General features: G+C 41.9%; 12 protein-coding genes across 29 annotated transcripts; 5 read left to right on the top strand and 7 right to left on the bottom strand.

Moving 5' to 3' along the window:
* Positions 1-1,695: 1,695 nt before the first annotated feature.
* Positions 1,696-5,703, bottom strand: cdx4 (caudal type homeobox 4). The gene is made up of 3 exons (XM_030397056.1): positions 5,101-5,703; positions 3,494-3,639; positions 1,696-2,459 (listed from the first exon to the last, which is right to left on the bottom strand). The coding sequence occupies exons 1-3, from the start codon at positions 5,534-5,536 to the stop codon at positions 2,226-2,228; spliced, it is 816 nt and encodes a 271-aa protein (XP_030252916.1). The 5' UTR covers positions 5,537-5,703; the 3' UTR covers positions 1,696-2,225.
* A 16,201-nt stretch (positions 5,704-21,904) lies between these two features.
* Positions 21,905-71,224, bottom strand: kdrl (kinase insert domain receptor like). The gene is made up of 30 exons (XM_030396880.1): positions 70,657-71,224; positions 62,980-63,070; positions 60,711-60,928; positions 59,162-59,289; positions 57,613-57,772; positions 56,879-57,015; positions 56,622-56,793; positions 56,356-56,482; positions 55,748-55,917; positions 54,353-54,509; positions 52,188-52,302; positions 49,599-49,707; positions 47,323-47,607; positions 46,957-47,103; positions 46,173-46,301; positions 45,001-45,107; positions 44,476-44,605; positions 43,551-43,655; positions 41,383-41,496; positions 41,085-41,173; positions 40,781-40,934; positions 39,964-40,061; positions 39,170-39,292; positions 38,378-38,489; positions 35,311-35,410; positions 32,590-32,695; positions 31,001-31,125; positions 28,997-29,075; positions 28,027-28,130; positions 21,905-23,994 (listed from the first exon to the last, which is right to left on the bottom strand). The coding sequence occupies exons 1-30, from the start codon at positions 70,718-70,720 to the stop codon at positions 23,811-23,813; spliced, it is 3,939 nt and encodes a 1,312-aa protein (XP_030252740.1). The 5' UTR covers positions 70,721-71,224; the 3' UTR covers positions 21,905-23,810.
* A 4,276-nt stretch (positions 71,225-75,500) lies between these two features.
* On the top strand, positions 75,501-89,760 carry tex11 (testis expressed 11). Its single transcript, XM_030396812.1, has 29 exons — positions 75,501-75,630; positions 76,884-76,996; positions 77,339-77,423; positions 77,570-77,649; positions 77,734-77,814; positions 77,902-78,021; positions 78,241-78,321; positions 78,448-78,533; positions 78,619-78,676; positions 79,235-79,330; positions 79,443-79,524; positions 80,007-80,085; positions 80,190-80,341; positions 80,486-80,571; positions 81,066-81,203; positions 81,322-81,424; positions 81,543-81,667; positions 82,239-82,324; positions 82,858-82,911; positions 82,989-83,029; positions 83,115-83,192; positions 83,299-83,369; positions 85,084-85,197; positions 85,415-85,487; positions 85,581-85,730; positions 85,832-85,940; positions 86,048-86,168; positions 86,793-86,960; positions 87,058-89,760. Exons 1-29 carry the CDS (start codon positions 75,603-75,605, stop codon positions 87,127-87,129), a joined length of 2,730 nt encoding a protein of 909 aa, XP_030252672.1. The 5' UTR covers positions 75,501-75,602; the 3' UTR covers positions 87,130-89,760.
* Positions 87,501-178,839, bottom strand: dlg3 (discs, large homolog 3 (Drosophila)). Of its 11 annotated transcripts, none has more exons than XM_030396818.1 (24): positions 178,736-178,839; positions 176,018-176,149; positions 167,502-167,587; positions 161,119-161,241; positions 118,941-118,994; positions 118,457-118,507; positions 117,045-117,169; positions 116,481-116,650; positions 115,600-115,736; positions 114,037-114,181; positions 112,142-112,304; positions 105,603-105,759; positions 104,850-104,952; positions 98,135-98,249; positions 95,044-95,220; positions 94,866-94,941; positions 94,170-94,269; positions 92,595-92,636; positions 92,348-92,398; positions 92,157-92,258; positions 91,895-92,067; positions 91,540-91,649; positions 91,359-91,450; positions 87,501-90,700 (listed from the first exon to the last, which is right to left on the bottom strand). In XM_030396818.1, exons 1-24 carry the CDS (start codon positions 178,758-178,760, stop codon positions 90,594-90,596), a joined length of 2,616 nt encoding a protein of 871 aa, XP_030252678.1. In that variant the 5' UTR covers positions 178,761-178,839; the 3' UTR covers positions 87,501-90,593. The 11 variants fall into 11 exon arrangements, with proteins under 11 accessions (XP_030252678.1, XP_030252675.1, XP_030252679.1 ...); XM_030396815.1 differs by lacking the exon at positions 178,736-178,839 and adding an exon at positions 177,916-178,233; XM_030396819.1 differs by lacking the exon at positions 178,736-178,839 and adding an exon at positions 177,916-178,233 and having other exon boundaries at positions 176,018-176,153.
* Positions 178,840-179,604: 765 nt separating this feature from the next.
* On the bottom strand, positions 179,605-193,764 carry gdpd2 (glycerophosphodiester phosphodiesterase domain containing 2). Of its 4 annotated transcripts, none has more exons than XM_030396825.1 (17): positions 193,636-193,764; positions 191,181-191,409; positions 189,105-189,208; positions 188,872-188,965; positions 188,623-188,682; positions 188,413-188,511; positions 186,998-187,091; positions 186,480-186,625; positions 184,847-184,929; positions 183,759-183,921; positions 183,446-183,652; positions 183,218-183,366; positions 181,873-182,020; positions 181,622-181,704; positions 181,488-181,516; positions 180,977-181,087; positions 179,605-180,457 (listed from the first exon to the last, which is right to left on the bottom strand). In XM_030396825.1, exons 2-16 carry the CDS (start codon positions 191,265-191,267, stop codon positions 181,005-181,007), a joined length of 1,629 nt encoding a protein of 542 aa, XP_030252685.1. In that variant the 5' UTR covers positions 191,268-191,409; positions 193,636-193,764; the 3' UTR covers positions 179,605-180,457; positions 180,977-181,004. The 4 variants fall into 4 exon arrangements, with proteins under 4 accessions (XP_030252685.1, XP_030252686.1, XP_030252687.1 ...); XM_030396826.1 differs by lacking the exon at positions 193,636-193,764 and adding an exon at positions 191,559-191,699; XM_030396827.1 differs by lacking the exon at positions 180,977-181,087.
* Positions 193,765-197,207: 3,443 nt separating this feature from the next.
* On the top strand, positions 197,208-204,388 carry pdzd11 (PDZ domain containing 11). Its single transcript, XM_030396879.1, has 6 exons — positions 197,208-197,331; positions 198,230-198,327; positions 199,468-199,608; positions 199,795-199,893; positions 201,035-201,095; positions 202,238-204,388. Exons 2-6 carry the CDS (start codon positions 198,235-198,237, stop codon positions 202,270-202,272), a joined length of 429 nt encoding a protein of 142 aa, XP_030252739.1. The 5' UTR covers positions 197,208-197,331; positions 198,230-198,234; the 3' UTR covers positions 202,273-204,388.
* A 154-nt stretch (positions 204,389-204,542) lies between these two features.
* stard14 (START domain containing 14) lies at positions 204,543-209,958 on the bottom strand. Its single transcript, XM_030396878.1, has 6 exons — positions 209,581-209,958; positions 209,336-209,483; positions 208,008-208,111; positions 207,762-207,879; positions 207,615-207,667; positions 204,543-205,974 (listed from the first exon to the last, which is right to left on the bottom strand). The coding sequence occupies exons 1-6, from the start codon at positions 209,749-209,751 to the stop codon at positions 205,765-205,767; spliced, it is 804 nt and encodes a 267-aa protein (XP_030252738.1). The 5' UTR covers positions 209,752-209,958; the 3' UTR covers positions 204,543-205,764.
* A 1,477-nt stretch (positions 209,959-211,435) lies between these two features.
* On the bottom strand, positions 211,436-220,905 carry rab41 (RAB41, member RAS oncogene family). 4 transcript variants are annotated; one of them, XM_030396615.1, is made up of 8 exons: positions 220,706-220,905; positions 219,461-219,519; positions 219,057-219,110; positions 217,898-218,003; positions 216,828-216,939; positions 215,663-215,756; positions 214,302-214,368; positions 211,436-213,538 (listed from the first exon to the last, which is right to left on the bottom strand). In XM_030396615.1, exons 1-8 carry the CDS (start codon positions 220,782-220,784, stop codon positions 213,474-213,476), a joined length of 636 nt encoding a protein of 211 aa, XP_030252475.1. In that variant the 5' UTR covers positions 220,785-220,905; the 3' UTR covers positions 211,436-213,473. The 4 variants fall into 4 exon arrangements, with proteins under 4 accessions (XP_030252475.1, XP_030252474.1, XP_030252473.1 ...); XM_030396614.1 differs by lacking the exon at positions 215,663-215,756 and adding an exon at positions 215,149-215,242 and having other exon boundaries at positions 220,706-220,902; XM_030396613.1 differs by lacking the exon at positions 217,898-218,003 and adding an exon at positions 217,256-217,361 and having other exon boundaries at positions 220,706-220,899.
* A 739-nt stretch (positions 220,906-221,644) lies between these two features.
* On the bottom strand, positions 221,645-227,578 carry arr3b (arrestin 3b, retinal (X-arrestin)). 2 transcript variants are annotated; one of them, XM_030395381.1, is made up of 18 exons: positions 227,442-227,578; positions 226,910-226,943; positions 225,707-225,737; positions 225,489-225,549; positions 225,339-225,383; positions 225,054-225,247; positions 224,864-224,923; positions 224,687-224,763; positions 224,442-224,577; positions 224,276-224,360; positions 224,092-224,164; positions 223,519-223,656; positions 223,281-223,358; positions 223,161-223,184; positions 223,002-223,051; positions 222,850-222,853; positions 222,703-222,733; positions 221,646-222,170 (listed from the first exon to the last, which is right to left on the bottom strand). In XM_030395381.1, exons 2-17 carry the CDS (start codon positions 226,915-226,917, stop codon positions 222,721-222,723), a joined length of 1,077 nt encoding a protein of 358 aa, XP_030251241.1. In that variant the 5' UTR covers positions 226,918-226,943; positions 227,442-227,578; the 3' UTR covers positions 221,646-222,170; positions 222,703-222,720. The 2 variants fall into 2 exon arrangements, with proteins under 2 accessions (XP_030251240.1, XP_030251241.1); XM_030395380.1 differs by lacking the exon at positions 222,703-222,733 and having other exon boundaries at positions 221,645-222,170.
* Positions 227,579-233,047: 5,469 nt separating this feature from the next.
* Positions 233,048-253,508, top strand: inppl1b (inositol polyphosphate phosphatase-like 1b). The gene is made up of 27 exons (XM_030396986.1): positions 233,048-234,969; positions 236,512-236,575; positions 238,754-238,892; positions 239,524-239,644; positions 240,072-240,212; positions 240,305-240,392; positions 240,486-240,563; positions 240,914-241,051; positions 241,184-241,298; positions 241,895-241,995; positions 242,089-242,191; positions 242,288-242,484; positions 244,159-244,276; positions 244,404-244,500; positions 244,859-244,997; positions 245,083-245,182; positions 245,959-246,047; positions 247,156-247,237; positions 247,626-247,715; positions 247,807-247,920; positions 248,004-248,092; positions 248,166-248,253; positions 249,287-249,439; positions 249,849-249,921; positions 250,039-250,828; positions 250,916-251,031; positions 252,723-253,508. Exons 1-27 carry the CDS (start codon positions 234,833-234,835, stop codon positions 252,814-252,816), a joined length of 3,654 nt encoding a protein of 1,217 aa, XP_030252846.1. The 5' UTR covers positions 233,048-234,832; the 3' UTR covers positions 252,817-253,508.
* A 4,486-nt stretch (positions 253,509-257,994) lies between these two features.
* Positions 257,995-261,236, top strand: LOC115569175 (P2Y purinoceptor 4). Its single transcript, XM_030397120.1, has 2 exons — positions 257,995-258,293; positions 260,002-261,236. Exon 2 carries the CDS (start codon positions 260,049-260,051, stop codon positions 261,126-261,128), a length of 1,080 nt encoding a protein of 359 aa, XP_030252980.1. The 5' UTR covers positions 257,995-258,293; positions 260,002-260,048; the 3' UTR covers positions 261,129-261,236.
* Positions 261,237-283,769: 22,533 nt separating this feature from the next.
* Positions 283,770-285,743, top strand: sox3 (SRY-box transcription factor 3). Its single transcript, XM_030397121.1, has one exon. The coding sequence runs from the start codon at positions 284,008-284,010 to the stop codon at positions 284,902-284,904; it is 897 nt and encodes a 298-aa protein (XP_030252981.1). The 5' UTR covers positions 283,770-284,007; the 3' UTR covers positions 284,905-285,743.
* The last annotated feature ends 2,615 nt before the right edge of the window (positions 285,744-288,358 follow it).

Genomic DNA, 288,358 nt, shown 5'->3' on the forward strand with positions numbered 1-288,358 from the left:
CTCAGACCCAGAACATATGAAGTGTTTATATAATTTTCCATCTCGTCATTCTGCAGTTTACACCAGGGATAATTGATTACCCTATTTAACTTTAACTTTAGACATGGACACAGGTCAATGTGGAAGCTAATTTCTGCCAAACAAAACAAAAACAAAAAAATATATATTATGAAAAACTTGATTTAAGAAAAAAAAAAAAACATGGTTAAGTCACAATTGAATCAAAATGATCAGGTTAAAAAGTCATAATCATGAGATAGATGTCAAAGTTATGAAGGAGAGTAAAAGATTGTAAAAGTAAAAAGTGAATTCTGAGATGAAAGTCATAATTATGAGCTGGAAAAGAATAATTATGAGACAAAAAGGCAGAATTATGAAATAAGAAGGTATAATTATGAGATAAAAAGTCATACTCATGAGATAAAATGGAAATTATGAGTAAAATCTTGACTTTTTTATCATAATTATACATTTTGTATTTCACAATTTTGACTCATCTCATATTTTCGATTTCTTTTCTCATATTTTCAAACTTTTTTACTGACTTTTTATCTCATAACTGACTTGATATTTTTCCATCAAGCTTAATTTTACTTACTCTTTTTTTTATTTTTTTTTTGTCTTTTCTGGCAGAAATAGTCCTCCGTAGGGTCAAAGACAGGAAAAGGCCTCCTCCCTAAAAATATCCAGTCTGGCCACCTGACAGCTAATGTGTCACTTGAACTCATCACACATGAACCCACTGAAGCTGAACCTTCCTTGTTGAAATGCTTTGAACCAAGAACAAGTTACTGAGCATGACAAATCTTTTAGATGTAAACTCACTGACACTGAATGTTAACGAAGGTGCACCTGAGCACAACTGTATGTTCAACACCTCGACTACTGGAGGATAATTAAGTACAATTCTGAGGTACTTTTACTTCACATGAATATTTCCACTTTCTGCTACCTTACACTTCCTCTCTGTATTTTGGAGGCAAATATTTTGGCCTAATTTTTACCCCACTGTGTTTATGTGAGTACTTTAGTTACTTCTTGTTCAGATTACATGCTGCATCAGAGCCAAAGTAGCACATTTTGTATTATTTATTTCATTCATTGGATTGAAAAATAAAATTTCAACATCAAGGAAAAGGCTGATAATCCATCCACCCACATGTAAATATATGTAGGCTTTGACGTTTAACTTTAGTTTTGATGCTTAAGTACATTTATTGTGAGAAAATCACTTTTGATTCATAAAGTCAGATACTTTAAGACTTTAACTCAAGAAGTAGTTCTCTTTTAAGTAATAATAGACGTCTTTGTGATATTTTAACACCATTTCTATGATACTTTCACTTTTTGCAACATTGCTATTTAATAAGTTTCTATATACAGTTGTATAGTGGTAAAGCACTGGCTGATTTTAATTAAGGGGCCACTAGCTGAGGGTGATGACTGGCTCCACACTGAATCCACCCAAACTTCCTGGTGAAAGAGTTGAAATGCTGATTGTATTTGGCATTTTCCTATTTTAAGTCATTTTTCAGTAGTACTTCCTTCTTTCTACTGACTTTGTAACCTGTAGTAATGTGATCTGGTATCCTGTAATAATAATAATGTAAAATACAGGTTGTTGGAAGCATTTCAAGAACAAGACATGTGATTTTTGGATCCAGACATTTGGTAAATAAGAGAAATGACAGTGTGTACTGCAAAAGAAAAACATTTTATTTACATTTTTTTGAGCGTTGCCATCAAACGACCCGTATCATTCAAAAATTGTGCTGAAATAAACGAGTGTAAATGATTTGTCAAAGTCAAAGCAGGTCGTCCAGAGTGACCTGAGCTACACACAACTTCATTAACAACGTCCCTGAGTTCTCATCTTTTATTCACAAACACTTCATCACATACAAAAAAAAAAAAAACAAAGAACAAAAAGGATATTTATATCTTATTAACTCACAAACAAAATTTAAAGCTTTTAAGTTTGAAACACGTCGATTTTTTCTTTTTTTTGTCTTTAAATCCCCACGTTATTAGATCTATTCTATAAAAAAAAGCAATATTTTGAAGAGCCTCCAGCATTTCGTTGCTGTAAAATGACATCTTTATCCACAAGCTCGGTGCTTCAGGACGACAGTTCAGATCCCCTGCTGCCTGTCAGGTGTCCTGTCCGCAGGTCGGAGTGCTCAGTTATTGTGTTCGGTGGTCCAGACGACCACAGGTGAGCTGCTTCACTGAGTCACTGTCACCTGCTGTATATTCCTGATAGATGGCAAGGTGTTCATTCCCTGAGGAGGGTACAGAGAGCCGTGGATGTCTGAGGGGCTGAGAGAGCCCGGCACCGGCAGAGGGCTCACTGATCCCGGGTCGCTGTGCACAGAACCGCCGCTGCCGTCAGACTGACCCAGCTTCTTCTTGATCAGCTTCCTCTCTTTGGCTCTGCGGTTCTGGAACCAGATTTTCACCTGGAGACGCCAAAAGAAAAGGACATTTAATACATATTCATGTGCATGGGTTAATTCTGCTAACATACACGTTGTTCTATAATCCCAAATAAATGCAATTAAATAGAAAAGAGATGCGTTTAGTTAAAGAAAAGAAGGAAACACACACAAACACACACACACATATACATATTTTGGGTGTAAACTACATTATTCTCCTTGCCAGCCCTTTATTATGATGATAACAAAAACATTTCAAAATCAAAGAAAAGACAAGAAAATAATTCACCTAGATCACAAATACAAATTGATGTTTTCTTTAGGAATATTGAATGTTAAATATATTTTTTGTAGTCTAAATTACCTTAAACTCCTAAATTTAAAATCCTAAAATAAGATAAAAATGCAGTTTTAAAAATAAGAGTGGATAGAAAATAAAAACTATCAATAAACACTATTTATTTGGGTGTGTGCTGCTTTATTTTATCTTCATGTCATTTAATTCTAAATATAATAATTAAATCAATTAAATACATCAGCACAATATGTCAATTTACACAATTTACACATAAATAAGACGTTTAAAAATGATACAATTATACTAGATATAGGTTTAGTATAATGATAATATAATTTCTTATTATTTTCTGCTTTAATTTCAAATTATTATTAAATCTAAAAACCTGTGAATGCACCAAATATCAGGATCTGATTTATAATATAACATGTTTGTAATTAAAGATTAAATTTTTTTTTTTAAAGAATTAATTAGCAAAACCAGCTAAAGACAAAAAATATATCAGGTTCATTGTGTTTAAATATAAATATATAAATATAAAAGTTTCATTTCTGTCTTGAGTGTAAATATTCAGACAACTGTCACAAAACTTTGTTAGTTACACATGTAGAAACTGTTTCTATGTGGCTGCTCATCCACATCATTCACTGAGTTTATCACATAATATCAAATCATGTAATACATCATCATCACCATCATGTATTCTTCCTTGATGAAAACAAACCACACAGGAGTATCTAACTGATTATAAACGTACCTGTCTTTCCGACAGGCCGAGGTTGACCGCCAGCTCAGACTTCCTCCTGATGGTGATGTATCTGTTGAAATGAAACTCCTTCTCCAGCTCCAGCCGCTGGTGGTCTGTGTAAACTACCCTGTACTTCTCCTTCGTCCTTGTTTTACCTGAGAAGACGACAAACAAAATCAAAAAAACACACAGTTAAGATCGAGATTTTCTTTTCTTTTAGCAGCCAGGTGGTTGAACTGGAAGATTTACGCAGCGCAGGCTGCATGCCAGGACCGGCCTATCTGCGCATAGCATCTTTATTAGCTGCTCCTCAAATCCACATCGCTCTGCTGCGGCTTCAGATACGCAAATTGAGCTTGTTTTGTCTTTGCTTTGATCGCAGTTGTAGTACAGTGAATTTCAAACAGCCAGTGACAAGTTAAAAAGAAACGCACAACAGTAAGTAGGAGATAAGAGAGAAAAACGTGTGCGGGCCCACAAACTGACGCGTTATTGCGCGTAAAAACACCTCCAGACAACACGAGGGTTCGTGTGAAAGTGTTGTTTTACGATTTTACAGGATCGTTAAAGGAGTGCATGTTGAAAACAAATGGCTGACGAAGACAAATCTGATCTGAAGTTTTTTTGCAGAATGTGAAAGACAGCCGCGTTTCTCCAGTAAACCACAAGCTGACTCCATTGAACCAGCAGAGTGTCAGTTTATTTCCAGGCCCTCAGAATAAGAACTATTCGATCTGAAAAGTGTAATTCGCGCTACTGTAAAGACCTTACAGTTTGTAGCAGCCCCACGTTGGGAGTCATTGGCTGTGAAAAACGTCACTCTTTCCGGCAATATAACTCTGTGAGAGGAAGGGAAGCTTGGTGCATATCAAAGTGAAGAGGTGTTGAAAGCAAAGGCCACCGCCTGGATATGACGGATAACACTCCAAACACCAAACAATGTGACAGGGAAGTCGAGCTCACATCTCCAGGATTCACGACATTAACATCACAACTGGGCCTGGCGCCGATTCCTCACACCTTTCTTTCTTTTTCTCTCTCTTTTTTTATTGTTTTATTTCTAGCAGCTCAGGAGAGAATACAGTGCACCGAGCTGCGTGTCCTCAGACCAGTTTCACAGCAAAGTTATGAGATATGGAAATGAGTTCTGGACACGTTTCTGCAGCCAGTCTGATGCAATTCATTATAATTATTGTATGTAGTTATTTATTCTAATGTGTCGCCTTTAAACATTGTCATTCTGCTAACATGCGTCACTGTTTATAAGCTAAATGTGAGCAACTGGCAGAAGACAAGTGTCAACAGAGGAAAAAAAGAGTTTGCTTCTGTTTTTAAAATTTCTATCGACTTCTTGTGCCCTTTCTCTTTTTTTGTTAACACAACGTTTAACCACATTTTTTTGTCGAACAAATTCGATTGGAAATTTTATTTTAAACGAGCTGAAACTTTAAGAAAAAAAACATATTTCAGATGTGTGCGTAAAATCCTCACGGAACCACACATTCTTCCGTGCGCAAAAAAAACAACATTTTTTGGGGAGGTTGTTGCAAGAAAAAAAAGGCAACGAAAACAGAATCGAATGACAACATTTTTGGACACAAAGCTGATAGACTCACCTGTGGAAGAGGATTGCGCAGTTTTACTCATCCACTGGAATGAATTGCGTCTTTCTCTGTCTGGAGAAAGTTGTCCAACATTTACGTTCTCCGGCGGCGGCTGTAACACCGCAGCTCCTGGAGGATGCATGTGACTGTACTCAGACGAGCAGTAAGGAACCTGTCCTGGAGACGAGTTGTTCATGGGTGTGGGAATAGTATTGGGTGGTCCCAGACTGTATGCGCCCCAGTCCTCCCGTGGGGCTCCATACGAAGGTCCCCAACTCCCCGACGACTGTGCGTGCGTATCCATGTTTGGCACATGATGGTATCCGGTAAAGTCGGGGTACTGTGGTGTCGAAACAAAGTTCTGTGGGGGCAGGTTGATGCTCGATCTTCTCACTGGCCCTTGGTGATACATGCCGCTTTCTTTATCCAGAAGATATCCCACATACATGATTTGTACAAAAACAACTGAATATGGTAAAAACAGCAAACGGGGAGGATGTTGTGGCCTGTATTAAGGCGACATTGCGGCCCTGAAACTCTCAAAAAGAAAACAATCCTTCTGCTGTTTGTGTAGTCCAAATGGGTTCCCAGTGTGAAATGCGACGTAGGTCCAGCCTGTCTCCAGTCTCACATGATGTGGCTCTGTTGACAAGACAGTAAAGGTATACTAAGGCCTTCCTGACGTCAGCCAACTCCTCAACTCTTGAAGATTTGCATTCAAATGAGAGTGACCGACGCTGCCGGCCCCAGCTGTCCCCTCGCGCCTGTCCCGTAGCGCGTCATCACCTGACAGCGGGCCTATCCTGAACACGAGCTCTCCCCTCCATGAATATATTAACACGGCGGCCTATCAGCTGCACAAGCTGCAATAAACCGAGGAAACACGTCCTCAAACGCATCAAGGGGGGAAAAAAGGCCTGTGCGTAATTGCGCGCAGATGTGTTTTATCTTATAGAAGCTTCACTTTCTGGTGACGAGTTACTGAGTTAGAGTCTAAATCACCACCACAGATTGTAGATATTATTTATTATTATGTATTATTTGTGTGTGTTAGCCTCAGAGTTTTTATTTTCCCCCAGACTAAATCCAGAACATCCGAGACGTTTAAAAACCTGTCATCATGGGAACGTCTCCAAACACGCTTCACGCGTAATTCCCGTTTTATTTGTCGAGATATTCACTTGCAAACGAGGTGCAAAGTACGAGAGACTTTCTCTTGAAGCAAGCCGGACCTTTCGTATTCCGTGTTCACACCTCAAGGTCGCACTTCACAGCTAATTCCGGTTACAAGGAAACTCCAACAACCCCCTCTGTGACAAACAGCGGCCCTCCACACATCACTCACCGCTGTCCCGTGAAATCGCTGTGAATTGATTTGTCTGCGATCACGTCTGATACGAGTCAGGAGTTTTGATCTGCGTATTAAAAACACACTCGGACACTCTTCAAAAATGTGCATCGTGCGTCACGCTCTGCTGCAGACTTACACACCCACGGGTTCATTTAGTTGATGCAACTCACCGAGCATTAATCTAAAATATACCTTGTAGAAGGATGATTTCTAAAATGCATTTTTTTTCCTCACAAGAACTCAACTTCAGCTCCAATGTGAGCTTCTGTTCTTGTGCGTCTGTACTGATAAATATATCTGGATCACAGGAACCTGCAGACTCTTCTTCTTATTGTCATATTTTTGGGGGTATTTCTCTGATCAGTTTGTCAGGTGTCTCACGGCCTCTTTAGCAGAGCTGACTAATTGGCTTGTATAAAAGTCCAGCTCGAACTCATAAATGCTGATGGATGCCTCTGAAGCATCTGCTCATTGAACACAAAATATTTATGAGACAGTCTAATCGACTCTGACAGACCAAGGCCAGCGCGCGTCTCCTCCAGCCTCCTGGCTTCACCAGAGACCCTCAGCTGCAGCACAGCGTCAGATAAATATACTGAATGTGTCTAAATGAAGGCCTCTCCTCTGACAGGAGGCTACATGTTTTAAATTGTTTCATGTGGTGATGTAAACTACCAGGTCTGAGAGAAGTATTTGGCTATTTTACACGTTTTATTCTGATCTTGAGACTCAATCCAGCAGCTGAACGAGTTTTCTATATTCAGTCACTCCTCCTCCACTGTAGAGTCACATCACTGCAGCTGACTGTGTTTTCTCTGTCCTGTCCTGTAGTTCCACAGATTGCAAATTGATTTTTTTACTCTGCTGCCTTGACCAAACTGTGTTTTCTTTCTTTTCTTTTTGGTTACTTCAACGCCAATAAACCCTCAGTGGCTTCAAATTGGATAAATCCGACTCACTGCTGCCCTCTTGTGAGGTTTCTTCACAACTACAGCTGCTGTAATTAAAACTGCTGGCTGATAATTAAGTATAACCCACTTACTCGAGCACTGCACTTAATTAGGTTCTCAGTTTAGTTTAGTTAAATTGAGTTTAGTTCAGTTTTAGTGGCACTTTTCTTTCAGATAAAACAAGAAAAGTTGGACAGAAAAGAGTAAAAAAAAACATGTTCAGGTGAGGTGGAAACTAAATGTAGGCTTCATCTTCATCTAAGAGAAAGAGAGAGAAAGAAACACACATAATTATAAATCAAAGACAAAAAAATACAAGATAAAATATCAATAAACATGGACAACTTTAACAAACCTACACGCATTAAAAGTTTGATTAGCTGCGGTTGAAAACACAACATGATCAGATGGTTCATGATCACATTTACTCAACATATTCTTACTATGCAGCTTTAAATCACATCAAGCTCGTTCAATACAACGTCTTATTGACAAAGAGAGAATCAGTCACTACACAAACTCGTGTCCTGGAGATGTAGGTTGTTTATTTGTCCAGTTTTGTGAAAAACAACTTGAGGATTACAAATCAAGAACTATTTGAAGACTTGAGGCCGGTCTGTCCTCACTTTTAAAGCACAGGTTCATAATTGAAGACGATAAAAGAGCATTACATTTCAAGAAAAGTGGAAAATAAAACTACACTTACATTTATCTCATAATGTTAGTTGCAGACTACGATCAACAAATAAAACATTGTGCTTTTTTACATGTTTGTAAAAGATGAGGGGGGAATCACACTTCTGCAGTATTAAAGTGATGTACACATTAATGCATCAGTCAGAGGTCAACCAGGAACATGTTTGGGGCCCCAGTGGTCCCTCATGTCAGCACTTTTTGCAGTGACAACCCCCATAAACCTTCATTAAAGGAGCGATACAATGCACCACTGCTGCCTCAACATCAGTGCATTGTATGTTAATGATCTCCGGCTTCAGGTTTTATTGTGCCGGTTATTTATATGAGAAAATTCTACTGATGTGAACGTTGGATTTCATTTATTTTCCACTGATGTCAGATTATTTATAACATCATTAGAGGGGCCCAGTGGGGATTTTTTTTATTTCTTCTCAATTTGGCCTCAGAAGCCTCCAGAATCACCACCGACATCAATAACAGACAGTTTTAGCAGAAGAGAGTTTGAACTGTCGAGCTCAGATGTTCATAAAAACAACAGTAACAGTGACTTCTTTCCTTTAAGCGTCAACATGAGACACGTCGCTCAGTGAACTCGCACAACACCTCAGTACTTTAAGAACTTTAACTACATGTAAATGTTCCAGATTTGATTTAAAGTGTCACATTGAAAGCAAAGTGTTTTCTGTCATGTTGAGTCAATGTGAGTAAAGGCTTTGATTAATTAGATTTTAAACAGACATAAAGTGTCTTCAAGTGTTTATCATTCAAGTGTTATACATAAAAAATAATGCATTTAAAACTGGTTCTTCTGTCTCCTGTAATGAATCACACATCTAGTAACTAAACATGTTCACGTTGACTCGACATGAGAGATTGGAATCATGTAACAGAATTATATTTAAAAACTGACATTTGATTAAAATATTCAACATCAATGTTTCTTTGTGAGCTGTGGAGCCGGCCCACATAAATGGAATGCAGCCGTCATTTTAACTTCATTATTTCCACCAGTGTTTTTCCTGTCCGGTGATGTATCAGACGATATTCTGAAATGGGAAACACAATTTTACCTACTCACTGATGTAACATTTTGAAAGCAGAACCTTTATTTATAACAACATATTCCTACAATATTTTAGAGTATTGAAGTATTTCTCTTCTGTACTTCACTAAAAGGTCACAGCAGAACCTCTCACTGGACTCTTCACCACAAGAGGGCAGCCTCCCCCAACACAGAACACTTAAAGACCTGTATCATGTTTCACACCTCAGCCAGAATCACAAACTGCTTTATACAGCTCAGCATGATTCAGATGACAGGTAGTTACTGAGACAAACCCATAAAGTGTCAGCTCAACGGTCTGAAAGTTTAAAACCTGCTGTTCCGCTCCAGGTTCTCTGTTGCTGCAACATGTTATTTCTGCTGTGAGCATTGTCTGAGGTATTTGGATTAACGCAAATCAACAACATATACAACAATTGCTCAGTTGTTTTTAGACATTTTAATGTGGAAATGTCACATATCATATCTTTAACTCCAGTCATAAGGAAACATTTCTTGCTGAAACTCAACAAGAACAGGCAGCACAGAAATGATGACAAACAGTCCCATTTAGTATCAGTGACTGAACTCTCTCATAGGGGTTTCACACTGGCAGGGCTCCGGCACGGTTCTGGTTCCCGAACGCAACTTTGAACCGGCCGGCGCGTTCAGACTGAAAAAATAATTGGTTCGGAACCTGAAAAGTCGGTTCTCAGCGGAACCTAAAAATAGTTGGTTTTTCCTTTGCGAACTGTGACATCATCAGTGGGCGTGTCGCGCAGGAAAGCAGGAAGGAGAAGGAAAGAAAGCAGGAAGAGAAGGAAAGAAAGCAGAGAAGACGATGGAGAAGAAAAATGTTCAGTGGTTGGCAGAAGAAACTAAGTGTTTGGTGGCGATTTGGGCATCACCTGAATTCCAGGAGAAATTAGAGACCTCCACAAGAAAGAGCAAACTATACAACGAACTTTCGGAAGAGATGGTCAAGGCTGGGTTCACCCGCACGCCAGACCAAATAATTAATAAACTTGAAAAACTGAGCAAATAGCTGCAGTAACAAAACAAACGCTCGTAAATAATCCACACGACCTGCCATTTTGCCGTTGCTGTGTTTACTTCCGCCTGTGTGACGCAGAATGACGTCCTCCCACTTTGGTTCCACTTAAACTGGTGTGAAAGCGGGCTGGTTCGCCAGACAGCACCAAGGTTCTGAGACTCCAGAACCGAACCAGTGCCAGAACCAGAACCGTGCCAGTGTGAAACCACTATCAGTGAGAGTTGTTTGAGAGTGAAGGACTTCTACTTCCATCTTTTCTCTCCACACTTGCTGCTTCAACCTTGGATGAATCATTTCTGTTCATTTGTACTTTGGCCGACCAAATGTTTGCTTTTGGCACACTCACCTCACAAGGTTCACTTCCTCCTGCTGTCCTCCCCTTTCTCTGAATTTGACTATTTCAGAAGTTTTCTTGCTAAACCCTTGTGAGCAACATCACAAGGGGAAGTCTGAGGAGAATATGTCTTCCATGTAACTCTGTGCTTGTAGAAATGACACATGTCACCAGATGACGGTGGTTAGATGAGTATGTCGGACCGTTTTGACTGAGTATCACATTCTGCACACCGCTGTGATTCGGGAGACACTTTGGTGTTTCATCGCGGCCGCAGACATTTAATGACGCAGTTGATCTTTCAGATTCACTTGTCATCTGATCCACTTAAGTAACAGCAGAGATACCTCACTGTGGAAATACTCTCTGACACGGGGCCACTTCGAGCTTTTAGGGACCCTTTAACAAATCTCAAAAGGCTCCTGTTTGGGGGAACTATGGTGGGGGTTTTATAAACCCTCTCAGGCATGCAGTTTGTATTTAAATGCACTAATCCCGCACATTTCTAGAAGAAAAGAGGGTTTCTAAGTATCTCAAATTCGGGGCTAATGTCTCAGATTTACCCAACAATTTAAACCTACAGAAAATAATAAAAAAAAGGGGACACTGGAAGACACATACATGAGACAGATTTGCTGAGGAATACAAAAAATTGTCACAATATTACTTAGAAAGGTTCTATTTGTAAGAAAAGCTGATTTTTGATTCGTATAATGACACTTTGGGACGGAGGCCGACTCGACCTACACTCTCAAAGCTTCATTATTATTTGACTTTGATTAAATTAACTTCTCTTACAAATAGGCAGTTAAGTAAAAGCAGTGACGGAATGTAACCGAATACATTTACTCAAGTTCTGTGCATGTTTGAAGTACCTGTACTTCTTTATTCCTCCACTCTACTGCATTCATTTGATCATTTCAGTCACTACTTACTTTACAGATTGATTGTTGCATCAGAGCCAAAGTAGATGATAATAGTAAATCAATGTTTTTTATACCAGTATCAGAAAAAAACAACAACGCCGATTCTGATGATCAGAAAAATGCTGAATATCGGCTCTGACTCATGAGTCGACCCACACAGCTGAAGCACATTACAGTCGATACCTTTTTTGTGCCCGCTGTTTTCACTAGATGGCGCCATTTAGTCAGTTTTGCTGTGTCTCCTGATCTCTTCACAGATGTGCAGGAGTCGATGATTGAAAGACAGAATACAGCGAATGAGAGAAAACCTCCACATGGACTCGATGATCCCAAAATCTAAATGCGAGGATCTTTTACGCAGCAATAATCGATACATTGCAAGAAGATTATGTAACGATACATCGCGATATCTGTCTGGATGAAGAACGCTGAATACCCCTGGAAGGCGAAGTGCAGGGACTCGGCGTTAACTCACTGCTTTGTGAAACTTGACTTGAAACTTTTAGAGCCTCTTTATCACACAGACTGGCTGCAACTCGTTCATGTGTGTCATCGTTCCGGTCCAAAAACAACCACCGACCGAAAGAACGGTTCTGGAGTTCAAATGCTAAAAAGGGAGGATAAAACTATGAGTCACTAAATGCACAGATGTACACCTCAATATGAATCTGATGAAGCTCCGTAGCAGAGGTGACTGTGATCGTGTCCAGGGGTGCAGCCAGAGTTTTCTGGCTCAGACCCGACTGCACTGATTTGACTGGGAGAACTCCAGACGGGTTGTATAAGCCCTGAAACAGCACGATCCTGACATTCCCCTCCTGTCAGCGGGGGAAGAGGATTTACAGTCACGCTGATATCACCGCGCTGGACTTTGCCCAGCCGTTGTGTCATTGTTGATGTTCAGATCCCCGTTCTTTAATGCGGGACTTTGCATCCTGATTGTCTTTAAAGCTGCAGGTCAGATCAATGCGAGCGATCAGTTGTGAGTTCACTATCATGCATCCTGAAACATGTGCAGATGAAGTGAAGCCCTCTCAACATCCCTGACTGCTGACGCATGCGCAAACACCGCCAGGACGCTGCAAACGGCCCTTCTTCTTCTTTCCCTGAGCTCAGCACAGCGTGTACGATGCAGCTCTGCGACAGTCAGCGGCGAAACAGCCCAAGAATTCAGTTCGTTGCATAACTTTACTGATGTTATTGAGGCGGCCGCAGTGTTTCTCTGCAGGAGGAGAGGTAAAACAAGACCATCTGCTACTATTTTTAGAGAGAAACTGCCTGCGTGGGCTGACACAAACACTGGCGAGCGATCCTTCATTTGTCGTGTTCTGTAAATGCGAAACACATGTAAAGCAGGATGCTGCAAACACGAGTCATGATGGAGTATTTTTGATCCGTTCGCTCGTCAGGATGCGACCGAAATAGACGTTGGCGAGATTGTGGAAAAACTGGTTCGGTTTTACGAGCAAAAACGAGAACATTTTCTACATCTTTGCGGCGTCGCGGGGGCAAGTTTTTGTTCTTAGTTTCATTTTGACTTTATTTGTTGAGTCAAGCAACAGATATTTGCACATGAAGTTCATGAACCCGTATAAACACACATTTTTACTTACTCTTCCTGCTAATATATGATGTGCGGCACGGATAAGGCAAAGATGCATCGCCCTCGCATGAATCATTCAATGACACTAACAGTCAGATAAGTCACGGGGTCACCAGAGTCCAGAGGTCGGCACCAAACTTCACAACGATCAATCTGAAACCTGCTGAGATACTTCAGTCTGGACCAAAACGATGCACCGACCAATCAATCGACCTTCTGCTATTTTGTGCCTTGATCTAAACATTAATGGCGTCTAGGGATGGTGTGGATCGATGCCGCGGCACTATTTCAATACTCACAAGCTTCTTATTTGGCATCGGTTCCTTTAAAAAACATTGATAATCAGATATAATTACAAAAACGTGAGCTGCAGCATCACTTCCGACAGTTTAGAGAACTTCAAACAGGCCTCACACAATCAGCCGGCCCGCGCTACGTGACACAGGAAACCCAGGAGACATGAGATGATGCACGGCAGACAGGGAACATACCGCGGCGTGTTTCTACTTTGTACATCTGTGAATAAAACTACAGCAAGATGCACTGTTTCTGGAAGAAGCCAAACCACCCGAGTCTTCTGCGCCACCTGCTGTCCGATAAGAAGAATGAAGGCATGTCCGGCTGTGCGGCCTGTCGCCTGAGGTGAAATGTGTCTTTAACAAAAAGACATCAAAACATTTTAGTGCGTGGATTACTCATACACTTCCATATTTCAAAATCCATCTTTTACTTTGAAGGCAAATTAGAGTCAAATGTCTGAAAATCACGTTCCCATTTAAAGGAGCATTATGTAGTTTTTGGGGAAGAAGTTTTAATCCTAACAGGAAGATCTTCACTGACTGATTTTATTTATGCCTAAACAAATTATTTCAACAAACTCTCTTCATGCTCACGACTGAACAAACTGAACAAACAAACTGACCTTAAAAGAAGGCACAATGTAAACTGTTTTATTGTGGGGTTTTTTTATTTGGCGGACCCTGCCACCTTTTCAGCTTCAGACAGTGTTCTGGACTTTATTTTCCTCTGAGAACAGCGTGTTCACTTAGAAATTCTGAATTTGTATTATAACCTCATAAATAATGTGAATTCTAAATGTATGATTTTGAATTTCTTCCAGAATGGCGTTGTGCCCCTTTAAGAAATGATCAGTTTCGGTATCGTCCACGCTTCATGGCGTCCTCCTGAACTGAGCCGTAATCTTAGCTAGCGTAGTTAGCTTAGTTAGCTAGCCTCTCGTCCATGAGTACAGAAAGAAGATAGAAACGACATGAAACTACTCATAACAAGGTGTGTAGATTCTCTTGAGTAACCAGGTCATGATTTCTGGAAAGAGACACTGGCTGCTTCAAATTTTGTTTTTTGGGCCTTTTGAGCACCACAAGCCTCCATCATGTCATCTAGCTGCATTATATCCAGGAGAAAGCAAACATCCCTACAGCTGAAATCTCCAGAAGTCTGCAGCTCACATCAAAACAATCTAGATGGATAAATAGCACTAAGAGGAACAAATATGGGTTTTAATTCTGGGGTGAACTGTCCCTTTGAAAACAAAAATGAGCAACAGCAAAACAAGAAAAAAACTGCAAATTTTTTCTTTAGAGTACGACGTGTTGAAAGATAAACCACAACACACAACGGAGATGAGACGAGGCCTGGAGTGCCAGCCGCCGCACAAACTGCAAACTGCTGGTGGCAGCAGACGGGGAGGTTCTATCGGCCCACATGTGGACTCATCGGAGGGGTTCCGGCCCACCAGAAGCAGCACCAGAACCGGAAAAGGGATTAACACCACCAGCTCCAAAACAACCCCATGATGTTTAAATTCATTATGGCGCTGTGGACTGCATTTTGTTCCCAGGCCCTCCTGTAGCACAAACACACCCCTTACCCCCCGTCAGAGAGGTGAACAACGGGGGCGAGCTGCACTTTTGCCTTTTTGAATGGACACCGATGAGTCTGAAGGCTCCTGAGGGATCAGAGCTGACGTGTTTTTTTTTTTTTGTTCCAGTTCTCTGGAATCAATTTGAGGTCAGACATTTCCTTCAGAAATACCGCGCGCCGCTCGCGTTACTACCGAAACAAACAGATGCAGGAGGTGATCAGACGCACCGATCTTATCTGACATTAAGACTTCTCTCTGTTTGTCGTCAGCAAACAAACATGGAGGCACACAGAGGAGGACACATGCTATGAATAAAGTAAACACTGTGCAATACTCCATCTCTTTTTACTCCACTGGCATGCGAGCATTTCAAATTTAAATTCAGACCAACAAGCTCTCTGATGTTTTTCATATAAAGCGTTTTAAAGAGATCCATAAAAAAAAACAAAAAAAACAAAGTCAGAATTCTGTTTCTTCGGACTAATCCACAACACATGACGGACTCTGCCAGGATATAAAATGCCACTCTGTCGGTTTCCCAGAAGTGACTTTAAAGCTCCTGAAACTTCAGCTACATCACAAAAAATATCAACTAAAAAGAAAAAATACTCAGTTGGTGCAAACAGATGTTTTGTACGTTTCTCGGTTTTATCGTCCCAGCAGCTTGTCTCACGGGACGGCAGCGTCACTTTAATATGTTAACAAATATTAAATAGACTTCCATGAATCTTCCCCAGAGGATGAATGTTACTCATTTCGGTGATCCTCTAATGTTTCCTCCAGCTGCCAGCTCAACCGTAAGTGACTTTTGTGGTTCTGAGGAAAAATATTGAAAGGATTTCCGTGAAGACTGGTGAAGCACATCACGTCCCCCCCCTCGCAAGTGAAAATCTGATGTCTGACTTTTTTGGTCATGACTCAAAGCTGGAAATTATATTTTTTGCATTTTTTGCACTTCCAGTTCCCTCATTTCCAAGTCAGTGGGGTTTTGGAATTGGTTTCTTTTTTGGCTGGATAGCTCAAATAAAAGTCTGCCGTGAACACAAGTTTGAGAGACTTTCATGTCGTGTTATGTGATATTAAATATGCCAGTATGTGGTATCTAACCCAAGCTTACATTTTGGAGTTTACTGTTGTTGTTGTTGTGTGTCTTGGGCGGTTGCTAACAAGTGGCTAAATGCTGGTCTGAGAACAGAGGATGTCGTTTGCGAAGCACGCTGTGGAAATCTTGACTTGAATTTCACCGCAGAGGTTGTCCGGGACATTAAACGTCTTCACGCTGCACATGGCCAATCACATACTCACTATTTGGTTGCAAACTATTCCAATTCTAACTTTACAACTTGTAAATTGGTCAGTTTATGGTGAAGTGAGTGTAGCAGGAAGCTTGTTGGTGGCGGCCTTTAAGTCATGCCTCCGCAATGTTGTCTGTTTATAGGCTAACAATAGCTTTACAAGTGGTGTGTTCGTCTGTGAAGACCATCTCGCTGAACTTAAAGGTATCTCAATCGTAAAAGATCATTTTTTAGCAGTGCTACAAAATCGAATGGAAGAATCTCGCAGGCTTTTTGCAGAGGGAACCGGGGAGATGCTTCCAGCATGGTCACTGTTTTCTGCAAGCCATGGACATTTGTACCAAACACGGTGTATCTCATTTCACATTTTATGCTTATTTGCGGGCTCTCGCATCAAGAGGGGACTGGTGTTATTACGAGCCACAAGGCTGCCGGGTAGATGTCCGCACTCTTACCCTGTGAAGAGATTTCCAGACGTTTTTGTGGCTATTTTGAGCCAAACCAGGATGTTTTCCAAACCCCAACCAATTGTTTTTTTCTGTTGTGACAAGAGAGAAAGAGAAAATTGTACCAAAAAAAGTTGTAACTTATCTGTTTTTGCCTCGCTAACGTTTACAGCGATTGCTTTGTAACTTCTGGGTTAGCCTGCATAAACACATCATCCCCCTGCAGCACCTTACAGCGACCTGCCCGACTGCGACTTTCCCATCAGCCCCTGCTGTGTTAGCATGCTGCTGTAAACATGGAGAGAAAGTGGAGCAACAACATGCAACAAGAGGCGTCTCAACCACTGGCCTGCTGGGAAACCGCCAGTTGCATCCGAGTGACCAGAAACAAACAGCTTGTTGATTCTGTTTGTTGCCTTCTATTCTACACATGACAATATATCATGTTGCTGATCTGATGTTTGTTTTTCGCCCTTTGAACCACAGCGCTGCTGAAGTCCTTGTCAGAGGCGTCTTTATTTAGCTGTTTGTGTTGTTGGCCTGGTCTTTTTTATTTTGCTTGTTAAAGGTTGGACAGTATCCGGCTCATTGTTGTGCATTTAGGTGAGAGGCGCGGATGTGGACCGACCCTCCATTCACCTTCGTGGGCAGGGGTCTGGGAATAGCATTGTATGGTCACTTGAAGGGGTGGGGGGGCTTTGTGCTGCTAGTTCAACAGCTCAGCGTATGATCGGATTTCAAGCTGCACAGATTCAGCTGGATGTTTTTATTTTGTTGTGGAGGTTAGAGGTTTCCTGAATTCATTAACGCCTCTTTTTCTCAGTGATCGATAGCGTGATGTGCAGCTCTGTTTGCTTTGGGAAAGGAGCTGTGGAGGCGTCGAAGGAGGAGAGAGGTCATTTTCATAAATGTGATTGTTCAATGAGGGAAACAAAAACAGCCAGAACGGGCGTGGCGCTTCATACAAACACAACATTTTGGGTTATTATCCTGTTTATCTACCTCTGTTCCTCCTCTTGACTCAGATTTTCCATTTTTTTGGTGTTTCTTCCTCATCGAATTTGAGAGCCGGAGGACGTAGGGTCCCATATGTTGTACAGATCACGTGAGGTTTTGAATATGGCCGATATAATTCAACCCAGGCTCCACTTAAGTCTTATAGGATCTCGCTTTAAGCCAAAACACAATATTTGTCACATTCCATCTCGACTCATATCCTGAGCTCGACTCTCCTGGTGACAGATTTATACCCTCGCATGTTTCATTAGTCAGACTTCCGATCAAAGAACAACAATAATGAGGAGTTATCTTAAGTCACTGCATTGCAATTTTCTTTAGCTGCTTTTTTGGGTGGTGTTTATTTCCCCACCTGGTGATTTTATGACATCGGCACGATTAGAGGATATTTTCAGATTTGAAGTCTGTCTCGAGGCAAAGCTCCGATGTGTGCAGATGTTTTTAAAGTTAGACGAGTGAAGGTGTCGTCCAGAGCTTCACCCGTTTGCTGCTACAACTACTTATGATAATGAAAATTGTAAATTATGTATTTCATGGACCCGAGCACAGCAGCAGCGGTGGGAACTACATTCAAAAGATTCATTCTTCATCATAAGTTTCACATCTTTCCTTATTCATAAACACTGCTGCTTGACTCGAGTGCAAACTTTGATATCAAGGATTGTAGTGGTGGAAACTAACTTGAAGTACTTGTACTTCACTCGAGTATTTTACTTCTGCTTCACTACAGATCAGATCAGGGGGAAATGTTTTTCACTCTTCAGCCGACATTTCTACTGCACGTGACGACTATTTGATCAGGAGAGATGTTGTTCTTGATGAATTCATGTTTATTGCAACGCGTGCATCAGGTGAGAAATATGAGGCGATCAGGCCTCACAGTGACGTCCGAGGGAGGGTGAAGCCGTGAGCAGGACAGGAAACCCGCCGATGCTGATGGTGGTGACTGTATGAAGGTGATGGGCTGAGGATCCGGATTTGAGGAGGTGGACTGAGGTGAGCTCGACCTCTGCACTGGATACGAATAACTGGAGGTGAATGAAGACAGATTTCAAGTTTGGCAGTGACGACACGACTGGTTGATTTAATCACCTTTAAAGGTGAAGTCTGGTTGGTTTAACAGGAAGAGTGTCAGCTGATTATTTTAATTATGATGGATTACTGCAGTTCAATCTCTCCGTTAACTGTTTGATTGTTTGGTTTGTCAAAAAGGAAAATTATTGTGAAGAAATGCTGTCACAATTGCAAAGCAAAAACCATGACAACGAGATATTCAAAAATAATTGCAATGCTCAGTAAATTGACTGATTGTTTTATCTATAATTGTCATATGTTTAAGTCACTTAAATTAGCAGATGACTGTAGTGGATCAGAGCAGTCGTCATATTTCTGCCTGCGTGGAAAATTACTGTGCCGGTGCAGAAACACAAACCTGTCTGTTACCAAAAGACAGACAGTCATGAGTCCTCTCCCCCTCCAACATCCTTCCCTTGTTTGTTTAATGTCTTCTTCTGGAAATAGTCGGCGTTTGTTGGTATGTGACTGGGTGTAAAGTTGCGTACGGTAAATCCACTGAGGACAGGCGGAGACAGTCGAGGGCCCAACCTGTCCTGTGGCGCGTTGTGCCCCTCTGACACACCCAGTGCCAGTAAGCGAGGGGCACTGCGCCCCCAGAGGAAGCCGCGTGTGTGGCGTCCTCCGGTCGTGACCAGGATGATTAACAGTTCCTTCCTTTCCTGCTCAGGGGGGCTTTGTCAGACAGGCTGCCGACACCTTGTCCTGCAGAAGGAAGTCTCTCACAGTCCAAGGAGCAGCAGAAGGGCTGGACGCCGACGGCTCAGTCCAATATAAACAAATCTTATCTTTTAATTAAGTTTTGACGATTCAAATGGGAATAATTCTGTGAATCAACTTGATTGCGGTTAAGAATAGTTCGGGGTTGGTTGTGGTTCCCAACACGGGGGGTGGGGGCCCTCTGAGAGGCTGCAGGATCCATCTGAGGGGTCACGAGATGGTTTAAAGGTCCAGTGTGAAGGAGGATCGAGGGTCAGGGGGAACCACTGGCAGAAATTGAATATAATAAACAAAAGTGTGTTTTCATAAGTGAATAATCAACTGAAAATAGGAATTGTGCTTTTGTGACCCTGACCCGAGCACACAAACCAAACACCGGCTCTCAAGAGGGGCTGTGGTGTATTTTGCGTCTTTAGCAGCCGCCGTTGGGGAGTGAGGGGTGTTTTATCAGTTTGGTTGCAATTTTGAAACGTCACCAATAGATTTCACTTAACCCCCACACACTGAACCTTTACAGGAAATCAAAGGAAACATTTCGACAATACAAATCATTTTTGTAATAGTTTTGATTGTTTCCATGTGAGCAACTGGATTCATTTTTGCACTTAAATTCCCTTTAAGAATATCTCAGTGCAGAAGCCTGTAGAGAGAACTTCATCCTCTGGTGGCACCGCTAGAAATGCATCATGTGATAACGGGCTAAAAAGTAGATGTTGCTTTTCTTTAGCATTGTTTTGCTCTCAGTGGTCACGGGCCAAAGAGGGCAGGGATCACATGTTTGCGTATAGGTCAGGGGCAGTTCTAGGGGGGGCCAACAGTGGCCAGTGCCCCCGTAACTCTGAGTCTGGACCCCCCTGTGGCCCCCCTGACAGGGAGTCTGCATTACTAATACGATGACAGATTTCTTGCAATGATTTTGTTCTGAAGGGAAAGGCAGGAATAAAGTGTCTCGGCAGTTTACTACCCAATCAAAATTGCTGAAATTGTAAACACTGTTTTGTCTGAATGAGGGATTTATCCTTTTTCCCGGGTTGTATGTGCCCCCTCACAAAAAAGCCGGCCCCAACCTGGCCCCCCTATTAAAACTGGTCTAGAACCGCCACTGGTATAGGTCCATTAAAGTGACGGTGTAGTTTTAACTTTTTGTTTTCCTGCTCTAGAATATCAGGAAAGTGATGAACACCGAACTCTTTTCACTTGATTAAACGACATGCTGAACAACTTTTTGTTTTATTGAATGAAGCCATGACACCATCATGTTTTTCATATTCATACTATAACTCTGTGACACTTCAATCATAGTGATGACCAACATATTATTTCTGATTAAGTTAAAGTCCCTCTCTAATTAATAAACATGTCTTCTTGTTCCTATAGTTGACTGTTTTAGCTTTGCTGTGATGAATGATGTCAGTGCAGAGTTTGACACTAGAGGGCTGTTTTCTCTGCAATATCTTCTTCTTTGTGACATCACAAGCCAATCATATACCAGTATTCAACGTACACAAGTGTGATGTGGACACTTAACACCTCCAGTGCACAAACACTGAGAATGGACTTCACAATATAGCAGGAGACATCTCGAGTCGAACACTTAAAAGGATAAAATAGCAGAAATATCTGCATATTCAGACATTCTGGAATTTTTAAACAACAATGTAGAATGAATGTCATTTTAAGGATTTGAATGTGGTCAACACATTTATTAGTGTGAATGCTGAAGGCACCTCTTCCAGCCCGCTTACTCTACAGCTTTTCACCTTTTCAGCCTTTTTTAATCTTTTTAACCTCCTCCAGGCCTCTTACTCTACTCATTTTCATCCTTTTTTCACCTTTTTAACATCTTCCAGCCCTCTTAATCTACAGATTTTCATATTTTTTCACCTTTTTAACCTCCTCCAGCCCTCTTACCCTACAGCTTTTCATCCCTTTCATCCTCTTTTCACCTATTTACGCTCTTTCAGCCTATAACTTTTCACCTTTTTAGCCTTCATTCACCATTTTAACATCTTCCTGCCCTCTTAATCTACAGCTTTTCGCCTTTTTTTCAACATTCTTATAGTTTTATGCATTTTCGGCAGTACGTTCAGCAGATTTCCGAAATCGCTTCGGCCTTCAGCATTCACACTGTATTTTCGCAGGAAATGCAATTTTTCTAGTTTATTTTGTTCTTTACTGCAAAAGTCGTAACAGACACACATCAGAATATATTTTGTGTCTTAATACATCTTTCAGTAAATGTTCATATCATAACAAAAGTCGAGCAGCTTTTGTGAGGCATGAATTCCGATGATGAAGAAAAACAAACTGTTTAATTAATCAAAATGACCATAAACCTCAAATATAAAGCTCCTGGCGTATTAGGATCCATGAATATCTCCACACTCGTAGTATTTCATGCAAATATGAGTCAAGACCAAAAGTAATGTATAAATATATAAATCTTTATTCATTTATTTACTTCATATGCTCAGTTAACAGTGTTGGGGAACATGACTTTCATCAAACTAACTTATAGGCGCACTACAGGAACAAAACAGAAACATTTTGGAGGATGTGAGCGGCTGCAGGTCTCATTACTCACACCGGTTCTGAGTGAAGAAATGCAGTTAAATTGAAAACACACTTCTCGTTTAAAAACCTCTCAGTGTCATTGTGAAAGCAGTAACTAAAATTAAACTCAACACAGGAATGTAAGAAGTGAACATGATGATTGTTATGATGTTAGGATGGCATGAAATAATATGACAAGTACTGCAAATGTTAATTTCCTACTATGAAGTTAAGAGTTAAATAAAAAAAAAAACAACAACAACTTTGTAACTTGTGACCCTCAACACTGTTTCACAATAATATACCTTTTAGAATACACAAATTATACTTGATATAAAGTATCAGTGCATAATCACTTCCTCTCCGCACGAACAAAACAAACTGGCAACAAACAACACAACAACGAAAATCCACTTCATGCCGTCGTTCACTCACTGACAAAATACTGTTTTCTTTAGTGGTCGACAAGCAAAAACTAGCTGCGTCTCTACAGGGTGTGTGTGCGCTAACACGAGCGTGAACAAGGTCCGGTCAACAATACTTTAAATGACAATAAAATGCTGTTCCAACGAGGAGATTTTCACATGTTGACAAATATCATAACAGTGAACTGAAGCAGTCTGGTGCTAAGGTTTTTTTTTTTTTGGAGCCTGCCCCGCAAGCTTTGCACGAGACCGAGGACTCGAAACTTGATCCACGTACGTGTTTTCTGCAGGCGCACGTTCCCCATCGGCTTTACAGCAGCACAAAACAGCATAAACATCTGGAGTGAAATGTTTTGGGATATATGAGGAAGACTGAGCTTGAAAAAATCCTTTGGTTACACATGAAACCGAACTGGATTACTAAGTAACAGTGTTTACAATCTAAATAAATACATAATTCATTTTTTACTAGTGCTTTTTGAATAAACCGTTCCTACGAAGACTTGTTCTCATCTCTTCTCACCTCATTTATACTTTGACCCGACATACACGACTTCTTCACTAGCAGACTGGGGCGGGAGGAGGAAATCTACATGTTCAGTAACTCTTCATTTAAATGCTCTCATGGTCGAGCTCTTACTCTCAGCTCTTCCCTGTTCCCTCCAATAACTTGTGATTTTTTTTCTTCCATAAATCGGAGAGCTTCAAAAACATCCACCACTTTACAGGAGCGATGACGCCTCCAATAAGAGACTTTGACTTAGAAAATATAAATGTTTTGTTGCTTTGAGCAAAGCTTTATTTTAGCTGACCTTCCTATGAAGCTACATTGCAAAAATATCTTCCCTGTAACCTTCTTTTCACCAATTTCTTTCCAGTTTTTACTTTTTTAATAAAATAAATCATTACAAACTCAGCTATCGTCTCTTTTTCCTTCATCACTAAAGGTTGTAGTCTATTCAGATCGGTGGTAAAGTTGGAATCATGTGGTTTGTTTTCACAGTAGATGAAAGAAATACCTGAGCCTGTTTTCAGCTGTTAGATATATCACAGTGAACGTGGAACGAACCAGCAGCATTAATGTCAGCCTACGTCTGAAAACTGGAAAAGAATCAACAGTCTGCAGGTTTCCTTTCTGCTGCACAGCAGACGCCCTGGAAGTTGGCAGATGCAGAAGTTAACAGTCGAGCAGATTCATTTCAGAGCGTCCTTTTCTAAACACTTTCAGAGGGAATGTCACGTGTTTTCCTCTCAAACTTCGCCACAGTCCAGAGATAAGAGCCAAAACAGAGGAGAACGACGCAAAGGCTTCAAGGCTGCCGGTCAGATTCTCTCGGGGCGGAGCAGGAGGTTACACGGGAGGGGTGGAGTAGCGCACCACGTAGTTGTAGTCGGGCGGCGGGCTGTGACACTCAAGACCGGCGTCCAAGGCCGAGTCGTCCAAACTGAAGTCCAGAGAGGGGACCGGAGGGGGGAACTTCTCCTTCTCTGAGTCGCTCAGCACAGACTCTTTGCTCTTACTCACCGCCTTCATCCTGAAAACACACAAGAGATACACGATGAATAAAACAGGCAGATATCACCGCGCTACAGATGCTGCAACTGAACTTTTCAAGAGGTAATCCAAGTTGAGCAGGATGTAAACATAAAGACGCAACAATGATTTATCCACATGCTTAAAAACAACCTAAAACATATCCATCAAACTAGCAACAGACAAGCTTTGTGCGTTAAAGTATCATTACGGAATAAATGCCGATTGCACGGTGTAATGGCTGCGGAGTAATGAAACCATCTGTGGTGAGATTGGTTCTCTTTAAACTTTCACGATGCATGACGTCTGCCACCGGGCACAAAGAATGAAGGCACACTGGCGATCGAGTCAAGCTGGCGAGTTTGGAATCTGCTCTCACGTCTCCACCATCGACTCAGTGAATGAACAAACTCACGTTGTGTCGCGTGTTCACAGGTTAGTTGCTGCTCAGAGGAAAACTGACAATGATCCAACAATAACGCCACTTGGAAACACTAAGGAGGGAAAGTTGTCTGTTTCCACTTTTAAAGCAATTAGTTGATTAACCAATTTGTGGATCTAAAGGAAATGAATTGGTTATTTTGAGAATCATTTCTTTTGTCAGAACAGTCAAGTCTTTTGACTTTAAAGTGCAGAATATTCTCAGGTTCCAGCCTCTCAAACACAACAGCGTTTCTCTGTTTTGTATTGTAGTAAACTGCATAATATTTGGATAGTTTGGACAAAGCATGACTGGAAATTATTATTAACATTTTACAAAAGAAGCTTTAATATCTGATAGTTCCAGCTTCTTTCATTAAAGTAGACCAAAATTCAATCAAGAATAGATTATCCAGTCTCCAAAATACCCGAGGATCTGGATTTTTGGAGACATGCGAGGTCTTCATGGGAGCTTTAATAAAGAAATACTTCATGTGACACGCTTTCTTTTTCTCTTTGTGTTTCTTGTGTGTATTTGATTATTAAAAATATCTTAATAACACAAGTCACTTGAATAAAAACTAAGAAATTGAACTCATTCTATTTTTGAACCTTTTTGTTTGTTTTTATTTATCTTTGGTGCCGTGTGTGACAAATTTGTGTTTGGTGATGTTTCTGTTAAAGGCTCTCTGGTTTGTTGTTGCATGTGCGGAGTTATTTAGTTGTCTAATGTTTACGTTTGGCTTGAATTCAATTTTCCTTTTCTCGTCGACACTGTGTGATTTTAATGTTTATGTCCTGAACTTACTGTTGTTTAAAAAGGACCCCAGCAAGATGAACAAATATTCCGAGGCAAGCTAATGGGGATACTATTGAGGAATTAAAAAAATAAAGAGACGCAGCGATGTGAGACGGCCACATTATCAGCCTTACACGATAAACAGACACTCCTAATTGCAAAAACAGACAACAAATCAGCGCGGCGTGACGGGACGATCCGCTAACATCCTGACCAAGAGATGACACAGAACCTCTTTTCTCTCAGCGTGGAAACTGGAGCAGTAAACAGGGCAAACAACAGTGCACAATATCAGGCCTTTTTCTTCAACATCTTGACTCGATCGCTCTCACAATAGAGGGCTGTTTTGATACTCTTTGACTTCAGAAAAAAAACCCACGTCAAGCCGCACAATCAGACAGAACTCTCCTCATTCAAATATGATGTAATCCATCATCCTGAGTGTTTCTGCTTCACTTGATGCTCAGAATATGAGTAATTGCCTCTTATTGTTTTTGGGGGGTTGCTATGGGTTTCCAGAGCTCCTCTCTCGGGGGCCCGGGGGTCAGTGCCCAGCGGGGGTAAGTGACGCCGCTGTACTGGAATGTTGCCCTGATGACTAACTACCTGCTGAACTAGTCATCAAAAATAGTTCACAATAGTACAGTGTTGCTCTGCCAATGCCGAGCTGCAGGTACAATGGGCAATTAAGTGACAGGAAATAAAACGAGGTCAGCTTTAGATGTGAATACTAGCTTCTTTGTCTTGATGTGAGATGAATATCTTCGGGGTTCAGACTGTTGGTTGTACAAAGATGGATGAACTTTTGCAGTTTTGTTTACCCCAAATCCACTCAATCATTGCTGGGGCAGCTTCTTCCGCAATAATCGTTCAATCAAAGCCGTGTTGCCGGTATAAAGGAGTCCGATCAGAGGAGTGGTGAGGGTCAGTGGAGCAACAGGTGGACTTCAGAAAGACAAAAGGAGTGCGGCGCTGCAGCTAACAGGGGAGGCCCTTGTAAACCCTTCTGAGTTCAAAGGTGGCAGTGACTGAGTGGTTGCCCAGCGAGGAAGTCCTCCCCTCAAAATGCACATCATTCTCCGCATGCCTGGGTCGACTCCTTCTTCCACACCGAGGCACTGATGACATAAGCAGGCCTGCAGTGTTGTAAACTGCCCGACAGTGTTTTGGCAGATAAATTATTTTTCTTTAAATGCATGACTTTTGCTCTGATGCAGCTGTAACTACTAACCAAAGCTCTAGTTTAGCAAATAAACGTAGTTCAGATGCACCAGTCGATCGGCCTGGGAGCAGAGTGTCAGATAATATAACTTGAGATATAAACAAATGTCACCCGCTCACCCTGACAAGAACGCCAGCCCAAACTGTAAGAAGGAAACTAAATATTTTATGTTTTTTACCCCAAATATGTGCATTCATTGCAGAAATATGCCATTAAAACAGCTTACAATGTGTTATTTTTAGTAGCTATTAAAAGGTCAGTTTATCGTTACAAACATTCAATTTAATTTGTGTATCCAGTTAATCAAATGAAGGAAGAAAATCGGAATTGGCTGAGGAAATTGCAGTTGGTGCATCTCTAAAATCTACTGGAGTAAAGTACTATATTCGCATTCAGAGTGAAACATTTGTAATTCAGTACAGTGCTTGAGTAAAGGTACTTAGTAACATTCCATCCCTGCAGGCCCGTGATGAGTCTCGGTAGTTTGGATTTTAACCTCTGAGATCTAAAAGACGCTGTGAGCGGGTGTGGGTGTTTTTAAAAAAGTGAGTTTGATGAGCTGCAACTTAATTAAACTGCTTCACAAAGTGCCATAAATCTGCTGTGTGTGTCTTATAAGTTATTTCCCCAGAAGTTGTTTACATGTTCTCCCTCTTCATAATAAGGGCTTTTATATTGTTTTCACAAGCTTAAACTCTTTTTCTCTTAAGAAGAGATTCAGGAAAACATGTGGAAGGACGATTTACTTTACTGCTGTTCCTCCTTTAAATCCTTTTTAAGTGGAAACCACGGTACTTTGAAGGCAGCATTAATGGCTGCTACTGTGCAGGGAGCAGCGGAATAATACCACAAGGTTTAAAGTGTAATTACCGAGTTCAGAGGTTTGACCCTGTAAATTAACCCTGACACTGAGCTGCTGTAAACTTCATATGTAAGCCTTAAGTCACCTACAGAGGCCCTCATAAGAAAAAGATTTACAGAAATCTGAATCAGATTTGACTTTATCCTTGAATAACTCCTAAAGTGAGAACACATTGTCTCGGTGTTTGTCTCCTTTACGATCTTGCCCTCGCAGCATCTTTAAGTCATCAAAACAATCTGCACGAAAATTCAGAGTACAGACTTTAGTCCAAGGTCACTCATTTGAGGCTATGTGTGTTTGTTACCTAGCGCTGCATTATGCCAGACAGCCATGACTCATACGTTAAATCCATCTGGGAGGTATCTCATTCAGGACTATTCAGTGAAAACAAAGAGGTTTTAGTGTGCGCTCCTAAAACAGCCAAACCTCAAGTGACGCAGCCGCTCTGCTTTTGTGCTCGGTCCTTCAGTTTGTCACCTTCAAGCGTTTTCCCTCCCTCTTCTCTTTTGTGTCGATGTCCGTACCTCATGGCTTCTCCAGACAAAAGGGGAAAACTAGCTGCTGACGTCTTTTTAAGGTGGAAGAAACTTGTGTGTGTGTGTGTGTGTGCGCGACAGTAATAGGGTCTACATTCCAGCACTGAGGGGAGGTTTCCAAGCAGGTATTTTGCAGCCTCTACCACTGTGATTTGGGCAATGTGCAGGGGTGTTGTGTGGTGCAGTGTACGTACGCAAGAGCCATGATGCTCAGAGGTCGGCCTGCCAACGATTCGAGGCGCTTCAGGGTCTCGATGTTGTCGGACGACAGGCCCATCCCGCTGTCTGACTGACCGCCCTAATGATGACAATGATGCAGAGACAGACGAAGACAAATAATGAATAATTAAACACCAAATGTCATCTTTCCTTCTTTGTTATCTGAGGTGAACAAATCACAAACATGTAAATGTATATAAGTAAGTAAACTTTATTTCTAAAGAACCTTTCAGCACCAGACTTGGAGCATTGAATATATATATAAAAAATCATGGAACGATGAAACATAGTGAAATAGGTACAATAAATAATAAAAGCATTTGCCTGTAGAGTTGACTTGTGGGAAATGTTCACTTTTACATGATATCTGTCAAAGATTATAACCAATCTCTCCACTTTGGCCTTTATGTACTTATTATGTTTTAAGACTGTCTTAATCTTTTTAGCACTGTAAGGACTCAGTAGCAGAACTCAAAAAAGTTTGACGCTGTTCAGTCTTTGCAGGCAGCGACGTTACAGTGAAGAGAATCAAGATTGTTGAGGTTTTCCTGACTGAATGAGATGGAATAAAAAATAGTATGTCAAAGTGTTGGAGTAATGAATGATGTGGCCAAATGGTAGCGGTTACAAAAAAAATAAAATCGGGCCGAGTACAGAGCCCTGTGGGACTCAACGTGACGTGACAGCCGGGGAAGAATTAAAGTTAGCAAAAGTTCTAACGTTTTGACAGGTATTAGGACAAACTAATTTTAAGCAATTTCAAATAATGTTCTAACCTTTCGCGCAATTCAATTGTGCCATTATAAATAAAGACATTCATGTTCCAGGCTGAAGTGTCTAGCTAACTGTCAAACGCCTGTCATTTAACTAACTGCCTGGCGGAGGATAAGTTAGAGTGCAGATTGTGTGTTTATTCCTGGTCGAGCTCCAGAATAAATAACTCACCCCGTGGTTCTCATTTGTCCCGTTTTCCATGGTTACCTCGTCAAAGGTTTTCACACTAGCAGGACGGATCTTGATGTTCCTGGCAAGAAAATATTTCCAGTGTAAGTCTCGAATATACCCTTTACTATTCTCTTTCTGTTTAGAGAATCATTTGATTACACGCTGGAGCCAAGAGGCGAAAAGCTCGGCAACAAAACCGCAGGAACTTAATCACTTGAATCAACAATGTGCGGCATCTATGACATTGTACTTTGAAAACACACCTTGTTTACTTTGCATTTCAACACTCAGAGGCTAAAACGACTGCTTAATACAGCTTAAGGGGTAACTGTCATTACTGCTTTTCAACACCTCCTCAATAAACACACTTGGAGGACCTGTGAAAACCCAAGAGCTCAACAAATATTATTTTAAGTGCACATAAATCTTGAGGCTGGCTTTATGGTTTTCGGTGAAATTCCTCCCAGGAGCTACAATACTGAAAGCTCTCTGTCCAGCAGGCTTCTGTGTGCACACTCCTTATCAAGTGTGAATCCGGCCTCTCATTGTCCTCAGGTCAGACGTAAATGTTCTCCTGGCTGAGTTTAGTCTGAGCGCTGCAGGAACACCAATTGTTTTGGATATAATTCAGCGCAAAGAGGGGAAATAATTTAGCTATTTCCTTTGCAAAACACACTCAGCGGTGTTTGCCTGAGGATAGGTTTACATGTCTTTAAGATAAGATTTGAATTTCTTAACAAGTTCGTAGCCAAGCTGGCAGCTGTCTGAGGCTGTACTTTGAGCTAAATGCTAACATCAGCATGATAACAAGCTCATAACGTCGATGCTCACATGCTGAAATAGTTACCATCTTATCTGATCAAAATATTGATAGTTTTGCAGCTATTTGGTCAGAAATCAAAACATTAGAGAGATTTTAATCTCGACCGGATGATGTTTCACGTCAACACATCCAACAGTTGTTGAGACATTTCACTTAAAACCACAAACGCCAATCATGGTGGCGGCCGCAAGATGCACTGAGGACAGATCTGGTCTATCGGATCACTCAGACCACATTCAGAGGTAGTCTGTGTCAGTCAGTGACCACAATGTTGCAGAAGTGTGTTCACACATGTGTCACGGGCCGCACTGAAGGACCGTCTACTCAACTGATGTGCTCCTGGAAACAACAAGAAGCCACAACAACAGGCAGAATGGATTACACGCCGTCTGAATTTTATTTGCTCCACTGTAATGCAAACTAGGTGTCTCAGGTCTGCAAATGTTAGCAGCAGATGTCTGTGAACACAGCGTCTGTTTCAACTGATCCCCCCCCCCCTCCAGGCCCCCTTAACAAATCCTGCAATTTTAAGAGTTGTTGAGTAAGGAAATTAAGCAAGTTTGTTCTTTTCTTGTAAAAAAAAAAAAGCGTCAGTTTGTTGCAGCGTGGCAGAACCAGCCTGTCTGCTTCCATGTCTAAAGTGCAGCAGTTAGAACACACTGATTTTAACATTTACAAATACAGCAAACAGCCACTGATACAGGAAACTTCTTTGTCTCCCGTGAAGAAATACTCCAGACTACCTTAAAAGAAAATGCTCAAATTTGTGAGTTAAGTTTGGTTTAACCTCATAAACTTTGTGAAACGCTGCCTGGGACAAATTATGAATTCTTTGGGTGTCCCCGTGAAATTCGGTTATGGTTGTACATGAAATTATAGCTCTCTCCTTGTTGAAACATTGCGTCAGTTTGTCCCAATGATGTACGTGTTTATTTGCATATAGAGACTGGAAGGGAGATCCGCTCGCAAGACCACACTCGCATGTCAATGCCAGGCATGAACTGATGTGACTTAGAGCTGTCGACGAATGTGGTCTGTGGTCATTAAACCTGTGGTTCTCAAACTCTTCCTGGCATGCTCGCCTTCGAAAGCTGAAAAAGTCTCCCCACTCTACATATTTTATCAATCATCACAATAAGAAGGGAAGCGACTAGTAGTGAAAGCGGTGTCAATGTTCTCACCAGGTGCTCCCTGAGTCGCGGTGTGAAGCGGGTCGAGTGGTCGTCTCCTCTGACAGCACACTGTTGGACGGGTCTCCCACCTTGGCCAGCAGGGCTGTGTTGATGGGTATGTAGTGCTTCCCCTCCTAAATCCACCGAACAGAGACAGAGCACATCAGCCTTTTTACAGCCACGATGCAAAATTACAAAAAGGCTGAAGTAGGTCGAAGCTGTGTGCATGCTGTACAAACACACATCCACAGGTCGTGGCGGGCAGCCAAAGAAACTACGGTCATACCTAATAAATCCCACACAATGTTCTTAAAGTTGATGGAGGCGGCAGCGACTGTGACCGGCCTTCCTGAACTGTAACAATAGCTTTATTAATAAGAGTCAAACCCCTCCACCGTTCTCTCTGTGCAGTCTGAACTGTTTTTCATGAATATAATCTTTTGCAGACTCATTTGTATTGCAACATGCTGTGGTTTCCATGTGATGTGATGTGTGGCCTTGTCTTTATCTCTTATTACTTTGCTGGACAATCTACAGTCCTGTGTAAAGTTATATGATTCCTTTTCTTTGTCTGTAGTAATGTACAATCTGGAGAAGACGCCTGTTCTCCTCAGTGGAAACATGACTGTGATGACTGAGTGATCTGTTCTTGTTAGGGCTCTTGACAATTTCTTGACGTCAGTAGTAGTGTCAGACTTTCTCCAATTTCAGTCCTTCATCGTACAAAACATTTTGTTGGTGGCTCATTTGGTGAGACTGTATTTCATCAACCTTTATAGAGGCTACACTTCAAATACATTGTGTGTACACATTTTAATGGGGAGGTCTTAAAGAGGCCACCTGATGCATGACACACCCATCAAGAACAGAATCAGATTTCAAATATTACACACGATCTGACTTTGAGCCACTTCTGTTCAAGACATATTCACACATGAACCCAACCTGAACCGATTCGGCTGAATACGACTTGGACAAAGCCAGACTTGGGTCTCACAGACCTCTAACAAATCAAAGTGTCTGCTGTGAAAAAGGCCTGTGTACTATTATTATAAAGATCAGATCCTCTCAGTTTCACATGATTGCATAATATTCCCTCGGTGGACATTTGTTGGCCTGATTAGAACAAACTGCAGTTAACCTTTCTGACAGCCTCATAAAACCCGACAATGTTTTGTTGCATCACACTAACAATTACATTGCTTTTCCATGTGTTTTGAAGTGTGGTTCCTCTGACAGGAGTGATTGTGCCATTTCAAAGAGATCCAAGTGTTTGTGTTGAGTGTTATTTCCCCTCTCCGTTACTCTAAGCACCCCCTCCCTCCTGCTCTGAAACTCCTGTAAGCAGCAGGACTCAGATCAGCAACGCTGCTTCCTGAGTATTTGCCTTGTTTGTGACTCATTCTGCAGAACTAGTGACCTGAAATATGCAGGGATTTAAACTCCAAACATAAATATTGTTTCATTTGTCAGTCACTGTTTGGAGGATCACTTTTAGTTTCATATGAGAGCTCAACAACTTCATTCCTGCTGCTTTTGAAACAATCAGCCTGAACTCTGTCATGTAGAGTTGAAACAGTCCTTGTTTTCTATCATACCTGTTGCACGCTGGCCTGAAGCAGATCTCCCAGCCTCTCCACCAGCTCAGTGAAGGTCGGTCGCTCCAGTGGCTCCCCCTGCCAGCAGTCCAACATGGTCTGATATCTAAGAGCAAAAAATACAATACTTAACACAAACTGGAAGCACACTGGATGATCACTGTGCACTTATCAAAAACTAGAAAGTAAGTTATTAAAAACAGGATCACATGATGTGTATGCATTTGCTCGATGGTCCGCGATTCATCAAGACTGCATCACAATTACGACAACAATGACTGTAATGTGTCAGCTTGGTTCAGGTATATTCATTAAAGAAAGCTGATTTAAAAACAAAACACTGACACATTTAATTAAATGAATCACTTCAAACTGACTGTTGTTTGATGGGATGATGACGTAAGAAGAAGACTTCAATAAAAGATTGGAACGTGAATAAATTAACACTTGGTACAGCCCCACTAATACTATGGGTGATGTATTACAAACTGTGACTAAGCACCTTTATGAAGTCAATGAAGTATTCTCAGTGAGAATAGTCTTTTGTCTTTTCACCTTTAATACAGAAACCTCTGTGCATTGACCTCCCACATCTGGTCTGACTCTAAGTCGACTGTCATCTAGAACATTCGTCCTGCTTTCTGTTTCCAGGTGATCCCGAGCCTCTGTGGTTGTATCTGATTCTCTCTCGGATTTGGGTGTGAAGAGCACGCAGCCTCGCTCAGGTCGCTGACAAGCTGTCAGCATCTCGGTCTGTGTGGGAAGACTCAGAGCCTTTGTGAGAGTTTCCATCACACAGGCCTGTCTCATTTTGTGAAAGAATTCAGAAACAGAGCACCACGGCTGCTGTTTAAGTTACGTTCACGGCATGTCACTGATTGGCATTGGACGGTGATGGATCCCTGTTCTGTTACCACTTTCCCCTATAGATATCTTAAGTTTAATGTACATAGAACTATCATGACTCCCTTTTGGCATCATATTTAGTCAATGAGGACTGTTGCTGCTGTATTGAACCCACTTCCTCTCCGCCTCTCTGCCTGTCAGTGCTGTTCGGCCCAGACTGAAAGAAGCCAAGCGTCCGTGATTCTCACGTTAATGAACATATCGTCCAGGTGGTAACCCTCCCTTTTGGTGACAGGATGTGGAGAGCATGATCACTGCCTTTATGCATATCATTGTGTATGAGTTCACGATTTTAACCGCATTTCCTGCCAGAATAAATAGCCTGCCCCACATGTTTTGGGTCTTTTGGGAGCGTGGTGTGTCTGAAAGGGGGGGGGAGGCTGTTCCGTAAGAACTGAGCTACTCTGTCCGGTTGGGCAAGTGTGGTAGGATGGGAAGTAAGCATCCTATTTATTGTCCTCCCACTCTCCGAGCAGCATCCGCCAAATTCCTCTGCAATGCATCAGGACGGGGGATCTTATTAACAGACAACATTCCTGATGAATCAGTGCTGCGGCGGCACAAATTAATTGCTCAACACCGCCTGAAACCTCATGTGCTTTTCATCATTCATATATTACGAGGTCAAGGTGTCAAAACCTGGGCTTACAGACACGTGTGATCAACTGCAGACCTCTGCAGGGGATCTCCCCACTGACTCTGAGTGCATTACTGTGAATCCCATTTAAACTGATATCAGCAGGTTTTATCTTAGTTTTAAATAAGCGGCAGGCCTCACAGTCAGACAGCCACGCAATATATATATAATCTGGCGGGGTCTGTTTTTGCCAGCGCACCGCCTGAACCGAGATGGAAAGTAGGAGAGATTCTTGGCACCAGCAGGTCTGCATCTACAGACCCTCCGTTCCTGACTAAAAACTACAGTCTGGATTAGATTTTATGTATCATTTCCAATCAGCGTCTCCTCTGCAGAGCGGATGAATTCATTCAGTTAGCTCGACTTGGCACGGGCTGTTGGACCTTTTGATATCACATCATTATTAAGGAGAAGTGCAGCGTTATGCTTTCAAAACAAATAAGATTTGTGAACTTTAAGAGAAATGAAAACCAGACACAACGTATGCACACATGTTGGAGTGAGACTGTGAGTGCTGGATCTGGATCAGCTGCACATTGTTATTCCTGTTACAAAAAAAAAGAAAAAAGAAAAAGGAGTTGTCTAGCTGCATCACTGACTGACAGCGCTGATACCAAAGAAGAGGACTCTCTGTTCTCCCACAGATATTTATGTCCATCACCTTCCACTAGAACCCCACTCAACAAAAAAAAAAAAGCTCTCCAGTCTCTGGCTCTTGTCAGTGGGGCAACTTGGACTCCAGACATCACTTTTAATCGTGGTGCTCAGTTACATCTGCAGCACTGTCAGTCCCAAAAGGCTTCAGAGCTTCAAGCTCGCCGCTGCAGAGCTAATCAGTAGCTAATGTTTCCTAGGAGCAGGATTACCCATGATTCTTATCAGGCACCCCTGACCTGCTGGTGCAACCGCAAAGAGGGAGAAAGACACAATGTCTCCTTTTAGTTGTCTGCCAATATGGGAGCCTTTTACTCGCTGCCTTTATTTTGTGGGGAGAACATACAGCTGAGGATGTGGAAAACAAGACTTCTGTAGCTCCGTGGAAGATTTAAATAAAATGATAGTCAGGGCAGTAATGAGCTCATGGACTCAACTCACCATCTCTGTTGTCTTGAGATGGACAGCATGCAGATATTTCATAATTTGTGGTTTGCTGAAACAAAGTTAAAGGGAATGCTCACATTTCAGAGGAAGAGTATTCTGGTGCTCTCATCCTGGTCCCCTCTTTCAGCCGACAGCAAAACTCTTCGTCAATTTGGACGCCAGGGTACGGGGAGGCACCTGAGAGAGGAGCGAGGGGAAGAGGTTCATTACAGAGTTAACTGTCGTGCACAAAAAACCTTACTTTAAATTACCATATACATGATATTAACATAATAAAATCCAAATTTAGGAATATTATCAAGAAAGTTAAGTGCTCAGTTGAGTCATTACTGTGGTATTTTGTGGTATTTTCAAGGCTCCAGTAAATCCTTATGGCTGTTCATAAAGCTGGATTCTTCTCTCTAATGTTCATTTTTGAATAGCATATTGAAAAAAATCTCACATTCTTGAAAACATTAAGATGATCAACAGCCTCCCAGTGACTGACTGACACGTTAAGGCTTTAAAGGATTATTCTGCCTAATGCGCGGTTACAAAGACAACACCTGCCCAGGCTCTGCTGCATTCTCGATTCCCTGCTGGGAACATTAAACTCTCTGTTTACTCGCGGGTGCCAGCAGCTTTCCAACTCCAATAATCTACAACATCTCACAGATTTGTTTACGAGCTCTTGCAGACTGCCTAACAGCTGCTGTATACATACATGTTTACCCAACAAACTGCTAGAAAAATAAAAATATGACTGAGTTTTTATTAGATTTGGTTGGATTATGTAACTATGGTCCCCGTGTGACGAACGGTGAATGTGAGATATTGTTATATTTGGATTGCCGAGTCATGAACCTGCCAAATGTATCACTCACCAAACAAAACCACGGCTAATTTTATTTGCTTATGAGCCGTAATGTTGGTAATAAAATTTTAATTTGGAGCCAAAGCCTCCTTCATGTTGGCCTGCTGTGAAAACATACAGTCACACACTGAATGACTCGTATCCAATTACTTTTTCTGTTGGTTTTGGAAAATAAAGCCAATTCATTTTTATTAGCACAATTTCCAGGAGTCATTAAATTATATTTTTATTTGCTTTTATCCCCCACGGACAACATAAAATATCATATTTATGGCAACATAAATTTGAATGGAAACCAGGGATTCAGCTGCTTCTGCTTGAAGAAGAAGTGAAAAACAAAATGTGTGTAGACATTTTTCTTTAAATCCAAACTGTCTCTGTTCACATGTTATATATTTGTAGTTGCAGCTGATGGGACTCTTTTAACATACCTGCAGCTGTTCATATGGCCAGATTAATTTGGATTTTCACACTTAAAAGTACTTTTTCTGTGCCGAGGTGTCGGCCATGTTGGTGTGGGTGATGTATGTTGAGCGAGACGATGTTGCTTGCTGAGAAGTAGATGATATTTTACAATCTTTTATTACACACCCTTATTTATTTTATTTTTTTTCCCTTTTTTCTTTTTCTTTTCTTTTCTTTTCTTTTTCTATTGATTGTTGTTGTTTTAGTGATTTTGTATTGAGGGGGAGGATCTTATATAAGCCCTTTGGGTTTCTTTTCCTCTCCTGCACAATTATTTGTCTTTGTATTATTAAACAGAATTCTTGTTTTATCATTGTGCATATAAATAAATAAATAAATAAATAGATAAATGTGACATTCTTGACTTGCAAAATCAGCTTTTTAACTGACAAACATCATACGTGTCATTTACAGCGCAACAATTGACTACTCCCAATTGACTACCCTATAGGAGACACCAGAATCGGCAGGACTTCACCTCTCTATTGGATTGGTACTCTGTATTGACTGATGTGCAAGGTTTAGGCATCAGAATAGGAATGAGTCGGTAAAAATCATATTCAAACATCTCAAATTGATAATGTTGAACAGCTTGCATGACAAACAGCACAGCAGGCCTGCTTCAACACTTTACTAACAAGCTTTTGGATACAGGCACAGTTTTGTTTCACAGACCAATCCGAAAAACTAAAACACACACTTGTGTTACTCTGAAACTTTTGACCTAGAAACACAATCAGGTTGGACTTCTTTGCCATGTTTCTTGCTCATTTTGTATCCTTGTTTCCTGATTTATTTTTCTGAGGCCCCACTAACACTACCCAGATGTGTAAGTGTTTCTTTAACGGAAAATGTGGTGAGAATGTGTCAAGAGGAGTGAAGAAGAGGGAGAAGGAGAACAAGAGGGAAGAACAAAAGGCAAAGTGTCATAATGACGTCAGTGCGCTTTACATTCAAAAGAATATACAATTTGACACACTTTAATTTTAACTGCCGTGAGTGTCGACACAATATGGCAGCGATTCAACAGCGGCACAGTCAGAAAGTACGGAACAGCAATACATCCAACCCTGCTTTTTTACATCTACTCTTATGTTTCGCCTGCTTCCCATGGTGACATTTAACATACAATATTTCACGTTGAGCCTCGCTATAGAAACGTGTGGCGAGCTCTGTGCCATGGTGCACAGGCAACAGACACACAATGCCGCCTTAAAGGCTGCGGTGGTTTCACAGCAGGGAGACACTTTTACACTGCTTGGTTACAGTGAGTTTGTGTTGCCAGCTGGGACAAAACGGAAAACTTAAATAGGAGGTGTTCTCTCGTTTTAATGTCCCATGCCTGTGCTAAAAACCCTCTAACTTTACTCACGCTTTGTTTTTTGCACGAGCGGCCTGAAAAAAGTTCTCTCATGCTAACAATACAAGCCCAGGCTCTTTGTCCCAAAGGCACAATTTCACAGTGGAAGAAGACAGTTATTACCCAGTGCATCTGGTGAGGCTATACAGCCGAGGGGCACCGAGTGGGTCCACCAAGCTCTCACTGAACATCTCTGATAACTAGGGCTGGCCGTCATGGCCTTAAAATAATATTGCAGTGATTTTAGGCTGCTTCCCAAAACATGGTATTTTACAATTTCCTCAAAAGCACTTCATCATAAATGCTAGATGTGGGTGACAAAATCAAATATCACGTTACTTTTGACCAAGCTTTCACAAAAGTCTGGTAAAGGCAGTGATTATTGTGTAGTTAATTTGCTCCTATGCATGTTCAACAGTATGAACTATAAAACCAGAAGTGGTCGATGCTGAGAGATTACACTCACCCAGAGAGAAGATCTCCCACATGAGGACTCCGAAGGACCAAACGTCGCTCTGAGTCGTGTAGATTTTGTCAAAAATGGCCTCGGGTGCCATCCACTTGAGCGGCAGTCTAGCCTGAACAGGTGAAGAGATAAAAAACCCCAAAACATTTGTATTGCACTTGCGAACAAATCTATGGTACTTCTACATAACTTGAGTATTTTCATTTTAGGCAACATCATACTTCTCAGCTGATGACACTATAGATTATAATTGACTGTTGTGTACAAAACACACTACACAAAAATATAACTAAGCAGGTTATTGTCACAACATGAAACATCTACAGCAGTCGAAGTGTAACATACACATAAATGCAAAATATCAAAGGTAATAGTAAAACCCTAACAGGGAACATATTACTGCACAATGAGTAATTTTACTTCTCATACTTACATTTTGCCAGTAATACTTTAACTTAAGTAAGGATTTGAACACAGGACTTTTACTTGTTACAGAGTATTTCACCAGCGGTATTATGATTGCTAGTTCTCAGCAGTCTCAGCACTTTTTCCACCACTGCCCAACTCCATTTATCTAGTATTCAAACAAACACTATAATCTCCATCATTTTTTGTAACATTGCCAAGAACTGCCAAATTGGTTTAGTCCTCCTTTTTTGAATCTGCCAAGTCAGTGGCAGCTTCCTGTTTTGCATGTTTTAAATCAATGAGAGCGATTTGGTGCATGATTTCCCTGGAACACAGTAAAAACCAGACAGCTGGAAAATAAATTCTAGACTTTAATTAACTCACATCTCCTTTGCGCACATAATCCGGGTCTTTGTAGATGTCTCTGGCCAGTCCAAAATCACAGATCTTCACAACATTATTCTCGGAGAGGAGGATGTTTCGTGCGGCCAAATCACGATGGATGCACTAATGAAGGAAAGGAAAGAAAACAAAATCCTATTTAATGCAACATTTGGACGCGTACGTTTTCTGCATGTAACTGACTTCACAATGTTTCTCTACGGACTTAGAAGAATGGCTGCTGGCAGAGCAACACATGGTCAAGTCATCAGTGATATTACAATAGGAGATGATGTGTTCCATATCCAGGCTAAGAAACGGTCTGTGGCAGGTTATTTAAAAACAATGGCTTTATTCTCTAATCAGTCCCATCCGTCCTCAACAAAATTATGAATGACTTGAAAAAATGAATGAATTCCAAATTCCAAAAAAAACAAACACTGGAGTAACAGGGACAAACAAATTGATGGTTGAGTAAAGAAAAGTGGTTCACACTTGAATAAAAGAAGCCAAATCTTTTAAGTTTGGTCCTTTGCTGCACATTTTTTTTCATTTACAGTGCAGAAAACTTCATGCATGAGATTTATGCACGGCAACTTCAAAAAGACTTGACTCCTCTTAAGAGTATTTTGCGTGTAAATCAGTTTTCTGCTTTAAACATACCAGTTAAACGAGGCTGAACATTGCGATCCTTCACTATATGAGCAAAATGTGTCCAAATCTAAATCAAAATAACATGGTCTTTAAATAAAAAACAGAACAATTCCAACATAAATCAGGAAGAAAAAAAGGAATACCTTGCGTGAAGCCAAGAACTCCATTCCTTTTGCAACTTGGAAACTGTAGCAAATTAAATCTTCCAGTGTCAGGACTCTCTTATATAAATCCTCCGATTCTGTGAAACAAAAGAACATAAACCTCTCCCAGTGAGACTTATTCTTCAAATTGGATGTATGTGGCCTTTAAATCTAGAACAATAATCCTCCTCATCTTGCTTTTTAATGCAGTCAGCGCCTGTCAGATGGATCACATAAGATGAAACAGCAGTGATTCTCAGGGGGGGAACTGTAAATGTAAAGCCCTGGACTAAAACGCGCCATCTTAACAACCCATCCTGTCCTGTGCATGTTTCCTCCTACACGCTCTGTCGTTAAAACATCCTTTACAGGCGAGAGATAAAAACAAATTACAATTCCTTCAATTTGTCAGGTGAAACGTGTGGTTAAGAGGCCGAGTGTGCAGGTCGGGGGTCTGACAGAGGGACTTCCGCTGGCCCACCTGAGTAAACAGCTAATCACACCAGAAATAACACGTCAGAAACAACATGGCCAACGTGCCGTGCCCGAGTATAAGCAACACTCAGGTCAGGACAGGAAATAAACAGACGCCTCCCCAGACTCAGTGGGGTGACAGTGGCTCCTGCTGCACTGATTGTACTGCTGAACAGGAGGAGGAAACGTCCCATCAGACTCGGGCTAGAAAACAATCTGAGGGGAGCTTTGGTTCCCGGGCAGGAGGGGTGGAGCAGAGGTGGGGAGTTGGGGTGAGGGGGGCAGCAGGAGGGACAAACAGGCAGGGGGGGTTGAAAGGAAGCAAGACGTGCTTGGCCTTTACCTTCTTCCTCTTCCTCTGAGTCGCAGTAGCTCTTATCTTCGATGAAGCCGGAGCTGGCTGAGCTTCCGGTGCTGGCTACGCTCTCCAGGCGGCGCTTCATCAGCTCGCTCAGCTCGCAGCCCGATCCCGATGACACCACCTTACCGTCCTGGCTCTACATATATCATGTTAAAAGAGATGAGGTTAAATGTTACTGCTGACATGCACAGGACTTTCCTATATGGTTGTCAAAAACAGCGACACTGCTGACAAGCTCGTAGAGAATGATGAGAAAGCAACGGCGCCAGAAAGTCTCGTGCCTCACCTTGTAGACAATGAAGTCGTCTCTCTTGCCTCTCAAGTAGTTGGACAAGTTGCCATATTTGCAGAACTCCACTATCATCATCAATGGGCCTGTTAAGATGGTATATTTCTCATTATTTCTATGGCATGGGATAGTTCACAATATTGAAAAACCAGAAAGATAGACATTTAACCCTCACAGCTAGCAGTAATTTAATGTATTTTAATGTCTTTTTCTTATATATTATACATTATGTTCTACACCCAAATATCAAAACACTTATATTATATTTTGCTATCGCCTCAGTGACAAAGCTCACCTCCAGGCTTCGTGCAGGCTCCCAGCAGATTGACCACGTTCAGGTGGTGGCCGATGTGGATCAGGATCTTTAACTCTGACATCAGAGCTTTCCGCTCATTGGACGTAGCACCTCCTGTCATTATGTAAACACGTGAAGAACTTTTTAGCATTGGTTTGTATATCATTAAACATCCTAAATAAAAGGATTAACATTTTCATACTCAATTATGTTTAGAATTTAAGTAGTTTGACTTTGCTTTAAGATCCTTCCAGTGATGTTACGATCATGTTCACTTGGAATCCAAACAAAGAAACAGAGAGAGACAGATTTTCACTTTTATGAAATAAAGATGGAATTCCTTTTCTCTGAACAAAATGACTCTTATGCAAAGACATGAAAAAGATGCAGGTCTATGTACGTTTGATCTTATGTTGAAAGATATTTTCATCAACGCCCGAGAAACAACCTTTAAACTTGTGAAACTATTCCAACTATGATACTTCAGGTTTAACCCTTGACAGCTTTGACGGGACTGACAGATACTGGTTATCTTCTATCATTCAAATAATTCAATATTCTAACTTTTTGTTTTATTACCTTTTTTTTCCTCAGAATCTGTAGTTTACAAAAACAAGCTAATATGTCCAGTAAGACAACAACACAGTATTACAGCTGTTGTAAATCGCTTCCAGTGAGGAAAGATGAATTTCATTTTGTTTGTAATTACTTCCTGATTGTTGGTGACGTTGTTGTGGAGCACTCTGCTGTTTGATGACTGTCTTTAACTGTTGCTGCACTTGTTTTTGTCGGACATTTGCCACAGACACAAAGATAATTACATAAGGGATAATACACAAAACTGTCTTAGTTGAAATCCGTAAAAAGTTTGTTTAAGTTACCAACTATCAAATGTCATGCATCTCAAATATATGACTCGGGGGATTTGGTGTGATGACATATCAAAACAAAATTCAGTCCGAGAGAGAAAGCAGGAAAAAGCCTGAACCCTTGTGGCCGGATTACTGAGGAATTTCATTTTGCCAGTTCATTAAACATGATAGAAAAACATTAAATATTGCTTCAGCGATAAGAAGCAGTGTTTGATGGAGGAAATCCTTAAAATGAAATGCCAACAGAATTAGAGAAACTAAACAGGAGGTGCTCACATTACATACCAGGTCCTCACCTTGAATCGAGAAACAAAATCAAAATTTAGAGGTTGTTTTATTGTTGCAGCTTCGACCGACCAGATATTTATGAGCTAGAAGCTGAAGCAGCCCGGGAGTCTCGCGCTAAACCACGGTCAATTTGAGGAGACCTGCTGCTTTCCATTAAGTTTGACCTACGACTAACAACGGACTCAGAGCGCCTGTGATTTATGCTGAGACATGATAAATGGTACGACACTGACTACAGCCCCACTTTTCATCCTTACTGATACATCATCACCAAATCACTTCTCGCTGATAGGTCCGAACTTCGCTTTTCTAGTTTTGCTTCCACACATGAAGCTGTTGTGAATGAAATAGCTGAGCATCTGCAGTCTAACCTTCTTCTTTTTTTCTTTTTTTTTTAGCTTGTTGCTTTCTCTGTTTTCATTAAACTCCAACCTTTCTGGTTTATTGTGAATATTTGGAAAGACTTTGGAGTGGGATTGTAAATTATTCATCTCTGACGAAATCTAGACCAGAGACTGAGGACAGTTTCCAAATGTTATAATCTTCACAATGGGTCAAATATAAACATATTTTTACGGCTCATTTTGTTCTTGAATCTCACACTTTTGAACTCTTGTTCACCTACAGATTTTGAACATACTGATCTCAGCTGCCGGATCTGCATGCACTCAATCTCTTCATCGAGGAGGGGGTTAGAGGTCTCTAACTGCACTTTGCAAGGATCAGACACTGCATGCTTAGCTTTGAACCCTTAAGCCATACAAACATTAATTGTAGGCACATGTGGTGCTGTAGCTCATGAGCCTGTAATGTGCACAATAAATAAATCCTCTGCAGAAATGACAGAAAGATGTAATTCATCTGATACCCATACAGCAGTAGATACTTTGCTAATGCTGGTCTGTCTGGTGCTTCGGGGATGAACCAGGGCCAAGTTAAAGTTATGTGAAAAAGGACAAGAGGTTATGTATATAAATGCCCATTTTTCAGACGTTTTTAACATCCTACCTTTCAGCATCTTCACAGCAACAGTCTTACAGGTTGACAGCTTGTCGATCCCAAAGGCGGAGGCCTCCACCACTTTTCCAAAAGCTCCGTGGCCGAGAGTTTTGCCTGGCAATGGAAGAAGGTATTTGATAAGTGGGACGACATCAGAGCTTCCTGTCCCTCAGGGGGGAAATCAGACTGGATTCCCTGTCAGTCAGGCAATAATGGGTCTATAATTAAAACAACATGCTGGAGCTCTGATCTCCAGGCAGTTGTTTCTAGAAAACATACTGTTCACTGAAGACTGGATGACAGCACAGGTCACTGATAAGTAATGGGGGTGTGACGCTTTTTCCATGTACCTTAATGTGGCTGTATAAATCCTTAGCATGAACCGCTTTCAAAATGAGCTTTTGACCTTTCAAGAATCATTCTTTTTGTCATCTGCACACTTTAATGTAATTAAATGACATATGTTCAAACTAGAGACAGTAAATTCAAGATTTAAGATTCAAGATTAACTTTATTGTCCCACATTGCAGGAAATTTGCATTGCATGTCGGAATTAATGTGAAAGACAGAGGAAGAAACATACAATGATATAAAATAGCTGGTAAACTATAGTACAATGGTCATTTATTACCAGCAAAGGGGGGAGATGCACATTCCTCTACACAGGTGGGGTCATTCTCTAGAGTCTTTGACTATATAATAGCTTATTTTCTGCAATTCTTTCAAACTGTGATATCTTAACAGGGTTCTGCTTCTTGACTTGTTAAAAACAGTCAAAATCACAACAATGCAGTCGCTGATTATAAATAAAACCTCCAGAAACTACATCAACCTCACCAAAGGTTTGATTTAGATGAAGTCTAGCAATTGACAGCTTTAACGAAACTTCTTCCAAAATGAAATATTTGGTTAGGTAGGATTGCACAGTGCTCACCCAGCCGCAGGCGGTCACGGGGAAACTCCCATTTGCTGCTGTCATATTGAAGAAAATCACCCTGCTCCTCGAGGGGACACTCGTCAGGGTCGATGATGATCGATGGACCCATCTTATACTGCGCTGGTTGCTGAAGGTGTTAGAGGAGAATTTTCAGGATCATCACAAACGATGATGATGCTAAGATGTGAAAATGTTTAAAGTGACTTCGGATTCTTGCTCCAGGTCGAAGGCACAAAAATGTTTCCACAGTTTCATCGCAGGGGGAGCCCATTCTGTTCTCCTTTGAGGCCATATTGTACATTCAGACATGATCTTTGCACTTCCCAATTGTCAGGAAATGTGGAAATTATAAACACTGGCTAAATTCATCCTCCCAGTCTGTATTTCACAAGATACATGAGTCAGTCGCTTCCACGAAGTCAATGGGATTCATGGAACAAATCCACAAAAATTACAGGAATGTGACGTCACTTGTTTTAACAAACAAACATCTCATGTAGTGTCTGAGAAGAAACACCTTACCTTCCTCAGCTTGCGGATGAAGAGGATAAGCATCAGCCAGAGGAACGTGGCTGCTGCTCCAGTGCACACCAAAATGATGACCTCGACGTTTGCCTTCCCTTCATCCCCTGAAAACAGAACAGCTATTGTAAACGACCAGAAGACTTAGGCAAGAAAGAAAAAAAATCCCTTTGTACTTTTTCATGATCTCATACTGTTGTCATATTATATTGACAAGAATTTGATCTGTTTCAAATTTGTAAACAGGGAGCCTGTTTTTGGAATCCAGGAACCTTTATTATTATTTTTTTTATTTCTGTGATTGATTGTACACAAAAAGGAAGTGGAAACACACACTGGTGTTTATTTCTGGTTTGTTTGGGACATGGATACAGCGATTTTTCCGTTACTCTTTTCATCCAAACACTGCTTTTCTTACCATCCATGTCGACACTCTGAAAGCTAATACCCTTTGAATCTTCACAAAGCTTTTCTGGCTCTTATTTCGTGCGATCCTTGACTAAACATTCAAAGCAGAACTTGAATACAGCTTGGTGAGGAAATCTCTTTGTGGTGAAAATGGAATGAAAGAAATCTTTTGAAGTGACTGGATGTGGCCAAAACTGTGCTGCATGATATCTCTCCTACACTGCCATCCTCACCTTCACATGTCAACCTGCCATCAGTTTCACATGTTAAGTACACGGCCCTTCTCCTGCAGTTATCTACGGTGTGTTTCCAGTCCCTGGGCTGTTGCAGCAGTCAATCTCTTTGCACTCATTAGTGGACCTCTTAACACTTCACAGAGGTCATGTCCTCAAGGTAAGGACTCGCAGCCAGAGCCTTGATCATAAAACCCGAGAAGGAATTCACTTGGCATTCCTGTGAGCCACAGATTTTCTGTCAGGGGAGACTTTTCATACTGAAACTAGAGCCGACCTATTTGTCATGGTGACAAGAAAACATGAATGCCAACAAGGCCTCTGATGAGCTTCGATTGAAAATAAAGAAAATGCAATGATGATGAGTGAATTTAAAGTGATCCGTAGCCGAACGCACACAGACTGTGGAAACAGAATGCCATCATTTGCAAAGTACGACGGAGGTGTCGCTGAGCCCATGTAGTGATGTAATTTATACAATCATGTGTAACAGAGTTGTATTTGTGATGGCAAGGTGCATGAAGGACTTACCGAGCACAGTAACAACAGCACTTGTTCTCGCGACGCCCACATTGTTCTCGGCTGTACACTCGTACAGGCCCTCATCGTCTTTCTTCACCCTCTCGATGGTCAGGACCCCGTCCTCTCCCAGTGTGATACCTGCAACACACAACCAAAATCAGTCAAAATGATACCCTGAAGTTTAAAACAAGTCTGGCATTTTACACTGAAACGCTGAAGAAAGGTTATTTTCTTCAGGCAGTTTAGTTTGTAAAAATTATGGATGACCTTAGCCCACTTCCACTGCACTCTTTGAGCCAAAAATAATATTTTCTGTTGAAGGGGTTTGGCTTACTCATTTTCTCACTGTGTTTGGATTAGTTTGATTATTGTGTGCATGTGAATAAAAATATGAGGACCAACTTGAGTCAACTTGATTTAAATGAGTTGTAGTGTACTACAAGTGATTGCAAAGTCACTGCACAAATGTCTCCCCAAGGATTCTTGTGTAATTTGCTACGCATATGCAGGAACGTATACATATACGTTGTTCACTTGTGCTTTGGGAAAATTCGCCTTCCAGTGAAGAAATGTTTTCTCTGAAGAAACATTATCCTGTAAACCTGTTGGCGTCTTTCAAAGGGACTGAGAGCTCCACCTGCTGATTATGTCGCCCTACTAATAAAGATTAGTATGCTTTTCATTCTGTCATCTAGTTTGAACAGGGTTCCACTGGCTACTAAAATGGTAAAAAGTATCGTTTAGAATAATTCATTACATGATCATAGCACATAGAGTACAATTCTCAGCTTACCGGGTCCTTCTTTCACTGGAACACCATTTTTGGACCACGTGATGTTGGGATAAGGAACTCCCAGAGCGTAGCAGGCCAGCATCAGGGTGCTGCTGCTGTTCACATCTTGATTTGTCAGGTTTTGACTCAGCCAGGGGCGTTTTCTCACTGCACAAATGAAACTTGTTTAGACAGCAGCTTATGAGGAATTGCAAGAGTATTTCCTTAGTTCCTTAATGTGCTCATTGTACAGTGACAGACTTGTTATCACATGATTACACCTCGGCAGAATGACTGATTTGGCACATCAGCTGACTGACAGTAATAGACATCATGTTGCAATTAGTAGCAACTAAAAAAAAACCATCAGCTTCTCTTCTAACTTACCATCCACAATAAGCGCAGCTCTCTTTAGTTCAGCCTTCTTGTAAAGCTTGTATGCTTGACACTTGTAACCTGTGGTGCTGTTTTTGGACACATTATGCAGATGGAGAGAAAGAGAAATGGAGTAGTTGCTGAGCTGGAGACCGGACACGTTGGATGTGATCGTCTGATTCGAAGAGTCCAACCACCGCAGATCTGTGTAGAGGTAGCGAGCTGCCCGACAGGTCAACGTGACGTCATTCCCCTCGATGGCTTCCCGAGGCTCGATAGTAATCTCCCCGGGTTGATCTAGAATTACAAAGCAGAGACTGTGTCATCTGTTTTACATGTATGTAGAGAGATACGTATGCTGCTGGCCCGAGATCCTATTTTGGACACAGAACTGCTCGATGCGAGGCCAGGAATGTCAAATTTGCAGTTATTTCCTGTTTCATCACTGTTAATTGGAAGCACGTTGCCGGTGGACAGAAATGCTGATGGCACTCCTGCACTCGTCCAATTGGAGAGGAGCTGTGTCTGGGCCCCAGGGGAACCAGACTGTGCTTGTTTATTCAGATTGCTGGAAAGCATTCTGTGTTCCGTAAGAGAGGACAGCTGTTATTACAATTCTGTCCTCTTTTCTAGCTGCATTCCATCATCCTCCGTCTTCCTCACCTCTGGAGGAGGGCACATTCCTCTTGGTAATTCTCCCACCATCAGAGACTAATTTTTGTTACTTGGCATCTCCTCAAATATGGGTTCACCTACATCCATCCCTCTCCAAAAGCAATCCTTCACCCACAGGGAGTGTGATTCACTGAACTTTTAAGGAAATGTGATTCACTTTGTTGCACAGTGAACTCCGCTTGTGTGCAGTGACACCTCATCCTCACTGTCATTACATAACTGTCTCAATGGATATTCACTTCGGGAACATTTGGAAATGCTCAGCGGCACATAAAAAAGCAAATTCTCATAGCAGAAGGCTCACTGAGAGAGAGGAATGACCTGCTGGCACTGGAGCAGGAATGCAGTTATTCATAGCTGTTTTTAAACGCGTGCCATTATAGCACTCCATATGGCTCAGGACATGTTTGCCTCTCTTCCGCCCTGAAGCTGCTCCGCTACAGTGGAAGATGGTTTCAATTAATGCCCCCCTCTGGTTTCTTTATTGCACAATACAATCTGCACATTCCTTCGCTGTTCTTGCAATTCATTACAGCGTGTACTGTGAGTAGATCATTTGAAAGACTCCAGTGCACGCTGTAATGCGCTTTGCAGTTACTGCAATAAAACTCAGCAGTATTTCTGCGTGCACTTAAAGGGTAAGTCCACCAATTTTACACATTTAAGCGTGTTTACAGGTCTTGGGGAGTACTACTGCATATGTGAAAAAAAGGTGTATAAAGCCTTTTGTGGCTCCAGAGGAAGCTGCATGTAATATGATAAATCGCCTCCAGTGATGTCACTCAGTGGTTAAGTTGTATTGTGGTTAATATAGAGACCAGGTTTTAAAAAAAGCAGTCCACTGGTCTAGCATTGTGACCGATTTGATTTATATACTTACATTACTGTTCTAGCTAGCCAGCATAAAAATAATTGATAGAAAGCAACAATTATGATATTGTTGATCCACTTTTTGCCAACATCTGTCTCCTCTGCACGTCCAGTGATTTTATGTACAGTGTATGTTCTCACATAGGGGCACTACTGAAGTACAGGCTTGACTTCTTCACATCTCTATCTATTATCCACCTCACAAGTTGAGGTTTGACACTACTGTTGGAGAAGCTGAGAACTGCACTGGTTTTAACATCGCTGTAAAAATCAGGTTATATTGAAAGTAAAGGCAAAAGTAGCAATTGTTCACTTCTTATAACAGCCGGTGATCAAACGTGCAGATATTGTAGACAGACGTAGTAATGGTGACTTTACTAAATTTGATTAATTCCCCTCGATTTATGTACAACACTGTTGGACTCATTATGGAGGGTTTAAAAACAAATGATCAAAATCAAAACAGCAGAACCAGAGATGAAAATATTTTACTCAACCCTTTTTCTCCTTCTCAAAACCTGGCACCTACATTACCCAAAGAGAAACTTAGTGATTTATCAGATTACACACAGCCCTTCTGGAGCCACAAAAAAAGGTCTTATTCTACTTTTTTCCACATGTGCAGTATTGCTCCTCCAGACCTGTAAGCACACTTTAATACGTACATTTGCTGGAGTTACCCTTTAAACAGTTAAGCTCTAAAAGTTGACATTTCAGCTGTTGTTTTCCGGTGACCCACTTACCATAAACGTAGAAAGGAATCATCATTGTGCTGTGGCCGGCTTCATTCTTCGCCACACAGGAGTAATTTCCTGACATGCTAGCCTTGCCGATCACCAGGGTGCTCACAGTCTAATTGGGATCAATAAGGTGATTATTAGTGATTATTCAAAGCAAAACAAAACAGGTTGTGATAAACAGAACTCCGCTATGACTTTTAGTGTGATTTATGCTCGGGGTTTCAATCACCATCGGAGCAGTGAGTTAACAGGCGGGTGAGAGGTCTGGAGCGAGCCTGGTCTGTTTTCTACTCTCCAGCGCTTCACATTAATGAAAGGATACATCTGGAGCTTAAAACCCACTGAGTCTCCTTCGGACCCGAGCTGTAGATCTACTGCAGTGCATGTCCATTTCCTGGAAAGCACTTCTAATGCCACACTCAATTGTGTCACCACACCACTACAACGTTTTAATGGCTCAAATAGACAAAATAAGAAGTGAGACTTGGGCGAGGGCCAGACTGCGTGGGGTTCTGTTTAGTGTTCGTAGTGACATCTGTTTTTGGAGGGCAGTCGGCTGCATCAAAGAGAGTGAATGATGTGGGTGTATTGTCTGGGTGTATGCTGGACTAAACTTCCTGGGCTTGTAGGAGCGATTGTGTTGCATTTCAGACGCACAGCTGTAGTCGTGAAACAATTTCAGCCTCTCTGCACATTCAATGTTCACCACACAAACACTCAGGCGGTAAAAGATTAAGTGTTAAAAAAGTTATCATATTGTCCAACTCACGCTGCTCTGACGTTTGTCAAAACACTGATGGAGCGGCCTTATGGTATTACGTTACGGCTATTACTCACCATATTGTAACCCAAGCTCGAAAAGAGTCATTTAAACAATTATGCACAGTCCCAAAGAGGAGACCTGACCAGATGCACTGTGACCTTTGTGCCCATGTCTTCACCCTGTGTTTTTCTTATATTATGACCCGGGCCAGTCTCCCTCTCTGCTGGGCCTTCAGAGGCCCGGCCCCGACTACGTTCTTATTCACGGGCCAACACGATTTATGTGAGGTGACAGAGAGGAATTCACTTCCAACAAATCCCTCTTCTTTCAAACTGCTGCTTGTTATCATTGACCCTTAGTCCCAACCCTCATAAAGCACCAGCGTTTGGCCACAAGTCCTTGTAAATAAAGTGGTGCCTCCCTATTTATGTCAGAGACATATTAGAACTGATGCCCTGTGAAAATGGCTGAATTTACAATTACTCAGTTGATGTGATTCTGAGTTTCTTTATCTCGGAGCAACAGTCAATAAATCAACTAGTCGTGCCCCAGAAACTTCAGGTGAAAACAGAGTTAGATCACTGATTCCTCTTGCAGAATACTTGTATGCCGATGTATTTGTGCCCTAATTTGACCCAGCCTGTTGCGATGGGTTTCTTTAACCTAATCCTATAGACAGACTTGCGAGCTAGTGGAGGCCTGCTCTCAATTATGTTTGAGGTGAACAGTTTTAGTAACAGGCTCCCACAGGACATTTGCAGAAATGTCTACAGTTTCCTCAGTGTGTGGCATGTTTTGGTTTTTGCATGGTAATATGTGTCTGATGTTTTCCTAAGAAAAACCGATGGACTGATAAAGCCCACGCTGTGCTGATTTAGCAGATAGGAGGGCTGCACTATTTGAGCAGAGAAAGTTATATTTTTAGGTGTAAGACAACTAAATGTGTTTAAATTCAAAGCAGTGACAAAGGCAAGTTCCATCTGCTTAAATGCTCTGTTTACATATGATAAAATTTCACTTCTATAATCAAATTATGTAAAATTATAGCAATATTCTAGGGGCATGCAAAATCCCGATATCCTCGATAACCGAGATATATAAAAAATCCAGCGAGGATGTTGGGCCTTGTGCATCTTTTGTTTATGAGTCTGTTTGCTTTTTGCATACTTCTGTTTTCAGCTTTTCGTACAGACTCGTTCCACCTCCCTAAACTTGAATCAGGGTATCAGGGTAATTTATTTATCAAATAGGCACATCCACAGGCAGCAAAGTTAAAGATTGATCTGTTTGTTACCATTTATTTTACAAAATTCTATAGACATCACAATAATATTTTAATTGTGGCCCTGATAATCACTCAATCCCTCCAGTGAGAGGGAACCTTTGTACCAAAAGAAAACCAATTCAGTTATGCTACCTTATTAGCCCTTTAACATATATTGCAAATGTACGTTATTGGTCAATTAGGCTTCCTCTTTTTCAGATACATAAGTCGCTACTAATGCAGATAAAATGAATCCTTTTCAGCAAAATGAAGCATTGAATCACTGCCAATAAGAGGAAAATTGTCATATTTATGGATGTCAGATGTTGAATCTGATTTTCAAGCCACAGTCATGGAAGATTTCTGCTTGAATCTGAGCGAGCGGCTGGCAATTCAGGGATGTCTAGACATCTTCTAGATCCAGTGCTCATCAATCAGACTGTTGAGCTGGTCACTGTTATTTGTTAACAACATTTCATGGTGAACAGTATGTGAGTATGTTACAAGTGCATCTGCTGTTTTAAAAAACATGTGGAAACAGTCAATACAAATTTAAACCACATACCTTGTTTTTTCCTTTAACCAGTTCACGCTTGACGTTTATGCTCTTAATCCAGTTGTGGGAGTTATTTCCTCTGTCATCAACATTGACCAGGTTTGGCTTGGTGTCAGCACTGCAACTGCAGGACAGACAAAATGCAATAAACCTGACCGTCCAGTCATGCTGTCAGTATGTGTAGAGACAGAGGTACATGTTGGACGACACAACACAGAAGAAAAACGCAGACTTTCATTTTTAATTTGGTGATGTTAAAACACATTCTGCTCAGATCAAACATTATAATGTACAACTTGCTGTCCAGATTCTGAATGGTTGAGGGTATTGGAACAGACCACTTAGTCTGATCTGAATCCAGGCCTGGACCAGCTTGTCTGGGTTATAAAACCTAAAGAAAGCCTTGATTTGACCCCCACCCCCAAACCCTTCACCGCCCGTGGTGGGGAACAATCAGCCTGATGAGAGGAGAGGCAGAGGAGGAAACAGCAACAGCGACAGGAAGGGCTGTGCTGTGCGTCACCTCGTACAGGAAACCCCCCCTCCACGTTCTGGCCAGAGGAGATAAGGTTGATCCTAAGACCTTGGCGGTCAACAAGGGACAGCTGATAACTTCTCAACCTGGTGATAAAGACACCCCGTATTTCTGCCCCCTTCACTATCAGCCTCATTCCACATAGAGAGCTTCGCTAACCTCGAAACCCTCCCCACACTCAGCATTTCCCCTGCCCTCCAAACTCACAAAGATCTAGATGAGATATGATCTTGAAGGGCTTCATGTTGGATTTACAGTGACAGGTACTTTACAGGGTCAGGGCGGTATAAAACAAACATTTTGCACAATTGGCCTCCCACCAGGCTATAGCTGTTCCTCTGTCTCATTAGCCGCCTGCCATCGCCTGGCCACTGTTCCCAGTGCCAGCCCTGATTATCTTTATGCCTGCAGAAAGAGTTGCTTTGACCCAACTAACGCTTTGCTATTATTTATCACAAATCTGGCAAGTACAAATGGGCGTTTGAGATAATTTAATGACTAAAATAATGGAGGCACGTCATGGATTAACACCATCGAACATGAAACATAATTTGTTCTCTTTCTTGTGCAGCAGTCCACAGTGTTGTTTTTGTTAACGGTGTTGGGTCCTGATAACCCAAGGGTAATGGCCCATTGTTTTTCTGAATTTACGACTGGCAGGTCTCCTGGTGTCATTGACCAATATGGGTTTCTTTGTGGGTTCACTAGCAGGCCGGTATTCCTGCACAGTCACTCATACATTCAGTTCTATTTGGCTCTGTATGAGCTTCGGGGAATCTGAGATTAATATATCTCCCCTGTGATTCCCCGTCAATCTACACACTCACTGACCAAAAACGAAAGGGCAGATCTCGAAGGCCACGTTTCTTTGATTAATGTGTCACATTCTGGGCCAGAGTCAATCCTGTCAATGTAGATCTATTCTCGAGTGGGATACCCGGGACGGACTGGAGGCTCTGAACTCTACACTTATCAGCACTGTGAAGTGCATTTGGTGAGTGCAACTCCGGTACTGTGGCAGTTCGTGAAGCAACATTATGTAGAAAATTGTGAAAGAATCTTGTTAGTCAGAAGTGAGCAGTAACTGCAGCAAAATTAGTATACATCCCTTAGTGTAGGATGAGTCATCAACATGTTTTAAATTGTTTTTCAGGATATAATGAACTCTAAAATATCAATAGGAATACCTGTGAAACATCCTATTCGTCAGCATGAGACATATTTGGTAAAAATATTTTCCCCTATTACCACTGCACAATTTGTGCAAATGCTGTGCATTTAAATAAAAATCATACATTCAGGCACATTTGCATGCTTTTCCACAGTTAATGGCCAATGAAAAATTACAGGAGCTAAGATTAAACTGAAACCTGGCAGCTAACACTACAGTACACAGCAGGTAAATAAGTGAAACACCCCACTCACAGCAGGAATACTAAATGGTAGCTAGTGGCATGTAATAGATGTCTGAATCGAGTTATGTTATAACTTATATTCATAACTGATTAAATCTGCTTGAACTCAGAAAAACGTTCCCCTCAATTTGCTTTTACTTCCTCAAGATTGGATCAATAATCGAGCATGAACACAGAAAATCTAGTTTAAACATCTCTGGCAACGGAGGAGGATGGTGACTCACTCTGTAAGGTTGGGGCCTGATTGACACGGTTGCCAAAGCCAAGTGATGGTTGGCATGGGCAACCCGTAAGCAGTGCAGGTTAGCTGATGCTGCTTGCCAAACATGTAGGTCTGCACATTGACCGAGGGTAGCTCCGCCTCTGAAATGGTTGGCTTCACTGTGAAAGGGAAGTTCACACACACAAACATACAGAGAGAGAGAGATAAAGAGAGACAGACAACAGGTTAGATAAACCATCTGCCAGCCCAGCTCAGTGTGGAATCTCATAATGTCTTTATAATGAGATGCGACAGTCATGATGGATAGCCATGAAAAGGGTGCCACTGACACCGGCTCTCCTTTAGACGGAGTGTAAGCAGGATGATTGGCTAGCCCGGGGCTGTAGGTCAAAGAACAACCCCGGTGTGGCCCATGCCCAGGTCAGCCAATCAACCGTGTCAACAGACAAAGATCCTCGTGCCATCTCAGTCTACATTACTTAACCATTTCTCTCCATTTTGAACTGCTCGAAATAGTTAAACTACACAAGCACATCACATAAAACACATTCATAAGCTGGAGCACTGTGACAGCTCTAAACAACTTCTGAACAAAGTTTTAAATAGTTCCCTAATTAATACCAGGACTCTCGCTTTGCTGTGTTTGTTTGTGTCTCTCTGTGTCTTTTTTTTTTTTTTTTTAACATTCCTATCAACTGAACTGAACTTAAGTTAAAGCTGAGAAGTGGGACAAGACAGCAGGACCATAAATGAAGCTTGTACAAGCCAGAAGGGGGCTGATTTTTCCATGTTTTGGCACTCTATTAGGATTCCTAGATAATGTTTAAAGAATGCAGGGAAATAACAAAATCGCTCTGCCCCCCATGGTAAGCTTGAAGTTACTGACACACTTCCTTGAGCAGACTTCAGTCCAGTTTACACCTAAACAATAAAAGATTAATAACCTCTAGTGTTAACAGTCATCAGTATTCTTTCTAAAGTCACCATAACAATGATTACACACTCAATCCTTGTTTATCTCAAGCTGTTCACATACTGTAAGGAACATGTTGTTTATATGAGCTGCACTGTATATACACATGGTGAGGATGCAAATAAATGCTGGTGACTAGGGGGGCTCTGGAGCGGCTGGAGTCTGCGTGCAGAATAGAGCCCGGGCCATTTACACACTGCGCCAAACCCCTTCAAAAGAGCCCCAATAATCAACAACAGCTGCCCCTGCTACGTCAATCCAGCCCTGGAATCAACAAGCCCCCAAATTCCTCTCATACTGGAGCTGCTACCTGCCGTCCAGTGAACTGTACTGAGAGCAGCAGCAGTACAGAGCTGCAGCCAAGGCACTGCTTCATTTCCTTTACGACTGACAGTCATTATCAGGTTTATGGCAGAGGCTTACCGTGGACTATCAGAGTGTAGCTCAGATTCCTATACAAGCTCTTCGCTTGGTTGCTCAGGCTTATGGTGAAGACCCCAGCATGCTTCTGCTGGACATCAGAGATCATCAAGCTGAAATTAACCGTCCTGTAACAGGTGGAATTCTTCTTGATAGGGACCCCGTCCTTGTACCTAAAAATTGGAGGAATGGAGAGATTTTTGGACCATGTTTAAACAGAAAAAGGTACCCTGTCACAATAACTACTTTTGTTGGTGATACACTGCCACAAAAAATAATTGCGATAAACTACGCAGTTGTAAATTTAAGGCCATGTTATAAAACTGACATAATAATACAGGTTTCTATTCCTATTTCATACAGTGTAGCAGCTGAATAAAAGACTACCATCTATGTAAACATTTAAATCTGCTAGATCTAGATTTTTATTAATATTTGCATCAAATTGAAGTCACTTACAGTCACCTAAATAAGTTTTCTCCCTCTGTTAAATTGCATGTAAACACAGGAGGCAATATCGGGGTCATGTACAGTCCATGTATCAATAATTTGATAAAATATGTATGATAGATCCATATTGTAATTATTGTGACATCTAAACCATTACTTACCACCCTATCAATACTGCTCTTGGCAGAGCGTTGACCTTTGGATCAAACACAAGCTTCTTTCTACCTTCTATGACAGTCACTGTACTCGGTCGCTCATGCTTAGAGGAGACGTTGAGGAATGGATGCTCTGGAACAAAAGATTAATGACATACATTGAAGTCCATGCCAGAGGGAAAATGGATGTGAGTACAGATGATTTAAATGTTTTTTTTGTATGATCATTTAGTTGTATTTTTTTAGTTTGTGATCCTCTGGATCATACTCACCGAAGACAATGACTTTTGCAGAGACAGTCGTGTTTTTAGTGGGATCAATCTCAGCTGTGCAGCGGTAGAGCCCCTTATCCTCCATGGTAATATTTGGCAAGTGTAAACTCTTGCTCATTACAAGAACATCAGCAGGGTGGCCTTTGGTCTTGTTCGTATAATGACGATTTTCCTGAAGGCAAAGGAAATGCCATGAACTCCACTACTACAACATCTGAGGCTACATACAGTTCACAGAAAGAAAAACTTCAGCTTACTTTCTTCCTTGGAAATTCCCATGTAAAGTTGATTCTTCCATTATAGGTGGTCTCACCAGTACAGTTGAGGACGAGGGTGTCTCCGACCAACACTCTGACACGTTCATGGTCAATCTTCACATTTTTTAGAACAGATGCTGAAAAATGGAGACGGATATAGGGAGACATAATTGATCAAGAGGCAATGACCGCATATCAGTGCAATGACAAAAGACAATTATGGAGCTGAGGGAGAGGGATAATATTCTAAGAAAAACTGAGATGTAAGAGTAAATTTAAGAAAAAAATCCAGACTGTCCAAAACTGTCCAAAACAACCGATACCACTGACTAATCTAAGTCATTATACCTGTTGTGCATCAGGCAAAAATCACTTATACTTGACAAAAAAAACAAATTGTGACTTGAATCTCAGAGAATTTGTGATTTTTTTCCCCACAAATGTATGACTTCATGATCTCAAAGACTATTCACGATCTTTTAACATGCATTTTGTGAGTTTATCTTGTAAAATTAACATTTTAATCTCAGAGACTTTCCCTGTTTTTTCTTGTAAATTTACTTCAATCTTGGAAATTCTGACTTTTTTCATAAATATTCACACCCTCTCCCAGTTCTGTAAAACTTTGAGTTTTTACCTAACAATTGCCCTCATATGCCATTGTCAGAAGCAGATACATCATCACAAGCCTATCATTTTTATTTCAATGGGAAAACTTGAACAGAAAGACTCACTTTGTCTAATAGGAATGTACATGGACATGAATTCACGATCGTTGACCGTGGTCTTACAGATGAGCATATTATACGTAGTGGAGGGGCCGTAGGGAATCGTGAATCCCACCTTCGGATCCCAAGACGTTTCCTTGGGAACCCTCTCTGATGAGGGTGGGAACTGCAATGACAGAAGAGTGGAGCAGAGATTTTTTTGTCAGCACTCAGAGACATTTGGTGACACTTGTGATCTACATTAAAGATCACTGAGCCAGACAGATTGGAGTGTAATGCTGCACTCAACTTCATTTAACATGTATCTAACGCTCTACTGGGCTCAGCTGGGGACAGACATCTGCCAGAGTGAAAGTCCAATTAGTTTGCATTGTTTTGTGGAGTGTAACCTCGGTAATCATTTATGCAATGGAGCACAAAACCTTGCGGATTCGGAAAAGGATGTACGTGCCTGCTGATGTTTGTTCTCATGCCAGAAGTGGGACTGGGAGAGGAGGCAAGGGAAGGGAAGGAAGGAAGGAAAGGGAGCAGGAAGGAGGAGTGCCAAAGATTTACCAACAGCAGGAAGGTCACACAACTACTATCTCTGCCATCTGAGTCAGAAGTGTTTGTCCACAGTCCACACTATGCCACATGTTCTTGTTTGTTGGCATGGCAACCCAACACGGTGGTCTTCTTCACTGGCGTCTGTTTTTTTTTCTCGTTCCGGGTTCATACAGGCCTCATGATAAGTTACCTGTTGTTCCGTGAGACTGGACTGTTTGTCTCCGGCATTTCCTGATGTTTGTAAAACGTAGGGGGACTAAATTTAGTCAGAGAGTCTATTCTGAGAAAACACACTCTTGGAGCACCTTCCTGCTCTTACAGGAAGCAGACAGAGTGACTCCCTTCGCCGCCCCTGAGCTTCCCTCAGACATGCCACTGTCCCTGGTCTGTTTCTCTGCACTAGATTGTTTTAACGCATAGGGGGTGTGAGAACCTGTGAGATGCCTTGAGCACAGAGTGAGTCTTTTCCAAGAAATCAAGTAAAGATGCCTAGCTGTGTTATTTATAGCAATTTTGACTTCTTGCATGAAAACATGACCTCTTCTGTGATTTATCTTAAGTCCACAGGTTACAGGTAACAGGTTTATATACCGGGCTCAGACTGTCAATCAGGAACACTAGGCAAATTCCTGGTCGCCTGGCAAGCTGACTGAACTGGAGTGCAAGGCCAGTGTTAAAATGTCAAATTAAATGTTTGAATCAAAGAGAAACCAACACAGGGGGGTACAGTATGTTCAGCCACCGGCTTTAAGCCTGATGGTATGATCGCTAACTGTCACCCGGAATTAGCCACGTTAACATACACATCAACACAACGTTCAGTCAGTGCGAGTGTGAGTTGTCACAGTGTGGCAGAAAACATAGATAGCACAGGCGAGAGAGGGAAAAAGTAGTGTACACTAGTATACAATAATACTCAACTCTAATAAATAGTACCATAAAACAACTTAACCTACAAGTGGAAGGCACAAGCAGAACATGTGAAATGGTTGTCGTGGTGAGGCCTTACATCTGTCAGGATTACAGCAGCATCAGGAGAAGTCGTCCGGCAGGGGACCACCAGGCTGGTCTCATACCTGTAGATTCCCAGGATGTCTGGAGTCTGATCATGGGACTCTACAAATGGTTGCTCAGGATCTGTGGAACAAGAAACCCCCTTTAAAGTGAGTGAAATCGAAAATGCAGGTCAGTCAGAAATGGCCTCTTACATTTTGCCCTTTGTATCAAATTTACAGCTCCGGCCCTGAAGAAGCTGTTATACTACAACGGTGTCTGGCAGCGCGGTTGAATAAGGGTAACGTGAGGGCATCCAACAGAGAAATCAAATCTCGGATCAGCTCATTCTAAACTGATGAGGCAGCAGAGCACAGACAGAGCAATTAGACTAGTGGTGTTTTCCTACTGGGCAACCAGGCATCACACGACCGCTGTGGGAACTTCACGTCTACACAAATAGTCTGCGATGGGTGTGGGGTCAAGCAGTAGCGGTGCTGATAAAGGAACTATCACTTAAAAAGTAAGCATGGAAAATGATGAAATAAACAGCTAAAAGGCTTTGAAAAGGGTGTTAAGACTTAACACAGGCACAGTAGTAACTTTATAGACACATGAACTGGGAACCACATTAATAGAGCTTAAGGAGAAGGAACATACATTTAGTTTTTTGAATTGACTACAGCAATTTTACACATATTAGACGAATATTTCCTGATTGTATTTGATGTCTTTAAACTAACTGTAAACCAACATCTCAGAAGAGTCAAGGTGAAATGTACCGTATAATCAAAATTCGCTCTCCTTATGCTGCTCAGCAAAAATCTCCATTTGAGAAATAGTGTAACTGTAACTGGTGCCATGTGACGCTTAAGGGGAAACTTAGGAAAACAGTAGTCAGAGCAGGAAATCACAGTCAATGACCAGGGCTTCCCGTGCAATCAGGCTCAACCTTCCACCTTCAGAAAAGAAACCAGAGAAATCACTTCCTCTTCTCTCTCTCTCTGAGAAGGAGAGCTGTAGCACTTGACTGTGACTCCATCTAGATTAAAGTCAGCTTTCTGCATGTGAGGAAGAAACGATTTTTTTCAACTTCTTTCTTTTGCTTTCTCTCCCCTTCTTCTTTCTTGTGGGAAATATCAGATTACTCATCGACCATTTCATCCTGCCTATTAAGAGCCATTGTTTGTGGTCTCATTTCAACACCAGACCCGTCCGCTGGCGTCAGCAGATTAACACACACCATGTCCAAACCTCTCTTTTATCAGAAGTCTTTCAGAAAAAACAAACACGGTTAAATCCTGTGACGAAGAGAAACAACTGAAAAAGAAAGAAATCTTATCAGTGTTTAAATATTTTAGACCAAATCTTTGTGCTTCTAAACAACATTGCACTCAGTTTTTCTCATGCTGGAAAATTACTGACATTCTTGACCGGATGATATAATGTCAGTGTCATTAATCTACGAGAGGTTTCTGCTCTCTTATTCCCACTGGTTCACTGATTGCATTTGATAAATGAAGGCGCTATTATCTGCACGGGTCAGAGCACTTTGCAGGCCTTACCTCTGACAAAGACATAGGTGGAGGTGCTGTGGTCCAAACCATTTTTGGAGTAGTTACAGCTGTAGCGTCCTGTGTCATTGGCAATCAAGTTGGTGATGGTCAGTTTGCTGCAGTGTGAATGAGCAGGATGACTGGAATCGCACAGCTCCACCTTCACCCCCTCTGATGAGATCGATCGACGAGGATCACCAAGTGTCCATTGCAGCACGCCGTGACCCCTGACAGAAGCAAAGAGGGACAGTATCAGCAAAGCCCCGGACTTTTTTTCCCCCCCTCTTATCAGTTTTGGTGTGAGGTGTAGAGTTTTGGAGATATCGCTGGTATAGATGGCTTCCTTCTCTTGAATATAATGGGACTAGATGGCACTCATCTTGTGGTGTTCAAGCAAACTCAACAGCAATGTCTGTCTCCAGAAATCATGATCCATTTACTAAAGATCATCCAACCGATCTTGTTATGAGCAGATTTAGGAACTATTTTCTAAGAAGAAGCATCTGTCCATGCATGAGTGGTTAGTTGAACACGGTAATTTAGCTAGCTAACTTTATAGCTCAGCCAAGGTGATATGTTTGGCAGGTGTAGATCAGTAGAAAGAAAATAGTTCCCACATGAAACTACTCACAACAAAGTCTGTGGATTATCTTGAGTAAACGGGTAATGATTTCTGGAAAGAGACGTTGCGTTTCAAATGAAAATTTTGGTTGCGGTTTTGAGGTAGCAGAGTGCCATCTAGTTCTTTTATACTTGAGAAAAGGAAGACATCTCTCTGGCCAATATCTCCAAATCTCTGGAACTCACACCAAAATCTAGGTGGATAAATTGCAATAAAGGTACGAGGAAAAATATTCAGTTTGGATTTTGGGGTGAACTATTCCTTTAATCACATTTCTGTTATCTAGAAACAGGCACGGGATGCAAAACGTGATTTTTTTTCTGAGGAAGTGTCACAGCTGGCAATGGATTCCTAATCTTTTTTTAGTTCAGGATGGCAGCGGCTGCTTCTCCCCCTTGGGACTTTTTTGGACTTGATATTCATTTTAAGTTTATTTCAAGTTAATCTGAAGTCATCCGATAACTTGAACTTTCACATGGGAACATGTTTCTGTTGAATGATGTGCTCCGCTAACACATTCTTTCCACACAACATCAATTTTAAAAACTCTCATTAAAGAGATCCCAGAGGAACATCAAACATGTCTTGCATACCACGGCCTTCGCCTGCAGAATTCTGGGTCAGGCAACCTCCAGCTCTCATCCAGTGATAGACAACAAGACAGTACTGTATGGGCCAGGCCAGTGTATGGCCTTGTAGGGAAGCATTACATTAGATAGACACGAGTTCCTGAACATTCCTTGCACGCTTACAAAATAATGCTCGACTCTCTAAATTCTTAACAAATGTGAATGCAGCACACTTGGGTCCCATCACCCCTAAAGGAAATTGCAACAGACTGATAAACGTAGACCACCACCACTGGTTCCTGTTCAGGATTGTCCCAGCTTCTTTGTAGCCCGCCAGTGTTCTGAGGCCCAGCAGGCATGTCCCGTTTATTTTCCCCTGGCCTTTCTGACATGTAGTGAGAGCGGAGTCTAAACATAATGGCTGCAGTGACAGTTGGGAAACAGACTCCTCTCCTGCTGACTGACCTCTGGTAACTGACCAATTAAGGGAAAGAAAAACAAAGCTTGTTAAATTATCACAAAAAATGAGGTTTTGGGATTCCTTGGTGACAAGATATTTTTTATTTTAGAGGGACGTCTGTTTGATTGGGCCACGCGAGCCCAAAACCCTACCTAAGACAGCCTCCGCCATTTGTCTTGTGAGATAACCTGATGAAGATCTAAGAGCCGAAACATTGTCATCAATAAACATAATCGTAGGTGAAGTGGACAGTGTGCGGAAGTCTTTTGCCAGGGTGCCAAGATACACATTTTTGTCACACTGATCATATGTCATTACATCTTCATCAATGACCACAGAGCAGAAATAGTGTTTTTTGACATAACCAAATATCTACAGTTGAGCTGTGTTAAAAATTCAGAATATCCTCTACCATATCCACTTTTACATAAGTGATACAGCAGGTTAATCAACATCCAGTATGATATCAATTCATGTGAACATAAATGATGGTGTTGGTGAAAAAAGGTTGGGAACCACTGAACTAGGCTACAATCCACAGCTGGATTACATATTACAACACTAAAGTACTTAAATGATGCTTTGGTTCACTTGACATTGACGGAAATTGGGTGTGTTGTTGCATACCTGCATGTGAGGATCAAAGAACCATCCTTATGACGAACGAGGGGATTCTCAGATGGCAGAATCTTTATCAATTTGTCTTTATCCGTATGACCTGTTGAAAACACACACACACACACACACACACACACACACACACACACACACACACACACACACACATTGTTGGAATCAGTACAGTGCTCTGCATGTGGGTTCGCTTTGTGCTGACAGGCTTCTGCCTCTTATGCATGTCATTCTCCGCTGTGAAAGCACTAGGGGTGTTTCCGGTGCTGGGAGGGCAGGTTGTTGAGATGAGCAGTGGTCTGAGATGAGCAGACAGAAAGGAAGAGAGAAGGTGGGATAGAGGGAGGAAGGGGATGATATATGGAGCAGCTGTGCCAGATTGCCAGTAAGGTCAAACCAGTCAGAACTGTAGAGGACGCAAGGTAAACCCTGATGTGTGTCTTTGCGTGCGTTTCCTCAAAAATCGACATATCAGCCTTGTTCAGTGGGTGCTAACTTCCTCTCTTTGAGCAGAAAGTGATTTTTTTATGTACCGCTGGCCTTGCACTTTAAATGCTATTGTTACAATATCACAGGGGAAAATATGAGGTTGAGATGCTTGATTGAAAAGTGGCCTCTACTTGCTGTGCAGCCAGCTGTGTCTGTTGAGGGGTCCCGCTAACAAGTGATCAACATAGGAAACACAGTGATTCTCCCGGCTGTCCAGGAGCCGTCACAGTCCAATTTGTGACTTCCTTCTTTTCACTGAGCTCCCTGAACAGCTTGTCATTGTGGTCAGAAAATAAAGTTTATTAGGTCGACCTTCCACTTGTGACAGTCTTCAGGGAAGCCTTTTATTATTTATGGCGCAGAATCAATAAAAACAATGGAGTTGCAAAACAGCTTACTGGCAGGCTGGCATGCTGATACACGATGGACACATGTACACATGGAACCACAAACATTTACACAAGTAAAGCTGCATTTACAAATGCAAACGCACATACACAAAAACCTAGCTCACACGCATTTTACTAGTATTTGTCCATTATCCAGAACAGCTGTTGTGCTAAGAATGAGCTGACGATGCCAGTGTTGGCAGTAGCACTCAATATCGACTTCCTCACAACATGTTAGAACATCATTGTTTTATTGTCCAAGGTTATGCAGAGGGGAAGGGATGTGGCTCGTACTCTTTCATGCTGTGATGCCATGTGCTTTCAGCTGTGTGTGAGATTAATCTGAAACAAGGTTCCTGACTACAGCTGGACTATATGCAACAAAAAAAAGAAATCATATTGCAATTACTTTAAAATGTATTTTGATTGTGTTTGATTGTGAATGTTCCCCTACATTTGGAGAACGTGATTAATCTCTATAGCGTCGCAATGCCTCATAGATAATGCTGACAGATTTGACATTTATCAAAAAATAAAACTTAGCCAAACTGCGATTTTGATATTTTCATTAATTGTTGAACCGTATTCATAACCATAACAATCTACAATTCACAAATGAATATCTGTTGTTGATTTCTCCTTGGCTAGCACAAATTTCCGTAAGAACGATCAAAGTTTAGATTTCTTGCCTCACATCTGCAAAGTGGAAGAAGGTTATTTAATTGAATTTTATCTGGAAATGAGAACTTAGCAAATAATCAGTCGGAAAAATGTGAACCCGGGACCTATTAAATACAACTGGCAAAATAAAATAATAACAATGAATCATGTGCTGCCTGTGAGACATATTACTGCATGTTCAACAGGTAATTTTTTTCCCCTTAGTCAACACAGGAATATGAAAGCCGGCATCTGCTTGCAGACAACAACTGCAAACATCAGCCTGACCTTGAATTGCACCGGTTGGCAGCTCAGCTCTTAAAACTGGCCAATTTTTCCCCATTCTCCCCAGTAACTCACTACAGATGGATGAATCAGCAGGGGCCTGCAGCAGCCCACTGAAAGAGAAAAAAAGCGGTTGTCTCTCTCTACACCCACGCCCTCTAAACTCCCACCTGCCCCAGTGCCTGACCAACGCTGACCTCAGCAAGCGTCCCAACACCCCTAACCCCACGTAACAGCTGTGTGCCGCATTCCTCCAGCAGAGCGTCTGAAAAATGCCAGAAATTGTGCTTATTGTGTTGGTTCAAAGAGCCCTGAAGCTGGTTCTCATTAGGAGCCATTAAGAAGAGGACAGGCATGGAACAAACAGCCCGCGGGAGAGAGAGAGAGACAGAGAGACAGAGAGGGAGGCTGAGTGACTTCTGGTTCAGCTTCTCAGTCAACTGATGACGGACAACATCGCGCACGTTAACTTCGATTAGACGAGGATCACTTTTCTCCGTCCTCGTCCTCACTTGGCATCGATGAAGGGAAGTGGCACAGGATGCAGTGTGTGGAAAACATTTGTGGCAGGTTCATTAGCAGTCAGGAAAGAAAGACTAAGAATTCAAACAGCGTTGGACTCCAGGATCGTCTCTGCGCTGTTATGAAATGTTTGTGGGCCAGAAAATGCTATTCAAATATTTAGTCTGAAAGGATGGCTCAACAATGACAAGAGCACAAAGAGTTGTTCAATTAATCTTCGCCAGAGGTTCAGCAATGCATCTTGAATTGTTGACACTAGACTAGCCTAATAGACTAACCCAAATGCTTTTTAAAGGATACAGGGTCAGGAAAATTGAGACAAGATATTTTGAGCCCAATGTTGAAATAAAAGTTCATAAAAGTGACGTTGTCTTGTTAGTTATTACAATATTATTATACTTCTTTTTGGTATCGATTTCTAATAAATCTGGATGGATTTAAAGAGTTCTGGTACTAATCCAATAACTGCATCAACTATTTTACAACTACTTACAGATTTTAAAGTAGCATTTCCCTAAGTTTATGGAAGACTTAGGCGCATGCAGTTGACTGGGTGGTTTGGTTTTGTATCTGTGTACAAAATGTTGGAAAAACTACAGCAAATAATAAACAATCAATTCTCAAAGTTAAACTAGCCAAAGAAGTCCACTTGGGACCTACTACAACCAATTAGATATGTTAGTAAGTTAGTGTTTATGCTCTCCACGGTAACTTTACATTTATTTGGCTTAGGTGGTGCGCAAAACCACTTTTAATGGTGGGAAAGACCCTAAAAGATTGAGGAGATGTTACAGAAATGAGTAATGAGTGAACAACTACATAAAGACTGAGAGAAAATGTGAGAGGAAACTGTTTCAGCATGTTGCATAACAGAAACTCACTATTACCGTATGAAATGACTGTACTGCCACTGAATCTAACAGGAAACCCCAAGTCACAACCCTTTAAGTGCGGGAAATAATGTGATAATGTGAGGAGTTCCCTTCTCTTTTGGAGAGGGTACACTTCACGCATCCTGTCCCATCATGAAACAAGGCGACTATCTTGAGAGTTGGAGAAAGAACTTTTCAAGGCAGAAGTAACAATAACGGCATGACGATTGCCTTGTTTGACCTTGCCACTGTATTCCTTGTGACAACAAACACAAAGAAAGGGTGGAGAGTGAATTACTGTTGAACAAAAGAGTGCAGGGTCACTGTTGGTGAATCATCTTCGCCAGTCGGCTGGCGCTGCCAAGTTGACGAACAATGTGTTTAGTTTGATCTGATAATCATAAAAACTGCTCGACTGACTGTTCAGGAGCTGGACTGAAACTTAATTCTGATTTAATTATTGTTCAGCTACAGCGCCCTGCTGTAAAAGTTGGCTTTGCCAGTGACATTTGATGGCAAGTTGCCTTTAGTAAGAATGCACAATATGGATTTTAATGGATTTTGCACCCCAAGTGGACAAACTGGAAGGCTGCAGAAAGTCCACTTGAGGGCCATTGCGGACTCAATGAGATGTGAGTTTGCACAGCACTTGCAGACTTTGTGTCAAAGTCCAAGAGTCTGCAAGAGTGGTGAAGTCCAGACATTTGGTTGCAGCCTTCTTCCTCTTCCTCTTCTTCTTCTTCTATTTCTTCTTCCCAGTATTCCATCCACCACCAACTGTATCCAAGTGTAATCAAAGTGTGTGATATGGCTTTCTATTATCAGCTGTATGTCAACTGTGAGTTTATAGCCAATAAATAGCCAATAGTAAGAATTCCCCATTATTGTGCTGATAGTTTATCAGCTAGATATATTGCATATATCCATAGCCTTTCAGGTTGAGATTCTCAAGACAAACAAAGAGACAAATGCTGTAAAAGCTTAACAACCTGGGGAGAAAATTATGACACAAATCTTGAATCCCTGGCAGGATTTGGGACAGAACCACCTGCCAAAATAAGGAGTAGCAGCCACTTCTCTGGCTGTGTAACAAGGTCTAAAGTCTCTCCCACATGGCCCTCCTGAAACCCCTCCACTTTGCCAACTGCAAGGTTAAGACAACAGTTAGGGAGAGTGCCTTTTTTATTAGCCGTATATTAGCCTTTGGAGATTTGGAGGCAAAATGCCCCAGACTCCTCTTAAAAAAGCAAAATAATGGAACATCTGGCCATGATGGGTGGCCATTCTAGGTTATATAAAGTTGAGTAGAGCCAACAAACAGGAATGGGCTGCATGAGAGTCCAAAATGGTAAAGCCAGAAGGAATTCCTGTTCCATAATGTATGATTAAGACAAGTAGGCAGACAGAAGCCCCTCGAAATTGAAATCTCATGCAGGATTCAAAGAAAATATATTGCTGGCTCAGGGTGGATACACCTAGTATAGACCAGATGCTGCAATCATCCTATAAGAGCAGCTACACAAGGCAATTTGTTAGGTTAAACATCCCTGTGTAAGGGAATTACTTTTTCTGCTCTGCTGGTAAGTCTCCCTATCCAGGTGAGTGTGTGCGTATCAATGTGTTTTTGTCCTGTGCTGCCAGCACAGACCCAGACGTTCTGCCGGTGAGCAATGAGCCCCCGCTGCACTTGGTTGACCTCCCATCACTCCCATTTTCCACTCCATCTCAAGTGTCTCAGCGGGAAAGAAAAAATGACTCCAAAACAGATTAGACAAAACATCAACTCACTCTGTTAGAAAGCTGCCTCTAGAAAAAAAAGACTATCACAGCTCAGTGTGGACTGATAGAGAAGAACTGCAACCAAAAATCTTACATGGTCGCTTCCAGGTTCAAATTCAATCGTCTCTTCAACCTTTATGTTCTTTAAATCATCCTTTGTTTCATTGTTTTACCACAATTTCTACTGACTGAGACAATATAAATTGTTTGATCCTTGGGGTTAGGCTCGTAGGCTAAGTCAAAGACAAATTCACCTATGCAATGCAAGAATTGATTTTAGCAGAGCACCTGAATAAAGTATGAAATTCACAGACACAGTTCACTGAATTATTGCATGTTTCACACCCCAAGTGACATGCAGCAGTGTTGTATAAAGTCTTCAAAAATCATACTTGAGTAAAAGTAAAGATATTGTGCTAAAATATTACTTGAGTAAAAGTGAAAGTCACCCATAGGAATAGGACTTGCATAAATGTCTTACAGTAAAAGCACACGTAAATGTGAACGTACATATATCTACATGTACACTGTAAACTATGTGTAGACCGATTATTGACCAGACTGATTGTTGTATCGGATTCAGTGTATTTTAAAATCAGACTGATGACAAGAGAAATATATTTTAAAATGTGCTAATGCATCTGAAAGAGGAGCGAAAGTAGAAAAAAATGGAATAACGTAAGTAAGTAGTGAGTACCAGGACCTTAAAACTGTACTTAAGTACTTGAGAACATGTACTTGGATACATTTAATCACTTAAAGTCATTAGCCGATACAGATATCCGGACATATCGTTTTGCAGTGATCAATCAAATGTGGTTATCAAACACATGTGACAAAGATGTGCTAACAGAGGAAAGATATTTTACAGTTTAAAAATTAACCATCTTAACAATCTAAAACAGAATGCTTACTAGGAATACAATCATTAACAATTATTCCAAGCATCTTTCTCTGATTTTTTCCCATCAACACATATGTGGATACCCGTGTATCTGTGATAGGCCAACATTTGCCAATGTATATATCAGATTGGCTCTAACAAACTGAAATGCATGTACTATGTTGTAGTGAGCTGCGAAACGGTTTATATCTGTCAGTCTGAGTCTTCATGCTCAATTTAAATTTGTGAGAGAAGGTAACGGATCATTGCAATTTCAAATTTGAGGCAGCTGCAAGTTAAGCATTAATAAAAAAGTCATGTTATCTTTAAGGCAGTCTTTAGCTTTCAATCACTGATAAAATGAGGGTAAAATGTGAACAAAGAAGAAGAAAGGCGTCTCGGGAGAATAATAAAAGTCTGACAATGATATAATAATTGTATTTTATATGACACTGCGTTATCACTGACAGGATGCAAGCACGACTTCACTGTCTCTCCACAGCGCTGTGCTCTTTTATAACCAAGACAAATATGTTGCATGCCTCAGCATAAACAACAAAAAAAAAAACTTGATGCACCATCAATAACTAATGGCTCTACCAGTCAGTGGCTCCTAGCGCAGGAACAATACCCTCCTTTCCTCCCTGCCATTGTCTCGTGGAGGGAGTTTGACATAGCTCAATATGAGCACAAGGAGCTCCGGGAAGAAATCTCCACTCAGGTAGCGTGTCACATTTCCGTGACCTTTACTCGCCAGAACAATTCCAGGCTGCCTCTTGCTCCCTACGTCCGCTTCCTCCTTGTGTCTTTCCCACGCTTTGTGTGTGGACAGTGAGGGAAATCTACTCAAAAACATCACAGACAAAGCTGAAAGTGTGTGTGTGTGTGTGTGAGTGAGTGTGTCTGTGTGTTGGTGGTGAACATGAACCATATTTCCTTTGTTTGGATGAGCTGTTTATTTGGAAATGCTGAGGAAGGGTTACTGTGTATCTCAGTGGCACACTGGACCTGGCACAAGGTGAAGGGACATCCACCTTTTATACTCTGTCTTGTTTTCATGGAGTGACACTGACACAATGAAGCGGATCGTCCAGTCAGAAGAAACATGCGCACTCTGTTTCATCCTGTTCACTCACAGATAACAATTGATGGAATAAACGTTTTGTTCCCCTAAAATATAACAAAAGGGTGATTTGCAAAATCATATGAACACGTAAGAAAACAAATCCAAACCAGTCAAATCACAATTTCATGAGTGAAATCACTTTTAAATTAAGCAACAGGTTTTTTGTTGTTGTTAGTTTCTATCACCTGTCAGATTCAACACACTTTATAAACTTGTTTTAATGACCCAATTACAATGGGACAAGGCTACCTCTAGTGGGCTGATGGAGGATTGCGGGTGCTTTGACAGAAACTTTTGACACATAATTTATATCAAACATACTGAACAAACTGAGCCAGTTATATCAACATGCGATAAGAGAAAATATCTCCCACAAATGTTGAGATAAATAAAAAAAACTGGCCCCAAAATCAACTGTTCTTTACAGCTAAATAAAAAAGAAAGAATAAATAATTATTATCAAAAAATAATCATATGAATCAACTCTGCTTCTTCCTCGGCTCACTGAGAGTTAACCAAATATCTGTAGAGACAACATCCTCTGCGTTCAGCCATTCATTAAACCAAACAACCAAACTGTGCCATGTTGTTAAAGTTTGTTCTTTCATGCACAAAGACTCTACAACGCGTTAAAATCACGGATCTGCACCAGCGTGAATGATTTCTTACCATTTGTGAGTGATGAACAACACAACACGACCACGACCAGCGCGAAGCAGCCGGATGAGACCATCCTGCCCAACTCTTCAGCTCAAACCGTGCGTAAGAAGGAAAGAAATAAGAGTCCCTTGGAGAGATGTGTATAATTCCCGCTGACTTATAAAAGTTTCTTCTTAAAAAATAAAAGTCAGTAGATCAAAGAGTCTTGTTTGTCTTTGCAGTAAAAATCCACACAAGCCCTCAGGTGTACATGCGAGAAGCGGCAGCGGTTCTCCCGTAGCCCATGACGCGTTTTCGCAGGGGAGCTCTCCTGCGCAGCTGGGTAATCCAACTCCCGATCCGGCAATGAGGAGACGGATGAGCCGCTGTATCCTCGAGGGCAGGTGCTCTCCACCTCCCCAACCCACACACACACAAAAAGTTTAATAGATGGTGAAGAATAAAAGTTGAGTGAGTTGGTGAACCAGGCTCTGACTTGTCTCTGGTGAAGCCCGCTACAAGCAAGATCAATCAGCTCCTGCCTCTCCTGCGCGCCCTGAACAATTCCTCCTCCCTCTCGCCTCCTCTGAGCACTTACAGTCCATGCGTGAGGCACGTTTTATAGAGACACGGCAATGACGCAATGACACTATTTTTCTGAAGGGGGGGCAAACAGGCAAATATAGGCAAGATGTGTCTCAAGTCACTTGGTTCAAGTCTCAAGCAAGTCATGTTTTGTTGGATAAGTAAGAACACAGGTTTTGTCGAGTAAAGTCCTCAGTGAAGTAAGGTTAGTGAAACCCAGCACTGCAGATGATCTGGTCTTTAGGTATTACTGTGTTTTTAATTATGTTATTGTCCAATTTATCAAACTTTTTTTTTTTTTAGCACGATTGATATTCAGTGAAATAAATGTAATCAAACACAACCAAATAACTTTTTAAAAGCTTATTTGTGCCTTAATTTCGTGTCCATCAATTAAATCACTTTACCCCAACTACGTTTTATTTATTCAATTTATTTAATTACTATGTTTTTAATGATGCTACTGTCCAATTCATCAAATAACTAAGTTTATTTATGTCTTAATATCATGTCCATCAAAAAAAATATTGCCTTCCCATCACTTTATGCCCAACTGCAGCCTTGACTTCCCTTCTTTTTGAGTGTTTACTCATATTTTTATAAGTTTACTATTACTTAAAGCTCCTGTTTGTAAGATGGTAAAGCTGATGCTTTGGGTCTCCCAACTCGTCAGATACTGACGCTTTAGGATTGTGGGTCGGGTCGTCCACTGTCTGAAAGCGTCAGTATCTGACGAGTTGGGAAACCCAAAGTGTCAGTTTTACCATCTTACAAACAGGAGCTACAAGATCAGTGTTGTAAAAAGTACCCCAAAGTCATACTTGAGTAAAAGTAAAGAGGCTTAAAGTATCTGATATTAAATGTACTAAAGTATCAAAAGTAAATTATACTTATATTGACATGTGAACTGTGTAGCAGGCGTTAATATGAGATATTTTCTGATTGCAGATGAAATGAATAACTAGCTCTAACTAACTGGTGCAACATGCAGTGTGCAAAGTAACTAGTAGGTAGTGGAGTAAAAAGTGCAGATGAAGTGGAGAGGAAATATAAAGTGACAGAAAATGGAAACACTCAAGTAAAGTACAATTATCTAAAAACTGTGCTTAAGTATGGCACGTAAGTAAATGTACTTAGTTACCCTCCATCGCTGCTTCAGATTGGCCAGGTAAGCAAGCGAACACTTTCCAAAAACCTACTTTGGAGTGGACGACTACATGACATTTTCCAGAGAGCTGCCAGAAGTAAAGCTGCGTCTCCGTCACCCTGTCAGATAAGAAAACACCACAAACATTTTCTACCTCAAAAACTGATTAATGTCACTTTGATTTGCTAATCAGCTAGCCACTCGCAAACACTCTACACGGAACTAACCTGAAAATGAACCTGAGTGGGATTTATCAAAGATAAATAGGTGACTGATAGGTGTGATTTATATCTGTATCAGCTCACTGATCCGCGGTCAGAGTGCGTTTTCTAAATGACAGCTGGGAGTTAAATTATAAAGTCGATCATTAAGCTGACCTTTGCATGCGGCGCTGCCTTTGATATAATCAACCTACTGTGAGGTTAAAGGTAAGAGCAGTTATCTCGTTTCCAAAGGAAATAGAGTCGAACGTAAACAATCAGTGTGATATCAGATCAGATCCATCTGACCAAGTGTTTAGAATAAATATTTGCTGGGTTTTATTTTTAACTCCAGAAACAGGATGCAATCTTTTTATATCACTGTAAATAATCCTCTTTTGTCCAGGAGTACCCTGCAGTGTGTGGATGTGCTGCAGACTGTTTTTTTTTTTTTTTTTTTTTTTATCGCTACAACAATTACTCTGCTGCTGCAGGTCACAGTGGCAGGGACTGTAAATAAGAACATCCTGCCCTCACCTTTCCGCCCATGTCAGGACTGAACAGCCACCATCTTGGAGACTCGATCTTGGCTGGCGGTTGTGTCCTGGGAGAGGCGCAGCATGCATGGTGTAACGGGATGAGCGTCACATTCCCGTCCCCGAAGCAGGAGAAAAAGTGAAGTGGCCCATGAGAACATTTTTCAGCCTCATAGTCGTGGGAGTCCTTTTCGCTTTGTGGGATTCTGAGACCATATAGTCACAGCACAGGAATGCAAAGAATTTCTTTGACACATTATCAGCAGTTTAGTTCACTGTTTTAATTAAGCTGTTGTGTTTTTTTTCCTCCCTGAAATCACACAAGGATGTAACAAAGCAATGTCCATATGTGAGTGGCTAGAAACTCTGAAAAAGATTAGCTCTATTCTACGTGGTTTATTCTGACAAAAATGTACATTTTAGGCTTAGAGGCTGTTCGGTTATTTGTTTCTAGACTCTGATGAGACTTTGGGCACTCAGTGTTATAAAACGATGGTTAAATCACACTCCACACTTTACAGATTTGGGAATGAACCCACAACGAGTAAATGTGTACAACACGTGGACTGTCAAGTCTGACTGGTGCCACTTTCTTATGGGCTCATACATTAAAAGAGAAATAGATTAGCTCACTAAATGGATATGGAAGAGTCAAGGTTTTGCAAAGACACGGCTTTGTCTCCTGCATTTATTTTTATTGCGTGTCTTCACATGTAAGACTGCAGTGACATTCCCATCGGGCCAAGAGGGCAGCAGATAAGTCTCCTGATGAACAATTGGTGGAAGTTGCTCGCTGAGAGGGCTGGATTTAAAGTGTTTTATTTTAGAATCTGGAGTTCAAAACACACGATGGGGGACTAACTGGTTCTACGCACACAGCATGCAGTCTTCCTCTTGCCCTAACCGCAAAGTCTTCTTGGGTTAAGGAACCAGAAGGAATAAAGTCTTTCTTCAGCAGAGCAGGAGTGGAGGAGGTCTGACTCCGCTGCCCTGGTGATGAAATGACTGTAGTCAGTCCTGAGTGGAAACAATGCCACAAGTCTCCAGACCCCATACTGCAGCTTAGAGAGGCAGGTATATAATTTTGTAGTAGAGTAAATGCCGTTGGGCAAAATAAGATTTATTGTTGACAAAACCATTTCTTGCAAGACAGCAATATTTTAAGTTGTTGTTTTTCCGAGCCAGGGTCATAGACAGAACTCTGCACTAGATGGAAAACCAAAAGACTTCTGGAAACCAAACATGCATCAGATTTGACGTGCAAGTAGCCGGATAGGTTTCCTACAAAAGACTGTGAAGCTGTTCATACAAACAAGTCTTATACAATATTTTGTGTTCGAGATCCCTTTTGTTGGATCAAGAAACACAAATAAAAGAACAAAACAGACAATATGGAAGAAGACAATCCGTTCAAATAAAATATAAATATTTGGAGATAAATGCAAAAAACCTGCCACTGGAAGTCATAGTTAGTTAAAGAACAACAGAGCTCGCTCTTGATAGAGTAAACCTGCCTGTTCTGACTACAAATGGAAAGGTGTCAGATTATCATGTTGATCAAACTATCTGATTACTTTTGTTAAATTGACCCAAAAAGGCTGGATGGAAAAACACGGTACTGGTTTCCAAAAGCAGTGGAGCACATGGACACTCCTCAAAATGAGTCAGGGATGTTGGGATAGTGTTTCATTTAAGTTGTTTATTCTGTGACATATCTGGATTTTTTTTGATAAGTGCAGACGATTGTAGACATGTAGTAGAGTGAAATCAAATGAACACTCAGGCCTTCAGTTTTTGTTTGGCGCTGCAGTTAACATGATTAGTGAGATTAGCTCAACGTTTTAAACATAAAACCATAGTCATTTGAAAATAGTAAAATATCCTAATATTAATAGGGTCATTATCAGATAATGTTCTGGTTCTTTTGACTTGTTCTAACAGAAAATAACACAAATAGGTAAAGGTGGCAATATTCCAGTTACAGTCTATGGGTCTGTCCCCTTGACAGCAGGTAAAGCTATCAAAACTAAATTTAGTTTATTGATAACCAGGATTAACTGCTGCAACTTTGATTATCAAATCAAAACATCCCAGTGAAATAGACCCAATTCTACTTAAGGGGGAAGTGACAAAAAAAATAATATTACATGGTTATCTTTTAATATAATTTTAAGATAGCATAGCTAACAGCAAAATAAGCTAACGCTAATTCTTCATTAAGTCAACTAATACTAACTGTAGCTTAACTCAACCAAGTGTCATTATATCAACCAACATGGTGGACAAGATCAAACAGTCCTACATTTAAAATAAAGCTATGATGGCACATGTACACACAAAAAAGGCAGAGTAAGCTAGCAGCACTAATCCAAACATTAGCTTATTGTTATTACCTTGACGTCTCTTCCCCTCCTGAACTTCGCGGGCTTGTGTCAGCCATCAATCAAACAAGGGGCGGCCGTCAGTAGCTAGCTACCCTGCGATCTGTTTTCAGCTGAAACCCAAAACATGGAGCGGCTTGTTTCAACTGTGAAATGTGAGTAATTATCCCCTTCACTAGGTTTAACTACTATTCGTTTGTTTAAGACGATTGTGGCTGAAACAATTCCAGTTGAGTAAAGCAAGCTAACGTTACTTGCTAAACTTCAAACCTAGCTAATGTTAGGTTCTCCCATTAGCTAACGCTAACTAGCTAAATTAGCTTTTAATGCCCAATAATGTCAGTATCTTCCTTAGTCATGAGCAAATTATGCTATAAAAGTGAATTCATTTTGTATTGGAATTATATTTAATACAAGATGATGACCACATTACACATTATACAATAGATATATTATAGATGATGCAAGCTAACAAGCCTTTTTTGACATCATTATCTAACCTGAACATTTAAAACGAACTATTAACTAACCTAAAGAGAGGGCAATAAATAAAGGTACCCTGGAAACAAAGACAATTGGCAGGTCAGTTAAGAACTTTAATAAACTGAACTTATTAGGTGCATCAAACATTTTCTGATTAGGCTTCTCAATTTAAAAAGAAAAAGGTTTGACACTTGTGTATTTCATGTGTTTGAATACTTCGGGAGCTTGCATTTGTGATATTGGACCAATTGAACAATCAGTGGTCAGCTACAACATATTAACATTTGTAAAACGTGTATTCCTAAATATAAGCTACCATACCAAATATCAATTTGAGTTCTTTTACCACAAGAGACACATTAGAAATTGGTATTGGCTACTGAGATGCAAAACAATTTTTTGGTAACCATTTGACTTATTTCAAGAAACTAGAGTGGTGCTCAGTAGAATGCATACCTCCGCCAAGGCCCAATAGTCCACTTTTGTAGTCACTCATGGATACAAGCCACCTAGATATGGCTTTTTCATCAAGATCCATGCATTATTCCATGAGGATTTAATGCAAGTGACAAGAAAAAAACTCCTTCACCCATCTCGCCATGTCTAGAAGTGAGTTAAAAAAAGAATCCAGGTAAAAAAAATTGATTGTTTTCTTACTCACTTCAGTGATACAATACTTTGTAGGCTAGTGCTTATGTTTCTGTTTAGAGCATTTCTTTTATGGGGGTATATTTATTGTGTATTGATTCTGAAGGCATCCAAACGGTAGTGATGAGATAATAGATTTCTCTTTTTGCCTCCCATGTTAAAAAAATAGTCGCTATATGTATCAGATATCACAGACCACTTGTTTGGATTAAATGTCTGTTGTTGCCCTGTTTGTGTCCTGTTAACATGTCTTTATATTGCTTTTATCCAAACAAAGGTCTCATTGAGCACCTGCTGCAGAAACATCTGACAGATTATGAAGAGGTGATACAGAAACTTTTCTCTGAAGTCTCTGGTCTGGAAGAATTGCCCAAAATATCAGATCCACAGGTAGATACAAGTTTGTGAGAGTTGACTATAGTTTGACTGTAATATTAATTAAACAAAACATCCTACATTTAAAAATTAGCAAACTGTCAGATGAGAAGAGAATTTCAAAAATTTATCAGTTGTAATGCTGAACTTCCATATGTTACGCCAACAAGTTAATTTTTATTTCGTAGTGTTGTGTTTTTTCATTTGATATGTGACCATATGTAACACTATGTAACCACAATTTATATGATTATCTGTTAATTAGTCAGAGATTATTATTTGAAAGATAGTTGGCAAATATAAGTTGGCAGAATTTATAAGATGCTTGGTTATTTCTTTCTCCTACTCACATTACAGCTTGAGGAGTGTGCCATCCAGCTGTGGAACTGGGCAGTCACTAAGAATGTGGGCACGACTATAACTAAACACCAGAAAGCCAAAGGTAAACCTTTACTTACCATATTTACTTAAAAGACAGTTTTACTGATCATCATGATGAAAATATTCACATCATCTGAAATGTTGACACAACGTAGGCATGTCATGCTCGTGTCACGTCGCGTTCAAATGTTCTCACCATCCTCACAGTGCGTCATGTCGCATGCAGTCTGCTGTACTGCAGTGAGCCTGAGCAGCCAACAGAGGGCGTCATCCGCAAGCAAATCCTGGTAGGAAATACTGTAGCCACCCTCAGTGAGAGCTCAAACATTTCAGGATGAGGAGGTCTATTTGTCACTGTCTAATCTTTACAGATGGCCAGCAAAACAGGGAGAACCTGGCTGGACTGCAAAAATCCCCAGATGGCAGATTACTTCTTAAGACTTGCTGTCAAGGTGAAGAAAAAAAAAAGAATACTCAAACCAAGAGATCAGAGAGAAATATGGTGTCCTAACAAATTATTCAACATAAAATACCCTTAGAGTCTGGAAACCCTCTATAGCCAACTAACGTCCAGAGGTGATGGCGCAGCTGACATCACTTCATCCAAGGGCGATGTAGAGAAGGATCTGCTTCGAATTCTCTCGTGTCAGGCGGAATCGGTGAGCTGTGGCGCATGTGATGTTCAACACCTTCAATGTGAATATTTGTTCTTGTGATATTTGGCAGCTGAGGAAGTGCTATTCTGACAGACTTGCAGTGTGAAGTGTGAGACAGCTAAAATGTGAACTGAGAAACAATGAGAGGGGGGATCATATTCGGTGCTAATCAGGAATGTTTTATTGTTTGCTGACATTTAATAGGAGGTCTGTCTTTTGCAGGCCATAAGTCAAGGCAACCATCGTGAGGCTGTGGCCTATGTGCAGCGCTGTAGAGACATGCTGCTACGCCTACCAAAAGACGTAAAATAAAACAAAAAAATCTCTGTTTTCATAACAACACTTTATATTGTTGTTTCACATTTAGAGCACATATTGCTGTTAGAAGTGAGGGGGACGTTAACTGTGAATGTATTTTTTTCAATGCAGACTGCATATCTCTCCCTAATGTGCTACAACTTTGGAGTAGACACTTACAATGTGAAAAAGTTTGAGGACAGTGCATTTTGGCTCAGGTAAATATAGTTTTTAATTACATTTTTACAGGAAATGGCTGTGAAAGATGCAATGTGAAAGGGATTTGTTTTTTTTCTTTTCCAGCCAAAGCTATGACATTGGGAAAATGAATGAGAGATACGCTCCTGGATCTGAAGTCCAGGTAGGACAGTGAAATAAAGAAGCTGCGTTTCCACCCAAAATGTCCATAATTTTTTATTCTACAAACTAGTTTTCAAGGAATTAAAGTTTCCATCATCCCATTGTTGTCTGAGTTTCCATCACAGTCTAAAGACCTGCAAAGATTCGGCATAGTAGTCCGCTAACGAGTGAAGAAATTGATGGCTGTCTTTACTCATCACTTCTTTGTCACCAGTCCATATCATAATTGTGCTTTCTTCTCCATGTTGCTGTGTCAGAGCACAATGAATGAAAAACAAACTAATTTGCATATGCAGTTTTTTAAAATGGTGGCTGAATTAAAGCACTCAACCAATCAAAAATCATCAGCACTGCAAGCTGCACCCTCAAAGGTAGAATAATGTCCAGTGTTCAATTTAAGGCCTGGGCCCTGTGTTGGAAATGCACAGAGTTCCTCCAAAGTTTCACAGTTCCTGGGGAAAGTTCCAGTAGGAAAAGTCCAGTCTTGTCTAGTATGCGAAGTTGAGTGGAAATGAAAATAGTTATTTGTTTTAACTGTCTTTGTGTTTCCTCTCAATAGGCCAAGGTTTTGAGGCTCCTTGCCACTGTTTATTTAGAATGGGACTGTGAGAGGTTTCAGGAGAAGGCTCTCAACGCTGTCAGCTTAGCTAACAAGGTGGGATAAGATAAATAATTTGCACATTGGAAATTTACATATGCATTTTGAAGCATGCGAAAGAAAAAAAAAGCTGAGCCGCTCTGTACCGAATGACACTGCAATTTGGCAGGAATATGTGAGTGCATCTGGGCTGTACTTAAAGATCAGAATACTCCTGAGATGTCGGGCCTCAGACGATCACATCAGAGCAGGTTAGTCATTACCCGACCTCATTCAATTATTCATGCAGAACTTCATTAATGTGGGCTGCAGTGCGGTGTCAGTGGTCTGGGAGGTGAGAGAAATAGATTCAAGAATGAAATGTCTCAAAAATGTCTACTGATGAGTTTTAATTTCTCCAGAAATATGAAGTGTGTACAGTGAGCAACAGTAAGTACATTAACCACTCCTGAGGCTTTTACAAGTCAGGTCAGGTGTTCAAAGATGTTGTGAGACCCTTCTAAGTGTTACTGTGTGTATATTTTCCATCGGCATAAGGCTGAGTAGATAACAACTGCATTTAATTTTTAGGGTGAACTTTTCCTTACGATCTTTAGGACTGAAGGCGGTGGTGCTCTTACCGGCATTGTCCACACAGACCACCATAATCAATGAAAACTGAAGAGTCCTTGTAGCTGCTTTAAGTAGATTTACATTCACATTTTAAAGCAGATAATTAAAAATTATTTTTCAGGACTTAATGAGATGCTGGAAGTTAAGATTTCTCTTGAAGTGTGTCTGAGCACAGTGAACATACTCATGTCTGCAGACAGGTAAAAACTCTTCTCTAGTACTCTCTTTTTTAGAATATACACATTTTCTTTGAAGGAGGGACTTGCTGCTCAACTCTGAATGCTCTCTGCTCTGATTTTTCTAGAGAAGTGCTTGCATTTGAGTATTTGAAACGCGTGTGTCAGCACTTTGAGTCGTCCCCTGACCTGGGAACTGCTCTTGTCTTGCACGTTGAGCTGCTGCTGCAGAAAGGCAAGGAGCTGCTGGGCAAACAGAAGATAGAAGATATCATCACTGGTACTCTATTTTTGCATTCCGGTTGTAGCACAAGCCTGATTTTAATTAAAATGACATGATGAATCTTGTAGCAATGTAGGCAGTGTGCTCTAGATGTTCCTCTGTGTGACCATTTTTAGTATTATTGGTTCTCCACCCACACAGGCCATTACACAGGAAAACAGCTGACTCCACAGGCCCTCACATGTCTACATGTCATGCTGTGGGATAAAGCCTCCAAACACTTTGAGGTATGCCAAACACAACCTTGTTTATCCTCAATATCACAGGATATTTTATAGTGTATGTACACTTGTGTAGTTGTCAGCATGTGATCAGCACTGTTGCCTCATAGCAAGAGGGCTGGTGGGCTGTTGTTGGCCCACCTGTCTCTGTGGACTGTGCATGTTTTTCTCTGTGTTTGTGTGGGTTTGCATCGGGTGCCTTGGTTTCTTTAACTACCATACACTGCTGAATGTGACCTCTGCCAGTAGATTTCCAGTGATTTTTTTATTATAAAGATCAAATCTAACCTGCTGTCAAGGCTGGTGTTTGAAAACAGAACGGCATGCATGTGAGGAATACTCCTTTGAATGAGGTTCTGTCTTCAGAACCAGTGATAGTCTCGGCCCCTTCTTTGTAGCTGCCCGCTGCCCCTAAATGGTTATGATAGGTACAATGCAGAGGTTTACTTCTCACACAGGGATAAATAACGGTTAAAATAATGCTCTATCTATCCTTCCAGGCCAGGGACTATTCTGAAGCTCTTCAGTGGTATAACTACTCCCTGAGTTTCTTTAAGGCCGGTCAAATGGATCCCAACTACGCCAAACTGCAGAGGAACAGAGCTTCCTGTTTCCTGCAACTTAAACAGCTGGAAAAGGTGAGACAACTTGAGCCACAACAGCAAGTCGGGGAGATAAAAGTCTCTTTCAGGAGCAGAACTCTGCAGCCACAATATTGCATTTATATACCTTATGTCATTTATGTATGCTTGTCAGGCCAAAGAAGCAATTAAAGAAGCAGAGAGATGTGACCCAGAGAGCATTTTCACTCAGTTCAGTGTTTACAAGATTGCAGTGCAGGAGAACAATGTGGAGAAAGGTACTTTAGCTGTGAGATGAATATACAGTAAGCATGTAGCTTAGTAGTGTTCGAATACAGCTACATTTTCTTATCTTGCATATTGTCTGTGGTGTTGAGGCTGATTATTTCGCACCAGCTGCAGATGCATTGAATGCCATGGGACGTCTGTCCAAGAGTCCTGTGGGCAGTGAGGACGGACTGCTGGTGTCTGAGAACGCTGCTTCCAATCTCCTCAGGCTGGCAGCTCAGATTGCTTTAGAGGTAGGTGTCATCAACAGAGGCATTACATGTTTCGTACACCAGAAGTAGTTATTTTTTCCATTTTGTTATGATTTTTTTGTGTCTGTTAGCATCCAGAGTGAGTTTGCTTGTTTCAGTTTAGTTTTTATTGTTTATATGATGAAGACATCACCGTCTCACCACTCCTTATGCTTGTTGCACTAAAACTAAAGACATCCTAAAATCCTAAAAAGATCAAACATGATTATGACTACCTCCCCAGGCCTACTGCACATAAACATACAGTATAAATTTAGAAGTGTTGAACTTCACGATTCATGTACAAATAGAATTTAAGTTACAAAAATCAAAACAAACACAGCTTTGTGGACGTTCCCTTCCCACGCTACAAACAGCAAACATACTGGACGGCAGCTAGTTATTAACATTTTCTGAGGGTAAGTAAGGTCTTCAAAATGTTGTTGCTTTTCTTTTTATTTATAAATAGAAAATGTGAGGGAATCCTATCTTTAGTACACTGTGTGATTGTGATGAATATGACCGGTGGGTGGTGGCATTAAAGACAATGAGGATGTTTGTTCCCCTGTGACAGAACGAACAGCAGGAAACCGCCATGAAGGCACTGGAGAGTCTGTGTGAAAACTCCAAAGATGAAGCTGAGGTTCTGACTGCTCTCAGGTCTGTGACAGCTGGAGTATAGTCAATGAAGATTTTAATACCAAAATAAATAATTTATTTTGAAGCCAACAAAATGTTTTCACTTGAGAAGTCCACATACGTCAGAAAGCGTAACAGACATGGCTGTGAGAGACATGGACACATATGGACACTTCAGTAATCAATGTGTTTTATCAAGGAAAACATTTCCAATTACCAAAGCAAGAACTTGCAGGTTGCCTTCGGAAAAGAAACGTTGAATTACAGATACCACATTTTTTATTTTCGTATACTTTGAAGCGTTCAGTGTTCATGTGTTGAGACCGTGTAAACAAAACATGATGGTGGAGTTTCACACATAAAGTGACAACATTTAGTGGAGATGGCTTATGTGCTGAGAAATTGTAGCGAGTCTGTTAGCTTTCCCGTACACCTCTATGATCCACTGACCTATATTCCCCTGCTTCTCCAATGAAAGTGTGTCTCTGTATAATACAGTTAGTAGGTGAAATAAAGGAGGTCAACACCAGTTTTCTCCATTCATCTTTTTATAGGTGTTTGGTTCGACTTGTGCTCTCCACATTGGAACAACCGAGTGATGAGATGAGGTGAGGGGAAGTACCTAATAAAGGTATATAGGTTTACTGATGCTGTTAAATTAACTACCTTACATCTCTACATGCAGGAATGAGAATGTCGATGTCCTGCTGCCATATCTAAAAATGGGTGAGTACATATGCAAAAGCCTCAGATTGCATTTTGGTACAGTCTCAGGTACAGTATCTAAATGTTGTGTTCGCCTCCACTGCAGCTCAGCAGAAAGTTTCACACCAGACTCGCTTGACTGCTGAGCAACGCACAGAAGAAGCTAACTGGTTCAGGAAGATTGGTACTTAGACTAACTTCAGTCAGACATGGTATGCTATCACTTAAAAACCTGCAGCACCTTCATCTTGACTGTATGTATGCATGTGTTGTGTGTGTTCTTGCTACAGCATGGAACTTGGCACTGCAATGCGAGAGCTGCCCTGACAGAATGAGGGATTTCTTTGTGCTCTCATACCAGGCAAGTGTCCTTATTAGCTTTGTCAGGTGAATTGATCGATATCTACAGTATGTGGGTGTAGATCAATAACTCCAGAACAGGGATTTATTGCTGCTTTAGAAAAATAAACATCACTTTAAGATAACGAATCATAGTGACTACATTTACAGGCAAACTTCCAGTATTCCAAATTTAACGTCACGTTTAACACTGTATTCAGTTTCAGGCCTCATTCTGAAAGTAGCATTTTCTGAAATATGTGGATTATGTCAATAGAAAGAAATATGTGAAATCAGCAAACACTTTGTTTTAAATGTTGTTATAAGTTTAAATATATATATAGTAAAACACAGGAGTCCAACCCCTCTGATGTTGCTACTGTGCTTATTTTATGAACCTTGAAGCTTGGCTAGCATCTTTGAGAGCTCCCCAAGAGTGGCAACTTGGACTAACTGCTAGGTAAACTCCAGCTTTTTTTTTAGTTAGTGGCCCAACAGGTAAATTAGACTTTGGTGAAAGCGCTGTTATTAACTACAGTAGATATGAAAGCATAAAAACAGCATTTTAGATGACAGGACTGCAACAGGATCTAGGATCATTCGTCGACATTGTGTCTCAATTGGGGCTTTTACCACAGTTTGTGCCACGGGGCCTCTTGCCTGTTTATATCATGTTGCCATGGAGGCGTTGTACACAAACCAACTAGAAAACTCTTTGCAAGGCTGGGTAGAGCCGCAAGCCATAAAGAAAAGCTCATAATACTCAACAGAAGGAGAAACACAACTTATTTGAAACATTATGAAAGACAGGTTTTTTGATCAGTTGCTATGCCGTCCAAAGGTGGTGAAAGGAATGAAAGAGCAAAGCTGTGTTTGCATTGTTGAACAAATCTGCCATTAGTGGGGACATCTTACTTTGACACCAAATGGCTCGAGCAGCACCAGCTGTTCTGCTTTATGGAACATTTATCTGAGTATGCATCCATGGTCATCTCTATCCTTTGACCTTACCCTTATCAGAATGCGTGTGCTTGCATGTGGGTTTTTTACTGTACTTGATTTAAGTACATGCACTCATGTCTAAGAAAACCCCACACTATTACAAACATTTGCTGTTGGAAGATAAAGTGGGATGAAGTAACATCAAAACATAAAAAATTTATGTTAAAAGAGGAGATAATAAGACACCATCACATCAAAAGCCAGTTGCTGTGTCTCAATTCAGGGTCTGCATCCTTTGGAGGCCGCATTTGAAGGTCAATTATGTCTTTACGCTGCGTGAAGGCTGTCCTAATCCGAAGGCTTCTCAAAATGCTCCTTCTTTTCCCTCTTTTTGGAGGACGCAGGGCTACTATCCTTTGTGGCCTCACATATTCCAAGATTCTTTACGCGAAAGAGAGAAAATGGCGACATCACGTTGTGTAGATCGTCACTTTCACGGGCCTGGATGGCAGAAACCTTGACGTAAGGGTAAAACATCTGGTGACGCAACTAGGAAGTGCTCCAAAGGCTAGACCGTCCCATTTAACAACGGCTGATGCAGTTAACAAGGTCTCTTCGAAGGACTCGCCTTCGAAGACCACAAAGGCCGGGTCCTTCGAAGGATGCAGACCCTGAATCGAGACACAGCAAGTGTCTTTTTCACAATCAGTGTGGAGGCACAGTAATTGAGAAAGGCCGTACTATCACACACTAGTTCCTTTGTCATACATGTGTACGTCTGCATGAACCTGCAGCTCTCCCAGCTGTGCCCTCCTGATCGCACACTGCTCATGGGCCAGAAGACGTGTCTGCTCATGGCTGCCGCTGCCTCTTTGGAGCTCTGCAGGAAGTCTCTTCTCACTGACCAGGTGCGCCACCCACTCCCTCTGCACATCTCCTACATTTAGCACGCTCTCCATCCACATGGATGGAAATTTACCAAGACCAGAAGGAGAAGAGAGGTGACTAACCACATTACTGGTGCTGGCGTAGGTGTTTCATTTTAATCCCTGCCTTTGAAGAGGAAGTGAACACTAGATGGCGATGATGAATCCAGAATGCTTGTTCTGTGTTTTTGGTTCACAGACTGAGGTGCTCACTCAGGCACTGGAGCACATTCAGACCTGCTGGGAGGTCTGGAAAACCCTGAAAGCATCGGGTATCTTAAGCAGTGATGAGCCACATTTATTTGCACGTCTTCACATGAATCAAAATAAAGCTAAAGAAATGTTTTCTCAACTAATATTTGCAGGAAACTTCCCAACGGACCCAACAGACACACTGCTGCTGCTGTATGAATTTGAAGCCCGTGCTAAGCTGAACGACCCAAAGGTTGAGACAGTACTGGAGTCAGTGTTGGATCTTGAAAATGTTGAAACCAAAGTACTAGAGACCATTGCAGGTAACAACCCCCTGCTGCATTGTTCAATCATCTCTGCTGACATGTCTACAGAAACGGACACGTTTTCGTATTTGCTAGCATCTTTTTTTTCTTATTTGCAGCCTTAGCCATGGAGCCTCCAGCCCACTTCCCTCTGCTGAGCAAGAAGGCCTTGAGGGTCGCTCTCTCTCTGCACAAGAAACAACCACAGGCGGACCTGGACCGCTGCAGGCATACCCATCATTACTCACAGTTGATTCACCATTCATTCCCACAAAGCTCACATTAGGATATAAAGGGTTTCTGATTGTGTGACTCTTTGTGTGCTCCTGTATCAGCATGTGCGTTCACAGCCTTATCAAGCTGTCCCTCCCGAGTGGCGTATCAGAGGTGGAGGCCCATGTGCTCGAGGAGGTGTGGGACTACTACGAGGAGGCCCTGTCCATCATCGCAGCCGCAGTAAGTCGGCACCAATCGCACATCGCCATCCCTCGGCTCCCACCTCCTGTTCCCTCCAGCAGAACTTCTCCCTGCTATATAATTAACCCCCTCTCCTCCACTCCATGCCTGCCTGCTGTTCTGGAAGCCTCTTTTTATCAATGGGCTTTCAGCTGCACTTCAATTAGCAGATGCTTCCATTCACCACCCCCTTCCTGCCAATTTGAATGTTAATGTGCTGTACAAGTCATCACACTGCCGGTGAGCTGCAGCTCTGAAAGAGGCATCAAATTATTGAGACATTACACCGCTTCAGAGGCAGTGCATATTTCCCCTTTCAGATTGAGTTATTACTCGAAAGCTGTGGAATTCTTTGGATCAAAGTGAAAGCCCAAGATTAAAGTGGTGAAAAACGAATGAAACTTTAGAAATGATAAGACCTCTGAGTTTGTTTACGATCTGTTTAAGCACGAGTAAAGGTTAACATACAGCAGAAGAGGATTGGATGAAAGTTACTCACAGGATTTTTCCACTAAAAACACAGATTTCCTCCCATACTTCTCTCACATCACTTGGCTCAAGTGAGTCACCCAGGTGGCCTCCGTTAAATGGCCTTTTGAACATCTTCCTGCTTTTTCTCTGCAGCCGGACGACTTCCCAGAGATGGAGACCCTGTGGTTGCTGACTCGGGCTTGGAACACAGGGATACTGCTGTACAGCCTGGCTCAGTACCCCGAGGCTGAGAAGTGGTGCGGCCTGGCCATGAGCTTCATCCGCCACCTTGGATCCCTGCAGGAGAGCTATGAGACACAGGTACAGAGCTGATGGAGGGGAAGGAAGGGGAGACTGAATCATCCTGTAATTACAAACCTTTAAGATCTTTTGAAGTTATACAGTTGTTTACCCACAGATGTCTGGACTCTACAGTGAAATCCTGGACAGGCTGGACAAAGCCAAGAAGAACATCATCATGGAAGAATAACTGAACCGAGGCAGGTCTGCCAGATGTTAACTTCCTGTTCTAAACACTCAGTTTGTTGCAGCTTGATATTTTTAACATCGTAAAATGTTCCATCAAATGCTCCATTTTGATAATTTGTTGCTTTAAATGTGTTTAATTGTGGGACGCCCCAGTAGACTTGTGGTTAAAACACATGCCACGTTTGTTCATATTTTAGTTTTGGCCTGAGACTTCGCTGCGTTTTCCCTCCCTCTCCCTCTCTAATCCCATGTTTCCTGTCCTCTACAGAACCTGAGCTTTGAAAAAAAAAAAAAAAAAAAAAAAGATATTGTGATAATTTTCAAAGCCACTGATTCATTAAAGCAGAACAACAAGCACATCGAAATCATAACTGAGTCACATATTTTATTTTCAAACAAATAAACTCTTGTCAAGTCCCAAAATAAAACCCAAAACAAAAAGTTGCAGGACTGTGTTCCCTCATGACTAGGACAGGGAAGACCATGAGGCCAAGTGTCCTGATAGGCTGTACCACCTGCAGTGACAGGAAGGAAACTACTGTACAATCAAAGGGTTCATGTTTGCAAGCACTTACTGCACAGATGTGCTAGAACATAAACATCATCACCCAAAAGTACAAACAAGAACCCTGACCCCCCCACCCAAAAAATAAAAAGCATATATGTCATCATTTCTCTCATCAGAACAAAGACCCTCATCAATTATACACACACAGAGGCATTCAGGTTCCATCTCGTTATATACCACAACCTCAATGGAAAGAGTAAAATGAAATCAAGTTCTTTGGGCTTTGACATGGCTGACTGAGGTATGAATACCACACACATTGTTAACAGTCAGCTGTTTTTCAACTAAACACCAGAGAGGACCAATTCTAAACTTCTAATGATGTATTGATCAATGCTCCTGGTTTCTGTGATATTGTGTAGGTTTCTGCCTGCATCTCTTTTTAATTATTTTACAATATATTTTTTAAAATCTATACACCCAGACACGTTCCACAAGAAATCACATGTAGACAGGCCCTACTTGAAGGAATCGAATTCCCGACTGACTAGTTAAGTTTTTCCAATAGGCATTTGAAGAGAAATACCAACAATACAGCACATTTGTATGGAAATTATATCTCAAGAGTAGCTCAAACTTTACTTACCTGACATTTGTGGTCTATAAAACATGTTTGTCCCAGTTTGATTCACACATGCATGAAGCACAGGTGAGGGGGATCTGCTGGGGGCTTATTTACATTGTACAGCTACCACACCCTTTGAAACAGTCTGCAAGCAGTTTATAAATGGCTCTGTTCCCTTCGGTTATTCCCTGAACTCTGGTTTTGACACAGGTAATGACAGCTGGTTTAGCAGTGGTGCCTGGCAGGTGGGGACACCTGTTCAGAAAATGCCTGCAGGTACAGGTGCTCTGTGGGTGGGAGAGAGCACGGGGGGGACCCAGAGGTGTAGGTTACCACTTCCTGTTGGGTCCGGCTCTCTGAAAAGAAGAAGAAGAAAAAAAAAAAAAATCTCTTTGCACTCGTCAAAAAGTGGAGGAGAACGTTCACGTTGAGGGGCCTCAGCGCTCCTTCTTCGGACGTGCTCTCTCTAACGTACAGTGCCAAGATCTGCATGGGAGGGTGGAGCAGGTCATTTCAATCCTGGTGATGTCAAACAGCCACCTCAAAAGGTTATCACACCGATGGCATTGAACAAACTCCCTGCCTCACGAAAAAAGAGAAGACACATAATACAGCCCGATTACACGGTTTAGTTGAAAACGCCTTTAACGCAGCGACAGTACTGTTAGTATTCGTGTTCTTTCACATTTGACAGCTATGAACTCTCCGTGTCATCGCCCAAACATGGCCCTTTAGTCGCAGGGGTAAATGGTATCTGTACGTTAAGATTCCTGAGCTGGTCTAGCTCACCCCAGACACACTTAGAGCTCAACACAGTGGTTCAGCACCTGCCGACGACAGATTCATATAGATACACAAAGCATATAGGTTAAATCAAACCCAACTTTAGTGTTATTTTTGGTAGGGGGACAGGGGGACAATCCAAAACAGGTTATATCGACTCTTTAATTGTTAGGACATCCAATACAATTATTGTCTTGTTCAACCCGTTTTAAGGCCACCATCATGGTGGCAGATAGGACAGTACCATGTGACCATTCAATCAGAAGAGAATCCTCTTGGAAGGCAGAGAGTGTAATAGGGTGGTCTGCTGCTCAACATGAGTTAGGAGGCTCTGGCTGTTCAAATTGTGATCCAAATGGCCAAATTCTTCTTTTAAAATTACACAGGAAGGAAGGTTGGAATACAGGGGAGAAAAAGGCGCCCACAGAGGTGAGACTTAGTTTTATCTATTGCACTCAAGTCAGGCCCCCTGGTGGTTGGAGGACACAAAAAAAGTAAGAAAAGATGAGAATGTTTCCTCTCTTTTCCTTGCCAATAATGTGCAGCCTCCCTAACAGACAACAGGTAGTCACAAAACAGAATTTGTATTTGATGTAAGGCAGTTTGGTGTTTTGCAGAGAGCCCAGTTACACTTCTCTACCCCCGTCCTTTACACAGAGCAGCTAAAAACCACAAGCAAAAAATCCCACAAAGAAAGAAAGAAAAAAAAAAAAAAACTAAAATGAAATCTAACAGCCCTCCAAATTGACAATTCTAGTGAAGTGTAAAATGTGTAGTTTTTAATATGTAGTAAAATCTCAGTGGGATTTTATCATTTATCTTGTGATTTCATAATATAAATGTAGAGATTCACAACGCTTTTCTTCCTCTTGATCTGCCTCCCGAGATGTCTTTATCAGCTGCAGCACAGACAACTGGCAGACGACCAAACAGCAAGCTGGTTTGTGATAAATAGATCACCAGTTTGTAGGCTCCGCTAATTTCCTCAGTCATTATAAACAAGAGAGATGACTCCTTGAACAGTACCATCAGCAGGGCTCGATTTTATCCAGTCTTTTTAGAAAGAAAGAAAAAAAAACCTCAATTGGTCTTCACTTCTCATCTCGCGTGTCTTTTTAAATGTGATTTGATGAACATTTACAAAGTGTTCCAACTTGGTAAGATTTGTCTCTGTTTCCCTGCAACTTCTTTTTGAATCCCAACTCCTCTCTCTCCAGATTTCTGTAAAACATTCTGATCTTCAGTCAGTCTCAGTTCACAAAAGGATTTATTCCTTTTCCCTTTTGTTTTTCATTTGACAAATTCCTTTGGAATGGCATTTCCAGTCTTGAATGGATTTGTTGAGAAACTCATGCAGGGGTGTGCACAGTCACAGTAATGGTGATAAGACTTCTTTTTCATTTAGAGAGTAACATAATGATGACACTAAAACTTGATATGAAACATATCTGCAAAAAGGAGGTGAGGAGGGGGGCTATTTGGGCTTAGGTGGGGTCTCTGGGAGGCAGGAGGGGAGCTCTGCACCAACGCAGAGGGGACGGCAGGGAGCTCAGAGCTTCTCTGAGGAGGGGATCCAGATGTAGGGACCAGACTGCTCCTCGATGATTAGCTTGATCTTGTTGTAGATCTCCTCTAGTGAGTCACCCTGTACAATAGCTGGAGACACAATGACAGAGTCAGAAGGATCAGTTGGTTGCATCAGAACTGGAGTTGAAATGATCCCAATGGTTGATTCAAACGAAAATGCCACATATTTGCTGTACATGACATAAGACGATGAAGCTGGGGTTTATGAAACTGAAAAAATGTCCCTTCTAGTTAAGTTGATAGAGAAACGAATCCCAATCAACTGGAGCCGATTGACAGAAAAACAATTTTTCAGGTTTTTCATACCTGAATAATTGTTATACGCTCTTTTGAACAGGCATGATAAACATCTGTATCATGCCAGGAATCTGCCGATGACTGTCATGATAGATTGATAAGTTGTTTGGTCGATAAAATGTCACAAAATTGTGAAATAAAAAAAAACTATCTTTTTTTTCAAAAAGCTTAAAATCACTTCCTCAAATGTCTTGCTTTTTTACCACAACCCTAAAAATATTCAGCTGGAATTTTGGCTTTTATTGGAAAAAACAAAATAAAAATCGATTCCTGACTGAATCTCCTCAGATTTTGGACTTGTGGTCAGACAAAACATGCAATTTAAAATTGACGGATCAAATTAATAATTAAAAAAGTCATTAGCTACGGCCCAAATTGGAACTACAAAGATTAATCACGAATCCAAAAGTAAAAGGGAAAGGAGACCAACCTGTGAAATACTCTCCAAAGTCCTGCTCCAGCTTAACTGCCTTGTCAAAGACTTTATTGGCCTGCTCGTACGTCTGCCTCTTATTCATTTCCCTGAAAAACACAAGTAGATGGTTAGAATCACAGACACCCTTACAGTTACTATTACTGTAACGACAGTATGTAAAAGAGCTCAAACTCACATTAGGGCTTCAATGGATTTTGGTTTAATAAAGATGGCGATCGGATAAAGTTGTGCTTGCTGCAGTCGTTTTATGGCGTTCCCAGACACATCCAGAATGCAGTGTTTCCCCTGTAGGCAGGCAGAGAGAGGTTCTCTTAAAGTCAAACACTTTTAACTCACAAGAAGGCCACAAGTTCATGAGGGGACTGACTGTGGCTTTTGTAAGGCTACCAAAAATATCTACCGCATATTAACAATTTTTTGAAATGTCTGCTTCGCTATGTCCGAAAAATGCTTCTGGTTACAACCCAAATAAACCAAACCCCATCTGGTAAGACAATCCTACAGTAGGCAACATAAATCTCGGTGCGTACCCTCTCAGCCACAGTTCTGACGGACAAAATGCTCGTCCCGTAGAGGTTCTCGTTGAATTGTCCTGCCTCGATGAATTTATTATCCTGAATGTCTTTCTCCATCTGCTCTCGCGAACCCACAAAGTGGTAATCCTGACCGTCCATCTCGTTCTCTCGCCTTGGACGAGTCGTATCTGCAGATGGGGGAACGGAACAAGTTTATTTTTGACACTGCCGTCATGTTGATTGTATTGTTTAAATGTGGTTGTTGCCATGAACTCACGGGGTACGCAGGAGCCAAACTTGTGGGGAAACTCGGAGATGAGGTCATCATTTACTCTGTCCTTCATTGGACCCAATATGATCACAGGCCTTGTGTAGTGGACTGCATTAGAGATGAACAAGGGAGGTGAGGATACATGTAGAAATACGAAATCCATAGTTTGACTTGTTTTATGTAAGTGCTTCACTCACTTTCCTGTCGAATGACTGGCTCATAGGAGAGAATCGTGTCCTCCTGTCCCTCTGTAATTACACAAAAATCAACATCGGTTATTTGACATCTCTATTAAAGTCGTACAATAAAATAATGTGGGCTGATGGAATATTAATTTACAGATGTCATTTCACAAGTTAATTTTAAAGACATCTATCATCTTATTCATCTATGTGGGCAGTGTAAAACAAACCAGAAAGACCACGAAAAATCAAGGTGACTCACTCGAACTGCTTTCACTGTCACTTGTGTTGGATGTCAGGCATTCTGTGAAAGCAGAAGGAGAGGGAGTTGCAGATAATCTCAAAAACAGTAGAGCCACAGTTATATTTAAATAAATTATCATGGGTGAAAATGATTTCCACCTTCCTAAACAGTAAAAAGTAGGGAAAAGAAGAGCATCCTGTTTCTACACATCTAAGCCATTAAAAGAAGGAGGGAGGGGGGATAAAGAAAGCAGAAGTCTTGTCTGGCGCAGCAGCCGTGCTCTCACAATATTAGGGAAGTGGTTTTAGGTGCAAGCAATAGGAAATTAAGTGTTTCCTGTGACAGTATCCCAAATGACCTGCAATTCCCTCGCCAATGTTTCCTATTACTAGATCTGTGCCTGTGGCAGCGGATCTCATATCGGGGAAAAAACAAAGAAAACATACAGGCGTTACGCCGTCCACAGGAGGGAGGCAGGAGCTGGCTGACTCAGGGGAACTGGAGGGAAAAAGTGTTTCCACCCAGGCCCGCTCTGGTGACAGATATATTCCAGCTCTGTGTGACCTTATCTGACAAAACTGCTAAACATTTATTGTAAAGACCCCATAGGACATTCAGAATAAGTGTAGCGCTTACTCACCCTCCCTTGGGAATGTATATTTTACATGTACTGTGAATCTGAATAGGCATGCGTTTGGCTGTGTGTGTGTGTGTGTGTGTTATGTGAGCACGCATATAGGTCTGTGTGTGTATATGTCACTCTAAATGTGTGTGGTTTTAGCATTCCCAGCTGGGTCTGCAGTGACAAAGCATTTTTTTTTCTCTCAGAGCTCAGGGGACAGCTGCTTGACACAGTACAACCACACACTTACTCAAACTCTTTGATCCATAAAAGTCATCGCTTAACCCTGGGAAGTCCTAGGTGTCCCGACAGGTGAGAGCAGAAACCAAGAGAAGAGAGCAGACAGGAAGAAGAAGAGGTTAGTGAGAGTTTGGGGCAGAGAGGGTGAGGAGTGCTGTGTGGTGCTCGCCAGGCCCGCTGACACATGGCGCTGTGCTGTACTCATTAAGCCTGAGCCCCACTTTGTTCATAGTAAGCCACGGCCTTTCAATTACACAAGCCCAATCCCATTAAAATAGGATTTTGACCTGTTAAGTGTTAAAGCTTCAGTCCAGTTAATGAGATTCTTCTTGTTGTGGGTCAGTGACTGACTGGAGGATTGATCAGGACTTACACAAGGAGTAACATCATAGTGTTAGACGGCCTGTGTGTTAATGCAGTCAAGAACGTGCACACACACCAAGCGCAGACACACAGCTGGCAGCACACACACAGCTGGACACTCCTCTGGAGCCCACAGACAGATGCACAGACACACCAGAGAGAACCCCACGTCTCCAGCCTGATGCCGGCTCTGCATGTGGGGCATCTCTCTGGGACAGTGAGAAAGGGATGAGAGTGGTGCCATGGCACACACACCATCCCTGGAGGTGAGCGGAAAGATGAAAGTTGAGAGACAGAACTAAAGCATGAAGGGGAAAGGAGGAGAAAAACAACAGCCCACCCCCATCGATCACACAGCTGGTACTCACGTTCAGACTCCACCAACTCCTGCACAATATTCTCCTTGCTCTTGTAAAACGGGAACTTGCGTGAGAGGTTGAAGCTTTTTTTGCGCTTTACTTTGACTGGCTGCTTGTCGATGTGTGGGTGAGAATAGAGGGGGGGGGGGGGAGGTGGGGAGGGGGGCAATGAGAGGGTGAAAACAAAAACAGAATGGGTTTCAATGAGGGTACTCGACGCCCATGCAAAAAACAAATGAAATGTAAACAAACAATACACATCAAATAATGAAAATGAGAAGCAGGTAATGGGTGGAAATGAATGGAATATCAATTCGAAGCAAACAGGCTTCTGTTTACCATCTTAAACATTTTCATTAAATTGAATCTGCTTGCATTACAGATGATACAGACACAACATTACAGCTGATTTATACTTCTGCAAATTAAACCTAACAGATCAGCCTCTGACAAACGTGCAGACATTTTCTTAATATCACTGAGTGCACGAGCTGTGGAGGTTACAGAGACCTCTCATCTCCTCAGAGCTTCTGTGTAATCTATACAGTAATACGAGTGCTTTTTGTGCTTGCTTCAGTGAGCAGGTGCTGGTCTCTTTCCCACACTCAGGGGGGGAAGTAGGCCATCTCCCTGGGAGCCCAGCAGCAGCTCTGAAGTCAGCCTCTCTGGCACCAGCGCAGGGAGCAGCTGGCCCTCTACACTTACCCTGTTAGACTCAATCATGCCTGTCCTGGCGTGGAACTTGACTGTTTTTAACCTGGCCCGCTCCTTCTTCTCCACTCTGGGGGGAAAAAAGGGAAAAAAGTTTAGGCTGGGCATGAATGGTAGGAGTCACATTAGCTTCGTCTGGCATTTGTGCCCTGCAAATGAAGAGTGAGTGTACCTTTTCTTGCTTGGAATGACCCCAATCTGCTCGCTCTCTCCATGTGGCGTGACCAGCCTCGCCTGCCACCACTCATCGTCAGAAGCGTTTATGACATGGAGGATGTCCCCGTAAGAGAAGCTCAGGCCTTGGCTGGGCAGGCAGCTGTCCCTCGTTCGATCGTAGTCAAACAAAGCTCTAAAAAAAAAAAAAAAAAAGCAAAAAATAAAGGCTTTGGTTACTCTCCTTCCTTCATCTTTTTTTTGTGAGCAGAGGTTCCACATGACAGTTCAGGACGACAGCAAATATGTTTGGCAGAACAGCGATCTTCTTCTCTGGGACAAAATGGATTTTATTTTTCATGTATAAGGATCTCTTAGCAAATGACAAACTGAACAGAGTGTGTCTTCTCATGCTGTTACTATAGTTACGATTACTTACTGGCGAGAGGCCGATGCAAAAGATGAGGCGTTAAAACCCAAAAGGATACAGTAAACTCACAATCAACAGGGGACGCATCCTATTTTTTCACTGACAATACGACATCATAAAACAACAATTATATGGTGAAATCACCAGGAGGATAGCTAGTTAGCTGTCATCAGCAGGTGGGCAGCAAAGTTCTGCATGTTCAGGCCCAAACACACCGAACCAACTTCAAAGAATAAGTGGCGATGAGACCCAACTGTTGCGTTGCCTCATGTCACCCATGTCTTCACCAAAAAGCTGTACTTGAACACAACTCAAATGGCTACAACTAACAACCAACTAGCTTGTATGTTGCGCACCTGTGTGAGAGAAAATAACTCCACGAGGTGACAATAGTCTGCATATACTGATATACAAACTGTTGTTATAATAAAGCAGCATTTGCATTCATCATCATCATCATCATCATATTCACATCACTCTCCCTAATCTAATCAAGAATAGGTTTGATAAAAGGTTGCAAGTGGCACTGGCGAAGAGGTAGAGGTGAAAAACAAAGAGAGACTGCGCTTAAAAAGGGGGAAATCATTGATGTTACATGTTTCCCTTTCTGTCTTTCTGCTGCTGATTCGGCCATAAAAGCCACTGACAAGGACGGGCTAATAATGGTGCAGGACATACTGCAAAAATTAAGGCCACGACACTTACTGAAGGCCCGACACTGGCCAACAGCCAACTGTCCTTGGGCTAATAAAGCTAATGGAGCTAACAGAGCTAATGCAAGACACATAGCAACAGTGGGAGTTCCTGTTCAGAGGAACATAAAGCCTTAAACGGTGAAGTGCAGTTTGATCTCACAACAGAATATAAAGTTAACAGCAAATATGTACTGAAGTATTTCAGCTTCAGCAGCTTCAGTACTATGAATACAAATACTTTGAACTAACAACTATAGATGATAAAAATAACAAAGACAAGATTTTTTTTTACATTCATTTTGGGATGGTGGTGAATAAAGTTAGTTTGAAGACTTATTCCAGATGCACCAAGATCAAATTACTCTGTCTGCACTTGGCACAAAATGGCAGCTATGAATGTCCTACATTACACTGTTGGTCTTTGTTACTGCTTTCTTTTACTCAACATTACCTTCATGAGGACTCTGTCTGTTATTAACAAAAAGTAAAAAATGTGCACATTAAGGTGTTTTTAAGTGTTGTACTGAAACAGCAAGTGTCCATGTACCTTTACAAACACAAGGTCACATTTCTCCAACTACATGTATATTAAAGCATGCCAGGCATTCATATATTTCCTCTTGACATTTCTAACTGTTGTTGCCACATAGTTTCTACCACAAACACACATTGTCTGAGTGCGTCACTATCTTGTCAGACAGGTAAACCCACAGCCATTTCTAAAAAGGTATTAAGACCTGTTTTACAGGTTCAAACAAAGCTTGACCTACAGGCCTATATCTACAGGACAAACACCACGGTCCAGTGCACAGACACGTTGAAATAAAAGTGTATTTCCTCCTTTGGTTAAAGATTTTTGCTTAAGTATTCCTGCCAACTGACACTGCAGCTTACACTGCATTAAGTAAACAGTCATGCTGAAACTGTCCCGATGCATTCCAGTGGAAGCTTATCTCAAAGTGCACTTTAAACACACAGTAGTTTGACGAGTGATAGTCAAAATTCCAAGCTTTAACCAGTTATGGCATATTAACATAATTACAGAGTGTTTCAAGGAGTGTGTGAGCACATATGACACTTTTTTTTTTCTTTTTTTTTTGGAGAACACCTTACAAGCTTAACGCCTCCACATTCTTGAGGCTGGGCTGGGAGGACATGGCGGCTCCTGCATCAGCCGGCTAACAAGACAGCCTTTCCAACATAACTGTGGGCTTAGTCACCCGCACAGGAGCAGGCTGGGCTCTACATGCCTCATAGGAGTTGGTCTATAAGAGAGGCATGACTCAGACTGGTTAACACTCCCGTTCTATAGCGGGCGTCCAATGAGATAACACCTATATACTTTTGATACACCCGAGTGAGGTCCATTGCTGCTGAACTTAAGCTAAATCAATCTAGTAATGTAGCCATTAGGCTTAGGTTAAGTGAGGCGCATTAGTGCTTCAGCAGAAATATTGTGAAGCACTTGGACTATTGAGTTACATCACTACCTTTCACCTTGACCCCTGTGAGCCCTCTGTGACTCGCTGCATGTGTGTGAGCAGAAGGATGCCACCTGTTTTAATTCCTAAATGAGCCTCCAACCAGTTTGGCAACCAGCCCGAGGTGTCATAACTCAGGTCGCTACAACAAGCGTCACTGTCAATCTACCTTACACAAAGTAGAGTCAATGTCATACACAGTATCAAAACAACGCCTGGGAGTACCTGTCCATCCGCTTTTTAAATCAGCTCAGTGCCCCAAATTAAATGCTTCCCCCATAGCTCAGCTTGAATGTTTATCATATGATCTATGTGATATGTGTCATGCTGCTGCCCTCTGACAGCGAGGCTGCTTCTGACAACATGTGCTCTTAGGCTTTATCCCTCCTCACAGGCAGGTAAAGGTTTATTATGCAAGAGTGGTTATTTTGACAACAGATTTTTGGTATTTGATGTTGTGAGTGCAAGCATGAGCGTGTGTGTGCGCGTGTGCTCCAGCTTTACCTGACGTAGAGGGAGCGTTTCTCACTGGTGCGCAAGGAGCCTGATCCTGAGCTCATGCTGCTGTTCATCATCTGCTCCCTCAGGTCGTGGATCTTGGACTCAAAGCGACTGTACTCTGCGTTGGAAGAAACAAAAAAAAATGCGTCAACACTACCCCAAAAATAAACTCTTGAGTATATACTACCCCCTAAGGCTTCAAAGTCGATACACCCAAGGTTAAGGTGGTGTTAAACATTTCGAATACAGAATGGACCCTGCAGATTTGTTGGAGATCTGTGTCTCGGTTAGTGCTGCAGTGAGCCGGAGTGAATAGAGGAAAGGTTCAGCGAATCCTTCGGCTGATTAATGACCCCAGGAACAGATGGTTTATCACAGATCTGCCTTACACATCCAGTAATGTCTCATGTCAGGTAATTAATTATACAGATTAATTAGGTTCAACATGGGCTCTTTAGTGTGGTTAAAAAAAGGGAAGGCCTCCAACAATTTCCAATGCATGACCATTTGTCATAGGTGTGTAAATCCAGTCGCTGCTCAGGAGTCCAGGGATGATATATGAATCCAACTGGACCTCCTCATTAAGAATGCTCTCATTAGCCTGCTGCGCGCAGCGTGCTCTGTGCCCGGGCTGCTAGAACAAGCTAGGCCACAGCACCACACAGCACAAGGGTAGATAAACAGACCGGCAGATGCAGCTAGAAAAACAAGAAGGCTAGGCTGCTCATGTGATCACACAAAGGAGGCGCTGGGACCAAAAAACAAACAACACTGTAAGCAACCAATTTTGACAATTATATACTTTACACAGCTGATGAGAGGAAGGTAACTGCAGAATTAATGTGATAATGTTTCATCCCGCACAGGTGTCGTTAGCGGTATACAACTAGAGTCACATTGTTAATGGGATGTGATGATGTACACTATTGCTGTAATGACACAACATACCTACGTCTTGATCATAATTAGCCTATAAAAGAGTCAGCGCCAGAGAATATCATCCGCATTTATTCCACATATCTCTTTTACTGCCTTGCCTTTAGGGATCCACTCCTACCTTACAGTTTAATCATCCATCGCTGGCAACACTTCCTATAACGTGAACAGCAAGCGATCAAAGTCCAGATTCAGTCGAACAAGCCACAAGTAGCCTTGAAAAACACACACCCATGACTACAAAGACGATTTCGGCGAAGTTAGTCCAAGCTCCCAGAAAAATCCTAGACAGGTGCAAAAACAAGCTTCAGGTCGTTGAACGCGAACCCTTTGCCGAAACCTACAGGGGACTCAAAGCAAACACGGAACCTGCCTCAGGCCTGGTGCCAGCTCTCCACCGTGGCCTCGGCTCAAAGGGTTAACAATACAAGAGTGACGCTGCAAGGTGAGGTAACCAGACACCGCCTGACTGCCTGTAACCAAGAGCAACATCCTAGCACTCCTGAAGCAGGGGCAGCACATGCGGAAACAACCATTCAGACTCGTCCACTTGGCTCTCAGGCACAGGAGACACAGGGGAATGGCAGCGAGAGAGAGGAGGGGTTGAGGGACAAGACAAAGAGCAGCTAAATAGACAGAGCAGTCTTGATGCCCTGAGTCACAATACCACCAACCTGAAAGGCTGGCTGAGAGTGGTGTCGGTGAGATAGTAGCACAGGTGGAAGAGCTACATGCTCTGCTTGTTCACATTTCTTACTTCCAATGATTCATCGAAAAATACTGTGGACATTCATGAGGAGCAGGAAGAGGACCTGAACTACAACTGGTTTTAATACTCTGTGGGAAGTTGGGCTTGGAATCATAAACTTGGCCATTTTTTTCTGCCATGCATTGTTTACAATGATGACCTGAAAGTACAATTATGTATGTATAGTATATGAGAATATCTATGCAAGTATCAAAATTATTTCTCAATCTACACTTACTTCCTTCATACTGAAAGGGTTTCAGGTTCCAGTGACATTATAGTCAGATGACATGAGACAGTAAAGGAAGTACACACCTGTTAGAAAAGGAACACTGTGATTCTTTTGAACTGTATTACAACAGAACCACATGAGAGGGACGCATTATAGTCATACAGATGCTTTTTAATGTTTGTCCCACTTCAAATATGAAGCACCCAGGCTCATATAAATGGAAGCAAATATTTCAGAACTACACCTGGACTATCAGGAAATCTGAGGCTAATTGCGTTGCAGCATTCAATCCTCAGATTACTCGTAAATGGGGGTGTGCAAAATTAAGCAATTTTGTTCACTGATTGCTGGTCACATTAATAATCAGGAATGAAATTAATCATTAAATGCCCCTAAAACTGGATGCCCTTGTTCCGGGACCCTTGGTGTATGTCACATCCCATTGCCTTCTCTCTTCTTTTCCTGTCATCTATATCTCCACACTTTGTTATTGTGCAGCGTCAGCGCTGGAAAAAGGTCTGGCCGGACCCATTATCATTTTGGAAAGGGGGGGGGGGGTTGTAAACACTCAGGGTTGTATGCATTTCTTTGAAACAATCACAATTATCTTGGGTGCTGCAAAGCCCAGGATGCAGCAATGGTGCCCTTGCAAAATTATAACACGTAGAAGAGGAAATTCCGATTAAATAGTCGTCCAACGGCACCGTTATACCAAAAGCCTACTTTGTGTAAGTCTAACAGTCAGCTATCTTAGAAAAAACAAGAACTTCTGAAATAATAAACTGTAAAACTTTTTACTTCATGGAATTTTTAAAGCTGACATGGTCTATTTTTGAATAAGAGTCCCGAGTAAATGAGGCATTTGACTCAATAATTTAGTACTTGCAACTTATTTGAGTCATGAAATAAAAATGACAAAGTGAAACGATAATGCAATCACTTTAATTTGCTGCCTCCGCCTGCCATTATTTCATAAATGGCCACAGATAACTGATAAGGTAAAACATGCAGTGAACTAAAAGCTCAAAGAAAATAAGAGCCCACCTCAGGAATAAAGAATTAGTCATACCTGCGATGTTGATTGATACATTCTTAAATGGTCCAGTTCTTTACAGTGACCCAATCAAACATAAATCATTCATCAACACTAACAAGCACACTTTTGAAATGCTGGGAGTCCACAATTATTCAAAACTCTGTCCCTTAAAGCACTTAATACACAAGAGCTAGCCTATATTTTTAGGAGTGACCCACAGGAAGAAAAGACAGCTAATAGAAACTGGGACTATTCTGTATCTCACTCCCACTGCGTGTCCTCATTAGTCGTACAGCTTCTTTATTTTGGGGGACGGTCGCTGCGCTTTTGATCCAGTTATGCAACACAGAAGGCATGTACTTGTAATGTGAGAGTGTGTTATGTTCAAGCCAGTGAGGGCACACACACACCCTGCCCGATAATATACTGCAGGAGGAACATAGACCCTGGCTTTACTATTTCGACAGACTTCTGTAATGCATATTGGTGTGAGATTGGCGAGGGCGCACAGAGTTTAACATTTCCTCCACCGCCCTCCTCCCATTTCCTACATGCAGGATTTTGGTGTAATTACACTCCTTGATAGTGGGCAGCGTGTGCATATACACTCCTCACACATCCATTCCTTCGAGCTGAATGCAAGTGGTGATGTTCCAGTGAGCCACAAGAGTCAGGGGGCCCTTCTGCAGCAGCCAGTGTGCTCTGTTGTGGTTTCTTCAAGTCTTCAGTGCTGGCCCACCATCAGAGGCCCGTGGTCGCTCTGGGTCCCAGCCTCTGCCCCTGAGAATACCCTCCAGGCAGTTTGCCCTGCATAAACTAGCATTCGCCCTCCACTTCCTCCCACTTTTCTAACTGTCCTTGTACAGCTCACTGGGGGTTCCTCCTGCTCCACACTCGCACGAATGACATGTGAAACACCGCTTTAGCATGCCAGCAGAATCACTGGCGACAGGTCACCAGAGGGGATGCAGGAAGTCAATCATTTGCCAGCACTCGACTCACGTCGTTTAGAGTAGTTAGGCATTGTGCACAAACTGATAACTGTCCTTCGCTGGGTTACAAAGGGGGCGCGGGGCTGAAAGCATGGTTTGATATGGAAAACAAAGGTTCCCTTCAACTAACAACATTGTTATTCAAGATGCTGCCTGATTGGTCTGGCATGCGAGACAACATCAACTCACATGGACAAGAATGAGGCATTATAAATAAACATTTTGTAGCGGATGAAAAAAAAACCTGTATTGTCAGTTCTGATTTGCCGAGCCGATCACTGATCCTGCTCCACTTCAACTTCAATGACCTTGGAGAGTTATTGGACAGTCGAGGCTTGTGTTTTCTTGAAAGAGAAAGGAATATGGAGGGAGAGCGTGCTACAACTTATGCCCCTTCACATTCCTGTCATAGTCCGACCTGAGAACTCAGCCTACATCTAAAGCTCACAATATCCTTCCCATTGTTGTTATAGCCTTACTGTAGCATGCTAGAGCAGAGACGTATAGGACAGCTAAGACATGGAGGGAAAATGAGTAGCTGCCATAACGCCTAGGCCAATATACAATCTGCTTTTAAGAAGAAAGAGCAGTACTGTTTTGCAAAATAAACTCACAGGCCGGCCAATAAGTAAATTCTGCTTCAGTCAGCATGAAAATGGACCTGTGGTCAGAGAGCTGTGTGTCCAAAGTCTGGTGTGGCAGTGACTTAATGTTAATGTAAAGAGGTGAGGTCACAGGTGAGGTCACTGCTTAAACAACCACCAAGCTGACACACACACCTGTCTGACCACACCTCTGTGTCTCCACCTTAAGGTTTCGGTTACATAAGAACAGCAAAGAAGACTCTGACTGAATCCTGCTGCAAACATATCGCAACACAAGCTACTTAAGTGTCTTTAAATTGGGAAATATAAACCAAGTCATAATCCAAACCAGTGCAGTTTCCAGGTAGAAGCAGCAGCAGGAGTGTACTAACTACAGCAGGGGTGAGGCTATCACATGTCTGCCATGGTATCATTAATTTCAAAAGGGAGCCATTTTAAACTTTAAAAGGTTAATTCTTGCTTTGTTCCCCCCTCCAAACACCGTGTAACTTAAACCCTTTTACTATTCACACTGTACACGCCGGAGTGAAACTACAGGTTACAGCTAACCAACTCACGTCACCTCAGACTACAGTAGCAGTCAAGATAAACCTGTTCTGCCATCGACACTCACTCAGTTTGTTCCCGTTTCACCGGGCAGTATTTTCCCAACGATTGTTCCGTCCTCGTCTCACCTCAAATTAAAACGATAACCGTGGCTTATAATTTCTCTGTCGCTGCCGGTAGTTTCTTCATCCAGCCATTAGGGACTTCATGCGGCTTCTGCTCGGCTGCTGCTGCTGCTGTTGTATTCGAGCCCATCCCCCATCCACACACAGGCTGGTAGACAGATACAAAAAAAGTTGGAAGCCTCTTTCTTTCTTCCTTTCTTTCCTCCAACTCTTTTAAACTTCCACCCTCCCCGGGGCGTCGTAATGGAAGCCACAAGCTCAACACGGTTCGCTCAGTGTCCTCTTTCCATCGCTGTCCGAGGGGGTTTGTGTGTCCACGAACAGGAGCTCGGGAGTTTGAACAGGGAGGGAAGAAGAAGAAGGACAACAGCGGTTGGTTTGCCCGCCTTGCAGTTGGCTCGAGCCTGCGAACACAAGAGCCGCCCCTGAACCTGAATAACGTCCTGACGACAGCCCTTCAGGAGCGCTGCCCTCATTTTACAGACGCTGTGTGGTGGGTTTTTTTTTCTTTCTTTTCTTCTTCTTATCACGCAGGTACATCTGACGCCTCATGACAGCGTTAAAGAGCCATTACAGTCATTTAGTCCAGGACTTTAGTAAAGTTAGAGACACTTTTTATGGTCTAGTTTGCTCCAAGAACACAAGATCATACATTTCCCATGATGCAACGTGACAGGGCTTTTACATCTGTTAATTTCTTTTAAAATCAAATAAAACACAACCATATATCCTGCTCTATATCTCACCCATGGACCCAATATCAGGCACATCTAAAACAAAACTTGTTTTTGTGCCATCTCGTTGCTAAACTAAGCTAACTTAGCTAGCTAGCAGTGCGTTCATATTTTCCATATAAAAACAAGAATGCTATCAATGTTCTCATCCGACCCGAGCCAAAAAAAAAAAATATTGAGAACTTTTCCTTTAAACTTGATGCTTTTAGTTTGAAATGCCATGTATAGTCCTGAGATAACCCTTTTGACTTCGCCTGGGTAATTTTAGAAAACTAGCTCCACAGCAACAGAGGACATCAGTGATGTGTAAAGTAAACCTTTAACATCACTCGAGAAAACACTGGATACAAAACCTGGCGAAGTCACTGACTGCAGTAATTTCATTCATTATAACTTTGATAGTAAAGTACAATGTCACCAACAATGGATCCCATAGTATTGGCTACATTTGTCTTGTTGACTGAACCAGTGTCAAATCCTTGTTTTACTAGCTTTGTACATCATAATGAGATTATGTTTAATCAAATTACCACAAATATTTTTTTAAAAGCATATAAGGCCCAATTAGATTAGCCAAATAGCAAAGAAATCAATCGCTAACAGGCCAATCTGGCTCAAGAAAATCTTTTGAAATCTTACAATTAGTTCCAAATTGTTTGATGATGACTCTTTCCGATACTGCCAAGCAAAACTGTGCATTCAAGACCTATTTAGGCAGAGTTTCATGGAGCATTCGTGTGTGGTATGGGACAGTATGGCCTCACCTTCAGGCCTGTACTGAGCTATGATGGTGACAGTCTGTCCTGCCCTCTTCAGTGCTGCAGCCGCCTGCTCATGTGTGGCATTCCTTAGATTCACGCCATTCACCTGCAACAAACGAGTCAGACATAACACCTGTCATCAGCTGGAACACCAAGATAAGATCCTAACGGTGTGCTGCTTGTCTAACTGGATGTAGCCATGGTTATTCTCAAGTTGGATAATTTCATTTTGACCTTCCAGAGATAAGATCTGTATTGTCGTGTAAATACCTAACATTAAATACAATCAGATTACAAGTAGGAGTGCAAAAAGTAGGAACTGTTTCACACTCATGTTACTCTGCCTGGGGCTGAGTAAATTATTTTTCTTCAAATAATGTATTTTCAGTAAAAAAAAAAAAATGCATTGATATATATATAAAAAAGGCATATTTTAAAAATAACACAAGGTTCTGCAAAGGTTAAAAGTTATGCAATACAAGTCAAAGGATTTAAGTATTTACGATATCGTACTATATTGAATAGTTTATGGATTTAAAACTTTCTCTTGTCTGGCAGAGCACAACTAGTCTCCCAGGGAGTTGCTCAAGGGCATTTTAGCAGGGCAGATGTTAGCTGGCTCTCTAAACACTAGACAACATTAATTCATCATCATTTTCTGACTCCGGGAGTTGGCTGAACATTCCTGACAACCGCCTCAGCCTTGTTGCAGTTGTTGATGTGGGCAAACAGAGATCTTGAGGTTGAGATACCGACCGAGAGAATCCGGTCGCCCCTCCTCAGCTCTCCGCTCAGGTCAGCCGGCCCTCCTGCCAGGATGAAGGAGACGAAGATGCCTTCTCCATCTTCCCCGCCGACGATGTTGAAGCCCAGGCCTGTGGAGCCCTTATGCAGCAACACCTTCCTCGGCTCCCTGCCAAAACAGAGTGACAGCGTCAGGGTGAAGGGCAGGACAGAGAGTAAAGAAGAGGTGGGCGGAGAGAGAGATATGGCCAAAACGGAAATAGAAAGAGCATAAGCAGAGGGGTACACAGAGGCTGTGTCAGACAACAGCCAACTTCTACTGGTTTACACTGTCAGCTGTGGCAGCTGCAGTCAGCCTGTAGATATTTTAAAGTGAGTAATTCAAATAAAACATTAAAACCATCTGACTACAGGACCACTCACAAGTAAAAAACAATCATTAAACATGTAATAATCATACTGCTAATAAAGATCATTTGAATTACACTCATAACATTGTAAACAGTTCTGCAAGAGATACAGCAAATGCAATAAAACAAGCAGCAACAAGATGGGATCCTAATGCCTATTATCTGCTGCCTATAGAGCGGTCTGCTTCACATGGGTATCTCATGTACACGTGTACACATTGTAAGCACCCACTCATATTAATGTACGCAGACACAATGAGCCACCTCCTGCTCGACAGTCCCGCCGAAGCTCTGCTTTAGCTTTAGCTTTAGCCACTATGACTCATCCTCCAGCAGGCTACCCAGACTGCCTCAGCTTTAAGATGCTAGTGAGGCCAAAACCGCTGCTATGGTCCACGAAATCCCTCTGGGAACACACTTCACACAAGTACAGACACACACACACACATTCTAGGAAGCCCAACATTTTTTGTCTCAAACACTCAAACACAGGCTCGCATACTTTACATACAAATGCATACATAACCATACATCTGCAGAGGCACTCACACACACACACACACACACACATACAGTTTCCTCTCTTGACAGAAAACACTGCATGGTTCCCATTAGTGGTCTCCTCCTGCAGTACTCAGCCTGCGGTCTACAGGAACAATTCCTCCTCAATCCCTAATGGCTGCGCTCAAACTTGCTGTTAAGACCATTTTCCCTTCGATGGCAGACAAGGCAGCATTCCAGACTTTCAAAATCATACCCATGACTGCGCGGAAAAAGCGTTGATTACTCCACTAGAGGGAATTAAGAGCATTGGAAAATCCTACTTAATAACACAGAGAAACTTCAGATATTTTAACCAGACTGTTAAACTGTGTTTATTTGAAATGAACTGAACCGAGATGCAGACCACTAAATAAGATGGATCGATTGGAACATAATGAGTCTCGGTCCATAGTATGTTTACAAGCTTTAAATATGATTGTAATGACAAAGCTTGGCTCTCCACTATGTTATTTGATTTTATCCTTTTAGATCTTCTGATGTCCAGAGATGAAAAAATGTAATTGAAAAAAAGGCAAGAGGCAAACGCCTTTAAAATGTGCTGAAACATCTAACTTTCTTTTAAACGAATGATGCCTTAAATAACCTCGCTTTCAATCTTAAGTTTTCTATCCCAGCTCGATGAGGCACACATTCCTCCATTACCTGAACATCCAGAACCGGTGCTTGCTTCTGAAAGAGCATTTCCTAACAGGCAGGCTCCTCACCAGCGGCATAGAAGATGAGATGTTGACTGTGAACATGGTGGCTATGGCACATCGCTCGGCTCTGCGTTACCTCCTCGAGCCCTCTTCCTATCTGGCCTTCCACTGAGAGAGGGGCTACCGTTTTAGAAGCTCTTGTGCTGGAGGCCTTGTGTTTCCCTATCTCATCCTTGTGGGCCGTGATAGGAAGCAGCTCCTCTTTGGCCTGTCACAGACGCTCTCTCCCCATCATCACAAGCAAGGCAAGACTTACACTTAACCCTAACAATCCCGCGAAAGTCATCCTCCTTCTGCAAGAAGAGGCCAATACCAGACCTCACTCACATCCGGAAAATTATCGGGAGCATCAGGACTCGGTGGATGCTTCTAACTGAAAGTTAAGCAAGTTTGATCCTCTTTCACACTGTGCTGTCCCCTCGTCTCTGCTCTGATGCTGCTGCTTTGGTTCGCCCCCCCTCCAATACAGCACACTAGCATTCCAGTCTGTCAGCCGGGCCCTCTGGAGACTAGGCAGACAGATTCTCAGTAGCTCCTTTCTAATTTGTCAAGAGTGTAAACAAACTGAAGAGCTCATGAGCTGACTTTCACGACTTTCAAGCCTTTGATATGACGCCCCCGTAATCTGTGACCTGGAAGCATGATCCCCTTACTGGGAAATAATGTGCAGACTACAGTGGAATATTTGGACACAAAGGCCGGCGTCTTTTTATCAAACAAGTAAGGAACAGTACGCATGTGCGTGTATCCACGTGAAGTGTTTGTCCATAGGATTCGTGGATCGCCTGGCCATTTTCATGGAAAATGGGAGTGAATTCCTACAGCTGTAAATGCAGGGATCAAGTCCTCCCTCCCTATCACAAGACCTGCCTCCCCTCCCTTCCCCCCAGTGCCTTTTCATCCATGCCAGGAATGTAAACAGTCATAGAGCGGTAAAAAAAACCCTTTCTCTGTGCCTAGCCATTTCTCCTGCGACTCTATTCTCTAATTCAGAACGCGACCCCCCTCTTCACTCCCAACGCCATATTTTCCCTGTCTGCTTCAGTGTGTTGGCTGAGGAGGTCGCGGCTCAATCCTAAAGCCGTGAATGGATATGTGGGCTGTGGGGTTCAGCGGGTCATACTGTCCTGGACTCAGCCCAGTAATTGGCTCTGCTTGGCTGATTAATGGTGGACACTGCAGATGGACGCCATTTTCTGCAGACAGACACTACCTCTCGTAGCACTTTATCTCTCCCTTTCCCCCTAAATGGTTCACATCAGCTTACGTATAGAGGCGTGTACTGACAGAATTAAAATGCTGCTTTATCGCCGTCTTCCTCTTCATCCAAAGATTTTCTGCCTCTGCTTCATGGCCTGTGATTTTCTTCTAATATTAAATTAGGAAAAATGTTAATTCTGCTGAGGCGATAGACAACTGAAGGTACATCGTGCCTCTCCCTGTGACTAAGAATAAAATCAGAGTGATGAATGATTAACGCCTGAGTACTCGGATGAATCTGCTGTGGTAACTTATATTCTAAACTTGCTTCTGGTTTCACAGCTTTTAATAAAACACCAACCAAAGGTCAAAGCGTTCCTCGTCAGTGGTGACGGGATTCTTGCACTGGCCAGTCAAAGGTTTAATGTTTGTGCATGCCTGTGAGAGACACACAAAGTTACTGATTAGCTCACCTGCTGCTGCAGTCCACAGGCATCTGTACGCACAAGTTTCATCTGAACAAAGCAGCCTTACTAGAAGCATTGTTGTGTGTATGTGACAACTGCAGCTGATAGGACGGGCGGGGGGGGGGCTGCTCGCTTAGTGATAGTGCGCACTGTCCTCACTGTGCACACGCATGTTTACACAAAACATGCAGAGGGTTTTATCTCTTATCGAGTCCAGTGGCCAGGACAGAGACAAGGATGCAAAGGGAGTTATGTGCAGTTCTGACAAATACGAAAGGGGTAATATCAGATGGGGAAGGGTGGGGGTGTTGGGGAACGTGTCTGTGATGACACTACTGAGGGGGATGTGCAGATGGGCAGAGGGACGATACAAGCTCTGACTCACCCCTCACAACCAGCCAGCTCCCCTTCTGCGGAAGCCTGTGCTTACTACAGCATCCATCCAAAATAACCCATTGCGGTCGGAGCCAATGAGGAAGCTGCCGGGGCAGGATGGAGGTGTCTGCTATCTGCCCGTCAGTCTCATGGAGCCGGACGCTCATCCGCTGTGATTGGGAGTCGAGTCGGCCGTGATGCCCTCCCCAGACAACAACGCTGTTTTCTGATTATACAGCAGACATGACACTCGAACCCACTGGGGGCGAACAGGTGCAGGCGTGATCGCAGTATGTAGGACATTCTCATTTACACCGCTGATTTACGAGTTGTCTGGTGTGCAGGATGTATACCCACAGGTATGCTCCCTTCTGTGTCATAACTGCGTACTGCACTTAAAGCTTGTGTGTTGGCGTGCCTACCCGTATGTGTCAGCACATCATGAGGCCTCAGCGTACAGTACGTGTGCGTGATTGGTGCTGGCAGCGCGGGTGACGAGAGGGCTAAGACCTGAGTGCGTGGCCTGGTTTTCCCAGTGTGCAGATGAATCATGACAGCTGCAGGACTGTCTGTTGCTACTGGTCTGCTTGCCTGTACTGGATCAGGCTCTTACTTCCCATTACGTTTATGGTAACAGCGATGCTCTGTGTTTATATTTACATACATAGAGCAGCAGGCATGCAGCAGAATGTTTGTGTTGGTTAGGTGGCTGCAGCCAGCGCCCCCTTCCTCCTGTACCGTCTTTCCATTTTAAAACCGCAACATGGCTTTAGTTACAGCAGAATGACGAGACCACAATCTCTCTTTCCCTCACTCACACACTCTCACGCTCACTGGAAAACACATATTTGCAGTGCATGGTAGACAATATAAGCTACACTCAACACAAACACATTACAAAAAAGCAATGGTTCACACACACACAGACATCAGGGCATTCATCCATGAGATGATGCAGGATGGACTGTGGATAAAATGTAATGACGAAGCGAAACAAAAAAGAAGGAGGTCTTTTGCACACTTGGTAAAAGCCAAACAATGAGGAAAAACAACAACATCGCTGTGAATATCATGTATATTATTGTCTTCAGCAGTAACCACCAGTGAAAGTAGCTCTGGCCCGAGATAGAGGCTTAGTTTTATCGATGCCTCCTGACAGATGGAATTGAGCAGCTTGTGGGAGCGTGAAGCCCTTTCGGCTGCTCTCCTGTGGAGATGTGTTTGTGAAGAGCAGGTACGACTCCATTTTAAACCGCGATAAACAGGGCCGTATTGTTTTAGTTTCAAAGATGTTAGCAGATTAGTAGGGAATTGATGGACAAATAATGACTGCGGGGGTTGGACCTTTTAAAACATAAAAAGTAAAGCAGATTACAAAGCAAAACACACAAACACAAAGGGCAAGAAATAATAAGCTAATTTCTTGTGAATATTTCAGCACCACAGTCAGTTTGCTGTTATAGTATTCTAGCGTTTCAGCACAATTCATGTGAAATCATGAAAGATTAAGTAGTAAAACTGAGCATGTTATACAAACACAAAAAAGCAGCAGCACACTTAAAGCGACAACATACAAAGCAGCTCAGCAGACACAAGGTGAGGGGACATTTACATGCAAACACAGAGACAGAATGATAAAAATGCTCTATCAACACAAATATCAGCCCACCGCCCCTCCCTCCCTCCTCTCAACTCCTTCTCTTCTGTCCGTTGCCATCTTTCTCAGCTCAGTTTATTTCTTTTGCTTGAGTAATTTGTGCACAAAAATAGCGCAACACCTTACTGTAGAGGCAGGGGGCCTCCACCTCCACCACTACCTGTCCCTACTCCTGTCTGATGCCAGATCCAGATGCTGAGCTATGCAGAGGAGGGTTAGCTAACTGTAAGCAAGGCGTGATGGACTAGGTTAGTACCTGCCAGAGAAGGGGAGTGGACCTTGGCACAAGGGAGCAGGGGAAGGACAGACGCCTCTGAAGAGGGCCTGGGGCACCTTGCTGTCCCCAGGTTTGTGGATGACACTGTAAATAGGTTCAGCCCTGCTGTGGGGTACAGGAATCACAGTGAACGGGACAAGTGTAGGACACAAAGAAAGCACACATACCAACAAAGATGCGACAAATGCACATACAAGTCATGTAGACAGCTTGTACAAGGACATTACAGGGCCACATAACGAACACTCATCCAGTAACACATGCACTCCACGACATACACACACACACAAATGGGGGGAATACAGCCTCCTCCCCAGAGCTGTGGGTTAAGATGACTCAAGACCTCGTGGGACGCTCCAATCAAGCCTCTATGAATGCTACTTCTGATCCAGTACTTGGATAGGAGGCCAAAGGTTAAAACACAGTCATAACAAGTACAAGAAGTGACAAGCGGCCTCTCTGCAAAGTATTTGGTCAGCACACATCCGCCACACACTGTCAAGCTACAATACAGTATGCACCACCAGGGCACTGATGAGCTGGACATTGTAAATTGTTTTGCCTCATGAAACACTTTAAACTGCTCTACATACATTTATCGTCAAATTGAACCACACTATGACAACATATTTAAAACAGCAACAAAAAGAAGTCTGCAAGGAACAAAGACAAACCCATGCAAAACTAAACAAAACATAAAAAGTTTGAGGGATTAAATCTTTTATTTCCCTCCACAGCGATGACTCTTCACTCACTAACACAACAGCGGAAACACAATAAGTCCTTTAGCTAATACCCACAAACATTCTATGGTATGTGCTACGACGACTCTTATCTATACTCCTTAATGAATGTCATGCACGCAAGGAGAATCTTTCATGGCGGAAGCAGTCTGTAACCTACCTCGTGAAGTCTTCCTCCCCCAGCATGTGGCGGGGAACAGGTGAGTACCTGGACGGGGTGACCTGGGGTGGCGGGTACACTGGCTTGGGCTCCATCGCCCCCATGTAGTTGTGGCTGACGTGGTTGTCTACCATGGTTGGGAAGGCTGGAGGGAGGGCCAGGCCAGTAGGGGGAAAGATAGAATGATTACAAAACAGGCACAACCGGAACAGGGATCCACAGGTTTAGCAAGCACAAAGACCAAAGTGTGCCCACTTCAGTCTAGACTGAAATATCTCAAATTGTTAGCATAATAACATGCTAAACTAAGCTGGTTCAAATTTTAGTAGCATTGTCATTGTGAACATGTTGGCATGCTGACTTTCAAGTTCAATCACACACAGCTGCTGGTACGGCTGTTTTAGTCCTTTTATATTAAAGGTGCAATATGTAAGAATTGGCCTGCAATTGAATTCATACTCCAAACAGACAGGGGGCAGCATATCACCAGAATAAACACTCACTGGAGCTGCCATTACCTAATTGGCTCACTTAGCCATGTAGGTGACAGTTCTACTACTGTAGACTCACACTGCAAGCACGTGAGCGCTGCTGGTTAGCATGCTAATTTGAGTAGATACCTCTGCAACACAATAAACAACCTTGAAAAAACTGTATGAAAGTAAGTATGAAATTTATGAACATCAGTTATCCCTTCATGTAGTAAAACTGTATGCAGTTGGTTTGAATGCTATAAACAATGTGCGTGATAATTTCAACATGTTTGACAAATTATTATTATTTTTTTTTAAATAGTCAGATTGCTTCAGTTTTTTACACAATCTAACAGTTTTTCATGCAAAGTCTCCACGTTTCAGGAATCTTAGCAGTTAACTTGGTGAGTACAATTTTATTATTAGCATTAGGAATTGTAGCCAGCATCACAAAAATAAGAGCCAGGTTGTGCGAAACACAAATTTTTCCCTGAGGAACTAAAATGACATTTAGGAAATTGGCTATTTAAGCATGTACACTTATCTCTTCTGTTTCCTGTCTGTGCTAATCTTTACAGAACAGGCAACTGGCACTTACTAATGACAGAGATATTTCAGTAATGTACACCTGACGTCGTCTATTAACCCTCTTATCACTGGAGAGGAAAAGTCGGGGACTTTTTTTAAAATTAACTTGTCTTTGAGCATGCATACATAAGACAGCTCGCAAGCATAAAAAAAACACCTCCTTTTTCAATGAATTAACATTCTTGATGGAGGCAGCCGAGCATGATGAAGCAAGCGTTTCAAATCCAGATCATCTGACCACGGGTTACACTGTCGGAGCGGGGGTTAAGTCTGCATTAGGGGGCTCGCTTAAAACCCAGACAACTGCAAACATTTAGAGTGTACAAAAAGCCCTCGATAGCCCCCTCTAATACTAAATCACTGCTTGGTGGAAATTTGAGATGCTGCAGCTCAAGATCGTGGGCTCTCATGAGCAGGTGGGATGTGAGAAACCGTCCACACTCAGTGGGAGGCAGAGAACTGCGCTTGTTGTTGCTGTGGGTAGGATTGTGTGTGTGTGTGTGTGTGTGTGTGTGTGTGTGTGTGTGTGTAAGCATTCACTACATTCACTATGTGGGTGTCTGGGCATAGCAGTTTTGGGGAGAGAAGAGTGATCCAACACGAAAAATGCATGCAGGCCCACTGAAACATCTCTAATAGAGATGAAAAGATAAATCCTTGTGAAAATGCTCCAACATGCACCTTTTCTTATAAATCACTCTTTATAATCACTCATCCTTGAGTCAAACATTACGTATTAATAAACCTGTTTGTGTTTTGGAGCCGGCAGCCTATGGAACAGTGAGTACAAAGTGTAGTTTCTGACTGGAACAACAAGAAGAGGTAGATACGTACTGCTGGAGTAGTCCGGAGGAGCATACATGTCGTTGAGGTGCACCGGTCCTGGCTTGGCCACCTTGAGATAAACCATATCTGAGGTGTTCTTCAGCGCAGCCACCGCCTCCTCATGACGCACGTCCTGTAGCACGATGTTGTTCACCTGAATGTTATGATCGTTCGAGAATAAGATAGAGGAGAAAAGATCCCTGTATCAACACCTGAACACCTCGTGTCTTCGCTGCACGGTGACAACAGCAGACATCGCAGCAGCCATCACACCAGCCAACACAATAATGAATCATAGCACGAAGGTATTATGTGATTTCAGTACATTTCAGCAGCAGAGTGAAAGGTTGGTGTGCTGCGCAGCGTTAACAGAGGTCAAAAGCAGTAGGTAGAGGTTCTAAAAATGATCAGAATTTTCTTTAGTTTTTTGAGATCCAGTTGCCCGGAAATATACTGTCAGTCAAAAGTTTCTGAACACTCGTCTTACATCTAAAGAAATGTGCTCTGTGTAAATACCTCACAATGGACAGGTTGAGACTGCCTGGATTTTGATCAATCTAATTAGACACCTGAAGTGCAGTGTAATTGATCTGATGCTGTAAATTTGTGTTGCAATTGATAAAGCCATCATGTAATCGAGGTCTTGTCCACACGTACACGGGTATTTCCTAAAACAAATGTTTTGGCTTTTTGCATACACGCAAACAGCCCTGTAGGTTGCTGAAAACTATGTTGATGGAATGGATGTTAGGACAGATTGTTTAAATTTAGAGAGACACAAATGGGCACTGATAGCACAATAATGGGAAAGAGAAGTAAAAACGACAAATAGCATTATCCAGGACAATTCTGTGAAGAGCAGTCATGTTTCTCTGCCTCGTTCATAGTATTTCTGTAACTTAGCAACCGACGACAGAGCATACGATCTAATTCATGTTTACAACGGGACGTGCACGCCCGGTGTGCATCAGTGGCCGTCAGATATATGTTTTCAGATGTGTTTGTACGGATGGAGATAATTTTTCTAAATTGTGCTAAAACGCTCTTCGGGATGGAGACAGTTTTTTTTTACATTTCTTAAAAACCCTGCTTCCAAAAATACCCGTGTTAATGTGGACATGGCTTAAGACACAGACAAATATCTCTGTGAGACAGTTTTTACTTTGTTTTCTCTGACATGTGACTACCACAATGTTGGCTTGGTTTGTATTCTACTGTTCTGTAACTGAAAATATGACACAATGCTTCTGCTTCATTTGTTTCATAAGGTTCAATTGAGTGGGTGCCAGTTTTTTTTTTTCCATATATCAATTTGCGCTTTAATAAAAGCAGGTACACTGGAGAGGTCAAACTGATGTAATGCTTAATCCAACAAGTAAGATTTGCCGTGGCCAGCTGATGGGCCTTTTCATTGTCAAGTCCCAAATGCTGCGGTGGCTGTTTCCGATTAGCACTAACAACTATTGCTGAATTTCTTTAGTTTAACTCGCCAGCGTACTGCTTTAACACCTCGAACGAGTTCATTTTGATTTGAACACTCAGTATGTGGCTGAGTCAGAGGGAGGCTCATACAGCTAGCAGGCGGTCTCCGGTCTGCAGCCGTCCATCTTTCTGGGCAGCTCCTCCTTCTATGATCTTGGTAATATAAATGCTGTTGTCTCCGGGGATATGTTGGTTGCCGATCCCTCCGGCGATGCTGAATCCAAGCCCTGGTTTAGTGATACACACAGTCACATAGTCAATATGTGCACATAGATCCATGTCTGATATAGTACATTTTTAGAAACATTCCACTTCTTCTTCGTAGTTCACTTCTTCGTAAATACTGCTTTAAATCTCCATCATCATTCAGCATGATGCGTTACAATGATATATATTCTACGTCTAAACATAGTCTTTTCATAGGCTACACCCTGAAGTTAGAATCGCCCTGGTTCCTTCAACAAAAAGCCTGCGGCATTGGATTTTAGAATATTGCAGAAAATGTGCTCTGTGGCAAATGCAAGTTTATGATATTTGTTTTAGATCATCTTCACAAATCCACACCACTTTCATGATTTTTTTAAGCATAAATGCAACATTATATCACTGTCACAGGACTTCAACATCACCACCACTACAATTCCTGCTACACTATACCATACACACTTTACTATAAACTGATCAATACATAAGGTGGAAAATTAGAATAGTTTTCAGCCAAAGTCCGAGTGAGGTCATGTTCGGCTTGATAACATTTAATCTTAGCCGCATGTTAGCAACAATCTCTTTTAAGAACCTTCCTTAAAAACTCACAAGTGGTGTATTTACTGGCGTATTTTATGTTGTTGAACAAAACATCTCTTAAGCTTTAGTAAACCTCAAGACAAGGGAACCAAAAGTGCTAAAAATGCAAACTAATTTCTGGGTTTGAGAACTCATTCCTGCACTCTTAAGTGTGATGTGTTCCTGACCTTTGGGCCCTTTCAGCAGGTTGACCTCCAGAATCGTCTCGGGTGGGGCCTGCCTCCGTCGAACCAGCAGCCGCACCACCGGCCCCGCCTCCTTCAGGGCCTCCACCGCCCGGCTGTGAACCACCTCGGACACGTCCACATCATTCACACGCAGAACGCAGTCGTTCACCCTGCGGAGGGGAAGAGTTTTAATACACATCACGCAGGCCACCTTGTCAGTCAACAGATAACAGCGATGGAGTTAATTCGCTGCACAGAGGCAGGGAGATACCGTGGCAAAGCTAAGGTAATCAGAAAACTCCAAAAGCACATAAAAAAGCACTCCATATCATAATTTTTGCATGTTCAGACTTTGGTTTTTTTTCGGTGAATCATAACTTTGAGGAAACACACAGAGCCTGGGGGCAGAGGGCTGTAGAAAACTCTGCCTCCCACACAGCACTGCCTGGCGGGACACACGGTGGTGGTGGTAAGCGTTAAAGAGGAGATTGGGGAGGGTTGGAGCTGACAGACGAAGGAGGGTACAGGAAGAAAGAACGAGGTGAGGAGGACGGGAGAACTTACCCAAGCCTCCCATCCATAGCAGCTGCTCCTCCAGGGATAATCTTGGTGATGAAGATCCCCGGATCATCAGGAATGTGGGGATTATCTATTCCTCCAGCGATGCTAAAGCCCAGGCCAGAGTTCCCCTGCACACAGGTTATGATTGGCATTTTCAGGAGAGACCAATAAACAACACACACACACACTTAGATGTAAGTGATGGACCTGATGTGGGCTCAAGGTCAGTACAATATGCCTCTTAAGTGTATTGGTATCTCAGAGGAACACGTGAACGATGCAGACTGCTCTGGGGATTTCTCCATGCATTTCTGATGTCCATTTCTGTGGACACGTGTGTGTGTGTGTGTATGTGTGTGTGTCCTTGCATGTGACAAATGATAATGGCATGTATTCCATTAGAAGAGGGCACTTCATTCAAAATGTCACGCCTATCCCGTCAACCCACGGAGAGGCACGGGCCTTAGAAAATGCCCACTGTCCACAGAAAAGTGGATTTATGATCTGAAGCAAAGATGAGTTGAGAAGCGTCATTTCTATTGCATGATACAGAGCTTCTCACTCTCTGCAGGAGACAGACACTCCCAACCCCCCGTCTCTCCTGGCCCTGAAATGACAAGAGGACCCATTTGGATCCGGTGGGTCCGGGCGCACTGCTGCATCTGACAGCCGTGGCCACAGAGACAGGCAGCAAACAAGACAGCTGAGAAAAGACCTCACTTTATTATTTTCTATAATTAATGAGCAACAGTCGAAACAAATTAGGACAGAGGGAGGATGAGGCCTCCCAGTGTGCTGCTCTGGAGCCGAGAGGAGTGCACTGGGCCTTACCGCCAAATTTTACACACCCACAGACCTTTTAAAGTGTGACTTTGCATAGCTTATTTAAGCCTCCTGCAAGCAGAAATGCCACTTAGAGTGGAAGGGGCAGCGAGATTCTGTGCATCTATCATGGGTTCGGAGGTGCATCTATATGTGGGTGGAATAATGAGAGCAGAAACGTATAGCTCTGCCACTACATGCTGAACCGCCGCTGACAAGTGCAGTGGTGCCTGCTGAACAATTGAACAGGAGAGCACTTTACATTTCTGGCGTCTGCTGATGACATGTGCATCCGGATTATGTAAAAAGCGACGCCTCACTGGCGTTATTCTGCGCTCATACTCACATGACACACCATAAGATGTTCTCACTGAGGTGATGTAACAGCTATACCTTCACGGGCGTATATTATCACATATGATTCTCGTGCGTTTGCAGAGATGAAGATGTTTTTTCTTTGGTTTTAAGCACAATGAGCACAGAACGAGCTGCTTACTACCACCTAGTGGGGAGAAATCCATCCATCACGCAGAAAATATATCAAACAGGAACGTGTAAATTGTGTAAGAAAAAAAAAACCAGGTAAAACTCACCCTCTCTAAAATGATCTCTTCATATTTATACATCCCATCACTTCCATTTACCTGTCAGGACAAAAAGCATGATGGTTAGTCACAGCATTGATCCTGCATTCTGTCATTTTGCTAAAAAAACATTGTAGGAAAAAAGAGAAGCATGCAAATGTTTCAGCTAAATCCTTCAGTGGAGAAAAGAATGATTGACAAAAAATACCTAAGATACGTCGACCAGATTGTTTTTCTAGCTAAAAATACCAAAAGCGTCCGTCTTCAAAATACACTGTGACAACTGCAGAATGCACATTCCCAACAAACAGGCGGGGTCAATAGGATAATGGTTGTCGGTCCACATGGCAAACAGCATGTTGCTACCAGGAGGCAGCCTTTTCATCCACACACACACACACACACTAACACACACACATGCTCATGCACCGACACAGAGGGAGTGTGAATGAGAGAGACATATACTGTACAGAGAGAGAGAACAGATACTTACATAAGGGCCTGCATCTAGTGAGTCTGCGTTGACGATGATGGGGGGAGGGTTGGCCTGTGAATATGAAGAGATACACACATTATCTCAGTGTGTGAGGCTGGCAGCACACAGACGTAATGCGGCACACACACCATCACTCGGGAGCAAAGTGAACGGATGCCATGGGAACAGTCGGTGAATCTCCTTGGGGCTGAGATTGTGTGTGTGTGTGTGTGTGCGTGTGTGTGTGTGTAGGGGGGGATGCTGGGAAAGGTGTGAGGACTGAGAATGAGGACTGGGGCAGAGAGACCGCTGCTTATTAACCGCCACAGCCAGACGTCCTGCGGTCAACTCATAAAACACACCGGCTTGTGTTCCAGCCGTTGGGACAATACGTTTATCCCACATCAGCTCCTCCCTGCACTCTCATTTCACACACATAAATAACACCATGTAGTATCGCATACAATATGCACGGCTTTATGGTTCGGTAGCCATTCAGTTAACATGACAGGGTGCATGTGAGATTACTAGACCAAAGGAACGTCTCAATTATCTTTTTTCTTTTCCTGTGACTTTGACGTTGTTTTTCTTACATGAAAAGCTGAAATGATTTATTCATATCAGTTTCGCAACTGACGGAAAATTATCTTTTAATCCATTAATTGTTGAAGCTGTTAATGAGCAAAATAGCAAATATTTACTGGATCTCTTACTCATTATCATCACTGTAAAATCAACACCTTTGCTTTTTGTTTGAATCAAAACAAACAATTAAAAGATCTCACCTTCTGATATTTTAAAGGCTAACCAGTTCATAAAAATGGAAATTATCATTAGTCGCAACCCTAGATACATAACAAACAAAGGTTTCCTCTGGTGTTAGTGTTTTGTTCCGGCAAACACGGATAAAACAAATGAGCTGATTTATCGTTTAGTATATCGTCAGAAAATGTCACCTCACCATCTTTGATAGTCAATTCATTTTTCAGGGAAAACGGCAAAAAAATTGGTGTTCTCGGCATTCAATGTAAAAAGGAAAGCAATGGCTGCTTTTCTGGTTTTATCCTTTCACATTTAATATCTCTGGTTTTCGGACTGTTGCTCCGACACAAAACATGACATGACGGTGTTGATATCCGAAAGTCATAGTTAAGATATCATGGTAGTCATCCACATTAATAGTACTCGACTAAAAGCCCTCAAGTAACTGATATTAAAATTAAAAGTATTAGTAGGATCAAAAGTAAGTAAGTTAAAGTAAATTATACGTTTATAGCATTTACCTGTATGTATGTGCTGTATGCTCTGGGTCTAATGATTATTGACCGGGCTGATTATTAGATCCGATAACTAGCTTTATTGTGATTACTGGAATCAATGTGTTTTTTAAACATGATTACTGATAATAGACTAATTGAAATTAATTTTAAAATGTTCTACTTTGGCTCAGACACAGTATGTAGTCTAGTAATACTCCCAGATTGTAATTTAGCAAATGTGCTGAGTTACATTCAGTCACTGCGTCTGAATACATCATGGTTTCCGGGAAAATGTGTTGACTATTTCTTTTGCATAATTTCCCTTTTTTTAAATAATCGAGTCATTGTAAGAATTCAGATTTGATATACATTTTTTGATGCTTAATTCTGAATTTCTCTGTTAAAATACTCTGATCTTTTTGTTGCCATTTATTATATTACGTTATCAACTTCAAAAACATATTTAATACAGATGTCATGAGGAACTTTTCTTGACCCTGCATCATCTAAATTACATCTATTTCACTGGCGGCCGAATTCTGGCCCTTTGATCATTTTGTTAGTTGGCTAATTAGCCCATTCATTAGTTTTGTCCGTTGCACAGCTCAAAAATACTCTTATTTAATTACTTTTTTTACCCAGGCTGTTTAAACACAGTGCATTTAGAATTCAAACTGACAACCTACTCTTTAGATTAAAATGAACCTTTTTTTCCTGCACTTTTGTATATACAGCACTTATTTTCCAGTATAAACAGAGAGAAAAAAAGGGTTATGTTTCAACACATTTGTATTATGAGTGTCCAAGGCGATCAGACATGGGGAATGTAAATCTTTGGGCCCTCAGCACTTCACTTTTTCAAAACCTGGCCGGTCTAAAACAGTGGTCGAACAGGTCTGGTCTAAATGCTCCTGTTGATGCTCCCCTCTGAAAACACTGATCACTCTTCATGTATTTGAATCATACCTGATTGGCGATATTGACCTATAGTATCATTATCGGCCTTTAAAACACGATTAAAGTTCCACATATTAACTTTAACAGCTCAATTAACTTCCAGCTCGGCTCTACTGTGCCACCTGGTGTTTCTTTTTCCATGCCATGCCTGCAGAGCGAACTGACAGGCTATGAGACCAGAGTGGAAGCAGAAGAGTGAAGGAAGGAGTGGCTGGTTGGTTTGAGGAGCAGCTTGATGGCCATCCTCTAGTTCAGCACACTGGCTGTCTACTTTTTATTGATTTGATTGAGCTGTGTGGGTGAGGGGATGCTGACGACGCTGCTTGGGGACCTTACACTTCCTGAGGTCCAACACTTGAGGAGAAAATCACTAGCTGCCTATCTCACCGCCACCACCCTCCCCCACCTCACCCAATCTCACCCTCTCACCTCCGTCTTAATGTATGCAGATACTGCCTGAGTCCCAGCAGCTGATTCTGATCTTCAACCTGAATCTTCACACATTACTGATTAACTTTGATGCTATTTTGTATGTCGACTGTGTAACTGACATTCTGTAGCACTAGTACAATCTTAGATGTACACAGAGAAGGAAAATAAATGATATTGTGATATAACATTCAATATTATCTAGAGCATGTGGTTATGGTACTATAATAAATCTTTGGTGATCGAAAATAATACTTTGAAGTTTAAAAAAAAAAATGTGTCGGGTACTCAATTAAGTTTATATTTCTCCTGCAGTTTGTTACAATTTGTTTTTGTTCGACTTTTTTTGGCTCTATTTAATAACCCTATTTCTTGAGTTTTTTAAATGATCATATTTCAATGTGATTAATTGAATTACTCACATTTCTGTGCACAGTGTAATAAACCTTTACAGTTTGATCAAAGAAAGTTAAAAAATGGTTTGGATTTCATTTTCGTTCATTATCTGAGTGTTCTAATGTAATAATATCAAGAGAGAATGATTGTACTTATACACTTTTGCCTTAACCTTTAATTCATGATTTTCACTGTTAAAACACAATTAAATGCTTTGTAAACCATTTATCACTGTGAGGGTTTATAAACACCAATTGCAACTTTATAATGGCTGTCCTGTTTAAAGATGAACTACACGGTATTTATTTCACAATTTACAAAGTATTTTAAACATCAGTTGCAAAAATAAACAATTTCTTAGTAAATGTTCATAAATGAACCAGTTATCAGTGACAGGAGTCAGGCGACATTATTCGGCTATTTACACCTGTCACGAGGGGGCATGGTATTAAGATCGACCATGTGGAGCCAAAAGTCAAGACTTCTTTATTTAGATGAGATGAGATTAGATTAGATTAAATTTTCAGTCACAGTGAGGTCGCTTTTAATCAACAAAACCACGGGGTTAGTCGAGGAAAGAGATCATTGTGTGGCTGCAGTGAACATTCTTGGCAACCTCTTTGCCAAAAGCATCTACCTATAAGAAAAGATCAAGATCGGTTGGTGAAAATTAAAACATTAGAATGTAATCTAAACCTAAATACCTGACTAGTTAGTTACTAAGGCAAGCGAGCAACAAAAATCAGCCATATTGGTGATATAAATCCAGAGATATTAAAGTGAACGCTTCAATAATATAAACAGTAAAATGGCAAATCTATGACGGTTACACATCTATATCAGATCACTATCATGACATCAAATTACAGATACTGCGACAGGAGAGTTCATCTATATTGCCAACCTCGACTCGATTTAAGCCCTCAGGATAAGACATGTACACCATTACAAACATCTATGATTACACCACTCGAGCAGTATTTAAAAGCAACTGAAGGGTTTTCAATCAAGCTACACGAGGCTTCGACACTCCTGCATCCACGACGAGACAGTAGCTCGAAACGCACTCTTAAGAAGATCTGATCCTTTGATTAAAATCATTCATCACCTCACAAGCCGTGCAGGTGTCACTCCGTCTCTCCTGGTAATGACGCTTTACTCTCCACACAAACAGAAGCTGTAGATTTGACCCGCTCCGCTCGGTGGTGATGTGCTATGACTCTGGACAGCTGTGGCTGCAACCCCCCTCCTCCCTCCCTCCCTCCCTCCCCCCTCCTCACTCACTCTCCTCCACTCCCAGTCAGCACAATCAGGCCTTCATTGTAATCTGCATATGGACTAACAGATGCTCACGTCTGTGCTTGTGTCTGCACATTTCTCATGAACGCTTTGCACTTTTTTTTCCCCCCCACCCTTCATCTAAGACCCCAACTCATAACACATATGCCCTCAATTCAGCAGAGGGTTTCATAGTAACAGCGTCCGTGTTGCCGGTGCACGGCGGCCATGTTTGTGACAGTCTTGTGAACAAAAAAAAACAAACCCTAAAGCCGAAAGCCCGTGCTGCAAGAAGTGATGAAACACAGCCTGAGGGCGACACATGGGAATACACTGGCTACAACTGTCCCTCGGTGACTGACAGAATAAGCTACTGAATCCACTACTGAGATCACATGTGACAAAACACACCTGTTACGGTAGTAATGGCTGCAGTGCTTATCATAAGTATCATAGTGGCGCCCGATGGGATCAGTGAACCTACAAGTCCGGCTGAAAGACAATAAACCCATCAGTCGTAGAAAACAGCAGTATTATCCTGGCCTGGGATTGCTGCGTAATCCCTCTATCTGAATCTCACATAACAAGCAAACAAAAAGGAATAATGGAAGATAATCTGTCATGGGTAATCTCAACATGAGTTTGTTTAACATTTAGCAATTTACAAAGGTAACTTGGGTTAGCCTGGATTAACCCCGCCCTCCTTGGGACTGCTGGTTACCTGATTTTTTTCATCTGTGTTTGAACCCGCTGCCCGGAAGGAGAAGCGCAGCTGATCATAGACCACAGACGTTTAAGACACACAGGAGGAAGGATCTGTCTGCGCTATAATAGGCCCTCAGAGGATGGCAGGAGACAAACACGATCTTACAGTATCTGGATTTTTCCTACCATGGGAGGCAGGTTGAGGATCACAGAGGTGAAGACAAAAGCGGGTCTCTTACAGATTGATGTCAAACCGGGAGCGAATGGGAATGTCTGGAAGTGTGTTTCAGGTGAATGTGGGTCAGATAACTTGAAGAGATTCAATAGGTGAGGCAGTGAAAAGTTGCAGCTACAGACCTGGAGCCTCATTTGTCAAAATGTTCTTAGATTTTCTACTTGAACCTCATTTTTTTCTACTGATTTTTTCAGCGTTGTGCTTGCGTTTGATTCATGAAAGATGCTGAGCGTGAAAAAGTTAAATAAGCAGGTTTCTGTAACTTACACACCTTTGAGCCATACACTGCAAAACAACTTAAACTGACAGCACCTATCATTTGATTTTCCCCTTATATAATGCATCGCAAATGAGGGTTTTAGCTGTGGACAAAAAAGGAGAAAAATCTCAATTTTGGAAGAGGAGATCACGGCGATGGTAGAGAAGGCTGAAACCAGGCAACATATATTATTTAGTGGACTAAATAGCAGATTGACAATCAAAGCCAACCACACAGCTTGAAAGTGTGTCGCTGCTGTGCAAAGTTCACCTTAGTATTGGAAGCGTATGTCACAAGCTGCAATAACCCAACATAACCATCAAAAAAATGAAGTCGAGACTTTGCTTTAAGATCATTTCAAAGTCAAAGAAAGGCTTTATAAATAACTTCATTTATGTGGTGTTCTACTTAAATCATACTTAAACTCAAAACTGACTCGAAAGGGGGGAAAATGTATTCTCAATGCATCATGAAAGACGTCACGTTGCAAAAAACCAAATAGTCGAAAATCTAAATACCAACTATCAACATCATGATCGCCTCACCGACTTTTGTGAAAACACAACAAGATTTAAGGTGGCGAATATTCAAAGACACACCGACGTACCATGCTGATGCAAGCTGGCTCACTGATGAATCTAAGCTCTGTGCTGCGAAAAGATGAAAACTGATTGATGTCTATTACTGGTTGGTTCAAGCCTACAGCAGCATGTCATGTTTTGTTTTACAGGAAGAAAACATGATTGGATTTTGATATGTCTATGTATTTTTGCATATATTGTTAAAAAGGTGCACAGAATGACAGAGGATGCGATCTAAAAGGGTTAAAAAGGCATTTTTCATTTCACCTAAACTGTAATAATGTTGCCAAGCGGGGTGGAGGACATGTACACCTGGCCTGATCACAATGTATTCTGTGAGCACTTACACCTGGCATTACCAAGCGTTGTTCCTTACCCAGGTGTGGATGAGTTCATCTTGAGGGATGCCCCAACTGCTTTAAAAACTGCTTTGTGTAGTACGTGCGTGAGGCTGACTGTCATTCCTTTATTTCCTTTAAATTCAAACACTAACAGTAAAGGCTGCTCACAGACATGCTGCTCTTTACTTCTGTCCACCTGCAATGCAGCGTTCAGGGTTACGGTCGCTTTGACACTACATGCACCCGTACACACAGACTGGAGACACTGAATCAAGTCAGCATACTGGACCTCCTGTGCACACAATGACAATGAGTCCAGACTGCCTCCCCAGCATGAGATCATTACAACAAGTCCCTACTGACCACCAGGAGTGATGAAAATCCACCCGCTACAGAGCTTCCTTTCTCTCACTCCCTCGTCTCATTCACCCATCTGTTCATAATAGTCTCTTATTCATCAATCCATCATCTTGCTCTTCTGTCAGTTGAGACTGTGTGTCTGTCTCTTGTCTCTCAGCATCACGGCGGATGTGTATCAATGTCCCGGTGGCATTGCACCACACAACACTCACTTGGCTGCGGACCCTCGGGACAGTAAAGCCACAAAGCATCCCACTGAACCTTGGCAAGTGCAGGGCACAGGCTCCATCCAAATTGTTAAATAATCAATGTGTTCCCATGGCAACCGGTGCTTGCACGGTATTGGCCAGCGAGCCCGCTTAGTCACCTCCCCCTGCTTCACCTCTCAGGGCTCTCACTGCAGTTTATGCGGCTCTGTGCTCGCACATGCATGGCCATGGGCTGGATGTGCCTGACTGCCTTCGGTGCTGCGCATGCACACACATACACACACAGACTTCCCAAATCCATACGTCATGAGTCAAAGGGAGACAAGCTGCGTTCAAAAATGACATGGCAGCAATTGAGTGAGGGGGAGAGATTTATATGAATATGAACATCACGTGTGTTTAAAAACGGGAATTTTATCCATTTGACACGCAGCTGACGGTCCTTTTTACCTGACTACACTGTGTTTCATAGGACATAATATGACTCAACTATCATTTAGGTTAAAGTAAAAAGCACTACATTTTGGGATATAGGCTTTTGTGCATTCTTGCCTGGAGTTAGATGAGACGACTGACACCACTTTCATGTCCGTACAGTAAATATGAAGCTACTGCCAGCAGCCAGCTAACTTAGCTTAGCAAAATACCTGGAAACAGGGGGAAACAGCTAGCTTGGGCAAAAGCCTCCATCACAAAAGTGTGCCTGCTCTGTCCTTATTTAATTTTGTAGTGTCAAATGAGGGCCGAGTGACCAAAGCTGCTCATTTTCCAGCAATGGTTAACATTTGAAGAACCAAAAGGTATAAAAACCGAAGAATGACAGATCAGAACTGAGCCCAGCTCTGTGCCGCAGACCGCTGCGCCCTGTCAGGACACAATGCCGTGAAATTTCTTATCAGTAATGACCAAATTCAGCTATTGTGAACACTTCTGTAATCTGAGGAAAAGGTAATAATGTCCTGTCATGAATGAGGTGAGGTAGGAGGAGAAGAGACTGAGTGATGTTAAGTCCTGGGGGTTGACATGTAGGCTGCATGTGTTCATGTATGTGTGTGGGGTACAGCTCACTATATAAGAATATGAGTACTGCATATGGTATAAGCAGCAATATTTTCCAAAATATCACTGGTTCTTCGGGGCTGCAATGCAACATGGGAGCATTAAGCATGTCTAACTCTCACAATGCAATTTTTAGGCTTTATGTTTGCACCCTGCCTGTCTTTAATGTAAGTTTATCTGTGATGTAAAATGGAAAAGAAATGAGAAATTGGCATGCATGTTGATGAGGAACAGATTGATACTGCGTTTTACCGATACTGATTATAAGGGAGGCCAATAACCAATATTTGGAATCAATATACATCTGCAGTAAAAATAAAAATCCTAGCGTCAGAATTAAGAATAACCTGTGATGTCGTGTAACTAACTACAATTTACTCTGGTACTTTACATGACCACAGACTGCTGACTACAGACAGAGGATGCTGCTTCATCCTGCCTCAATTACATATGTATCTTTGTCACATGTGTTTGATAACAGTGTTGAAGGGATCACTGCAGAAATGTGTGTTCATGTATCAATTACGCAGATGTAAGAAAATTGGCCGATACATCCATATCTGAATTTTTATGTTCCTTATTAATGGCGTTGGCCCTAAAAAAACCACAGCTCTAATCAAAACATCACACACACTGTCATAACGAAACGTCATGATTTTAACACTTACAGTAGATCTAATAATTAAAACCCCGCAAGATGTGTACACAATCGTCATCCCTGCAGGTGACAATAACGTGACACCTTTCTCCTAAATCTGTCCGCATTGCTTGTCGTGTTTTAAAAAAAAAACGCTTCTCTTGGTCGCAGGTAGAGTGTAGGTACAGAGCGAAGAGGTTGTGCACATGCTGACGGAGCAATAACCCCTTCCTCCTTAGCAAACATTTCCACATCGGTGCCTCTCTCGCCCAGGCACACCGACATGGCAGCTCAGTCTCCAGTGGTGACATCGCAGTGAAATATGACAGTCAGCCCCGCTCAGATGATGCACCCAGTCAGTCAAATGATACAGCCAACGCTGAAGGAAGCTCTTCCTCGTCCTACAGTCAGAGCTAATAGCAGACAGGAGAACAAGGCGCACTATGACGTGCTTATGTTATCTAAAAATGTAACATCGGTCTGTTTTTTTTTTTTTTTTTTCTGATTGCCTCTGGTGATACAGCGTTCATGTTTTCCTGCAGAATGTGGGATGAGATACGCAGCCAGTGGTGCTGCTCTGATCCCCTGGCTCTCATTGGCCTCTCGTAGGCCACGCTGCAGTCCAATCAATACCTACTCAATTACCATGCACCCAACATCTCATTCACGCTGTGGCCCCTGCGCCGGAGGGAAGAGGGAAGGAGAGAGGCAAGGTGAGAGAAGAAGAAGAAGAAGAAGAAGAAGTGACAGAAGGATGGAGCTGAGAGAGGGTGAAATGATGTTTTACCGTCAAACGCGTTGAAACTTTATGTAGCGTTCTTTGTTGCGGACAAAAAGGCGGAATAATGAGATGTAATAAGAAAATCCCCACGGCGGTAAAGGTCAACTGCTCCGTCTCTGCTGCGCCGAATTCATGCAGTCATTTCAATAAAGCAGCCACAAGGAAATTAATTAGTTCACCCATAAAACGGCCCCAATAAAGCTCAAAGTTTTCTGATTTGAAGGCTATGATTGAGCATTGTGACTATGTTGCCCCCCCCCCCAACCACCACCCCACACACACACACACACACACTCTCCAACACACACCACAGACGCACATTCATGAAACCATAATTAATAGCCCCGTCACAGCTGTCAGCAGTGCTCCCTCCTCATCTTTATGTAATATTACAAAAGCATGCACTGGCTTACCTCTCTGTCATGCTGAGCAGCTCCAAATGAGAGCTGGCCAGTTTGACCTTCACAAGTGCAGCCACAGAGGGAGAAGTACTTAGTGTAACGAATATTCATGCCAGTGGTGCACGAGAAGGCCTTCTACAAGTCTACCTAACAACTGACTGAACTGTCCATGTGCGTGTGTGCATTCATTCATGCTATAATGCGCATACAGTATATGTGGGCAAGTGGTGTGCATCAATAACCAACTATAACGATTAATTGTCATAGAAATTGAGTACCAGCGGTGGAAAGTAACTCAGTACATTTACTGAAGTGCCGCGCTCAAGTACAATTTTCATGCACTTGTGTTGTCATCTTTTGCCACTTTGCATTAGAGCCAGACCAAGTGATTTATGAGGCTGATGACAATACCGAAAACATTCTGATATCCCGATTCAGCTGATACTCACACATTTAATCACGAATAAACATTTGTGAAAGAGATATGTAACAGGGAACTTAACAATAAACTTAACCATCAAAAATGACATCAGTGCACCCACATCAGGCAACACATAGGCTGATCCTGATAGATCGATAATATCAGCTAAGCAGTAAATTGGTCCCACTCTACTTTATACTTCTATTTCACACCTTTTAAGAGGCTCATATTGTACTTTTTCACCCCATTACATTAACAAGTTGGCAGTTTTAGCTGCGTAGTGAGTGTATTAATGCACAACATGTACAAATAAATGTTTATGAATGATTATTTATTAATCTATGCGAGCAAGGCAGTCTGTAAAATAGTTAAATTAGCTCCACCTTTACCTGCTGCGACATTAAACACATCAATGCGTCAGTGATTTACAACCAACAACAAAATACATATTAAATCTGAAATGGGCCATTCTGCATGGTCGTTTCAAAGGTTGAATTCAAAGTCAATATGAAGGAAGCGCGTCTGCCATTGTGCAACCAAAACGGCAAGAATAATTTCTTTCCTCGGCTGCTAACCCCAGGTAACGATGGAAAACAACTGGAATAACTGAGGAAACGCTACACTGCAAAAGAAAAAGATCCCAGCTGATGGAGGAGGTGATAAAGGGGAGGAGGGTATCAGAAACCGAGGTAAAACAAGAGTTTACAGCCATCCCTGCGATTGTGAGCGCTCTAACTGTAATATGTGTTCCCCTTACAACCAGGACAGACGACTCAAAATGGGAATTCTTCCACTAGATCAGGAAGTAACAAAACCTGCCTACTTATCAAAACAACCCAGTGTTTTACTCTGATTTTTCACAGCACTGAGTTTGGCGTTTCTACATCCAATTACGTTCGTTTTTTGCTTTGGACAGTAGCCAGGCTGGTAGACATGTTGCTACCTGTAATACCACAGGGAACGGCTAGGAGGGGGAGAAGTTGAAAAGTTGTCTATTTCTGCTTTAAGTAAAAGATCTCAGTATTTCCTGCTGACTTCCCAGCATCCCAATCTCTTGATATATATAAGAACTGTACAGTACACGTATGTGACGCAGCATGGAAGTGATTTGTCACTGTCATTGAGTCATCCCCGCCTTTCGAATGCTATTGTCAGTGAGTGGGTGACAAAGCCACAGGAGCTGTGAGAAGGTCAGTTGCCACTATTACCACTATTGTTGTTCTTAGCCATACATTAAGTCAGTTACTGTACTGTTAAAGCAGGTGATTCACTAGTGTCACCGTCACACAGCCCACCCCAGCAGGCGGGCAGTAGAAGTTACCGATTGTTCTTTGGAGAGGCTCCGCACTGAAGGCAGTGTGTCATGTGTGAGTGTCACCAGTATACTTGACATAATCCCGCCCCCACTGCTTCCTCTACATCAGAGGTCACTGCAGCGTGTTACCTCACAGCTCTTGACGAGTTGCTACCCCTTGTTGCTAAGCTGAGAGAGCTGCTAAGCTTGTTCCTCTCTGGTGTTTTGGATCCTGCGCTGAGTACCGGTGACAGTGCACAACCACACACAAACTGAGTGCTGCCATTTTGATGCTCTCAGCACCGTCACGTCGCCTTCCTCCGTCGACAGGGGTGTATTATTCAGCTGCTGCGGTTTCATTACAGGGAAAGGGGGCTTCTTTAGGTTTATTCATCTGAATTGAGCTTGAACTGTTTGTTTGTGTCCCGGCGTGTGTGCCGTTTTGGTCTGTGTGACTCTGTGAAGATGCTCATGGTGTTGCTGAGGTAACAGTCTTATTTTGACATGACAAAGTGAGACATAGATTTTGGCACTGACAGGTTGGAAAAGCATTCAGCAATTCATCTTTACATTTTCCTAAATCCTAAAATTGAGATTGAGTTAAATATTGAGTAGAGGATGTCTAACCATAGAACACTGCTAGACTGATTTCTGCGATATTCTAATTTACTCTGCTTCGTTTTTACTCGAGCACAGCGCCTGCTTAGGTAACAGCGGATTGTTACAGAAGAGCTGCTGCTACGCACAAACAAAACGCAGTCTGTATGTGGTAACTGTGATAATCCTAAAAGTGGCAAATCCTTGTAAACTTGGCTGCTGGCTGAGACAAAAAACAGCCCCACCCACATCAGCAGAGGGAGGAGGGAGAACACCGACTTCATTATTCCTCAGCTTCACTCAGTAGTTTCATCTCAGGATTATTAGTTGATTTATTAACATTTGAGTGTTTTTTCCAGTGAGATATTATTGGGTTTATAGTGTTATTGTTGTTGTAAATATGACATGACTTCATTACACTCCTGTTCTGAATGTAACCTTTTTTTTTTTTTAAATCTTTTACCTCTGCCAAGGAGGTTACGTTTCACTCCTGTCTGTTTGTTGGTTGGTCGGTTTGTCGGCAGGGTTACACAAAAACTACAAAATAACGATGACTTCCAGTGCTGAAGCAGATAAAGTCATTCTTTAATCTTGCAACATAGGGCACTTTTGTGAATTTCTAAGGGAATAATGCATGGATATTGATTTTTAAAAAAGCATGTGGATTCATATAAGTATTTGGATGTAGTGGATTTAAATATGTTGTATTTAATATTAGATAAAGGCTTGATTGAAATACAAAGGATCTGACCCTGTGCTGATGATTCAGACAGAAATGTTCATAGATGAGGTCATCAGAAGGCATTTTAAAGTTTTATTCCATCTACATTTAGTCACATTTCTTCCTCAATCTATGATGTGTCAGCTGATATTTCCCCAGAAGTTAAAGCAACAGATCGAACTGAATTAAACTGCTGTTACCTTGAATAAAATCACAGATCTCTCTGGGTTTGAACATTGTTGGAAACACTTTTCAGGAAGGCACTCTGGTTGTCATTGCCGTTGCCGTTGCCCCTTTTTGTCAGGCAACCAATCCAGTGTTTCCCCTACCATTCTCCACCCCGCTAACACGGCCCCCCGCCCCCCTTGAAAAACGTAGAAATCTAGGCTCGTGTTCTTCTACCGGTATGACGGTGAAGTTTTGACCGCAGATCGCCTCAGCAGACCCGGGCTGGGCTGCTCCGCCGCTCCGCTACAGGTGCGGCTGGTCTGGACTTCTCCCACCACGTCGGAGCAAATGTGCAAACAAGCGTTATTTGGATAAACTGGCGGCACAACAGGGAACTAAACGGCTACTTTCTCAAACGAAAAAGCTTTAAAACCTGAAGTTACCGGCGCTATAGCGGAATTTAAAACAGAGTTACAGCGGTTTCAAGTTAGCCATAGCGAGGGGAGGTTCGCTTCCTGTTTATAAAATAAAAGCGCAAATTCTATCCTTATGGTTTTCTTTATAATTAAAGGACAACGGGTGTTTTATTTTGTGAAAATGACCAGAAGTGCGTTACTTACTACGGCTGGCTTGGGTAGCGCCGAATTAATCGGAACAAAACTTTAAACAGCTGTTATTATTATGTTATGTAAGCCAGCTTGTATGATCCTTGCAAGATATCAAGTCAGCTGGCCTTGTATTGATGGCTAAATTTTTAAATACATTTTAATATATATATATATATATATATATCTATATATATATATATATATATATTATATATTTTAATTCAGGAATGTTCTGCCCCCCCCATCCCGCCAACAACAAAACCTAGGGGAAACACTGCAATCATATATGAGATTGGGTTGGACTTGTCATCCGTCACCCTGGTAACCAAGAAAATGGAGGAAAGGCTTGTTCTGGTCATGCCTGTCTATCCTGAATTTTATCTGACTGCAAGAGGGCTTCAACCCAGCGCTCCCAATCAACACTGTTATCACTTTTTCTGCTAGAAAATTATGTTTAGTGCACATGAGCCCTAAAACATCACATTGCCAACCTGTATTCATAATGCCAACGTCAACATATTAAAGCAATCTCATTCACTTTAGAGAGTTAGATGAGAGGATAGATACACGTTATAACAAGCGACATTTAGAGATGCTGGTGAATTTCGTGAATGGGCACAGCCAGGCTAGTTGTTCCCCCCTGTTTCCATTCTTTATGCTAAGCTAAGCTAACCGGCTCCTCGCTGTAGGTTCAAATCTACTGGACACACCTGAGGATGGTTTCAATCTTCTCATCTAACTCTCTGCAAGGAAGCTAATGAGTGGATTTCCCAAAAATAGCAAACTATCTATTCAAAATGATGTTAAGTTCCTCTTTCTGCCTCCATTAGTCTTAACTCTCCCCCCTTACATCCCAAACTTATTGACTACAGGAATTCACCGAAAAGTATCTAACTGCAGCTTAAAGGGAGCCTAATAAAAATTAACAACCTGAAACAAGATACAACCAGAAAACACACCCGATGGTCGACAACGCTCCGTACTTTCTCAATGCTCTCTGCTCTGATTCACTTTTGTCACCTTCATTTTCCTCAGAACACAATCTTCTGAACTGCAATCAGACCCTTCCAATTTTAGACTTATTTGTTTCTTTTAATTGGCAACATTGGACTGTGATTCTGCTTCATGGACCCAGTGATGTCACAAACACTCTCCACTAAAGCCATGATGATCCTTAAACCCATCTGATGCAATTCACGGCAGAAAAACGAGAGGGAATTGTTCCTTTATTTTTCTTTTGTGGCCTTTTACGCCACAAACCTTCACTCACAATTGGACTTTATTGTCATTTTCTTTTTTCTTTTTAAATGTGGCTGTAATATTTGTGGCTAGAATAAGTGGAAACTACGGCTCCTCAGCTGGTGCTGGTTCACAAATCAGAATCATGAGACAGCGATAAAACAACAGCGAGTGCTTAAAGCTCCGCTCCGACGTAAAGCCCAATGACCATCCGTCCCCTCCTTCCAGCTTGTCTCCACATACAGCAGAGTCACTCCTATCATCGTCGAGGTTTCATTCCTTTTCTATAAGCTCCACTCGGGAACACCCACATGTTCACATATCTCCATTCACTACCCATGCCTGAGTTTTGGCTCATAATAAGTGTAGGTGTTGCAAGTGATAAGGAATTACAGTAAGTAGGACAACGGGCGAGGCAACAGAAACATGAGCCGTGCCTCCAGTTTCCCTGTGATAGTTATGAATACATGAGCACATTTATCCATATGCCGATGTATTTAGCGCCAAACAGCAGAGGGAGAAAAAGAAAAAAAAAAAACCAGGGCATTGTTTTAAACGTTTGTAGCACTTTACTGATTGCCAAATCAATCTGCCTCCCGTTGAGGGTCCAGATTTGTCCTTCTTCTCGGCACACCTCGGGTTGTGTTCAAGCACGACACACCAGCGTCCCCTAAAGAACGCTTCCTGGCTGAGATTAGAGCGGCAGCCATATTGGACTGGAGATAATATGACACAAATGCTGATCTAAAAACACTTTTAAGGATATTTACGCTAACAGAGGTTCCTGTGATGAAACCTTTTAAACCAGCTGGCTGTTAAAACATGACAAACCTGTTCTGCTGGACAGAAAAATGGACTCTCGCCAATAAATAAAATAAATCTTTGCACTAAATGAATGAGGACACCATCTTCAATCGAAGACAAAAATGAGTCATGAAATTGTTCAGTCTCAGAAGATGAATTTGAAAACCAAATTCAAAATCCCAAAAAACAACCAAATTTAGTTTATTATCATGGAAGAGAAAGAAAACCAGCTGAAATCAGTCACAATATTTGCTCTTTTATGCACAATCAAAATTCAATCAATCATTCGATTATCAAAACTGTCGCCCGGGGATTCTCTGTAGATGGATTCTTTACGTGTCATTTATCCCAAAAAAAAAAAGAGTGTGAATCGTTCCAACTAGAGGTGCAACGGTATGAGGTTTTCACAGTACGGTAACCATCTCAGAAATTATCATAATTTTATGGTATACGGTATTACACAATTATCATTATTAGCATCAGTTGCAATGACTTTTGAAAATGGGCTCTATGAAGAAATTTGTGGCCGTTTTCAAGTATTGATCACCTCTTTCCCCCACTAACAGAGCAACAACAGAAAATATTAGTTTAAAAATGGAGTCTGCTAACATAAACTATCAATCTGCAACCAGTTCGGAAGAGCCCCGTAAAATACATAAAAACATACAGGATTTTTTAATTTAACAAATGCTTAATTATAATTTTACAAAATATTTTGTTCTGATAGACATGAAACTTGACTTAAATTTTAAATATATGTATCTTTAATAACACTAATATGTTAGAATTCAATACCATAACTAAGCAAATATACACTAAAATCGACAATTTTCACACCACAGTATATCTTGAAACTGGTTTATAAAACAACAAAAAAAATTTTTGCGAATTTGTAATGAAATAATATGAAACATCCTTTGCAAAAAATGTCAAAGGGTGTTTAAACTTTAAATAATGTAAAGTTTGCAAAGGAGCTCTTTGACAATAAAATCAGTAAGCTTATGAGTATTGTGTTGGGATTAGCTTTTGAAAAAAAGTGCTTAAGAGGTTTATTAAGTAAGTATTAAGTTGATTTAAGTTTCAAGGATTTGTCTGCACTGTTAACAATAAAAATTGTTTATCATTTAGTCAAACTGTTCCACAGGATCAAAAACAATACCATAAGGTGATGTTTTATTACATTATTAAAAAAACAAGGAAAAAAGATCATTTAATTTCACCGCAAGTTCTTGTATCTACTTGGAGACGCACCTCATTTCTACTTCTACACTTCAGAAGCTTTAAAAAAGACCAAACAGCTACCTTTTTATTTATTTATATACACAAGACAGCGGTGAGAACGGCAGACCGTGTTTCTTTAACACCCAAAGCTCAAACAAGAACTGTAATTTTCTTGAATTCTAGGTGCTCGGACTGATGTTGCATCATTCCTCTCATTCAGACCCCCCTCCCCTCCTCCCATCCTCCCCTCCCTTCGCTCATTCCTGGCTGCTGAGATATTCTAGTGAGCATATGCAGGGCTTGGATTTGGCTGATTACATAATTGGAAATTTTAATGGTGAATATTAATCCACAATGGCCCATATTGGGTTTTATAAGCAGGCTGATCAGGATCTGCAAGCTCTCAGTAAGCGGCGACAGTCTACGGACAATGAAGCTCTTGCCTGGAAGAGCTCTTTATATTACACAAGTGGCATGGCTGACGCAGCGGGGCACCACTACGACGTTCAATAACCCTGCCACCACATACCCACGGCACATTTTCTGCATTGCATTTTTTCACTTTGTCATCTTAGATGCGTTTTTCCCACATAAAGACATTAAGAGATTAATTGTTTCTTGACTCGTGCCTGTGTGTCAGTGCGGCAATTAAAAAAAAAAAAGGGCTCCTGGAAATCCAGAAGGCTTCGTCCGCCTGCATCAACATTGCAGTCTGTGGGTAATTAGCTAGCTGAGCAGCAAAGCTACTGTGCAGCTCTGACTGAGCCTGCACCATGGCAACACACAGGGCTGTGTCTGAGCACATGCTCCTATCTGCCCCCTCCTCCCCCTCATCTTCTTCCCTTTTCATTCCTCTTCCTCGCTGGCTTCTACCCCTCTCATCCCTCTCTCTTTACACCACACCTCTCCTTCTTCACCTCTTCCTCATCCCTCCCTTTCTGCCCTTCTCCTCTACTAACCCTCCCCCTCCTCCTCCTTGCATCCTCTCCTCTCTTGCATCATCACAGCCTGAACTGACAACTGAAAAGACACTCACTGGCTCACACTCGGGGAGGGGATCGGCGTTTGCCGCTTTCCTCGACATTCTGAACACAGGACTGAGAATTTTAAGGCCGTGCGCCGATCGATGTGACACCAATCAGATGGTGCTATGTATCCAAACCAGACCTCAACAATTAATGTCCATGTACAGCTGATTTGAATTAAAACATTTCCAGAAAACGTAAATCTGGATTACATAGAATTTAGACATTTTTTTTTTGTATTTAATGTGTCCTCAAGCTGTTCACTACTAATGCTAAACTGATCATATGTGCAGATCTGCTGCTGGCATCTGTTTTATCTTTCTAAATTAATATGTTGTAATTTCTTTATATTGGCTTTTTTGGCTCAATGAATCCCCAAAAGACTCAATGTTTTAATCCGCAGCATAAATGACTGGGTCTGTGACTAACAATTGTTATCGATATGGGTTATCCTTATTGGAGTAGAATTACTACTTTTATACATTACATAACTGATAAATATGATGAATAACTGCACTCGTTAAATTGAGGCACCAGCTTCAATCAAAGGAAAAAACTAACAAATGAGTCATTACATTGATCAGTCTTGTACATCGGAATCCCATTTGGATTTCTCTTCTATTAAATCTCAAACAATAATCGGTCATCATCACAAAAATCACAAAAATCTAACTGGTACAAGTGAATATGTGCTATTTTTTGTCAAACAACCTTTCTATTACTCAAACCTTCCATCAGCTTCGGTCAAGAATGCAAACACACTTTGTTGGAATGGCATTCAGTAGAGCACACACCTCCAACAAAGGCCCAACATCCAATATCAAAATTAACAGCCCTGTTATCACTTCACCCAGATTTGGGATCCACATCAAATTGTTCTTACTCATAGATACCAGCCACTTCATATGGCTGATTTAAAAAAAATAAATAAATCAAGATCAATGCATTATTCCCTTGAGAAAACACAAATGTCGAAAACATTCCATCTCTAATACGGTAAAGAAGTCCATCCATCCGATCTGTCCCTTTATCAGAAAACATTAATGGGGTCAGTTCTGGGCCAAGACCCATCCTCCATCCAAGTTTCGTGGAAATCTTTTCAGTAGTTTTTGTGTAATCCTGCTGACAAACCCAACCAACAAACAGACGAACAGAGACGTGCGAAAACATAACCTCCTTGGTGAAGGTTGAAGTGTGTATCAGCGACAATGCTTTCCTACATAATGAAACTGTATGACACTGAGTTTTAACTGTTACATTACTGATACTACCCTGCCCAACCAGCCCTGTTTCACCTGGAAGAGCAAAATGTAGGAAAAAGGTATCTTGCAGCTTTAAAGCAAGTTCTCTCGAGCCGATGCTGGCGTTTCGTAATACTGTTGTGATTTATTTCCAGCTGCTGTCTCACGCACATTAAAACAGAAATGTCTGCTTTGTTCCTCCCGCACATGTCTCGGCTTGTGGGACTCCAGCTCGGAGGCAACGCTATCTGTCGTTGTTGAATGGCAACAGTTGACCTTTCTCACCGCTGTCTCATTGTGATTACAGGAAATATTCTGAAGTCTAAAAATCATGGTAGCTTACAGCATCGATGTTAAGTTGTTGTTTTTTTGGGCAATTCTTTTTCGCTGAAGTAGGAGGGAAGACGAAACATCTACCAATAGACTGAGCATAAAGAAGTGTAGGTTTATCAAATGCCTCATGAGTATCAATGGGAACCAAATTACCTATTGGGGGATTCCCAAATAAAACCTGTTAAAAATGTAAAAAAGAATATAGTATAGACTTAGGTTTAGAAAGTCCAACAGAATTACAGATAACATGATGTTGTGTAAAGAAAACAGAAAATATTCACATTTAAGAAGCTGGAATCTGAGACAATTTCTCTTATTATCAAAATCGTCAGCCATTACTTTAAAAGTTGACAACTAATTGATTAGTTGATCCTTTGCTTTATTCGATTTGCCCCTAATTTGTGTTCTAAGCCTACTTCAAGAATTCCTATTCTCCCTAAGAGCTATGATATAATATCTATCTATACATCCAAAAGGTTGTTTACTTCATACATAAATCTCAGAATGTTTAATATCAACCATAAACATTAATCAGAGATGCTCTCAGGTATTGTATAAATATCACAATCTTAATGTTGGAGTGGAATTTCTTCATAGCATTAGCTTTCACGGTCAGTCAGACATAAAGTCAGTATTCACAAAGTCTTTTACTGAAAACCTGGAAGATCACGCCAACGCCGATTCACCAAAACACAAAAATAATTTGTGAAAAAGATCAGCAGTGAATGGTGTTATCATTCTTAATGTACAGAAATAACAATGTGGCAGCCAACTCAAAGGCTGGACCGCTGCATGCTATACACTAACTTTCACCATTCAATGATAATCCAGTATCTTATCTGGCCAGACTACATTTAGTGTGACCCTCAGCACTGCAGAGATGAGTGTTTATCTTTTACACAGTTGTGACTGTAAATAAGAATCAGAAAACCCGTCCAGAGTGCTGAACATAAACAGGTGAGGAGGAACGGCTCAGCTGCAGACACAACAGAAATAGACCTCAGATATTAGGTATTGGCTGATTATTTAATCCCATTGACTTTATTCTTTGCCTGAACCTGGGCAATTCTGCATTACGTCATTTTGTAATCTTACTTCCGTTTTAGAGTGCTGTCATTACTGTGCTTAGTGTTAAAGTTGGATAGCAGAGCTTTCTGTGAACAACTGGATGAAGAGAAGGCAGTTTTGTAAATCGGGATGCTTTTGAAAATCATCAGAAACTAATGGATAATAAAGGTTTCTGGGCCACGAGGTAACATTAACCATAAGACGCTTCCTGCTCGAACATGTGTGGTAGTGAAGTTATGGCTTTAAAAACAGTTATGTGGTGAAATTTTACATTAGAAGGACAGCTAACTCTGTCCATTAACTGCAGTGTAGCTGCTGAAAGAACAAAGTATTGCATTTGAAATAGGAAGACAAAAAAATGGGTGGGGCAGCATGAGGTCAAACGGTGTGGTTGCTGAGAAAACGATAAATTCAGAAATGTGCTACTTCAATGCTGATGCAGCCACCTCACTGTCTGCAAAGTAACTAGTCCCTTCAGCCTTTAAATACATGTTGTGGAGTAAAAAGTACAATATCAGCTCCATGTGGTGAGGTGGAGGTTGAAGTGGCTTAAAATAGAAATACTGGATTGTACATGTGACATTCACTCACTGGATATTCAGAAATTTGATGAATTGGCTTTATCGTTCTCCTGAACGATGATTGCTGATAAAAAACCATGATGACAAACGCTAAAAGTCCATATCATACATTTCATATCACAAAATGCATTATGTCTAAGTGTAAAAACAGTGTAGAGGTTCTTCTAATGGCTGCAGAATGATCTAAGACAATAGAAAACTTGTATTGACTGATTGTATTCATTAGGAAAACGTTTATTTCTCCAATACGAAATTACAGTTTAAAAAAGCAAATAACAAGTCATAGCCGTTAGCATATGTGTCCTGCTGGTGATTTTGAGAATTACTGGTTTCCAAAGCGAGTTGGCAACTAACCGTCCAGAAAGCTGCAGGCGACGTCACTCTACAGTTTATGCTGCATTTAGAATTATCACCTCCACATCAGAGGAGTAAAGGCACTGATATGAGTACGAATTTGGGATTTGGCTTGTATTCAGAAAGGTTGTGTGACATTGTGAAGAAATATGAACAAAAATGCACAGACACACAGAGGGCAACAAAAAGTAATAAATCTATAAAAGCAATTTCAAGGCAAAGATGTACTCTACAGTGTAATAAGATGTACGATATTAAGCTGGGATTGCTCGTATTGCTTATATCCGTAACATGGTGAGGGCATGGTCTCTCTTTGTCTCTCCGTCTCTGAGATTGAGACGTGTGCTTCTGTTTTTTCCAAACTCGGAGGGCAGAAGGAGTCGATTTTCACTAATAGAAAGCAATGACTGATAACAAACGGAGGGATCATCTGTGCTTTTGTGCACATACAACAGGCATATGTCTGGAAAATGTTAGCGGTCCCCTTGTCTTGTCAGCTCAGCGGTGGGGGCGGGGTGACAGGAAGTCCACATGAGACGAACATATGGTGTCACACTATACTGAATATCTATACTGTTCACATACCACGAAGCGGCAAACATATAATGCCCCTTATAGATCCAAGTGGAGGATGACAATTGTGTTGTAGAAATTATATCATCTCAAAATAGCTTCATTTTTCCCAAAAAATTTTGGGTAAAGATTTTGCTCTAACAAAAAACATTATCTTAAAAGGGGTTAAGTACTTAAATCACGGTGATCTACAGCTAAATTTGGGGGTCGTCTTAAGCCTATCTTAAAACATATCACAATGAATGCAGTCTATTTAGTTTATGTACACACAAATCAGAGTCCTGAGTCCAAATTCATCAGGATTATTAGAATAATTAATTCTGACCAAGGACCAAACGAAAAATGACAAATGCATAACAAAAGGACATTTTTATAACCTGGATCTTAACTTTAGCTTAGTGTATCTTGACCATTATTCTTATGGGTAATGCTGAGATATGGGCCAAGAGGGTCGAATTCTGTTCTCATCAGGAGTTGTTACCGAAAAAAGAGGAGAGATTGGAGACTACATTTTCTAGCTTCAGGGATTAAAAAGTGAATGTATCTTCACTCCTGTCTATCAGCCTGACTGCAGCAGTGATCTGCAGAGCTGACCTCCCTTTACATACATTTATGTAGTGTAATGTTGACTGCCGACTGGAGCTGCAGGGGAAAAGTACTTCATGGACGTAACGTTACAGCGAAGAGAGGGGGAAAAAACAGAGAACTGTAGTTTCTGGCAAGTGCTGAATTTAGTGAGAGTTGACCTGAATTTAAATGCACAGACACACACACCCTTTATGTGTGCTGTTGCATGCAAATGTTCATGGGCGAGGCAAGGTTTATTATTTTGCTCACAATAAGCATATTAATGTCTGGCGACCAACTGAAACCGAGGGTTACCGGTTAGAAATATTTGGGAGAATGTTAAGTAAACGCCTTGTTGTTATTTTGAACGCAGAATTCTCACAGATGTTTCAAAAATGGTGTTAATATTGATGCACTTCAAGAGCAACTGTAAAGACACTATATTTTAAGCAAAATCCCAACAACCTCCATATCAGATCATTTGAATATAATGTTAATCCTAACCAGGTGATGGTCAAAACTTTGAATACACTATCCAGATTGCAAAAAAAAAATACATTTAGGTTAGAATAGAGGATTGAGCTATATGTGGAGTGCAGATCAATGACATAAGAGATGTTGCTAGGATAAAAATTATGTAAGAATTTGGCATTTAATAAATCTCCCCATCATAAATATATGAAATTGTCTTTGACTCAAAGATGCAATTAGTTGCCAGAGATCCTACCACCGTATTACGACACTATTCTTCAGTCAGTTTTAAACAATAAGACCGAGACCGTGGCTCTCCTGTGCAGCACTGCATGTGCATAACATATTAAACTACACTAATCATACTGAAGCACAGGTCTGTTGGGTTGTTTACTGCTGCAGCGTCCTCTCTGAATACGGCTGCACACCTGAAAATAAAGCCTTTGATTCCTACTATGTATGAAAAAAGAAAGAGCGGAGGAGGAGAAGGGCAGTGGAAGACAGGAGGGGGATGATAGAAATGAAGAACACCGAAAAAAAACAACTCACACACACACACACAAACATGCATACACACACACATACACAAAATGAGAGGCCAGACCAAATGGCTGAAGGGCTGCTTGGATAATGCATTAGACAGAGATGGCACTCAGAGCAGCTACACATGGTAAGAAATGCACTGCTTCGCCAAATGTCCTCCACAACCACACACACACACACACACACACAAATGCACATGTTCCCAGAAAATGGATGAAAGAACAACAAATATTCAGTTTTTCTCTGTGATGATTTACCCCAAAGAATGTGAGCACGGTTCGCTAATTGGAGCTCAAAAGATTGCTCGTACATTTTGATGTACGGCAGGATTTGATCTACCTGTGAGTTCAAAAATGAGACTGTGATCGCCAGAAATGTGTGGAGCTTCTTCTCTGTCACGTATACATGCAGGCTAAGAGTGAGCGGAGCAGAGTAACGCACAGCTTAATAATGTTAGCACTTTAGAATAAGGTAGTTATTTAGGTACAAATCTGTTATTTGGAATCAAACAACAGCCAACTAATAGTTCCTAGTAACTTAATCCCATACTATATGTTCGCTTTCAACAAAATTAGTTTATCTTTGTAGTAATGTACACGAGTGGATTTAGCATTGTCCTGTGTGACACTCATGTAGAATTGTGAGCGGAACTGTTACCTTTGTGTGAACAGAGAAATGTATCCGAGTCATCAAATGCCTCGTCAGATTTGAGCTCAAACTTTGAGAAGATCGTTCCTGATTTTGAAAATACTTTTGCTAGTTTAAGTTTAGACACCCTTCTTGTGTGGCCGCTTGAATCATCCAACCTTTTAACATTTTGTAGAGAAATATTTTTGATTCCTCAAGGCAATGTCAGCGGTGTTAGTACTGAAACTTGTGGGTAATATAAAAAAAAAAGTCATGTGATAACCAATTCATCTGGCTTTGGGCCTTTTGTGTCAAACTGAAGCAGCTAAAAGGAACTGTGACATATAACGTCTTCTGTGCATATCAGTCCACCAGATAACGAGCTAGAATCTTGTGTGGCTGTATTGTCTATCAATATGATGTATAGGTAAGAATGAATTCACCTCAATGTGCCTCAACTGTCTCTTTAATTGTCAAGTAAAATCCGATATCGCAGGAAGTAATGACTGCGATTAAAGAAACATTGGGGAGGGGTGAATTACTCTTTAAAATCTGCATAATCTATATTTCAAGATTCCATCTGCACAGCATCAGTTTACCACTCTACTGCTCTGACGTTTCATTTATTCATTTATTCCAATCATTTCTGCTACGTCATATTTCACCAAGCCGCGTTGAGTCGCAATAAATGAAACAAAAAACGCTTCCTGCAGATGTTTCAAATTAAAAGCCCACCTAGAATGAAATAGATTACGCCCTTTCAGCCACAGGAAGGCTCTTAATGTGAAGCATCCGAGCAGGAAGTGTTTGGATTCATCGACAGCGATCTTGAAAAGCAATTTATAAACAGTGGAATGGAAGCGACTGGAAAAAAAATGAGTGTGAATGAAAACGGCGTCTCTGTTTGAGAGGAGGCGCGGCTGTGGGAATGTACATAATGTTGAATTTATCCAGACAACATGTAAACAGGAAGGGTTCTGATGATTCCTAATACATACTAATAGACCTAGGAATGAAACATGGAAGACTTAGATTGCGTTAAATAAGACCTGCTGCTCTACACACTGTTTAAGTATTTACATCACAGTACAGTATGTTGTCCGCATGCAGAATCACAAATATTTGCCTCTTTGCATAAGATGGCAGTCTGCTCTCAAGTAACCTATGATTACCTACCATATAATCATTCATTATAAATTATTTGAAACCTTTTGTATTCGTTATTCAGTGGCGAGCTCCTATTTCTTTAATCCTGTAACTACTACTGTGTACCTTATTGTAAAGTGTTACCAAAATAACAGCTGATATGATGGTGGAATAAAAGCAATAAAAGCACAAGCGCTGTTGAAAGCACCCACGCACCCCCACAAAAATGAAGAGGAGTCAGAAGGCTTAGGGACGAGCACTTCTCTGATATTGATTGGATATACACGTATTACATGGCAGCATGTGGGTGATGGAGCTGGTGCACCTTGCTGAGAATGCTAGCACATTCTTGCTACAACGAGTCCAGCAGAGCAGGGAAAAAAAAAAAAATCGTTTTATCCGTACGTACAGCCTTATCAAACACTATCGTCTGATTCTTTTAATTGACAGCTACAGTGGCGCAGCATTTAACATCTCATTCCATCAAAGGCCCTGTGTGTCCCTCGCTACTCTCTCTCACACAGAAAATCTGACGCTTCCATCGCTGAATCAGGAGTCCACTCTGCCCTGCACAGCACAGTCACATTTCTAGGCCAGTCGCTACTGTGATCAGCAAAAACCCCTAAATAAAACAAAAGCAGGCAAGCAAACAAACAAACAGCGATCCCCTCCCTTTCTCCTTTCTTCTCTCCTCTCCTCCCCTGGCTGCCAGCGAGAGCCAGCGAGGGAAACAGGCGAGCTGATATAGGGCTGAGCCCTGGCAGGGCCTCTGACAATGACCATATGGATCACAGGGGCACGGCAGCCTCGGCTTCCAGCAGGACACACACCTCCACGCACACGATCTGCAGCTTCAGGCGAGTGTACCTGTAACCTGTACAAAAGCCTGCATGTACATCACAAGACTGCAGCCAAAATGCAGTACTGAGTAAACCGTTCAATCTGCATTGGCAGAGGACACAACACGTTCCTGTGAGTCCTGCATTTCACTGAGAACCTCCATGTTGAAACAATGAGGTTCAGTCTGCGAACGTGATGCAAAGGTTAAGAACAATGGAGCTACTGAGTGGAGGCTTTTAGGAGAAGTGTAGGAGGTGGGCTTCATCACAGCCGCTCCAGGCCTGGGTCACATCTACAGCAGCTCCACATCACAGATTGAGCTCCTCAGCTCCCTTAATGGTGGCTCGGCTGTCAAAGTCTCCCCTGTTCGCTCACGTCAGCTTCTGACTGGCCTTTTCCTCAGCCGCTCCGTCCCTGCCCCCTCTTACAGCGTATAAAAAGCAAACTTTTGTCAAAGTGCACATAAATATTGCAGTGCACCATGTCTCCCTTGTTTCGTAGCGCATTTCCCATGATTCACCATCCTCTCTTTACCCTCGAATTTTCATGGGTAGGGAACACTTTGTTTTTGGGTAAAGGTCTGTGTCGGGCATGAGTGTGTGTGCTTGTGTGTGTGTGTGTGGGAGACAGACAGGCAAGCGCAGGAGAGAAAATATGAAATATGATGTAGGAGGTTTTTGCTAGCAGACAACTGAAATCGAATTCTGTGCTCTGAATTTGTATGAGACCGGTAAAAAGAAATATTGGCATTCTAATCGTCATTTAATTTTTGTAGACCTTTAAAAAGATGAAATTATTTTTTTCACAAATCATTTTCATTTTGACCGTAACAGTACAAATTTGTAAATACCAAAGCATTAAAGTGTAACTCCACACAATTTTTACACATCAAATTGTGTTTAACGATCATCGATTAAGCCTTTATTACCCACAATGCAACTGAGCCACTGAGTGACATCACTGGAAGCAGTTTTTCAGATTACATGCAGCTTCCTCTGGAGCCACAAAAGTCTTACTACTTTTGTCACTTAAGCAGTAATAGACCTGTAGAAATTGTAGCTTTTAGTTATTGAGAGTTTCTGCAACAAATGTCCTTTTATTTCCAATATTAATTTAAACATAATGGGACTAACTACAATTCAATTTTAATTTTTTTTCCTCGATTTGCTATATTTTGACATAATGTATTGCAAAAAAACAGACAAGAACGACTGTGGCCTGATTTTTTTTTATAAATAAATCTGTACCAAATATAAAAAGCCCTTTTCAGTTAAACCGTATAGTGTGATATTATGGGTTTGCTATGCAAAGCCTGGCAGCTTTTCAACATGCTTCTGAAAAAGGTTTAAGCCCATTAAGGAGAAACTACGCTGAACTGGATCTGATTGCCTGAATGTTTTCTTTGCAAAGTCACACACGAGTAAAGGTTAAAAAAAAATCCAGCTACATGTACTCGCACAACCGTAGCTGCTCTAAATCTTACTGGAGTTCATAAAACTCCTGTAGAGCTGTTCACGTTGTTACCATCAGTGCTCACTGTGGTACGGTATTTTCAAAATTGCTGTGCACAGTTTGAAAGAACACTCAGAAGAAATGACTGAAATCAATCATAATATTTCGGAGCAGATTGAAGTACGGAGACATGTTTTAAAGCTAAGATTTTTAATTAAAATATTCACAAATTATGGTGTTGGTTGAGTCAATATTTTATGACAACTCTCGTTCGAAGACGCCAACATTAGATCTTTTTTACATCTCCTGTTGGTTCCTTTGCTACTTACTGACTTCACATCGCACGGTTTACTTTGTGCTGGAACTCTCTAAACCCTCACACCTCACCGGCGGTTAAAGCAAACATTATGCAAGTTTGAGGCAGATACAAATAATCCAAACCAAATAAATCCTAAGAAATCTGGAGCGCTTGTCTGTTACATGTTTCAAAACATTTAGCATTGTTTGGTTTGAATATAGACTGTGAACTCCAGTGCAGACAGTTCTCAAAGAGTAAATTACACTGTTTCAGCTTGTTTTGGCCTCCCACTGAATTTAAAAAATGCTTGTTGGGGTGAGTGTGGGAGAGAGGGAGGGACGGCATGAGGGAGCAGATGAAATGTGATCTGATGTCAGCATGATGCTGAGGCTTAAAAGTGATGGCAGAGGTATTATGACATCACATGTGGGGTAAGCCTATATGATAAAGTTTAATAAATTCACTACACGTAATTCATGACTCCTCTTTCAGTTGTATTTAAGAAATATTTGTTTTTGAAATGCAATCAACCCAGTCAAATATTCATGCTTAATGGCAGTGATGTTTCAATCTTTTTTAAAAATAATAATACTAAATAAATTTGCCTTTGAATCTAACTGCCTTCAATTCTTGGCCGATTTCATAGGCAAAAAAAGAAAATGACCAATAGAAAACCGAATGTTACCTTCTTTTATCCTCTATTATTATCATTCTCTTGTCAAGATTAAAAATAGTAAAGCAGCAAAGACCCAAACAATACCTGAAACACAGAATTATCCACTGATGTTGCTTATTTATCTCTTTTCTTCCTCCTCTTATGACTTATTTCTCTTCAATTGAATATAAAGTGGCTTCTTACACAACCCCTTTCCAAAATCGTAAAAGACAAATGTTTTTAATTGTCATATCCGAATTTACTCTTTCTGGCTTTAAAATATGTGTATCCACGAGTTTCCTGGGGAGAGAAACGGTTTTGGGTGACACTTCTGGTGTTCAGTGGAATTAGAGTAAATAATAAACAATTGTAATAACTGATGTGCCAGCTTCAGAAGCTCACGGGGCTAAGCAATAATAGTAATAGTGTCAATGGTATCAACTCAATAAAGTCGCTAACCTAGATCTTCACGAACGACCGCGGCAAATGCCGGTTCTGGTTAAGTGACAGGATCTGTAGGAAGTTGCGGGTAAGGTACCACTGGGGCAGGATTAAGGGATATTACTGTTGTTTGAATTTGAGTGTTGTCAATAAAGTCTTGGGCGAACGTTTTGTCAGAAAGGGACCTTCCTATTACTTTCATTTAATTTTGCACAATTTTCACTTAATGCTAAGATTAAATCCCATACCACAACCAATCAAACCAATAAATATATGATCAAACTAATAATCAAATACAAAAAGAGTTGAAAGAATTATACACATATGCAAAAACACAGCACAACAATACAGAAAACTTGAAGTCTTGGAAACCAAAGGGCCGGAATGGGAACTTCTAACAGCAACAGATACAACAGCTCCATGAAAGAAGCTAAACACTAAGGGGGGGATGAGGCCTTCCGACTGTCCCATACCTGGGATGTCGTCCCAATCTGCCAAGAACTAGAGTCATCATCCCGACACTTCTGGCAGGACAGAAATACGATCAAATGGCAGCCAACATCACACCATCACCTGTGACTCTACAGCCAAAATCATACAGGTTACAAACAAAACGCTGTGAGTCTATTAATAACAAGCTCACTACAAAGCCCTGCCTTCACAATGTCCTCGAGGTCAAGGTTGCCTGGCCCTATGAGGAGTCCTCCTTTCATGAGTAGAGTCAGGGAAGACGCAGGAACGCTTTGTATTCTTTCAGAAAAATCTCACTGGATCATATCCTCTCATATCTAAGCTACGTCATCCTAAACATCCACTACTCTTCATCTTATAGCCTTTTCCCCATTTTTAATTTTCCTACAATGGCAGCTCTCACCTGTAACAGTGGTGTTTATGGGTATTTTATTCTATCTAACGTTCGCCTCCCTGTTCCGGCTGCACTCATCGTCATAAAAGCTACCCGAAATTAGGGATCTGACTGTAAAAAAACAATCGTGGAGTAATTATCTGTCACATCGAGCTGAGTGTTTGACAGGAACTGCCATCCGTCTCGGCCCTTATCATTCACCCTAGATGAAAAGATAATGTATGGATATGCTGAAGCGCACTTTCATTCAGGTCACATATCTCTTGCCGTCTTATTCCAAGACAAGCTCATAGATAAATCTCTCTTGATCTGATGAGAATATTCCGGGTTTTAGATGGCGCCTTTCAAGATCACAGTCGGGGATCCAGCTCAAGACATTTGGACATGGAGCACACGTAAATCCCATCCGTTAATGCTCTCGGGGTCGCTGTTACAGGAGTGGCGAATGAATGAAATTCTCGTCAGACAGATGTACAAACCAATGATACCGATAGATCAATTTGACTGTAAGAGACACACACACACACACACGCATGCAGGCACAAACACTTCTGATCGAGGCCTGAAGGCTTTCAACCGTAATCACCTTTGGGAGTGTTCGACATGGAACGCCCACCGTGCCTGTGCGTTCATTTAAAACACCACCGCCACTACAGAGGCCTGTTATAAACAATGGGTCTGGCGAAGCATTTTGGACCAAATCTTGATGCTAATAAATAAAGTAAAATCCAATTAATATTTAAAGCCAATCATAGCCACAGAGCTGGAGAACACACAAAGACAGATTGGAGCCCGCGAGGGGGAAAAGAGGGAGCTTTCTGACTGGAGCTCCCTGCAGACTGAGGTCTCTACTTTCCTCAGATTTAAATTCAAAAAGCTCTTGTTTTAAAGAATGTTCTCATAATCCCAACTGGAGTCATCCACAATTATCCGAGCAAGCCCTTGACAAAAGCAGCACGATCGTTTACTAAATAGATGACAGAGGAAACAAAAAAAAAAATGTAATATGGCATCATTATGTCTCGTGGCGTCTAATGATCTCCTCGCACATACATGAAACGTTCACGGCTACAGAAGCCATTTAAAAATGTCAATGATCCAGCTATAAAGAGCCAACTCAGATCATTCTGAATGACTGTGCAAGGTTATTGCTCCTCATCGCATCCAAAAACACGAGTCGTTATGAAAGCTATAAGATAATAGACGCGCGCGCGTGTGTGTGTGTGTGTGGTTGGGCGTGTGTGTGATTACTGCCCTGCTCTCCGGCTCTGTATAGGTAGTGGGGGAGGGGTAGCATTCACATTTCTCACCCAAGGATGAGCAACGGTGACTGAGGAGAGCTGGGTGGGTGGGGGTGGCGTTGAAGGTGGTGGTGGTGGTGGTGGGTGTGCGTCTCCATCCCCATCTCCATCTCTATCCATGCAGTGCTGTAGAGCCCGTTTACAGGCGAGGGGGGAGCTCACACTGGCCATTTACACGCCTGTTTTAAGAGACGGAGGGACAGATGCTTGTCCACAGTGTCAGGGCCTCGCTTGCGTTCTCTCTCTGACAGCACCACCAACTGCCTCCTCTTACATAACCCCCTCCCCCTCTCCAGGCCCACTGCCTGCCTTTATTGGCTTATTTCTCTCTTTTTCAACCTTTGCATTTTCACCCCACTGACTGCTGCCTCTTCTCCCCCCCTCACCAGCCAACGCTCGTTTGTAACTCCAGCTCTTTCTATTCCAATGTAGATACTCCTGGACTAAAGCCATGAACGCCAGGTTGGATCATTTCTCTAAAGAGTTTGTGTGATTCGCGTGATAAAGCCAGGAAGCAAGAATCCTTCGAAAGGACAAGACGAGATAGGATTCTCGAGTGTTTTATCCAATTAACAGGGCTGTTAAGACAACATAAGACCTCTACATCAGTCACGATGTCTGAACACATTTTATCACTTAAATACTCATTTTGTTATATTGTCAGTTGACTGTATAATAAACGTGCCGGAGAGGAGCAGTGGAAAAATTAGGTGGTAATACTGATGGAGAGTGAAATCTCCATGTAAGCAATAAATGCTTACATAATCTGCTGTGCGCTTTCAAATGTGTGAAATAAGCCTGATTGGTCTGGACGCAGCTGATAAGAAAAAGATTTTTATGCAACACAAACCGAAGGAGAAAAGTGTCATTCTCTGAAAACCTCTCCACGGCTGTAGTTATCTGCTAATATCATCCAGGTTGCGGCTCATATGTGGGCTCAGCTCAGGGGGATTTCTTCCACTCTGCCTCTGAAATTTCAGCCTCCATTTTACCCCCGTGCTTCCTCTCACCTTCCCCTCTTGATGCTGCCTCACATTTCTTGCTCGTAAAACGCGAACACACACAAACGGAGGAACTACAAACAAATGCAGCGGCTCCCACTTGCCGCAAATAAGAGACTACATAGACACATACTCATGCACAGTGAGAAACATTCCTTGAATCTCATGCTCGCCGAGCTACCCTTCCCCCACCCGAGCTCACTCTCGTGCTCACATACAAGCACCTTGGTTAATTAAAGTCTGTGCTTCGGAAGCGGTTCTGACCTTTTATCAACTGTGATTTATAAATGCAAGTAAATAAAGGCAGATAATAGAATCAAAATGGAGCGTACGCAAAGAGGCGGTTTCATTCACACTGTGCAGCATGTATGACAGGCAGTGTTTGGACACAGATTACTGCTGATCCTCTATTTTTATGACAACACATTCGTTATTTAGTGATTCTTTTGAAGCAAAGAAAATGGCTTGCCAGAAACCGGACGCCAAATAAGAACGGAGCTGGTATCGGAGATCGATTTCATCATCTCTTCCTTTACTCTGAGCTAATGAGACACAATCCTACAATTAGTGGATCCCTGAGAAATCCATTTCTTACACGTAATTTCTCACAAACTCAATGTGTGATGTTACCGGCATGAGAGAGAACTTAAAATATTTGCAAACTGCCTCTCAGGGCTGCTTCAGTGAATGGAAATGCACCATTTTCTGGCCTGTGGTAACTGCATCAGCGTGAGCCTTTGACGACATACACTAGGTGTGTTAAATCTATAAGCATTAGTCATCTGCATCAAATCCAAACATGCAGATCATCTCCATGTGTGTGCAGTGAAACCGGATCAGTCCTGTTCTGTTCTCCTTCCAATAGAGGAAGCACAGTCGACAAATGGGAAACGGAGGACTTGAGATGAATACTAAATATGAATTCTCTTCAGCCACAGCTGATACATGATGGTCTCTGTTTTACTACAGCAAAACGCTCATCTGATCCCGGTCTCCCCTGCCAGGCCCCACAGGCCTGAGCTATCTAACAGAGTGAAGAAGATGAGTTACCTGATCATACCACTCCCGGTTGGTACAGGTGCACTCGGGCCACCATCCTGCTTGTCCACTGGAGTTGTTGCCGTTTACTTTGGGGCCACCCTTGGATTGGCCCTTTGGGTTGGGGCCTCCAGGGCCTCCACCAGACATAATCTTGCCCTTACTTCTCCCCAAAGTGCCCCCTCCTCCTCCCATGCCTCCACCTCCCCCTGAGGCTGGAGGGGGTAAGGTCTGGCCTCCCCCGTACCCAGGCGGGTATCCATAGGGCTCGGCCTGCCAGTCTCCTCCATATGACGGGGCATCCATCCTACGCAGGGCAGCCATACGGGTCACCTCATAACATTCTGGGCACTTGCAACAGTGGTGATGTTTGTGCATGCTGGCTGTGCTGGCTGGGGCTGACGCTGAGCCGAGCGGCGTGGCACTCTGTCTCTGCTGCCTCCTCAGATCTCACACAGCACGCTGTGATCGGCTCACAGAGCGCTAATGCCGACGGAAATAACACTAATCACAGGAATTTTCTACAGATTTTCCCTTTTTCGTCAAATCCTGTCACTCTGTCGCTTTATTCCTCTCGGATGTAGAAAAAGCAAAACGATCGAGAGGGACGGGAAGCAGCAACAGGAAAACAAAAAATACAAAATGGGCACGTAGTCTTTGTCCTCTTGACGTAGAAGATCAAAGGAAATATTCAAAATATTGTATACGACCACACAATCAGAGACCAGCCCCGATGATAGAAATTTCCTCTTGCTTCTCTCGGTTCACAGTGATGCGCATATAAATTCATAGATATATATATATTCTTTTGTTTATATATCATATATATTTACACACACAAATACATATAAAAATATTAATATAAACAGACAAGCACAAATACAGATATGTACAGGGATAAATGTATATATATATAAATATCTATATGCGTGTGTACAAATATATATATAGATATATAAACAATATGTATAAATAAATGATATCCGCAGATGAAAATCTTCCTCTGTCAATTCTTGGTATCTTCCCGCTCTGTCAAAAGCTCACGGTTTTCCTCCTGCGTTGATAATCGTTGTCTTTCTCTCTCTGTCTCTTTTCTCAGCCTGCAGAGAGGAGCTGAGCGCTGGATCGCCTCTCAGTCAGCTTGCCCTAGATGTGGATTATTCAGAGGGATGCGAGCAAGCAAGAGGGAGATGGAGAGCGAGAGAGATAGGGAGAGAGAGAGGGAGAGAGAGAGAGAGGCAGGGAGAGAGGAGGGGGGTGATACGTAGCAGCATCCCTCCAGCACCTCAGCCCTGACAGCCACAGCCAATCAACTGGCAGCGCTGCCATCAGCAGCAGCAGCACCAACAGGACTGAGCGCTTCACTAGCTGCTCTTAAAGGGGCCGCGCCATAAAAAAAAGACCTCACTGCTGCCCGCACTTGGGTGAAAAGGTTCTGCTTCACAAATCAAAGCGCAATGAAAACGTTGCATCCGTCTTTTTTCTCAATAAAGAAAGGTCAGGAAGTCAGAGCCTGCAACCTGGCGACGCCGAACCCTCGATCCTCATCCACTTATTAGAGTCTAATCCGTGTTTTTCATCAGACCAATGCAGCCAAAATCCAACTTACAGCGGCAACTCTGTCCCTCCTACTGGTCACTGGTCACCTCCACGGTCATCTCTAGTTCAGCTGCAGACTTAACAGCTTTCTTGTGCGAGTGATTGGCAACCTCAGGCTCTGTGTCACAGCAAGCATCTGTAAATAATCTCACAATGGAGGCAGGTGCAGCAGAAGAAAATCCTTTTTCTCCTGGGTATCACTAGACCTGCCAGTCCACAGAGGATGTCTTTGAATCACCGCGCATTACTTTACATCAGTCTCTATCTCTCGTCCTTTTTTTAATTTTTTTTTTTAGTATTACTACCAGCAGAGCAGCACTGCTGCTGAATTATTTTATCATTAAGTCCCGCTCGTGTGTGGGATTGGGTCAAAACACACACAGTAAGATGAAAACTGCACTCCTGAAGCCTCGTTCAAGAACCATGGGGGAAATATTCTATGTTCACAATGATGACATCAACACATGTGTACGAAACCAACAAGATTACACGCTTGGGCTTTTCGAGTGGGTGGAGGAAGAGATTGAGAGTGAGAATGTGTGAGGGGGAAAAAAGAGAGAAGGAGAGACTATATGGCTTTCATGTATCTGTGGCAGTTATATTTTCAGTAATGCGAGAGGACTGACTGTGAACCATTTAGCACGCTTTTGAATTTGTAGGTTGATCACAGCAAAATATAAAGCGTCCTGACACCGAGGGTGAAGGTATATTTTTTTTTAGAGAACTAAGAGGGAATGTTACAGTGTCGCCATTAAAGCCCTGCATATATGCATTATTAATGAAATGTGACGGGGAACGGAGCTGGGTGTGTCTGCATGGGGGAGAGGGTATATTTGTACATAGTCTGCATGTTACAGTACTCATACATGAACGGTCGTGTCTTTTTAGGGTTCAGACTAAGTGGCTTTGAATTACACGCATGTTAATGTGTCTATGTGCAAGCTTCATGTTATATTGAGCGGGATTTTAGGGCGAGGGCAGACTGCATTGTGTTGCAGCCCTACCAGGAGGCACACACAGCAGGCTCAGCCACACTAAATTACATGCAACAGTAACTATCTTCATTATAATGTTGTTCCTTCGCTGTAACCTACAGAGATGTGCTGAGCAAAAGGAGCAAAGAAGAAGAGAGACTTGGGCATTTTTTTAAACAGAGACCATGAACCACTGAATGCCTCATGTTACATTGTCGGATGCAGCCACAGACCCTGCTGAAACCAATCAGAGCGACGAGGCGGGGCTTCGAGGCAGCGGCTTGAAAGGACGATGTAAGCATATCGATCACAGCACACATGACCGAGCACATGTTGCAACCATCCTTCCCGAGCCTCACTCTGTCTCTCTTATAAACTGTCCACGACGCATTTACCACTCAACGCTGTGACAGGGTTTGCAGTACAAAAATAAACACACACACTGTACAGCACACAACGTCAGGCAGGGTACACATAATAAAGGCAGGAGAGATGGACACGGAGAGATCATCTGCACTGAATGAACACAGATAAGTCATCTGTATGGGTGGGCGTGCACACACACACACACATCGGTGGAATGAAATGAGTGTGTGCGGATGAACCTCTAGAATAGAGAAACCTCTCCCTTTAAATATTACATAATATAAAATATATAAATAATTGGTCGATCTTTTTAGAGCCAATCAATTGTTGGTTCTACGTATCAGGAGGAAAAGCAGGAAGAGGAATACAGGAAGTTAACATGCTCTAATCAAATTACAGCTATTACAGAGGACAGAAGAGGTCTTGAAGGTTAATGTAGTGTTGCTGTACATGTATTTAAAAATATTTGATCGTTCTTTTATTGATACAATACAATATCTTATATTCTGCTTCTTTAACAGTAACCGTTTCACCAGAGTGCTGATAATGTGAAATCCATACAACTGCAATATTATACAGGGAGCATAAAACCAACATTACTACACTGTGGTGTAATAAGCACCATGCTCCTGCAAAAAACACAACCTTTGTGCAGATTATGTTGAGTTTCCACTAAGACTGTGTCGCCTAAATTTTTTTACTAGGCTCAATTACACACATATTTTCTCAGGTTCCCGTTTTACAGTGTCCCTGTATTAGATTACGCGATATTGTGAAATGTAATCAGCAGTTTATAACCTCGTGAATCTGTCACCTATGTAAGATTACTTTTCCCACTTGTGACACGGTGCCAAGCAGAAAAAAAGGGAATAATCAATTACTGCTATTTCTTTAGTGGCTACACATAAATACCATCGATGAAAAAATCTCAAACAATCAAATACATTTAGCAATCTTCAGTTTACCTTCAAAAGTGAACACGAGAATGTTCCATAAATACATTCCTTAAGATGGAGTTGGTAGGACTGGAGAAAACCAGCAAGAGCAAGCTAATTTTGAAGGTACCCAACTACACTGACAGACTTAGACAAAGATGTGTGTAAGTGGCTACTTTGCTACATTCAACAAACTCTACACTTTAAAAAAATAAATAAATCCTTCACAATGTACTGCAGTCAAGAACAGCTTCCTGGCGCAGCAGTTAATATTCACTGCTGCGGTTGTGTGTTTTGTGCTAACTGTGTAAGCAGCTGAACGAGTCTCTTGCGGCCCCAGCAGCTCATCCTTCGGCCGGGGGGAAGGGTCGGGTTTGTGCTATTATGTTAGCTCCTTGAACGGCCATTGTCATCGCCAACCGTAACCTACTACCTCATGCCTCACAATGAATGCAAGCAACAACCATGGCTATTGTACTCACCGCTGTCGAGCTAGCATGTTAGTAGAAACACAAACTCTAGAGTGCTCTTGGATTTTTTTTTGTAAACGAGAGAAATAAAAATCCAAGACATTCTCTCACTCTGGCAAAAAAGTTTAAAAGCCTTTATTTAGAAGGAGGCCATTTGTGCCGCTACACGTGCATTGCCACTCAGCTCATTCTTAATGTGCCTTGTCAATGTTGTAAAGAATTTAAGTATGGCTTTCCACCATGTTTGACAGGAGAATGACTTGGGTTTTTCTTTTTTAAACTAGCATGTTAGCATTTGGATATTTGGCTGCATTTCTTTGTCACTCTTGTGTGACTAGCTCGATAACATACATTTGCCTTGCCTTGTGGAAGACTTGGGTCATGCACAATGAGTGTATGGGCAGAGAACACGCAGGCAGCTACGTAGGTAGACAGGCTACTTGCCGAATTGGGCGATTGGATGAGCTTACTACAGGTCTGCGACAGCCACATATACTGTATTTTTTCCTTTTTGCTGTCTAATGCTTCAAAAAATGTTTCTAGAATATCTTACCAACCCTAGCTTTAATGAACAGAGAGAACCTTTTTATCATAATCACGGAAACAACACTGCACAGCGGGGTACGATTGAATGGTTAGCTTGTAATTACACTCTGACTCTTACCAAATTCAATAACTACTCCTATCCTGGAGAAAATACAATAAGAACAACTTGGTTTTAGTAGACCCAGAAGAATAGCAATCTTGTAGGAGTCATGGCAATTTAAAAAAGAGACATTCACCTAGCACGTATCCATCCACATACGTGCATGAGTGAGTGGTGTTTGTGTGTGTGCGTGCGTGCAGTCCTTGATAAATGTTGTGCCCAATTAAACAGCTCAGACTGGAAAGATGTGGATCACCAGCATTAGGTGATTTATCTTGCGAAATGAAAGCAGTAACCTCTGACCTTCTGTTGACAAATGAAAAACAGGGAGCTGTGATTTATGGCATAAACGTGGAAATTATCCTGCGCTTTTCAACAGAGATGCTTCTCCACATCCCAGCTTGCCGCTTCCCCCAACACTCAGCATCCACTCGGTATCAGGCTGCACGGCCCTTATTACATAAACCCACCTGGACACCCTGTAACAAACACACACACACACACTAACACAAAGACACACGCTATAGTAATCAGCGTTACAACCCCCAACCACTGCACAGACCATGTATTGAGCTTTTCAGTCATTTTGAGACATTTCTCCGAGAAGCTGTGTGACTACTCCTTCGTCACCTGACCGGATGCAGCACCATAAAAGGACAGTCGGTAGTGAGGCAGTCTTAAAGTGGCAGCTCCATATCAACACGTACTAAGCTGCTCTACTGTAGCCTTAACTAACTGCAAGAGGGGGTGAGGAAGCAAGTCTTATAAGTCGCTCTCAGGCGTCATTGCATCTTAGCAGAATCAACTTGTTTCTAACACAAATGGCAGATAAGGAAAAAGGAATAAATCCCAGAACATAAGAGAATCTTTACATATGAGTTCTCACTGCTGAATGAATCCTAGCTTTGTAAATGTACAGAGGGGGGTTGTGCACGGAGAAGAAAGAGAAACCGCAAGACTGAGAGAATGGGAGATACTCATCAGTTTTGTTCTGAAAGCCTATGTAACCTGCCGAGAAGCCACAACGACTCTCTCCCAGTGATGCAGATGCAGAAAACAAAGGCTACAGAGCTAAGACTCCTATTAATAGGCCTCAGTGGCAGAGAACAGCTGCTCCACCACACACACCAAACACAGCACCTCCATCTGATGGAATAATGAGAGAGAGGAGCATACACATGGAGGGAAATGAGGGAGACGGGAAAAGAGGAATGCAAGATGGCAAGAGATTGCATCAGGGATGAATGGCTAAGGAACAGTCTCCGCCATAGACTTAGTACATGCATAGAAAGAAAGAAGCTGAAGGAAAGAAGGGGAGATCCGATTTTGGAGGTTAAAAGATGAGAGGAAGGTTGTAAGCAGTTGATAAAATACGATAAAGGTGCTGTTGGTCCACGACAGACGCCATAACCAAAATGAAACAGAGCTTAGGTGCCCTGTGTGTGGGCAGAAATGCGATGACTTGAGGGGGCATTACTGAAGCATGGTGCTGAACAGAAGGGGGAGTAAAAATAGAGAGAAGAAAATAGAGAGATGCCGAGAAAACAACAAAGTGCTTATGTGTCCATGAGTGCATTGGAATGCAAAATAAACTCTGTGCAATTACCCGTTCACCTTGCCACAGAGAGAGCGAAAGAGAGAGAGAGAGAAAGAGAGAGGGGGACAGCAATGCATCTGAAATCAGTGTGCTTGCTGAGTGTGCATCATCACGGATGTGCTTGATGCGTGTGTGTGCACGGTGTAAAAACAGAGCAGAAAGAGAGAGGCAGAGAGAGAGAGAAAGAGAGAGAGAGAGAAAAAAAACAACAAAGACACGAATTAAAAGAGGAATGAAAAAGACAGGATGAAAAAACAGAGAAGCGAGGAGAGAGATAGAGAGTAAAAGAGAGTCGGAGCAGTCTGTAGGGATGCAGGCGGGGGAGGAATGTGGTTTCCATGGCAACCCGATGGAAGGCTGAGCTCTGGGTGTCCGTTCCAGCTCTGCACTGCACCGGCCCTCGCCTCTCAGCCGCCCTGCTCTCTCTCTCTCTCTCTCTCTCTCTCTCTCTCTCTCTCTCTCTCTCTCTCTCTTCAGCCTCCCCCACTACATCTTTCTCTCCACACACACCCCCTTCCTTCTTCTTCTCTCCCTTTCACTGCCTCCCTCCCGTTCCCTGCGCCTCCTCGGCTCCTTCGCCTTCCTCCTTCATGTGATAGAGGGAGTCACACACACACACACACACACACACACACACACACACACACACACACACACACACACCATATTATCCACACCAGAGTCAACCTGTACTGTCACTGTATTTATAATGCGGACGTTATCAGACGAGCGCACTGAATCCATGTGCTTACAGCAAGCATCTCCCTCTCTTTTACCCCTTCCAAGCCCCCTTTATCCTCAACGCCTCCACTCACCCACCCATTGCACTAGTTCTGGGCTCAGCTGAAAAGCCAACGCCTGCGGCCACTGTGCTGCCATGTGCCACTGGCCGTGTTGTAATGGGGAAGGCATGTAACCACAAGGGCTTTTTTTCAGCGCAGCGGAACATGGCTAGCCTACAAGAAACACATATCTGTCATGAAATACAACGACATGTAAGCAGCAGGTTGACCGCAACTCTTGCAACTCTTGCAAAAACTGCTTTAGGAAAATGCATTCATTCGCTGCCTTGGCATGAGTTAGATGAGATGATCGATAGCACTTTATGTCTCTGCGCTTAATATATTGCTAGATTCAGCAGGCAGGTTAACTTATCTTAGCATCCACAGATTGGGAACAGGGGGACAGCTTGCAAAATCTGCAGCAGTCACAGTCTGACCACCAGCACCTTTTAAGCCTACTTATAGGGATGCACAATAGGAATGTTTGTTCCCATGGCTGATATGCCTAAGATAATTGATAATTTCACATTTTTGTATTACAAAAAAGAAGTTCATAGCCGACAGTATCTGCATACCTGAGGGTAAGACACTTTACTAAGAGTAAAGATGGATGGTTTAATATTCATTAGCTCTAAAAAGATCTGCTGTGTTAAAACAGACTTTTCTCTGAACCCTAGCAGAACATGTATTATAAATTATAATTGTGTTTTTTTCCTCTGAAACTGTAAAAAAAACAACAACAATATGTTTGGCTCTCTGCGTGGTTCTACCCAGGTGCAGCCGTTTGAAGTTGTCTTCTTCTATGCGTTTATTGGCAGCTCGCAAACCATCTCTGAAGGAAACATACAGCCACCCATGGTATCAGTGTGCGAAATGCTGGACTTGTTAAAACAATGAAAGTCATTTGGCTTTGTATTATCGGCTGTATATGTCGGCTGTAGTGTCATTACAGCTGATAACGTAATGCCCCAATATACATCGTGCATCTCTACTCACTTACAAATACAATGCATCTGGTGTTATAGCACATAGTGTCTCATACCCACACATCATAGTTTTAACACTTTTAATATGTACAGATGAAACCAAGATATGCAATGTTTGAATGCTAATATACACATGAGCAACAAAGAAGGTGACGGAGAGGTGCAAAAAAACCTCAGTGGGGCCTGACCTGGGCACTTCAGTGCAAAGACTACATTAGCTCATTGAAAAAATTGAATATTACATTTATTTAGTGTTAGCAATAATACGATTATTGAAAAGAGATGATGGTAGTCTGGATTTTGTTACCTTTGGACTGCTTCCCCTTTGATGCTAGTCCTAATGCTAAGCTAAGCTAACCACCTACTGGCCCTCACTTTCCATCAGTATCTATTACTAGCACAGAGGAAAAGTGTGGTCAGGAGGACCCTTGGAAACTCCCTCTTTGCTTTGCTTTACTCACCTTTGGCATGTCGACATGGGAACGAGCCACCAAGCCAGACACTCGCTCCACTTTGTGAGGGCTCCTCCTGCTGGTCACTCGTACCCGAGACACGCCCTCCTCCTCCTCCTCCTCCTCCTGGTCCTGTTGGACAAGAGTGAATAAAATCAGAGAAAGAAAAAACAATATTCCAGCAACGATTAAGACACACACACACACACACACACACACACACACACACACACACACACACAAAGTTCTAAAAGAACAATTCAGCACTAATTTGGGGAAATACGTTCACTTGCTTCCTTGCAGAGAGTTTGATATGAAAAGTGATACCACTTGTAACATCTTTTGATGGCTGTAAGAGACTTAAAAGATCCTGTAAACACCTTCATTTCAGTGGTAAGTGTTAAGTGATGAGTAAAATCAGATGTTTAGCTCTGTGGCTCAAACATAATAATACTACCTGATACAAACTGGACTGGACCTGCATGCTTAACGAGAAAACTAAACCCAGCAGATGGAAAGCTTAGCTTAGTATAGAGACTATAAGCAGGAGGACACACCCAGCATGGCTCTGTCTAAAAGCTATGAAAATCTGCCTCCCAGCACCTCTAAAGCTCACTGATTAAAGACATAAGAAAAAAAACAATAAATTGTGATTACATACTGGAATGACCTCTTTATTTTAGCCTTGCTAAGACTCTAGGATGTCAATTCGCAGCTCCAGGCTAGCTGTTTTCCCCTAATTCCAGTGAAGCTAAACTAACCGGCTGCTGGCTCTAGCTTCATGTTTTAGCACACAGAAAAAATAGAGCGTGGTGTATCCTCTGAGCCAACTGTCTGCAAGAAAGCGAGTAAGCTACTCCTTTAATGTTGTCTAAGTGTTGCTAAGGAACAGCACTGTTCAGCACTAAAGAACAGATAAAGGAGGGTACAATTGCAAAATCTAAAAAATGTAAGAGCAAGACAAAACACAGTGCTATTTGCTGTGGATACAACCATGTGCCAGAACAGCACAGAACGGTTGGGTGGATAATATCTCATACTTTATGACAAAAGACACTCAGCCAATTTAAACAAAAGCAGCAGAAACCCGTAACCAACCACCACAGAGTCTACAGTACCTGAAGTTCACTGAGACCATCCCCACAGTTCAGACCACACACACCCTTAACTGACAGCAGAGGGCAGCCTTTAGAGCAGGCCATCACTGCTGCAAACTTTTTTTTCTTAAAAGTTACCACTGAACAGGCTCCAATGATTTTCCAAACAAGTGGTGCCTTCTCTCTCAGCTGATCCTGTACCTCAAAAATCTGAATGAAAGCGGCTCTTGAGCTCGAGCTGAAACGTGTTTATATAAATACACACAAAGCCCTAAGCATGCAGGCTGCTGGCATCACTGCCACCAACGGGAGGAGAGCAAAAACAGACCTTCAATTTCACATCAATATCAAGTTTACGCAAACATTTTCTTCATTTTCACGCTGCAATAGATCAAGCATACTATGTCATATTTCAGCGATGCTAAGTGAGTTTCTCTGTGACGGCTCTATTCCCACATGGCAGCGCTGACAGGCAGGTCAACTGACGTTGCCAGAGGCAGAGCTGCACCCCCCCCCTCAGCAGCCTGCCTTGTCTGATAGAGGCAGCTAAGAGTAGGCCCTTTGCACTGTGCACATACACTTAAACACTCACATATGCAGCATAGTGCAGACATACAGTACTTGCTATGTGTCCATCAATAAGTAATTTCACGTCATGCAATATTCAGATTGTATGAAATGTTTCATTTTCTGTTGGTCGCTCATTTCATAGTTATTCCACGATTATTTGGGCTGCATGACATGGGGGGAAAAATCATATCGCAATTATTTATTTATTTCACATTTAACAGTAATTATCACTTATGCATCACAATTCTCATCTTCATTGGAAGAAAAAGTATTAAAATCACGACATTTGTTGGAGATTGCACTTTGCCATACTGCGGCTTCGATTGATAATGAAAATCAAACAAAACACATCAAAAGGTTCCTGTAACCAAATCACTAATTACCTCCTAATTATGAAATCAATTAGACTAATAAAAACAGCATCTTCTCTCATGGCTTCTTTCATTTCCTCTCCAAAGGAGCTATTCTCCGCTCTCACCTGCTACTCTGCACCAAATCAGGGAATTTGCAGACTCATTTAGTTTCCCTCCCATCCTCCACTCAGGTGACAGCATGGCTAGAATACTGATGAGCACCTCACTGGGTTTCCATTAAGCATCTCTCTTTTCTTTCTCCCTCAAACTTCCCTTTCCCTCTCTCCAGGACTGTGCCCAGGCCCCACAAGCAGCTGGGATCCAGAGAAGGGAGCATGGAGGAGAAAATCAGGAGCCCTGCTGCAATGAATTAGAGGCTAGACAGGGTGGATCACAGAATACACAGAGAGGAGCTTTAGGTCGGCAGAGTAAAGTTCAAGCCGCTGTCAGAGTTTGTGGTTTAGATCCTTCGACTATGGGAGTAACAGAAAAACATGGCGCTGAAAATGACATTGTGTGTTTTCGGCAACAAGGAAAGTGCACAGGAAGAGGGAACATGTCACACTGTGTGGACTGACATCTGCTGCTTGTGATCTTCCCCTGTGTTTTATCTAACATGACCAGTATGACCAGTTTATCTAATTAAAGAGAGAAAGCCTGACAGAGCTGACAGATTTGACTCTACATCAGCCTAACAAACATCGCCCAATCATTACATAAAAGGTGCTAATTAGTTCAGTTCTCCCGCACTTCTCTGGGATCAGCTCGTCATGGACCAGTCACCGTGACTGTTTTTGCCTTGTCGATACCAAGACAGTCGAATGTGTTGGTATTTGTGTTTAATTCATTTATATAACAAAATGTTATCATGACAGAAGTTGCACTCATTTGATTATAGTACACAGCCCATTTTCTCTGACATATTAACAAGCAAATGATTCCAAATATAAAGAGATTTTAAATAAAATATCCTCTATATTATATCATATAGTTGGCTTCAAAACACTTGTTTAATTCATACTGATATGTTAGATCACAAGGCAACAAGGTAAAATCTTCTAATCAGTAAATAACCTGCATCATCATACTGATAAGTTTGCATCATTTTCAACATGGCAATATCTGCTAGTTTGTTTGATTTTAGGCCAAAAAAAAAAGATGTGTGTTCCCCACCTTTAATCATAAATAACAGACTCACTTGTAAAGCCGTTTTTACATGGAACTTTCATTCTTGCTGTTTCCACAGCACTACCCTCAGTCCCAGCTATCACGCACAAAGTTTTCTATTTTCAATATAACTTTTCATATTGCATCTGAGTACATGTATGTGTAAACTCTGTTCTAATGTATTGTCTTTCTTATTATGTGTAGCATGGAGGAGGCTATAACTGCATTTTATTGTCGGATCCTGAATTGTCTAATAAAAATAGAGCTTCACCTTGAAACTTTGAGAAATGTACTTGTGAACCTGTAAGGGTCAAACCTTTTCATATATTTACTATTGCCAGCAACAGAAAAGGATTTTCTAAAGATGTGAAGGCTGCTTAATTTACTAATTCAAGTGAATGCCTAGCAGGGGTAACTTTTGCAATAGTAAGTTGAAATTTTGTAAGTCAGTTGTAACATCTGTTCACTGTTGTGACTCAAAGCTCATAAAACCTATGTAGCTAGCAACCAGACAAGTCTCAACAGGTAGCTAAAAGTCATGAATACCCGATTGAAGTATTCAACTAAAGTCATAAATGAATAGCTGAAAGCGGTGTGGAAATCAGCTTCTGCCACAATGTGAATACAGGTTCTAAACACCGACTACTGCATGAAAATATTTTAACAATATTGGAGTAGTACAGAGTAGACAGGATAGCAGTATTTAATTTTATATAATCTACAAAGGTCGACGTTTCTATAATCAACTGTGTTAAATAATGTCTAATTTATATCAAATCAACTGCTCATGAAGGCTCTGACAGGTCTGTGGTTCTTCAGACAAATATTCATTATTTTTAAAACCTTGCATTGTCAGAAAATAGATTGTCAATATGTTCCATGGTATGTCTTTTTTACACAGCGTTACAAATGCATATGAACTCTGTCTGTCACTCACTGAAGGTTTAGGATCCATCACAAACTGGACAACAATGTCCTCTGCACCAAAGCTTTCATTTAATACAGTCCAGTAAATGACAAGTTTACTTCAGTTCAGCTGATCATACATAATCCAGTTCAGACTTAGCACATGAATTTCAAAAACATATTGCCATTAAGTGATTGACTGGGAGGAGGGGCTGTTAAGCGTGAAGAAATAATGTAAGATTAAATCTTTTATCTCATGTGAGGATTGAAATTTGTAATGTCACTATCATCTTTTATACTACAGAGCTAAAGAGTACAGAAAAGGGTTTGCACTATACCTCACTTAAAACACATTTAGTGCATATATGTTCACTTATTGATTGTTCTGGTACTGAACCCAACATCCACACACTTCATGTTTCAGCCCTGCTCAGTGGTGGCCGGTGGATCAGAAAGGTGATAGTGTAAACCCACCAGGACATCACCCATTGGTTTGTGGACTACTGTTTTGAAGCTTTTGGCATCTTGGTATTTTGGAGTGACCATATTTGGGAAAAAAAAGGGTGGAGCGGGAGAGGACATCCTGAGGACACACTGTGTTAGCCATGTAGGAAAGCATATGCTGCTTTAATGTCTATTTCAGTCTTTAAGAGACCAAAATGTTCAAAATGAACCCAATGCTGCATTTAAGAAGACTTAAAACTAGAAAAAGAGACAATAAACTAGTTTTTGAAACCCTGGTCTTAGACGTGAACTGTGCAACTGCAGTGGAGCGGAGTCTTTTTCTCTCCCATGTTTCTCCATCCCTACTATAAATGATCTTTCAATAAAAACACAGTCTGCTCCTATTGTTATTTGTTTTCTTTCTTGTGCGGGCATGTTTAACTTCTTCTTTTGACCCAATTTTTTTTTAGCCTTGATCAGCATGTTGGATGTCTCCAGATACAATTCTGCTCACTGAAGAGATTTTGTGACACTCTCAAAACTGAGAGAAGCTTTACAACCGGTTTATAGTGGGCTCAGTTGAAAGTAACACTACCAAGACTATAATCCTCTAAAGGTAAGGTAAGTGCCAATTCCCATTTCTGTGGTGTAACAGTACACATGTAAGGAATTGCTTATATCATATCAGTAAACTATTGCTAGCGTGCACGCCTCTAAATATATTGAATAGGAACCAGAACATTTTCGACAAACCTGGGTTTAGAGAATGGACTGTTACATTTCCTGTTGTGGAGAAATAGGCTTTTTGAGGCCTCTGTCAGGCACAAATAATTTGATAAAGTGAGTCTGATGTTTCTGCGAAAGATCCGGTTCGTCATTCGAAGGTATCAAAGCTGCCTGTTGTGCCTTAAATTCAATTTTAAAAATTAAGTTTTTTAAATTTTGTTCAGTACTTTTTTTTTTTTTTTTTTTGCCGTTAATGTCAATCTGTGCCCTCCAACGTACCGCATAGAGACAAAGGTTGTGTCACTGTGACTGCAGACAAAACACACACACACACACACACACACACACACACACACACACATGCACATTAAGCAGAACCTATAGTGTTTTGCTAATCTCTGCTAAAGAACAGGCCAAAGATCATTCACTTAATGGGCTATAGAAGTCAGCCAAAGATCAATTTCATTAACATTTTGGCATCGCGGAAGGAAAGTTATGAAGCGATATTAAATCATGCGAGTGATGTGAAGTCAGGGGTTCCTACCCATCCAAAGGCCATTAGAAGATCAGTGACATGGAACGACAAACAAAATTATCCATATCTTTAACCACTTAATTGATATTTCCCGTGCTGAGCTCTCTGATGCTCCTGCTGGTAAATATCTGCACAAGGCTTAAATCTACTCAAAATGCAGCTCTTCTTCCTTCAGTTCAGTTTGTTTTACGCTAAAATATTCTACATAACCACGTGACTGAAAATACTTGTTATGATGAGAGGACTGCCTGACTTCATGTGAGCAGCCCACTGATGAGCAAATGGTAATCAGCACTCTTTTGACACTGTCTAATTTCCTCTTCACCCTCCACCCATGTGTCCCTGCCTCCAACTTTTTTTTCTCCGTCTGACACTCAGTCACCAGGTTGAAGTCATCACCGGCGTGACTCACGACAGCACTTCATCCATGTAGGAGTGCAGAGGACGCAGGTAGTGACACCTCGTGCTGGCTGCTGATTAACCCTACTGTGCAGCCAGGAGGCAAAGCACAGCACACAACACAACACAACATACAACGTAAACATTGAGCATATTTTTTCCAATCTATAATGTAAAGAAGGGAAAAAAAATTACCTCCCACGCATCCTGCCTGCTGTCTTCTTTCACAACTGTTTGTTCTTTGTTCAGTTGCAAGGTCACCTCGTAACACTCCTGAATATCTGTGAGAAAAATAAAGACAATGAGGAGCTTATTTTTTCCTCACTTGGATAATTGAAAACATTAGTTGTGAGTGCCTTTTTTTTTCCCTCTGTAGTCTTTATTTCTAGTTCATAGCTTCTCAGCCTTCTAAAGTGCACCGCTTTGGTTGTGTAAAAGAATCCACTGATCAATCATGGGCACATTGGCAGATGTCTGTTTCCCTCAGTGGTGCGCTGGGTGAAAATGTGGGGGTGGGAGCCGTCTGTTTATATGGAAGTTATGTCTCCGCATTTGCAAGCGCCTTTCTTATCTTGTTGCTCATCTTATATGACTCAGGTACTGACTGAGTAAATCATCAAGTCAGTGCCCACGTTATAATATTTCATTCGATCTGAACAAAATGTATCACAAACATCAACATTTATCTACTTCCTGACGCTTAGTTTAACATCATCACAGATCATGTTTACACTCTGGGTCATTTCCACTCTAGTTGCTTTGAAGCTCCATTTTAGGGGGAGGGTACATGAGTCCCTACACATGATGAATAAATGCAGACACTGCCCCCTAGCTGAACAGTAGGACATTCATATCCTGTAACATACTTTGATTTCACTGCTGTAGAAGTTATTTCCTGTACTTTACATCAAGGGATGAGTGGTGATGCTTAATGTGATTGTAGTAGCAGTACGAAGGAATGTTACCTTCATATACATATTCAGTTATATGTCACTTGGTCAACGTGAATATCTAGCCACCTCAAGATTTGATTCCGACTCAGGCAGCTATGATCCGATTATGAATTGTGATGCATCAAAACAACTTTTATTTCTATACATGATTTATCTATTCTTGTGTCACAACTTTTACCTCCTTTTTACCCCTGAGACAGAGGTCACGATGCATTCAGGGTCCAAACCTACAGACGATAGCGTGTTTCAATTCATATTTTAAATGTCCAATTAGACTTTCTACACTGAGAAATAATATTTAAAGGAGGAATCGGGATGAATCTAGGACTCGACTCACCTACAGAAATCAGAAAATCTATAGCGATGCTAGAAGGTCTGTAAGGCTAACGTCAGCCTGCTAACATGCTAACAGGGACAAAGCTAATATGTTAATGTTTATATAGCAGGTCATAGGTTATATAGCGGATGGGGAATCTCATTGGTTTCAAAGGTATTTGGTCACGAACCAAATTATTGAAAATATTTTTTAATGGTGACAGCCCTGAATGGAAGTTAAGGATAACCAAATTTATTACAATTTACCCTAAATAGAAAATCTATCTCGGTTCTAAATTTCATGACAATCTATTCAATAGTTTCACTCAAAATCACAAATGTCAACCTACTAGTGGGGCAAGAGGAAACTTCAGGGTGCCACCAAAGTCAGTAGGATTCAGGCTCTGGGAAACATGAATGACATTATCAGCCAGAGCCACGCAGCTAGCAAGTTAAATAACACAACTAACAATAATACAAAGACTCAAAGAAACCAGGACAATTAAAGGAGAAGTGGGGCAGAAAACGCTGTATGCAGTCCCTATAGTAGTAAATATAGGGGCAATCAAACATACATCAATCTGGAAAGAGTACCACTGGTGCCATAAAATATCCGCCTGTCTGCAAAATGGCTAACAGATATCTAGCCAGGTCTTCCTCTTTCATGTGCCGGTCATCATTTACAGACCGACCAGCAACTTGAGACACACGAGAATGGAGCTGGAGTTAAGAGGCTACTCTTAATTCATCTGCCTTTGAGTGCAGATAATAATTGAAGATTGCATATCGACCAGTGTGTTCCATCTCTTTAGCTCTCTGCACAGGATGTTTAACTGCATGCAACCAAAGCCCACTCAAATGTGATTGGTCAACACTACTTGGACTACAAACAAAAACCAGAACACCTCAGATTCCAGATCCTGTCTGTTGCCTACAGATTCTGCATTTGAAGATATCCGTTAATAGAACAACATAAATAGTACGGCATGTTGCTCAACTCCTCCTCCGTTCTTTTTTGAAGTTTTTTTTTATACTTTTCAGACTGAACCCCTCAGCTCTCCTCCCTTCTCCTCTCGTCTCCACTCATCACCTCTTGGCTCATTACATGCCCCTGTCCCGTTGTCACCTATTGAGTGGCAGCCATTTGATGAGAATGCACGGGGACAATTTTGCTGATGTCACTCGCAGGCCTGGTTACTGCACTGTTGACATAAAGAGGTTGCTGGGGAGTTCATCAACTTCCGAAAAGTCCAAAGTCTGAATGAGACGAGCCACAAAGACACATTTGAGAAGGATGGCTCGAGAAACTGAATACGTTTAAAACACGTCTCATTCTACTGCCAATGTGTATCTTTTGTGGAAGATGCATAGAAAGTTCCTCAGTGTGTTGTGTATGAGTGTGAGACAGAGAGATACGAGTCAGTATGTCCCAATAAGACACTGTGAGAACAAAAGTGTAAGAATGGAGCATGTGACTCATCACTGTGTCTGAATGTGGAGGAGTGAAGCCATGTGTGGGCAGAGGAGATTGTTGCACAGCTGAGTAAAGAGCAACCTCACTTACACAAACTCCTATATGCATGCAGACAAACACATACTCCGGGTCCTGCTTGCATATACGCACTTTCACAGGCACATACAAACACAAAAACACTGGAAGGCCTGACTGCTGATACACCTCACTTTGTCACTGGGTTTTAATTGTTGGTTGCTATCTTTTTCCTTAAATCTGCATTAATCGATTTTCTGACTCCTGCGGGCAGCAGTACACGATGTAAACAACATTAACATATCACCTTATAAAGATGATATGGGGAAAGTGTTCGGAAACTGTTTTACACGTTAAGCAGACAAGAAGCAACACAAGCATTCACTGGAAGTTGTGTAAAATATAACAATAGCTTCTCACCAGCTGGACATTAACGTTATCTGACTATCACTTGGTGTTGGATAGGTAGCATATAGTGGATTTATATGCTTCTATATTTTTTTGGTTTACGAACTTAGTTTTGTTTTTTGCCACCCTGTGCGTGTCCTGCTCAGTGGTCGCAACCGCTGCAGTGGGAACTACATCGGAAATAATGTTTTACCTCATGTTGATAACTTTGCTTTCAATCGGACTACGATTCCCAGATTCTACCTCTGTAGCATCCAATCTGCATCTTCAGTGAGTGACTGGAGAATGCTAAGACGATGAGCGTGTCCTAAGACAGTGAGTAATTTTGTTCAAAAAAAGATCAAGTCTGCCTCAGCAAGTTTAGCTAGCTTGCTGGCTAAGGTTACGTTTGTCACACAATCAAGTCTTACAATAATAGCCCTGGCATGTACTTTGTTGTGAACTGCATAGCAATGGTAATTACTGGTGTTACTGATGCCCCTTCCAGAAAATCCTGATCTTTGTGGTTCCTTTAAGTATACTGATCCAATAATTTAATGGTCCGATATTGAAAAATGTATATTATGTGCAATTTATCGGTATCTGTGTAATTGATAGCCAAGACATAAAGCAGATAATATTCCGCCATATTGCTTTCATCTAGACTCGGATGCAGTATGTGGCAGTATGCACCTGTGAAGTTGGTTTGCGGACTGCTGATAAACACGAACAAGAAGAGGAAGAAAAAAGAAGAAGAAGAAGAAGGAGACAACAACACAATTGCAATTTGCGACACAGGTTCCACAAGGGTTTTGAGAGGAGGGAGGAAGTCTACATTATTAATGCAACAAGTCTAGACAATAGAATATTAAATCATCCATCTCTGCTTATTACATCTTAGCCTGTCTTACCTTCAGGTGTTCATAAACTACAGGTTATGAACTTGTTTGTGAAATTCAAACATGTGGAATTGGACCATTAGAACCAGGTAACTATATGTTATCAGTAACAAATCCATATCATGCATCCCTAGTTCCCTAATTTATAATGAGATTTGCACCGTTGCTCGCAAGATCATTGAGAGTAACCCTAAATAGTAAAGCTGCAAGCTAAAAGAGCTAAAAGAAGCGAAATAGCTCCTGTACAGAACTGTATAGTCCAGTGAAAATATTCTACCGGATCATCAATATGAGTGACATCCTTCGTACATTCAATCATTTGACCATTTGTTCACAAACACTGATAAGTTCATCTTTAAATAAGACTTGAAAATGTTGCATCTGTTAAGTCTTGCAGAATTTGCGCTTCAAGCTGCAACCCGGACACCTGGCTTGCTTTCACACAACTAACACTTTCAATTACAGCGCTCATCTATTCCCGGCAGAGGTAACAAAACAGAGAAAAGTGCTCAATCAGGTCTCGAAGTGTTATGAGATCAGGATTCACAGTCACACAAAGTACAGAGAGGTTTTCTTTTTTTACTTCTCTGACTTTCGTAAAAAAAAAAAAAATCTCTGAACCGCTCCAGCCCTCGCAGACCACATAAATTCCTCTCCATGGAACAAAATACATAATCCAAGCCAGAAGTCTCTCTCACAGGAATTATTGCCAGATCTCTTTTTGATGTCGGGACTATTTTGGGATGGTCTGGTCGGAGCGCTGAGCCCTTTTTGTCACAGTCATAGGGGGTTTCCTGCACCTTCTCCCCGTCCTACACACACTCTGCGTGCAGGGTCAGCGATGTTTGTCTGCGTTGTAGGCCTCTTTTATTTGTCATGCACCTATTCAGTTGGACTGAAGTCATCTCTGCATTGCCTGCTTGGGTGAATCATACAAAAAAAAAAAAGAAAAAAGAAAAAAAAATGGAACGCGCCCCTGGTTCTTTACATGACGATGAGCAACCCACTGCTCACTAGAATAACACATTCACAGGAAACTAGGTCACAATTTCAAGGCAGGGCAAACAATTCACCCCCTTGTCACCGCCTCGATAAAATATTCCCCAGGCGTTTACTCAGTAATGTAACGTGTGTCTGTTTGTATGTGCGCCCCAACTCCCTGCGAACAGCCCCCCCCACCGACCCCCCACCCCATGCCTCCCACTGCATGTTTGTATGTTGGAACAAAAGGATGGATGCACAGTTGAGGCAACCTTTGTTCGTGACTGTGCAACCATGCAGACATCCAATCAAGTGGCCAGTAGCGAACCTTCCTTCCCACACTGCATCAAACACCTCTTTACTTCCCACAGAGCATCAAAGTTAGAAGATATCTCCTAAAGACAAAATGCTGTACTGCGATGCCAATTGCAGTCTTCAAGAAAGAAGAACACAGCAGCTTTTTAATGACAATACTTTCTTTTTTTCTATCAAGTTTTCATCTGATGATAAAAAGTTCACAACGTCGTCAGCGCTCCCCTTTTTCTTCCCTACACCACACTGACAAAGGGAACACAAAAACGTTCCGAACTGAACCGGTTCACATGGCCCTGAGCTTGTGAAGTCAAACACAACAGGAAAGGATAGGAGGATGAGTAATGTTTACACTGCACTGTATTCCTATTAGTGCTGCTCCTCCACTCTGCCTCCCCTGATACGAACCACATGTTGAATGAAGGGTGAAGCCTTGTCGGCCCTGCACCTGAGCCTCATTGACCACAGGCCTCTTCTTCTTTCTCTACACTCAAACTCTGCACAGATGAGCCAGAGAGCCGGGAGAGTTGTGGAAGAAGCTTGGCATGGCCGCCAAGAGCAGTTTATTTTCCTGTCTACCTCGGCCTCGGCTCTGATTGAACATTCTTTGTGAGGAATGTTTGGAATCCTGATTTGGAAAGCTAATCCTCTCTGAGTCTCCCTTCACTCAAATAAATAACCAAGTATATTACATCTGATGTCAATGTTACTAGATTACAATTGTACATCGAATTAAGCTATAACAGAGATACCATTGTTAACCGTGTAAGCGACAGCATCTCCTGTGATTAAGATCTCGATCTGGCTAGCACAAGCTTTTGTTTTGGAGGTGAGTGAAAGAAAGACACCGCGTAATTTAAAAAAATAAGCACAGCTGTTTGCAGAATACGCACTGATAGGGGATTAATGTATCTATTTGTGGCTATGTAAGATTATCTTAACCTTAACTTAACCTTTGCTTTAGCGACATTACTGCTCATACATCTAGGTTATATCTAATGCTACAGCCAACAATCTGTAGCTCCGTATTATTAATTTTCTTGAGCTAAAGCTAAAGTAATCAACATTCCCTGGCGACGTTGTGTCATCATAATAATATACCAACAGCAAGATTTAGATCGGCAGCAAGGCTGACATAAAATGCTACATCATAAGCCAGTTGAGCAACGTTCATGTTGTTTTGTGTAGTGATATATGATATACTGCATGTTGTTACTGGCAATCCACCTATTCGGTCCTTTAGGTATGAGTCAGTCAAATACTGACATTCTGGGTTGGTGTCCATCTGAAGATGAGACTCAACAATCAGCTATCTTTCTCCAGAAAGCGACATTTTGTTGCTTTCATGTTTATCCCACGAGGGATGACACTTAGGTCACGGTGAAAATGCTGATTAAATGGGTACAAATGGTGAGCAAAAACATCTTGTATCAATCTTTGCTAATCTGTTGCTTTTAGCTGACCAGAGTGAGTCAACAGGTCAGTATGTAACGGCCCGATAACACGACAGAGAGCCTACAACCATGGTAACGGCCCTGTGTAGCTGAAACTGGGCACAGCAGTGCTCTGAGCTAAATGCCAGCATGCTAATGTGCTCACAGTCGCAAAATTTCCAACCAAAGTACCTGAAACTCAAAGTCCAAGAAACTATGGAGCATAACCCTGTTTCCACTACGGTAGTCCAAAGACTCATGACGATTAGGTAAATATTTCCTCCAACATGTGAAAAAGTAAGTTGAAGGACAAATCAAACATTTACTGGCTGCAGATTTTTTAAAATGGTGACTAAAATAAAATGCTGTGGGACTTTACCAATCAGAAATGTTCTGTGCTGCAAGCCCACAAGTTCCTTTACTTAAGTCCTACACCTCAGAACAGGGACTTTATGGTGGGTAAATAACGCCCCAGGAACATAATTTAGACCCTGGTCTCTGCAATGGAAACTCCTCCAAAGGTTCCTACTCCATAGAGAAAGTTATTTGTGGTCGAAATAGGACTAATCACAATGCTACCATGCGGATTTTAAGCGGGTCCATGTATAATGTTGACCATATTCACCAAAGTGAATAAGTCTGATGGGAATATTGTTAGTTTTGCAGGTACTTGGTCAAAAGCAGCCTTTGAAATGGGACTTGCTTGACTGTTTAGACACATTTGGTCTCATAATGATGGAATACAGCAAATGAGTCCTGACCACCTCTTGGGGTAATGTTCCACGGCCCACCTCTGCTTTCACTGAGGTGCAGAACAAGCAAAAACATCAACAAAACCTGTCTTGGCGCATTAAACTTGCATTGCTCTTGCACTACCAACTCTGAATTTAAATTATTAAGATTTATCCGCTGTAAAAATTGCACTATGCCTCCCTGACAAACAAAAAGAGATGTGATAAAAGTGGGCTCAGCACTGGGAAACAAACACCATACTCTATTTCTTTAACTGCTGCCTGAGCGGCCCCACCACCCCCCCACAGCAGTGAAGCAGCAGTGGGTCAGCAGTAGCAACAGCAGACCCAGGGGCAGGCATCGTTATGACATGGCTGTGGTAATTAGAAGGACCACTCAACCGTCGCTTAAACCGAAGTAAAGTGCTTTATCTGCCTTAAAAAGGATCTAAGGTTGAGATTCTTACTGGCTTCACTGAGCTCTATTCCAAAACACCAAACATGTCATGAAGGTGTAGCTGGTCACAATGACTCTTCAGATGAGTCGCAGCAGTAACTATGCGCACTTCGGGACACCTAAGGATTAGTAATATCAGTTTAGCCGCCGGCAGCTTCGGTACATCATCAAACTATAGCTTACTGGTGATGGTGAATATGTTTCTGTTTTTCTGAGCAATGATCTACATCATGTTTATCTACTTACTTACGTATACGGCCCTGCTGTGAAAGTCAAGAGAAGAACTGTGCTCTCACTGTGTGACAAGTCTGGGCTTATAACAACTCAGTCTATAGATAGACTGTTGTGTGTGGCTTTATTAGGATTTCATTACAATCTGAGTATGTTACAGAGGAGGGTATACAGCAAACCTTTGTGAGGCAAACTGAAAGGGCTCTTTCATAAGACTTAATTGGGAAACATTTAGACTCAGTTAAGTTCCCATTCAAATTAATACAACCTGACTCTGTCTACATCCTGTGTCTGCCTGAAGCCAATTACATGACAACACAAATAAAAAGCCTATGACAACTACGCGTGGTAAACCGAAGAAATAATGAAGCTGTAAACCATCTTCTGCGAGAAGGCAGTGTTAACCAGAAAAAGTTATTTAGAAAGTCCTCCCTCAGAAAACTGTGATGTAATTTGAGTTAGACGGCAGAGTTTTGAAAGACTCTGTTCTGCAAAACAAGACGTTTTACTGTGTTTTTCTTACCAAGAAGGGCTTGGAACAGCTGGCTGCCCAAGATGGCAGACACTTTGCCCACGCTTGTCTTCAGGCTCTGCTCCTCTGGACTGGTCAGGTTGGCCTGGTAGCGTCTGAGCAGTCCCACTGCTCTCTCTGTGTCTGCCTCACAAAACAAATACATGTCTCAGGACGACAGCATCAGAGAACCCACACATGCTGACGGTCATTATTGACGGGGTCAATAACATTCTTATAAACTGGGATTAAACACCATTTAAAGGGCAATCTATCCAGGGGTAGAATATAAAAATATGACAAAACGTCTCATCAAGTCTATTAGGGGAATCAGCTTGGGTGATTTTTATTATCAAGAATCGTTTACCCTGTAAATGTCAGCAAATAGTGAAAAACGACAAGTTTCTAGGGCCCCGGGTGAAGACTAAATATCCTGTTTTGTCAAGCCATCAGTCCAGAAATCAAAGATATTCAGCCTACTATATGACTAAGAAAACAGGAAACCACCAGTTAATTTGTGCCATTTTTGTTTCCAAAATTAGATGGCCAACTGATTCACAAAATTATTGCTTCAGTCCACAAATCAATTATTAATTTCAGCTCTAGAATCTATAGATAATAATCATTCCTTTTTTATTTTTTTTTTGTAAATTGGCCTTAATGCTATATCACAATATTTCGAGTTTACATGGCTGTATATTTTGAAATCTCCTCGAAAAACTTCTTAAATTCAAGGACTTTTTACGATTGGTAAGATAACCTTCCCAGAAAATATCATGATTTTACAGTATACAGTATAACACAATTACTATTTTTATTGCCAGTTACAATTACACGTACATAAACAAAAACACTCGGGTTATTTTGGTTGAACAAACACCTATAATTTCACTTGCAAATTGATATAAACTTGAAATATACTTTTTTTGGAATAACACTAATACATTAGAGTTCAGTACATTTATAAGCATATGCACACAGTATGATAACTGTCAGTTTTAATACCACAGTATAACCGGGGTTATATCGCCCTAACCCTAGGACTGATCGCTAAAACCAATTATCACAATATATTGTTTATTTTTACCAAATGCCTCAATGTCAAAATTGTAACAATATTGTAGGTACATTCAAAAATTATCAACACAATGAGATTTTCTCATTAATAATCATCATTAATGTGGACATATACCGACTATGTGGGTAAAAATGGAAGTATTAGAAGTCGAACAGTCTGGTAAGTTTAGAAAATTATGTAATGTTACTGTAGTGCAGCATTTGTGCACTATTGTGCCATATCACAAAACAAATATATCCAAAATCTACGAGGATATATATTCTCACATATCACCCAGACCTTTCTCTGGCCAAACTGTTTAGTACAAATAGAGGATGTCATAAAATGATAATGATTTGTATTTCACTGATGCACAAATGGAGCTGCTGCTGTTTGTTCTATCCCACTGTGGAGCACATTAAAGGTATTTTTCTCTTGCAACACGACTGTACAGCTGGTTGTTGAACCCGGTGGGTGGTGAGGAGCACAGCAGAGAGATGATGCACACCACGGAGGTAAATCTACTACTTCACAGTTTCCTACCTGCTCCTGAACATTTTGATCGAGGAAAAAAAAACCTCAGAAGAAGTAAACTGCTGCCCGGAAGTTGCACAATTTCCATTTACAGTATTTTATGTTTCATTCCCTAAGGAGTGAAAAATAAAAAAACAAAACAGAACAAAACAAAAAACCAAGGGATTATAATTAAGATCAGTGGACCCGTGAAATCATCCGTCCACAAATGTACCTGGATTAATGAGTTGACGTTTACCTAAAAACTTTAACCGAAATTAACTGCAAAACTTTGACACGTGAGAGAGGTGAAGGGCTGCGTTGCGTTAACGGTACTCACCATATTTATGCACCATGCTCTGGCCGACTCGAAAAGTCATGGAAATGACAGTTTGGGATGTTTTGTTGGGGAGAAAATGAAGAAAACTATCACATGAATAGTCAAGGATATTTTTTTTTACAACCACAACTCTCGCTTCTTCTTCTTCTTCTTCTTCACAACACTGAGTTTTAAATCCAGTTTCTGGACACTCCCCGTCCGTTACTGTTACTGCAGCGGTCAGCGGTCATCCACACCCACAGACAGAGGTTAAGATGTGACAAGAAGAGGTTGCTAACTTCATCACAACTTTTCCAAAGTGTTTTTTTTTTTGGGCGCAACGGCCCCAGAACGTGACATGTTCCTCCTCCTCCTCCTCCCCTCTCATGCCTCGCCTTCATGGAAAACGGCCCATGAAGGTGGTGCAGCCTCACTGTGACACCAGTGTTAATATATTTAAACTACGCCACTTAAGTTAGCTTAGATTGTACGTGACATGACACCATAATTAATGATTAATCCCTTAATGAAGCGGTTGATCCATGCTCACGTTATTTTTTCAGTTATCAGCCTCACGTCGTCCATTTTCTTGCGTCGCGTGCCATCTAGTGGTGCGTTCATGTGGTGCTGGGAAATCACAGTTCAAATGGGAACCCAGACAGACTGTTTACAGGTCTTGGGGGAGAGCTAGCTTACTGAACATATGAATAAAAGTTGTGTAAAGCTTGTTGTGGCTCCAGAGGGAGCCGTCCGCAGACTAATGCCGGGCCGCAGACGGTGAGTCAACAGAGGCTTGGAGCTGAACACCACAGGTTTGAAAATGTAAAAAAAGTGAGCTTACCGGACCTCGGCAACCGGCTCTTCATCCCTGCTTCAGGCTAACGGCTCGGGGCTACATATGTTAGCAGCTGCTAGCTTAACCGAACCGAATCTCCAACCGAACTCTCGGCTGTCCGGGTGCATTGTGGGTACTGTAGGCGTCAGGTTCGGACGTGCGGGATAAAAAACGGCGATTTATGTGTTTTTTCTGATACTGTCGTTGGGAGTTTAGGCAATATAATTGGAGTGCAATGCAAAATCAGGGAAGTACACATTTAACACATAACAGCTATACATCCCTTTTTTATATATTTATTTATCTTTACATGTCATCATATCTGATGACACGATGAATCAGATTAGGGACTGAAGATGGTATGAGTTTGCATTTTGGGGCTGAGAAAACACTTCAAGCTAAGTTTGAAGGTAAATGATGGTATTCTTTATGCAGGGCCCTGCCAGTTTTACCTTATTACAAAGGGTCGAACAATTTGGGACCAATATTCATTTGCAGTAATAATAGAATAATAATTATTATATTGTTAATATTAATGATATTGGATTAATATTACTAATGCGTTAACATGGAAACATATGGACATTTTGATGATGTAGCTGGCTGCCACAGAGCAATTTGTGTGTTTTTTATATACCTTGGGGTTGACTTATGTAATGTAGGTTTATAGGTTTATGAAATATTCGTCTGCAATGTAACTTGTGGAGCAAATATAATGATGTTTCTCTCTGACATGTAGCGTTAGTTCCATTAAAAAAAAAAAACACACCTCGGAATTGTATTTGAGCACAGCAATTGAATGCATGTGCCTTGTTTCTGTTCACCAATTTAGCACTTTTCACTCGTAAATAAAAATGTGCATTGATCAAGCATAATTGATTGTTTAAAAGACATTTTATTATATATTTATACATATTCCAAAAGTTGTCTCAAAGATATACAAAAGGTCCTTTGTGTTAATTAATGCAAAGGCACAGTTCAGAAAATGTGTCACCAAGTATCTCACCAAAGAAACCAGAAAACAATGACAGAGGTACACAAAATATGTTTTTAAAAATACTCAACCGTAAAGTAAGGCAACACGGAACCATATGTATGTCGTAAAGCTACTGGTCAAATGGAAATGATGCATGTATTCATCTTAATGAATTCATTAATTATGCAGCAGAGAATTAAATACACGGACAAACGGCAGTGTATAAAATAGCTGTAGTGCTTTTTGGCTCAGATTACAGTAGATTCACATCCTTCCTGAAATAATGACACGTGATACAACGTTTTGTAACAAACAGCAATGACAGAAAAATAAACAATGAGGTAAAGTGCTAAGAAGAAATTCAGTGCAGTCTACAGTGCACGATGCAGTGAAACAATCAGAAAAGCGACATTTTTTCAGTAGCAACAGAAGAAAGATCCGAACCCTGTGAAAGATAAAAACCCAGTTAACTGGCCAGACATACGCAGAAACCATAAACTGAAACTGCCATCCAGGGGCATAGGACGTGATTCACATTTTTATAATCTCAGAAAAAAACAACATTCGTATTTAATGGCCTCAACATACAGTTTATGGTTATTCACATTAGCTTGTTTTCTTCTTGGTCCAGGTCCAAATCATTGTGGCAGTGCAGACGGCGGTTTTGGATCAGGTTAACTACCCCGTGGGTAAGAAGGGATACAGTTCTTTTTCATTCCAGACGTGAATTTGGTCTCTTTGTCTCTCTGTTCCTGTCACAAAAAAGAGACAAATGATTACATTGCTGTATTTTAACACATCTATTTCAGTTAAAACAAAAGAAGAGGTAAGTACCACCCTCTAATAAGGCACCATTTATAAGAGTTTATAAGCTGTAATAAAATTGTTTTGTTTATGGTTAGTAATAATGGACAGATGAGTCATTAACTGGTAATAACAGCCGCATTTCTATTACCAGGTCGTGAAACAAATTTATAGCCAGTAAACTTTTCTGTTTATTAATGATGATGTTATGTTGCATTTGTTGTTACTTTCTAAAAAAACATGTTAACACATCATCATCATTATATTATTATAATGCATCAGGATTTGTAGTTTTGAATGTTAATGAGTTGTTATTAATTAAATGGGTCCATGTGATCAAACAGATACAGCAAATATGATTTTAGATCATTTGTTATTTGAGCCAATAGTTACAACTTATAAACCTCTTTAAAAGGGTGACTCATAAGAAAGCATTTTAAAAAAAAAGTTACTTAATGTCTATTTACTTGGTGTAATTTGATCGATTCGTTTCATTCACGGTGCAGCAAAGGCCACTGATTGCTCGTCTCTTTGTTGTACGCGTTGATAATTCTGCCGTATGTTGATAGGTGAACCCACTTTAATCGAGAGGACAGCTGTTACACTGTGAACAATGTCTGCAACGCCCAGGTGTAGAAAAAAAAACTGCGCATGCTAGTAGCTTGTCTTTTTCAGTGGCATTATTGCCGACATGTGAGCTAGAGCTGAAACAGTTAGACGGTTAATAGGTTAGTCCATCGACAGAAAGTTGATCTGCAGCTATTTTTTACAATCGGGTAATCCCTTTTCAAGCAAAAAGGCCAAACATTCACTTGTTCCAGATCTGCTGTTTTATATGATGGTGAACTAAAAAAAAAAGTGGGGTTTTTTGGACTGCAGATTTAAAGATGTCACCTAGGGCTTACAGAAAATATTCATACACATTTTATAGACTTAATGATAATCTGTTTAATTCATCATAACCTGAATGTACAGTACCTGTCATGGGGCAGAAGCAGTCGGTGTTCCTGGTAGAGAGAGCGAAGCGCATGAGTCAGTATGTTCACTTCTCTACCCATGAACAGTTTCATAAACAGACACAAAAATGAACAGCAAACATCTGCTCATCTTACCGCTGGATGATGTAAACTCCAATCATGATCAGAATAGATGTGATGTCCACTGCAATCCATATGATTAGGTATTTCTGAGGTGCCTGAAACACACAAACATGCCCGTCGGTTCAAGGCGTGTCGCATATTTTTGAGAACACCTGCACAAACTTGTCAGCTCCCAAATAAGCGCTTTAACCGATGGTCTTTATTGCTGGAAGGTGGAATAAAGCACGAGCTACTAAACGGCGCAGGCTGTATGTGTTGCTCACCATGACCCAGTCAGGCTGCTCCATGTCTTTTAGGAGGTGGCAGGCGTTGGTGGTAACAGAGCTCGCCCCTGCACACCACAGCAGAGAGAACAGCCAACGCTCATTAACCACCCACAGGTTCACTGTAATGTCCTCGCTCCGAAGATTCCTGTCAGATGAAAACACAGAGTTTGGCATGAAATATAGGACAAGTAAGACTGCGCATGAATTATAATGTAGGTAAATAAATGCAGGAGTAGTGTATTGGAAGACTGGACAGTACATTTTTGTGTGTTTGTGTGAGTTGTCTCTATTCTGCCTATTGAACGTCTGTGTTTCCTTTTGTGCTTTGCATCGGCAGACAGTACTTCCACCAGAGATTGTTACCGTCGCCATGAGGCCTGACTCAGTGCTCTGGTCGTCTACTCTCCTAAAAAATGATTCATCATCGAAAAACATCTACGCTATGTCGAGCATGCTGCAGAAGCACAACATCTCGTCTGGTATACTATAGTCCATCCTGTGGGGGCAGGGTGCAGAAGTTTTGTGGCAACGTGTACCGCCAGATTGCTCAAAGACCTGAAAGTCAGAGGGCAGAGCCCTCTCTGCCATCAAAGCTGCGTCGGAGGCAGCAGAGAGAAGCAGCCAGTGGCGTTGGATGAAGAGGCAAGACCCCTGCTGGGCCCTGAAGATGACACGGAGGGGGGTGTTCCTGGGACGCCAGATTTCACTGTTGCCCACTTGAAAACTCGTCTGTGTCAGCCATCCACCGTCAGTGTAGCGTTCACCACAAGCGAGATGACTAATGTAAGTGTTTCACAAGGATATTAACAACTTATCCCGTTTTTGAAATCTACACACTCTGGATTCTTTTCATTTGTTTAAAGCCACAAACTCAATGAAATATTAAAATCATGAGTTCATGCAAACATGTACGCAGACGTACACCCACGCTGCAATCACAAGTGTCCTGAAACCTGATAAGACATGCATTTGTGATCAGAGTTGTAAGACGCCACGTGTTTATGTGTAAACAGTTATTGTTTTTATGTCAGAGACATGAAGAGAGCCTGTGTCTTGAAGCAGTCTTGTGTGCAGTGAGTTCATTCAGCACTTTCTCAAAACGTGTTGCTACACTGCTTTTCATTCTTTGAAATTTTCGCCCATCCGTAAAACACCACTCCTGGGCTGGGACATTATTTGAATCTCATCCCTGAAGGCCAGACCTGCGCCTCTATACTCAGCGCCAGCACTGTGTCTCAGCATGCCTCACACACACTTTTAATTAACACACTACTGTGCATGCCCCCTGGCACTACTAGATAGATACTATGGGTGTGTAGTGTTTCTTTTGTTTTTGTTATACCTGATTTCTTCCATTTTTAACTTGCTGTAATTCACATTCAGGAAGGTTCCGTTGTCTTCATGAAGCTTTTCCCTGTCGTTGTAGACCTGGATGAAGCCAGGAGCCCTCTTCTTAACATATTCTCTTTTTTCAGGAGGAAGCCAGAGGATCTATAAAAGGGAAAATAAATAACTTAACACAATATTAATCATTTAATATCTTAATTAGGAGGATTAGAAGTAGACTTACCAGGCTTTGGTCGATGCCAGACCTCCAGATGGTATCGACTATGTCTTCTGTGTCATTTTCCGTGTCGAGGTTATATAGGTCAAATAAAACTGAGATGTTGTGCTCCTTGGCGAGGTCGAGGAGCTGAAGTAAGGAGGGTATAGTCTGATTCCTGGATAATTCCCTCTCCTCTTCGGAGAGCTTGTACACGGAGCGGAACGGATCTGTCTGAAAAGTCAGATGATACTTCCTGTGACTGCAGCACGCTTCAGGAAAACACATAAACCTTGAGGAGCAAGCGTGTGGACATGCATGTGTAAAGTGCAGCTCTCACCTCTAGGAACCATTCACCTGCATTGAGACTCCGTAACTCGTCCCAGGTCCAGTTGGTGCTGAGGCTAAAGTTTTTGTTTTGGAAGTTTCTGCGTTTAACGTCGGTCGTTCTCCGCAAGATGTCCGATTCATGGTCATGCAACAGGAAGGGAATTCTGTCTTTACTGGGTCAGAAAAACAGTCAAAAATAATAATAATAATAAGCATCTGTGAGACCAGTGAAATCTCATTTTAAAATTGCATTAAGACACTTATAACTTATATAAACTGTAGGAAAATCTGCACGAGCATTGCAAGAATTACACCAAGCAAAGTACAACAGTCTTCACAATTAATCGACAAACAGCATCTGATCATTTGCTAAACCCCTTCCCTGAACAACGATTGTTCAGTCGCAGCTTAGCTCCAGTAGGCACAGCATGTCAAAGTGTGCACAGGGCTTTTGGGAGAGTGATCCTTGGTCGTGTCGAGATGGCAACCAGAGACCAGAGAAAGATCCCACTAGAGTTATCCTTTTAACCCAAACCCTGCGTTGTTCGATTACTATTGTAAGACTTTTTTCAGCATGAAGGCTCCACAGGGCGCACCGGAGAGGGCAGGACTTCGAAACTATATTTGCAATGATGCTTGGTACTGAAAGAGTCTGTTTGTTGCCTTTGCACAAACAAAAATAAGTGAAAGTGATTGGAAAGGATTATTAAGGATGTGTGTCGGATTCATTTTTATAATTTACCCACTGTGCAGGAGCTGGTTCTGGATCCTTCTACATCGGGGGCCAAAGCCAAACAGGGTCACATTTCTTTTGTTAGGGCTAACTAGCTGGACCCTGCAGTCACCAGAAAATTGGCGATTGCTGAAAAAATGGTAATTTTTAAGCTAGCATTAGAGAATTCTGCTTTTGTCTACGCCTGTCAGAAATCAGGGAACCATTGTTTTAAAAACCGATGGGATTGGGGTTTAGTAAATGTTCATTTAGTGTGATGGGTGTGTATAAATCAAAGAATACTACTCCTTTAAAAAAAAAGCTTCATTCATGTGCTGTTCTGTTAAAAAAAAAGGCCTTTTTAAACGAGGCCTGTTTCACCGTACCTGAGCTGTACATCTGTCTCGAAGGCTGTCACGCCGCACTCGATGCTTTTATTGAACGACATCATGGTGTTCTCTGGGGCCAGCTGAACACAGGGAGGACAGATGGGTGAGACACACTCATGTGCACACAACACACAACTTACCCTAAAACTGTGTAAACACACAACCCCGTACACTGTGTTAAATCAGGCTTATTGGTGACCCAGAAGCAAAGCAAACTAACAAGAACAGAGCAGCGCGACATATGGGGCCCTCACATGACTGGACATTTGCTCACACCTGAGCCGGAATATTTGAACAAATGCAAAGTCACTGAACACATTAGATCAGTAAAGAGAAATAGGCCTAACATTTAGTAAACACAGAAAGTTTGGTCTGAATGGCAGGAAAGTAAAATTTTTTTTTATGTCTGTTTTGCTTACGAATAAATGTAGTAGTTCACCATTTTCAGAAAAACACATTCACCGTCTTCCCAAGAGTGAGCTGAGAAGTTTAACACTGTCATGTCATGAAAATAAATGGCGTCTCGCTGCTTTTAAAGCTCAGAGCCGAAGCCTAAACAACATTTTTGCCTCTACACTTTCTGCTGTCAGTGTGGTTCTGATCTTTGTATCTAATTCTTGGCAAGAAGAAAGAAAATGTCGAACTATCCCTTTAAAGGATCCTTAAAGGAGTCATCACCTGGTTTTTTACATATCCAGTCCCTCTTGGATCGCTTTGGATCAATTCTTAAAACTTATTAGAAAAAAATAAAAAAAAAAAAATCAAACATAGAGCTTGTTCTGACACTTTTTCATAACGCGACTTTCTCACGCGAGATTATGCGCGAGGTTTTGACCGGTCCGTATGTGCATTGTATTAATATGTAATGAGGCGCGCGTTGATTGGCCGCAGGAAGGACAGCGCCGGAATGGGGGGCGAGCCTGCATGCACACGGACTCCAAAACATGAAAAGCCCCCTGTCATGGCGCACACACTAAATGACGAACCTTACGGAATTCAGGCATTTATGTACGAGCCGGAGTCGGAAACTGAACGGGAGATTGAAGAGGCAGAGACGGTGGAAGAGACACGTTTACAGCAGGACGTCTCTGAATGGTAAATTCTTTTTTTTTTCCGTCTTACTTTTCACACTCATGTTTTACATGTAAGACCTGAGTTTTAATGCTGGCGGTGACGATGTATGGCGTGAAAATGACAGAGAAATAAGCAGATTCGGCGTGCTCACTCTGGCTGAGGACGGCTGTGGGCCAATGCTTAATATGCAAGTAGCCTCCTGTGGTTACGTCACCACAGGAGCAGAGTCAAAATCTTGTGCTTTAGGAACGCGCACTACTGTGCGCTATTCCTGTTCGGAAAAAGAGCCAAAGCGAAAAAAATAAGCCACTTTCAGACTCCAGCTTTTCAGGCAATTTTCAACAGAGGTCCAACACCAATATGCATGATTTAATGAGAGAAATTGCGATTTCCGGGTGATGACTCCTTTAAACTGTACCCTCCTTTGACTATGTAAACTGTTACAACTGCTGTGCATTAACCATGACAGTTCTTTCCAAAGGTGTTATTACTGTCAACAATACATGCAGTTTCCTGTGTATCTTTAGGGTGTTGTCTTTTATAACATGGTGCTCACCATCGGTGCACCTCGGTGGCCAATGAGCTTTGGTTTCTCGGGCAGTTTCTTCAGCTCCATCAGACACGGAGACTTGATGTACAGGGGACACAGGAAGATGGCGACCAACACCACTACAAACACCGCTGCCATGAGGAACTGACACCCTGAGGACAGCAAAAGTCAAACAATAAGGTGATCCTGTTCAGCTATTCGATCTGCTTCGTGTTAGCACAGGACATGTGTGCCTTTAGCAGTGTGCGTAGATAGTGAGTGTTATTCCTACTGTGCGAGTAAATATCAACACTGTGTTTCTAATCTTGTATCATTTTGTATGCTCTTAATTTCTAGTCTTGAAACAAGAGAGTTCATTTATTTTTATGTTGGAGAAACTCTTTCAAGTCAAAGACAATTGAAGCTCATTTTCAAAAGTTACTCAGTGGTGACATTATGTCTGGATAAATATTGTATCTGTGCACAATGTTAATGATGTTGTGAATCCTGTCAGTGTGTGCTCTTAAATGAAATCTGAGACTCACACTTGTTCTTGGCCATGTGGAAGCCACTGAAGATGAAAGGGCTCAGCAGGGTTAATGCCACAACAGCACCAAACTGCAAGAACGGACCTGTCGCCTGTCAAGACACGACAAAAACGCACGATGTTCACAGTTGAATAAGAGCCATTTCTTTTCTCCCACACACAGTTCAGTCCTAAGAACAAAATCCTGAAGCCGTGTTTACACAAAGCATCCCTGTTTAGATCAGTTTGTTCGACATCTGAATGGTTATTTTTGTGGCTCTATTGTCAAAAAGTTCTGGATCTCCATCCTGTCCTTTGTTTTCGTCACCGCTCTGTAGAGGTTCCAAGTGAGATGAGCCGATATTAAAAGGTGACCGCTGATTGGTCGGAGAGAATCGGAGCACCCACAGCGATCTTGTGACTCTTGTTGCCTGTGCTCTGATTTTAGGATTTCCCACACTGTCCTGTTTTTTCATCCTTTGTCTCGCCGCCTGCAGCATTTTGTTCATTGTTGTAACAAACAACCACATACTGAGAAAAAAGGAACATGAACTATTTGATGTCCTGCATTGTGGGTTCTATAAAGTGTCTCTGTACAGGGGTGTGGTTAAGAGACCAAGCAGAAGTAAAGGTTAGCAGTATGTTCTCAGTCTGGCGGTAAATGCAAAGAAAAGGTTTTTAGTGCTGTTGTGTGAGGCAAAAAGAGACCTAAACACAAAACGACCAGCGGCAGATTGAAAGACAAACGGCGAGCAAAAAGCAGGGAACTAAAAGGCAAACGACAAAAAGTGGGAAACAAAAAAGCAACAAAGAGAATCCAAGAAAACAAAAATGGAAGACAAACCATAAAAAAAACGGTGGAACGAATCAGGAACACTTGTTTTCGAAAGGTGGCTGGTTCAATTCCCCTGGTCTGCATGTCGAAGTGTCCTTGGGCAAGACACTGAACCCCAAAAACTGCTCCTGATGTGCTGGTCGGCACATTACATGGCAGCCACCGCCATCAGTGTGTGAATGTATGTATGAATTACTGTAAATCACTTTGGACAGACGCCCTAAATGTAAACATTTTAAAAACACGACGACCAGGGCCCACAGGAGATGCACATTAAAGACAGGTGAGCAGGAAAAAGGGTGGGAAAACAACGGCATAACGGCAGAAAAGTCGAAAGCAGAAACATGACACATGAGACGAGAGCCTTTAAAGCAGGAAATAACCAAACTAACAAACAAACAGACCCATGACAAGTGTGCCCGCAGCAAGACCAGGAAAAATGTTTCGTCTGTTATTTCGCAACGTTTTAGAAAGCTGAGCCGGTGGTGACAACGCTGCCTGCATACGGGCTGCGGTGACAAACGCAAAACACATCTAGGGTTCGTGTAAGTTCACAGAAATGACAGAAAGCGTGTGGTGGAAGCTCGGCTCTGCTGTACCTGGAGCGAGAGAGGAACGGTCGGCCATTCTCTGTACCAGTGGTGACTGACTCCCGTGACTCCCGCTGCGATGAGTATCGCGCCAAGAAACAAAAAGATCTGTGTCGATAAAAAGCAATGGAAATGGAAAAAGACATTTGAATAACCTCAGTAGATGATACACATTTGGAAGCAGGCGAAATCAGTCGAACAGGTAAATGTTTGCGATACCTTGTGTAACCAGTGTAAGTCGAGCGGTTCCCCCAAGGCGACTTGGAACAGTGCGAAGAGCTGTGAGGATAGTGTTTGATGTACATTTCTTACTTTGCATTATGTCTGGTTACATGCCGCGACGCTAAACAATGGACTTTTTCAAATGTTCTATTAATAATTTAGCTATTATTCTAAACATCCAATCTCAGGCCAGCAATTACCATCCTGCAGCTACACCATCATTACAGCTGAACATCAGAGTCTCACCAGCAGCAGGACGCAGTAGCTGGTTATCACTGCGGAGACGATGATCACCACCATGAACCAGTTCACCCACCACTTCAGTTTTGTGAAGCCCTGCCTGATAATAGAACAATGGAGGGCAGCGCAGGGTTAGCAGAATAAAGGTCACCACTAAAGACAAAGAAAAGAGAGGATTCTGGGCTTTTGTGTGCTGGATTCAATGTGGGCTGTGTGTGGCTGTGTGTGCGATCACTCACCAGTTAACATCATCCTGGTCATTAAAAGTCACCAGACAAATGTACAACCAGATCCCGGACAGCAGGGAGACCAGGACGACAAACCAGAACCCACAGCAGGCACACTACAAAGAAAAAAAGAGCAGGTGGAATAGTAATCTTTTGCACTTTTCTGACACCTCAAAGCTTTTAAGGCCACAGCGGTTGGGATGATAATCTATCTGTAATCTCTTTGTGTGCTCGAGTGCGCTTAAGTGAAAGTATGTGCGCGCGGATTCCGAGAGAGAATTTCATCCGAGACGACGGTGGAACGATTCCAACATTTTCTTTACTCACAGTTGGTTTTGTTCCCTGCACCGTGCCGTGCCAACAACAAGCACCACCACCTCCACCTCCACCTTCCAAAACTTATAAAACTGCCACCAGCCCCCTCTCCCCCTGTGTAATCGCGTTCCAGTTAAGTCCTCATCGAGCCTGTTAGGGCCTGTGGGTTTACTTATTTGTCTTGGCACACACACACATATCCATCATCTTATTCACTGCCTCATTTACAAAGTTTTCTTTCCTTGGGATTATGCAAATAATCTGTCCACCTCTTCAGACCAGTAAACAAAGGTATTCGCTTCACTGTATGCATTCAAAGCATATACAGTTCATATGCAATATTTTATACCTCTGAATTCAGTGCGGTGGAATGTTAATCCCTGCTTACAGGGATTTGTAAAGGTTCTGCTCAGTGGAAGTAGACGGAATCTGAAATCGATGTCATTTTGTGTAGAGTACAACTTAGACTTAGCTGGAATCCCTAATGATCATTTCTTATTCCTTGAAATGTGTGTAAATTGATTCTAAAACATCTGTCAACAAAGCAAATTCAAAGCTATAGGTAATCCATTTGATGGGCAGGCATTGAAACTGATCCACCCCCCAATCTGTAGGAGTTTAAACATACTGAATTATTTCTTTATTTTTGTCAGCTATATTATTTAATGCAAAAATAAGCCTGCAGATGAACCGCAACTGCCCTTGTTAGCTGGAAAACACCATGCGTTTATGTCATAAAGTCTCACATGGTTCAAGTTCAAATTAGGTAACAATATAATCAAGCCATTTTATGACCTCAAAAGATCCCTCCTGAGGGTACCAGGGGCAAAAACTCATCATAGTTCATCATTTCCTAACTTACATTAAAGTGAAACTCTCGCCAAAAAGCAACCGAGGCTTTATTTGTGATTGAATATGAGTCAAACCTTCGTGTAAAAGCATAATTGCGACGAAAGAGGCATTTTTTAAACACTAACACTAAGAAGGCTTCCTGTTAGGTCGCACTCGGGGATCGACACTTTTTGTCTGCCATGACGGCGGCGCGCCGGAGATGCTACTGTTAACGTGAGTTGTCCAAAAACCTTCTTTTTAGTAAACTCAGTGTTCACAAAAAATGTTCTCAATGCTCAATGTGTTCATGTGTAGAGACCCTGGTGATACTACGAGTAAAGTTTCATGTTGTGTCGAGCCTTCTTAGTGTTTTAAAAAAAAAGCTAATGATGCCAGCGTAAAAGTGCCTGTAGCACTCCATTGAAAATTAGCTTGCCCGAAAACGAAACTACAGTAAATCTTAAAAGTGTCTCTTTCGTCGTAATCATGCTTTTACACGAAGGTTTGACTCATATTCAACATTCAAGCCTCTGTTGCTTTTTGGCGAGAGTTTCACTTTGACTTCATGCATAAAAAAATTGTGAAAAAACACACAAAACAAACAAGTTCTTGGGTGGAAAAACAGCCTATTCGTAAAGCAAAATGCATAAAACTACATAAACTTGCATAGTTTCCAAGTTTGTGGTTTTAAAAAAACTGTAATAAACCATATATCACTAGATTTGAAATCTCACTGGCTACATGATGCATCAGTCTACTGTAGGCTGGTGTGTTGGTGGCTCAGGAGAGATGAGAAAGACGAAGGTCACTTGGATCACACAGTGGCTGTTTTAGGCTCTAGGGTGAGCGTAGTGGGCTCCTATCAGCTGTCAATCAAATCTCGGGAGCCTGCTCCCAAAAACTGAAACACAGACAAAAAGAATATGGCTTGAAAATACTCACTTTTCTTTTAGTTTTATCCCGGCGCTCCCAGTGGCAGCTGTAGCAGCACCTGCTGCCAACTCTGCTACAGCTTTCGTCTTGAGACATCACTTCTCCTCCTCATTCACAGCTCACAAAGTACAGATCCCGGTCCGGACACCTGATACAGCCCGAGGAGGGACGGAGGGAGCACAGATAGCGCTTTCTCTGGATACCGACGAGAACCCCGAACCCATTCACCTCTCTAAACCTAAAGGGGGGAAAAAAGATGACTGTCAATGAAAGCAAATGAGGGAATAAAAAAGGAGTTTCTTTGAGCATTAAGGCAACCCCTGCTCAATAACCCAACTTCAATAGAGCCTGTGTCCGAGAGGGGGAACAGCCATTGGGAGCACTTACAATGGCCGACAGCATGGGGCATTGAGAGCAGCGCACAGACCGTCCTGAGAGTGAAGTCACACCATTGAGCCTCTGCAGCACAAACAGCCACACACAGTGACAGGCAGATCCACGCACAGAGAGAGCGCAGCCAGAGGATAAACAGTGTGCATACTGAACCGCACTGTTAATGACTGCAGCTCACAGGGGGGGGGGGGGGGGGGGTGACTGATGGATGTGTTCACCGTGAGATGCAGTACCCTGGGAATGGGTCGCAGCAAGATTTTGTTTGTAAGTGAACATGTGGGGGCGTGCCATTGTGCCGGGGTTTTGTTTCCAGAAAGTTGGACGTGGGAAAATAAGTGTTATTTGTCACCCACCGAGGAGGCACATTGAGCAATAAAGGTTTCCATTGTATAAGGGCTCCAGAGGACCCACAGGTTTCTCGTTCGACTTGATTTGACTTGGGAATTTTCCAGCATTATTCTCACCTGGATGGCTCATGTCAGTTCACCCTGTCGAAGCCCTCAGGGTGAAACTCAGGCTCGAGGTGAGGGCACGGGTTTTGTAAACATGAAGCTGGTCAAACTAGGATGGGACTGTCGCAAACTGAACTCAATAGAATGATGAAGAAGAATTAAGAGATTATCGCTGAATAAGAGCACGCGCGGACAAGTCGAGAGGTCTAGATGTCAAGGGCATGAAACACAAGACGCCTTGTCTCACTGTGCCGAAGAAGAATTTACAAGGAAGTTTTCAACCTGAGCCGAATGTTGAGTAATAACCGTAGTACGTGCGAGCAAACCAGATTGTCAGCTGATGACAAGACGGCATAAAAGGAAAATTAAAAATTACCCCTTTACAAGGAAAGAACAATTGCATACTTCATGGTTGATTGCTCTTGCAACAGCAAACTTCTCACGTCCCCAGTCTAACATACTGTAGCTGGAAGGCATTGATGTTTATCTAACTAATGTTGCTCTAATTGTCGTTCTCGGTTCACAACCACACACTTAAGCACGCCGAATGCTTAAAAAGAACAACGGTTTCATTTCAGACAAAAAAAAAAAAGAGAAAGCACAACAGCGGTACCTGCATTGTTGGGCAGATTACAGTGACAACACAACGACGCACCATGCCAATTTGTTAAGCAACACAGCCCTTATCGCTTCCTGCTGGCAATGTAAAGTGTATTTAGACACCAAAAACCAAGAGGGTGTTGGTATAATCATGGAAAAATGCGATGCAAATTAAAAATTCCCAACATGATTGATGGTTTTGCAGCAGAGGACACAGCTGTCACTCTTCCCCTCGCACTCTTTACCTTTAGGCGGCTCAACTTTCTGAGTGAGCAAGAGTGAGGATCTCCGAAACAACACTTTGCTCTTCTTCCATTTTTTCACCAACACCTCAGCAAGTGAATTCCACAAACTCTCAACCCCTCAACTTCTCAGGTTCTTGGAGCCCTCGTATACCCCACACCTGAACTCATCTCAGCCATCTTTATCATAAACACCCACATGTCTCATCACGTAAACCACGAGCCTTATCAGCGCCTTGATCGTTATCTCGGTTTCTGTCACTGCGGGATAAGAAGTAAACTTCCCTTTTTATAAAACAGCATTTGATATTCCCCGGTCTTTTTCCGTGCTTCCTCCCCGGTTGTCATTCTTTCTATCTTTCTTTCCTTCTTTCTTTCTTTCTCTCTCTCTTTCTCTCTTTTTTTGTTTCTTACTTACTTACTTTCTTTCTTTCTTTTTTGATATGCAAACGGAGTTACATTCAGATCAAGAGTTAAAAAAACAGACGTGAAGTGAAGAGGTGTTGCACGCTTAAGTGTGATTCATGAGACTGATGCAAAACCTGCTTTCTTTCTTTTTATCTTTCTTTCTTTCTTTCTTTCTTTCTTTCTTAATATGCAAAAGGGAATTATATTCAGATCGAGAGTTAAAAAAACAGAAGTGAAGTGAAGAGATGTTGAGCACTTGAGATTCACGAGACTGACACAAGACCATCTATCTATCTATCTATCTATCTATCTATCTATCTATCTATCTATCTATCTATCTAGAATGGTCATAATTCTCTGTATACTCACTCAGAAGCAGCCCCGTTGGGTCCCGGCTCTCATCAGTTTTGCCTCCACTCTCCTTCTGCTCCCTCACACTTGTCGGTCTCTGTGAGCCCGTGAGCTGAATGAGAATGCGGTCGCACATGAATGGGTGCGAGCTGAAGAAGGGGTGTAACCCACGCAGAGAGGGAGGATCCGGTCCCAGACAGCTTTTCAATGCAGGTAGGCTACGGAATTAAACTTGCAGGGAAGTAAATCATTTGTGACAGATATATGAGGCACATCAGGATAAGTACATATTACTTTCATCCAGTGAGCCTCGTTATGAAAACCTTATAAAAGGGTGTGATAAGTGGTTATTTTATGTCACTTTTACTGAGGATAATAGTAGTGTTTTTCAAAAGTCACACAAAAACAGTTTTTTCAATTTAGCAGTAAGTGATCACAGTCAGGTCCTGAATTCCTACTCCTGACAAGATATATAGATAATAATCTGAAGTGTATCAGACAGACTGCAATAAACATCGTAAACCCACTCGGCGGGTCGGGCTGGTTTGGTGTAAACTGGTTTTCTTCGCAGGGAGAAAAAAGGCCCCCTGAGCTTTTATGTTAGTGCTGGAGGTTGTAAAATGCTTACAATCCTTTTTTTCTGTCTGACTTAAACTGTCAAACTACTACTAAAAAACTACGACACAACATTTCTGAAAATACGCTTGTCTTGTGAAAAGTTGTTGTGTTTTCTAAAATGTTGAGTTTTCTGAAACTTTGCTGTGTTTTCTGAAATGCTGGCTCATGTGAATTGTGTTTTTTTTTTTCTTTTGTGAATGTTGAAATGTTTCCAAATTGTTTCTGTATTATCTAAAACGTGTGTTTCCTTGTGTTTCTGAGATGACATATTTTCTGAAGTTGTTTATGATTTTTATTTTTTTTTTCTGTAAAATGTGGTTTGACCCTCAGGGCCGCTGTAATAATAGCCTACGGAGTAAATGAAATCCTTCTACTTCAGATTTTCAATGCAGTGCGCTCAATGACACAGCATATAATCACAAAATAGATCTGATTCATTATTAAGGGTACTTTTCTTTCACCACTGAGTCATAATGAAAACGTTGAGTTAGGCAGAAAAACAGCTTCCCCTTTTTTTTGTCACTGTCACTGAGTGATCTCGGTGAGGTCATTAGTTTATTGTGTCATGAGTTCATTAAAGAGTGTCAGAAATAATGGCTCCTCGTTCCTTTAATGTGGCACACGCAATGTTTTCTTCTTCTGCACCTGGCACGGCCCGCTGCTGGCACGTAACTCTGGAGATATTGTTGCTCTTCATCCTGCTGTTTGTCTGCCTCATTTTCAAAAGAAAAATCTCCTTTACAGACCAACATGCGACAGCCCCAAGCATCAAAAGGACATTTCAGAACCATGACAAATTGTTGTGCTTTACAAAATATCACTAGTTTTCTGAAATGTTTAGTAGTAGTGTAGTGTTTTAACACTAAGGGCAACAGTGGTCTGAAGAGGTGGACAGTAAACAGGTAGATTTACTCAATTGCTGTACTTAAGTACAATTTTACTTTAGACTTTACTTGAGTATGTCAATGCTTTGGTGCACTTAGTTTATAATACACTATACAATCAACAGATAAATATGATGTTTTACTGTATCAGAGGTTAGAATAAGATACAGTGCAGTGTATAAATGATCTTTTATCTCATTGCACGCAGACGTTTCATTTTTGTCTGCATGCAATCAATGTGATCTTACATTTTTTCACCATCACCAATGAGGCCTTTCTTATACAAAAACACTGATAAGATGATTGAGGGTGCAGAATAGTCTTTAGGAGGGATGGAGAGAGTCGAGGAAGGGAAGAGTGACACCCCTTTTAGGAGAGTTTCTCCCAAAGGAGCCTTTACTTTGAATTGGTTTAACACAGTATCAGCGTAAATACCACAGCCTGTCAGGTGTTTTTAAATGGCGGGGATTTTGGGGCACGAGTTAAGGTGTTTAAAGGAAAGATAAGATGAGCTAGGTGTGGTGAGGATAAGTACAAGGAGGGAGTGAGATCAAAGTGTTGTACCTGCGAAAGGTACTCTTCGCGGTGTTGATCACATACTGCGGCTGTGACGTGTAGAGTTAAATAAAGACTTTCGTAGACAGACGACAGGAAATCAAAAAGGATTACAAGAAATCTTTGACCTTCATCTCGTTTGGTGTTAAAGCAGCAGCAGCAGCAGCAGCACACCCCTTAACCCTGACAGATTAATTGTTAGGTAGGTCAGGAGACCAGACATTGGGCGTAACCTTGAGTCCTGGCTAAAGCCTAATTCAAGGAAACAATGTGAATGAGGGCACAGGATGTGTGACTTAAGGTAAGGTCGGGGAATCCCTCGAGAGTGCTACAGGTGAGTGAACAGGAGTATGCGGTAGTGAAAATGTGGAGTGAGAGAAAAATAATAATGGTCGAGGAAGAGAAGAAGAATTTAGTGTGTCTGACTGATGATAATAAAATGACTATACATAGATGTCATTACCATATAAGGGTCTGTGCTTGATTCAGTACTGATTTCCAGGAATATTGCAAAAAAAAAAAAAAAAAGGTGGAAAGTTTCTTGGAAAGTTTCCCAAGAAGGACTCAGAGGGAGAAGTCATCATTCCTGCTTAATGTCACGTACATGTTTCTACCTCACTGAACACAGGAGACAGGTGTGGGAAATTTAAAGGAAGCACATAATAAATACCTGAGGCAGCTTGATTGTGAAACAGACATAGAAATGCTTGATAATGCCATAAAGCAAAGTACAGTATTAGCTGCATTGGAGTCCAACATGTAGACGAAATAAAGAGGAAAGCAGTGCCGCTGTGAGATGACAAACGTAGGCGTGTGAAGGCGTTCAAACAGACTAACATTACTTCCAGCATTTGAGCTGACATGTATTAATGACCTTAAAAGCTTGTATGCTGTCAATTTACAGACACATTTTGGTGGATTTCGAACAAAACAAACCGAACAAGACTCATGTTTGTAGCAGACATGCGACTCAAAGCCACGCGGTCAAAGTCTCAAGCAGGTCCTGAGACATTTTTCTCGGTCAAGTCCCACCTTAAAACACTGCAGTCTTACCATGCAGTGTTTTTATAACAAAGCATCAAAACCTGTTTAATACTGGATCAAGTCTGAGTCATTTATTTCCTGTGGAGTCAAGTTGGGAGTCATCAAAACTGAGACTTGAGTCAACTCGAGTTTATGTCTCTGGACACAGCGACATCTTGTAATCAGCAGGATTTACTTTAAGATATATTACATTTAAGAGAAATAAAGCAGGGCACGGAGGTCACATTCATTTGGGAGAATGTCAGAGGACGTACATCTAAGAAGAAGATTAGGAGACAGTGATCTGAAACACTGTCAGGTGGCAGAAACTGCAGAAAACATGCATATTAGTTGCAGAAATTAACTGGAGACAGAGGACGTGGTGCATTAAATGAAAGGATTGGGAGATGTGCATGTGTACTCACTTTTCCTGACGGGGTTTATGAGAAAAATCTGGACATTGTCGGATTGAAGTAACTCCAGAGGATGGCAGTAATGCATCACCACAGTACAAGCTGCTGATACCATGTTGCAGTGACTCCTCCCTGACAGCAGGTGGCGGTAACGAGCGCGCTGTAACTCATCGACCAATGCAAGAGAAAGAGGTTGTTGTTGCTAGCTTACGAAGTGGCAGGTGAGATAATTTGCTATTTTATGGCTGTCAGCTAGAGTTTAAATCAACAACCTGAGCAGTACCTTAATCTTTACAGTCCCGGTGGTGATAATAATTGTGAATGTCAGCCATGAAATCATGTTTGGTGAAGAGAGAGAAGCGTTTCGAAGTTAGCTAGTAAGCTAACTGTAGCGTTAGCTGGCGTCTCATTGATATGTAGCAGTGTAAAATGATCGATTATCGGCTTATTCACACAATTCACCTCGTTTAAATAATAAAGTCTAAGCCATGTACACCAGCAGTGTCATATGTTTTTAATGTTTTGTAGTATATCATCAGGGTTAGCCACTTCTTTGTACAGCTAAGTATCTGTGTGCTGAACTAGATGACACACACTGTCATGTTTTGCTCTGCTCGTTCGTTTTAATGCTGGAACTAACACTATATAGAGCCTTAATCTGTAATAATGTGGACTCAACCTTAAGAAACTCAGGGTTCGTACGGGTGCTTGAAATCCTTGAAAGTGCTTGAATTTCAATGTTGCGTTTTCAAGGTCTGAAAGTGCTTGGATTTTAGTTTAAGTGCTTGAAAGTGATTGACATTATAACTCTGTGTCTTTCACAAAATTGGGATCAGACTGGATAATTAATTTCTGAAGTTTTTACTATTATGAAACATAATTTTAGATGTTTACAGCATAATACAATGTACATAATTGTGATAAAAAGTGAAGAAAAAAATCACGAGTATATATATTCCTGTAGATACGTATTTTACCCCAGCAATAAGGTGCTGGAAAATCTTGAAAATGACCCTTATAAGTGCTTGAAAAGTGCTAGAATTTGACCTTGAAAAATGTGTACGAACCCTGGAAACTGTTTTGTGAAACACTGTCCTTCTGTCTTCTGGTGGCTTTCAGCAAATATGGATCAGAAAATCCCTTATGATGACTACCAGCTCCCAGTGGTGTTCCTGCCCTCCTATGAGAACCCACCAGCATGGATACCTACACAGGAGGTATGTCACATACAGTGTTAGCAGAACCACACTTTCTCCTTTAAACAGTGTATATAACCATGAATAACACTGTACAAAATCAAAAGATTTTTAACTGCATCTTCAGGTCTTTGTTAGAGGATAAATATTTCTCAGTTGTAAGCAGATGTGATCGAAGGACAGTAGTGTGAATCTTTGGTCAGATAACAGGTTGTAGTCAGTGTGGGAGACGACTACGCAAGCACTAATGATTATTTTCCTTTTGTCATCATGGCTCTGATCATTTTTATGATTAATCGATGAATCATATAGTCTGTGAAATGTCCGTAAATGTGAAAAAATGACACAAATCACAACTTCCAAAAGCCCAGAGTGACTTCTTCGAATAGCACCTTTTGTCCAATCAAATGTCCAAAACCCCAGCTTTTCCTCGTGACATTCACCCATTCTCACACATCCGTACACTGATGGGAGAGGCTGCCATACAACCTGCTTATCAGGAGCAGTTTGGGGTTTAGTATCTTGCTAAAGGATACTTGGAAGCAGCGACCTTAATCGATGTTTTCTATCACAAATAACCGAGAAGAGCAGCAAATCCTTACATGCAAGTAGCTGCACCCAGCTGATGTTTGACATTGTTGCTGAAAGAATGGCTGAAACAGTTGATCTGTTATCAAAATAGTCAATTTATCTTTCAGTCAAACAGTCAGCTAATCGTTGTACCTTGCCACTGTTTAAAGATTGCCTCTGTTGTAGGATGTGAAAGGCCTCCTTGATCTCTCTGTTGCTCTCAACTGCCTCCTGATCAATGGCTTTGAATCCATTTCCAGTCAGTGTTGTCACTGCTTTTGGTGTGCACAGCGAGTGGATGTAATCTGTTGCCATGGAGACAAAAACATGAGTTAGTGGACAGCCAGAGAAAGATCACTGAGGCGTTCATATCCGACACCTGAGGTGAAGACTATGAGATGCAGTTTAAAGCAAATCTACTGTTTCCATTAAACTTTCACACTCAGTATTTCTGCTGATTCCCCCAGTAATCCGACTGCTTGTGGTAACTCAAAGTGTGCAGGAAGATCTAGTCTCACAGCCATAATGGATGTCATACCACCCTTCTGGTTGTACATAGCCATCTTTTCCTTTTCTTTGTACATTTCTTAGCGGGTTCATCACCCTGACTACAACAACGAGCTCCCCCAGTTTTTACCTCGCACCATTGTGTTGAAAAAACCTCCAGGAGCACAGCTGGGCTTCAACATCCGCGGGGGAAAGGCATCACAACTGGGAATCTTTATATCCAAGGTTTGTGTGTTTGTGTTTGTGTGTGTGTGTGTTTGTGTGTGTGTGTGCGCGCGTGTGTGGGGCCCAGGTGTTTGGAAGTGCTTTTTACCGCATCCGTACTTGTGTTGCAGCTGAAAAATTGGTTGCTTTTCAAAATTGTACGCGTAGTGATTTTCTATTTTCTGTGTTTGTGTGATGTGATTGCAGGTGGTCCCAGACTCGGATGCCCATAGAGCAGGACTTCAGGAGGGCGACCAGGTTCTTTGTGTGAATGAGGTTGATTTCCAAGACATAGAGCACTCCAGAGTAAGTCAGAGCATTGAGACAATATTACACAGTATCCATCCACGTCTATATTACTGAAACTGAGAGAGGAATGTCAATCTTGTTTCATTTTCCTGTTTTTGATAATATTTTCACGGTAGTACTCACAACAATGGACCCTTGAAGGCCAGCGACCACTTTATGAAAGCTAATGGAGACACAAATGCATTGTAATTGTGGCATTGACAGATATGTGTTGTCATTCTCCCTCCAGAATGTGGGGAAAATTGAATGTATTGTATCAGTATTGACAAAACTTTTCAACATAGAGCTAATGTGTTGTGTGTGCTAAATGTTGAGCATTCTTGTCATACGTCATATTTTCATTTGGTTAAAGCCTAAAGTTTGGTTAGCCATGAAAGTTAAACTTCAGTAAATCTGAACTGTGTAAGAACGGAGCAAGAACGACATTTTGACCGATAAAGAGAAGATTAAATATGAGAGGATTACATTGTGTTAGTAACTTGGTCCATTTTAACAATGCAGTTATGGATTCAATGGAAAGAAAGATGGCCACACCATCAAAAATCAAGTCTGCGTCGTAATAATTCAAAGACTGAGACTAGATGTGTCATAATTTGGTGCTCTGAGATCACTAATATGTGCAGCCTTGTGTGTATAATGGGCCTTTATTTTAAAAGGTGCAAATAACATATTTCAGTATTTTAATTCCCTCTGAAATGTTTAAATGTAACTTGAATTTACATGATCAAAACATTACTGATAAGACATTTAATCTCAAATCTATATTGTTCATGGTGTAAGTGTACGTTTGGTAAGTTGTTTTCGGTAGTTAGTTGTGGCTCCTTGCTCTCTCCAAGTAAACAACCTTTTGGATTTTGACACAGTTACACTAATTGTAGTCCCATTATGCAAACAATAGTAAATATAGAAAATACAGCAAGTATCTACCCTGCAGTTTAAAGATATTAGCCTTTTCAGTGTTCCTGACTTTATTCCATCTCCCTTTTTATTTCATATACATATACATATTCAGATAATGTTCCAATAAGGGTAGCCCAAAGTTGCGTTAATGTCAACATTATGCTGCAAGAGTCTTGAGAGTGAGAGTCTTTTTATTATATTGCATTAAGTTCTCTCTTCATTTCTTCCTACTCTTCAGGCCGTAGAGATTCTGAAGACTGCGCGAGAAATACTGATGAGGGTTCGCTTCTTTCCTTACAGTAAGTACTTACTCCGCAAAATCATATCAGAGGCATTATGGTCATTATAAGTCTCCAGGTTGTGCAAATAGAGTTTGAACTCCTCCACCTTTGCTCTGCAATAGTTCATATTGTTTGGTTTTGCCAACTGTGAAGGTGTTTTGGCAGATTGTGTCCAGAAATCTTACCTTAGCAGTCTTTTATTGTTTAATTTGTATAATTGTGCAAATGCCTACAAACCATTATTTGAAGAAGAATATGTACTTTATGACTTTCTGGCCCGAAGGTCATTATTTAATATGGTTGGTTTGGTATTGAAAATACATATTACTTCTGTCAGGAGAAGAATCAGGAAGAAAGGAATCATTAATTATGGTCAAAGCACATGCATGATTTGGTTTAGAATACAGAAAATAAATGTCTTGTAAGTGTTGTTATGCATTATCACTAAATTTGCGAATGTAACTGTTTTTCCATCTTCTATCAAGTGTCTGTTTATAAGATTGATGTTCTTTTTATTTCAGTATTTCTGAAATCTACACAGTTCATAGTATTCTGTGACTGTAAATATCAGAAAAATCATGTTCAGTAAACAAGGTGTGACCTACATATGTAAAATTAGCCATTTGTGCGTTTCATAATCATAATTTTAAATATATAGGCTTGTTTTTTTGCCTTGTTTCTAAGCAAACCTTTAACAGCATCAGAAAACAAAAATAATATAGATACTATTAAGTTAAATAAGATGATGTAAAATGTCCCAAAGGACGTTTTTTGGGGCTCAGTTCGGACGTGACAGCAGATTTCAGTCTGTTTTGAATATGAAGCATTTGTCCTTCATCATCCCTCATTATGTTAATAACACAGTATGTGTTTTCTTTACCTCACCACTGTGACGGTGACAGGTTCATGTCTGAGTTAAACTTGACATAAAGAACATAACTCGTTCCAAAAGCCGAGACACAAGAATTTAAAGCCTGTCTGCACGTCGATACCGGCGTGTCACAGTTAACGACAGCTGAGATAACGATCTCACTGCATGTCCAACATGAGACAAACAACTGGCTTTGGAGCCACTGACTTATATCACTCTGGTTGGAGGTTAGCACATATAATGATATAAGTGATAATATATTATGTTCTCTGTATGTTTCTTTTATCAGACTACCAACGGCAGAAGGAGAGGACTGTACATTAGGTGGCAGCAGAGCGAGAGAGAGAGAGACGTGGACACAGGCGTCGCTGAGCGTCACCACCCTCCTCCCACAGACTCTGGCCTCCATTCTGTCTCAGCCTCAGTATGACTGATGTATGACTAACAGACTCATTCAGAGTCCTCCATGTAAGGACAGTCTATACTCTGTTACATACTCAGTTTCCTCTCTCACACCCCAATCTCCTGTGATACACGATGATGTCCGCTCCGTCAGGATGTATCCACAGGAGGTGAGAGAAACAGAAGCTTAGTAGACATTTTACAGCATAAATTATATAACTGATACATATTTTCTAGTCATGCGTGACATTTATAGACCATACGTAATTTAATCAAGCATTGCCTTCACTCACTTTTTCATAAGCCCCGATGAGATGTTTCTGCTGTAGTCTTAGAAATATATTTAAATCACGAACAGAGTAGCATTTGTGTGTGATGAACACGTTTGCCTTGATGACACTGATATAGAGTGAAGATTTATATATATACATATGCTCAGCTGCTAGTTTATTAGGTATGCATTGCTAAACGTAAAGCAGTCGAATAAATCAGCCCAGCAATAAATCCTGCTGTCAGAAGTTTGACAGATACTTTTTACTCAGGATCCACCTACTGGCTTTGTCTAGAGCTTTCCACTGTTCATATGTTTCTTATATTTTGTCCACCCCATCTATATCAACGGGTAGACTAAATATCGGAAACACTGCAGTACAACTCAGTTCCAACATGACCATACAGATTAATCAACCTCTATGAAACAGTTTCAACAACAGCTGAACATTATAACCCTCATTAGGGGAGGACTGTTGAATTGAACTGCATAAACTGGCAACTGAGTGCAAACACACTTAAGAAAATGCACATATGACTTGGTTTTTCAGCACACACTGATGCAGATGGTACAAAGACAGCAGGGTGGTACATATTTAAGAGCGTGTGATGGTGCAAAACTTCTGCTAAATTTGAATTTTATCTAAATATCACTGTGAATAAACTGCAGATCCAGTTTTTTATATATTTAACAAGATTTCTTTTTTTTTTATATCGTTTTGGAGGTATGACATTGTGTAAATGTATTTCCGCGACTGCTTATGCATTATTTTAACACTGTCGGGTATTAATTGTGTTTATTTCTCACACTATAACAAAAGAAAAAACCTGCTTCTGGGTTGGATGATATTGTAGTTACTTAATGTGCGAGCTGAGGTGCCAAACTGTTGATAGGTGTAACTTCTAACGTGCTGTTCTTTTACCTACACAAACGGGTATTTGGGGGTTGTTGACCGATCTGCCATGCTGTTGGAGGTGCAGATGAAGAGGTCATGGGCAGTGAGATAGCGCTATCGTTCAGGTTATCACTCTGAATACTTCTCTTGTCGGTTCAAGTGCATGACAACAGTATGTGGTGTTGTGCAGGGACCTGTGGAGCTCTCTGGCAACTAAACCATCCGTAGGCACAATCTTTTAGTCCACAAAGTTTCAACTTCTGTCAATAGCACTTGGCTGGAGCGCAGGTATGTAATCAGATGACATGTTTAAATTGTTGAACAAAAAAGAAGAGATAAATATCAAGTCCTGTCCTGTTTCATTGCACCTCTGACAGTATGACGGATAATATCGCTCAGATTTGTTGATTTTGACGTCGGCGTGGGTAAAAGAATCGCACTGCGTAACAAAACATTACGTCATGTACTTTTGTTTAGTGGTGAAGACGGTTATGGGCTGTCGATCGAGAATTTCACGTCCGCGGGATTTCATTCCAACTGAAGACTTTATCGGGTATTTTCATCATTTCAGCCTCAGTGGTTCAGCGTGTGTACATCAGTACAATCAGCATATACGAGCTCATGCCATAAAGTTAAACTGCATAGCTGAGAACATTTCGAATACTTGTGGATGTTTCTGTGACTAACAGTTGTGGAGACTTACGTAAATGCCATCCTGTTGCATCTCAACACTGTCGTACTGTTTTGTAAACTAACTTAGTTAAAGAATTGGTTTTACATCCAATGAACTAATGTGTTTTTTCATTATTTTTCATAAAAGATCATGACATTGATTTGATAAAAAGAAATAAAAAGCTTTTGAACCCTGGTAACCTTCTGTGGATTTAAAGAGGCTGAACCAGAACTGGAAACAGACTGGTTTGTTCTGGTCCAAGCAGTCAAACTTGTTCCACCTTGAAGCTCAGTTTCTGTTGAGGCCGACTTGTCATCGTCAGAGGAATGCAGTCAATAACAGGGAGTACAAAAGCACGTTAACCATGTGAGGTTTAATTTTTCTTAAAAAAAAGTATTCTGAACATCAAATATCTTAAGAAAAAAAAAAAAACCTGCAGCTACATTTCAGGGTCTTTTTTTTCCCTCCATGACTTCATCTGAGCGCACAAAAGCTTCAAATAAATAAATTAAAATATCCTTTATGGTCATCCCAATCCTTCAAAATGACAAAAAAAAAAAAATGCAAACCTATGATATGTACATTTTACAAGTTAATACAACCTAACTTGATGTCCATTCTCAGAAATCAACAATAAATTTCCTCCTCGAGTGCCACTGCAAGTCTCCGGTCTGAATAACTTGTAACAAGGATTAGATCGCATAGTTTTCAGTTGTACATCTGAATAAATACAATGAACCAGCCTTCATGTGCCACATTAAACACGTAGTTGCCCACTAATTACAACTACATGTTTATCAAAAAACATGTTCACATTTCAAACAAAGTCAGTAGCACATGCGGCGATAGTGTTTTCTTTTGTTTGTTTTGCATCAAGCTTTAAAAAAAAAAGAAAAAGACAAAGAAATTGTATTTCTTAAGAACAGATTCAAGGTCGATGCCGAGAGCTGCTGCACAAACCCAGAACCTTTCACCGTAACATGAACCCACGTTTTAAACAGTGAATATAGTAAATTAAAATAAAAAAAGTGACTGTTTTAAATCTGTCCAGTTCAGGGTTGTACATTTGATCGGATACAGAAGAAGGTTTCGTTAAAACACTTTCTTGTCTGTATTAAGAGGCTACTCTTCGTTGTTTTTTTTTTTTTTAAATCAATCAAAAGTGAACACTGTCACTCCTTCACTACCACCCTCACTGGATTTTCATTCAACGTCGCTTGTAAAAAGGCAAAGAGCAACTACACTTCATGATTTAAAATGTGCATTTTACATAGCTGCACCTTAAAAACAACAACAAAAAAGGCCTGACAGATGACCCATTGTAAAAGTAGTGCTGTAACTATGACACATTCAAACCCCGACATTATTAAAAAAAAAATAAAAACACTGGCAAGATGTTCAGCTTAGTTCAGCCTGGACTGAGGTGAATGGCAACTTGATCTGTGCTCGTTTCCGTCTCATGCGACAGCTGTAAACACTTCATGCTCTTGCTCATCCCGAAAGGCACACAGATGTGGAAAAAACTGGATACAAATGACAGAGTCCGAGGTCTCAGGTCTTCAATCAGATTGCGATTTAAGTGCTGTCTTCGCTCTCCTGAGCATCCTCTTCTTTAGAAGTCACGTCCACGTTTTCTAGAGAGTCCGCCCTCTGTATCGCCAGTTCGGCGGGGTCCATCATGGGCAGGGTGTTCTGCTCCGGGTGCAACCAGGGCTTGTGGTTGGGGACGTTCTGCGCCTTCCACGCCGGGTAGTTCTGTCCCGCCTTGTGAACACTCCTCATCACCTGGAAAAAAAGGAGTGGGCCGAGAGAGGATATGATTATCAGAGGGCCGCGGTCGGACAATGAGGATCATACCACTCCTTAGTCTCGGTCAACAAAGTTGAAGATAAAACTGGTCAGAAAATACTATAGAACAGAGTGTGTGGCAATCAGTTACAGGAGTCCAACTATTTATAGCTCTGACACAAACATTTTAACAGAGGCCTTACACGCACTGCCTTTACCATTACGAGGCACATAAATTCTTCACATCACCCAGACGTAGACAAAAAAAAAGTTAAATCTGCGACAAGTTGGATAATCACATAATCGTTGAGACATTTAAGAAGCCTGAATAGCCCAAAATTAACTGGTTTTAGCCTCTGAAATGTTAAATATTTACGGTTTTTCATGATTGTAAATTAAATATATTTAGGTTCCAGACTTGGTAGAAACAAAACATGCAATTTTAAGCCATCTAAAAACACACACAAACACAATAGGGGCCCGGGTTCAAGGATAGCCCTGGGAAAATGGCTCCTTCACTCAGACCTAAGAAGGTTCAGGGAATGATTTACCGCTGGGCTAAATGCAGAGTGAAAAGCCCCTTATAGAGGACTTCAAATTGCATGTTTTGTTTCTACCAAGGCCGGAACCTAAATGTATTTAATTCACAATCACAAAACACACACATACAGCTAACCCAGGGCTCTATGAGTCATGTGTTGCTTCCACTAGCCCTGGATTACATCTAAATTTGAACACGCGCCTGTTGAATTTAGCCACTTTTTGCCTCCAGTGTTTAGTCGATTTTCCAAGGGGGAGCCCTGATGAAAGCTAGGCTAACCCTTCTAACAAACAGGCCCAATGGTAAGCAGCAAGCCCGGGGCTACAGTTGGAGTTAGCCCGTTCTGCATTGTGCCAATGCGAAGGCTTTTTGAGCCCGGTGGGGGACAACAGCTGTCTTAGCTTGGGGTAAACAAAACTCTAGGAATTGCTTTAGCCCAGGACGTCTGCAGTGTGAAAAGCTCTTTAGTGGCAAAACATTGTGATGGATGATTATTTCCATTGATCTACAATGGAAATAATCAGTAGTTGAAACCCTACTCTAGTCATTCAGATTTAGGCCTCGTCCAAACGTTTACGGATATTTAAGCCTCCGTTAACGTCCAAACAATCTTCACTTGACAAAAAATCTCTGTGCACCCTCTCGAGAAAAACCTGTAGTTCAGCGTTCTACTGCGTGAAACAGTTCAACGTTTCTGTTTCAGCTTCTTACGCACACACTCGACACACTTTGGCCTAAATAGTTTCAATCAGCGGAGGATATGAAACCCGGGGAACGAGTTCTGCTGGGACAGAGAGCAGCAGCTCCAGCTGAGACGCTCTTTGTCAGCAATCTTACCAGGACGGGCCCTTCAATCCGGTTTCTATGGTTACCATTGTCCTTTAAGACACATGAAACCTTCACTCCCTTACGTGCACACACACACACACGCCTACGAACACGCATTTTAAATCGCCTCGTGGATACACACACGCCCCACACTGATAGTCTGTGTATTTTTAAGCTCATCACTTTCAAACGCTGCTGATGACTGTAAATGTAAACAAAACGCTCGGTTGAAAGAGTTTATGACAACACTTGTGTTTGCCTCACATACCTTCGGAGCGAGCATTTTAGTGGCTGCGTTCACCACAACCTTCGGAAGAGAGCCTGAGGAAAGGGAGAGAAACGTTTTATAAAAGCAGCTCTTAAAAAAAAATGTTCAGCAGCAGTGTGACCGCGTCAGCGCAGGTCGCGGGCTCACCTTTGGGGTCGGCTTGCGAGAGGTACGTGAACTTGCAGCTGTTTGGTCCTGTGGCCTGGATCAAATAGCCGGTGAGGATGGAAACGGCTCTCACGAGTTTTTTGCCGGGAGGGTATTTCTGTAAAGGAACCAGTTTGATGAATAACGAGGAAAAAACACAATTATTTAAAAGACAAAGAGGTTTAGAAATGGCACGTTCAAAGACAGTCGTTGCTTTGTGCAGGGGAGTGTGTGGAGGTGTCGTACCGGGTGTTTGACTGAGAAGTTGACGATCACGTACTCTTCATCCTTCACCTGCCACGACCGCAGACTCACCACGTCTCTGCTCGTCATCGGCTTTGGACATTGCCCTGCAGAGAGAAACAACAACAAAAGAACAAACATAAAAATCTTCTTTTTGTGAAAGACTTTGTTCATTACTTCCCAGTGTCACAACCTGAGACTCAACAATCCATCCTTGTTATGACGGTAAATACACCCGGTGGAACAAGAGGCCGCTCACTCTTCACCCCCCCCCCGAGGGCTTCAGCAGTTTACAGAAGAGTCAGCAGAAGAAGAAAAAGACTGAATGCAAATCAAGATCGACTTCCAATTCACTACTGATGGATTGAAAGAAATATCTGGTTTGAGTGTGGACAGAGGAGCTCGCTGATGGGTAAATAATGGTGGCACTGTTTATATATTTCACTATAACTCAAAATATGGGCAAATTTCACTCCATTATTTATAATTTACAGCATTTTTAAGGGACAAAAGGCCTTAAATAGAACATTTTTTGCATTGATTTTGTTTTGTTATTGCATCAAAAACTTGGTAAATAAAATGTTAAGTCCTTTTAAAACAAGAACAAAATGAGTTTGATGATGCACAATAATAAAATATTAAAAAGGGGCTCTTTGTGAAAATTAACACATAAAATCACTTTGATCGTCCATGTGTGAGCAGATTGTATACTGAAGACCTTCTTCGTCTCTTTCTCAGCTAAACCTAACAAAAATCTGACAGAAATGATCATATTTTAAGGCTATATTGCAAAAACACAATGTATCTTTATAATTTTAATTCATAAAAATCAAATATCACAACATTTTCGACCAAAACACTATGATATTGATGTTCGACAGCAGGGATGGAACACAAGGAGATTTTTGATAATTAACCATCAGTAATCCGGATATACTGACTAAAGTGGGTAAAGGCCAAGTATTAGAAGAAGTAAGTTTAAAAAGGGGCATCAAATTACTGTAATGCAACCTTTAAAAACCAGGAAATGAAAACAAACATTCACCTCATGATACAACAAACTCCAGAAATGAGGATGTATCACTTATACACTGCCCACACTGAGCGGTATTCTTCCATACAGGGTGAAATAAAAGAAAACCCTTTAAAAATCCAGATTATTCTAAAATAAAACTCCACGTAAGCACTTTTTCCCCCAGTGTTTGTGTCTCAGGTGTGTGACAGGTGTGAGTCCAACAGGTGCATCCACCGAGGAAACATGATCTACAGCACAGATTTGAAAAAATAAATAAATAAATAAATAAAACAGATGAAAGAAGTTTGAAGCTCACATGAGTAGTAGCCCACATCAGCGTTAGCGGAGAGCCGGGCAATGTCAAAGCTCTCCAACATGGCGGGGTCCCACTCCTTGCGGTACTTGCTGTCGTGAAGGACGTCGTACATGGTGGCGGCCGACACGTCTGTGATTGGCATTGTACACTGAAACACACACACACAGAGACACACAGGACGGTGTCAGGCAGGGTCGATCACTTCTACAGGTGTTTAAAAAAGGTGAGTGTTTGGAGGGACTTACCTTGATCTTGTGCACTTTGGGACCCTGCTTTCCCTTCTTGGCAGGGACCTCGACCCACACCTGCATCCCGCTGTTGTCGTACTTGTTCACCCAGTTGTCCGATGACAGGCACTGCTGTCTGAAGTCGGCGAACACCTTCTCGTCAGGTAGAATACACGAGTGGATCGACATTTTCTTTTTTCTTCTTCTTCTTTTATATATAAAAAAGTATCCCTCAAGAGTAAAATCTGACACACCTGCTCAGGTCCAGAGAGTGTGTGTGTGTGTCTGTGTGTGTGTGAGGTTTCACACTTGTGTTGTCGTGCGCTTCCGTCCGTCTGAATATATATACACGATCTGATCGCCAATCAGGTAGAGCAGGATTTTTGCCATTCCATCACACTCACACACACTCACACTCACCTCCCTCTGACGTCACAGCACTTCCTGAACCCAGGTGTGCTGCGACAGGTGTGACGGCTCCGCCCTCCTCCCCGCGTAGAAACGACCAGAAAGGCCAATTTTAGTTCACATGTGTTGACTTTTACAGTATGGCACGGCTGCTAGATGTCGACTGATACCAGAGGAGCTGAAAGTGGTCCAGTCATGTTTTATTGTCAGGCAGTGTGAAAGACACACGTCAGGTGGACTACAGTGACACTTTGGGCCCTCGGGCGGGAGCGGGGATGTCTCAGTGTTGATGCGTCAGGAGTATCATCACGACTGTAACAGACAATAAACTAAGAGCCAAATAGGAGCTTTTTAATTCTATGTGAAGTCGCTTCCAATGAAATAATAAAATAATGATGTGTCTGACTCTTCCACCTGGTGTTTATAGATGTGTGTGTTTTATTTGAACAGCCAAAAGCAGCACAGCACAGACTGTAATCATCAAATGGAATATAATTCAGCAACTACAGAAGAAAAAGTGGTAACACTTCTTTGTCAACCATGTGTAGAAAACACACACACACACACAGAATACTGAAATCGAAATTACGCATAAGAACTTATAAAAAGTCATCATTTTGAGATAAGTCATAATTATGATAAAAAGTCAGAATTGTGCAATAAAAATACGTAATAATGACATATAAAGTTGAAATTATAAGACAAAAGGGGCAACATTTATCTGGGAATTTCAACTTTCTAACTCATTATAATTTATCTCCTAACCATAATCAACATTATGAGATAAAATGTAATTCTGTGAGATAAAAAGTCATAATCATGACTTAGTAAGTTGAAATTATAGGATAAAGTCATAATTGAAAAGTAACTTTTTAGGTTGGTTTCTTTCAATCTGATAATCAGGACTTTTTTTCTCATAATATCAACTTTCTGTCCAATAATTCTTTTTTGTAAAATCTAATAACATCTTTTTTATGACCTTTTTTTCACAATGATCAACTTATAAATATACAAACACATTTATATATTTTTTATTCAGTTTTATCATTTTTTTCTTTAACTGGCATTAATGGGCTTTCATATATATATATATATATAGATTATAAAAAAGGAACACATGATCAGAGTAGTATCTACTGATATACATACTGAATGTTGTACGTTGACTTTAGGGAACAACATTTCGACCCCTCCCTTCTCATTAAAAGTCGTACAGTAAGAATGTGTAACACACTCTCATGTCTGTACTCAGCCACACCTTCCTTTTCTAACGAGTCATGCCTGTGATGTGTTGCCTCATGAGTAGTTTCAGTCTACTCTGGCGGAATGACTAGTTTCTTCCATTCAACTCCGGCGCTGTACAGATTGTATTTTTGCTGATCCATGACAGAGAGAACTGAATTATGAATATTCAACGAGAGACTAACACCAAATCACCTGTAATGGAAGAAGGAGACCACAGAAGTTACATTTTGGTGAAATATCTTTATTTTATTCCATGTGATAGGCCTACACTTGTGTTTCATTTAACTCTCCTTTTTATACATCAGATAGTAATAGTACATTATTCACACAAACGTTGCTAAACACGAGTAGACAGCATATTTCAAATGGACAGACACGATTCAGAATAGCACAAAGCCGAGTATTTAGTCAGTGACAAGTAATAGAAGAGCTGCTCACGTTAAAATGGTTATTCGATGTAATTAAATACTCAAAACTTTTTTGAAATCCATTTCAAAACAAGCGACAGCAAATGAACAGTGTCTTTTGTTGTGCTATGGCTAGTTAGTTGGTTTGTGTTAAACTGTGTGTGTGTGTGTGTGTGTGAGAGAGAGAGTGTGTGGTGACGGTGCAGCCTCAACCTGCGACTGTAAACCAAGTTACTGACTACACACACCGCAAAAAAAAAAAAAAAAAAGTCTTGCAGTGTGACAGGGAAAAACGTTACCGGGGGGCCATAAATGTTGCCTTTAGGTGGAGTTCCCAGCAGACACGCACAAAAAAAAACAATAAATAAAATAAACTTTCAACATGCGTGTCAGCGTCTGTACTTTTGGTCAAGCATACAATGTTATCTGTATGTCCAAGTTACAAAATAAATAAAAACACATAAAACCAACAGTCCCTACACAGGCAATAGCAATACAGCAAAAGGATACTGCAACTAACTTCTCTGCACTTTGTTTTTTTTTGTTTTTTTTTTTACAGCAAGGTGTGTTAGTAAGCGTTAGCTGTATCTGAGGACAAACTCTTTATCTACCAGCTCTACAAAACAACTAGTGAAGCCATGAACCAGTCAGCAGGCTTCGTTTTATATTTTACAATATTGTGGCTTGATTCAGTGCACAACGTTGGTGAACAAACAAGCAAGGCATCTGTGTTCTTATCCATAATAAATCCTGCATGGTGAGCATGCTGCATGTTTCTTGCAATAGTGTAATCAACACAACACGAAATCGTCGATGAGATGGCGGGTCACGTCGTAGCGTTCCCCCCGAGTGACAGCTCTCCATCAGTGCGGGGGAAAAAAATAAACACTGGCCTGTTTGATTTCCTACGTTTGGGGAGGGGGGAGAGGGGGCCGTCTAATAACTGAACGCTCCTCCTCAGACATGTTAGTATGCGTGCAGCTTATTTAGCAAACACTGGAAAGACGGTTGCTATAGTTTTAACGCAGACGTAGCTTCAGGTTAGTAGCCTTTCTAATGAACGTGGGATGGCGTCCCTTTGATTAAAAAGGTTATTTATGTCCTCATTACTCGGTTACACACCCCTTTTCACCGCACCGTTTCTCAAATTAAGTACATTTGGTCCGCTGACACACCGTTGTTGGATTTGGCGGTTTGAGCCGACCGATGTGTCAGGTCTGAACAATACCAGATAAATGGACCGTCCTTTGGAGCCTAATGTGGTAATGTGAGGGGTTAGCAATGATGTAAATTCACTGGTAAGTTCCTGTCTTTACTTCCTCAAAACAAAACAAAAAGTCATGAAATAATCAGTCATCTGAGAGATAGAATAGTTTTAGGCAAACTCTCCATTTAAAATATATATAAAAAAGTAAAATTCAATGGGCTGAAAACTCAACCTTGCATTTAAATAATCCCAAGCAAGTTTTACTTTACAACAATGACAAAGAGTAACAGCACTAAGATTCTGAACTGTGCAATAACTCATGAGCGGTTAGCTATGTCAGTCTGCAGTCCTATATAATGCCATGCAACTGGATGAAAATCTGAACATATCATTGAACTTATTCCTTGTTTTTAAATGTTTACTTTTTAACCATTATTTTATTTTTTTTTCCAGATAATCTGTTTCAATACAGTAATGCACATCCACACGGTTACTCTGAAAAGTCACTGGGTTGAAACGGGGGAAGAGAGAAATAAAAAGACAGGTCCTCCATCCCAATGGCAGTGAGCCAAGGGTGGAGAGAGTGGCCACTGAGAGACAAGCTGTTGGTGGGGAGGAGACAGGCAGGGTGAGGGTGAGGTGTACTAGCATGAGCAGCTGCTCTCGGTGACAGTCATCTCTGGCTGTTTCTCCAATTTGATGTCGATCACTGAGAGGTGTCGGTTAAGTAACATCACGGATGAATTTGCACATTTCACTTCAGTGTTTTCTGCAGCGCTGTCTGGCTGCCATCTCCGCCGTTAGCATTGTCTCTTCACTGAGGAGTAAACTACGAGGCGTGTGTTACCAGCTTCCCACATTTCCTACTATCATAACAATGAAGCCATGCCAGTAATAACTTAGCTGTTCCCATAATCATTCCACTCGAGTAAAAAAGGATCTGACTTGTTTGTATACAATTATCTGGGGAGGTTCAAAGCCCAGGATGCAGTGACTGTGCCCCTGCAAAACGGTCTCTGCCAACAGAAAGCCAACAGCTGCCAGCTTGTTTCTGTTCATACCATTAATGACAAAGTTAGATTGCTAGCTCAGATGTTGTAATTGATGTTGTTGTTGTTCCTGTAGAGACAGGGATTGTGGCAATGCTAACATGCAGACAGCGGAAGGGGGAGAAAACAGTCGAAATGGCAGGCTTACACCCGATGTCTACATCCTGAGAGTTCATCTACTAACAACAAAGGTTGTCAAACTACCAGAAATCTAAACTTTGATACAATAAAAATGAAATCCATGACCACTTTCAATACCACGGCAAAAAGCGGTGTCAATTTTTCCGCTTGGTATCGAATATCGATATTTTTCAAGGTAGTGTATCAAAGTTAAAAATTCCAGTATCATGACAACACCAGTTAGTAATAACTTTACAGAAGTATGAGAACGATTCATGTTAAAAGCATTTTTAAAAAGGATACTGTCCTCTTTGCTCTTCTCTGGTGTGCTGTCCATCCCAGGCAATGCAGCAGCAACACGACGGAACAGCTACAAGACAAAGTCACAAGAGTTTAAGTGTTTGACATATTTGAGAATGAAATATAAAGTCAATGCTGTCAAAATAGTGGTGGGTGATTTGGATAAAATCTTCTATCACAGTATTTGTAACTTTTTTGACATACTGATATATACTATGGTCTCATAATTCTTCTGGAAATTCAATTGAGAAACTGAAACAGAATCTGGCGTCTAAAGAATATTTAAATCACATTCATACGATGCAATTTTTTACATCCAAACACAACCAGCGACATTATAAGTACATCACCCACCCCTGCTGTAAAATAGGCTGCACACAGTATAGACAGAAAATGGTCCAAGTTATAACTAATCCACCCTTACCAAGATATCTGATTGAATAACAGGCAAACACGAGAAGCAAGTTGAAGCAGTGGAAAATGTGTGATTATAACTCCCGCTATAGAGAACAGCATGAAAGTGAAGGTCGCTGTGCTAACCTCCTCCTCTGAGCAAATCCATTATATTCACAGAAACGTTTGAAAGCTGCAGAAGTTTCAGTGAATCACACAAAATGTACTCGAGCAAACAAACACAGCAGCAGTAAACCTGTGCAGACCAAGTGAAGTAACACTGAAACAACTAAAAGCAAAGCCTGTGGAGGAAAAAAAAACAACCGATACAGCAAGAAATGAGGGTACTAAGACATGTCACGCTGCCGCAAGAGGGGGAAAAAGGAGGTGGAAAGAGTTAAGTTTAGCCATTGACAGCAGCATTAGCTGGACTACCTTGAGAGAGCAGATTCTCTACCTGTTTGACATTGTAGCCAGTCTTTGCGCTGGTTTCAATGAACATGACATTCAGTTCCTTAGCTCTCTGCTCGCCCTCCTCCGTGGTGATCTGTCTGCTCAGGTAGAAGCAGAGAGGGGGGGAAGACGGACGAACAGACAGATGTGGAAAGAAACGCAAAAGAGGACAGGCCAAAAGGAGAGGGAGGAGGTGGAGAGAGAAACAAAGAGAGCTCAACACAGAATCTTGTTTTGAGTAAAAAAAAGAGAGAGAGAGGTTAGTTTAGTTATAACACACACGGACACAGAGGAAGACAAAAGGGAGAGAAGCTGCTGTGCTGAGTAAAGATGAAGCAGCAGGAAAAAAAAAAACAGGATCTCATTCATTCCACAGCCACACTCTGATCCGTATATAATGAATACATGGAGGGGTTATTAAATCCCAGATGGCACAGGTTGGCCTCCCTGACCTAAAGGACACAACTACTGTCAGGGCTATTTGTCAGCATTAACACCGGCTGTCACTGGACACCAACCTGTTTGACGTTATAGCCAGCCTTGGCACTGGTCTCTATGTACATCACATTGAGCTCACGAGCTTTCCTCTCTGCCGCCTCAACAGAAACTTGCCTGCCATGGTCCCCGGGAAGGGAGGGAGGGGGGGAGGGAGTGGTGTGGAGTGAGGTGTTGAGGGGGAAACACAAAAAAAAAATTAAAATGACATGGAGAGAACAGAGCAGGAAAGGAAAACAGAAAAAGGCCAAATAATAATGACCAAATCATAAGAAACAAAGGCGCTTAAATCACGAATAAAAAAGGCTGGAGTATGCAAAAATACCACGGGATGATAAAACTGGATGAGATGCACCGAAGGGAAGAGAAGTGGGATTCCAGGCTTTGGCAGAGCTTATATACTATAAAAATAGTTGTGGGCAATCTGTCACAAAATAATCACAATCTATTCAGTCACAATCTAGAAAGGTGAAATTTTCCCCCTCGGTTTTAATGAAGACTACATCCAGAGCTGAAAGGCCTCTGGAGAAATAGCCACCTGTCAAATTCACACTCTAAACAAATAGGGGGCAGCACATAATCAGAAAAACAGGTAACTGCTGCTGCCTTTAGCCAGTATGATCAGTTAACTGTGCAACCTGGATTATATTAGCTGACTCTGGCCTGGATTGGGAGCGTTGTTGTTTACTATCAGACTATCACCTCTTAAGGTACAAAATGGTGAGGGGCTAGCTGGTTAGCATGCTAACTTCAACAGATATAAAGATGAGACAGAACTTGTAAGATATTTCTATAACACAGTACACAAACGTCACAGATGTCAGAACTGTTATTCCATGTTAGTTAATATCTAATATCTCTACGCATGGCACCTTTCAAACACAATACTCGACATGAAGTAATTCATCCAATCAGCATGGCCGTCTAGTTGGCTATATCAGTCTTTGGTTGGTTGACATAACACAGATCTGCTTATCAATAAGTTTACATGTAGTTTGGACGCAGAAGAAGATATCAAACACTGAGGTTTCTACAATTTGCCTGAGAAATAGCTTGAGGACACCTTCAAGATCGATCGTGACCTAAATTCGTCAGATCGCTCGCCTCTACTTAATAATTACACGCTACCCATTTCCTAACCGTGGTCGATTTAAATCATTCACGCACACATCTCACACACACATGTACCTTTTATCTGCCAAGTCTGTTTTGTTTCCAACGAGCATGATTATGACATCACTTCCTCGCTCTGTTCTGACATCGTCAATCCACTTTGAGGTTTGCTGGAATGAATTTAGATCTGTGGGGTGGAAAAAAACAACAACACAGAGTTAGTGTACTCACAACCACATGTCACCACAAAACACATTAAACATTTGCTCTAACTATGGTTAAAAGTGTGCACAAGCAGTTATTATTACAGAGGTAGAGCATCCTGTGTGTAGTTGTTTTAGTAGGCAAGCATAATAAGAGGAGGAGCTTGAAAGAAAGAAAATATCCTGAAGAGATTTTGAAGGTTATTAGCGAGAAAGATGTAAAGTAGCAACTATGCCAAGGTTACTGCCTTCCAAATTCGCTAGACCCTACAGAAAGGTTAGAATACAGCCCTGACTCACTGGTGATGTCATAAACAACCACGGCAATGGTAGAGTCACGGATGTAGCTTGGAATTAGGCTACGAAAACGCTCCTGTCCAGCAGTGTCCCATAGCTGGAGCCGGACCTGAGGATTGGAGCGGAAGGGGGGGGGGAAGGAAGGGGGAAGGAGGTGGAGATAAGGAGGGGGAAAGGCAGAACAAGAAAGTGGAGAATAGGACAGACATAAAGGAACTGCAAGCCAAGCAGCAGAGATGAAAATGGCCCTTTTTTTAATGGAGAGATGGGGAGAATCATTCAAATGCGGCAGGGTCGGAGATGACCAGCGTGCAAAAAAAAAAAAAAAAAAGACATGTGAAAGGAAGCCCCGCTGAATCATTATTTAGGCTGTTAGAACATTTTTCTTCAGATGTCACCTCACCGGGCAAGATTCTCTATTATTCCTTTCATCAGCCTCATATATAACAGCACTCTGGAAGCACAGACCCCCCTGGACACCCACTGAGAAATTTTTAAGTATCAGTACAGCTGATGCAAATAGCGGGGAATATATCTTCATTGTATTGTCCAGTGGGGTTTGCCATGCTAGTAAATTTCCCTTTTCTAAGCCCCTTCACATACTAAGCGAAGGACAAGGAGGTGAGGCAAGGCCATGATACCTACTGGCTATGTCATAAACCACCACAGCAGCGGCTGAGTCTCGGATGTAACTGGGGATGAGGCTGCGGAAACGCTCCTGTCCGGCTGTATCCCAGAGCTGCAGCCGAATCTGTGGCCAGCCGTGAAATGAAAGTGGAAAGGATGGGGGGGCATTTCATGATCCAGCCGGGGGGGATGGAAGGAAAACAAAAACTTGATATAACGATGGGAACTAAAAAAGACATGATCACATGTGTAACAAAATGAAAGTCTAGCGTAATGTCAACAAAACAATGTGAAATGGTGAAAGGGAAATACATGGTGGCTACTACAAAATAAGCTCATGCATGCTTTCAGCTTTTCTAGCAGTTTGAAGACTACATCAACAGACTCTAATCACACAGGAGATATCTTCCTCTGATGTCACACTCAGGGTGGGAAGCTCAAATGCTGTTATCAGGCGGATATAATGCTGTTATCAAGCGGATGTAATGCTGTGCTGCTGTGGTCCAGGTTGCAAATCACATAGACAGCAGCATCAGCAACTGAATGGACAATGGACGGTAAGAGTATCAGGAGCATCCGCGGGTCATAGTTTAAGGTAAGACAACATAACCAATTAACTACTGTTCCAGCCGACATTGGCATTCAACTCCTTCCCGGCTTACATTACCGTTTGATAGCGTTGCACAAAGCTTGCAATGTAATATTAACTTTCTTTTTGTCTCTTCAACCAACAAAGAAATGTTCTTGTTGGCCAGTAATGTCAGATGACAATATACATACACAAACACATATTTCTGTGTAATGTTCACACATCCAACACCAGAGTGTGTTCCGAGCTCTTAAGCAGTGATTTCATGTGCACAGATACCCCAAAACTAAAACCCTTTTCCATAATATTATGTAACATTATCAAACGGTAATCTTAGCTAGGAAGTAGCTAGATGCCAATGTTATCCCCAACAGTAGCCAATCGGTTATCAAATTATTTTACTTTGAAATACGGCTCAATGTGCCACCTGCTTTTCAATATCCGCCGTCTATTCAACTGCTGATCAATCAGGATGTGATGAAATGATAACAACATTTGAGCTTCCCACCTTGAGTGTGATGTCAGGGGGGGAAATGGCCGCTGAGTGAATATGGTGATGAAAATTGCAATAAAATATACAGGGCTTACCGTGCGATCTTCTAGGTACATGGTTTTTGACAAAAAGTCAATGCCAATTGTTGCCTGTAAAACAATAACTGCGTTAAAACATCGTTAAAGGCACGAGACTGCAATGTGTACATCTAAGAAACTAATTTGATGAAGTTTGCATACTAAACATCGTCTTTAGTCTCACAACATTTTAACATGTCATCGTAGGGAAAGCACTATCGATGGGTCTGTTCCCTGATATAATGCTGCAGTGTGTCATCGTGCACACTGAGAAAAGGATCTGGTCGATCATAATCAGCCCTCATTAATTAATGTTAAACAAACCTGTGCTCATCTAGATGTTTTGGAAAATAAAGGGAGAAAAAAAAACACTCGATCTGTGTGTTGGTGTGTGTCAGATTGTGATAAACTTGTATCTTTACCTGATAAGTGTTGTCGAAGCTGTCATACATGAACCTGGTGATGAGAGAGGTCTTCCCAACTGCACAAACACAGCAACACACATTTTAACATTTCATCTTGTTATTCTTTGAGACCATCTTCTACAACACCCCAGTCATATCAATTCTGATTGTGTATGATAGAGGGGAAGAAAAAGAAAATCACTGTGAGTCAGTGACAGCACACAGTCGAGTACGTAGCTGTCCTCATTGATGCAATGTGGACCGCTGAACCCACACGCTGAGCTGGCACTATGGGTGGAGCCACACAATTTGGAAAATGAAAAATGGCTAAACTTCCCATAATTTGTTTTCGTGATGAGAGACTATCACTGCAATAGTAGACAGTCACCCCGAAAAATACCATCACGCATAATAATGGCAGTGCTCGTCCCCGCAGGCTGACGTTAAACGGTGGGGGAAGAGGCCGACTGCTTCGGACCCACCGGCCGACGTGGCTCTCTGCAAGGTGCTGCTGTAGGATGCTAACAGCTAGCTAGCTACCTAGCAAGTCAAGAAAAACGCTACCCTGACATATATTGATGAACTTAATGTCCTTCACATACACAGTCCCGCTGTTTAGAAGCGAATATTCGGGACACAAGTCTTGAAGGCCACGTTAACGTCTCAGACAGGTTCTGAATGCCAATATCAACTAACGTTACTGCTATTTTATTTCAGCTAAGCACAGCTAACTGCTCGCTCAAAGTAGTTAGCCTGCTACCGTTGGCTACAGTTACGTTTTAGTTAGATGATGCTGATGCATCACACACTAATGGCCCAAAGTAAGGACAACGACCCGTGATGGAATCTGGCAACAAATCAATATATCGATGAGTCACAAATGTTAATGACATAAAAACGGCAACTGTACTTATTTAGGGCGTTTATCGTAACGACGGAGGCCGAGATGTTTGGCTAGCTTAGCGATTGGCCGTAGCTAAAGCTAGCTATGCAATGACATCATCACGAGTCCGAAAATATGTTATGTCCGTGGTCTTTTCCTGACCAAACTCTCTCTTAAACACACTATCGACACTGAAATACTAACACCTCGCCTTGTCTCATCACTGACCCATCATGACCAGCAGGTAACTTTATCAAGCTAGCCAGCAGCAACTACCAAAAGAAGCTAGCTAGCTACGTCGATCTGAGCCACTTCTCCTAACATACTCCTGACATCCCAGCAAATTAACACTCTGCTCGGGCAAAACGTCCTCTCCTTACCGCTCTGTTCGCCCAGAAAGACGAGCTTGAACTTTCGTAGAGGGTTGCCAAACTCTCCGCCGCCGGTCGTGGTTGACATTTTGACAGGAAAAACAAACAGCTAAACTAGCCGACTTGGCTAATGATGTGATGTCTAGACCGGAGAGGAACAAGTAGTGTATCTTTATCCTGCGCTAGCAGAGCGCTATTGTTTTCTTAGACATGCAAGGAGGAGAAACAGCGCAACCAAGAGGCAAAACCTCAAGAAACAACAGATAATGGAACGGTAATGTCAAGTCTTATATATATATCTAATGTCCATATTATGAGTGGAATCTACTGCTGTTTCTGTTATTGTGTATTATACAGTTATATTTTTGTAGATTAAGAAGGAAAAAAGGAGGGAACATGTGCACAAGATGGCACAGCTGAGCACAGTGAGGTTATTTCTAAAGCTAGGAAAGACTAGAGTGCCTTAAGAAAGGGTTCTCTGAAGGCACTCTAGACAAGACTATGTGTTTGGTGTTTGGTTATAGATACAAAAAACTCTTGAATAAGACCAAAAACACCAAAAAGAAGAGGAAGACGTAGACCAGAACCAGTGGTTTTCTATGTGAGTCGAGGTTTCGGGGCAAGAAGACCATGTGAAAGATGTTTTAATACTATCATTAGCTGTATGATTCAAAGAAACTACACATTGACACCTTTTGGTGCATTATTGTCTGATTATTACAGTCCAGATTGAAATGCATACAGTTAATATAAAAATAAAGTGTGTAAATCAGGTCTGCAGTGGAAAAAAACAGATTCATCCTCAGATATTTGACGCCAAAAGGCTGATTCTGACATTATTAAATCATTTTTTTCTCGAGTTTTCTTTATAAAAAATAAGTTCAGTTGTAAGAAAGAAGTCTTGACATAAAAGATACTGAGCCAAATAACCACACATGAGGAAATAACTGGGGGAAAGGGATGTGTTTATTTACTTCACTTGTCCATAATGAGTTACAGTAGTAAGTTAGTATTTTCGGGGGTCATTTGTCCCGTACCCGCACATCCAGTCGTAATAATATCAAGGCCCTAATGACACAGCATTAAATATGAATGATAGATAACGCTCTGCATGTTAAGTATTCATAACACGTGAACAGAAAAAACTCTACTCTCTACACTATGGGACATTTCCTTCGACAAGAAAAAAAAAAAACGCACAACACTTGTTTATTTTTATTTAATGCTACGATGGCATTCAGAGAGAAATGTCGCATAGTTTAGACTCTGTCAGGGATCTGATCTCTTTCAGTAATGCCTAATAGAATTAGATATGTACAGGTGAAGGAGGAGCATCGTAGTGACTCATTCAGACTTTGTGCTTTTCCTTCAGTGGTGTTGAGTTCCTTTTGAGTTCTGTGTTTCTCTTGTCAGAGAAGTGATTTTCCTTCGCGGGTCATCTCAAGCTTCGACCGTGTCAAACGAGATGTCGGCCCTGTTAGGAGGAAATGGACAAACGGTCAAACGTGACACAGAGGTGAGCCGTGGGATGGGTTTCATCTTATTTTCTATTCAACTAAGGCAACATGCATTTGTACATTTTCATAGCACAGTGCAGACGACTCCTTGTGCATATGAACAATATGTGCCTGTATTCATATGCATAAACCATTGTTCAACTTCCCAAATCAGCAGAAACGCTCCTATTATTAGTTTTTGGAGGGATTCAACCAAAAAAATCGTCTTGGATTTGGAGCAACAATGGTTCAAATGTATTATTACACACGTATGCAGCAGGGTTGCAGGGTGAAGCAGTGCGCTCATTCAAGTGGCCATCAAATCTTCGCTTCATAACCTCCATTATGTCTTACAAACAAAAAAAAAACACTCCTATGGAGTTGTTGAAATGTGTAACATTGAATTCCTCAAATTACATATTTTTTCCTTTTGCATAGAAAAGACATGCAGTGTTTCCCCTTGAAGAGGTGGACACTGTGAAACATGTAATGAATCGAAGGTGACCTCACCTGAACTAAAAAAGGCTTTTATTCCAATTTGCTGTGGTTCACAAAACACACAAAACACAGAGGAGAGAAATATCAGCAGCATGTCACAAACATCACAGCCACAGGTGAATGCATGTCTTTTTTATGTAGAGAGCATTTTATACTTACACTTCTGCTCGTGCGTGCAATGACGGGATAAAAGAAGAGGACATACATCACACAAAACATGAGCATCAGATCAGTCTTTTTAATTATATTTATGTGAAATGTATCAGGACGCATTCAAATGGCATTTTTGTGCAAAAGCAGCGTGTACTCACCTGCAGGCTTTGGGGACATCAGGACCAGAGGGAGATCTAAAGTGACGTCGCTGAAAAAAAAAAAAAAAAGGTTTTATTATTTAAAGTTTCCAGAGCTTAGTTTGGATGTAACTCGCACTAAAAACACGTGTTTACAAATGAAGAGAAATCAGTATTTACCTTCCTGTAAGGCCGCCCAGCAGACTGAGAGTAACAGAGAAACAATAAAATGCACCTTTAGTTCGCATAAAATGTAGAAGTAAAATGTGAGAGAGTGTTTTGTGTTTAGTGGAGCCTCACCCTCCGCCAGACACCACCAGGGTGACTCTGACTTTATAGGAGACGATCATGCCCTGCATCTCCTTCTCTCCTTGACTCCTGCGAGGGGGACAGGAATAGTTTATCTTTCAGAGCTTGAGGATTTGGTCTAAGATTAAGTTTAAGTGGATGACACAATGTTAAGTTGTATCACCACCACGCTGTAAGAGGATGAGAATCTGTCCCGGGCTCATTGTAAGCTCTTTTATCAGCGACTTACAGGGTTGTGGACGCAAGGTGAGTGTCCTCGTCTTTTAGCCGCCCGTCGACTGAGAGGCCGCGTTTCTCTGTGCTGGAGGCTAGCAGAGGGGTGATTTGGTAGGATTTGTCCAATGTAGAGTTGGCATTTACTGTGTCGCTGTACATAGAGGTGAAATAAATAAATGAATGAATAAAAAAGCATAGTAGTAATACAGTACATTACTAAGATTGACGGCAGCACCAGTTTCTTTAAATGTATATATCGACCAATCTCGATTATGGATTACAGGTTTTTTTTTTTTTTTTAATTTAGTTTGTTTTTAAGAAAGAATACAAAACTTATTAGAGCTTCATGATACCCGAATAAAAAAACAATATCTACAAACTACAATATTTTAGGTTTAAAATTAAATTAACACTGAAAAAGCATTCCTTTCAATTTAGGGGTATAGGGATGTGCAAATATTCATATTTTTTATAATATATGTATTATATAAGTATGTCCAGTTATTTAAATTGGCAGAAAATGACTCCCTACATCAACAAACTGACTCTTTGTAATGAGCCGCGTTGGCCACAGTGAGAGTCTTACCCGTGCTCTTCACAACAGACTGTCTTGCTGTAGTGGTCAGATGAGTAGAGCGCCACATTTGTGAGCTGCTCAACTACAAGAAAGAAAAGAAAAATTAGCTCCGTTCGAATCACCAGTCGAACTGCATCTACGTTTATTAAACAGATTATATTAAGAATTTAAATCCAAACTTCTCACTGCTCACCTGAGATTTTGATTTTCTTCACAACCTTGCTGGTTTCGTTGTTGACCTTTACCTTCACGGTGATCGGATCTCCGTGGTAATAAATCTAAATGTAAGAATGATTCCTTGTGAGTACTTTATACCGTATATATCATGCCGAAAATTGGGTTTGTAAACTCTGATGTACCTCTTTTTCGAGGGAGGCCTCCACGTTGAGAGGTTTGTCGGTCATCATGAACTGCTTGGCGATATCAGCCTTGGGTCCGGCCTTGTTGCTTGCTGGCGCGAACTGAATTTTGCGGATCATCAGGCGGGCTGTGTCCCTAAAACCAGCAAAAAGACAAAAAGAGAGTTAGGGTTAGCCCTCTCTCTCTCATTATACACATATCCTACAGTTTAATGATGCAGGAGAAGATTGGAATGATGGCATACTTCTTTTCAATGACTTCATCTGCATTGAAGGCCACGTTGGCGAGGTATCCTTTAATCTCAAAGTCCACGCCGCAAGCCTACAGCAGAAAGAAGAAACAAGACCCAAGTGAATGATCTGTTTCTCAAACATTTCTAGTCGTGATAATGAGAGTGAATGAAAGTGGACGGTTGTCGTACCTTGCCAGAATCATTTGGCCCCGGCTGTAAGGACACTGAGCACGGGAGGTCTGTCGGCATCTGAGGTTAGGAAGAAAGAAAGAAACAAGAAACAACGTCCTAATTGATCAACACCATGTGTGACTGAAGGTACAGCAGGGATTTCATTTGTCATATGAAGAGTGAGTGAGTTGTGTGTTTTGTTTCTCACCTGGAAGGTGAAGGGGTATCCTTGCTCTCCCACTTTCTTCATGAGGAATTCCAACATTGGTGTTTTGGCTGTGTTTCCTTCTACAGGAGGATACACCTGAACGCGCTGGATCCAGATGTCTCTCCTGAAGGACAGACCCATGACGTCCAAGTCCTCGCTTCCATAGCGGAAGGCACAAGCAAGGTAGACGAATACTGCAACACAAAAAGGGGACATTTAGCTTTGTTGCATATACATTTAGGCTCTGTAGCTTTGTATCACCGGCAGCAGTCGAGATAGAAATACCTTTTCTGCCTTCAAGACCAGACGGGTCCACTTTGATAACACCCTCTGCAAATAAAGTGGATAAAATCAGAAGCATTAGATTTAGTTGGAAAGACAAGTTTCATTGTGTGTGTGCACATTTTGAGGATGCATCGACGGACACACACACACCGACTACTTCCACATGGTCCACATGGTCGACGAAGTCCCTCTTCGCCAAGTACAGGCAGATCTGAGAAAAAGCAGAGAGGAAAACAGTCACTCCTACGCCAAAGGTTACAAGAGTTTGGGAGTTATTTCTGGAAGTTGGAAGAGCTACACACAAGTTGCGCTCCTCCCTATACCAAAGAGAGTTGCCCTGTAATGACTATATTATAGAGGCCGCTTACATGTCCATTGCCGCTGGTCTTCTTATATACTCTGTAAAAGAGAGAAAGAAGGGAAAAAACATTAAATCAGACGATTATTTCACACTTTTATGCTCAATAATTGATTCTGATAGAAAAGTGCAGATGTCCTCTCCTCCTTAATGTTCGGTCGTCTCCTTGTTCTATTAAGATATATTTATTTTTCCCCTTCTAAAATGGTTTAAGGCAGCAGAGTTGTTCTTCTACCACCTCCCTTAGTTGTCACTTCCAATTACAGGATACCTCCCACCCTCCACCTCCACCTCCACCCTCCCATCCTATGTACAAGGATTAGTGTTTAGGATGGGAAGGCACCTGCTGGCACAAGCGTCTAATCTGGACATAAGACATAACTGTCATCTGGTAAATCTATAGATTAGATGTAGTCATATATAAGACATTAGGAAATGTCCCTTGTCTTTTAGTATTACATCAAATAAGCAGCTTTGGTTGTGTATTTTTTTTTTAGATAAATATAATGTAGGTCTCTCCAAGTAATCAAATGTTGCTGCTGAGAGTGCAGCTAAAAGCAGACCGCAAAATCCTGAATCACTATCCCAAAATATTTGTCTTAATACTCTCAGTATTACATAACCTTTCTGAGCGCGCTGCACAGGTGGCCATAAAGAAGCTAGTAATCCTTGGTTGGTGTTTGCGTCTCTGCTTGTGTGCCAAGTAATCCTGTTAAAACTTTTCTTTTGTCTTGTAAACCTTCTTCTCCAAGATCAAATCCACACAATCCACCTTAATCAGGAATTATCCAAGATGCAGAGAGTCTGCTGCGTGACTCTGCCAAGATGTTGAACTGTTGCTTTTAAGCACTGGCCTTCTTTTCTTCCGGAGTTAATAGCCCTTTGATCGCTACACAGGCCCTGAGCCTTTCTTGATTATCTAATCTCTATAAGAGTCAAGTTTCAAAAATCACAAAATCTAAGCTTTGCTTTAAATTAACATAAAGTTAGAATATAATTCAAGGATTGTTGACTTTTGGTATTTCCACAAAAGTAAAGTGAGAGCCTGTTCAATTTCAAACAGCATTAATTAGCTATTTTATGGAACTGTTAGATGTATACTAAATGTCTTTTTGTGGTAATTTATTGCTCCAGACTTATGAATTGTAAAGTTTTACTGTGTCGGGCAGCTGCTGAATTAATAAGAGAATGCGTAGAAACTCTCTGTACTCACTTTGACATCTTGATTGTAAAGTTACAGATCCAGTCTGTGAATAAAAAAGATAAAAAGACAGAGTTAGTCAAACGTGATACTGATAAATGTATCTCTATACATCGTCTGCATTTGGATAGCTGCATAGCTGTTACTAAGATCATTCTCCTTATTGGTTACTATCATAGAAGTGAACAGGAACCAGAAAATATTCACATTTAAGAAGCTTTTTATTCTTAAAAATCACTCAAACTGATCAATCGATCATCATTGAAATAGTTAATAGTTGATATAATAACTTACAACTGATACTCTGTGACTGTTCGATCAGAATGTCTGAATAACTTCCCAGTAGAAATAGCTCCTTTCTGTATTTACAACTACAAACTTTGCACAATGTGAAACATAGTTTGAGTTGTTGAAGCATTTTGTTCCTGTGAGGTAGCAACAATGACACATTTTCGGTAAATTCACCTCTCTGCAATAACTGTTAAATCATTATCTTGAGTTGTCATCATTTAAGTATATTACCAATGTGAAGCCGCTCACTTACCGTGTTCTCGGTCCTGTCAACGAGTCTCCTCTGCTGGCGTCTGTAATCCGTCACTGGTGACACCGCGTAGTATGTGAGCGTGCCAATCTCTGCCTGCTGTTTGCTTTTATACAATGACCCCCCAACCTTTGAGCCCTCCCCTCAGCTTACCCAGCCAGTCAAAGAGCGCTGTTTTAGAGAAAATCTTATTAATGCATTAGAACGCTCCACAGGGTGATTAACAATAATGTTGTTTTCAGATGGAGAAGCTCACACAGGTGGACAGATACGGAAGTGGGACGTAGGTAGAGTGGAGTTAACAGGTCATGTCCTGGAGCTGAACTATGTTGGTCACTTTGTCTTTGTCTGGTTTTCGGATCAAGCTCTTATTTCTGACAGTTTTCCTATAGTCAGTGCAGGAACAACAACATAATCATGAATGAAATGCATGCACGTCATGTGTAATTCAACACACAGCTGTTTATAATTCTCTATATTGCTGTAAGTGCATCTTTATATAAACAAAAAGGTTCTTATGGATGTCTCAATTGTAACAGCGGGGAAAACTTCCACTGACATTAGAGGATCTTGAGGGGAAAATGTTTTGCTGAAGTCTGTGATTTTAAAAACTTGGTCAAAAATGATTTAATACTGTAGTACATAATGATTTAACCTCTTTCGTCGGAGCTGTGAGATGAGATTGTGTGAATGAACGACGTGTGAATGTTCAAGGACTTCCTTTCTTATAGCTTAGACAGGAGCGGTATTAGTTGGATTTTGGTTGTTATGGTAGCCAGGACGACAGATGGCTTCTCGTTTTGCGAGCTTTGTGCAATCTGTGCTCATGGCAGGTTTACAGAAAATCCAAGCGCCCTGCTATGTCAATGCAAGGTAACTTGTATTGCTGATTTGCACAGATATCCTCAGGTCGTGACCTTTCGGAATATTTGACTTAACAAACTCTGTTAATCTGTTGGTGTTGTTGCCTCATTAAACTGGATTTCAGGTCCTCAGAGAGCATCACATTAATTGGCAGTGACCTTTTTAAAAGATCAAGTGTCCAACTTGGCGCGCTGGCACCGAGGTAAATCCGTACGGTGGCTTGCTAAAGGATTTACCTCACTTCTCTCCCGGATTTCCACACCTTGACGGTTAGGGATAATGAATTAGATTTGTGGATGTTTGTGCTGGCCTCCATTCAACTGTCATAGTGGGACAAGGGTTAGAGATCTCTTTAAAGCTGCCTGGACAACATTAAACATTGTGCCGCTGCATCATCAGCCAATCAAACAATGAGACAATCAAAACACAAAGACAAGCAGTTTGATACGTAGACGTATGTTTGGATCTGCAGCAAATCCAGAACAGCTAATAACTGTGGTAAAGCATGTCTGAGACTTGCTGTAGGATACCAGATGTCAATGTAAGAAATTCAGGCAAACAATTATTTTTGGAAGAATGGTGATGTGTGGGAGAAGTGGCTCCTTTATGTGAAACATAAGGCTTTTATGTAACAACAGAATCACAGCCACGGGTTTGGGTATAAAACGGTCGGACAAGCTATTGCCTGGACTTGAATTTGAGTTACTTTGGAAAAAGGAGGTTTTTAAAGAAAAAAAAAACATTTAACGTTTCCGCATTCAGTCGAAAATGAGTAGTCTAAAATGAAACTTCAAAACATCACCTCGTCTGCGTCGAAACAGATAGATTTTCATCGGCAGTGGTGGTTGTTTAACAATGAAATTAAGAACTTTCCTGATCCCCCGCTTCGTGATTTTAATTTCATTTGTTTCAGAATATCATTGAGCTTTCAATGGCTATTTTTAAAGATTTGCATGGAGACACAGCTACTTCTATTTGACCTATTTGGGCACAGCAGGGCTGCCCAAAGTGGGGCCTGTGGGCAAGTTCAATTTGACTCACCAAATTTAATTTTACAACACAACACCGTGGGTGTTTGCTTTTGGCCAGTTTCCCACCATTAGCTTTCAGTTGTGGCCTTCCAAAGGGAAAAGTTTGGCCACTTCTGATAAAGAGAAGATGAATTTGAGGCACTTCCATGCATGTTGTGTTCACAGTCAATACCAGCAGCTCCCTAAGCAACTCTTTCATCAAGATAATTCGTTTTATTTCAAATCGAATAACAGAATTCTGTTTTTTCTTTTATTGGCGTTCACAGTCATTCTGATACAGCCTCTGTGCGCTTCAGTGGGCAAACAAAACCACAAAAGGGAAACAGCTCCTCCTGTTTACACCTCCTTTACATTAAACTATGATTAGTTTGTCTCGTGATGAATCGACCGACACACACTTTTACTACTGATGCTGACTGTGTTCGTACATGTATTCACAAGCCTGTCGGGGTTAGAGGCAGGTTTAATGGTAGTGTAATCGTTAGCCATTTATTTACGTTGTTAAGTGAATGAATGAAAGGGAACTAAACTATCCAGCCCGTAATTAGATTAACAAGTCACGGTTCATCTCTTGGACAATGGCCCAATTAAACAAAGCAAGACGTCTGTTAGGATATAAATGTAATTCTCTGTCTTTTATTCACTCTGATCTCCAGTGTTGTCAGATGCAACGCTGTGATATATTATTTGTGTTATGGTTCCATATGTAGGGCCTTTTCTTTACACTGTTACCCGGAACTGTATTTCTGTATACCACTAAATAATATCCAGGATAAAGACACTGAAATAAACAGGAGTAATCTTATTTTCTGCCCTCCTTATGTTGAACTTTCTATCTTGAGTTCTCTTTCTTCGGTTTTGTCTGTGCGAGGTTACAGTCACGTAAGCCCCTTACAGTTAATCTGGTGCCACTTTTGGCAGGCGCTCTAAATAGACGGTTAACATTGTCCCTTGATGGGACTGCTGAGTGGTCTCAGTGCATTAGAGCACCGCGGTATTACGTCTTCTTAACAACCCGGTCTTTGGCATGCTGCTAAATTGAGGCAGTCGTACAGCGTTGGTCGCCAAAAGGAACAAACTCTTTTAGATTTTGAGCCAATCATTGTGATGTGCTGTCAGTGTAGCACAAAGGCTTGTCGATGCGCTGTACTATATAGTACACACCGCTGATTTTAGTGATAAGTGCACTTACAACACACACACATACACAGGGTAGGAACTTAGGCTGATTGTTGTGCAGGTACAGGGAGCTTACAGCGTTCTGTTGCTTATGGTCTTCGTCTCCCAGCTGACCTTGAGGTGAACCGTATTTTTAGCAGCTGCCGCTCACTAGCTCAGCTGATGCTGTAACTTTAGCAGTTTGTTTTTGACATTTAGTTGGAAAGATTAGATTGTTCATGGAGTGACTTACTGGGGAATTGTATTGTTCTTTTTAAACCCTGATTCAATAATTGAAAAGCTGTTGTGCACCTTTGTTAAATGTTTAGTTGCGTAATACTAAGAAGAAGAAGAAGAAGAAGAAGAGGAAGACCTGGTAATACTAAGGGTAGAAATCCTGTACTTAAGTAACTGTTAACTAATGCATGACTCGTGATGATGAGTTAATGCAGAATGTAGCATGAATTCCTGTTGCAAATGATCGAGTTCCTGTGACTATGATCAATTTTAATAGATAATAAGTTGAGGAATCTTAATTCACTGTCTTCGTACATGAACTGATGTGTGATCATGCTTCAGATTGCATTAAAGTTTACTGTATTTAAGTATATTATGTATTGAGAGCTTTTGAGATGGTCTTCTTACAACCATCCTTATTGTTGATTAAATACTTGTTTGATATTCATCAATGACTACTTAATTACAGTGAGCAACAGGAATTCATGCTACAGTCTGCATTTAATTATCATGAGTCATGCATTGACTAAGCATTACTTATGTATATGATTTTTTTTACCCATATCATAAATTTATACTCTGTTGGAGGAGCTTTTAATGACACTGAATACGTTTAATTGAAATCAGCACCTTACTTCCACTATTGTCCCAGACTACATTATGTAATAAAGGCCTTGGCTCGCTGCCTGGCCTTGATTACATAATATGGACTAACATGCGTTTCCACAGAGGTACTCAGCAGACTCCAACTCAGCTTCTCAGTCACACAGATAGGATGTCTGACTCGTTTAAATAAAACAACGCTAATTCAATTCAACATCCGATCCGACAGACAGCTCCGAAAATGAAGGCCAGCAGGCAGAGCTTGCAGTGTCAGTGTCTGTCTCAGTTTCCTTTCCAATCCAGGGTTTGCTTTGGGTGGAACTGGATGAAGAAGAGAGAAAAATGAGATCAGCTTTTAACTGAAGTTGCTTTTTCTGAGAATAAAAAGGCAGGATGGTGGTGTCAGTGAAGGTGAACTTAAATGTTATCGGACTTCCATCAGAGATACATGTTCATGAAAGCTTCACGTTTCTTAGTTCTGCTAGCAGCATTGCTCTTTGGATGCCCGTGTCTGATGGTTGGTCAGTCTTCCACTTTTGTCTGTACTCGAGTATCTCAACATTGAGATGGTGGATTGATGGTAAACTGGATACAAATGTTCACAGTCCCATGAAGGAATCCCAACATTGATGACCTTGACTTTACCTCTAGCGCCACTGGGTTGACATTTTTGCTCTTTGGTAAAAATGTCTTGACAGCTATTGGATGGATTGCTGTTACATTTTGGAGAGACATCCAGTGTCCCCAGAGGATCAGCCCTTGATACTGTAGTCCTGAAAGTCCCTGTAGAATTTTTGGGGCTTTGAAGCTTCAGTGAGAATAACCTGTAAATGTTTTTTTAAACTTTAACAGCCAGCAGGGACGCAGAGAATGACATCTTCCTTAAACTTGCCGTCCTCATTTCCTTGGATCATTTGCCAATAATGAGTTAATCAGAGACAAAGTCAGGACATCAGCCGCTGTCTTCCCATCTCCTCATCCCTCCTGTGATTGCATTGGATGGGGTCAAGGTTGCACTTACAGTTAGAGTTCTCATAGGACTGTATTTGTGCACACAGCGAAGTAATTCTATGAGGATGGTTTTCTGCCTGTGTGCTTGTATCAAGTTCATGCACCTAGTTCTTATGTGCCTGAGTGTAGGCGCCACATTAGTCACTACTTAGTCGTCACTATTTCGGTGAAGCTGAAGCAACGTCTCCCACAGAGTTCCAATACTGACTTGGATGTTGATTACTAGCGATGGTAACAGCTTCAAAGTATTTAGGACAACCAAAGTTTACCCTGTAGTGCTACCAGCAGGCCACTGTTTAGATTTGAAAAGATTGGGACATTTGTAAAGAAGTTCATGCTTCCCAGAGGATTTATCCTACAGCTTCTGGTGATCCCCTGACTTTTTTCCTCTAGCAACACCATATGGTTGACGTTTGAGGTTTTGAGGGGAAATGTCTCATCAACTATTGGAAGTTTGGTGCACACATTCATGTTCCCGTCAGAATGACTCGCAATCACTTTGAAGATCCCTTAAAATGCTCATTTAGTGCCATCATCCGGTCAAAATATTCATTTGTCCAACATTATGGTTGGGTAAAACTGATGATATTACCACCACCCTCAGTTGTGCATTGTGTTTAGAGACAATTAGCAAAGATAAGAGAGTAAACTAAGCGGGGTAAACACTCCTTCTACACGTCACTATTGTTTTCATTGTCAGTGTGAGCATGCCGATGGAAGTATTTAGCTGAACAATGGCGTTGCGCTGTATATCTTTCAGTATTGTGAGGTAGAGAGCTCGTATCAATATGAGGAGGAAGTAATTACAGATTGAGAGTTTGTATGTCATCAGATCGGGTCGGACTTGCGTTTGTTTGCTTTATGGGGGCTGCGGTCGGTGGTCGGCGCATTTCTGCTGAGTAGTGAGAGGCAGAGCAGCAAATATGGGAGCGAACAGCTTCCCACAGAGTCGTATGCTCCAGCTAATGGAGAAGGAGGGAAGTAGGAGGGCTGGATAATGGGCGATGTTCTCGGTAGAGCAAAAAATAAGAGAGTGAAGGATGATCATAACCATATGGAGGCTGCTTTTTTTTTTGCTGAAAGGGAAGGAGTGAGCAGGAGAGGAAGGGAAGTCGAGGGGAGAGTGACAAAAAGGAAAAAAAGGGAGGTAACAAAGGTATGGACAGGAAAAGTGTGAAGATTTAAGATGATAAAAACACAAGAAAGAAACTGAGGGATCAGCCCGGCAGCCCACCTGCGTGTGGAAATCTGTGTTTTTATGTTTGGAATTTGAGGAAAGAGGCAGGGGCTGAGGGAGGAAGAAGGACAGGGGAGGGGGCAGTGAGAGAGAAAGGGAGAAAAAAGGAAGCAGTCTGCTGTTTTACACACTGGTGGTGAAGTTGAGCCCCTTGCAAGAATTCTCCTGGCTATGTCCGCCATCTGGAATGTCGAGTCACTTCCTCTGTCTGCCCTGGGCTCTGACGGGGTTGTCCTCTGCCTCCCTGCTCCCTCCCTCTGCTCTGACAGCGCTCTGAAGAACCGCCGGAGGCCACGCCAGTGCGGACGGGACGCTACTGACAAGACACACACGCCAGCAGAGAGACGATCCAGCATGAAAAGCGAGACCCCCGGAGTAGCCCGCGTCCAAGCAGACACACTCTAAATGGAATCTGGGCCTGGAAGAAGCAAAGACAACTGCAGTCATCAGCTGAACTTTTTGGAGGGTGTTCCTATTCCCTTATATGGCAACAGAGCTGGGAAATCATTTGAATTAGTCTGGTTTCTGTTGCATGCCTGTCTGGTTTTAGTGCTGACTGAGTTCCATCTGGTATGTTTCTGTCTCTGCTGCGTGCGTGCGTGTGTGGGCGCCGTGTGTGTGGCTTGATTTGTTTGTTTTGCCATTCTTGGTTCTTCTTTTCCTGTTGTTTGCATGTGGGGTTTTTGTTTTGGGACAGGAGGAGGGCTTGTGTTTGTGGTTGAGCCAGAGGCACCATCATCGCCCTCAGGGGTGGCTGCTTCATTCAGACTTAAGCAGCACCTCTCGCTGTTTTTTCCCCTTCACCTCCTTCCCTCTGCCCTCCCTCGCACCGCGGTGATGGTCTGTGTTTGTTGGAGCAACACACCCACCTGGGTGCAGCAGCTTGCAACCAAAGACTGACACGGGTCTGTCTACTGTCAGAAAAGTGGACTGGAGCTTGTGTTGTTGTTAGAGTGGACTCGTCTCACCATCAGCTGGATGTTTCTTTCTTTCTCCCGCTAATGCAACAGGATGTGTGACCCAGAAAGAACCAACAAGGACCCAGGAAGTGCCAGCTGATACAGACAAGGTGTGCGGTTGTCTGTCTGATGCTTTAATCATGGAGAGAAGGATCATGGCAAAGTTCTGAACCCTGAAGTGGAGCGCTCGACACACTCCGGCCGCCAGCGGAGTGCCATCTGACACAGCAAACTCGCGTTAAGTTCATCACCTCATGTGGATTATTTTTAACATATCTCGAAGCAGTGATTGCCATGGCGATGGCAGCATGGTATCATCGTGACATCAGCCGCGTGCACGCAGAGGACTTGCTGGCACGGGCAGGGAGGGATGGCAGCTACCTAGTGAGAGATAGCGAGTCTGTGCCAGGAGCCTATGCACTGTGCCTGCTGTGAGTACACACACACACACACACACACACACACACACACACACACACACACACACACACACACACACACACACACACATACACACGTTCACCCAGTGGACAGACAGTTTATCTTATCACAGTCACACATAATTACCAATCTGAGGCACTTTTAAACTTAAATAGATCTCAAAGTGGGATCCGGGGACCCTCAGAGACTCCTGAGGGGGATCCAGGACGTCTCTAACAAGAAAAGAAATAATTTATTTACACTATTATTCCATCCATATGTAATATATGAGGTCAGACAGACGGAATGTGACTATTTTGATTGTAGTTTTCAGACACTTTCTGCAATCAAAATTCTTGTGTCAGGTGGTGGATCCTGGGACAAATACCTTTTCAAAAGGGGGTTTGAAAGGTAATTTGGGTCAGTTTAGGGGTCCTTGATGTGAAAAAGGTTGAGAACTACTGTCTTATATGGTGCGTTCTGTACATGGCACCTGCGAGCTGGTGCTGTAAATTTACTTCTAGGAATACAGCTCATGTCCGTAAATCTGTTTAGATCCAAACTCAAAAGTGAAGAAAAATGCAAGGGAGTACGACTCCCCGGGAATCACTTTTATAGGGGCTATTCAATTTTATTTGATGCGTCTAATCTTATGTGTTCCACCTCCTTGAAAATATTTCATGAATGATTCACTCAGGATGTCTTGAAGCACTGAATGCTGCCCTTTGTGAGGAGAAGCTGAAAATGGTTCCACTTTATGTAGATCTCGATACCTAATCTTGTGACACTTTTAGATTTTTGGCCTATAAGATTGGAAACTATTCATAAACTCAACATTTCTGCAGAATGTCCCCATCTGTGAATTGATTCAGCAGCTTCACTCCCTCCCTTCACATCCATCACTTTCACCATCATCTGCCAGCAGAAGACTGGCTGCGTACGGGCCGCGCCAAACCTCTCCAGACCGTCCTGTCCGAACACAGTCCACCTCTGCCAGTCAAACCCTGGCCCAGGACTCCCTGTTTCCCCTCTTACCCCTCTTTCTTCCCTGGGGCCCCTGAAAGAGGGCGGGAGCTCCGGCGACCGCACTACGCTGACTGCTCATCAGCCCGAGCCAGATACATTCCTGAAAGCTGAGCCCGGCCGTTCATAGTGCTCCCTCTTTCCCCTCGTTCTTTTCTCAATATGTCATCCTCCTTTTTTAGGTTTATTAAATTTCTCTGTGGTCATTGTGCCATCACGGTTCCCCTTTGTTCATTTGATACACAGTAGCCGACCGACGCGAAACTGCCATTCAGCTTGACGTGCTGCCTGAAAACTGATGGAGATGACGATCTAAGTGTCGAACTTAAAAAAAGAGCCACGTCATTAGGGATTTGTAAAACAACTGGCGCCTTGTTAAGAAAGTTACAGTGTCTTTAACGACAGCTACACATCTGGTCCTTGTTTGAGCAATACATTTCGGTACATTTTCCCTTTGAATGTTTGCTCGGAAGCGTGTCGTCCTAATTTGCAATGCTGTTTACGACACCGTTCCTTTTTGGTTTCCACAGGTTCCAGCGTCATGTTCACACCTACCGTATTCTCCCCGATGCGGACGGCCTTCTAGCAGTTCAGGTGAGCGCTCGACGCCGCACGACACTGAACCGAACCGACGAGGAAGAGGAAGGAGGAGAAACACAATAGACGCCTGAAACTTTGGCACCAACTGTTCACACACAGAGAAAAACAGAGGGATCAAACAATGGTTTGTTATTGCCTGTTCTAAGGAGAACAGGAACATGTTTGTGCTTCCTCTCTGTACGGGCTCTGTTACGACTGCAGCAGCCTTGTTGTCTGAATGGCATCTCTGCCATGTGGCCGCATGCTTGCAGCATAGGCTCAGCAGCACAGAGGAGAAATTGTTTTTATGTCTCAGAGATTCCTACTCAACCCACACACTAGGTCATTGACCAATGGGTGTGCGTATTTGTTGTGTGTGTGTGTGTGTGTGTGTGTGTGTGTGTGAGGGTGTTTGTATTACACATAATGAGCCCGTTGGATGTGGCGGAGTTAAAGCCAGTGATGGTATGTGTCTGTTTTTGATACCCGGAGCAGGGGGCCATTTAGTCAGCAAATGATCTAATTATTAGTCGATAAAAATACACACAGGCACCGAATTTGCAACACACACACGCACACACACACACACACACACACACACACACACACAATGAGGGTGAGGCAAAGCGAAAGAGTGAGAGGAGTAAACATTTTCAGGGCCTACACCGCAAATCAACTGTGGCTTTCTCAACTATGTCTGCATATTAAAGTCCAATAACCAGTTTAATAATGATTGTCTGGCGTTCCTTTTCAAGCCTTTGACTTGGGAAAGAAAGAAAAAAAAAAAAATCCTCCTGCTTTCAAACTCTGCTTCTATTTCAGTTGTTTTTCCACTGCCATCAGTATAAACCTCCAGTACGTATTTTCCCTCACTGGATTTCTTTTTTTTTTCTCTTTTCGCTCCACTAACTCACAAGTCGCATGCTTGCCTTTTTGTTTTTCCAAGATGGCCGTGGAGATATTTCGGGCCCTACTTTGTCCCTCACTGTCTCTTATTCCTCGTCATTTCTTTTTAATTGCTTTTCAAGAGATCCTTGTGGTACAAAAAAATACTATTTGAAGAGTTCCTGGCAAAGCGGACGTGTAGCTCGAGCCAGAAACGGGTCCTTTCACCGCGAAATAAAAGCACAACTCTAAAAAGAAAGAAAACGAGGGTACAGGAAAAGGGCCTGGTCAGTATTGTGGTCTAATGTGTGTCATGGTTATTTTGTGCATTGTGTAGCGTGTATGAACAGCACCTGTGCACAGCATTTGTGTGGTTTCTTTTTTTAAGCCTAATTTTTTGCCTGTACTGCTTTGAGTGGCGCTCGAGTGTATCTGTGTGAGTTTCTGTGGAAAAGTTTGTGAGTAGATGTTCCTTTTCTTGTGGCTTGAATGTATCAGCGTATGCATGTAAAAACTTCCTTGCCATGTTTTGGTGGTGGGGCTTTTCAGACTAACTGGGATTGTTAAACCCCACTCAACTGCTGCCAGGAAGTAGCTGCCAGTGATGTCACTTTCCTTTCTAAATCCCCCCTAGGGACGCATTTTATCTGAGCAAATCATCTGTGTGCGTCTTTTTCTACATGCAAATAAATGCTTCTGTTTTGTTCTGCCGAGTAAGATGGAGGGCAGGAGGGGTGAGCAGTGAGGGGTGAGAGGTGGGCGAGTGGGAGCGCTGTGGTGAAACATCCACATACAACCGCATAAAGTATACAAGCCAGCCTCGGGTAGTTATTTCACTTTACGCTCAATTTTATGCGCGGTATAAGATTTAGACATTGAATTTTAGCACAAGAGGTCCTTCCAGGGCATTTTCAAAGATCTTTTGTGAAAAGGACTTTATCGTCTCAGTTTTGTAATAGAGGTTAAGAATGAGCAAGACAGCGAAGTTGCATTTGAATGGAACGTAGTGAGGCCTTGGCTCTGTAGACCACAACCTCTCCGCTTTGTGTTCACTTTGTATTACTCGAAGCAAGAATATGAAAAGAGAAAAAAGAGAGCTTAATTGATTTGAACTTAGGTTTTCTTAAAGAAATGTGTTCCTGAATGCAGCGTCAGCGTGTCACATGTCTTATTATCTACATTTGATTACAGTTTCTTTCATCTCTCCAGTTTATGTGTGCAGCAATGACAGACTATCGGCACACAGTTCATGGGATTTAAACAGTTTAAATATTGAATGACTGCTATCGTGTGTTTGTGTCTCACCAGACGACACAGGGGGTGCAGGTGAACTGCTTCCGGACACTCGAGGACCTGGTGTTGGGGTACCAGCATCCCCACAAGGGCCTGGTCACCCCTCTGCTCTTCGCTGTTCCCCGTGATACGGACACTGGGGATGAGAGCTCGGGTGAGACCCTATAGCTGTCACCTGAAAGTTAAATACATCTGCATATACGATACGCTATATTGTGCATTTGATGGAAGAAGTACTGAGATTTACTGCTGAAATAAAAGTACGAATACCACACTGTGAAAATACCCCATTGCAAATGAAATTCTTGCATTCAACTAACTTAACTTGCTTAAGTAAAAGTATGTGAGTATAAGGGTAAAAGTACTCATTTTGCATTAAAATACTTATTTGATTATTATGTTGGATGTTTTTGGATTAATATCACAGCTGCTTTATTGTGCGTGTTGTATTTTTCTGCTATAGATGTTTAAGGTTAAGCTCATTTGAACTTCTTTATACACTGTTGGGTGGTTTAATCTGCAGCAGTGCATCATATGTCTGTAGTGGCACTCTCCTGTGAGAAGTATGCATCTCTAGAAAGTCACTTTTTTCATGAGCTCAGAAAAAAACAGATTTTTTTTTAAAAATATTTTTAGCTAATCCAAGAGGGATTTTAGGAAGTAGGAGGTTGATTCTTGAGTTTATCATGTTCAAAACCACCGTGTTTATTGATCCATTATGTTCACTGGACAGGGGCGGTATTAAAATTTGTAATCATATAAACGTTTGTTGAATATGTGCACAGATGACGAGAAGCCGCCTCCAGCTCCAGCCGCGGTCAACACAGCGCCTTTCACAGGAGCACCAGCAAAACCAGCCCCTCATACTGCGTTCCTGGATAAGCTGCAGGAGCTGAACACATCCAGGTTTGACGATCTGTTTTAAATGCTAAATACTCTGTTTTAGTGCATATCTATGCTGTGCATGTCATAGCTTTTCTTTTTTTTTTCTGTGTTTTCTGTGTGACAGTATGCGATAGATTTATAGATGTGACTGTCGTATTGATTTGTAGTGTCAGCCATCTGATATGCTCTCTGCTAATCTCTGCTGCTGATCACTATCCTATTTAAATATGCACCTGTTTGCATTCAAGCATAGAGCGAGCTGCCTGTGAAACACTGTTTGAACTCTTTTATTTTTGGCCTATTAATAAACAGCGTTGCTGTCTGCCGTCAGCTCTTGTTCTGCTTTATCTCTGAGCTGTCAACAAATAGTGACCTCCAGAGAGTAGAAAAAATGCACAGTTTATGAAATATTACAGTCTGAATTCGGCCTGTTTTATCCCGTCTGCAGCACTGCGGGTGAGGTGATCGGTCTTCTCAATGACTACCTCTTCAGCGAGCTCCCTCTCGACATCGAGAATGTGCACAAAGGGGCAACGACTCTTTGTCACCTCAAGCGGACTCTGGGTACTGCCTGCCAAGGCCTGAACAGGTAAGTGTGTTTTTATTGTAATGATGAACCCCCTTATACGGCAGCTGATGTATGCCGTTTACTCAGAAGTTGTGTATCGATGTGATCTACAGCGAGATCGATCTGACCCTCTCAAGTCTGGAAACCCTGGCCAAGGTCTTCGACCATCCTAGCTGCTCTTTAACGAACACCAAGGCTCAGGTACAATGAAACAAACCTGCAGTATGATGTGGTAACAGAGTACTGAGGAGGAGAGAGCTGCATGTAAATTAACTCTTGTATGTTTCAATCCAGGGCCCAGAGATGGAGATTGACAGCCTGTTGTGTAAGATTTCAGCTTTGGTCAGCCTCCTGTCTTCATTGGAGAAAAAGGTTTGTGTATGTTGAGGAAAAACTGCTGCTCGACATTAGAAAAATGACGCAAAGGTATCTATTCGTGGCTTAATACTACTGATAAAGCAGCGATTTCTAGCTTTATGATTACTTACAGGTCCTACGGTCAGTATTGTGTTAAAGACTAAAGCTCAGGAGAGAGTTATAATGCTTGAACAAACAACTTGACAGCACTTGTTGTCAGTTATTATGTTGTTACGCTTCTACATTACTAACAGGACAATAATAGATTCCACAGTTTTCTCAGTCAGATCTCAAACACACCAGTCTTGTTTGTGAAGGACTACACTATCATATTGTAACACTGCAATTATGATCCGCTCATAAAGGTTTTAAAAGCATTACAAGATGCGGTGACCAACCACAATCTGGCGGTGCAGCCTAACCCGCCCCCTCCTGAGCCGACGCCCTCCAGTGTAACACCTGTAAAGAACCACGACAGACAGCTGCCGGTCCACTCCTTCCAGGTACGTCATGCAAAAAACCTTCTGTAAAGGGCCCGTTGTTCTGTTATATTTTTAAAGATATGATACAAAATAAGACAAATCATACATCTGATCTGTTACTATGTAAAGAGTTGTTTTGCTCCGTGTCTCCAGGTGAAGATGGTGAGGTACGGCAGGCAGACTGTTTCTGTGGACGCAGACTCGGGAGTGCTGCTCTTTGACAGGAAGGCTGGTTCGTTTGGTATAGAGAGAGTGTCACATGACAGAAGTAAGAACATATTCACTCACATTCACGCTCGCAAATAGATTTTATAACTGTCCGGTGATGTAATGTAACATTTACTGAAGTTCAGTTTTGAGGCACTCCAAATTTTCTGTTACTTTACACTCTTTCTACATTTAGGAGGCAAATATTGTCCTTTATACTTCACTACATTTATTCGATAACTTTAGTTACTAGTTACTTTGCAGATTACGTGCTGCACCAGAAACAAAGCAGCACATTTTAATTCATTTATTCTACCAGCAATCAAATTTAGAAAAAATAATAAATAATACTGACTCCATTTTTATCCTAGAAATGCTGAATATGGGATCTGATAATCAACCAGATGGATGATTGGTTAATGCATTTTATACAGTATATTCATACGTGTTTGATTTTGATACCTGAGTATAATTATTGCCTGAAAATTACTTTTGATTGATAATATCAAAGACTCAACTACTGTTTGTTTGGCTGACTTTCACTTTTACCAAAGTAGCATTTTAACACGGTTTTCTTTATTTTCACTCATGTTTGACATTTCGATATTGTTTTTTACAACACTGTAACTGTCTGCTGGCACGTTTCTTGCACATCAGTCCTTCAGATTGTCAAGTTCCAGAGCAGTCCCGCCAAGGTGTGCCTGGTTGTCGACAGCCACCACAGCACACCGCGGGAGATGACGTTTGAGAGTGCGCGGGTAAGAGAAGGCGAGATGATGTGTTTTTATTATGAACTGGAATCCGCTCTTTTTTCTTTCCCGTAATTTACTGAGCGTCTCTGTGTCTTTCAGAAACGTGATGCCTTCTGCCAACTCCTCCAGCTGATGAAAACCAGGCACTCTCAGCTGAGTGAGCCCGACGTGGTCTCTGTATTTGTTGGCACCTGGAATATGGGTAACCGTAGCTTTGAAGTGTCTCTCTCGTGCTGAGTAAGAAGGAAAGGTTGTTTTCTTAAAAATTGTTATTAAGTGTGTTGTTTTGATTACGCAGGTGGCTCCCCTCCTCCTCGCAGCCTGCAGACGTGGGTGACCTGCTGCGGTCTGGGACACACCCCTGATGAGTCGACCGCCTTGCTCCCTCATGACATCTACGCTCTGGGCACTCAGGAAAACCCTCAGGGGGAGAGAGAGTGGACAGAGCATATCAAAGCAACCCTTCGCAGCTACACTCACATCGACTTCAAACAGGTAATTCGCTTTTTTCCAAAGTCAGGTGATTATTCTGTCTAAATAGCATGAATCGTCCATAAAGCTGGCTTTACACATCAAGCCCGTTGACAGGTCAGGTCAGGCAAAAACACAACATATTTGAAAAGATTGAGTGATGTCACAGTCAGATTGTGATTTTATTGAATTGATAAAACCATCTCATCATGTCACAATGCTAAATTGGTGGAGTAAAGCATTTGTTTTCTGATCACACAGTGCATTTTATCTCAAGATCAGATGTCCACCTCTTGAACCAAACAATGTTTTTGTTTATGCTTTCTAAATGGCTAAAATCGACTTATGTTATTGATTTATTTATGTATTGATATTGCATAATGAATAAATGAGTAAAGAAATGCATGAAATGTTTACATAACATAGCTGTTCCCAGTTATTATCTGCTTCGATTAGACACATTTCTCCAAACCAAAGATGCATATTGTTTAAAACAACTAATGCAAATACTCAACTCTTAAAATAAATAAATATATGTATATGTGTATATATATATATATATATATATATATATATATATAAAAAATTACACATTGTCATTGTTCACCGTTGTGTGTTTGGTAGTTTGTGGGTTGTTTGGTTGGATTACGCAAAAACTACAGGAACGCATTTTCTAAAAAATTAAAAAACAAAAATAATAAAACAATAATTGACTCCTTAAACCTTTAGGGGGGGATCTGGACAAACTGTCTTCCTTTAACATTGTCAAATAGGACACTTTTGCTTATTTCTCAATTAATGGATCAGGCGTATTTAGGTGGCTTCGAGCTATGAGTGAGTACAAAATGGGACTGCTGGGCTTTATTGTGCCATTCTAGTTTTAATTATGCTACAGAAATCTCCAAACCACTGGTCATACTCTCAAAACATTCACACAGCCTTAACAGATTCACATTTTTTCAAACAAATGAAATAACCCTAATATGACATAATATTAGTGTTAAACTATATACATTAAATTGCCCCCTGGCTTGGCAGGCTTTGTGGTTGCAAGACAAGTTTAGTATTTTAGAATTATTTCTACAACTGTTACTGTTATTTGACGGACTAGCTAAGATTCAATTAATTAAATGAAAACTACATAAAGCATGAATCATATTGCTGAGAGTGTACTTTGTAATAGTAGGGTCAACCTTGGCATTTTAGTCTCACTACACTTGTATTTTAACATCATTGTAAAAACTGTGTTTCATTCATTTCATAGCATTGTGTGTGTGAATAGATGAGAAACTCTTTCTTCGTCATTTCAAAGGGCATTCAGCCTCGTGTACAACGATGAACAAGAAACATAAGTAAAGTGTGAGGGAACTCGCAATTTAGTGTGCAGGAAAATGTTTCAGCGTCATCACAGATTATAAGAAACGGCTGTGAGAGTGTCAGATATTTTGTTATCGACATGCTGGTGGAAATGCAGCTAAAAATATCATTTTAATGATGGACTATAGTTTTGTTTTTATAAATATGTGATCAACACTTTATCTCGCTGTAAAAAGTGCATCTGTTTCCGTGGCTGTGTTGGAGCTTGACTTTATAGAAGAACGGGTGAAATCAAATGGAGAAATCTGTAATTATGGGTTCGTTGACTGGGTGAAAACAGTTTTCTTGTCATCCATTGTAAAGTGAAGTGTCGTCCTGTAGGTGGCAGTACAATCCCTCTGGAATATGAGGCTGGCCGTGTTTGTGAAGCCGGAGCACGAGAGTCGCATCAGCCATGTGAGCACAGCCAGTGTGAGGACCGGCCTGGGGAACACTTTGGGTGAGCGGCCCTGCATGATCTCATCAAGTCGTGGCTGACAGCCAGAAATATCAGTGCTTGACCGACAAGAGCAGAATGTGTTTGTAATGATGGGGAGGTGTGAGGTTGAGTATCTCTGTTGTTTCAGGTAACAAGGGGGCTGTCGGGGTCTCATTCCTCTTCGGTGGAACATCCTTTGGGTTTGTTAACTGCCACCTGACCTCCGGAAGTGACAAAGTCCTGAGGTACAGTGTGTGTATAAGTGTATGTGAGCTCCTTTTTCATTTCTACATAGTATTAAAATGAGTAATTGCTGAGATTAAAGGTTTATTCGCGGGGACGATGTGGGGACGGCTTTGTTACATCAACAATAAAATGCTACTGATGCAATGTAGATGAGACTTCTAGTCGCCCTTGTCCTTGGTTCAGTTTGAATAAAAACAATACAGCAGTCTCATGAATCACTCATGAATACAAACTATAAAATAAGACACAGACAATAAGCCACTCGACACAGTGACTGTAAAAACAATGAACGGAGAAAACAATGAAGAGCCGAGAAAATAAAAGATAATTGTCTGTTGTAATGTACATCATGTTCAGGAGGAACCAGAACTTTGTGGACATCCTCCGGCTGCTCTCTTTGGGTGAGAAACAGCTCGGTGCCTTTGACATCAGCCTTCGCTTCACCCACCTCTTCTGGTGTGGAGACCTCAATTATAGACTCGACTTGGACGTACAGGTCAGACCATGAATTTGATGTTAATCGAATAAGAATCAATCGAGAAGTTTAACACACTGACGTTCCCGCTTCTTCCTGACTCCAGGACATCCTGAAACATGTGTCCAAGAGGGAGTTTGAGGAGCTCATGTGTGCAGACCAGCTGACCCGAGAGAGACACAAGAGGAAGGCCTTTCTCAATTTCAGTGAGTTTGCTGTTTGTTCTATACTGAAAGTTATAAATATCAGACGGTTATTGTATAAGAACTTTGATGCCAATTTGTACGGAAGCCCTGTAAGACAAAAAAAATCAGATTTCTAAGTCTGTTGTGTGATTTTTCTCTCCTGTATTTATGACTCAACAACACATTAACAAAAAGCTTCTGCCAGAGTTAATCTTAAAAAGTTATTTCTTTATTTTTTCATCTGTTAAACAGGACGGAAGGTTTTCTCAGGATCATTACTGTTTTTCACATTTGAAAAAAGTGTCTGTTGGTGTAATACTCGCTTCCAGGACAAAAGGGGGAAGTTCAACCACCTCATTATTATGGATCCCACTGCTTTTCTTGACCTGGCCTACTCTCCCTGATTGGCTTACCCTGACATTCTTACCCAAGGAAGGCAATCAATTAGATCTGGAAAGGTCCTGCCAAGGAACATCCGTGGGATCCATAGTAATGTGAGGTGCACTACACCCTCTTTTGGCGGAAAACAAGTATTACAACAACAAAGTTTTTTGGTTGTTTTCACCTGCCCGCTTTTTTTTTCACAAATGAAAAAAAAGAACTAACATGAAAAATTATGCTGAGATACATGATCAAAGACTAAGGAATTTAAAAATGTTATTATGTCTTTTTTTATTCTTTTCTTAATTCTTAAACACAGCTGAGAAAACACTGGAGATCAGACTTCAGCACTCGTGATTTTGCTCCACATGTTCGCGTACCTCACTCTGTGCTCTTTCTCTGTTTTTGTGGTTAAGAGGAAGAGAAGATCGCATTTCCACCCACCTATCGGTATGAACGGGGCTCCAGGGACTGCTACCTATGGCAAAAGTACAAGACTTCAGGAGTGAGTCACCGATGTTGCACAAAAGCACCTCAGAAAAACAGGATGATGTGTCGGTAAAACATTCTTTCATGTACCGGACAAAGGATGCAAAGGCCACAATTAAAACAATATCTGGCTCTCTGAGTAGCTGCCAAAAAATGTTGGAAGGTTTTGTAGCCATACTCGAGGCTCTCAGGGTTTCAGCGCCAGTATGTCGGTTGTTCCTCCACTGAAATCTCCAACAAATAGAGGATGGATTGCCGTAGAGTTTGGTACAGAAATGCATGTTTTCTTGACAGCGTTTTCTAAAGAGGAACCGGAGATGTTAAGTACAGTCTTATTGAATCAGTCTTGCGGCTGGAGACTCTTTGTCGTCTTAAATTAATGTCCTTCACACGAAGGTGCCTCTTTGACTTCTTCTTGTGTTTTAATCTCTACTCTGACTGACATTTTACAATGCGGTGACTTTATTTTAATATGTAAGGCACCATAGCAACAATAATAATTATAATTTAACACCTTTCAAAAGCAAGGTTACAGTGTTTTTACAATAAAAAACATATATTGAATTTAATAAAACCCAGCAGTTCAGATATGAATGAGAAAAAGCCAAATGATAAAAGTGAGTTTAAAGAAAAGATTTAAATGTGGATGAGGGAAAGGAGTTTGCCTCCTCATCAGAAGGTTTCCTGCCACATATAACCAAGATAGTTAACATATAAAGAAAGAAAAAAGGATTAAAAAAAAAACAGACAAACAGCAACATCGGCATTTTAAAAACTGGAGTTATCATATTTTCAGCCTGTATATTTATTGTATTTTAGACCAGCAAAGTAAAACAACAAAGAAAAGAGGAAGCATTCTAAATATACCGTCACCTGACTTCTTGAGATATGTTTATGTGCAGCTAAATCCCATTTGAGGGGCCTGTAATTGGCTTTGACAGCTGCTGCCATGGCCACTAAAAATAGGAGGTAAAGAATTAACCCGCAGTCTAAATAGGGAACGTCTGGCATTACAGGAATGAAGGCCCACTTCATTACATACAGTTTGCATTTGTGGCAAGTTCATTTTAGGACAAAGAAACATATAATGTGTTCTTGATTTGTACCTAAATCTGTCTCTGTAGGTGCGAGTCAATGTCCCATCGTGGTGTGACAGGATTCTGTGGAAGTCGTACCCAGAGACACACGTCGTTTGCACTGCATATGGTAAGCTTTACGTGGAAGTTGAATACGGCAGAAACAAACCGTGTAAGAGGAATAAACTAAATCATTTCATCTGTACCACTTTAAAATGAGAGCTGCCCTCAAAACGAATAACGGTCAACCCCTACATACTGGTCTGTGGTCCATAAAGAAACAGAGTCATTTCCTCTCAGCACGAACTTCTGTTTCTGACTAACCTCAGGAAACAAACCAACACTAACTCGGTAGTAGCAAAGCTGCTTTTTGTCTCCTAAATCACTCTTTTGTCACGTCTTGTAAAATACTGCTGACAGCTCATCTGCCTCGGGGTGCTGTGAGATCATTTTAGCCACAGAACATTTGACATATTTAGTGTAATAATAAAGTAAAAATGGTGGATTTGTCTCTCCAGGTTGCACAGATGACATCTTCACGAGCGATCACTCACCTGTTTTCGCCACCTTCGATGTGGGAGTGACGTCACAGTACAGCTCCAAAACAGGTGGCGTCAATGTTGTGGACACAAACAGACAGAATATGACTAAATCCCCTCCATCAGGTGAACAGTATTGTCATGTGTGTTTCTGGCACAGATCTAAATTCAAGCATGGAGAAGGCCTGGATAGAGCTTGAAGGCATCGAGGCCATTGTGAAGACTGCAAGCAAGGCAAAGTTCTTCATTGAATTCTACTCGTCATGCCTTGAAGGTTTGGAGTCACCTCAAAAAGACGTTTCATATGAAGCATCACGCAGCACAGCTGCTAAAACGCATTCATGTCTTTTTTTGCAGAGACGCGACGCTCGAGCGAGAACGACTCGCAGAGCTGTGACGTTCCCGGGTTTCTCAAACTGGGCTGGTCTTTCAAACAACTGCCGAAGGTTAGAAGCTGAAATGCCTGAAATGATTCTTTGTTTCTGAAGTCAAGTTGTTAACTTGTTTTTTCTGTCACAGCTTCTTCCGATCATGTCTGACATGGAGTTTCTTCAGGATCAGCACCTGCTGTTGTCCGTCAAGTCATGTGATGGGTTCGAGTCATATGGTGGGTCACAGTGCAAATTAAGTTTGTCTTATTAACTCCATTCCTAACATCCTCCTCAGTGTCCTTGTAGTAGGGTGGATAGTGTCTCTGTCTCAGTCACTCCACTTCCCTATGACTTGTTTCTGGACAGTGTAACTTCGGTATCTTTAAAGTGACAGTTCACCCCAAAAATGACATGATCTCTTTAAATCTTTCCGCAAGTGCAATCTACTTTTCCAGACGGTTTCATTATATTATCTGATACAGTTTACAGATTTCAGCACGAGCTCAAGCCCCAAAAGTTAATTTCCAAATCCAAGAGATGGGCAGCACGATATTTGGAAATGACACGACTATTTGTGAGCGGTTTCATTGTGAAAAAAGTAGTATAAAAGCCTTTTGTGTCTCAAGAAGCAGCTGCTTGTATTCTGATAAAATCGGAATGTCACTCAGTGGGTAAGTTGCATTATGGGTAATGTAGTAACCAGAAAGGCTGTCCACTGGTCTAGCGTAGCACTCTAATAACACTGTTGGACTCAGACAGCAGAACCAGCAACATCACTTTTTTTTTATTCCAGCGTCTTTCCTCTGGCGCCTACATCACCCACGAGCAATTTAGCCACTGAGTGACATCACTGGAGGCAATTTATCAGGTTACATGCAGCTTCCTCTGGAGCCACAAAAGGCTTCATACTACTTTTTCCACATCTGCAGTAGAAACTCCCCAAGACCTGTAAACACGCTTTATGTCTAGAATTTGTGCAGTCACCCTTTAACAACCATTTTAGACCAACAGATGTCTGTAATGTATTCTTTGTTAATGTTCAGAATAATGTGTTTGGATTGTTGTATTTTGAGGCACTAAATCAAATGTTTTGCTCCACATCAAATACAGTTCACCTCCAGTGTAGCTGAACTACAGTCAGTAGGTCAAAAAACTAAGGAAGTTGTGTCAAAGTCTGACGACATTGTGTCTGAAACTGTCTGTCTGGATATGTTGCACCCTGCACTCTGTGAGATGTCTGCCTGATCCAAGCACTAATCTCTTTTACAGGTGAATGCTGCGTGGCTCTGCGTTCTCTTAACGGTGCGTCAGAGCAGTTTGAGACATTTTTGAGTCACCGGGGCGAAGAGATGGGCTCCATCAGAGGACGGGTCAGGATCCATGTGCCCAAAGACAGACGAGGAACGCGAGAGAAGGTCTACGGTGGGTCGGGCGGAAGAGGTCCTTTCTTACCCTCTGCCTTGCTTGCACTATCACTTCCCGCTACACTTTCACCTCCACTGTCACTGCATCCTTGACTCTCCTGCCAGTCTCACTTTGCTTCCTCTATTTGGTTCCTCAATGATGCCCTGGCTTGGCTTTACACTTGCTGGTATCTATCGTCCGCTTCCTCTTTTGGCTCCTGATTGGCTGACCAGATGCATCCTGAGACACTGAAAAAGGACAGATGAGTGTTATGTCACAAGGTCAGGCACAGAAACAACACACATAAACGCAACTATGCTGTGCGGTTGCAAAGTGGCACAACCTTTGGCTTACACAGACTGTAATGACTTTGAGGAAGCCTTGTTTATTTCGAAATTCTTAATAATTTTGCTGTGGTTTTTTTCAGATTGGTTCAGTTTTGAGAAAGATCCTGGGAGGGGGCACGTGTCTCCTGCAATTACACGGGTCCAAATAAACAGGTGAGGACTTCTTTGGGGGGGTTGTTCTGACACATATATTAAAAAGTAAAACATTGTTAAATTGATTTGAGAGCTAATTCCATGAGGGAAAGTTCAAGACTTGTATGTGCTTTGCAGGTCGTCCGCAGCTCCTCCCAAACTAACTCCAAGCAGCTACACCAACCCCGCCTACTTCATCTTTGAAGGCGTGTCAGTGCCGCGCAGGGTGGAGGAGGCTCTGCCCCAGCGAAGGGACCCTCAAGTCATCTGGTCCGGAAATGAGGCCTTGCAGCTCCCAAAGATCTCAGGACGTCAGGGCTTTGACAGACGACCCTGTCGCAGGTCAGACTTTACAGAGATTGAAATTCCAGCTGTCTTGCCTCAGTACACTCCAACCAATGACCTTCCTGCACCCCAAACCAACTCCTCGTATCAGCTCTTCCCCGCCAAAAACCCCCCTCCCATAACTCCACCGTCGAGTAACGCCACGTCACAGTACCAGGAACAGACTTCGCAACCCAAAGACAAATACCGGGGTAAAAATATTGTTCAAGACTCCATACTGCCTGAGAAGAACCTGAGAAACTTGTACATGAATCACTCGGCGATCATAAGGGAAAAGGCCAGAAGGGATCAGCTTCTCCCAGAAAGGACCAATCCTGTCCGGCAAACCAAGGCCCCGTCAGCCTTCCCCTACATCCCCACTCACATAGCACAATGTCAGGCGTCCGTCCCCTGGATGGCGGATCAGCAGCCTCCTGGACCTACTGGAGACAACTCCCTCACTGCTCTGCAAATCGCCAAGTCCCTCAGCGAAGTTGATTTCTTCCCCACAGAGCAGAGAGGCCCGTCCATACCCAATCACAGGCCAGGTTACAGGAATGGCCCTTCCATGCATGGAGACAGAGGCTACAGCTGGGAGAAAGAGGTAGGACAGTGCTCTCAAAGACAGTTATTAAACAACGTGACTCCAAGTTCTTTGTGAAATAAACAGGTCTGCTTTATTTCGACGCAGGTATCTGTCCTCCAAGGTGCACCCGAGACCGTACGGGAGCTTCTCAGCGCTCTGGGTCTTCAGAAATACACCCTGGGACTCAGCCTTAATGGCTGGGATGACCTGGATTACTTCAGGTAAGATAATGAAGATAACATGTTCCACAAGCAGCACTTAGGTTGTCTCATTACAGCGTTTCATGAAGCAGACCTACCTAACTGCTATTTTAGAAGGACGGAGGAGCGAGATATTTACTGTCCCTAAAGTCTGACCTGTAAAACAATTTTTTTTTTCTAGTTAGTTTTTTTAGTTTTCACATTTGGAAAGAAACATTAGAAACATTACAAAACACAGTGTACCTTTTAAATCGTAGAAGTAGGTTGTCAGTTTCATTCTCACAAGGGGTCAAACATTTATGAAGAAATAAGAGTATATTTTTACTCGGCAGCAGACATAACTAATGAATGGGCTAATTAGACGAATAATTAATTGATCAATGGGTCAAAATTAGGTTGTTAAAGGGCCGTAATTCAGCCCACGGGGTACCAGTTGTCATAGACAGACAGATAATGTGATAAAAAAAAATGTCCTTGTAGTTTCAGGAGCCAGAAAATTTCAGTTTGGATAAAAGCAATCGCCAAACCACAACTGTGTGAAGGGCTGAGACAAAACACACATTTTTAAATGAAAACTAAGACACAAACTAGAAGAAGTGGAAAAAAAGACTTCAGTCAAAGCTGGGATATTGGTACTCAATAACTTTAAAAGCATCAACTGAAATACCCGAGCAGCAAGTAGTATAGACACTTACCCAGTCACACGATACCTGCTTCTGATGATGTTTGCAACATGTGATTGGCCCACTGCTCCAGCAGCTGCGACACATACAGTCAGTGGTGCGGTGACGTTGAGCGCTGTGTGTTTGTTCAGCAAGGAGTACGTTGTAGCATTTTAAGCGACTGAATTCCATTCCATTCACATGAAAAGTTAAGGTTATAAAATGAAGTATGCCATTGGTATCTGTACCTTTAAGGGTACTGGTGCTGTAATTTAATATTTTTTAACAACATCAGCTCGAATCACATCAGTACAGCTGGAGCTTCCTTGGAGCCAACATCTAAACGCTATTTAAAGGAACTGTAGCTAAGAGCTTTTATGCATCAACATCATCACTGATATCATTATATTAGTTTTAACTCCACTTTTAGTGTTGGATTAGTGTGCGAGGTACCTCAGCAGAAGGATAATGACAAAACAAGGAAGGCTGGAGTAGTTCTTTTGGCACCATCCACAACTTTTGATGATAAAAATGCCAAAATAAACGTTTTTGTTTTTTTCTTTATCTTACTAACTGAACGAAACTGGACCGCTGGGTGGAAACGTGGCTTTTTTATTAAAACTGTCAGCACCAAAATCAGCATCTGCTACGACCTCCTCTTTGACTTCTCTCCAAACACATCTCTTGGGTTCTGCTTCAGTCTGTGCTGTGTCACAAAAACAAAACATCGAAATCAGCAGAACTGAATAAAAGATATGAGTGTGATATGAGTTACTGGAAACATTGATGAGTAATCCGAAATCATTTGATACATTTGTTTGGAGAGGTAGCCTCGGTGTTCAGAAGACAGCTACAATAATCACTGAGGCACCGATGCTGAGATGAATCCAGTCTTGGGTGTGTTGAGATAAAAATGTTGCCACCACATGTCCCTCAAAAGATCACAAAGTCAATTAATTTATAAACTTCACAAACTACATTAAAAAGTTCAATAAGTAAGCTTTAAATGTCTTGTAAAGATTGATTGAGTGCCGTTTCTGCTCCCCACAGTGGAATCACTGAGGAGGATCTTCGCGCTGCAGGAGTGACGAACCCTTCGCACCGACGCAGGATCCTCGAGAACCTGCCCAGGAACTGGAACTGACACACGGAGACGGAAAACTGTTATCGGTACGAAGAACTGGAACAGGCATTGATCCAAAATCTTAAAAAGGAGGACGGATTGATCGGCAGATCAGTCACATCTGCTGGACTTTGCCACGGCCCTGCCACCTTTTCATTTACCCGATCAATGCTGTAACAATACCTGTGTCTGTGTCAACACAGCAAATGGAACATGACGCAGGAAGGGATCGTCGCAGGCTCTGCTTTACTCATCCATCCATTTTGAAGGATAATGAAGAGAATGGACGACCTCCAGTATGTCCGCTTACTGACGCTTGTACAAACATTGATTTAAGCATTAAAGTGTCATTGATTTTGTTTAAGATGAATTTTTAATGACTATAAAAATATAGTCCTTCATTTTCCAGTGTTCACTTGAGGCTAGTGTTTACCGTTCACCTTCATCCCCCCGTACTGTGTGCTTTCCATTACTGAGCCTGCATCTGAGCATGTAAAAGCCCTCTATTAAACCTGTGGAGCATAAAATCCATAGCTGTACATATCTACAGGAAAAACTGTCTGTAAATTTGGGATAGAAGGACCCGCCGTATCTCATGTTGTTTACTGTCTCATACTGTTGCTATCATGTCACTTAATCAGTACCTGTGTCCACTGTGCGTGTTTTATGCAACCTTTGTAAAAGTAAAGTGCATAAAGCAACTCTTGACCATCGCCAAGCAATCGCACTCGTTATTTCATGCTGTCACGCAGCCGCAGAAACATCCCGTCACCACACATCATCACATTCAAGGGTAATTGTTATATTCTCTGGGCACTGTTTTTACATGTTTTATTATAATAATATTGTTAATATTATTATATTATATAATAATATAATTTTCATGATAGTTTGGATCCGAATGAACCCTATAAAAACACAAAAGTCACACGTTAACAACCAAATAACTGACCGAGGCAGCAGTAGACAAGCATCTCCTGTGTTATTGGAGAGTTAAATTTCTGTTTATGTCAAGGGAGTTTGGTTGCTTTGAAGGGAGCATTGTAACGGCTGTTTGTGGTTGAATGAAAAACTATTTTTACTCTTTAACCAAAGAGTTATCTCTGTAGGGATGCGTGCCACTCAGTTGCCAGACATCTGGAATATTATTTTGAGCTTTTTGGTGGAAAAACAGGACAGTGAAGACGCCCCCAAAGGATTAAGTTGCAGCCATTGCAGCCCATTTCACAGCTGTCCGCTACCGGACCAGTTCCAAAATGTGTTGTAACCTCATTGTGAGTCTCTAAGACACTAAGATATGTAAAGACAATCCACAGGTTTATAAGCATTTCAATTACAGTCATTAAAGTACCAACACACTGTGAATAACCAGCCAGGTTTAATTGAGCATCGTAGTCTTCATTTTTATCAAGTGTCTGATAGGCAGCTATGTTGACTGCTTATGTTTTCCCTTTGTGAGTCTGTGTGTGAGCATCATACAGTCATTAAACGTTACAGGTGTGTTGCTGAGATAAAAATGAAGGGCTGATTTTCGGAGATGTTGTCCAAGTAAAGGGGGCCAGAATTAGGGAGGTGGGAAGTAGGATTGGGCACACTGGCCCTCCCCTCTTTACGACCCCTGAAGCCCAATTCCAGTCATTCCCATCCACTTTTGTGCAGCTGGTGTTGTTGTCTCTCGGTCTGTGGGGGCAGATTCTCTAAGTGCATTACCATCGCAGCCATGCAGCAAGAAATCAGGAGACTCCACGTGTAAATCAGTAAGTTTCCTGGGAAGTTTACCTGGGAGGTTGTTTGTGTAACAGTTACGGGTGATACTTGGCGCGTGTACCACCGCTATCATGATAAGCACCAGCAGCGCGTTCAAGGCTTTAGTGGGTTAAGCAATAACGTTGGTAGTATTCACTTGATTAAGCTGCTAACCTACTTGAAGAGGATTGGGATCCTGTTTCCATGGAAAATGGCAGTTTGGTTGATGCGACTGGACTTGTTGGACGATCTTGGAAAGTTGAGATCTAAATGAAGGCTGAGTGAGAAGAAGAACACAGTGAAAACGAGGGGGGCGGGGATGTAGAAGAGTGCCTTCCAACCCCCGTCCTCACACTTATATATTTATATATACACATATTTCCTCATACCGGAATAACAAAGAGTCAGTAATCTTGTCAAACAACTCATATAAACATGATAACATCAGTTATTTTTGTGAGAACATGATGGCTGACATTTAGGGCATGATCAAACATGTGAGGGTGGATTTTGTCAGCTCCGGTGAATAACAGGTCGCAGCAGAAAACAACAGTAAATCTGACCTTTAAATAACTCTTAATACTCCCCGCAGCGTGTGACTTACTTTGTTTTTGCTTGTAGCATTCGGTTAAGGCGGTTACTTATTACAGCATGACCAAACACATCCCGCTTGTCTTTTGGCAGCAGGTATGTGTCAGCGACCGTTGAGTCAATGCTACAATTACTGGTGGTGATGTCGTCACTGGAGGGAGGGGGGCTGGGGAAATGCTGGCAACATAAAAATCAAAGAGGAAAGTCTGTAAAGTGTTGAATGTTTTTAGCATAATGAGTTGTGCTTATGCAGACATAGTAAAAGTTATAAATAGACGGGATGTTTTTCCGACCGGATCTATGAATACGCGCCCGTTCTGTTGGTGTAAGTGCACTGGAGGTTTAAAACATCCACAGCGGCCTCTTCAAAGTTACATTCTGGACGGTGCTTCGTATCCAAACTACTCTCTGCATGTGCATCATTCTGCTCAGCGAGGGTCGAACATCCGCGTGACGTATTCATAATGAAGTAAAACACATTTCTGAGTGGAGGTGAACTTGGAAAAACATCATTTAGGAAGCGAGAAATCAGTTTCTGATCTGGTAAAAGCCGCTTTGTTTGTATGTTGACACGTTAGTCCATCTGACGGGCTGTAAACTGACGCGGTGCTTCTAATGGGGTTCTGATGAAGAACATGCTTTGTCCCGTGGCCCACTCACATTCCAGACATCTTAACCACAGAAACCCAATACAGAGCACAAACTCAGAAAACTGCTACCACCGAGCCGACCCGGCACACACAGACACACACATTATGGGAATGGGCTGAAGGGGTCTGGACTTTCTGTTTCTTTTCACCTAAAGTGTATCTCATACTTGTATTTAGCTATCAATCTTAAATTAACTTCCGAATGGATTTATGTGGCGTTGAGCTAAACTTTACAAGGAGACGTGTTTGCCTGTGAACGCATTCGTGTTTATTGTGTGACTGTAAATCTCAATCTAGACCATAAAAGGGGGTCATTCAAACCAAGCCGTGTGTCACTAGGGTGTGGACATGATCTCGGTCACCCTGCCTACTTTTATCTCTTTATGATCGCACCTCTAAATTCCTTATCACATAGATTTTCCAGTAAAGTCTAGGATTGCGAGTCGCTCACAGCTCCGGGGAGTAAATGTTGTGTTTTATAACAGCCGTACAGTACAGCTGTGTAAATATTCTCCAACGTTTCAGCACTGGCTGCCATAAACTGTCATCCTGGGAGTGAGTTTTTTTTACTCCTCTGATACATAAAACCAATGGTGGAATGAGCAACCACTTGATTTAGTTAAATTGAGCAATGTCACGATGGCTTTCTTCATTTAAGTTTTTACTCCGGCAACAAATGTCGTGTAACACAGAGGTACTCGTGGTGTCCCAGGGTCAGAGTTCCGCTACGTCTTCAGTTTTTCAGGGTGTTAACTTGTCGGCAGTAATTCAATGTTGTGGCTCCAAACAGTGCTGAGTCTGAATACTTCATGGTATGGTATGCTGGTGGCCAGTTTATTGCAGAATATTACACAAAGATAATTGTTCTTAAAGGATGAGTTCACAAAAAAAAAACAATCTGAAGTCAGTCACTATCTTCTTACGTGCTGATGGAAAGTCAGGGGATGTTTCGTTGTCCACAGAATCAGCGTTGCAGCATTCTGCTCAACAAGTGACGTACACTTGACTTCTTTTAAATATGAAAAAAAAAACGAAATCATAAAATGGCTCCATACTATTCTTCTGGCATAATCCAAGTCTATAGAAGCCCCCAAAATTATAGATTAATTCGATTAACACCCATTTTAAAACCAAAATCTTTCTTGTAGCCGCTTAAAAAGCACACCCGTCTGAAGTGGGTGCACCAGCTCAACTAACTACACAGGGTGTAAATAACGTCTTTTCAAATCAATTAGGCATCTTGGGGCTTCTGGAGACTTCCATGCCAGAAGAGCCGTATGGAGCCATTATATCTACTTCAGTTGTTCCTGAGAAGGCTGTAACGCTGGTCTGCTGTGGAGCTCCAGAAATGTTTTGTTGACCACAAACCCTCAACCGTCCCTGGCACGAGGCTGAGCAGATAATAACTGGATTTTCAGGATGAATCTGCAGCAGCGACCGCCCAGAACATAATAAATGATGCCCTGTTACTGTATGAGTGAAAACATTCAAGCAAGAGCCCGGAGGACATTGAAGGGATGCACAACCTGTTCACCCTGCTGCCGTCCGCCAAAAGATACAAGAGTATCCGCTGCCGTACCACCGACTCCTGAATCAGCCTCCACAATCCAACACTGACTTCTTATTTTTGCGCCTCGCTCATCGATTTATTCGTTTATTTACACAATCTTGTGTTCTTTGATGAAAAATATTGAAAAACTCTTGAAAAAAATATTTTCGATTGGAAGAAATGTTGCTCTGAAATGTTGTGAAGGAAAAAAGCACCAGAGAAAGATATAACCTGAGCGTCTTCGTGTGTGGACATGCTGTACTTGTATATACACTTTCAGTAGCCTATTGATTAATGTTTGTGTGTAGACAATCTCTGATTGCAGTTTCACATGGTTCACTGAATTGAAAGTGAATTCTGGCACTGACAGCTGGCAAGTGATACAGAAGTATCCGCTGCTCTACCATCGGACTTTCTCCGTCATCCTCCACAATCACACACTGACACTTTATATTTATTTTGTCTGGCTTATTGATTTATTAGTTTATTTAGGCACACGTGTGTTGTGTTCTGACAAACTAATCTCGAGATGTTGCTTAAATCTTCTATTTGTCTCAAGTGAAGTCTAACTGCAGTATCCCACGGACTGATGTTTATGTGTTTCACGTGTTCCGCCGAATTGAAAGTGACTCTTCACACCGAAGGCTTCATGTGTGGGGGCGGAAGTTTTGTCCACTCAGCAGCGTGACTTCCCATTTCAGCCTCCTGCTGCTCTCCATGTCTGCTGCATGCGCTCAGACCGTCTCTGCAGCGGTGGTGGGTGCCATCATGGAGTCCGACACGACTTCAGCCGGGAAGCAACTTTAAAAGTATCTGACGTGAGACATCAGGACGAGGAAGGACGGCGGAGGATCTGAGAGGAGCTCGGCTGGAGAGTGAAACTGGTTTGGAGGTGGACGACTTGTGGCGGATCTGGGATCAGGAGCGGCGCGACAGCAGCGCGTCTTCAGGGTCCTGACGGGGTGAGTAACCGCAGGGTCACTGTTAATGTTATTATATATTATATATTAAACACGTGTGTAAAGCTCATGTTGGCACCAGATGTGGTTAACTATTAACTCATCGCTCTTAACTCGGATCAGTCGACTGTTAAAACCAGCAGGGATGGAAGGCAACAAGTGCCGACTCCTAAATACAACTCTGAGGTACTTGTACTTCACTTGAGTACTAATATTTTATGCGATTTTTACTGTGACTTCACTGCAGTTCAGAGGGAAGTGTTGCACTTTTTTACCCGACAGTTATTAATGTGTTATAACACTTATATAAATCCAGGAGCTACGCAGCAGTGAGCTGTAAAAAAACACACAAGCTCCACCTTTTCCAGCTGCAGCTTTAAGATATTGTACATCAGTGATCACAAGTCAGTCATATTATAATCATCTCTGACATGAACATTTTTGTATTTGAAGTGTAATTTTATGCTTGTACTTGTGTACTTTTACTTTTAAATGCAGGAGTTTTATTTCTAAGTGTGTGTATTGTTGCTTTTACTCAAGGAGAAGTACTCTACAGCTCTGCTCCACCACGTATTTTAGACTTTTTAACACCACTTAATACTTTTTAAAATACATTTAATTGTTACACATTACACATTACACAACAGTAAATAAAGCCTTTGAAATAGTTCCACCTTTAACCATTCAAGAAATGTTAAATGCATCTAAGCAGCATTTAATTTTGGTTGAACGCCTCCACCGAAATTTAGTGCTGCTTAGATGCATTTAACATTTTTGTAAGTATTGTATTTTCATGAAAAGCAACATTCAAAGTTTAATGTCACAATACATTAAACATGAATCTTTCTGAGGCTGCACAATCAATGGCCGTATTATCGCCATTGCAATACGGCTCAGTGCAATGATTTGACACCAGCCAGGACACGTCTGGTCTGCGTACGCTTCAACGTTTACATATTTTAAGATCTCTGTTGTTGTTGTGTGGAGCGCGGAGATAACTCTCTCCAAATAGCAGAAGCTGATAAAGCTTGGATGTGTGTCAGAACAGCATTAAGTGAAGTGCCGAGGTGCCGCAGAGGAGTCCTGACCTGCAAACGTGTGTTGTATGAAGACATGTCTGTTGGAACAAGTGTCACATCACCCTGATTTGAATAGCTTCTTCGATGTTAATGAAAATCGTTGCACAAAAAAAGATAATTCCCTCAATCTTCGACCTTGTTGTGCAGCTCCGCTGCTTTTATTTCAGTAGAGGATCTGAACATTTCTTCCACTCCAAATAAAAAAATGACTTCTGAATGAAAAGATCTTGGTCCTGCAACCAAAGATTAGTTTAGTATCCATTATTATGCAGATTATTTCCTTGATTAATCTTTTGTTCTATAAAATGTCCTTCACAGAGTCTCAGGTGACATCTTCAGATGTCCAACCTGAGAGATTTAGTTTACAATCATTTATTACCTTTTTGATGGAAGAACATGGTTGCTTACATATTTTCTCTCAATTTCCTGTGAATCCACATGTGTGCTAAGTTTATAAATGATGCGTATATTAATTTGTTTTTTATATATTTTATCAACCTCATAAACATGTGCTTAGGGTCTACCCACAGCTGTATGTCTCTATATTATATGTTTTTAGAATTGTTGTGTTTTCTATGCCCACTACAACCAGAAATAAACTGACTTGACATTAATGTCTTCTTCGTCTGAAGGTTTGGTCTTCTGCTGGTTTGGGAGAGCTGCACCGGGAAGTCGCCTCATGATGGAGACGCTCATCAGCGGCCCCGGCACACGCAACCACTCGACGGTGTTCACCTCGGTCTTCAACATGAGCTGTCGCTTCGACGAGGAGTTCAAATACATCCTGCTGCCGGTGTCCTACAGTCTGGTGTTTGTGTTCGGCTTCGTGCTCAATGCCACGGCTTTGTGGCTGTTCTTGAGGATGCGCCCGTGGAACCCCAGTACCGTCTACATGTTCCACCTCGCCCTGTCCGACTTCCTGTACGTCCTCTCCCTGCCCACCCTCATCTACTACTACGCCAACCGCAGCCACTGGCCCTTTGGACTGGCTGCCTGTAAAATAGTGCGCTTCCTGTTCTACGCCAACCTGTACTGCAGCATCCTCCTCCTCACCTGCATCAGCGTGCACCGTTATCTGGGCATCTGCCACCCCATCAAGGCACTGACGCTGGTCAAGTCCCGCCACGCCCACATGGTGTGCGGCATGGTCTGGGCCGTGGTGACCGTGTGCCTGGTGCCTAACCTGCTCTTCGTCACCACCTCCAGGAGGGACAACGACACCCTGTGTCATGACACAACCAACCAGGAGTCCTTTGAAAGTTACGTGGACTACAGCTCTGTTGTCATGGTGCTCCTGTTTGGCATCCCTTTCCTTGTCATTGTGGTGTGTTACTGCCTGATGGCGCGGGCCCTGTGCCGGCCCAGTAAAGGATTATCTTCAAGCCGGCAGGGCGCCGCCACACGTCAGAAGTCCATCAAGCTCATCATCGTGGTGTTGGTGGTGTTCGCTGTGAGCTTCGTCCCGTTCCACATCACACGGACACTCTACTACACCTCCCGCGTGTTAGATCTCAACTGTGAGGTCCTCAACATCGTAAACTTCACTTACAAGATCACCAGGCCGCTGGCCAGCGTCAACAGCTGCATCGACCCGATTCTGTATTTTCTTGCCGGGGATCACTACCGGTCCAAACTCATGTCTGCTCTGCCGGGAAAAAGAGAGACGACGAGCAGTCAGGTTCAACCGAACAGTAACCAGGCCATCGATCTGGTCTATAAGAACCCGGCACTTAAAGGCGATGGAGAGATCGACAGATAGTCGGAAATCCGAAGAGTTCTGTTGCTCTAGGCGCAGCTAACATTACTAATGAGGAAGCTCCTGTTTGGGTTTTCTTTTTTATTGCACTGAGAGGTTTGGAAGAGAATCAGATCATCAAAGTTTCAGAGAAGGACGACACGATCGCAGTTTGCGCTGCGCCTTGTCCGAGTGAGCACGAGTACGAAGCAGCTTTGTGGGAAATAAAAGTGCTCCACCGCCTGCATTACTATCTATTCAACAGGTATTTGAAAACTGCAGGAAGCTTTCTGAAGATAACCTAAATCCCAAAACAATTATCGACAAAACAACAGAATTTATTGCACTTGGCGACCCGCCCCCTTTTTTCAGTGGTCGAAGAAGTTGGATTTCACAGGTTGATGGCACATTTGGAGCCCAGGTACAGTCTCCCCAGCTGCTGCTCTACTTTGCAGATGTGTCCCTACCTGCCTTGTATGATGCGGTCGCCACACGCATTCTCAGTCCGATTGATAACAAAGTAAGCGACATAAGTTTTTCATCTGGACATCTGGACTTCTGACTTTCAGTGAGTGCGACCAGTTTTGATGGCAAAAGTTGAACTGGTCCAACTCTTCAAGTGTTCATTTCTTTCTTTTTTTTTTATTGGTTACTGGTCGCAAGAGGCAGGTCACTATCGGTTATATATTATATATCGGACATAATCTTTCAGTTAATCTCTTTTCAATAAACTGACTGTCAGTCTTTCCTAACGATTCTGAGCCCTCTCCTTATGTACAGTCAGCCATTAAGGCATTTTTACATGAAGCTCAAGCTGTAATAAAACTGTGTTTATGCTGCCGTGTGTTGGGAAATGGTGTCTGAGATGATGAAGAATAACGGGAAGAGAAACTGAGAAACTCGAAGGTGCATTAAGTAAATCACAGATGATCCAGTGAATCGTTGTCATGTTCGGTCTCAATATTAAAGGTCACGTCTGACCGGAGATGACAGATTGCCTGGCGTTGCCTGAGCAGCGAGACACTTGAAAGATGAGGCAATCCGTCCTGTTGTATCAACAATGTGTGCGCGTTACCCAGAAACACTGAACCTCCTGATACCAGCTGTTTTTGTCCTTCAGCGCTCACAGCTGTCTCTCGTTCGACTGCGCAGGAAAGCAAGAGAGGGCTGATCTGGACCAGGCGTATGGTTTCAAACCTCCCACGCCTCATTACAGGGATAAGGGATTTTTTTTCCTTTTTAGCCGCCTTACCTTTGGGATTGATACATGGAATCTGAAGGCCTTTCTCTCCTAACTTCTTGATAGTTTTGCAGGATGTTAACGCAGAGTTGGGGGGGGTTTTTACTCTGCTCCTCCACCCTTGTTTCACAGTTAACGCATGCTGTTTCATCACACAGCTCTGCGTCTCATTGTGTTCTCATCTATCTGTCTACTTGTTTCCGACGTGTATCATCAAGCGTCACCGCACGAGTTACTGGTGTGAATGCAATGATGCTCTCTGGTCTGGTCAGATCGATATCTCTGAGCTCTAACTTCTCATTCAGCCTCAGAGCGATGCGAAACTGACCTAAGAGTTCAGTGGAAAGGCGTTTTAATTGACCACTTCTGTAAAACCTTCACCTCAATGCGTTAGATGAAAACTGACTGCAGTCGTCGCGACCTGAATATATGCAGGTCAGTCGATGTTTTGGAAATGAAAGTAGAAGTATTTTGTTCGTTGGAAATAGCAGCAACGTGTGAGAAGCAAAGGGGGATAAGGGAAAAACAAAAAAACACTACACAGTTATCACGCTATCATCTCAACGGCAAGAAGATGATGCAGGCTGCTGTTTGGATGAAGATGTAGATCACATAAAACCTGAAGAATATTCACGCTATGTGACACCTGCTGATAAGCATTTTATATAAGCTTTTTTCCAGCATTTCATTTATTTATTTACTTTATTTTAATGGAAGCACTGACACATTAGAACAGGTTGGATGTTTTACGCATCCTTTTTTACACATAATGTAAGAAAAAAAAAAAAAAAACCTGCCATATTTGGAAACTTCTGGATTTGTCTTCGCAATCAACTTTTTATTGATTTATTTGTCACATTAAAAAATCATTGCTCACACGGCACCATAGTCCAGAGTTCCTGAACGTACAAAGGGCATCTAACACAAACTATACACAATACGCATCACCACTGTCTTGCAAAGAATAAGAAAAGAGATAATACAGCTACAAAACAAACAAAAATTCACAGGAATTTAATAATAAAGTGATAGATGATTGTAAACAAAATCTCTGTGAGTTCTGAGACTCTTCGTCCGACATTTGGAGACGTCACCTGAGAGGTCTGGGGAAAGTGTGAAGGACATTTTATAACATTAAACAATGTTTGGTCACGCCACAAAAGTTACAGCTGACCCAGTTGCCAGTTGGATGAATGAGTTATAAACCTATAAAAGGCAGTAAAGTGATGACGGCGCTGCAGCAGCGAGCCGACGCTTGAAGATAATAATAATAATCACAGTTGCAGCCTAAGTGACAGTTTATACTCTTTGTAAAGATGACTCCATATTATTCACAATTTACAAACAATGGATCGTCAGAAACTGTTAATGATGATGTCTGAGATGTTGAGTGGTGGAAAGTAACCAAGTACATTTACCTAAATACTGTGCTTAAGTGCATTTTTGAGGTACTTGTACTTTACTCGAGTATTTCTTCTGCTTTAAAGATAGATAGATAGATAGATAGATAGATAGATAGATATAAACAAAACAATAGAGCACTATATACAATAAAATGCTTAAGCAGTTACAAGAATAAGATAAAATACAGAGGTAAACTTCTACTAAACTACAATTCAGAGGCGAATATGATGCATTTTACCTACACTTGTCTCAAAAACATAGTTAGATACTTCGCAGGATTAGAATAATAAAACAATGTGTTTTTATATACACTAATACAGTATCAATAAATTACATTGCAGGGAAATTCTCAAACTACGCAGCAGATCAACTAAAGTGGATGAAGCACCTTCACCAGCTTTAGCATTCATAAATGCATCAGTATTATTAAATAATAATAATAAATAGATTGGCTTTTGGTACTTTGCGCATATTTTGACGCACAGATCAACAACTTTTACTCGTACCAGAATATTTTGACAGTCTTTACATCAGCAGCACCTTCAGCATGTGAACCAAATAAAAGCCCAGCCTGATAAAGATCTGCTAACCTGACACATGACCTGGGTTTTAATGATCAGGAGTGTGAGCAGACAACAGTGCAGCTCTGTGCTCGTCCCCCTGCTGTGACGTCAGCTCACGAGCGCCTCCCTGTGGCGGGGTTTTGTCAGGAAGTCGTGTTCAGCAGCAGGTCAGTCAAAAGAGCTCAGGTGGAATAAGATAAAGATAACTTTGCACGAAAACTGCAAAGAAAGTCAGAAAAAAAAGCACATTTTTGTTTAGTTATAAGTGTTACTGAATTGCGCACAACGCGTATTTTGGCCCCTCGGGACTGTCTGACAGGCAAAAACATGGAGTCCAGACGGAAGATGAGCCCAGAAACACGGTAAGAAGTTGAGAAAATAATTACATAAATGAAAAACTCTGGCCTTAAGTGGTTAGAAAGTGTCACAGGGTCACAAAGGTAAAAAAAAAAAAAAAAAAATCCCCACTCCTGTCGAAGCAAAGTCACATTATGAGACGTGTGTTTGGCTTCAGTGTGTCTCGTCGTGTCCTCGGCTGGTTCCGAGTTCTGTGTCTCGTACAACAGAAGTCTGAACAGCACAGACGAGGGTTCCGATGGAGGGCAAACTGTAGCACGACAAAAACAGAAACATCTTACTGTTGGCGATGAAATAATAATGATAAAAAAAAAGAAAAAAAAAAAGATGCAGAGTTGAATAATCATTGTGGGCTGCTGAAACGCATTCTTTTACTCCATGCCTGTCTCTGTCCGGCCTTGATGTGTTGATGACTGAAGAAAAAAAAAAAGAAAAAAGTTAGCAGTGTCTTCAAAACTTCTCCTTGAGTGTTGAATAGAGGATCTGGACTGAATAGAAAATCGAGCTAAATGACATATTTTAGCTTGATTTTGTGTCTCAGTCTCTGAAGTGCAGATGTTTCCTCCTCTGATGGGTTCACGGAGGTGACAGACCGTCAAAATGAAGAGGAGGGGCTCTACTGACTGAAGAGATGTGTTAGAAAAGTCTCAGTCTCTGTCATTTCTTCACTCACTGTGAAAGGTTTCATCAGATTAAATCAAATATCCATCTAAACCAGGAGGTCATGCAGGTGTTTGATTAGACACTGATTCATTAGATTTTTTTTTAAAAAATGGGTTAATCGTTTTCTTAAAATTATTATTACAACCAGATTTAAAGTTAGCATGGAGTCAGAGAGTTTCATATCCTGTATAACTTTCACATATTGCCAATTATACAAGAGTAACTGAACTTTACGCAGGAACACACAGGCTGAGTAATGGGATTATGTAATTAGGATACCAAAAAGTAACTATTCTGGTGAAGTAACAGATATAATAATGGATACATTCAGTAAAAAAAAGGGGGATTACTGACATGATTACAATTTTATATTACCAAAGAAATATATGCTATACTAGTCTGTTATCCTGCACATGCACACTTCACACAACATCACACGTTATTAAGATTCTAAAAGATTATAATTTAATTTCTCTAGTCTTTATTTTCACGTGTTTAGTGTTGATGTAATCCAAAAGTTACCGAATGTAATCCAAAATTGCGTTACTTTAATGTTGCGATACTTGGATTACGTCACTGACTCCTAACAGGTGAGTAGTAACTGTATTTAAAAAAAAAAAAGACTATTATATTGATTGTGAACCTGTTAATCTTTGAATGACCGAGTGGTGATGTGACCCCGTTAGTGGAGTTAAAACGACTTTTTAATTTTTAAGATATTGACATTTGTCTGACTTAAAAACAGACTGTCAGTGAGAATTTGTGCATAAATGCCCCCGGCGAACGACATGAAGAGGATGAAACACCACATTAAAAAGACTCATGTGTTTTAAAAATAACTGGAAAAAATCCTTCAGGCTAATTATCACGACCCTGTTCTCAAAGCTTGATAATTATGATGTTAAAGGGTTCAGTGAAATAAGAAAAAGACGAACTTTTGTCTGAATTTAACAGAAATCTAAGTGATGCAGATAAATGAGTGTGTTTGACCCGCAGCTGCAGGTTCATTGGCCTTCTTATTATTTAATGGGTTTATTTGGATCCGTGCGCATCTCGATTCCCCGGCTCTCCCCCCCCTCCATCGACCATCCTGCAGACAAACACCACTGAATGAAACACTTGATGTCCTCGGCCCGGTGAAGATGTCTGTGCTCAAGGACGCCCGAGGATGGCGATCAATGATCAGACTCGGCGATGTTTGGAGGGAGAGAAACATTTTTTTTGTCACCATTCTTTTATTTAGTCAGAAATGTAGAAAACTAAGCTGTCTGCGGAGCACGACTCAGACCGCTTTTGACGAGTCTATTCAGCTGCGTGCATCCATCACAACTGAATGTGACAAAGTAGTCCTGTCTCATCCTTTGATTCTGACTTTGGAATAGTTTGGACGAGCTTTCATCAGTTTAAAGTCGTCACCAGCTGTGAAGAAACTGTAACGCTGGCTCACAGTTGCTGTGGTTTTGGCCTGCATGACTTAGACGTTATGGTATTTCAAATGATAAAAATGGGAAAAATCAAAGTAATTGCAGCTGATTTAAACCTTTTCTTGGACTCTTTAAAACCTCTGTTTTATTTAGTCCAGAGATTAGATAAATGATTCCATCTATTTTCCTCTCAAACACAGTTAAAGGAAATATAATCTTAAACCATTCCATCGTCAGAAATTTAAATGTAACTGCAAGTACAGAAGCATTCATCACTAAGAGCTAATATTCCTGTTAGAAAATGTCAGAAAGATATATATCCCTGCACTGTGTATTGATTGTGAGATACACCCACACCTCGGGGCCTAAAGTGATGCATTTGTTGAGCCTTGAACATTTTTTTTTTCCCCCTGTGTTTTTCTCTTGTTTGGCAAATTATAAGGCAGAGACGACGAGGGATTTCAAGGACGCGCGGACTTCAATTTAATCGAAGAGGCTGAGAGTGGAGTGGAAGAGTGACACACGGAGGAGAGAAGTTCATTATTCCGCTGAAAAGGAAACCAATGGCTTTCACAGTCGCCATGGCAACTGGCCTTTCTCTCGCTGTCAGACCTATGATAAGGTACTTCACAGCATTAAGCACAATTATTGCAAGGTAAAAAGGTGAAATATTGCTTTCCAATGCTAATAGATGTTGGATATTGATTGGCGTGGCGCTGCGTGTGGACTGTTTCACCCGGCCGGCTCCCCGCGCGACCCTTGTTGAAATCGAGCGTGGGCTTTCGGCCGCCCTCGCATCTTTACCTTGATATCAGAAAAAGAAATAATACTCGTGACAGAGAGAAGATGAACATGGATTCAGCAGTGAAACTGCGAGATAAATCTAAAAAAAAAAAACTGCAACAAAAAGAGAAAGTAGTTTTCGTTTTTTTTTTTTTTTTTTTTTGCCTCCAGCTCCCTTTGTTGCGAAATGTCTCATAACATAAATACTAAACACCCGCTTCCCGTCATTAGCATGTCATTCTGTTGTCAAGTGACCCTGCTGGCGCCCTCCGCACAATGGTGGGTCGGCCTTGGCAGCGGTGAGGTCAGCGCCAAGCACAAGCCCAGGCCATGGGGGGTGGTTGGTTGGTGGCGGTCTTGCCGAGCCGCTGAGAGGATGGAGGATTAGCATTGTGGAAGAGCATGGGAGCTGTGTGCGAGGAGGGATTGGGTGGTGGTGATGGTGGGGGGGCAAATTGTTTTAACCCCTATTACAGCAACTGCACGGCGCTTCTCTTATCTAGGCCGCTGCAGCCACTCATTAATATTCCGTACATATGGCACTGCTTTCTGTATCATTGTCTATTAATGGGAGGGATAATCGCTCATTCAATTATCAGGCAGTCAGCAAAAGACCAACCGTGCCTGCGCACCCCTGGTTCACACAGTGGCACAGCCCAAAACAGAGGTGTGCCAGTGAGAAGGTGAGAGCGATAGCAGGGATTACAACATATTAGCTACTTTAATAAATCAGGCGCCGGGGAATGATGTGAAGCGAACGGAGGGATCTGTTGGCGAGCGAGAAAACATGCCTGAACTTTCGCAAGCTACAAAGTGGAACAGAGGGCAGCGTCTCGCGCCTCCCTCCTGTTAGACTCTCTCGCGCATCAGACTTCGCGGCCGTGATCCATCTGACAGTTTTCAGAGATGCTTTTAAACACTGAAGCGACTCCTTTGTGGCGGTGACCCGTGGTCGGAGGAGGCAGTCGATAGCCTTACGTGATAGACTCTGGCGGCCCGGCTGAATGAAGCTTGACCCTGATGTGTGCAGGCCAGAGATCTGTGAAGTGATCAAATGTAGCCTTCATCCCTGTTGATCTGTGCTTTGTGGCCCCGGGACCCTGCGCTGTGTGTCTCCCTGCTGCCGGGGCCACGGCCTGGATATGAGGGGGTTACTGATAATAGTGTGACCTCTGGCTGTTTTGACCTGAAGAGACCTTGTTGAGTCAACACAAGATCGGAAAGAGAGGGGGAGAGAGAGAGAGAGAGAGAGAGCGGAGAGAGAGAGGTGGAATGAGGTTGTTTAGTTATCCAGCGCTCTGAGTTCTCTTCAGGAGGTGGGCCAGGAGATTGGGAGTGCAGGAGCTGTTGCGAGCGGGGGTGTGAAAAAGATAGGAGGTGAAATGTTAACAAAATCTTATAAAAATCCGCAGTTTGATAAATTTTCGCATTTTGAATGAACCGAAGGCGGCTGTGGCTGCGGAGGGGCCTTTGTTGGAGGTCCCATTTTCTCTGGCAGAGCAGCACGCTCACAGGGTCAGCGAAGTTACGAAAGTAATTAAAGCTCGGTGATTCACTGCCTGCTGCAGAGAAAAGAAAGCAAGCTGTCATTCTGATTTAGAAAAATAAATTACAATTTTAATAATGGGGGAGGATGGGGGTGCGAGAACGTCTAGAGCCTCGGTGGGTTTGGGGGGAGGCGGCGGGGGGAGGCGGCGGGCATGTTGGGTGGGAGGAGGGGTCGAGGGGGTTGCTGGCTGCCTACTTATCAATAGTTGCAATTTTTTGAAACCGCATCGGTAGTACATTGCGAGAGCACAAGTGCCCTTAAAAAAAGAAAACCCTGGAACATTAACATACTGATTTCATGCGCATGGCAAAGGGCCTGAGCCAATATCAGAGAGGACTCAGCACTCCTATTGTCTGCCGGGACTCTGGTCCCCTCTGATATGAAAATTCAATTATTTTATAACTAGATCTGGCGCTGCGTTTTGACAGTCGACAGTAGCGCCTTGCCAGCTGCATCAGTGTGGGGGACCAGAGGCTCCTGATAGCGAGAGGGAGGCCTTTCAGACATTGACATGTTTTTGGGGGACAAGATTGCCTAAATGTGTTGCATTTAAGGACCCGAAAGTTAATCTAATGCACCGCCATTATCTCACCCAGGTAATTCCAATACCGTCCTCAATCTATGTTTACGCTCATGCACGCAGGCCGCATACTCGCGCAGCCATTCATTCTTGAGCACTTTGAATCTGATTCCCAGGCTTTTTCCGCGTCCAAACAGGTAATGTATTTATTTATTTTTCCCGCGGGAGCTGGAGACTATATGAAATAGAAGTTGTTTTTCTAAGAGACATCAGCAGTTTCTGTTGGAGGACGCACAAGAAAACATTTCCCAGTGGAGCAATGGTGCATGGTGTCAAAAATCTAGTTCATAAAGGAACAGTTCTCCAAGTACTTTCTATACTTTTTGCATATATGTACAATAGTTATATACACTTAACTGTCAAATTTGGACCCCCCTCAATTCTCAAAAATATCTGATTTCACCGTCTGTGCGCACTGTGGATATTTTGTTCTTATGTATCTTTTAAACTCACAGTTGCCTCCATGTTAATGTTTCCTCCGTGCAGACACCCCAAACTTTGGAGGTGCTACGCGCACATCCACATAAGCTGGCCTCTATTTTCCCGAGTTTGTGGGACAAATCCTTTCATTACCTCGGCGGCCCATTGTGAGCGTCCTGAGGGGGGTCTGTTCAGATTAGGGAACAGGAAGCAGCCCCCTGGTATGGCCCTCTCTACTCAGACCCCACTGCGTTGCGCTTATTAACCCAGCCTGGGAGAAGACGTACCTGCCTCTGCTCATTAGGCCGCCGTGGAGTACGCGCTCAGCCCCGCAGAAGAATGGAACATTAATTAGTATTCTCTGCAGGGGGAACCGCCATTAGCACTTAATTAGCAGTAAGAGTACCATTCAGTCAGGCGGCCAGTTTAGTGTCTAACACAATATGTTCTGTGTCTTTTCCCCGTGTGTCATGTGAAAGAGCTTGTTGTTCGTGCATGTGTGTCGAGCAGAGTGCTGCGTCCGTATGCATGCTCCATGTATGTTTTTTTTTTTTTACTATTTCCCCCTTTCTTCATGTTGGTTTTTCTTTTCACGTGCAGCCTCAGAGCAAAGATTTCACAGCTTGTTGTCATTTTTTTTTTTTGGGTTTATTTTCTGGGTTCATGGTTTTTGTTCGGAGCTTGAAAACGAGATGATGCATCTGAAGGGGTTTATTGTTGATTTAATGCATTTGATTTGGATAGATGCAGGTTTGCAGGCACGGCCTTCCCTCCGTCTCTACACAGCTTTAACTCTCTGTGCTGCCCTCTCGCTGTTGTTGACCCCCGTGAGGGCGACTGCTGTATTCTGGGGTGGTAAAGTGGGCGATTCGAGGTTTTGAGGTCAACTTTTTTCCACATTGGTCTCAGGGAAGTTCCTTTTGAGCTGCCGAGTAGGCATTCTTCTCCTCTTTTCTCCGTGTTCTCTGTCCGGCTTCGTCACCGCCGAGGAGGACAAGGGGAGGCTGTTAACCCACCTCGGTCCACTCCTCGGCCTCAGCGCCGCCACTCCTCCCCCCCCCCCCCCCTTCCTCCACCTTCCCCGCCAGCAGCCCTTGGAGGCTCAGGCGGACGGTGGCGGCGGTGGTACCTTTCACTTCCCGAAATCTGAGAGGCGGAGAGCTGTCATTTGCCAATTTGGCCTGAATGGGGAGGACAGCGGATTGAATGTCGTTTTCCCACCAGGCTGCGCCATCCAGACCAGCAGGGGAGGGAGGGGGACGCAGGGAGCGGGGTGTAATGCTAGAGTAAAATTAGAGCTTTGATGGCAGCTAATAGTGTGTGATGGGTGGCGCTGACGTGGATTTCTAGTAAAGACGCCACAGGTTTCCTCTCCCTCTCTCTCTCTCTCTCTCTCTCTCTGTCCTGCAGCCAGGCGCTGACACACCTATAAGATTATGCGGGCCCGGCCTTCCTTCTCTCTCAGACCTGTAATTTCTCCCTGATCAATGTAATTATACATCTCCAGCTCCAGGCCTGCCCATGTCAAAGGGCCGGACTGGTCCTGTTTCTCCACTCACCTTCCTCTCGCTCTCACACACAGTTCTGCAGAACGAGACTAAAAGATTTTGTTACTGAAATCCTCCACTTTACATTAGCGCACATATCCCGAGCCCTCTTCCCTTCTAATTCCCTCACCTGGATGGAGAACACGGGTTAACCAACAGTTCTGTGAATGTGCCAGTGTTAGCCAGAGGGCTCATTTTAAAGTGTCGTTCTTTGGCGAGATAATTCGAGCCTTATTAAGTGATCAAATTTACATGATGAAGATAACAAGAGAAACAAAGCGAGCCATGCAGAGCAACAGTAAGCAGCAAACGACCAGTACAATAATTCAGCAACCACACACACTCGTTCAGCACACTGCATATCAACACATGGCTAAGTAAAGCTGACCAGGGCCGTCTTTTGATGCATGCAGACGTGGAGAGCAGCTATAAAACAGTAAAAGATGAGAAAAGACACACTTAACATTGTCTTATACGCTTGACATGAATTGCTTTTAAACCTGATTTTGAATTCATGTAAAGTGCCAGAAGTTTTCTACAGACAATGAAGCATAACTTGTGTTTATGGTCGCAGAAACCTCGGGTGTAAACGTGGTTTCTTCGTCTGCTATGTATCTGTGCGGTCGTCCAACCACAGCACGTTCAACAGAAAAACTTCAAAATCCCAAATAAGTTTATGTTACATGACTGTTCTTTGATTAGAGGCCTGATTGACCAGAAACGTTAGTCTGAGCTCTGCTTGTGACTGACTTTTTCTTCATGCGTAGGACGTAAAATAGAAAATGTTTTCTTATTTGGCATCAGAACAGTTTGTTTACAGTCACATCTGTTTTTTGTCATCTTCATCAGGGAAGAGTTATCGCCTCACTGCTCTTTGTTTGTTTTTAATTTTTCAAGGTCAAAAGGAAAGAAAAATTAGTCGAGGGAAAAAGAAAATGCTGTGATTTTTGCAACTGTTATTGAATGAACTGAAGCAGTTATTCTCTATGTAAAGATCCTTTATAAGTCCAATTTTAAGTCCTTATAAGAGGCTCATTAAATGTGTTATGTGGTTGTAAGACTATATTTGTTGATATAATGTCATAATCTTTATTACTAGGTTGTGACATTTATAAACCCTTTCTTATAATAAAAAAGTGATTAATTCTGTTTTTTTAATTGTTAATAATAACTAATTTATTTATTATATCATTGTTAAACCTTTACAAAGCTTTTTTGTTGCGTTATTAAAATTAATGCATGCGTTATTGTGAATTTATGAGCAGTTTACTATACACTTACCAACATCGGGGTTCGGGTTAATCATCATGTTATAAGCAGCTTTTCTGCCGAGATCCAGGATTAAAATCTGTGGTATTCAGGAATAGTGAGACAATATTCATGTTAGATAACAAAGATTTGTATTTGAGCAAAAGTAAACAAACATTATACATTTAAACAACCTAAAATGGCCTCAAATAGGTGGAAATAAATATTGTGTTATTTTTCTTGCATTTCTTTTTTTGTCACATCAACAAATGCTGACGACCTTAAGGTGAAACGTTACCAGTAAAGCCAATGTCCAAAAAATTTAGTTAATCAATTAGTCAGTTGACAGACAACTAATCAATAACCATTTTTCTTCTTTTTAAAAAAAATGCAAATAAACAGGTTCCAGCATTTCAAGCGGAAGCATTTGCAGCTTTATTCTATCGCATTTTTCAATATAAACTGAATCTTTGTGTGTGTTTTAACTTTTAAGGCAAAAGTTAACAATAAGAACAACACCCAGCGTGCAGTGGACGTTTGTTGCCTTAGTTACAGTGCTGCTTGCACGTTTATCGTGACAGTAGATAGAGAAGCACAAGTTCAGCGGAGGTGTTCATGTTTACCGTCATGATACGAGGCCGCTCAGTGTACTTTTATAGCTACTTTGAGTTCACAGTAATTGTGCGAAGTCACTAAAGGAGTGGATGTGTTTGTGTTGTTCTGGGTGGGGAAGGGTCTCAGGTACTGCAGCTGTTTCCTTCAGGGGGGTTTTTAAAATCCACATTAATCACTCAGACCCTCCCTCGCAGCCTGCTGCCCACCGAGAGACACGAGGAAAAAACGCGAAACACAACACTGTGGCCTCGGGGCAACCAGGGACTCACACACACACACACACACACACACACACACACACACACACACACCATATTAGATGTTTTGATAGCTTCTGAGGCACGAGCGGCCCTGTGATGCTCTGACATATGGAGGCTTACAGGCGTCTTAAATGTCCATATCAATCTGCACACTTGTCAGCTTGACAATGACGGAAACAGAACACCATTAACACCGTCAGGCGGTATCGTCCTCATCTGTGCAACATTAGAAAAATAGATGGAGGACATTCCTCTGGACGTAAGCCAAGCCGGTGCCGAGCTAAATGTTTGGCTTTGACTCACGGTTTCTTTTTTTTTTTTTTGTACAGCTCCACCGGAGTGTTTTATGTGTGAGGGTTTCGGAGTGTCCTTGTTTGGTTCAAGCGTCAGAAATACAATATCCAGTTTTTAAAAACGGATCTGATTGCATTGATCTCATTGTCCCTGCTCTTTCTTGGTAATGCGTATATGCTTGTGACCGGTGTGAGGCGATTGTCCTCTTCCTGCTGCACAGAAAGCATTGTACTCTGCTCTCCCGGGATGGGAGATGTTTTGTTTTTCGAAGCTCTTTCACACAAGCTCTCCCTCTCTCGTCACAATAGCCCTCTCTCCTCTCGCCCAGCGTGGCAACCCTTTCAAACGGGGAAGCTCCAGGTCAGTTTCCCTTGCCAAGTTTTGCAGCCTGCCATGTTGTCTATTCTGCTCAGCTATTTAAAAAATGTTGAATATCAACAATGGCTTTCACTGGTGCATTGTCAACTTTTGTATGAAGCAATCTTGGCTGAATGAGATGGGTCCCAGAGCAGGGAGAGCTCAGCCGCAGTGTGCACTACCACACCAGTGACTGCCCGGCTCTCTCGCTCTTTAGATTTCTCTCCGCCGTGGTGCTGCTGCTGGTGGTGGTGCTGGTGGTGGTGGTGGTGGTGCTCCCGTCTGAATGGCCACGGTTGGAGTCTGGGCGTCTGGATGTCAGCGCTATCTTCCAGTGCACGGTGCTGCCCTTGGGCCTGCTGACAGCCAGCTGTTGAAGGTGTGTCAAACAGAGGGACTGGGAAGCGGCAGCAGCAGCAGCAGCAGCAGCAGCCTCGGGACCAGTCAGAGCTTGGTGAGTGTCCTCATTTTTGTGGCCAGAGTGGGAGGAGGGTAGTAAAAGAGAGGAGAGAGGAGGGAGGGGGTGGATGGTGGGTGGAGGGGCGTTCAGGGAGATGTTGCAGGCAGCTTTGTGTCCTGTGAGTTGTGTTTACTGTCTCTCTTCGTGGATGTAAACTTAACGTGTCGAGATAATCTCCCGATAAAGACACGACATGTCACCTGTTGGTCTGGATGTCACTCTGATCGGGCGCAGAATTAAAGTTTGAGAATATCGACTTCTGTAAAATGTCAAACTCTTCCATGCTGTCTGAAAAAAATCACAACTCGTTTATTCAGCCTAAGCCGCTCATCCTGCAACCATTCTGACACTTTAACAAACACTAAAAGTCCCGTCTGATACGCACGCCGGATGCATCGGTGGACTTCAACCCGAGGCTCTGTGTGCGCTTACACGAGCGCGTACGTCTATGTTTGTGTAAGTGAAGAAGAAAGATGAAAGCAGGAACGAGAGCTTGCCTCCAGATAATAGTGGCTCAGGCTCTTTGTGCCGCTGTCAGCCGGGAGAGGAGCGAGGCTGGAAATCGCTCCAATGCAGCGGCAACATCTTGTATGTTTCATTGACATATCAGTCTGAGGGGCAATGAGCCGTCGCCTCTGCACTCCTCTGGTGTATGTGTGTGTGTGTGTGTGTGTGTGTGTGTGTTTATGGAAGTGTGTGTGTGTGTGTGTGTGTGTGTGTGTGTGTATGTGTACAAATAGGTGGCACACAAAAGGTGTAGCTCTTTATTAGCCATGTTGGTGAAAAGTTGATTTAATCGAGATGGAAGGGAAGAAAGAGTTGAGCATCGAGCGTGTAGATGATTTTTTTGCTGTTATTTTTCTGCTAAAATCTTTTTTCTTTTCTATTGTGGATCACATTCAGATGTTACGGCAACAAGCGAGATAAAACGCTAAAATTCGTCATCAAACAACAATCTCGGATATCAATTAGAGCTGCAACGACTAATCAATTAGTTGTGGATTAAATTAAAACATTAAACACCAACAATTTCCATAATCAATAAATCAGTCTGAATGATTTAAAAGGGCATCATTTTCGGATTCCAGCTTCTGGAATTTAAATATTTTCTGGTTTCTGTCCTCCTCTATGACAGTAAACCATATATCTTTGGGTTGTGGACAAAACGAGACGTTTGAGGACGTCACCGTCTTTTTACCATTTTTTCGGACTTTTTTATAGACCAAACAACTAATCCATTAATCAAGAAAAAAGTTAAAAATTAAAAATTATGAAAATAGTCATACGTTGAGCCCTGGTGTTGCGTGCACCACAGTAAGTATTTTTTTTCTGGATGCATACTCCTCTATGACAGTCAGCTGAATATCTTTGGGTTGTGGACCAAAAAAAGACATTCGGAGACGTCACTGTCATTTTGTTTGGGGGCCATTTTTCAGCATTTTATAACATTTCGTAGACCAAAAAAACTAATGCGCAATACTTTATTTTTGACAGTGTAGTGAACCACTGATGCAGCCCTGAAATGATTCAGCTTCCAGGTCAGGTCAAAAGAAAAACTTTAGGAAATGTAAAGTTGTGTCTCCCATATTGCCACACAGTCGTCTCCAGTGTGTTCTAATCGGTTTCAACATATAACAATTGTTTTAGAAACTTGATTTGAACACCGCATTTTAAAAATTGATCATTCAGACCGAACTCTCTTTAGAAGTTGTATCATTTAGACATTCCTCATGTAATAAATGGTCAAATGCAACAATAAGAATTCACGTTTCTCGTCACACCTTTTCTACCTGAGCGCCGTGAATATCCCAGTCTCCACGAGCACAGCAGAGACGTCCTACCTACCTTTCTTTCTCCGGGACCTGTGCTGTCCTCTGCCTCACCTCTCCGAGCTCAACCCAACAGCAAGGTGACCAAATTCATCTCGGAGCAGCCCCATCCATTATCTTGTCAACACAGTCAGCTTCCCACCTTAGTTTGCTCTTCTCCCAGAAGACCCGCTCTAATGAAATACGCAATAATCACCGCACTCATCTCGTCACGCTCAAGGTAATTAATATATTTAGAGGGCGATGGCTAACTCTTAATTAAATCATGCCTCTTTTAATGAGACCTTGACTGGGACTAAATTTATGACCACTATCTGCTTTATCAAGTGCTCCGCACGCAACAAAGATTTGTCATTTTCTTCCCAAATCGCAGCCAGATTACACACAATGGTACTCATGATTTATATATCAATTTATGCTTGTTTGTTTCTTTATTTAAGGTTTAATAAATTACCTCTTATAATTACCTCACCTAGTTTTGGGCTCCCTAAAAGCCCCCAATTAATGCTCGGCGCCGTATCGCCGTTACATATTCATCCTGGAGGAGAATACAGATAACAACTCGGCGGCATTAATCATGTTACAAAAATTGGGTGTATTTAATTAATTAAAGTTACACCGCAAATTAATTGTGCATCCTCACAATATTATCTTAAGCTAATGAAGGCCTGACAAAAGGGACTGTTTCATTTTTTAAAAAGGGGGCTAGATTAGTGGGATCTCAATTATGGCTAAAACAAAAGAGGGCCGCTCGCTCGGGCACGGGCGCACAGAAAAAAGTGGCGACTCAGCACTTTCCCGCAAACAAAAAGCGGAGAAAGTTTCCATTGTTTTTGCAAAAAAAAAAAAAAAAACTGAACATGGCAATGATTCAAAAGATACATGGGAAATAATGAGGCGCTGTAATTAGCCAGTCGGGCAATAACGGTATTTAAGATGATCATCGTATAGAGGTGCTCGATAATAATGCCACTCACAGGCTGCGGGACACATCTGCTCGCCGACAGACCGTCACAACTATGAAAAGGAAAGAAAGAAGAAGAAAAAAAAAGCATCTGGAGGCCTAATTTATTTAAACTGTGTTCCCTTTTGTTGCACGTATACAGAGTGCATTCTGGAGACCACTCCGCGACAGGCCCCCTCGAGGAACCAGCAAAACGAGATGGCAACGAGATGGATAAATGGAGATTTCGCAGATTAGAGGTTCAAGTGTGAGCTGAGGGAAAAGTTCAGGCAGCTGACGCAGGAGCGATCGTCGCGTCGCTTAATCCGGGGGCCTCGGCCAAGTGGCTCAGAAGCAAAAACCATATTTATTGAAATTTTCTGCCTAATTTAAACTGAATTGAAATTAGCTCCCAGTGGATGGGGGCTTATAATTCACAGTAATTTGGCATTTTATTTTTCCATTTAACGCGTCATATACCAAATGCTTCTCACATGAATGTTTCTCCTAGTCTGCCAAGTAAACGCAAAGAGTCTTTGTCTAAGAAATGACTTTAAGGGGCTAATAGTCATTGTGTATTCATTTAAAAATGCCTCCGCCGATGTCCTCTGGCTGTGATAGAATTTCATTTGCTGTGAGCTTCATTAGTCAATAACCACAGGGAGATAAAAAAAAAAAAAAAAAAAGCTTGTGTCAATTATGTGAACTCCAAGGGTCAGCGAGTATATGAATTTTTAACTGAATGCAGCCGCACATGATTGCATTGAGTGGTTCCGTGAGAATGATTAACCTCGGCCCGCGATTTTTCCACGCACTTGTGTGTGAAGCGTACTTCAGATCCAGTGCATTTCTCTTTTTTTTTTAAATGTGCATCCCTGAACGATAAGCAGCAGCTTACAACCCCCCGAAAGAGGTGATGAAGTGAAAAACTATTCCCTTTTGGCTAAGTGAGATGGAGCAGAGTGTTGGGTGGTCACGCCTTGTCTGCTCATGACAGTGGCGGGTTAAAGAGATTACACTGGGTCTGTGTCAGCAGCCTTGGCCTTGCTCATGCAGGAACATAATGAGGAAGGACATGCTTGGCCTGCCGGGGAGAAAAAGAGGCTGAAGTTTGAAGCATTCTTCACAGACGGCGAACACCTTTTTGCATGTTGGTTTTACAAGCCGAGGTCAATAAGTATGGCCGGTTACATTCCGCAGAGTTGAACGAGGTGGCCGCTGAGTGCGGACGTATCACTTCTTTCTCGGCTTCGCTTCCCCCCACCGGCACCACAATGAAAACACAAAATTGCTCTGCTTACAGTGGAGGCAAGAATTCGGCGTTCTCCATTAGCCTCGAGTCCTCCTGACAGACTCGCAACACTCCACTAAAGCTCTCCTCAGAATCGATGCATCCTGTCGTCTGAGCGTATGTGTGTGTGTTGTTTTTTTTTTTTTTTGGGTTTCTTTTGAAGGTTTTGAGTGACAGTCCCTTCACCTAATGACTGAACACAGGCGACCAGGGGCCCAGAGATGATCACCGAGGTTGCATCCCCAACATGTGGTGAGTTTTTTCTGATCGTGGCCTCCTCGTGCAGCCGCTCCGTGGTGAAACAATCGAGTGGGTCGGGGGGGGTGAGGAGGAAAGCGATGACACAGAGCAGCACTTAAGAAAATCAGCACCTGGCCTCTGTTTTATTCTCCGTCCTGATGAAACTCTCCGTCTCCTCTCGTCTCTCCCTCCTCTGTTGTCAGGGGGCGAGCACTTTAAACCTTCTTCAACAAAACTATAGATTCCCTTCAAGGTTTTTTACCAAATCTCCTCATATTTATTGTTACGTTTGAGTATTTAATTTTCCAACATGATAAAAAAAAAAGAAAGCTTAGCTGGGCGGAAAATATGTCTGCAGCTTCTTTAAAAGTTGGATTCATTTATTGTCTGCTTCTTGAAGAGAGTTTGTCTGATTCCTGAGACGTCTCAGAGGGACTTTTCACAGCTGCAGAACATCCTCATGTTATTATTTATGACAGAGAAAAGTCTTCGACGAACTCCACTGAAGTGGAAGTCCTGCAACAGTTCTGCCTCATCAAAAATCTGGTTTTTACGTTACCTGTTGCTGGAGCAGCTCATAACTTGAGCTTCTGAATTGGCCAAAAATGTTTCCAAAGCAGCATCCAGGAATTAGAAATAATAAAAAGAAGCTTATTGATTTTTTTTTTGGGCAGCTTTAGCAACAATTTCCCGAAATTAAACAGTGAACCATAGCTGGAGACGCAAAAAAATAAAATAAAAATAATGTGAGTTAATAAAAAAAAGTTTTAATAGGTTTTAAAAGGCAAAAAAAACAAATATGTGACAGAGTAGAAATGCTCCCTCGGCCATGACTCTGCGTTACGCACAGGCATTTAACATTTAAAATCTATTTTTATGAAGTTTTTTTTTTTCTTTCTCATGGGTCAAATAAGTCAAATTACCATCAGGAATACTACCCTTGCTTTTGTGACATAAAGAGATGATAATAGCAGCACTTTTATTCCTCTAAATGACCCGTGAATATTATTTTACCTGTGTTGAAACGGGGGAGGACGCGACCATTCACGCCGACACAATAGGAACAGCAGACCGTGCGTAAATTGCATCTTCATTTGCATTCCTCGTCCAAAAAAAAAAAAAAAAAGAGAGAGAAAAAAAAAATCATGCAAATCTTAATGAGACAGTCTCCATTGTGGCTGTAATTGAAAAGCCATTCTTTGTTAATTACTGTTTCTCAAAGGCCTTGTCCTGCAGTCACTGAGCTGAAACAAAAAAAAAAAGTTATTGATTCTGGAGGTCGAAAAAAATAAGAAACGGACTCGTGAAATAATGTTGTTTATTGTCGGTTCTGAGATGTGACGCTTGATTATAAAACACAACCTCTCCGTCGTCCAAAAAAAATAAAAAATAAAATAAGACGTAAATGAAATGAGCTTGTAACGATTAAAATGAAATAAAAGGCAATAAATTACGAGCTATTATCAGTTGCTTATTTGCAGCTGAATGGCGGACATGCGGCGCCTTGTGTCCCCGTCGTGTAATATTGAAGTTGAGCGCATTTTGTCCGCCGTGAATTGAAATTGTGTGGCCATAAAGCTCCATTGACAGCCGGGCAAAGGGACGCGGGACATGCGGGAGAACTGAACCGGGGTTTTTTTTTTTTTTTTTTTCAAAAGGTGGGATTAATGTCGCTTTGTGTCAATTAGTCGACATGAATGGATTCAAATTCCCGTAAAGCTCTTTGCAAATATAACTAACATGTTTTTTTTTTGGTTTGCTTTATTTTCATCAGCCCCCCCCCCCCCCCCCCCCCGAGGCCACAATTAGACTTTAGCCCCTTCAACAAAACCCTTTATATCCTTTATGATGACATTGATTGATATGATTCCTGTCAGATTTAACATCAGTGTGAGCGTTAATATTTGCTTTTCCGATAATCCCACGAGAAAGAAATGCAGTTAATTCATCTTGATTCCTCCTCGGGAACGGTGCGAGAGCCTCACGCTTTACGCACAAATCACCCCCTTTTTTTTTCTTTTCTTTAAGCATTAAATTTGGATGGAGCTGATTGCAACGCAGGTTACATCCTCCCATCAGGACATCCGCATATTTCCCAACATTCAACAGTGGGATCCTGCAGCCGCGCGCCCTGAGGAGCCCCTCCGGGCTGTCAGGCTCGTTGAGTCTGAATCGGAGCAGACTGCGCTGGTGGTCCTCCGTTCCTTAATTAGGAAATTAGCTGCACAGAGGCCCTCATTACCAAACTCCGGGTTACTACTGCTGGGTTTTTTTTCTTCCTCTCTCTCTCTCTCTCTCTCTCTCTCTCTCTCTCCCTCTCTCTCTCTCTCTCTCTCTCTCTGCTACCGGTCAATTTCCATAAGAAGATTACAAGCGGATCAGTATTGAGATGTGCCCAGATAAACAAATAACTGGTTCCTGAGAATAGACGACCGCTAATTGGACGTTAGTTTTATTGCTCTCGCTCTGTTTGTGACGCCCCATTGAACGCGAAAATTAAATTCATGAAGTGATGTCTCTTTTCAGCTGATTTACTCACTAACTAGCTATATGGCTGGGGAGGTAGAGGAGTGGAGGGATGGTGGGTGGTGGTGGTGGGGGGGGACTACTATAGGCTTCCCCCTAGCCTTTAACGTAACACATCGTTGTGCCTTGTGTGCCGATGTGTGTAGTTTAATCTCAGAAGTCAGAAACATCATTCACACGTTGGGTCTCATGTCTCCATCTGAGCCTCTGAGCGTGATATACGCAAAATGTGCTTTATTCTGAATGCGATGCGCTTTAGTACAAACCGCTGGGTTTTGGTGTTAAGACAGGAACTTTTATTCATAATTGAGGATGAAGCAGAGCAGCAGTGACTGACAGATGTTATCTGGTTATTGATAATTGGGGGGAAAAGCAGCCGATTAAAGCTTTAAATCAGAGGGAGCGCTCCTCGTGATTCAGCTTTTTCAACTAAATAACCGATTTTCCAAACGGAGTCTTGCATCGCAACGTTTGCTCTCCGCGACAGTGATCAGATGATGACTTATGAAATTAAAATCCCTCAGGTGGATGTCTGATAAAATGCAGGAGGCCTGAAGTTGCTATTTTTTTTTTTTAAACATTTTATTTTAAAGCTCCGGGAGGTGAAACGCTCTCAAATGCAGATACCGCAACGATCCCCGCAGAGCTCACGCACATACTGAGGTGTTAATAGTTGTTTTCGATGGGCGATTCGCTCCCAATCATTAGCAGGTGTGAGGTTTGCCCTGTTGAGCTGATCGGAGGCGGCGTTTCAGGTCGTTTGTAAGCGGACACATGCAAATGGAGACGAGCCCTCTCTCCGCGGTCTTCATTTTAATAAGCATTAACAGAGAGGAGAGAAAACACGTCAGCTGCTCAACTGCGGCTGAAGACCCTCAGGAGCGAGCAGAGACCGTCCGAGGCTCCAAACTCTCGGAGAACTTCTCCTCTGGGGATTTGAGAGATGGCCCGTCCCCTCCACAAGAGGTCGTTGATGCATTAAAGTTTTGGACCGCGGCTTCTCTTCTCGCTCTCTCCCTCTCTCTCTCTCTGCACACACACACACACACACACACGCACACACACGAGCCTCTGATTTAATCTGATATACAGAATCAGTATGTTAGGTGAGAACACGTCGAGGTGACGCGATCAAATCATGAGATTAACACCATATTAGTTGTTTAGAAATAAATATAGGCTATTTGTATTCACAATAATAAGCCGCCAGCTTTGCTTTCACCAGAGTGTTTACATGTAGATTGATATTATTCTAGAGGATAAGTTAGTTAAATTATATATTGAAGAGGAAAATTGAATTATTTCTCTATTATTTAGACCCTGTTGTCCTTTTAATGCATCCAGCGCCGTGAGAGGCAGGTGGTCCAACAGCTTCTCGTGAAACGCAAACTGAGTTTAAAGCACTTGACAGCAGAATAACACAGTTTTTATATTAGGTGACTTGTTTGTCGGCGGGTTGATGTTAAAGTTTGTATTTATTTATTGCAGAAAGCTCATTTTAATCCCAATATTCTGCTTTTTACTTTAACAGTTTGCACTATTTTTTTTTTTACTTTTCGCCTCTGTAATTTATTAATTTATTGTCAGAAGACTTGTGTTTCCCTGCAGCACACATCCACCACTACACACACTCCTTTTCGTTTAATATGAGGTGAAGTCTTCATGGTGTTATAAAACTTTCTCTCTCTCTGTGTTGGACTCTTCTGTCCATCATTTTTATCCCAATGAGTCCCAAAAAGGAGATAAAATGATCTATTTTAAATGCAATTTGTTGCAAGACACCATTAATTTCACTGCGATCTTTCTGTTTAATGTCCAAAATCAAAACCGCTGCACATTTTTTCCGTCTCTCGTCTTCCTGAATGTTGTGAATGTAGAAAAGCTCTCAGGTTTGTTGCGCTGCGCTGCTGTTTTAAAACTTCTCCCTCCTCCTCTCACCAAAACACGGCGCTGTGCGCTCCGCGGTGGATACGGGAGCTGCGCGCTGATTGGCCGCCCGCTCCTCATTGTCATGCTGTCAATCCACATCACATGGTCCGGCCACTAGGCCTATTAACAGATGAGCTTGGCGAGCAACTTTACAGACTTCTGTTTCAGAGCCGTGGGGGACAGAGCAGCTTTGAGCGGAGAGAAACCAGAAGCACCTGCAGACACATTTCCCTCTTTGGGCACAACTTTTTTTCCCCTCATCTTCGTATGAGACTGGTCAGTATCTCTACCTCTTTGACTTTTGGCGCTGTTTTGTGAACTTTTTTTTTTTTTTTTTTGAATTTTTCATGTGCCTGTGAGTGAACACTAAAAGCCGCCTGAATGTATAACATGATGGAAACCGAGATCAAGACCCCGCTGCCGCAGTCCGGCTCGGCGCAGGGCGCAAAGAACAACAGTGTCAGCGACCAGGAGCGGGTGAAGCGGCCGATGAACGCCTTCATGGTGTGGTCCCGGGGACAGCGGAGGAAGATGGCTCAAGAGAACCCCAAAATGCACAACTCTGAGATCAGCAAGCGGCTCGGGGCTGACTGGAAACTTCTGACCGACGCTGAAAAGAGGCCATTCATCGACGAGGCCAAGCGTCTACGCGCTATGCACATGAAGGAGCACCCGGATTATAAATACCGTCCCCGCAGGAAGACCAAGACCTTGCTCAAGAAAGACAAGTATTCTTTGCCCGGGGGACTGTTGGCGCCAGGAGCCAACGCCGTCAACAACTCGGTGTCGGTGGGGCAGCGGATGGACGGTTATGCGCACATGAACGGCTGGACGAACAGCGCGTACTCCCTCATGCAGGACCAGTTGGCCTACCCTCAGCATCACAGCATGAACAGCCCCCAGATCCAGCAGATGCACCGGTACGAGATGGCGGGGCTCCAGTACCCCATGATGTCCTCGGCGCAGACCTACATGAACGCGGCGTCCACGTACAGCATGTCTCCGGCGTACACGCAGCAGACCAGCAGCGCCATGGGACTGAGCTCCATGGCGTCCGTGTGCAAGACCGAGCCGAGCTCACCACCGCCGGCCATCACGTCCCACTCCCAGCGGGCGTGTTTGGGGGACCTGAGGGATATGATAAGCATGTACCTGCCTCCCGGCGGGGACAGCGCGGAGCATTCCTCCCTGCAGAGCAGTCGGTTACACAGCGTCCATCCGCACTATCAGACCGCAGGGACTGGCGTCAATGGGACGCTACCTCTCACCCACATCTGAGAGCGAGCAGCAAGAGAAAAGACTGCAAACTTTAAAAAGAGAAAGGAAGAAAAAAACAAAAAAAGTACTTCGGATACTTGAACTTTTTGGTTGCTAAAGAAAGAAAACAAAAAAAAAACAACACAAAAACAAAACAACGTTCAACAGTTTTATCTGCATATCTCCATTTTAAAATGAGTTTTTAAATGGACCCCCGCTGAACGTTGAGCCCACCAGAGTAAAAATTGCGTTGCAAAGAGGCTTTTATCACAAGTATAAGCAATCAAACCTTATGTAGAAGAATTGGACTTCTATATTTTAATTAATGCCATATTTTCTCTCTGTGAAAAGGCATGTGGCCTCATTAAGAGAGGCTGGTGTGTTTCAGAAAAGCTGGATGGAAAAGTTGGTTCATAAATGTTTACACTTAATTTGTAGAATGTCAGTTGTCTCGACTGTGTCCAAAATATTTTGTAGTCTCTCTGTTTCTGTCTCTCTCTCTCTTTTTTTTTCTCCTCCTCCTCCTCCCCCTCATGACCTAGGTTTAATAATGAAATGTTAAGACTGTGCGGGTCGCAAACGCAAGTTTTATTTATAGTAAGATTTTTTTTTTTTCTTTTCTAGCTTGTGAACCCGATGTGTTTCTTTCTTTTTTTTTTTTTTTTTTTTTGTCACGTGAAAAAATGTTCAAATTTTGTTTTTGTAAAAATGTTATTTTCTGTGATGGTTTTTTTTTTTTTTTTGACAGTGTCATGTTTACTCATTCTTCTGAACGAAAAGGTTTATTTAAACTGACGTTTCTACATATTTTAAGACCATCCTCTATTCTTAAATGCTGAATAAATTTGTACGAAACATGATTTTGGGACTCTGTCTTTTTGTGTGTAAAATGAGGTCTGGAAATAAGAGTTTAGTTGTTTTTGTTAGTTTAATCTCCAGCTAAGTGATTATTCCAACTCACTGAATAATGTTATTTTCACATTTTATAAACTTAAATAGTGATATTTTCACTTCAGCAATGCATCAGATATTTCCATTTAAATGTCCACTTATTGTAAGATTTATAGAATATTGAGAGAATTATAATCTTCTTACCTGAACTTAAATTTTTAAGTTCAATAAATATCCACTTAGATTTAAGGATGTAATTTAGCTTAATTCTTAGGCCTGTTTTGAGTTTTTATTTCTGATAATTCTGGTCAACATTTTTACAAGCTCATCATTTTGGGAACTGATATTAGTGGGAAATAAGGGGTCGAGTTAGTATCGTCTTGCTTTTTGAATTAGTCCTTTTAAATATTTGGTAAAAGACTCAATTTGCCTTTTAAGTTCACCTGCTCACGTATTCACTCACTTTGAGTATTTAAGTCGAGAGGGTGTCATCGACTTTGCTGCTTCAGTCAGCTCTATCATAAGAGTTCAAATAAAATAATTCTACTATATATATATATATATATATATATATATATATATATATATATATATATATATATATATATATATATATATAAATTATAATGTGAAGAATCTAAATGATTGAGAGACCAGGACAAATGGAAGGTCTGAGTGTTGTGTCACTTCACATTTAAAGGTGGTGTAAACTCAAAATATCAAAATATAAGTATTGACACACCACATGAAGCACAGGAGCTGAAAGTTGTTTTTAGAAAGTTTCAGAGTCGGCGCTGATGTGACACGGTATATCTAATGTGTGACCTTTCCTGTTTGGAACAGAAAATAAGGTATCAAATGACTTTTAAAGAATCAAATTAGTATTTTAATATGAACTGTTTTGCATGTTCATGGGGGATTTTTCTCGTCAGCCTTGAGAAACTCTTCTTGTACTCGTGCGCATTCTTTTTTTTTAAACTCGCCGGGCACTGTGACGATCCGTCCGCCCTCTGTTTTGGTTCTGCTAAAATCCAGTGAAGACTCGAAGCAGCTACCCTCTCCATGGTGGAGTTTATTTTTCAGCACATTATCTTAAATATCGGCACGTTAAACTTCCTCCCCTCATCGCGCTCGCTGTGGCTGACCCTCTCATAGTAATGCAAAGGTGTGCGGTTGAATGGACCGGCAGTGTACTTAAGGATAAATAAGCTGCGGCCACCAAGAGGGCCGAAGCAGTGGCGGTCCTGCTGGCCTTCCCACACTCCCTGTAGGACTTGATCCACGGCTCAGCACAGCGGCCTGGATTAGCCCCACGCACCTTTGTGGAGGGAAAGATTATCCAGACCTCCCTGCATTCACTGACAGGGTCTTAAGTCATTCTAGCGTGCCAGCAGCCACCCGTCACCTAATCACACTTTCCAACTCATTTTTTTGTAATTAAGCAGCTTTTCTCTTCCTGCTCCCCGGTGTCAGAGGTGTTTGCCGTGGGCCGGACGGAGGGACGGTTTCTAGTTGTTTGTGAGTCTTTGAAAGAAATTATGTAAATCTCAGGACTGGATATCACCTGCATGAAAAACCACCGATGTGTGAGTTAACTTTTAACCAAAGTGGGGACATTTGTGCCCAACGGCTGATGCAAAAAAAAAGTTTTAAGGGTCTCAGTTCAGTCAGATGTGTTTCCTGCTCTCTTTGCCGAACACATGTCAGGAGGATTTAGGTGTGAAAATCTACGTTGGGGGGGGAAAAAAAAGGTGTGTGGCTCGAGCTATAGATTGAATGTTCTGGCAGTGAGGCCATCCGTGTTGGACTCCCCACCACCACCGCCGCCGCTGGCCCCCCATCCCCCCTCGCTCTCCCCCTGCTGAGCGCCCAGAGGGCCTCTCTCTCTCTCTCTCTCTCTCTCTCTCTCTCTCTCCTGTCATGTGGAGCTCTGTGCCCACTCAGCAAGTGCAGGCATATCCCACTTCCATCTGCCTATGACCTCACAGCCCCTGTTTGTTTAACCCCCTCTCCAAAAACTAACCTAATTATAGCCCTGTAGAACATGGATTCAGCGGATTCCCAGTGGATTCTGCCGCTGTGTGTCCGCGCGCACCTATGTATGTGTGCAGCGCATGCAAAACTCCAGCTTAACAGCGGCTGCGCTCCAGGCCGTGTTTCAGCCGATCCTGTTTTTTTTTCTTTTTTTTTTTAACATGTCGTGTCTCCCCTCTTGTGTCAGGACATGCCCTGCCGGTTCCATGACGAGTGGGAGCATATGTTAGGCAAGGTGGTAAATAGCGACAAGAGACAAGTTTCTTTTGGGTGTCTCTTTTGACGTCAGGATGATGAGTGGAAAACTCATTACACAAATCTGGCTGACAGACCTGACGTTGGTGACATCACTAGCTCGCCTGCTTGACCTGCTTGGCAACTTGGAGGCAGCGGGGGGGGGACACGCCTACAGAACAAATTTACCTCGACTTCTCACGTAATCTCAAACTCCAATCTGGAAACTCCTCTGATGTACAGATTAGACGTCACCTCACGACATAGTTTGAGTGTAAATGGGTGGACGGATGTTGTGCTTGTTGGGGACTGCACC

The sequence above is a fragment of the Sparus aurata genome, chromosome 18 (genome assembly GCF_900880675.1).
Source record: "Sparus aurata chromosome 18, fSpaAur1.1, whole genome shotgun sequence".
NCBI classification, from domain to species: Eukaryota; Metazoa; Chordata; class Actinopteri; order Spariformes; family Sparidae; genus Sparus; species Sparus aurata.

Bases quoted from the DNA above. Each gene is read 5' to 3' on its own strand.
- cdx4 (XM_030397056.1), bottom strand. From the start codon at position 5,536: ATGTATGTGGGATATCTTCTGGATAAAGAAAGCGGCATGTATCACCAA. The intron at 3,640-5,100 runs GTGAGTCTATCA...TCGTCTTCTCAG, and splicing joins TGCGCAATCCTCTTCCACAG to GTAAAACAAGGACGAAGGAG. The intron at 2,460-3,493 runs GTACGTTTATAA...TGGCGTCTCCAG, and splicing joins TCGGCCTGTCGGAAAGACAG to GTGAAAATCTGGTTCCAGAA.
- kdrl (XM_030396880.1), bottom strand. From the start codon at position 70,720: ATGGTCTCATCCGGCTGCTTCGCGCTGGTCGTGGTCGTGTTGTGTTGT. The intron at 63,071-70,656 runs GTAAGAAATCAT...TGTTTTCAACAG, and splicing joins TTGTTCATCACTCACAAATG to GTCATACGGATAAAGACAAA. The intron at 39,293-39,963 runs GTATTCCTTTTT...TTCCTTCATTAG, and splicing joins AGTTCTTGGCTTCACGCAAG to TGCATCCATCGTGATTTGGC.
- tex11 (XM_030396812.1), top strand. From the start codon at position 75,603: ATGGAGCGGCTTGTTTCAACTGTGAAAT. The intron at 82,912-82,988 runs GTGAGGGGAAGT...CTCTACATGCAG, and splicing joins CAACCGAGTGATGAGATGAG to GAATGAGAATGTCGATGTCC. The intron at 85,731-85,831 runs GTAACAACCCCC...TCTTATTTGCAG, and splicing joins AGTACTAGAGACCATTGCAG to CCTTAGCCATGGAGCCTCCA.
- dlg3 (XM_030396813.1), bottom strand. From the start codon at position 177,684: ATGGAAATTGTGCAACTTCCGGGCAGCAGTTTACTTCTTCTGAGGTTT. The intron at 118,995-161,118 runs GTGAGTAAAGCA...TCATATTCACAG, and splicing joins CCCATGTCGACATGCCAAAG to GCCAACCCTCCCCCCATCAT. The intron at 118,508-118,940 runs GTAAGTATCTGT...TTGTCCTGACAG, and splicing joins CACTAGATGCAGGCCCTTAT to GTAAATGGAAGTGATGGGAT.
- gdpd2 (XM_030396825.1), bottom strand. From the start codon at position 191,267: ATGTCTCAAGACGAAAGCTGTAGCAGAGTTGGCAGCAGGTGCTGCTAC. The intron at 189,209-191,180 runs GTGAGTATTTTC...TTTTCTTTGTAG, and splicing joins GGGATAAAACTAAAAGAAAA to TGTGCCTGCTGTGGGTTCTG. The intron at 182,021-183,217 runs GTATAACAAAAA...TTCATCTGACAG, and splicing joins TTAAAAATGGAAGAAATCAG to GAATCTTCGGAGCGAGGACA.
- pdzd11 (XM_030396879.1), top strand. From the start codon at position 198,235: ATGGATCAGAAAATCCCTTATGATGACTACCAGCTCCCAGTGGTGTTC. The intron at 198,328-199,467 runs GTATGTCACATA...TACATTTCTTAG, and splicing joins CATGGATACCTACACAGGAG to CGGGTTCATCACCCTGACTA. The intron at 199,894-201,034 runs GTAAGTCAGAGC...CCTACTCTTCAG, and splicing joins AAGACATAGAGCACTCCAGA to GCCGTAGAGATTCTGAAGAC.
- stard14 (XM_030396878.1), bottom strand. From the start codon at position 209,751: ATGTCGATCCACTCGTGTATTCTACCTGACGAGAAGGTGTTCGCCGAC. The intron at 209,484-209,580 runs GTAAGTCCCTCC...TGTGTGTTTCAG, and splicing joins CCAAAGTGCACAAGATCAAG to TGTACAATGCCAATCACAGA. The intron at 208,112-209,335 runs GTGAGCTTCAAA...TTCTCTCTGCAG, and splicing joins TGATGTGGGCTACTACTCAT to GGCAATGTCCAAAGCCGATG.
- rab41 (XM_030396615.1), bottom strand. From the start codon at position 220,784: ATGTCAACCACGACCGGCGGCGGAGAGTTTGGCAACCCTCTACGAAAG. The intron at 214,369-215,662 runs GTTGGTGTCCAG...TTTGTCTTGTAG, and splicing joins CTGGCTATAACGTCAAACAG to CTGTTCCGTCGTGTTGCTGC. The intron at 213,539-214,301 runs GTATCCTTTTTA...GACACCTCTCAG, and splicing joins AGAGAAGAGCAAAGAGGACA to TGATCGACATCAAATTGGAG.
- arr3b (XM_030395380.1), bottom strand. The intron at 223,657-224,091 runs GTAAGACTCTCA...CTCTATGTACAG, and splicing joins GTCTGTTGTGAAGAGCACGG to CGACACAGTAAATGCCAACT. The intron at 223,185-223,280 runs GTGAGGCTCCAC...TGTTACTCTCAG, and splicing joins CTGGTGGTGTCTGGCGGAGG to TCTGCTGGGCGGCCTTACAG.
- inppl1b (XM_030396986.1), top strand. From the start codon at position 234,833: ATGGCGATGGCAGCATGGTATCATCGTGACATCAGCCGCGTGCACGCA. The intron at 238,893-239,523 runs GTGAGACCCTAT...ATATGTGCACAG, and splicing joins CACTGGGGATGAGAGCTCGG to ATGACGAGAAGCCGCCTCCA. The intron at 248,254-249,286 runs GTGGGTCACAGT...TCTCTTTTACAG, and splicing joins TGATGGGTTCGAGTCATATG to GTGAATGCTGCGTGGCTCTG.
- LOC115569175 (XM_030397120.1), top strand. From the start codon at position 260,049: ATGATGGAGACGCTCATCAGCGGCCCCGGCACACGCAACCACTCGACG.
- sox3 (XM_030397121.1), top strand. From the start codon at position 284,008: ATGTATAACATGATGGAAACCGAGATCAAGACCCCGCTGCCGCAGTCC.